This window comes from Furipterus horrens, unplaced genomic scaffold (assembly GCF_987537825.1).
Source record: "Furipterus horrens unplaced genomic scaffold, mFurHor1.1.pri manual_scaffold_2, whole genome shotgun sequence".
NCBI classification, from domain to species: domain Eukaryota; kingdom Metazoa; phylum Chordata; class Mammalia; order Chiroptera; family Furipteridae; genus Furipterus; species Furipterus horrens.
The window spans coordinates 104,101,465-104,322,539 of record NW_028327172.1 but is presented as its reverse complement, the minus strand read 5'-3'; the positions used below and the strand labels follow the sequence as shown (position 1 = coordinate 104,322,539).

At 39.7% G+C, this 221,075-nt stretch overlaps 2 protein-coding genes and 2 pseudogenes across 3 annotated transcripts; 2 read left to right on the top strand and 2 right to left on the bottom strand.

The window, feature by feature from the left end:
• Nucleotides 1-10,827: 10,827 nt before the first annotated feature.
• LOC150019219 (HIG1 domain family member 2A) lies at nucleotides 10,828-11,456 on the bottom strand. The gene has a single exon (XM_090267919.1). The coding sequence runs from the start codon at nucleotides 11,399-11,401 to the stop codon at nucleotides 11,081-11,083; it is 321 nt and encodes a 106-aa protein (XP_090124045.1). The 5' UTR covers nucleotides 11,402-11,456; the 3' UTR covers nucleotides 10,828-11,080.
• A 7,442-nt stretch (nucleotides 11,457-18,898) lies between these two features.
• On the bottom strand, nucleotides 18,899-146,721 carry AFF1 (ALF transcription elongation factor 1). Of its 2 annotated transcripts, XM_090266266.1 has the most exons (20): nucleotides 146,267-146,720; nucleotides 109,569-109,689; nucleotides 107,943-108,866; nucleotides 72,139-72,183; nucleotides 66,623-66,709; nucleotides 65,379-65,415; nucleotides 61,863-61,914; nucleotides 48,594-48,648; nucleotides 48,431-48,468; nucleotides 46,252-46,408; nucleotides 39,200-40,138; nucleotides 30,078-30,181; nucleotides 29,035-29,284; nucleotides 27,928-28,016; nucleotides 27,654-27,711; nucleotides 23,952-24,088; nucleotides 23,322-23,393; nucleotides 22,773-22,910; nucleotides 20,662-20,867; nucleotides 18,899-19,671 (listed from the first exon to the last, which is right to left on the bottom strand). In XM_090266266.1, the coding sequence occupies exons 1-20, from the start codon at nucleotides 146,281-146,283 to the stop codon at nucleotides 19,550-19,552; spliced, it is 3,648 nt and encodes a 1,215-aa protein (XP_090122392.1). In that variant the 5' UTR covers nucleotides 146,284-146,720; the 3' UTR covers nucleotides 18,899-19,549. The 2 variants fall into 2 exon arrangements, with proteins under 2 accessions (XP_090122392.1, XP_090122393.1); XM_090266267.1 differs by lacking the exons at nucleotides 27,654-27,711; nucleotides 27,928-28,016 and having other exon boundaries at nucleotides 146,267-146,721.
• On the top strand, nucleotides 43,956-44,692 carry LOC150019218 (ubiquitin-ribosomal protein eS31 fusion protein pseudogene; annotated as a pseudogene).
• A 35,020-nt stretch (nucleotides 146,722-181,741) lies between the features above and the next one.
• LOC150019216 (polyadenylate-binding protein-interacting protein 2 pseudogene) lies at nucleotides 181,742-182,840 on the top strand (annotated as a pseudogene).
• Nucleotides 182,841-221,075: the final 38,235 nt, after the last annotated feature.

Below are 221,075 nucleotides of genomic sequence, written 5' to 3'. Positions count from 1 at the left end.
GTCATTGATCTGTTGCAATATCACAAGCACAATTGCATCATCTGTGTTGACCTTAAAATGGTCTGCTTTCTTGGTCAGCAATGCAGATAAACCAAGTATCCCTGTTCTCTGTGTATGTGGGACAGCAGAGCTCGTGAGAAGCACTGGGTAGAGTCGAATTGGCCTCCAAGATCTAACCTCAAACCTGGTGATCCAAACATTTTATGTGAGCTACTTGTTGACAGAAAAAACATTATATTCTCACCTCTGCACATAAAACTGGATCTCATGAAGCAATTTGTTAAAGCTTTGCCAGCTGAAGGAGACTGTTTCAAGTATCTCATTTTGGCATTTCCTAGCCTGTCTTCTGAAAAGATAAAATACCTTAATATCTATGTTTGGTAGCAGAACTTTACTACTTGTACACAATTTGACTTACAATAACAATATATGGCCTTTATATGAATAAAATAACTCCTAAATAAACAGTATATTCAGGTAATTTTTTATTTTCCTTTGTATGTACATTTTGTATGACTTTTGGGACAAAGGAAGGGTATCCTGTACCGTAAAAAGTTGATGTGATAAGAGAAAAACTGGGGTCAGTTTTGGATTCAGGTGCCAAAAGTTAGTGAAAAATAACTGTCAGATCTAACTCAACGAAAATTGTGTTCTCCAGGGTTATATTTTACTGTGGCTTTAGTTTTTTCCTTATTGATTGAGTATAGTTCTGTGATTACTAGTCATTCCCATTTCTTCTGTGAAATACTTGATGTCTTTTGTCCATTTTTCTATTTTTTTTAATTTTTTCTATTTTTGCATTTACTTAAGAGTTCTTCATAATAGTATACTAATATTTTCATTTATTTTTATTGCACATATCTGTCCAATTTGTGGCTAGTGGCTTATCATTTTGTTTTCTTTGGTAAGAAAAGTTAATTTTAACATACTCAAATGTAGTTCTTTCTATGCCTTAAGAAATTTCTTAACATCTCTTCTAAAAGTCAGAAAGTCATAAATTGAACCTGTGATCTAGCAATTCTTAGCTCAGTATATACTCAATGGAAATGCATACACATGTACACCAATCATAATACTAACTCAATCTTCCTCCAATATTAAAAAAAAATGGTTAAATACATCATGGTATGGTCATACCATGGAATACTGTGCAATCAGGAACATAAAATATTGCTACAGAAAATACAGAGAAAGCTCACACATGTAATAGTAAGCAAAACAACCCAGAAACAAAATAGTGCTTTATGACCGAATTTATACAAAGTTTATAAAAGAGGCAAAACTGATCCATCATGTTAGAACAGTTGGGAGAGTGGTTAACTTTGGAGAGCAGATAAAAGTGGTTAGGAATCAGTAAGAAGACTTCTACAGAAACAAATTTTTTTGTTGTTGTTTCAATGGGTGGTGGTTACACAGGTGTGTTCATTTTGTGATAGCTCGTTGAGCTATATAAGAAATCTGTCTAGAAAAATTCCAGCTATTGTTAGAACAAGAATGGTTTGCATGACATCGATGTAATCTAGCAGCCAAGAAGAGTGGACTGGAATGTGCATGCCTGAACAATGATGACTTCACTGTACTAATCAGTGGGGATGGTAGTGAGCATTGAGTGAGCATGTGTAATGTGTGGCCATTGCATTCAAAATGACTTGAGTGAATAGAGCAACAAATATGCATCAAATTTTGTGTTAAGCTTGAACATTCCTCTGCAGAAACTATTTGGATGATTCAGGTTTCAAGAATGAGGCAATGAGTGTAACAAAAATAAAAGTGTGACACACACCCTTCAAAGATGGTTGAGAATCTGTTAAAAGTGATCCACATTCTGGAAGGCCTGTAATAAGCAGAACACCTGAGAATGTTGAACGTGTATGGGCTGCAATCAACAAAGATCAGTGACTGACAGTGTGAGAACTAGATGCTGATCTGGGAATTCAAAAAACTGTATGCAAGATTTTGTCGCAGGATCTTGGCATGAAACATGTCATGGCAGAATTCTTTTCACAGCTTCTGCTACCAGAGCAGAAGGAACATCGTGCTGCTACTAGTGAACCAGATTCCTTTAAGAAGGTCAAAACCATAGATGAATCATGGGTCTGTGGCTATGATCCATAAACTATGGCCCAGTCCCAATGGAGGTCACTTGGTTCTCCACACCTGAAGAAGGCATGGCAAAGTCATAGCAAGATCAAGACCGTGTTAGCTGTGTGGTTTGATTGGGAAGGTGTTCATCATGAGTTCACCCCTCCAAGCCAAACAATTAATAAGGAGGACTACCTCAATGTTCTTCGTCAGTTGAGAGATGCAATACGACAAAAATGGCAGCAGTAATGGGCAAGGCAGCTTTATCACGACAATGCGCCCACTCATGCATCACATCTTGTGCAGAGTTTTTTTTTGGCGAAACATCAAATCACCCAGATGACTCAGCTCTGCTAGATTTGGCACCCTGTGACTTCTGGCTTTTCCCAAAACTAAAATCATCTTTGAAAAGGAAGAGATTTCAGACCATCGATGAGATTCAGAAAAGTATGTTGGGGCAGCTGATGGCGATGCCGACTAAGGATTTTGCGGAGTGTTTTGGACAGTGGAAGGGATGCTTGGAAAACTGTAATGTCCAAGGTGCCTACTTTGAAGAGGACTGAGGCACCATTGTCTTATTATGTGACTTGATCCTTTCTGGACAGACCTCGTTCTTCAATAAAACATGTGGAGAACAACAACAACAAAAAGTCAGAAAGTCCTATGTCTTTAGCCCACCTGGAATTGATTTGTGTAAGTGTGAGATAGGAAAAATTTAATGATATAGATAACCAGTTTTATTCTTACTGTTTACTAATTCATCCTTTCCTCAGGGACTTTATCTAAACAGCCAATTTCCACATAAGTAAACATCTATTTTGGAGTTATTGTTCTATTCCATTGGTCAATTTGTCTAACAAAAGGTTAAGTGACATTATTTTAATTGTTGTAACTTGATTAAAGGTCTTACATGGAAGAGCAAGTCTTCCCTCCTTGTTTTTCTTAAGGAGTGGTCTTGGTCTTTTGCTCCTTCATTAAGTATTAGAATTAGTTTGTCAAGTTTTTGGGGAAAAAAGAACTTAAGGAGATTAAAACAAATTAGAGTCACATTTAACATGTAGATTAATTAGGGAATATTGGCAGCTCTACAATATTGTTTTGCTAGGTTTTACTATTCTTAATCAGGACAAAGAAATTTCAAATAGGGGTTGAATTTTATAAATTGCTTTTTTCATCAAAGTTAACATTGTTTTTCTAATTAGGTGAATTACATTTACATCTGAAAATGTTTCTATTTTACCCTCATATAAATATTTCAGCTTTATTAAAGTATAATTGACAAAATTGTATATATTTAAAGTATACAATATGATGATTTGACATATGAATACTTTGTGAAATCATTGCTACTAACAGGTTAGTGAACTCATCTATCACCTCATAGTTATCTTTGTGTGTGTGTGGTAAGAATGCTTAAAGTTTACTCAGCAAATTTCAAGACCACAGCATTTACTGTATTCTTGATAGTCTTAAGTAGATACAGTTCTAGTTAGTTTTCTCAATATTTTGAAGATATTTTTCCACTCTCATGGTTTCCTTTGTATTTCAAGTCAGCTGCTATCTTTGGGATTTCCTTTTTCTCTCTGCTGCTTTTAGGATCTCTACATTTGTTCTGGTCTAGTCTCACTATGAGCCACCTAGATGTGTCTGTCCTGCTAGTATACATTGTAATTCTTTTTTCTGGTACTTTGTTTACTGAAGTTCATTTCTTTGTAATCTGTTCTTAACTTATTGAACTTTTCAAGTATTATGTTTTCATTTCCAGAAGTTCTATCTCATTTTCTTTTAGATAAGCTTGGTCATTTGATGGACTCTTATTCTTAATTCTTTTTTTTTTATTTTTTTTTTATTTATCATTTTCATCCTCTGGGCATTTTTATAGTACTTTATATCCTGTGGCTGATAAATCCAGTATCTTGTCTTTGGGAGTCTAAATTTACTTACTGTCTCTGAATTTTTCTTTATAGTGCCACTCTTTCCTGAGTTTGGTGACTTTATTTTGTAAGCTCAACTACTTAAGTTGAAACTGTAGAAATCAGAGGTTCTAAACTGGGCATGTTCTCTGTGATAGGCTTTGCATTTGCTTCTCCAGGCCAGGAACTGTCCCTGGAACACAGTAGCTCTCCTCTGGCCTAATTCGTGGGGCTCAGGCTTGACTCTTCCCCTTTTCTGTGGCTTCAATGCTTCGTCTCCCAATCTCAGTGTTGACAGTGGCACTTGTCCTCAGAGTAACCATGGCTCTTCTGTCTACTTACCACTCCTGCTCAGGTTCCAGCTTATATATAATTGGCCTTGGAGATTTCCTTGTTTTTTAGAAGTCAGTAAAGCATTTAAAAAGTATGTTGTTTATAATTGATCTGCGAATAGTAATTGGACAGCCCTTTATATTACCTAGACATTCATAACCCCCGGAGCAGAATGTTGCCACTACCATTCTGGAGCCCACAAAAGGCAGTTTTTTCTTAATATTCACCTACCTTTCTCTTAGGTACTAAAAGACTCCTCTGTAAATGTTATTTGTTGAGTATCTTAGTAGACCTTAATGGAATGGTCCCATATATTTCTCATAGCAGAAGCCTTGAATAAATTTAAAGTAGGAGTTTATGAAAGGATAATTCATCAAATGTGAGATTACTTGGCATAGAGGTGTCAGTCATTTTGTAGCTCTGCCCAGAATATCTCAAGTATCAGTTATTTTATATACACCAGTCCCTTAGCACATTGATGTGTTATAAATCCCTTCATAAGTGTGACTCCTATGTACTGATGTAGATTCAGAAAATAATTGTTTGCCTGAAACTTTGCAACATTTTATTTTAATATGTTCCTGTTTGGGCCCGTTGGCCAAAAGTAGTAACAGTTTTACCTGACCATAAATTCCTTGACTTCTCCCTATTCGTCTGCAAACAATTATCTTTTTTCCTGCTGGAAACCAGAGCTCAGGACTGAATGGCACAGTGGCTATTTGTATCACATTCTAACACAGTGCTGTAGTTTTCCTTCTATTTGTTTCACTTCATTTCTCAATACTTCTTCTAATGCAGTACTAACTTGATGTGCTTTTTTTGGAAGTCATCTTTTTGTTGAGGTATAATTTATATAAAATTTACCCACTGTGTTTACAGTTTACGATAGTAAACTTATAGTGCCAACATCATGATAATCCAGATTTAAGACAGTTTCATCATCCCCTCAAAATTCTGTCCTACTTCTCCTTTGCTGGGCATTTCCTTAATTCAAATAATACTTTGTAGTCTTGCATCTGGCTGCTTTCACTTAGCATGTTTTAAGGTTCTTTTCACCCATATTGTAACATTTTTATTTTTACTTTTTATTTTTTAATGTTTTCTTGATTATGCTGTTACAGTTGTCCCAATTTCTTTTCCCTTTGTTCCCATCAACCCAGTGACCCCCTCCCTCTAGTTGTCCCCCTTAGTCCATGACCATTGGTTGTGCATATAGTTCTTTTCAACATCTTCCTGTCTGCTCCACTCCCTCCTACTATGCTCCTTAATTGCTGCATCATCTCCCCCCCTTCCCCCCCTTCCCCCTCCCTGCTGACCTCCCCTCCTATATGTTCCCCATACCTATAATTCTTTTCCCACTCTCATTGCCTACTTAGTTTGCCTTTGTTTCGGTTCCCTAGCTTCTGTTCTTGGTTGTTGTGATACAGTTTTCATTTTAATGTTCATAGTTTGGATCCTACTTCTTCTAAACAAGTCCCTTTAACATATAACAGAGGTTTGGATCTAATGAACTCCTTCAGTTTTACTTTGTCCTGGAAGCACTTTCTCTGCCCTTCTATTCCAAATGACAGCTTCGCTGGATAGAGTAATCGTGGCTGTAGGTTTTTGCTTTTCACGACTTTGAATATTTCTTGCCAGTCCCTTCTTGCCTGTAGAGTCTCCTTTGAGAAATCCGCTGATAGTCTAATTGGGACCCCTTTGTACGTAATTCTCTTCTTCCCTCTTGCTGCTTTTAAGATTCTTTGTCTTCAATTTTTGACTTTTTGATTATAATGTGTCTTGGTGTGGTTGTCCCTGGGTCCAGTTTATTTGGAATTCTCTGTGCTTCTTGGACCCATAAGTCTATTTCCTTCCCCAAGTTAGGGAAGTCCTGCTTCATTATTTTTTCACATAATTTTTCAATTTCTAGTTCTTCTTCTTCACCTTCTGGCAACCCTATAATTCGGATATTTGCTCTCTTATAGTTGTAGCAGAGGTTTCTGAGCTTCTCATTTTCCTCACTTTTTGTTTCCTCTTTCTGCACTGGTTGACTGTTTGTTCCTTCCCTATGTTCCGATTTGTTGATTTGATCCCTGGTTTTCCTTCCCTCACCACTTGTTTCGTATGTGTTTTTGTTCATTTCAGCAGGACTAACCTTCATTCCTTCCCCATCTTGATTAAGTCCCACCATTATTTCTGTAAGCTGTCTTATAACTATAGCTCTGAACTGAGCCTCAGAAAGATTATCTCTGTCCATTAATTCATGTATTTGCTTTCTGGTCAGCTGCGTGATTGGTATATCTATCATTATCCCTGCCCTCCTGACAGGTCTGTTTTACCTTTGCTTCCTGGGCAGGGCTGTCACACCTCCTATGCTATATGGGGTGGAGCCCCGTGCACTTGTAATTACCGGGCGACCCTTCTCACCACATTGTGGCAGTTTGTGTGGGGACGGGGGTCCAAGATGGATTCCTGCTGTTCACTCTCCACTGAGAGACTGGGAGCCTCCTCCTCCATCCCCACACCCTCTACCCTCTGGGCCTCACAGTCCGAGGCAATGGTGGTCTGCCTTCCCCGGTGTTGGAATCGCGAGCTGACGGGTCTGGGCTGGGGTGTCTGTGCTCACCGCTGTCCCGCCACCGTCGCCGCAGCTGCTGCCACGAGCACAGCTTGATCTCTCCACCCTGGCTTCGCCCCTCCTACCCGTCCAGACGAACTCCACTTGTTTATAACTTCATATGTTGGACTTCCATGTAGCTTTATTTTCTGGAACTTCTGGTTATTTCTGGTTTTGCGGTAGTTATAGTCCTTCTTAGTTGTGGAAGGAGACGAAGCATTTAGGCCTCCATCTTGGCCAGCCATACTGTAACATTTTTATTGCTGAACAGTATTCCATTCTATGCGTAACCACATTTGTTTATTCATTCACTAGTTGGTCATTGTGACTCAATTTTTGTCTGTTATGCCGTGAATGTTCATGAATGTGTCTTCGTGTGTACGTGTTTTCATTTATCTTGGGCAGGTTCATACAAGTGGAATTGCTGGTTTGTAATAGACTTTTAAAGAAAATGCCAAACTTATCCACAGTAGCTATGTAACTGAACCAGGTTGCCTACTGCTACGAAAGCCAATACTTAGAGGCAGGTGCTGATGTAAAGGAAAGTGTCTTATTTTCAGGTACCAGCCACCTGGAAGATGGGGAGACTCTTGTCTCAAAGCCCATCTCTACCTCTCAGAGGTTTTTATAAGGAGGGAGGAGGGAACAGAACAAAAAGATCAAGGAAGGGGATTGCAAAATTCTCTATGTGCTGACGAGCACAGTCCATTCTGATAATGCAAGTGACAGTCTGGTGTGCATCATCCAGGTTTAGTCATCCTGGCTCCACAGTTGACAGGAAATCTGGAACCGGGATTCCTGAAGGTCAGGGGTCTGTATCTTTTGCAGTTAGTTCCTAGGATTCTTATACAAACATGCTGTCTATGCACAAGCTACATATTAGTCAGAGTCAGCATTTACAGAAACAATGTCAAAAGAATGGTGAGTTGCCTTGACTGGTGTGGCTCAGTGAGTTGGGCATCACCCCAAAATGCAGAAGTTCTCTGGTTTCATTGCTGGTCAGGGTACACGCCTTCTCTCCCTCTCTTTTTTCCTCCCTTTCCCTCTCTCTAAAAATAATATCTAAAAAAAAAAATAGTGGGGAGGGTTACAATTTCCCACCGTTACAATTATCCACTATTTACAGCAATGCTATACTGTATTCCTATCAGTACAATGAGGTTTCTGGTTTCCATTTTCTCTGATACTTGTTATTATTTGACTATAGCCTCTCTCCTCAGTGCGAAGTGGTATCTTGTGGTTAAATCAATGTGTTTCCACCAGTTTGTTTTCCCTAAAGGAATGGTTGCTCTCTGGTGGTGCATTCTGCATTTTCCACTTGGAATAAGGGCACTAATGAGAAGCCTAAAGCTAACACTTGTTAAAATTTACATTCGTTTCATGTTGTGACTGCATTGTTTAGCCCACAGAGTGCAATTTGAGGCCCAGTAATAATTTCCTTATTACCTCTGTTGTTAATCTTCAGGAGCTGGCTTGTTCATGGTGGCTTTTAATTCCTGGAGGTGCATTGTAGGAAAAACCAAGTCTTTGTGTTTCAGACCCATCCACTTTTTGCACTCAGACTATTTGTTATAAGGAATTTGTTTATACCTGTGGAGTGGCTAATGCCTATGGTGGGGAGGAAAAAGCCAGAGACAGTTTTGTTGACTCAAACCTACCACATCCTTTCAAACCAGAACCAGAGGATTAATTAATTCTTAGTGGAATGAATGTAAATTTTTTTTTAGTGAGTTGCACACAAATGGTGTGTCTGGTGGCTCTTTGGTATTCTTAGCTAACACTTGGTAAATATGCCTGTAGAAAGTTGTAAAAAATTTAGGAGAATGGGTCTCAGGTGCCCCCAGACCCCCACGGTTCTGCTGAAAGCAGAGCACTATGCACATTAAAAATAGTGAATTGAAGAAAGTGAGCGAAGGAAGGAATCTGGCCAGGGATTTACTTAAGGAGTGCAAAAGAGGTAAGTAAAAGAGATGTGGCTTCAGGAAATTAGGTAGTAGAATCAAATATTTAACGGTTTAAAGGACTTACAAGTTTTGCTTTAAAACAGGATCTCACTCATTTTTTAGAAAGTAGAGAAAATGTACCTATGTGAAGTTTTCCTAAGTTGATATGCCTTAGCACAATGCAGCTACCCAACAATGAATCTGACTGTCCTGACATGTGTCTATGAAATGCTCATGTATATATGTATATACACCCATACGCACACACAAATGTTTGAACACAGAATAGTAAAGAGAGCATGTAGGGTGGGCCTGACTGTGGTTGATTTACTGCTCCCATCACATGGCAGCAAGAGGAAGAAGACCGAACCATCCATCGCTGTATGACATTTTGGTACCCAGTAACTCTACCCCATTGTAAATATGGTTCAATCCACTTGTTATCAGTCCAGGTGGATACAGAGGTATAAGGTTTGGAGAGGGGAAAGTTGATTTAACATCAGGATAAGCGTTGAATATGAGGGAAAATTGAATTAAAGATTAATTTTTAACAGATTGCTACGATATACACATTACTTTTTAAAGAATATGTGGCGATTTGGATTAATCCATTAATTCCACCATTGTTGCCAAAACAATTTAGGAAGACCTTGGAATTATTTAATAGTGACAGATTTTTATCCTATTTTGGAGCCAAATCTGGTTATTTATATGGAGAGTATTGTTTAACTCTCCTCATAAAAAAACTACCATAAAGTAGGGAGCGCGTATGCTTGCCCATCTAGTTCTGCAAACAGATTTGAAGGCAGTGTTATAAATTGTTTTTGGAAAATGGCAACAAATGATTAGACCATGCCTCAAATGATAATTTTGAAAGACTGGTCTTTTTATTAAGTTCTGTGTGTTTTTGACACATCATTGCTAATATCTTTACTACACAGACTTCAGGATACCATATATTCCAGCTCCTTCCCTTTTTGTTGCAGGTGAAGAAATACAGCACCAGACATGCAGGTAACTTGCACAAGGTAGATGGTGTTGTTTTGCCTTCTGGTTGGCTCTATTGCCTAGACACTGCATGGCGAAAGTGACAAGGATCCAGCTGGGACCAAGGCCTTCAACCTTCCAAGTCACCAGTTTCCAAGCTCGTCTTGTTCCAACCCTCTACTTTCCAACTTGGAGAAGGACCCTGAGGGGATTCATTCTGTTGCCTATTTTAATAATTTTGTATATGTTGAGAATTTAAACTTCAAGGTTTAAGGTTCATGACTTTAACATTTTTATTTTATCCCATTTTCTTTAAAAGTTTATCACACTAAATTTTAATTGCTCCCTTGAGATGCTTGTAATGTCCTCCATTGCAATCCTGGGTACCAGGTTCTACTGGGAGGAGGAGCTTCTCTGAAGCCTCCAATATAAAGTTGGATAAAGACATTTTTCTACAGCCCATACAATGCTTTCCATGCCCAGTAATACCCACAGATGTAGAAACATGTGCATGCACCTCTTTGTGTATTGCTATTGTTGCTTAGACGATAATTTACGGAAATATTTAGCAGTGGAGATACAAACCCATAACTCTTTCTGCTCCCCACACAAGAAATAAAGTAAATGACACGTTAACACGTTGTGTTCGGATGGCGAGAATTCTCGTCATTTGATCGCGTAATTTTAAACAACTGAATATGGTTATTTAGACATTCAGTAGTAATTTTTCATTTGCTTTTTTCATTTAAGGATAGTAGTAGCTTAATTGTTAATTTCGTGAAGTCATTTCATTAATATCAGCCATATAACCATATTTAAATCTTAAAAACCTGCCGGAACAGAGGATTAAAAGGCATTTAAATACCCCGGTATGCAACGTGTTAAGACTGGGCCCCAATTGTAGAGAAGGGTGATTTGAAGCACTTATCCAGGGCAGGAAGACAATCTTTTATTTTTTTATTTTTTATTTTTTTTACAAGTGGATCAGAGTTTATTAAGTAGGGAATGGAAAAGTTGCAGCAGACATAGCAGTATGCAACATCCAAATGCAACTGAACCTAAGATTCCTGGGGGAAAAAAAATCAGGAACTCAATTGGCCACTTCGTCCACCATTGACACAGGGGCTTGTCAGGGGAGAAGAGGGAATAAATCCGGTGGTAGGACTGCTGCTTGCTCCTGGGCCTGGGAAAGAACCCTGCGGAGCTTCCAAGGCCAGGCAGCGGACTCAGGGTCGAGACTTAAGAGCGGATGCAGCCAAACCCAGCAAGATAGCTGCGACCGTGAAGCCCTGGGCGGCGATCCGGGTGCGCATCATGAGCTGGGAGCGCTGGCTCTGACCTCGGTGGAAGCAGTAGAGGCCGTAGGTGAGGGCGGCCACCGTGCCCAAGCAGCCTATGGGTACCATTGGATTCTCGCGAGTCTTGCGAAGGAACTTTTCTTTGAAGCTTTCCTGATTGCTGTAGACACTGGGGCTAAAGCCCTCAATGACTGGGGGCTGCGATGGTTCGAAGGGTGCCTTAGGAGTCGCAGGGCCAGGAGACGCCATATCTTAGTCAACAAGCAGCCGGAGAAAATGGGTATTGTAAACTCCACCTCCTGTGAAGTCATGAAAGGGAAAGGAAGACAATCTTTTAAATCTAAAACGGAATCATCTGTTTAGGAAGTACTTCAAGGCCACCCTTCAGTCTATTAGGAGGGGACAGGTCTTTATTATCAGAGCCGTGGTGTCTCACTGCAGTCTTACTTTCAGCCAAATGTAAACAGGGAAACCACCAACACTGAAATGGTCCCATTCTAAGACAAAACAGATGAGTATAGTTATTTACCACAACCAAAGTAACAGCTACTAAACTGCTAAGACCCATTGGGCTTCCAAGTTGTTTGGTCTGGACTGGAGGGTTCTAAATGCCACGTGGCTGTCCTGATTAAAAGGAACCTGGATTGTGAAAATTTATGTTCCCAGCTACCCTGGCAAATAGTGCACAAGTATCTATTTAAGAAATTCAGGCTCCAAAGTGCCTAAATACTTTCTTATAAAAAGACCAAGAAGGACACAATAGGGAAATCACTACTTACTTGAGAGTTGTTGCTGTTTACTCAGTGGTAGGACTCTTGACTCTCAGTATCTGGGAAACGGCCCTTATCTACCTGAGACACCAAAACAGAAACTGCAAAATTATTCGTAGAAGTCAACCTACTTAAAAAACTGTCAAAAAATGCCATAATAAAAAGCAAAAGATAATTTGGAAAGAAACATTTACAACATAGTAAGAGATTCCCCTCGTCTCGTCGGCACCCGTCCATCTCGAGATTAGAGACGATGGTGTAGCTTCTTAAGAGTCTATCTGCACCGCCGAGAATGGCTGTTCAGTCCGACTCGGGAGTGACACGGTATCTGTCTCCTCCCGTGTTGAATCGACATCTTGCGATGACGCTGGAGTGTCCTCTCCAGTGAAGCTGAAGCTACAGAGCCTGGGCAGGGTGATATGGAGGGTCTGCTGTTGCCCATGCAGCAGACCCCCCCTCTCTTCGCAGCTGAGGGATCCAAGGGAAAGACGGAGTCAATACAGCTTGGCTTCAGGTGCGCCGCAGGAGTTGCCGGTGTTGACTACAACGTCAAACCGCCTTAGGGACTCCGGCTCCGGATTTTCTGTCGGGGTTTACTCCCTTAGCCTTTCCCCTGAAGAGGTATGCCGCAAGGCAGCGGAGGTTTTTTGGAATCAGAGTTTTCCTTCTCTGTAGTAAGAGATTAATATCTTGAATATATAAATCAAAAGGAAAAAGATGAATAGCCTGGATTGTTATTTTTCTACTGCTCAGCATCCCTTTCCTTCATTAATAGTATCCTTTTATAATTGAGGTGAAAACCTTCCCCACAACTACCAAGTTAGGCGCTCGAAGTGGGTCTACCTTATTCGTCACATTACCCACATACTGCATATGGCAGCTTAATGTGTGACTATACATACACACTAACAGGAAAAAAAAGTAAATGAAAACATCAGAAGACACTGCTTCTCACCTATCAGATTGGGTGATTCTGCCCTTTGCATTTTCAGAAAAATGCCGAGGATTGGCAAAGGAATGGATTAGTGCATGCTAAAATCACTAAGTGAAAGGTGGTCGAAACAAAGAAAAGCCTGTGTTTACCAGAATTCTGGTGATCATATCTCAACCAAAGACTCAGAGTTAGCATCACTAACAGTGATTTTAGGTGCCCCTGATATGATACAACATGAAATTCACAGACCCTATGAAGTATTCTTGCCAAATATAATCAAGCCTCCAGACCTAACCCAGTTTGCAGGAAATACAGGAGATAGAGAACTGAATTAAAAAAAAAAAAAAAAAAAAAAAAACTTAGGGGAACACACAAATCCAATATAGAGAATATTACAATAAAAAATTTTTTTGTTGTTCTGGACCAAGACTAATGAGATGTAACAGCCGAAATGACTGAAATCTGGTTCAAAAATAAGCTGTAAGACTTGTGGGGACTACAGAAATTTAAATATGGACTAAATATTAGATGTCGAGAAATTTTCTTATGAGATATAAAGATACTGTGGTTGTGTTGGAAACTGTCCTAGGAAATGCATGCTGAAATTGTTGGGAGTGAAATACAACTCAGCATAAACACACACATGCACACATTTACATAAATTAGGTAAAATATTGTTGCATCTACTCAAGTAGTTTGCTTCAGGGATGGTTGTGGAAACATTTTTTATAACATCCCCAAATTAGAAATAATCTCAGTGTCTAACAAAGGGGTTGGTTAAAACTGGTACCACCACACAATGGACAACTACGCCTGAAAATTTGCAATAAACATGACACAGATTTTGTGAAAAAGATGAAAGCCTATCTTTCAAATGAGATCTCTTCCCTGTAGCTTCATCAGGAATAAAACCCTCCCTTTTCCCAACTTGCCCATGCATGCTCCTGTTATTGCGACTTATTGCATGCTTGTCTAGGCTGGGTCTCTGTTCATTAGGACAAATATAAGTAGAAGTCACCGTAATGAAGGAAAAACAAAACTAAAGAGGAAGAGGTGGGTTGTGAAGTCTTCATTAGTGTTGAGTCAGAGGCTGGAGGGTTAGGTGCTCGGATATTGTGGCGCAGCAAGGGGAGGGAATAAAAGAGCCAGGAGTTTCTGAGTGTTTATTCCAGGCACTATGCTAAGCGTTCTTCATACATCACCTAATGTGAGCCTCGCTTTTACTTGGTAGACACTAAATTAACAAAGTTTATAAACGAGGAAAGAAACCCAAGTAGGTCACATAGCAAACTGAATATCCAGGATTCAAATTCAGGAAGTCGGGTCCTTTCCGATTTCATAAAACCATTGAAGTAGAGCATTTCTTTCAGAGTGGCAAAGGGAGATGATGCCAGACAGTCTTTAGATTCCTTTCAATACCAGCATTCTACATCTGTCCACCCAGCAAAGAAATAGAAAATAGGTAAACTCGGCCACCTTTGCACCTGGCACGTGTTAGAAGGATAAAAAGCCATATTTGTGATATCAGGCTGATGAGTGATTAAGATCTTGAATATAAACTGTACAGAAAGATGAGCTAGCCTCTGTCCGCACTTTTCCCATTTTAACTAAGTACATATTGTTAATGTGGGTACATTATCCCATGTGAGACTCTCCTTGGCTATAAATGGAAATTAAATATAACAATTTTAGGAATTTTTCTATTCAGGCAAAATGCAAGCATGATTCAACCCAATGATTTCTCTAAATATTTATTAATTTTTATTTTTTTACAGTTTGATCCTCTTGTGAAAAGAATTTGAAGGTGAACAAATCAATTACACTTTTTTTTTAAAGCAGAAATTAATCTTCATTACAGAGAACAACAAACAAAAGATCTGTGGCACATTCTCTTTGGAAAGATCTTTTGCAAATATTTCTCCTAAAAAAAAGAAAAACTGTAATCCTCACAGATCACATGTCTCTTTCAAAGGTCTATACAAGGCAGCTAAATTTTATCCACAAAAGCCCCAAGATGCAGCTCCACTGCTGAAGTAGATAAAATACATGGAGTCCCCTTTATCTGTGTTGCACGGCTTCCCACTGAGAGCATCACTGCTCCTCTACCCTACGTACAGAATCGCCGCGTGGACTACAGAGCTGGCACATTATTCCACAAAAAGTAAAGAAAAGTCATATTATTTTAGAGATAGACCAGTGATCCTCATATCAACTGGACAACTTATTCCTTTTTAAAACAATTTTAATAATACCAAGATTTGACTTTACTCTAAAGTTATAAGAAAGCAAACAATATAATATAATATAATATATATGGTAATAAATTAAAAAAAAAAAAAAAGGCAACCCTGCTCAGGTATCATCCAAACATAGTCACATTCAGGAAAAAAAAACTAAAACAAGATTTGGGACACGCATATAAACGCGCAAGCACACGCGCACACACCAACATGAACAGTGTATACTTGTTATCTGAGGGGGATGTGCAGTAATTTTAACAATACATGTTGATGGCCTGAACAAAAGGCGAAGTTAATACTGCCTGTGTTAAGCATCACTTAAAACATCTACTTTTAAGCAAAGCAAGTTATCTTCTTAGGTCAGCCACTGCCTGGTCTGACCAGAACAGCCTGGTCAGCCTCTCTGTCAGTGGTCTTACTCCTAGTCCTTCCAGGCCAATATAGTAACATCTAGGCTCACAGAGAGCTGTATGCATCCTTTCTGCCCTCTTGGGTACAGAAATATAGGCACTTTCTCTACCCATGACAGTACCTGCTGACATCTGGCACACAGTGAAACTCAATATAGTGTGGTTTTTCTCCAGGACAATAAGAAATTTACAGCAATCTTACAAAAGGTGGGAGATGGTACTTATCAACTCACTGTAAATAAAAACTAAAGAACATGGCCAGTGGTCAGAATCCATTCTCAGTCGCTGAGAAGCCAACATCAGCAGACTGCATGTTTGACACTCACATGGTAGAAATACCACTCACAATGTTTGGAGGAAAATCCCCAACACCATGCTATCTTGCCACTCCACCTCCTGCAAGCAAAAATGATAAAAGGTTTAAAAAGGCACAGGAAAAACCTCACATCAATTAATCTTAAGTAGGACCAAAAACAAAAGAGGCAACCAACTTCATGAAGAAAAGGGAAAAAGGAGCAAGTACCGCCGTAATCCTGACACCCCTCCATGGCAACAACGCGTAACTTACTTTCAGTGAACAAATCTTGATGCCTGTACCTCTAAAAGCAGCCCAAATATTCTTGCAAGATAAATACTGCTAATCCGTGGTATAGAGTGTAACAGATAAAGTGGCAAAGATTTTCCAAAGATTTTGTGTAGTGTTTGGAAAAGAAACCCTTTAAGAAAAGCAGAATCTGTGGTGGGAGGTGGGAATCAAGCCTTATTTGATTGCTGTATGCTAAGATGCACAAATACACCTCAAACATCATGAAGCGGGACAGCAAAAGGTACAGGTCCCACACAACATCTTGTAAAGCCGTGGCAAAACAAATAGCATTATTTCAAAATTAGGTTTGGTCTACAAAAGGCACGATAAATATATCCAATTCACCCAGCCTCTTATTCTGTGGGCGTGCTTATGTACCCATAATCACATCTCCTTTCATATACTATCAGGGCTGAGTTTTTCTACAGCTAAAAATTATTGAACAAGAATCATAATAAAATAGTAAATAAGCTCCTGATCTTATTAACATTAATATTTAAGGTACCAATTAAGGCAAGTTTTTAGTCAGAAGGGGGTATTTTTTTATCTTTTAAATATCCTGAGATCTGGAATTAAAGGACATAGAACAAGGGAGGTAAGTGTGAATCCAATTTGTCCAAGGGGAATAGCTAAACATTTTGGTCAAAACAGATCTATAAAATAAAGGTTCTTTTGTTCAAAGAAATCAGATGCTTATCATATTATCAGGTAAATCATTCTGCTACTGTGGTTTCTAATCCTGATAATATGCCTGCTGGCTCCTCCAACTCTTCACCACATCTGGCACGTGGGAATTTGGTAAATCTCAGTGAAGTGTTTTTCACTGTTAGGAGGGCCTTTAGTCTGGCTAAAGCCTCAAGTTCAGCTCTCATGTCTAGAAAGGACAGAAATATTCAACATTTTTAGAAATAAAACAGTGTTCTTCCATTTCCTAATAAAGACACATGAAACTGTAGTGGCAAAGCAAGATTTTACACTCAATTTTCACTCAGGATGTTTTGCAGTTGCCTCACAGCGAAGTGGTTACTGTTGCTGCTGTAAGAACGTCACATGTCCAACGAGTCCTTTCAATTATCTACCTCAGTACGAATTCTGCCTTTTGGAATTTAAGTATGTAGGGAAGAAAGTACCAATGATTTACAAAGCCTTTTGATTTCTATATACAACTGTAACAGCCAAAAAAATCTGATGAACATGAAGGATTCATCAAGCCACTACCTGTACATACTTATTTAAAAAGTAGGCACTAGGAGTTCTCTTTTAGGAAGAATGCATGTTGCAGTCCATGATCAAAATAGTACAAACTGATCTCTGAAAAATCATTAGTTTTTCAAGGGACAAATAAAATTTTAATGTAAAGGTCAAGGAAAAATACCACAAAGATTAAGGCCACTGCAAAAGCAATCACTTCTTTTAGTGTTCGCTGAGAAATCAAGGTGGCAATGTCCTCAGTCAAGGGAGCACTGTGGCTTGCTGACAGGACATATTCACTCTGGCACAATCTGCACAGATCAGTACCTGTCCCAGAGAACACATCCTTCCAAACTGACAGGTGACATATATTGGGAAGTGGGGGGCGGGGGTGTAGGGGGCAGGACCAGCCAAAGGAAGAAAAAAAAAGATGTTAAATAATTACAAACACCTGGTTCTGGTATCTTGTGTCCTTCATATAAGAGAAGGATACACAATGTCACAAGCATACAACCTACCTACCAGGCAATTATTGTTCATTTAATCACACACTGCCTTTTAAATGATTAATTTTAAAAAGACCATGGCTTTGCTTTAGAACGTCAAGACGACACATGAAGTGAAAAACAAGCATCACTCCCATCTTCTACACACCCCTTTATATACTTGCCAAATTACCAAGGAAGTTCTTACATTCATTTTATGGACCTTAGACTTCATTATAAATGAGGATGGCACTCACTCCCTTCTTCATTAATAAATAAATAGGAAAATGTCAAGCATGCTTGGTAGAAAACATGAAGAGGGGCAGAATGGGGTAAAGGGATAAAAATAAACCAACTGTAGAGATAATACTCCTCAATTTTAATGTGTGCAAATTCTACTTCTAAAAGGGATAAAAAGAATTGGCACTCAAAAAATAACGCTCCCAATAATAACCTTCAAAGTGTCAATGAAAAAGAAAATCTGCGCTTATGCATATGTGGGAATTCAGATCTGTTCTTTCATCTTCGGTCATTCAAAATGAACTTGGCTTAATGCATAGAGAATGGAAATAACAGCTTATGGGAAGGCCACAGTTCCTCTTCAATCTATTAAATCTAGTTGACTGAGAACACTCTGGAGGGAAGGCATGAGGTGATGTTTTTTTAAGTCTAATTTAACCACCCCAAACCTCCACATCCTTTCAGGGTGTTAATTACCCCTAGACAATTAAGGGCTCTGAAAGTTTTGCTATAAATATAAAATAATGCGTAGCAGAAAAATATAGCCTCTCTAAGTAGATTTCATTAGTCTTTGTTCACTGACAAAACTCTGAGTTGGTTAGACAATGTGAGTTACCACATAACTGTAGACCACAGATCAGCACCTCAAATTCTAGCTCTCCTTAAACAAAAATTAAAAAGCCCTTTAGCCAACTGGTCATGTATAATGTTGGTTCCCTTCTTCCCCAAGTAGAAAATTCAGAACACAGTCCCTGGAGACTGCCTTTTGCTGAAGCCGGGGTGGGGAAGACAGGATCACACCCCGCGATGGCTTCATGTGTGCTGTCGCTCCTCCCGCTGCTCCGACTCAGGCCGCCTCTCAGCGCAGTAATGAAGAAATCGGGGCGGGGTGAACATGCAGTACTCCAGGCAATGGAGGGTTGCCTTTAATTCTCTAAGTTATGACAATACTTGGTATTATCAAAGCAACTGTTCACTGGCAGAAAATCGGGTACAGTGGAGTCCTTCACAATTTTCGTTTTATAGATGACTGTTAGAATTTACTAAACAAATATTCCCCCCCAAAAAAAACTTAAAAGAAAAAAATATATCCACAGAACCCTACACCACCAAAATTCATCATTAAAAATATTTCCTTCTGGGAATGATCTAGTGTGGCTACTGAGATGACACGAATTTGCTTTCCGGGTTGAAACCACTTCTCCTCATTTCATTTGCAATTTGCATCCTGCTGGTTAAAAAAAAATACAGAAATGTTTCTAGACCATTCATATACCCCTCTTAGGCTAAATTGCACTTTTGTCCTTTTTTCGAAAGGCAAAGATCATCTCTGAAGCCAGCCTCCTCATTTCTGCTTCTGCATAACCACCGTGCCCAACCAACGACCACATAACTCTTGAGAGTTTAAGTGGACAGATGTCCTGGCCACCTCATGGTGCTTCTCAGGTTTTGGTGTCCTGATGAGACAAATGTCTGGACTGTTTTTGAAGCTTCCAATGTGCAAAATAGTTCCCAAGGCATCCAATCAACGTGGGCCTCCATTAAGGTGTTTTGGTTCCTTGTTTGAGCCACTGAAAGCCCTGCCTTGTGTAGTGCACCAGATCCGGCAAGCTGCTGTTGAGGGCCAAGGTGCACACACTTGTGCTGAGCTGAGCGAAAAACTCTGCAAACAAAGCAAAATCAAAACCAGGTAAACACACTCACACACATGGAAATAAAAACGGCAACAAAGCATTTTTTTCTTTTCTTTTTTTGTTGGTTCCAGAAACAATCCCCAAAGTAGTCTGTACTTCATCTAACACAGCAAAAACTCAATCTACCATAATTGGCCTGTTGATTCCCCATAACCTTCCACTAGCCTAGCAGGGCAGGAACTGGATTTTATTTTAGAGTTGAATCCCTAATGCCCAGCACAGTGGCTGGCCCTGGAGAATACCCAATTTATACTTCTGGTTCAATGGATGCAAGTAAGAAAAAAAAATGTTTAGAAATCATCACTAATTTGCTAAGAAATTAAGTTCTAAGAGGCTGTGAGGAAATTAAGTGGCCACAGGCAGGAAACACTGCGTACTGGCATGAATGCAGCGTTTACATATAAGCACGTGCTTGCTGGTCACTGGCACCGACACCTGGCAGCTCCTCTAACAGCAGCTCCACCATCCCTGAAACTTTGGATTTCCCCCAGGGCCTTCGTCTCACACGGGTTTCCAGAATGCTTACTCAGGCCACATTGCTTGTACCGTCAGTAACCATCTTCCTTAACACATACTGAAAACAAACATTAAACTCAGTATTTAGGTTACGCTACTTCCTATCTCAACCTTGCTGTGCCTATGGACTGGCAGCGGCCTGCCTTCTGCATCTGCTACCGTTTCAGTTCAGACGGAAGTGATAATGCCAGAACTCCTGCAGGGCCGAAGTGCTGAAGCCCCGTCTAATTCCATCTTGCTAAGATCTAGCTATAGAAATTCAGCTCCATGCCACAGAGCTCAAGAAAGAATCGCAACTAGGTTATGAGGTAGAATGAAGAAAATGTGAGAAGAATAAATAGATACACATTTCTTGGTCTTCAAAAAACTGAACACAAAATGCAAATAACACTATTCCCTCCCAGTCCCCATGTCCCAGTAATTACCGCCATAGATCCATTTACCTTTATTCTTTCGTGTAAGGACCTCAGCCTGCTCCCAAAGATCAAAGGCGGTAAGGATGTGGGAAGTGATGGTGATGTAGGAAGATGTCATGTTTTGGATGGTGGCAGGCAACCCACTGCTCCCCACACTGCCAGCACTCGACTGGGACCCCACATAGGTGGCAGAGGAAGGCACTGGAGAGAGAGGGGATGGTGTGCCTGTGCTTCTGGAAGGAGGAAGATCAGAGAGAACCAGTCAATCACCTAAGGAACTGTAGGCTAAGTCACCAAGTTTCAGTGTGTGTCAGCCAAAATGACAATAACTCTTGGACCTTCTTCAAGTCAAAGAGACACCCTTCACCTTCAGTATTCTGGGCATTTATTTCATCAAACACAGTGAGACAGGACCCACCAAATGGATGGAGCCCAGGGGTCCTTCACTAGAGGCAGAATGCGGCGGGAAGGTCTGTATTCCAAACCTGTTTTCCCACGCTGTTCACAGTGTCTATGAGCCCCTTCCCTCCCAAACCCCATTCCAGCTTCTCCTAGTAAGACAACACGCCCTGTGAACTCAGTCACTATCTCTTACATATTCTTTCTTTTCTCCACTCAGTAAACATAGACTGAGTTCCTACTCTGCACCTGGCACTCTTCTAGACACTGGGGATCCATCAGGGCTTCCTGTCTGCCACTGAGCTGGTTTCTTTGCATTTATTTATTAACTCATCTGTTGCATTTCTCACATTCCACACTTTTCTGTTTATTCCTCTTCCTGGGTAAAGCATCTTTAAGTTATTAACTTTTGCATTTCTAGCACTTAGGCAGAAGAGGTGCTAAGAGCAGGCCCTTGATAAATACCTGCTGACTCAAAGACTGAATGATGGTAGCACAGCCAATGAGGAGACCAGGCAAGGGAGTATCAGGGATACGTAATCTTCCCTTTACTCTCCCCTCTTGACTATACACCTGCTCATGCAAGTTAACAAGTGCCCTGATGTGGGTCAAATAAGAAACACAAGTGAAACCGCTTACACCTAATAGATATAAAATGGACAGGCGTGGCTACACCTGCCCTTTGTTTGGTAGAGTTATCTAAAATAATGTGGTGGGCAATGTATTAGCTTAGAATTGTATCTCAGAGGTGGGAGTCATGAAAATTTTCAGAGGTAGGAAGTTACTTCTCATTCAGGATTTTTTTTAGAAACCACATGGGAACCTCTTCTTTTGAATGTACTGGAAATAGGGCAATCTTCTAGGTGATATTCTTAAAATAGCAAAACCTATCAGAACTAGGAACTTCCAAGGGGTATAACTAATTTAAAAAAATACTAGGCAAGTACAACAGGGAAGAAAATCCTATCTTCACTTGCACAAGGATTGTTTTCAACATCTTATGGCATAGATGAGCAATTTTAGTTCAAGAAGGTAGGGGAAAATTTAATTAGAGGTGATCATTTCTGTTCTTAATATCACTATTACAGATCCTAGAGAAGACTGAAGACATGTGTTTCTGGAAAGTCCTTGTTTACTGAAACTCTAAGATGATATGGGTAGAGGGAGAAAGGAATTTGATTCTGATTCTCTCAGCGTTGCCTCTATATGGTTTGTGGTGTTAGGCATACCTAAAGATCCTCAAAGTTCTAACATTTTGACCATATAGTTTTTTGATTTTTTAAGATTTTACTGTATTTTTTTACTTTTAGAGAGAGGGGAAGGGAGGGAGAAAGAGAAGGAGAGAAACAACTATGTGCAAGAAAAACACTGATCGGTTTCCACTCATGCCCCCAACCAGGGACCTGGCCCACAACCCAGGCATGTGCCCTGACTGGGAATCAAACCAGCAACCTTTTGGTTTGCAGGATGATGCCCAACCCACCAAGCCACACCAGTCAGGGCTTGACCACATGATTTTTGCAATTATCTTTTTATGTTACCCAGTCAGCAAGTGCCTTGATTTAATTATTCCTCAAAAAGTAGAAACATGCAAATAATTTAGTTAAAAAGCAAACCAGCACATGGATATAAACAATTTTTTGAGAAGCCAAAATCACATGGATATACAGATAGTTGCAAAAGCAAGAGGCAAATAATGACCATTTTTTTAAAATTATTTAAATTAGACTTATCATTACCTTGCAATGCATGGAGAAGGTGCCTGCGTAACTTTGGAAGAACTCTGGAAGTGTTCGTTAAGAGTACGAGAATACTTTATTGCTCTATCTTTTTTACAACGAAACATCGCCATGTTCAAAATGGACTGGCAACGCATGCTATGGACATAAACAGAAGCTCAGTGTCACTGTTACAGAAAGACAGCCATCTAACCTTCTACGACCTAACGAACACACTGGGTTTCTTCATCAACATGCGGAAGAATATCTTAAGAATCTTACTGCACAGTTCACTGTCATCAGAACTAAATATTAGCAGAGAAACACAATTATACAAAGAAATAGTTCAAGTCACTAGACCAAAGCATTTATTGGGTCATTAGTAAAATGGCAGTAGGTGCCATTTCATAATAATTAACTATCGGTGGGATTAATCATGACTCCGATCTTTTATTGATCACCCTTCACTGTAATTTTCATGCTAAGCATATAAATTTCAAAATCTTCTTGTAACATCAGAAGATACAAAAGCAAATGTGATATCATTTAGACAAAGAAAAAAGTACTCACCATAAAATAGCAAATATTTTCTCTTGTGTCGATGCTGTGGAGTCTGTGAAGGATTTCAATGACATTATGAATCTATAGGAAAACATTAAAATAGATCAGGTCAAACAAAAGCAGCTGGAAAATCCCCGACAAAAAGACATCTTATTATGCTTGTCTCGGTTTTATACTGATGTTTTCCTGAGGATGTGAAGACCAGAGTAATGCAGAGGCTTTAGAGCAACAATGCAGGCCATTCAGCAAACTGGGTGCGGACACGTCTCCTCTCTGGCCTGTCCACCTGCTTGAACCCAAGCAGACTTGTGTCCTGACTGAGTCCCTTGTTGAAATGCAGATAACAAAGATGGGGACTTAAACTGAGATGAAAGGGCATCTGATAAGAAAGTCAAACTGGAAAATCCAACCTCTCCCTGAAAGGTTTGGCATTTCACAGTGCACTTGGCAAATGATGTAGTTGGATCCAGCTTTTCTGTTCTAGCATTCATCTAAAATATAATTTTAGTTCAGGACAAAAAAAGTTCCTGGATCAGTAACTCTTTTAAGGTTTGCCTTTATTAAGCTTAGATGACTTGCGACAATCAAGGTGAGGAAAGAGAAGTACTTAAGAGGCTGGCAAAATGACTTGGCACTTACTTAATGAGGTCTTCAGTTTCAGAGAACACCGAGTAAGCCGACTTGGACGCCTGGCTTTCAGATTCTATGGCGATCCCATACTCAATGAGGGACAAGGCGGCTTCCAAGTACTTAAAAGCCTTCCCAGCCTTGTCCGTCTGTGGAGGAACATGGTCATTGTTAGACCTAAGACAGACTTTTATTTAGGTTCTCACCCACATTCTTCACTGTAACTTCCCTCCACTGCCATGGTTTAATTACGGCTACAGAGAAGTGTGAGAGCAAAACAACTCAAAATGATTAACAAAGCTCACTGGCTCTGACCTACTGAAAATGTTCTTTTAACACAAATTCAGTAGAAAAAACAAAACCAATTTTGTAATAGGATGACACTCTCAAAACCTTAAAGTACGTATTCAAACTAAGGCAATGAGTACAGTCCCCTTGTTATTAGTGTTACTAATTACTCATTGTGTAATTTTCCTGAGAAATGAATTATTTTGTCCATCTAAAATAATGCAGACACAAATTTTTGTATGTGTTGAAATTTATACTTGTTTTATTAATGTTTATATTTTCTTAAGCAGAAAACATTATGGTTTATGAGAATCTTAGACATTATGTTAAATAATAATTGTTTTGTGTACCTTAGAGCCCAGCAGATTGTCTAAACTCCTTTGGAAGTCAGGACTAAGTGTATAAAGTTATCCCCTGGGCCAACAGGGATAAAACCCTGGTCTCTTTCTCTCTTTTTTAAAGATTTTATTTATTTATTTTTAGAGAGAGGGGAAGGGAGGGAGAAAGAAAGAGAGGGAAACACTGATGTGAGAGAGAAACATCAACTGGTTGCCTTTCATGAATGCCCAGATCTGAACCCACAACCCAGGCATGTGCCCTGACCGGGAATCGAACCGATAACCTTTCGCTTTGTGGGATGATGCCCAACCCACTGCATCATACGGGTCAGGACACTCCCAGAGTCTCTTAAAGGGAATATAGAAATATAAATGAAATCGATATTGGTGAATACACATTTTATCACCTAACACTCTTCTCAGTGGAATACAACCAACCCAACCGAGATCGTGATGGGCACCTATATTTTTATTTAACACATGGCATAGTACCACACATAAGAGAACTGATTAACACATTTGCAAGTTTGTAGTTTTTGCTAATGCTTTCAATTTGATAATGTTAAAAATGAAAGAATGAAAACAGTAAAGAAGAAAGTGGAGTATAAAAAGGTAGTGAATATCAGCAAAGAAAGATGGTTTAGGGCTGATTTCAGTTTTAAAAGTAATGACTTAAAAATTTTTTTTCTAGAGAACCTAAGTGCAGAAAGATAGTGACAGGAAGAAAAATCAGGCTAGGATGGCCCAATTAATCAGCAGTACAAGGTCTTATTGGTTTACTTCACTTTTGGGAATTTAACTCTTCAAATTTATTTTTTTAATACAATATCTTTCATGGAAATTCCAAAATTTATATTGACCTTAGATGTAAATAAAAGAAACTACAATAAAGCAATTTGTCACTATCCACCTTCTTAATTAAGTATTTTGTAAGGCCAATAATGCACATATACCTCAAAAAATTAAAAACGGGTCTGCCTTTCAACCCAGCTGTCCTACTTCTGGGAACATATCTGAAGGAATCCAAAAAACTAATTCGAAAGAACATGAGCAGCCCTATGTTCATTGCAGTGTTATTTACAATCACCAAGATATGGAAGCAGCCCAAGTATCCATCATTAGATGAGTGGATAAAACAACTATGGGACATTTACACAAAGGAATACTACTCAACCATAAAAAAGAAAAATTTATCTTTTACGACAGTATGGATGGACCTGGAGTACATTATGCTAAGTGAAATAAGCTAGTCAGAGAAAGACAAATACCATATGATCTCAGTCAAATGCGGAATCTAATGAACAAACTGAACTAACAATGAAAATGGGGACAGACTCATAGACGGAGAGCAGGATGACAGCTAGCATGGAGGGGATATTGGGGGGTGGAGGGACTGAGCAAAAAGGAAAAAGGACTCATGGACAAGAGTGTGGTGACTGCTGAGGGAAGGGATGTATAAGGGGACTAAATGGTAATGGAAAAAAATACAATAAAAGGAAGAAAATAATAATGCACATATACCCGTGATAAACTACATGTGATATAGTGTTAAGGCAGTAAAGTTCTAATTTCTCTTCTTGACAATGAGTATAATGTAGAAATGATATACACCCCTCTATATGCAGGTGTGCACTCAACTATTTGGAATGCAAAATGGGCCTCTTTGAGACACTAAAATGTGCAATTAAAGAACATTACAAAGAGGCTGACCACTCAGGTTTCTGTCCAAACGGGCCTATTTTGAGACTAAAATGAGACATTATAATGGGATGCAACAGGCAGAGATTCAGACTGTCCTGCGCACACTGGGACGCATAGTCCACTTAGGCAGGGAGGAGATGTACATATGTACAGATTAAAAGCAAAACAAAAACAAAGTTCCCTGAAGAATACTTCCTTGTTTGAATAACAAAGGAACCTAGTGCTTGAAGTGTCCAATGTCAAGATAAGTTTTAGATAACTGGCTGACAAAGTACCAACTATTTACTGTACTCTTTTTCAAAGATTTATACAGTGCTAGCAACAACCCTGAATGTTGGAAGGAAGAAGGTTGAAAAATGCCACTGCTTGGCACAGTCTTGGTCCTCTTCATCTGACTCGAGAGCCACTTTAGACTTGCAGGGGCTTGTTTTTGACCCCCTTCTAGCATCACAAATGTGGACCTGATCAAAGGGTCTCTCTGTCCAGCCTGCACTAGCCTGTCTGAGAGCGGACGCCAGTATACAGATCGGGGTTGTGAGCAGCAGGCCACAGTCCTGGCAGCCACCACAGATGGATCTAACTCGGTTCCCCGTGGGCCTCTACAGTATGTGGTTAGATTGGCATGTGAGAGAATAATAGCAGCCCATGCTCTTCTCCTGTGGCATAAAGTTCAACATGTTATTTTTTGGGGTTTGGGTTTGGGGAATACATTAAGTTTAAATGTTTAAATATGACAAAGGGCAAACACTGCTAATTATAGTGTAGCAGAGATATAAAAGCATATTTAATTATGTATGCAATTAGGAACAAAACCACCATCTTCCATGAAGTCCAACAGCTAGCAGGTAGCCAAGTTCACTTTTTTAAAGCATGTTTATCAACAGTGCAATAATTGCCTTAACCTTAAAATGTCCTCATGGCATTGGTCTACTGTTGCCTCAGGTTAACCTCTCAAGGGCTTTAAGATAATTTTGGAATGCAGATAGGCTACCTCACCTTTCAAAATATTTTGGGGTGAATACAAATAGATTGACTTCCAATAGTAGGACTCATCTTTCATATCCAAAGAATTGATTTGGTGGCACAAAGAACCACTCATGTATTAATTAAAACATTACCAGGTGCATTAACTTCCATTCATTTAGACATAAAACTTGTGACTAGGTACCCTGTGTATTTACCCATGACCAATTAATGAAGTCAAAGAAAAAAAATTCACGAAGAATCCCTTATCCCTCACCCATTAAGAGCCTGCCGATCCTGCTCCTACTGTGACCGCTGTCAGCAGCCCCTCCCACTGTATTTAGTGATATGGATTCAGCAGAACGAGACTACAAATACTGTATCGGAAAACATTTTACCAAAGGAATAAAGAACCAAGACTGACCATTAACTCTGCTTTTTGCTTCAACTTTTTTGCCTCCTTCATGTGAAGATCTGCTTGTCTGAAAAAGAAGAAAAGATCAGGGCCAGGCCATAGGAAGGTAAAATTACAAGACTGGAGCAAGATGACTGAAGATGACCCAGAGGGTGAAAAAGAATGGGAGGAGATGGGGACAAAGAAGAGGGAGGAAGCAAAGAGGAGGAAAGGAAATGGAAGAGGAGGGGAAGGAGGTAGAAGAAATGGGCAAATAAAGGATAAGAAGCATCTAGAATCTTACTTGTGAAACTTCACTGGAGGCTTCCCTGGTTTAGAGTTACCATTCGGCAAAGGCACTGGAAAAGGATCTGCAGTATCTCCAGAGGATCCCTTTAAAAAAATCATTATAAAGATCACACGCTAACATTTTAGACCACTGACCTACATATACCATCCCTTTAAATGAGCCTAAAATGGTAAAAAGAAAAGAAAAGAAAAGAAAAGAAAAGAAAAGAAAAGAAAAGAAAAGAAAAGGAAGGAAGGAAGGAAGGAAGGAAAGAAGGAAGGAAGGAAGGAAGGAAGGAAGGAAGGAAGGAAAGAAAGAAAGAAAATCAAGCACTACACAATTTAGTTCGGTCAAGCACTTTCCCAGCTAGCTTTAACTGAAACTATGGGTTCTGATTGTATTGGGGACTCAAAAAGATATAAGACAAAACTGTCTCCGAGAACAGATAATGAACAAAACCAAATGTTTTAGTCAATACACATACATACCAAACACACATACACCCTGGTTAATAGGAAGAGGAACTTGTATTTGAGAGAAGTGGATAACTTTTTCCCATTATCATCAATAACAGAAGTATCTGAGATCCAATATTCAAACCAGGAACTAGCCAGGGTAACCATTTCTTACTACAAAACACTAGATAGAAAATTAACACAAAACATCTATTCTATTAATTTCGCTTCTTTAAAAAAAAAAAAAACTTTTAAAAGTTGATTTGAGAGAGAAGGAGGAAGGGGGTTGGAGAGAGAGAAAAAGACTGATTTGTTGTTACGCTCATTTATGCATTAACTGGTTGTTTCTTGTATGTGTGCTGCTAGAGATCAAACCCGCAAGCTTGGTGTATCGAGACGATGCTCTAAGCAAGTGAACTACCCAGCCAGGGCTGATATTTTACTTCTGAATCACTTGAAGAATAAACTGACACCTACATGTTCATATACTATTAACTATCTTTTACTCTCCCTTTAAAGAGTAAAACTTTAAACAGAAACCACTCACTATTGCCTTAAAAAGTGATGAATACTTCTGAAGTAACATCATTAGAAACTTACCCAATTTGGGAATTTAAAGATATATCAATATATCCCATTTTATGCAATTGCGGCTTCCCCTACTTACTTTGTGTTCTGTAGAGCTTCCAGAGCCCTTCCCCTCTGCTTTTCTGCGCCTGGGGACAGGAGAGTCCTTGTGGCTACCCTTGGTACTACTGGCACTTTTGAGAGGGTCCTGGCCACAGGCGTGTGCTTCCCGCCTTGGCCTCTTTTGTGCAGGCTTAGCTGGCTTCTGGGAGGAGGAGGAGGAGGAGGAAGACACGAGTGTGGGGGGAAGCATTTCCTTCTTTGAAGGCTCAGAGGAGGGCCTGGGTGTTCTGGAATGACACATCACACAAAGCTCAGTTAAAGCAGAACATGAACCTTGTAATTTAGTTGTTTAGTTAAAAGGACACATGGCTGCTGAGAAAGACTAAAATATCAGAAAGCGTGAAATCCATTTCTGTAGAAAGGCCAAATTCCAGAGACTTTCTGATGCCTTTTGAAAAATCTAGCCCAATGAATAAGTAACAGGTGAAGTTCTGTGACTTGCCTCTAAGCTTGCCAAGTCTGCCAGTGGGCCTAACTTTTCCTAACCCAGTCATTCTACATAGTCACTCCCTAACCTGTCCCTTCTCTGACAAGCAGGCACCTTTACATCTGACTCCTCTCTCTCAGGCTGCTCCTACATGGTGACACTATGTATTTGTTTTTGCCATGTCATTTTATGAAGCAATTTCTTGAACAAATGAGAGAATAGTTAACTTTTTGTGACTTTGGACAAGTCTTTTCCTCTCTTTGTGCCTTGGTTTCCAATTCTGCAAAGCAAGGATAATAATGGCACCTTTCTTATTTTTATGAAAAAATTCCTTTAGAAAGAAATTAATTCCAGGATTTTAGGAAACTTTCCACTGTTAAAACTTTTGATAAACCCACGTTTGCTGCCAAATGACCTGTTAATTCTCTAACATCCTCAGGGATGAAAGCAAAATGAAAAAATTAACCCATCATCAAAATGGGCCAGATAAGAGTTTATTAATCCACTCATTCTACTGCAGAAAACATTTTGCCACATCAAGACCCAAGACGGCTCGATCACCTTTCTAAGCTGTTACCAATTTCTATACTCACTTTGTTTTAGAAGATTCTTTGAGGGAGGATGAAGATGATGACTGTGACTTAATCTCTTTCTCCAGTCTGACTTTCTTGCTTTCATGGTCTCTTTCTGCTTCACCCTATAATTGTAGTATAACAAAGTATAATTGTTACGAAGGTAATTGTATATAAAATAGAAAAAAATACACAGCAAATGCAATGAGAATTAGACTTTTGGAGACATCTATCAATACACACACAGCAACCTTCTAAGTCCCCACACCATGTAAGCGTGTCTGGGGTGAGGGAGGCAGGCAATTTAGGTTTGCTGTGACCTGTGTGGAGACTAAGTTTTGCATGAGGAAGAACTGACTATTCTGTATACCCAGGAAGGGGAGGATGTCTAAATAACAGCTGAAACAAATAGTAGTAGACTCCAATACACCATGTGTTTTTCTAAGTATAAAAGAATCTATTAAACATACATATTCATATCAAGTAACAACAGATAATTTTTATGATTAAGGTTTCCCCTTCTTTCAAAAGAACCATCCACTTGTACCCACTAATTTATTGGTCATATACAGTTAGGAGTAAAGTACTTAACTGCCTCCCTCCCTTCTTTCCTTCTTAAGATTTTATTTATTTATTTTCACCAAGAGGGGTAAGGGAGAGATAAAAAGAGGGAGAGAAACATTGACATGAAAGAGAAACATTGATCGGCTGCCTCTTGCACGCCCCCAGCTGGGGACCTGGCCCGCAACCCAAGAATGTGCCCTGACCAGGAATTGAACAGGTGACACTTTGGACTGCAGGATGACACCCAACCCACTGAGGTACACCAATCAAGGCGCTCAGCTTTTCTTCCAATGAAAAAGCAAGTATACTGTTAAAAATGAAACAGGCTACAAAATCATCTGTCTAGATATTTTATAGATAGGTCCAGAAAGACACAACAAAATAAGAATAGTTGCACTGGGATTCAAGCAAACTTTCTTTTCCAATGATACCATTTAAAAAACTTATTGTCTTTATATTTTTCTCTACATATATAGACTCATGTTTTTATTTTTCAAGACATTTTATAGAAAATGAAGAACTATAAATATGATTTTGGTGAGATGGGATATTTAACTCTATTGGAGTTAAGTGCCTCAACATATTCCTTTATATCAACTAAAGTGTGAGATGAATACACAAAATCATTAAAAGAACATATAATTCTTCATGGTAAAAACCCTCCGTGTACTTGTGCTCACCTGTCAACATGCACACCAGGTTTCCAAAAAGCTTCCCATGTTGACCCAACGACTGCACAGTGCTCTGGGCTCAGGCAATACCCCATGGAAGGGGCGATCACTGCGCTAACAAGTAACAATAGATTTGGTGGGGGTTCTTCAATTAATTCTGATGCACATTTAGAATGAAACACCTCCAACTGTCAGTTCACCAAGACAGAAATCTGGGACACCGTTAGTCAACCTAGGATAATCCCTTAAAATCTGAAGTCCTCCCTTAAAGCCTTAAAGGAAAAAACATGCTTCAAATTAACTGCTTGTAGGAGCCCCCAGTTTTCACCACTGTCTCTCCTTTGTTCCCCGGGTGGCTCCAAGAAAAATGACTAAATTAAGATGTGTAGGCCTAAGCTCTGCCCACACTAACAGCCGCCAGCCCTGCTCAGAAGAAAGGGAAGCGGAAAACATGCCCTCCGCCCGGCGCTCTGCGCTCCAGAAGCACCAGAGTGCGCACTTCCGTGCAGCCCCGTCATCGGCTGCTTGGGAAAAACATTTTATTTCTTGTCTCAAGTGTATCATTTCAGGTGGCTTATGAAGATAACTGTTTTTATTCTTTTGGTGTATGCACAGTAAGAACATTAAGAAGAAGGGAAGGCTGTGCCTCTTGAGGCCACCAGCTCCACACACTTCATGCAGAGGCCGTGCACAGGGAGGGCTCAGACCTGGCCACTCCCAAGTGACAAGTGACTTGAAAGACTTGGCGCAAAAAAAGGGAAATGCAATAATTTTTATTTTGATTAAAAGCTAAAGTGATAGTATTTTAGATATACTAGTTAAAATAAATTATTAATATTATTTAACTGGTTTTTAAATATTTTTTATATTTTTTAACGGGGTTGCTAGAAAATTTTAAGTCACATATGTGGCCCACATTTTGTCTCTAGTGGATAGTGCTGCTCCCCATGCTCTTCTAGAGATAAACTGCACACTGGGCTCTGGGCTTCCGACCAGAAGAAAGAATTATAAAATGTACAGGTGAGGTAAGATAAAAACGAGGCAGTCCCTCAAAAAATATAACCATTCATTACAGAAGACTGGAGAAAAAGTATCTTAAAGGACCTTATAAAGAGGTAAGATGTGACATAAATGAGCGCAACCTAAAGGCCCAGCTGACACCCAACAGGAACTGTCACCAGCTGTTCTCTGGTGGCTTTCAGCCGGGGCCAGGAGCAGAGTCCTGAAGCTCCGTTCAGAAACAAAAGTCCGCTGGGGCTCTGCACAGGACACAGGCCTCCACTCAGCAATTCGTAACGGTGGCACCTGGGAGTCAGTCCGTGTTGGCAGAGAAAAGAGAGGACCCTACTACCGGGAGCACCTTCTTCGTCACTTAACTTCTGTGTCCCAATGGGCCTAGTGAATTCTCGAGTTTCAGATTCAAGGCCACAAAACTGGCCCATCAAGCAGTGCAGAAAGATGGAAAACTTATCTTTGGGAAAAGGTCCAGAATCTGCTAAAATACCCAGACAGATATTGTATGCGAGGCAGTTAATAATACATAATCTTTGCAGCGGAAGGTATCTCTAGGCAGTTAATGACACATAAGTTCCCAAGGCAAAACTAAGCATAAACTGCCCACAAGGTTCCTTTCTTAAGAAAACACCCAACCCCAGAGGTGGAATGAGCATTAACTTGTTTGTGTATTTTCAGGCTACTCAAGACTCGCTAATTATGACTATAAATCAAAGTGGCAGACCTTCTAAACCACATATGAAAATAAGGTTCATAGTGAGTCATTTGTCACAAACTGGTTGTTATAACCCTGGCTTGTGCCAATCAGTGACTCAAAAGAACAGCCAAAAAAACAAAAAAATCAGCAAAAATACTGATTTCAAGGCTAGCATTAATAACTGTTGGCACTTACTGGAATAATGTGCTGTATATTGACATGTAGCAACTTAGAAGCTGATAATATTCAGTAAGCTGGTAAAAGTAAGCCATTAAACCAAATAAAGCAAAAATCCCCGTCTGTTCACTTTGCTCTCTTGTTCAAGCCTACGGGTTTGAGATTAGTATTTCTGTACACTGTGCACTTGGAACCCTGTCTTCTTCTGTCTGGAACTGTGGCAGCAGCTTCCTCAGAGTAGGCACTCAGTTAAGTATTTGTTAACTGGCACGGAAATGAGGTTCAGCAGCTGAGGTCCCAGGACAGAGTTAGGAAGAGGCAGCCTTGCAATACTGGGTGGCAGGAAATCAGACTTGAATTTAAAGACTGGAAAACAGGAGGCAAGGAGTCTGAGATTTTTCTAGATCAGGGAGCCATTTGCAAATGATATGAGAGTAATGTACTCTTTTCTTAAAGAGGAAAAAGAAGTCTCCTCTGCCCTGTGGCTGAGCCCAGATCAACCTCCACTTCAGGGAACCCTGTCTGAGGTCTGGGAGTCGGAAGGGCCCTTTTCCCAGAAGGGTAAGTGTCTCAGTGGTGCTGTACCTACAACAAAAGGAGGCCGCTGGCTGACAAGCTGGTCCTGACTTGTTTGCTTTCTTAACCTGTTAGGTCAGGCAGCCATGGATTATCTGCCAAATGTGCTCCACCCATGGTGTAGAGCAAAGGGCACGAATAAAGCCCATAAAAGGAAGAGCTGGACGTGTGCTAGGACAAATTGGTTTCTGGGAGAGAACGCTGCAGGGCAGCCTGCGGCCTGCCTAGCGCCTGGCTCATCATCTAGGTACTCCCTGTATGTCCCAGGGAAATAAAGGTGGCTTTTTTAGAACTGACATTCATTTGGGGTCATAGGGTTTCCAATAGGTGTTTAAGATCATGTACTAGGAACTTGGCTGTGATGGGGAGAGATGAGGGGCATCTGAAAAAGAAAGTGAAGCAGAGAAGGAGTGTGGGAGTGGGCTGGGGTGGGGGTGGGGCATGCTAGGGTGGCAGGAGTGTGGGCAATAGAGGCACTGACCCAGGGATGATGTAACTGCCAGAATCAGTGCAATGATCTTGAACTAGGACCTTGTGACTCTCCCCAAGGGCCCCCCAACCCTAACACCCCCCCCCCGCCCCCACCTCTAGATTCTTGTGAAAGAAAAGAACTGGGAGGAGTCAGCAAACCTGAGCTTCAAATCTAAGTATACTAAGCAGCCAAGTGACGTTTGAGCCTCTCTAGATCTCATCCATATAAGGTGGCAGCTGAACAAGCAAGTGACCTATAAGGTCTCAGCACTTAAGTTCTGAGACTGTCATTTTTCTCCCACAGGGAAGCAATCAAGCTTGTTAGCGTGAAAGCAAAGGAAGTTAAGAAGCATCTTGTGGGGACATTCAGGTACTTCTCTGGGATGTGCCTCTGCAGGAGATTCAGTAAGAAGATGACACAGCAGATGCCAAGTCCAAGTCAGCACCAAGAAACAGGGCAGGACCCACTAAGAAGACAGGATATAGCCACTGGGATTAAGTGCTACAGACAAGGAAAATAAATCCCCTTTTCTTCTTTTAGGTAAGGGAATACACTGGCATTAGAATCACTTAAAAAGAGTCTTAGCATGCATACATATGGTTACAATGTTCTCAGAGTCACCAACAAACAAGAAGAAATTAAATTGAAGTAGCTTCAGGAAATTAAAAGAACTGATTTTTTCAAACCCTTGATTTTGAAAGATAATAACTGAGAATGTTATCTGAGAGACAACCCAAGAAAAGACAGATCTTGGATAGAAGGGAAGGAATAAACCAACAACCATCCTCAAGTAATAAAAATACACATTTTGCCACCACATCCATGCCTTCCCCTCCCATGCCTCAAAACACACGTAAATGATGGCAGGGAGATTTGTTCCCAATAATGTCAAAACTTCTTGGTCAGCAAAGCAATTATTTAGAAAAAGGAAAACACTTGAATGAATGTACCTCCCATCCTATTATTTACTGACATGACTATTAAGACAGTGTAGCATTTTTTGGAAAGGCAAGTTATAAAATAATTAAATTAAGTGAGATATTAGTTATAAAAGTGTCCAGAACAATCTCTAGCTCACATGTGGAGCTCTATGCATACTGCAGCATTTAAAAAATACTCTCAACTGCCCTGGTCTGACTGCACATTATATTATGCTTCTCAACTTCAATTTTTCTTCCAAATCTGGAAAACATAACCTTGGTATAAAAATTATTTAAAAGGAAAAAAAATAAGTTGTATTTTAAATTTTAAACTATAATCAGGATGATGAACTTATGTCATTTATATAAAGAGCACTATGTGTGTTCATGCCTATTAACCCTCACTATTTTCTCCATTTTTCCTCATGGATTGTTCCCTATCCATTCCTTTAAAGTAGTAAAATTATATATATATATATATATATATACACACACACACACACACACACATGTGTATGTGTGTGTGTGTGTGTGTGTGTGTATACATATTTCTTTAAAAACATTTATTTATTCATTGGTTTTAGAGAGAGAGGAGGGGAAGGAAAGAAGGAGGAAAGAGACAGACAGATATCATTTTTTGTTCCACTTATTTATTCATTCATTGGTTGACACTTATATGTGCCCTGACTGGGGATTGAACCCACAGCCCTAGCATAGTGGGACAATGCTCTAACCAACTGAACTACCTGGCCAGGGCTATGTGTGTGTATATATATATTTTTCTATAGGTGCCACATCCAGTGGCTTCATCACAGTTCTTAACCACCTTTAACTCTTTATGATCATCTTCTCACACTTTTAAATCTAAAATGGCTTCAAAGACCTGTTTACCCTCTGAAAATGTTTGCCAAATTTTGTGCCAGGAAAGGAACAGACCCTAAAGGGCCTTGAAATAAAAACACTAAATTCCACTAATGGGAAGGATCAGGTACATTCTTCAACTACTCTCACTACAGCCTCAGAGGGCTTTTCCTAGTGATCACACTTAAAATAAAGAACCTAGACAAGACTCTGTTACCCAATTTGGGGAAAGGCACCCAAACTTAAAAAGAGGACAGCCCTGCCTCTGCCGCGGCGCCCAGGCCTGAGAGCTGCACTGCCCATGGGAGCAGTCGAGGCCCCGGCCAGAGGACGCACAGCCCTGGAAGGAAGGGGGAGCCCGCCCCACACACAGAAGGATCTGAGGTTAATAACGTTCAATACTAATCATACCTGGAACCCAGTAGGAAATAAAACCAAATGACACATGATTCTCTGGTCATAAAATAAGTATACAGTGAGCTGATTTTATATTTATCTGAAAGCTTAAGTAAGGTTTTTAACTAGTGACATGTTGGATTAGCCAAAAATCCACATAATTTTTTCCCTGTAAAATAAGACACATTTTTCATTTTCACCAATACCTTTATTGATTTGGATACTTCAAATATGCCAGCTGTCTCCTGTGTGGTATAAACTGCTCTCAATTAGTGTCTCAATTTGATCACTATCAACTTCAACTGGTCTAGCAGACCATGGAGCATCATCCATTGAGAAATCTACAGCATGAAACTTTGCAAACCACTTTTGACACTTTTGATCCATCACAACACCTCCTCCATAGACTGTACAAATCATTTTTTGCATTTCAATTGTGTTTTTACCTTTCTTGAAACAATAAAGCATAATATGCCAAAAATGTCACTTATTTTTTCCATCTTCAGTATTAAAATGGCTACAAAGAAATTCACTAATTTTGATAATTTTTTTTAATGCACCCTGATACGACAGCTGTCACAATACAATCTAACAAAATTGTTTCGAATGAAGTTAAAGACAGCTAAGTGCTACCAGAGCCATTTTATGGGGAAAAAAACAAATGAACAAACTTTTTGGCCAACCCAATACTTAGAGCGAGGAACTCCTGGTTGCAAAGATGATGACTTCTAAACACAGCACTGAAGGAATTTCTCTACCCAAAGAAGTAGCTTTGTACGATGCTGCAACATAGTAAGGCTCTGCTGCAGGGGTTCCTGGACCCCTACCTGTCAGGATGCACTGAGAACTTAAAAATACCGATGGGGGCGAGGGGTCTGACGGTGCATACCCTCCCCTCGGCACTGCAGCCTCCCCAGGTGACTGCATGAGCAGCCAGGCCCTGGAACCTCTTGTTCTTACCCTGACCCCATTGATGCCACAGCAGAGAGGCAGACTATTCCCAGGGCCCAAGTTCTCAGCTGCCTGCCAAGGCTTTAAAGAAAGCACACACCGGACTGAGATGAGGGGCTCATTATTTCTCCATCCTCCGAACAGGAAGATAAATGAGCTGCCCCAGCGGAGCTTAGTCAAGGGCTGGGAATGGCTTTTAGAGGGCACAGTTCATATATTCAACAGGGAGAGCTGACTTTCCCTTTCTGGAGCTGCAAGCAATGCTTCTAGACTTGCAAAGAGTGTGGGCGAGGCTGAGAACTGTCTGGGGAAGCCTCCAATTTCTAACATTTTCACCTGTTTAGGAAGCACTTTAGAACCTAATACTTCTCCAGCTAATGCAGCAGTTTAGTGTTGGAAACTAGACAAGACCATGGTAGCTGGAGGGATAGGTGATAAAAAGATTTCCTAGGAGGAGGAAGTAAATAAGTGTATTTTTGAAGTCTTTTCGGGTACATTAAATGCAGGTACCTTTTCCTAGCCACGTCCACCATAATCTTCTCCATTAAATTCTAGACCTTTAACACACAAACACCGTTTTAATAGTGTCTGGCATGAAGAGGAGTATGCCCTCTTCTAGCTTACACAGCTCTGCCAGAGCGCTCTAGCCCCTCTGCCCCCCTCGGCTTGCTGCTGCAGCCATGGGGGCGGCACCCTCGGGTCTGCTGTGACAAGGCTCTGGAGAAGAGCAGTCGCCCTTACTGTTTGTTAAAGTCATGTTATATTTTTAACCTAGTGGAGTAATCAGCTGCATCACAGACAGGACAGCAGGCTTCCTGATCTTTTTGTCCTCTGTTATTCTTAGCTCAACTTCCACAACTGAGCACAAAGTTTCTTCTGCAGTTACAAGTATTACAATTTTTACTCCTTCTCATCAGGAAACAGTTGGCTCTTCTAGTGCCTTTCACTCTGAATCTTGGGCAGGCTGGCTTGGGAATTGCCACTGGGGGAAAAACTCACTAATCTTTCATCATCAAGAAGCAGCAAAAAAATCTATCAGGCGCTCAATGATTAAGATAAAGGAAGAAAGGAGACTGTCCAAAAGAGTGACATGTCCATGTAACTGAGGGCCTTCAGTAATGCGGATTTTTTTTCTTTTTTACTGTGTCCCTTTTTTAAGTTAAACTTCCAAAAACTGGAATAAATAAAATGACAGATTTTTAATACTTTATGATGTACCATTCCAGCCTATGTTAGTCAACAAGATGTCCTAACCGTAAGTTTAATAGCTCTAAAACCTTTTAAAATAATGCTCTGCTTATTAATAGAAGTCAATAATGGAGGTCACAGATTCTAAACCTGGTGTGTTCAAATTAATGAGTAGTATATGGCCATGATGCAGTATTAGTATCAAAAAGATCATACTACAGGAGTAAAATTTAGTGCATAGCAGTGCTTTCAGGAATTCAGAACATTGATTAACATTTCAATTCCTGCAAGGTTTATAATTTCTAGAACAAAATCAAACGAGCCAGGTGGTAAATATCAATGTTATCAGAATAAATTAAAATGTGCCCTGCAAATGCTGCATTATCCTAAAATAAGATCTCCTTTTCAATGACTGCCTGGTGTTTTCTCTAACCAGCAAGACTTCTAAAGGGACCTGGTACATAGTGAGGCCTGGCTGCAGAGTGGGAAGCATCCCAGTCTGTAACAAAGGAGAATGGTTTAGGAGCAAAGTTTGGCTGGAATCCAAACAAACACTTCAAGCTTCAGGGCTATGATCAGGGGCCAAGCAAAGGCAGTGCTAAGCCAACAGCAGGCCTAGGCTACACCGTACGGAAAGGCCAGTCCCCCCTACTCACCTTTCTCTTTTTGGCCAACTTGCTTGAGTTCTCTGAGCTTCTCTTCTCGGAATCCAGCTTTTTCCCTGCCGATGGCTGTTTGTCCTCTGGTTTCTTCTGGCGGCTCCCCTTCCCAGGTGGCTGGGGTACCCAAGAGAGGAGGTCGAGGGTTATCTTCACCATCAAGCTTTGTGGGGGAGGAGTGTCCCTGAGTGGGGAGAGCAGCTTGGTGTCTCTCAAAGGCACCGGGAGCTTGTCCTTGCGGCGGTCCTCCTGCAACACCACGGCCCGGCGACAGCCATTAGTCCTGCCACCAGTGCTGCCGCCGTGTGGGAGACCCTGACTCTGAGTCAGGGGAGCAAGGGCCAAGTGCTCAGGGTTCCTGTCCTCCACATTGTCATTCGTGGGCTCAGGTCCCAAGAGCACCTTTGAGGGGGCCGAGGGCCCACCCCTGTGCTGCTTCTTTTCGCTGGGGGCTGGCACAGCTGGTTTCGGCTCTCTGCTGTCCCCAGCACGGGGCCTCCCTTTCGTCTTCACCTTGGGCTTTTCTTTGGAAGGCTGGTCCTTGGAGCCGTGGGGAAGTCTTGGTTCACTCTCCACCTGCAAGCTGGCCCGAGAGTCTGCTGGAGCGGAGGCCTTGATGGGGTTTTTGGGTTGTTTGGTTCCAACGGTTTGCCTCTGTGGCAGCTCCTGCTGGGCAGGGGACTTCTGACAGCTCCTCTTACCAGTGTGGGGGCCTTCAGGAGGGGCCCGGGGGGCTCTGCCGGAGCTTTTGGGGAGAGGCTCTTTGGATTCCGAACGCTCGTGACTGGTGGTGCCGCTGTCACCACCCTTGCCCTTCTCGTCTGGATGCCGAGGTGGGGCTTCTGCACTCCCCAGGGCCTCGGGCGGTGCTGCCGGCTGGCTGACCTTGGTCAGCCAGTTGTCTAGCTGCCATTTGTTTGTTGTAGGAGGCTCAGGCTAGAAACAAGAAAAAGCAGAAAAGGGTTAACTGACCAGAAGTGATCAATCCTTCCCTTGGTTCCGCACCCAATCCTACAGTACTGTCCCGGGAAGCACAATCATTCCAAACCTGAGATCAGGCCCTTTTTAGCCTCCTCAAATTACAGGTCAAATTCTCTAAGAATTGATTCTTAAACCAGTCTTTCAATTTGTTGTGCTATAGGAATTTTGCTTTAATAAATATTGACTAATAATAGATCATTAAGTATTGACCAATGCAGACCATTGCAGATTGCTGAGAAATCTTTGCAACATATTTTGTTCTAATGGTAATTACAAGTTATAACAGAACTGACACACTTTGGCTTATAAACTATTCTATCAGAAAACAGTAGGGAATAAAAAGAATTCATTTACCAAGGATTTTCAGAAGCAAGCTAATGCATAAACTAAGTCTTGGTAGTTATCTATAGGTTTCATGTTTTACCTTTTCTTTTACATACTTTTCAACTAAAAATTATTTTCTTCAGACTAGTTATTGTTTCTCTTATTTAGTTAAAAACATTATAAACATTTATCTGTAAGAAGGTTTTCAGTATATGAAGGTATATACTAATTTTCAAATTTAACACCTTGATAAAAAGAGTCAAGTGAGGTCCCATTGGATGAGCATCAGTCCCATTTGAATTCTTTAAAAATCAAGCATTAAGTCTCTCGTCACAGGCAATGTGAGCTGACGTAACCCTATTTTTCTAAAACACACAGGCAGGCTTCAAATACACAATTCAGAGCAATGAGATTATACCGATTATCTATGAAACTGATTTGGCAAATAAACAGAAGTCCCTGACATCTCCTATTACCTCAACTGTTGTTTAAATCTTTGTTGTTGATTGATGGTTGATGCATTCTACCATCTCTCCATACACCATATTAGTGACAAATAGGGCAAGCAATGATTATACTTTTTTAAAGGGTAGCACATCATTCATGCTGCATGTTTTCTTTAAGACCCATCTGACAGGTGGTTTGTACAAAGGACTAAATCACACACATAATGCATCAGAAAGTTAACTGAAAGATATTCGGCACAGGATTTAACTGATTCAGTTATGGATGAGGATGGTCACTCGAGTACGTGGACAATATTTTACAGGGAAGATTGCTAACAATTTTCCCAAGTGAAATATCCCCGATAATTCAACTCTATAAAAACATGCAAACTTAATACATACAAGATATATGAACAGAATGTAAAAGCTTTCAGGCCAGAAAAACACGTAGTAAATGTGACTGAAACAGAATAGAAAGAATGGGAACTTCAAGGAATGAGACAGGACCATGCTTCAGCAGAAAGCATGACTGCTTTCTTCTGCTTACCCCATGTTGCTGCTTAGAATAACATACCTCCTTTACAGATCCCTTTACCTACATCAGCTCTACACCCAGGCTTACATTTGATTTTTCAGAGCAGGAAGGGAGGGAAGAAAGAAACTGCTCTTACGTGTTAGGAATTTGGTCAGGTATAATCTAACTGTATTCAAAATTCTAACAGAACAGGGCAACTGCTAAGGAAGAGTGAAGAAAAGATTAGCACACAATCCGTCGTTGTCGGCAGCCGTCCGTCTCGAGAGACGATGGTGTAGCTTCTTAAGAGTCTATCTGCACTGCCGAGAATGGCTGTGCAGTCCGACTCGGGAGTGACACGGTATCTGTCTCCTCCCGTGTTGAATCGACATCTTGCGATGACGCTGGAGTGTCCTCTCCAGTGAAGCTGAAGCTACAGAGCCTGGGCAGGGTGATATGGAGGGTCTGCTGTTGCCCATGCAGCAGACCCCCCCTCTCTTCGCAGCTGAAGGGTCCAAGGGAAAGACGGAGTCAATACAGCTTGGCTTCAGGTGCGCCGCAGGAGTTGCCGGTGTTGACTACAACGTCAAACCGCCTTAGGGACTCCGGCTCCGGATTTTCTGTCGGGGTTTACTCCCTTAGCCTTTCCCCTGAAGAGGTATGCCGCAAGGCAGCGGAGGTTTTTTGGAGTCAGAGTTAGCACACAATACCTACTTGTCAAACATTGTTTCCTGCAAAAATGTGAGGGTGTGGTAACACTAGTGATTAACTGAGGACAGACATTGGGAGATACCACTTGGCAATCACATCAGGAACCAAACCCTTCTTGGGAAAGGTATGGATATATCTTCTCAGGACTGTGTATACAACTGTACTCCAGTCACTGATGGGACATATAGAAAAGTAACTGATGCGTGAACCAAAGAGAAAAGTCAATTCTGGTATAGATAGCATCTGCTTTTCTCTCCCAAAACAGGACAGTATAAGATACATTAAGTAGTCCCTAAAGGAATGTCCTGGTTTCAGAAATAAAATACATTTCCTTCCACTGCAGTCCTAAAAATGTCCAGAAGGGAGGCATGTGGCCCAATTGCAGAGTAAAATGGAGCTGGTGTGCCCAGATGGAGGGGAAGGGGTAGTGGCATTCCTTTCTGTATACTTACTATAAAGATGTAAAATGGAGAGAATTCCTTCAAGGTCAGATATTATTTGGCTGTTGGAATGGGGGAAACTTTTACATAAGAGACTGATTAAAAATAGATTTTAAAATGAATTTTAAGAGTGTAAGTGCTGGATTGCTTTCATTTCTTCCTCTGCCTTCCTCACGCCCTGCCCCGAGTGTGCCAGGGCTGCCGTAACCCAAACAGTACACATCGGAAGTGAAAAAATACAATGAATTTTCAGTAAGCATTTTAACAAATGTTTCACCATACACCCCTTTACCTCTCCTAACTTTTCAAATTGGCAAAAGCTCATATATTTAAGAATGAATTATAATTTTGTATAAAAAGCTTTGAGCTACGAACAATACAGTATATGCATACTTTTCAGTAAAACACGATAGTCATGGGGGAGTACGCATCCAAAAATTTTTTAAAAAGGAAAGGAAAGAAAAAAGCAAAGCAAAGAATAAAAAAAAAAAAAAAAGGAGGGAGAGAAGCAGCATGTGTAGTAGGAAATACAAAGGCCTCAGAATTAAGGGTTATGGGTTTGAATCTTCAGTGCTGCTACCTTCTTGTCAGGTGAAAAGAAAACTGCCTGCCTTTGTAGAGGGGTTAAGAGCCTCATAGGCAATCAACCAAGGTAGTTAACTACCAAAAAAAAAAAAAAAAAAAAAAAAAAGGACAATGAATAGATTAGAAAACTAAGCATATCTTTGAATAAATGAGAACAGAATCATTTTTTCCCTTGAATTTTACTTAATCAGTAAAAAGGTGAGGTGTCCCATATACTTTGAAAAGCTGAGGTTTATATTTTGATCCTTTCTATAAAGCAGACATTGAAGTCTGCTTTTTCCCAAGTTCACCACCAGCTCATTTGGGAGGCATATAACTTTTCAGATTCTCATAAGATTACTAAACTACTTCATCAAATGAATTTAAAATCAAGTCATTAAAAGGAAATTTCTCAACATTAAAAATAGATTTTAAAAAGGGTGAGAAAGTAATAACTAGTAACTATGGCCTATTATGTATAGAATTCATGTTACCTCAATTAATACAGGAGATTTACAATAAAGCAAGTATTTATTTTAAAAGAGAAGGAAAGTAGCTAAATATTTCCAGGAAATTAAACATTTAAAGTATAGGCAAAGACAAAATATTTCTGGACAAGTAGAACTTCAGAATAAAACATAAAAACTATACCAACTCTAGATCTGCACAGCAATGCAAAAGTACAAATATGAACCTATTTAAGTACGGAGATTTTTAAAAAATAGGCCTTTCCCCCACCCCAACCCGCCATCTGTGGTGGAGTTGCCACCAAGATGCAGATTTTTGTGAAAACCCTTACAGGGAAGATCACTCCTGAGGTTGAACCCTCTGATACAAGAGAAAATGTAAAGGCCAAGATCCTGGATAAAGAAGAAATTTAAACAAATTAAACAAAGACTGATCTTTGCTGGAAGATGGACATTCTTTGTCTGACTACAACATTCAAAAGGAGTCCACTCTTCACCTTGTGTTGAGACTTCATGGTAGTGCTAAGATAATGAAGAAGCCCTGACTGGTATGGCTCAATGAATTGAGCGCCAGCAGCAAACCAAAGGATCACGAGTTCAATTCCCAGTCACGGCACATGCCTGGGTTGCAGGCAAAGTCCCAAATTGGGGGCGTGCAAGAGGCAACCACACCTTGATGTTTCTCTTCCTCTCTCTCTCCCTCTCTCTCCCTCTCTCTCTCTCTCTCTCTCTCTCTCTCTCTCTCTCTTTCTCTCTCTCTCTCTCTCTCTCTCTTTCCCTTCTCCTCTAAAAACAAATAAATCTTTAAAAAGAAAGAAAATGAAGTTTTAAACCACTCCCAAGAACAATAAGCACAAGAGAAAGAAGGTTAAGCTGGCTGTCCTGAAACACTATGTGGTGGATAAGGACAGCAGAATCAGTCGCCTTCATAGTGAGTGCCCTTCAGGTGAAGGTGGTGCTGGAGGATGACAGCCAGCTGCTCTGACAGACGTTACGGCGGCGGTACCTGTTGTCTGACCTACTACTTCAGACAAACTGGATGACAAGTAATTGCATACAGGTTAATAAAAGACATGAACTTATATTTTAAATAAATAATAATAATACAAAATAAAGTAAAATGGAAACTTTTTTTTTAATCTATGAGTCTCTAACTCTAGTTCAGTAACCTCGTGAGCAACAACACATAACTGTTTCATTGAATCAAATATCAGGTTAATCTTTCTTTAAAATTTCAACTATTCAGTCAAATCTGTCCCATTTCCACTTTATTTGAATTTAATTATATTATGTAGTTGAATTCTGTTCTTTCTAACTATAACGTAATGAGCACACAGATTTTTCTTATTGAACAAGGCAAGACACAAAGATCTCATAAACATTAACAGTGAATAATCACATAATTTGTCTGCAGAGCATATTCAATATCTTCCTCCCTGGAGCACAGAAAAATTACTAACATACAAGAAAAACAAAGAGTCCCCAGAAGCACAGAAAGTAGTTCCTAAAATCTGAAAGGCACTTCAAGTGCAGTTAATCCTGATCTACCTTCATGCACTCCAAAAACGTAATTACTGAACGTTTACTCTGGACTGACATAAACTCATATTTAACAAAAAAATGACATTCAGTTATATTCTCAAGTCTCCTTTGCCCTCAGACATGGCTCTTAAGAATCACTACGTGATCTCCAGATGGATTTGGTTAATGCTCTAGTGGAACTAACTGCCTTGCTTTCTAGACAGCAGAGACAAATACTGAGAACTTTAACACTTTCTTAAATCAGAAAGTTTCATTTTCCAGAATTCCCATCTTAAATATGTGGAATAATTTTCTCTATACAAACTGGTGGAGTTCACCAAAAACACCTTCCCTTTTCACCAAGTAGCATTCTCCGGCATAATTTGTACACTGCTACTCTTAAGTTTTGAGGGCTTTTGGCAACCTTATTAGCTGTTACTAAATTTTTGTGCATCAACAATCCAGTAAGTAGCATAAATCCTCGAGATAAATGTAGTACTTGAGATTTTCAGTCTCATCTGTTTATCTTTACATTTCCCAAGGGCAGTGACAGGCCAACACAATTACCCCTGTTTTACATGCACTTCACTATCAATTTAATGCATGGCCTTTGGTGATTCAAAAATAGAAGCTCTGAAAACCTATTTGTAGTTCATGTTCCTGCCCTTTGCTAAATCTGGCTGCCTCCTTTTGATATTCCTTAATTCATGCATTCCTGAAATTTCAAAAAGAATCCTCATTAATATTAAAACAGCAGTCTACTAAAAATGAGGTTTCTTTTCAAAAGCAAGGAAAAGAAAATGGTATGCAAACATTCTTAATGAGTTGCCCTTCAAAATGCACTAGCAACAACAGAGAAGAACCCATCATTTTCAACAGGAGAGAGGAGACCTCTCCCCCAAACCTCCATAGCCCAATGTTTGGTGAGAAATAAGTAAATAGAAATAGCTGGCCCACACAAAGTAGGAGCAGAGAAGCACTGCCCAGGAAACGCAATTCCTCAGTCCCACGGCCTGGCCCACAGTAGACGCTAGCCCCAGAGTGCTGCCCTCCTAGATGGTTCCTGGAGGGGACACAGTACCTCAGGAGCTGGAGGGTCACGGGGCTCATTCTCCTCGCTGTCACTTGAGCTGCTCTCACTCTCCGAGTCCGAAGAGCTGTCTGAGTCACTGGTGCTCTCTGACTCCGCACCACTGGAATGTGCTGAGGCCGCTGCTTCTGGAAGCGACTGTGGAGCGCTGCAAAGCAACCAAAAGAGATCATCTGAAAACACCATGCAAAGTGGATTTTCCCCCTCTTTATTCATTTGCTGCTTTGCTCATTTTTCTGCTACTCAAAAGAGTGAGCCTCAGTATTGTCAAACATTACTAAATTACCACATCATCCAGTTGACAGCAAGGTCTCCAATGGCTCAAAAATCAGCAAAACACCCTTAAAAAAAGCTTACTTGATAACTCCATAAAAGAGAAGCCTGTGGAATTTTGCTCCTGAAAACATTCCAAGTTATACTAATTTCACTTAGACGTTGGGTGCTTTATATCAAGGCTTGGTAAACCATGGCCTGGGCTGGCTGGCCTTTTTGCAAAATGAAGTTTAATTGGAACACATCCACACCTATTATTTCATGTATTATCTATGTCTGCTTTTATACTGCCAAATCAAAGTTGACTACCTTCAACACATACTGTATGAACCACAAAGCCCAAAATATCCACTTTCTGACCCATTAAGTTTGCTGTCTCCTGCTCTATATAACCCAAATAAGTTAATTTATGAAAGAATAGCAAATACATTAAAATCTCCCTCTATATGAGAGTATATATGAGAACTGTATTGGTAGCTGAAGACTACTGAATATAAATGGGTGTTCCTTTGGAAAGTGACTTCAAAGGCAAGTCAGTCACACTCTTGGGCAGAATTATAAAACAGGCCATTCATTATGAGTGGCTTAGGATGATATACAAGTACCAGCTGAAGTAGGGATGAACCACTCCAAGTTTTCAGAATTAGGACAATAACTCCAGGTCAGTGAGAAAGCACTACTGGGCATATACAGAATTTCAAAACATGTCTGAAAATCTTACCTTTGATGGAGTTAGCTAAAGCAGTAAATCAACACCTATACTCTTGAAAGCCCCCAAATCTACCTAAATTATTAAATTTATTAAATAAAATCTAGTAGGATAAGTAGAATTAAAAAATTATAACAAAACCACCAGTTGAGGTCATTTTTAAAACAAACACACTACTTATGACCTAATTTCCTTATATAAATGCTGCATCAAGTTTGTGATCATTTGCACACTGGTAGCTAAAGAGCTTAATCCAGTGATGACCTGAATGAGATCCACGTTGTTACTCCTGCCTCTGATTTATTCCCACTTTGTTTTTTCTATTTTCTTTTCCTCCACTTTTAAGTTAGGACATTTTGTCATATTTAATGAGTTACCATAAGCCACTAGAAATTACTGAACAAAATGGAATATAAATAAATGAGGAGAGCTTATGAATCCCTAAGACCCTGCACAATTAGGTGAGCTTCCTCCATATTAACTATAACATCATATGTTGGCCAGGAAGGTTCTTATTGCTGAGCTTGTCTTGGAATGGATGACCACATCTCAAGGGAGAAAAACATCTACAGTGTAATTTAACTCTTCTTTGTCTGTGAGGTCAGGTATATTAAATCATTAAATTTAGTACCAGAGGTAGTTTAGATAGTTCCCATTTCTAAAACTAAAAGCACAATGTTTTATAAAACACGGCTAAGCTGTTTACAAAATGAAAACAGTGTCATTTTCCATCACACTAAAATGTACTGCAGGTCATTACAAAGCAACCGAAACAATGATAAAACTCGTATGACTGAAAAAACAGGCGCTATGGAAAATTCAGCTTTATAATTTTTGAAAAGACAGCAAATCTGTCACTTTCATAGCAACACTGGACTCTTCAGCATAACTTTTCAAATACTAGTTACATAAAACTGATGAAAGTGCTTTAGGCTTATTTTAAACTCAAAAATTTTAATCACCCAAACTGATGACTGAGGTGTGTACAGGGGCTCTTTTATAGTTAACAGCCTCTCTAAGTCTGATTGAAGCTTCCAAAATATTAAACAGGTACTTCCTTTTAACTGTGATCCTCCATCTCCTTCCCCATGAAGAAGTTACCTAAGTACTAAATAAGGCTGTATCTTTCCCATTTTAGAGAACAATGCAAACATTTTGTACAAATGGGGAGAAACCCGCACATGGTACCTTGGGGGTGCAGATGTGGAAGGAGGCTTCTCTGGAGTCTAGGCATTCACAGTAAAGGGAAAAAGAATCAAGAAAAGAACAAAAAACAGGTTAGAATAAGCAGTTCAGAAATGTTAGACGAATTTAAAAGGATTCCCGGTGTTAAGGGATGCACAAAACTTACATGTTCGCTCTCACTGTCCTCACTGTCACTGAGCTGAAGGTCATCTTCAAGCATGCTGAAATGGGCAGGGACACAGACACTGTAGAACTTACAACAATTTCTAATAACTTCTTTTTAACATATCAATAGAAGATATGCTTAATGATTTTTTAAAAAGGATGCGAGCGATGGGGACTTCCAGTGAAGATGGTGGCACAGGTAAACACAGATCACTTCCTCACACCGTCAACATCAAAATTACAACTAAATTATAGAACAACCATCCCTCAGAACCGTCAAATAGAACTGAATGGAAGTCTGACAACTATGGTATTAAAAGAAAAAAAATTCATCCAGACTGAGCCACAGAGCCAGCAGGTGGGCGCCAAATCTGAGACTTCACCAACCCAGCTAACACTGTTTGCCCCACCCTGGAGATCCCCTGACACTCCATCCCACTCAACTTCCGGCCACCCAAGATGTTCACAGACACTTTTCCATATGAATGGCTGCTCTTGGCTTATGCTATACAACTTCCTAAATCCTATCAGACAAGCAACAGCCAGCCTCAGTGAGCCCCCAGGCCCCATACCCCTTGCTAAGTGGCCCCAGACCCAACACTAGCAGCAGTCAGCCTAGATTCACAGCTTGGGTTCACCTCGGAACCGCCAAGCCCAGCACAAGTAGCAGCCATCTCAGATTGCTTTACTGCTCAGGCAGAGTGCGCCAGGCAAAACATAGGGAGCTGACCTTGCCCTGCACCACCCAGGAAACCCCAGAGCCTGCACACCCAGTGGACAGCTACAGACCATGTCAGAGCACCACCAACCTGCCCTTGCACAGCTGATCCCCCCCCAGAGGTACAGGTTGGTAGGCCTTGCAGCTAACTGGCCTGGATAAATACCCCCCCATTGATCTGCCAACAGTAACCAAGGCTTAACTATAAGAGGAGGCTATACTCAGCCCACACAAAGGGCATACCTCAAGTACCCAGCTTGGGTGACAGAGGAGACTGTGCCACTGAACCCTATAGGACACCTACTACATTAGGTCACACTACCAATACAGAGTCAAAGCAGCTCTACCTAATACATAGAGACAAACACAAGGAGGTTGCCAAAATAAGGAGACAAAGAAATATGGCCCAAATAAAAGAACAGATCATAACTCCAGAAAAGAACTAAACAAAATGGTGATAAGCAATCTATCAGATGGAGAATTCAACACACTGGTTATAAGGATGCTCAAGGAACTTAGTGAGGACCTCAAAAGCATAAAAAAGATCCAGTCAGAAATGAAGGATTCGCTAATTGAAATAAAGAACAATTTACAGGGAAACAACAGTAGAGTGCATGAAACCAAGAATCAGATCAATGATTTGTAACAGAAGCAAAAAAAACAAAAAACAAAAAAAACCCTGCCAAACAGAACAAGAAAAAGAAAAAAGAATCCAAAAGAACAAGGACAGTGTAAGCAGACTCTGGCACTTTAAACAGTCCAACGTTTACATCATAGGGGTGTCAGAAGGATAAAGAGAAAGAGCGAGAAATTGGAAATGTATTTAAAAAAATAATGAAAGAAAACTTCCCTAATTTGGTGAAGGAAATAGGCATACAAGTCCAGGAAGCATAGTCCCAAACAAGATGGATGTAAAGAGGACCACACCAAGAAACATCATAATTAAAAGCCAAAGTTTAAAGATAAAGAGAGAATCTTAAAAGCAGCAAGAGAAAAGCAGTTAGTTCCCTACAGGGGAATTTCCATAAGACTGTCAGCTAATTTTTCAAGAGAATTGCAGGCTAGAAGGGACTGGCAAGAAATATTCAAAGTCATGAAAAGCAGGGACCTACAGCCAAGATTGCTTTAACCAGGAAAGCTATCATTTAAATCAAAGGGTGGATAAAGAGCTTCCCAGACCAGAAAAAACTACAGGAATTCATCATCACCAAAGCATTATTATGTGAAATGTTAAAGAACTTACTTAAGAAAAAGAAGATCAAAACTATGAACAATAAAACAGCAATACATACCTCTCAACAACTGAATCTAAAAACAAACTAAGCCAACAAGAACAGAGACAGAATCATGGATATGGAGAGCATTTTGATGGCTGCCAGATGGGAGGGGTGTGTGGGGGAATGGGTGAAGAGGTGAGGGGTTTAAAAAATACAAATAGGTAGTTACAGAATAGACATGGGGATGAAAATTACAGTATAGGAAATGGGGTACCCAAAGTACTTATATGCATGACCCATGGACAATGAACGATGGTGTGGGGATTGCCTGAGGGACTCAGGGGAGATTGGTGGAGGGGGGCAAAGAGGGAAAAGTTGAGACAACTGTAATAGCATAATCAATAAAATGTAATTTTTAAAAATACAGACGCTACGGAACTCCGCCCCCCAAAAGGACTGGGATAGGTATAGGTTTTATTTAGTCATCCAAAGTTTTACAATTATAACACAGAAACTAGTTCATTCCAAAGCTCATTACTATCTCAAAACTGAATCTTTCACACACCTGAGCATTAAAGGTAGAACTACCACAAGACCGGGATTTGTTGCCAGCCCCAAGACTAAAGTTCCCAGGTCCTCATGGTAGGAAGGTAGGTAAGCAGGTAGGTAAGTAGAAAGGAAGGGAGGGAGGGAAAAGAAAGACAACACAGTCAAATTACTTCCTTCTATATTCTCTAACAACTAGAATAAATGATGAACCACTGAAAGAGTTAGCAGCAGATGAACGAATATTTGTACAATGCTTAGAATAGTGCCAGACACTTAAAAAATGCTACATATGAATTAACTAAATACATAGTATCAAGGCAGCAGTCACCAAACAGTGCACATATCCTACATTTCTGCCCAAAGGATATTAATATTGAACTTTATTTTGCATACACACAAACACAGTCTCTTGTGTCTGCTTGAATACTGATCAGTGGAAAGAGTAGTAATACAAATAATATCATTGTCTAGAAAATGTTTAACCTTACAGTTATCATTGTGGTAAAAACAAAATCTCAGTTCACTTCCTCAGTTACATTAATACTTATCCTTAGGCAGTGTAGTTTATGATGAACCTAAATACTAAAATTGAACATTTTCCAATCTGTACATGAACTCAAATCTTAGCCCTTTTATTATCTCCTCTTTTACCTTCTTCAACGGAAATACCTAAATATCAAAGAAATAAATCAGTAAATGTTCCTTCCACTTCCTGCAAAATTCATGAGCATGACTCTTTGAAGAAACGTTATAAGTGAACGTGAAAAAATACAAGTCTGCTTGAGTATTACTGATGTTCCAAAAAGCAAATTATATTAGAGGTTACAATCGTTCAGTATTTCTAAAAATACCTCTTTAATACTCTCACCAACAATCTTTACTGCAAACCCACTACCTGCCACTGAAATAAGCAGGTATCATTATTTTGGGAATCTTTGGCAAAAATCACTGTATTTTCTAATGAAAACAAACGATAAAACTGGACTCTTTCATAATGACTGCCTACATGAAACACTGTAATTCTGCCAAGGAAATATTTTCACCAACAAATGTACTAAAGATATCCTGTGATAAGTTTCTCAAAAACATGAAAACTGTTAGCTTGTAAATATACATCTCACTTAATATTTATCTAAAGAAAGCAAAGTTTCTATTTTAGCAAGGCTAGAAAACAGCCTTCGGATGCAGAACTTGGCATAAAAATCACAATGGTATACAGGGAAAAGAGACTCAACAAGTTTATTGCTGAATAGTGGCTTGGCTGGGATACACACAGCAAAGATAAAAGATATATCTTTGGAATAAATGTAAGGAAAAATATCTGACCAAGTGTATTCAATATTAACCAACAGCAACAAAACCACAGTAAATGAACCTCTTTGTTTCTTTAGTCATTGGGATTGTATTGTATAAAACTGATTTGCCTTAATTTCCTGAAACATCAATGGCCATGCAATTCAACCATGCTTCCTGTTGTAAGCAGAAGACTAAATACTCTGTAAGTTGTTTGCCTAGCTATTGAATGCCTAGCTTCCATGAATATATTCCCCTAAAGTCAATCAGAAAGTATGTTAACATACGCTGAGTAAATCAGAAAGTGTATGTTCTGAATTTTAGCTCTACTTGCTGTTAAGGAATAAAAGGGACCGTAAAAAAATGCTGTTACATATTCTGAAAATTTCCTCTTCAGAGCATTAGGTAGAAAATGACAGAACAGGCCTGCAGGTACAAAACTTATTCCAGAGGACAGCGACCACTGAAGAAAGATTGCTAAAGGCATCTCCAAAGAAACACTCATTCAAAAAGCAATGATAAACCAATAAGGTAAAACAAAAAAAAACATATTCATTAAATGGGATGTACTAGGCATTTCATTTAATCAAAATTCATGGGTATAATTTATCTGACATGAGAATGAGACACGTAGCGTCCTGTCAGCATCAGCCAACTCAGCCAACAGGAACCACGGAATCTTCCAGAAATCAGTTTATATCACCAGAGATGGATAGCTTAACATAAACCAGCATGTCTGTAGTGGGAAGAAGAAAGATATTTTCTAAAGTTTTTGATAACAAACATGTATTGCATCTCTAGTAAGAAAAAAGGTAACTTAAAAACTTTAACTAAAAATTAATCACAAATGCCACTGTGGTTTAAAAATCAAAAAGAATCTATGTAGTTGGGGAAAATGTAACCTGGTGACAGATAAAAGATTTCATTTTTAGAGGTAAGAAAAACATTTTAAAAGAATCAGCTGCTAAAGCCCCTACCTGTCCCACAAACAATTATATCTGATGCTGAGAACATTGGCATATCATATCATACTATACTTCACATATTATATGTGAAAGAACTGGTCATTGAATGGGAAGTGTAACAAAATTAACTACAGCACATCGGGGTGAGCACCTTTATACCCACTAAAAAAGAATCAAGTGTTTCAGATCCAATCCCATTCATACCAAGAAAATCTGAATCAAAGAGATCCTAAGGCCCAAGGGACATACCCAACTGTAATGTCTTCTGAGGCAGGATCAAGTCATTTGTACCTTCTTAATTTCTATACTTAGAACTTGGCAGGTAAATGAATAGCACCCCTTTGCTGAATAAGGGACTGTACCACACAGCCATACCCACTCTTTGGTGAGAAATTCACAGGCACTCCCTTTACTCACAACCCTGTGGGCGGGCTGATCATCTCCTCGCCTTACAAGGATGAGGCAACGGCACAGAACAGCCACCTAACTTGCCTCAGCTCATGAAGCTGGCGCATGCTGGAGCCAGAACGAAAAGCCACTCCACCTGATCCAATCCCCTTGCTCTGGCCCACACAGGACCCGACAGCTAGAAAGCCTAACTGATGCAATGAAATCTACAGTTCTGGTACCCCAGGCAGAAGACTTTAATTTTAAAGAAAATAACTATCAAGAAAAAGAGAAAGGGCACATAAATAAAATACTACCTTGAAATAAAGTAAATTTAAAATCCTTTACAAAAAGCAATGAGCTTTAAACCTTATATACTTTTTAAATTGGTCAAATAACTAATTTCACTTTCAAATGCTACGACAAGCAGTTATTTCAAAGCATACAGCACCATATGGCCTAGCCTGGCACTGTTCGAGAGGCCAAGGGCTCAGGTAAAGCAACTCTTTCAACTACCATGTAGGTCTGACCACATTTTACACTACTGGTTTGGTAAACTTTTGACTGAGAGGTTACAAACAATCCTCAAACCCCTTTGTACAAATGCATTCTTCTGGCAGCTGTTCTGTAAAGCTCAGAGCCAAGTACAGGTTCCGGCAGGCGCGCTTCAGTGACTCAGAGGCCAATTGTTACTGTGTGAAGACACACAAGACAAGAAGCCTTTATTGCCTTTCCATTGCTCAGTACTGGCCTTGCCAAAGATTTCACTGTCAATGTTTTGTAACATCTCAATTTCGAACCCAAAACTATTTAAATACAATGACTTTTTGGCTTCACGTTTCCTATCGTCAGGCCATACGTTTTATTTGGGAAAGAACAAGGGAAAGCAAGCTCACGGTAATTAATAAGCCACAATCCTGGTACTAGGTGTGCTTGAATGGTAAGCAGAGTAATGCTTTCTAGAAAGCAGTAAAGACTGTATAAGAGTGTATACAATCTCACAAACTTAAAATTGATTTGGGGACAGAACAGGCAATGGATTGCAGGGAAAGAGAGTCTGGGTGCCAAAGTAGACACAAAATTCCCAAAATTTTAAATTCAATCAGGCTTTGACTCCTTTCTTGATAAAGAACAGAAACAAGGACTACAAGTGCTCTGTACAAGATGATGGAAAGCTACAAATTTGGACGAGGACTCTACATACAATAAATGAAAAAATAAAAAAGCAGATCTTAAGCACTTGTGACATAACCTATAAGGGGACATCTCCAAATGGTGAGAATAGTTGGCAGGCAGCATTCAAACTCATGGAGAGACTGTTACGGGAGATTATGGACTGACAAAATAGAGGGGAAAATGTCTCAGTACATGATTTAATATAGTAATTAGGCTTATGGTTGATAAAGTAAAAACTACTGTCAGAGGTTTAAAAAATTATTTGAACTCCATGGATGAAGTGAAGATTATCTGAGATCAAATAAGGATGCGAAAAATCACAAGAGTATAAGTTAGGAAAAATCTGAAGTTAATAAATAAGATTAAATCAGTAACTATGACAAATAATACACTAGTGCAAGGGAAACACCCTGAACAACTAGAAACAAAATCTAGAAAAATTACTGCTGAAAATAATGCTTATTAAATATTGCTTATTGGTGGTTAATCCAGTTTATGTGTAATATTTTTCCTTCCACATCTATTCCAGGTGCTTACTATTTTATTATATGCCAGGGCCTACTCTAGACTCTATGAATACAACTCTAAGCAGACAAAAATCCCTGCTCTTGAGGCACTGTCTAGATCAGTGATTTTCAGCTGGTGTGCCACCAGAATTTTTAAAACATGCAATACCTGACTATGTAGTCAGGGGTACTGACCTCTTTTCCCTTAGGCTGTTAAAAAGAAAAAAAAGACAACAGCCAACACAACAATAACCATCTGGTGTGATTGAATCAAAATTATACCTTTTTTATTGTCAGATCGGCAAAAAATATGTATTTTTTGGTGTGCAGCAGAATTTTAGTAATTAGTTTATGTCTGATGTAAGATGAAAGCTTGAAAATCGCTAGTCTAGAGAAGGGAGATAACCGATTAAAAGATATCCTTTCTAAATGGGTAAGAAGTTCATGGAGGGGAACAAGAGTATGAAAGAAAAAGGGTGGGTGTGAGTTGCTCTTCTCCATGGGGCAGTTAGGGAAGACATCCAAAGGAGAAACCCTAGAGGAGGAGGAATTAGAGGGAGAGTAATCAAGACACAGAAAACAGCAAGGAGGCCAATGTGGCCTGAATGGAGAGTGAACTTGTGTATGGGGGGAGGAACAGTAGTAGGGAAGGAGGCAGAGGGGTACGCTATGGATGGCCTTGGAGGCCTTTGCAAAGAAAGGAAGGGGGTGGGAGTTGGGGAGGGAAGCAGAGAGAGGGTAAGAGGGAAAGAAAGGGAGAGGGAGAAAGAGGAAGAGAAGGAGAGAAGATGGAGAGAGAGGGAAAGAGAGAGAAAATATAAACTCATGGAAGTAAACAACACCTTGTTGATTTAACAGCCTAATCCCAGAGTGGGTGAGATGCACAAATTAGTTTAGGCCCAACAAGAGTCTTAGAAATTTAAAACACATTTTATTCAATCTTTCAGTCCATGTTTAAATTAGTCTAGGATCACTTATTGTAGTAAATTAGCAGTTATGATTAAAAGTGAGACTTATGTGGACCCTTAGGGGCTCCTTTAAAACCACGTTTTACATATGCAAATGAACTACTTCAAAGTAGTCACTTCCAGTAAGGATTATTTCCTGGTGTCTTCAAATGCCTAGGAGCCTGCCACATAAATTATCGAGCCCATTTAAAGGTAGCAAGTATTCTTTGCCTCCCTCTCACCATTCAGGCTACAGATCATATGTCACCTCCTCTGAGAGACCTCTCCTAACCTCCCACCCAGCAATATCACCACCACCCAAGGATCTCCTCCCCAAAGCCGGTTACAATCATATCACCTGGTCTGTATTACATGCCACCTTCATTTAGTTACAAGTCAAGGAAGACAAGAATTTTGTCTCATTGGCCACTGTTTTCCCAAGTACCTAAAGCAGCACTAGGTACACAGCCCGTACTCAATACTTAGGCACTGAATGAATAATGGCAATTCTTGAAAATATCTCCAAGTCACCTGGAACCATGCAAGCCCAGAGAATAATTTATATAACTGGAGTCAAAGGCATGTTTAAAAATGATGAGAACGACCTTTCTTTTGTAGAACACAAACAGGCTCATTTACTTAACACTTGCCTATTATACAACAAAATTAACTCTTCTTTTTTATCTTATTTGACCTTTGGTCTAAGGCCGAGTATGGGAGTAAAGGGGTGCTCCCAGAGTAGTATAACCATAGCTGAATCATTTGAGGAATTATCCAAGGTGAACACTCTGAAGAGAATGTTCGATTCAGCAGCTTAACAGTATTTTTTAAATTATTTAAAGTATGCTTCATTACATAGCTTCATCAGAATATCCCTTCATTATTCAAGTTCCAAGCATGAACACATATACAATGTTAAGTCAAACATTGTCTTGCAAGAGATCCTAGAATATTTTCTAGTAAAACTGAAAATCCAAGAGTTAAACTATTCCAAGAGACTATATTTCCACCATAAGCTAGTCACAGCACAATGCAGATGGGGCAGAGGTGATTCCACATTTGGTAGTTGCAATATTTTCTAAATATTGGTTTAATGTGCCCTAGTGACTATAATTCTGAAATAAGCAGATTTAAAAATAAAACACCACACATAATGACTTATTGTTTGCTTTCATTCAAGAACAGAAATTCTTCAATAGTCAATCTTACAAATTCTCATTTTTGCAATAGCATGACTAGCATTAGCTCGCTTTAAAAAAAAAAAAAAAGCTAAATGCCTTATTCTTTTATTTTACACCTCCGCCTTTTCTCCGGAAAACAAACAAAACACTTCCTAATATATTTAGGTTACTAACATGTTATAAACATCAATAATCCTGGATCCCCAGTCATGTGATCAGATAAGTTGAAAGTGAAAACAGTGCATCCTTTCCCAGCAATGCCTGGGAGTGAGTATGGAGAATTTGCAAGAACAGGATCTCCACTTAAATTCTGTGAGACCTACCAATGTGTACAGAGAAGGAAAACTCTGACTCCAGAAAACCTCCGCTGCCTTGCGGCATACCTCTTCAGGGGAAAGGCTAAGGGAGTAAACCCCGACAGAAAATCCGGAGCCGGAGTCCCTAAGGCGGTTTGACGTTGTAGTCAACACCGGCAACTCCTGCGGCGCACCTGAAGCCAAGCTGTATTGACTCCGTCTTTCCCTTGGACCCTTCAGCTGCGAAGAGAGGGGGGTCTGCTGCATGGGCAACAGCAGACCCTCCATATTACCCTGCCCAGGCTCTGTAGCTTCAGCGTCATCGCAAGATGTCGATTCAACACGGGAGGAGACAGATGCCGTGTCACTCCCGAGTCGGACTGCACAGCCATTCTCGGCGGTGCAGATAGACTCTTAAGAAGCTACACCATCGTCTCTCGAGACAGACGGCTGCCGACGACGACGATGACGACCAATGTGTAACTAACTGATCAGCACAAATGTTCCTTCCTTGTTCACAGGAGGTGGGGGTATAATCTCAGTGACAATTTATAAGCTTGCACATCAGGGTGATTTCTACCACTTCTTCCATAATATTTGTCAGCAAACAGCACTCAAAGTTAGAGGTACCATTAAAATAAAGGATCCAGGCAAAACACTCTCACATAATACAGGCTAACATTTAGAGATAAGACGAAAAGAAGTACCTTGAAAAGGAGAATTATAAATAATTTCCTTAGGGTAAGTATGATTTAAATGAACTGGTCCAAGTAAGCCACTTCTTCAGACTTAATTCTAGGACATTTCAGCTGACACGTGTCCTGATGTGATGACTTTGTATTACAATAAACTGAAAGAACGGGGCATCCTTTGCCAAGATATTCAAAACTCAATAAAGTTTTGAGCAAAAGTTGAAAACTCAGACTCATTTAAAAGGTATCAGCCTCTTCCCAGCCTTTATTAACTTTGTGCCATTTCTTTTCATCAAACTTCTGGGATGAGCTCAATCCCAGCCTCACGTCCAAATATTTCCTTCATTTCAAAAGAAACTTTCTACATAAGTAAATAAAAACTGCAAATTGCTATAATGGCTAATTTCTGTCTCTTAGTCTAAATAAGTACAGACAATTTCTGAGACACAAGAAAAATAAAGGCACGTAAGGGCTTGGCAAATTTCAGGGTAAGGGTTGGGAAAGAAAAAGAAAGTTGGCAACTGTAATACCTGTGACTGCTTTATAGCTTCCTAAACATTAACAGATTATCCCTTTTGAGAGAATGACAAAAGAATTGATACTTATAAATTGTATCTGCATAGGAAGGGAACCGTCCACAATTATATGAAGGACATAATAACTGTATATATTTTTTAATTTTTTTTAAAAAAGGAAATACCCCAAGAACTCAACAGATCTAAGCCTTGGAAAGAAGAGGATTCCAAAGCCAGGACCCTTTAAAGCAACATTGCCTCCTCTAAACTTAGGGTAAATAGCACTGACGTCCCAGCCAATCCCTTGATCCCTTGGGTCCCTGCAGAGCTTGGCAGAAGGAATTCATCATTTGAGAACTAACTAGAGCTTCAACTACAGAAAATAAAAGCAATGGACTCTGTACATATTTCTTTCACACCTGCATCCTCCTACCACCTGGTTAACCACCCCCCAACCCCAAAGTCTGGACAGATATAAGTTAATACAGATTCTCCACAACTTATTTTCTAGTGCTAGGCCCTTCTGTTTTCCTTCACACATACTATTCCACTTTTCTAAGGATTCCCAAGTACCGGTAACTCTGAAAGAAGAGTGTTATGACCAAGACTGATTTTTAAAACCAAAGTACAAACGACCCTGCAAGTAACATTTTTTCCCTCACATTCAAAGTGCATTAGACTATCTCCCTGGCTTTCTATGAGCCATTCTAACAGTTTAAGTGCATGTCCCAGAACCCTAACGCTGGCACTAGATCAAATTAACCTGCTAGCACTGAGAGATCTACTGCACTAAATCCTGAACAATGACTGCATGTTACCAATTAACTGCAACACTGCTTTCATCCAGTCTCCACATATGTGATTCCTCAATCCTGGAAGTACATTTCACTTGGGCATGTACCAGTATCAGCAACCCCAGGCCCACACAACCACAGCCAGGCAGCCCCAGTACCCACCTGGGTTCAGTATCACTCTCCTGGACCACCCTCTTTCCTCTTTGCCTCCACTAGGTCCTACTTACATCCCTTCCCTAAATCAATTAGGAACATAACAAAATAGTTTTCTAGTTAATTCTATATAGAGAGCAAATTAATAGTTTTTGTAAAGAAAACACTGAAAATATCACAAGATGTAAGTATACCTGTTAGACAGAAATCCAGGCACCTCTGATTTCATTGATTTAACTTATTTATCAGAACTTACCCATTTCTCTGAGTAGCAAAATTGTCACAGAAAATGGTCTAAGTCCTGAACAACTATGTAAGCCTGAGGTGTGATGGAAAGCATTATGGAAAAGTACAGCTATGACCTGCCTGATCTGAAGTTACTTCTTAGGCCCAGATCAGACCTCACTGCCTATCTTCCTCCACTCCCAAGCCCCGGACACAGCTGCTTCCTCCTCCTGGGGCTGCTGCCTCCACCCACTCTCCTGCTTGGAGAGCTCCTCCTTCTATTCCCACTGCCAAGTGGGAGGCAAGCCCTTAAGTACCCCTTCCTCACTGCCCCCAAGGACACTGGCCATGGATGGCCTTTTACCATCTAAAGGGCTCTACTACCAACCATTTAAAGACCACAAGGTGTAAAACCTTGGGAGAAGTTACAGAGCTTTTACAGCATTATTACAATTGTGGTCCTTGGCGATGTGGTTCTATTCTCTCCCAGCTATCAACTAGCTTAACAAACCTCCTCCTTCCTTAGATGTAATTAATCTAAGCAGATGATTCTAGACTGTCAAAATTTTGGAGCCAGTACAATTATTTTTTAAGAAAAGGGAAAAAAGAAAAAGGGAAAAAATAACTGACATATGGTTAAATACTTTTTCTAGTAAAGGACAATAAAAACAAGCAAAAACCATCTGCCATGCCAGTACCACAAAAAGGTTTTTATTATACACGCACAAAAAAAATCCATCACTTAAACTATAATGAATTTACCTTTAAAAAAATCTCATTATATTGTTCTTTTTTTCTTATTTTGCTATGGAGAAATGAAAACACATCACATCAAGGGAACAGTGGTACTTGGGAATGGTGATTTTAGTTGGTCCACATTCAGTCAAGGTGAGAAGACAAAATTAGCTCTTTACCTCAACTATACAGTTTTCAAAATAGTCAATCCACAGCAATCCCTCCTTCCATAATACATGGAGTAAACATTATGCCCAGAAAAGAAGAAAGCTGGAGCTTGAAGCTGAGATCCTCTCTGGCTACAGCTCCATGTTAGTGATGGCTTAGACACTGAAGGCAAGAAAGGCCCTCTTTCTTATTCCCTCAGCATCCCTTCTGGATGTGTGAAAAGAAGAACTATTAGTTCAATACCACCAAGAAATGACGAATTGGGTCAAAATGCTGATTTAAAAATCTTTATTATGTAGTTTAAACTGTTCCAAAAACCCAAACTATATCTGGACTTACTTGGCCTTAATAAAGAACAGCTGGGCAATAGGCGTCATTCTTTAAAACTAGGCCAAAAAGGTGACAGAAAGCCTTAAATTGTGCACATCCACCAAAATTTGTTTCTAAAAGCTAAAGCTACTTAAGACTAAAATTTATAAAGCTAAAACCTTCTATTTTCCACAGTAAATAGGTAAACAGCAGCTCAAACGCCTTTCTTTTGAGAAAACCCCTTAGCAAACTCTTCCATGGTGCCTAAACCTTTAACAGAACTTAATCCAAATATAAATGTGGGTCATTTCTTCCCTCTGCAATGCAGCAGGATATTATGAAAGTCATTACTTGAAAGCAGGGGGGAAAATCCAAGCAATAGATTTACATGGGAAATTACAATGTTGTATTATAAACTTTTAACAAACAAAACCATGTACTTACGATGTTCCCTGCTGAGAATTAGGGTGGGTTTTTGAAGCTGTGTCATATTGTTCTGTGGGGGGAGGGCAAAATGGTTAGAGCAACACAATGACTTATATTCATGAGATTTTTAGTTACAAATCCCCCTTTTTGCTGTTTTCCCCCACCTTTTCATGTGGACACTTAGTATATTTACATTGTGTTAGCCAGAGTGCTAAACACTGCACTTGGTATAATCTCACCATTCTTTATGTTATTTCTAGAGAGAAGACTTGCTAAGAATTCAAAACCCTTAACAGAGCAAAAACACCCTGAAAAGCACGGCTTGCAGCAGGCCCCACCAATGATTTGCAAGCACTCCTTTCACAGCCTCTATCCTTGGCCACTCATGCTCTCCCTCCCACCTGTCCCTCCATTATTCAACTACCCCCACAATTTATATATTCAACAGCTATTTATAGTCTGCCTAGTAGACAGGATGTTCAAGGCATTGGACCTTGTCCTCAATGAGCTTACAGTTGACTGTGGGACATCAAACAGGGACACAACTACCCAAAACCCAAGGCGATGTGAGATTCAGTACACAAATCAATCATAAATTAACAGTCCCCGGTATCTAGAGAATGGTCCCTTTGTTGGTAATGATTAAAGAAGGCAAATTAAAAAGGGAACAAAATGAACTGTGTCACAAAAAATGAGTGAAATTTCGACAGAATGACTTCTGGCAGGAGGGTAAGGAAGATCTTCAGGCAGATGAGACAATGTGAACAAGGTACTGAATGAGAGGAGTTCAAGTGGCCCAGATGTGGAGAGGGTAAAGCTGGGGTGCAGAATCTATGGTGAACGGCATGGAAACACAGGTGGAAGTCAGATTTTGGAGGGCTCTCAATGCTGGAATGGGAAGTCATGACTTTATTTGTTGGACAATGAGACACCACCAAAGGTCTGCACAGGGGCTCGATACAGCAATTTCTCAGGAAGATTATCCTGGAGGTGTAGCCTGGTATAAATTAGAAGGGAGCAGGAAACGCTAAGTGTGGGGACAACAACCAGTTAAGAGGCTACTGATTTTGCCTAAGCATGAGCTAACGGGGACCTGAAACAGAACTCGGAGTGGAATGGAAATATGGATGCCTTTTAGGCAAGGGTGAGTGATATCTTTCATAAATGTCATGTGGAGACCCCTGAATATCTGTAATTAATCACTTTATCCTCATGGTGGCAGCAGCTCTTACATGATAGCATAAAATTGCTTCCCCTTCTGGCTAGAAAGCTAGGGCCAGGGCGACAAATTAGGGGGTTAAAATCACCCCTCTGACCATGTACAGGGACCCCTACACAGTCCTCTTGTCTGAGCTCTGAGCACTACGTTGCCCAGGACTCTGGTCATCCTCAGGCAGCCAGCTTTTGTACATGTAGATATCATTCTCTAACTCCACAGGACTCCAAAGTATGATCACTCTTCAAGATGTTTAAATTCTCTTGTTGGGCATACTTTGAGAAATATGTGTCAAGCTCTACCTTTCTGAAAACTATATTCACATAAATTCCACTCTTCATGCAACATACAACTAGACCCCTTTCAGGTCCAATCAGGGCCCAGAAGGGCCACATTCTCACAAAGGTAAACAGGGTTCCACAGAACACCAACAGACTAAGCGGCAGCAGCATGTAAGACCCCAGGGTAAGCATCTGGCGAGCCAAGGTCTACAGGAGACCTGCCAGTGTCTGAAAATTTCTCGTCAGAGCAACAAGGAACCAACCCACACTACTCCACAGGCTGACAGGACCACCCACCCATACCTGAACAAGAAAATACTTACCAGTCCATTTTCAACTATATTTGCTAAAAGAGGAAATCAGTTTAAAGGATGGAAAGGTCTTTCTAAACCAGGAGTTAGCTGTGAAGCTGTGAGTAACCCAGTGGAAGGGACAGAAGCTGCGTGCTGGCACCCTTGCAGGTGGAGGGAAAGGAGCACAGAGCAGTCCTGTGCCCACCCAGCTGGTGGCCCGCTCCTCCCTGGGCCACTCCACCCATTATCCATTTTTGGACAGAGATTTCCCAATCTTCCTAGCAGCCACCAATTTCTGTTCAGTTTACCTTGCTACTACTTGTACAACACTGTGGCAAGACGGTCAGGCTTATTTCTCCACCTTTGGGGAAAATTTAGTTAAGAGTTCTTTGTAAGATCTTATTTAGTATCTCCAGGGCAGGGGGCAGCAAACTTTTTCTGTAATAATTAGACATATATATGTACTTTTCCCAATTATAATACATATGTAAAGTGCTGTGATATTGTGATTTATAAGAAATATCTATTTGGTCATTCAGATAAATATATTTCTCATATTTATTTTTAGTCCTCATCCACAGTTCCTGTCTCACAGCTCCAGAAATCCTCCAGATAAGTATTTTAGACTTTGCATACTATACCCTGTAGCTTAAGAATAAATAAATGGGTATGGCTGTGTCCCAATAAAACCTTCTTTACAAAAACTAGCTGCAAAAAAGTTGGGCTCTCGGGTTGTAGTTTGCCCACCCCTGCTCTAGAGGAAGGATGCTCTGTCCCTGTTTTTCATTGTGTTACTCTCCTCACATCCAACTTACATGATATAATAATGAAGGGGGAAATGTTAAGTGAGGGAAAGAATGAGGTAGGGAGATATGAAGGAAGAGTCACCTCCCTGGAATATATCTCTGAGCTCCCTCTCCCAACATGCACACAACACACAATTTACTTTGGTCTCCCCATCATTTGAAGACTAAAACTACATAACTTGGGAACTTACCACATAGTATTAATGAACTAAATGATTACAGACACCCTAACCAATTTTGTAAGGCATGAAATACCTTACATGTAGTTGGGATACAAAGAGTTTACCAGGGTTACTGATAAAGAGAAAAGCTGGATTCGGTTACCTTTCTTCTGTTTCCCTCTGGATTTTCAAGTATTTACAATCCAGAAAGGGGTTAAAAAATGAATTATATGGTGGATACATATAGAGTGACTAAAGAAGCAATGTGCTGTATCCTTTATAAAAATTTATCACTTTTTATTAAAAAAAAATATAAGAATCAGACAAAATACTGCACCTATTCTTATACAGGGGTTGGCAAAAGTAGGTTTACAGTTGTTTGTATGTAAAACTACATGCAGGTTATGATTATTACAATAGCTTTATTAACTCAGAATAGTATCACTTCCCAACTTTAAACCTACTTTTGCTCACCCTTGTATACAATTCCTAGATTGTAATGCTCTGAGAGTCTCATTCAAGATACTGATCATGTTTCAGGTAATACCAAATTATATTTGTTAAGGATTTTACTAAGACAGCTTCATGAAGTATTTGTAACAAATTAAAATTCCACTTACGGAACAGCTTTATGTTTGCCATCCCTTCCTAGTCTTTCCACACAGGAAGCCCTTATCTGTGCTGAGGCATTTTTCATTAATTATTTTCTTAATATTAAAAGAGTCAAAATCATGCTTTGTTCTTCAGTACAATAATCAGTTACATACATTTACTTACTTTGGTTTTGGGTTGCAGAACTGATGTGCTGAGATTCCTAGAAAGGACAATAAAAATCTCCAGTTATTAAGGCTTATAAATCAAATGTTGTATCATAACTAAATCCATTAAACACTGATAAATATAATTTTTACATAAAGTAGATTTTATTGCTTTCCTTTTTTCTTAAAGTCTATTTTTCCTTTGGTGTTGAGCAAAGATTTTTTTAAACAAAGCATATATAATGTTTTACCTTAAAACCAGTAATATAATAAATCATCTTTAAAAAAACTATCATTAGAAAATATGTAAACTAATGTGGCAAATACTGGTTTGGGTAGACATAGCCTTTTTTTTTAATATATTTTTTAACAAGGTTACTTTAATTTCTTTTATTTTTATTTTATTTTATTTATCTGTTTTTAGAGAGAGGGGAAAGGATAAAGAGAGAGAGAGAAACATCAATGTGCAGTTGCCTCTCACGTGCCCCCAACTGGGGACCTGGCGTGCAGCCTAGTCATGTGCCCTGACTGGGAGTCGAACCAGCGACACCTGGTTTGCAAGCCGACACTCAATCCACTGAGCCACAACATAACCTTTGGAACAACAATTATCATGGAAAGGAATAGCTGTAAGATATTAACAATGGGCATGCATACCAAGGCAGACAGAATACAGACCTAAAGATGATACTACTATATTCTGAAAGCTATTTAAAGTATGACCCCTTCCCCTCAAAAGAAAAATGGTAATGTTTTCGTTTTTAATACACCGCTCACAAATACTGCAACAGAAACATATAAGTTAGCTACTGATTTGCTTGTTATTAAAGCCAGCATAAGTGTAGCTGATTATGTTAGACTTTAAGAAAAGAGGTGTGAGTAGTGTAAGATGTATGTATGCACGTATGTATACATGCATGTCTAAATTCTAACCTAGGAATCAGACAGCCTGTCTCACTTAATTTTCCTGTACCTCTGTTTCCCCATTTCTCGGTAATGACCCTCAACTGAAAAAGTTTATTAGAAAATCCTGAATGCTTTCATAAGCTAGGAAACCCTACACAAATATAAGATATTCTTACTGACATAACTTGGAGAATCAAGTGTCTGAAAGCATTATGAAGCACTTCAGAAACCAAATTAATTGTGATTTTAACCCAATCGCGAAAGATTTCAACAAGTAATAAATGACTAATCTGGCTCATAGCAATCCGCAGACTTTTCACTGTGGGTGCAGTGCCTGTTGCAGTTGTAACAAATTACCTTTGTGGGAAAAGGGAATTTGGAGGGCTCAGCGGTACTAGGGGTATGTATTGCTGTCAAAGGAGGAGGCCATGAATGGGTCATTTCCTGAAAAGAGATTTGGAAAGGGAAGAAAAAGTCAGTTATAAAAAGAACATTTATTTCTATTTAACTTTTTAAACAATGTAGAATGCACTGATAGTAAATGAAAAGTGAAACCTTTAAAGTTATTTCATTTACTTTTTTAAAAACTCCTATTTAAAAGGCCATGTTCAAAAGCTGAAGATCTCCAAAATCTGTTTGAAAAAGAAAAACATGAGTACAGAACAGGAATGGCTTTAAACACTCTGAATATTATAAAGCGTAAAAACGTGATAGGTATTACCAGAGCTTATATAACTGTGAAAACTGAGTCTCTGCTCAATGCTTTCTTTCTCGCTCAGCTTCTTTATTGCATTTCCTGGAATTATTTAAGTTCAAAGGAAGAAGAACTTTCCTGTTTGACTTAAGCAAACAAGTAATACAGGTCACTTGTTCCTCTTGGAAGAGATTTAATGAATTTGACCCTTCCTTGATACACACTATTAGTACATAAGACCTGTTTGGAGGAGAGAGCCTTAAAAAATTACCTTCCCTTTCCATTAACAGAAGTTTAATTTCTATTCACTCTTCAGAGGCAAGGTTTCTAAATCTTACAAATTAATACATTTATCTTGACATAAATTCTTTTTTTCTAACCACATTCATGAATTGTATTTTACTTTGGTTAAAAGAAAACTATTGGAAAACACATGCGCTTTGTAAAGAGCTGAACAGTGTTGGAGATCATTAACTCCAACCCTTCTGTTCTACAGGTGAGAAAATAGAAAGGAAATGACTGGACTGCGTACCTCAGGAAGCCAGTGGCTAAGAGCACAGAGTATAGGTCTGTTGCCTTCCCAGTCGAAGAGAAAAAAAAATACATTCCCACATGCATAGAGCAAGAGCAGAGCGGACTTTTTTTAAACACAATCCAATATGGAGTCACTGTCAACCATGACAGTTATGCCAAGAGCTATGTCAAGACTGAGGTAATGAGGTGTACGAGGAGGCCCAAAACCACAAGTCTGGACACAGATAAGGGCTCCATCTGGACACTGAGGTGAGCGGGACCTCCACCTGTTGTGGGCTATAAGAACTCAGAGCTTCGAACACCTGATGCTCAAGCTTAGCTGTACCACAGGTCACCATCAGAGCCCTGCCGGACTTCCACTCCATCGATGTGTGCTGCCACTGCAGCTGCCTGGCTAGAGGCAGACGATCGCCTCTCCACCTGCAGACACCACCAATGACTGGGACTTTGCTCTGGACACTTGTTCTGCTCACTTCTACCTGCGTGTGACTCTATTGGCTAATTGGGGAAATCTCCCCTAATAAACTTGGCATTGTGGAAAGACACAAACAGGTGTGACTCCTTTTGGATATGCTCCCTTGCTCGTGACACTACATGTGTCAGATCTGCCTGGCAAACTGGCTTAAAGACCAACAGGCAACTCTCTACCAGCCATCTGATGACCCTAGTTCAGGCTGCATTACTTCCTTTGTATAACACATCGTGTATTTTAACACTTCATTTTCTTCAAAATGGGGACCAACCTTTCTATGACGAAAATGCCACTGATCCTTGCAGCAACTGGACACGGAGCTCTTCTAGCAGGTTATTTCCAATCCCAATCTCAGTCGCATCTTCCCTGGCCTGTCCCCACAGCCACTCTCTAGGTTGCTACAGCCCCACGACTGACGTAAACGGCCTGGCACAGTAACAAGCAAATTGATGCTGGGCTTTTTTGAGTAATTTGTATTAATGGCAAAGTGTCCCTTTAATGGTGAAAGTGTCCCTTTGTCCAGCCATTGGTTTCGTTCAGTAAAAAGGAGAAGTTCTGTACTAAAATGTAAGCATCCTGAGCCAAAGACCCGGACTGGAATCCTAAGTCTGACCCTCACCAGACACGTTAGCCTGAGTTGTCCCAGGTCTCTGCACCTCAGTTCGCAATAACAGGTAGACTAAGACCACTTATTTTTTCAAGTGTTAAGGGTAATTCCCATAAAATGCTTGGATACATGGTGCATATAAAGCACTGAAAAAATTAAAAGCATTACAATTTTTAATTAAAAGTCTAATTTTAAAGAACTTCAATACCACACCAAAAAGAGCTCCTTACTATTTTCTTTCTCACTATACTTTAAGCTATTGGACCATGATAATGTTACAATGTAAAAACATAGTAATTAACTGAGAAGCTGTTTGAAAGGACCACCCTTAAGTTTTCCAAGAATTTCCTTAGAATTTAAAATTCCAATTTCTTTAGAACTCCAATCTATGACTTTTGGTCACCAATTATTACCAGAAAACATCCATTGCACTCTCAATGCCTAAGGGCAGCCAGCCCTGCCTATTGAATCAGGCAGTTGGAATGTGCATCAGCTCTTTCAGGTCCTGAGCGGTTTGCTGGTAGTATGAAAGAACGGACGTGCTTCCCTAAATGCCTAGCTTAGGAGGGGGAGTTAGGCCTTAAGAGAACTGGGACCATAAGGAGAGGAAGCTGCCCAGAATCGCAAGGCCATGAATTTGCTCCCAACCTTAACAATGACTTACCACATCAGTGGTGGTAAAATACTTGGCACTGCCTCAGTCCTGGCCTGGGTGACATAGCTGCTATCTCCATTCCACATACCACCTTGCTCATTTTGCTCTAAACACAATCTAGTTCTCGCTGTTCTATAACACACCAACCTGTTCCCATCTCAAGATTTCTGTGCTCTTTCCTCTGCTTAGTCATCTGTTCATTTGCTTGCTATATGACTCATACCACTTATCAATATCTGGCATTTTATTATATATTCATCTTCCCCACTATGACCTCCACGAGAGCAAGGGCTCTCATATGGCTTCCCCAGTGCCTAGGAAAGTATTCGAAGCTTAATGGGTATTTGTGGAGGAAATGAATGAATGAACAAACACACACTAGCCTTACTGCTCATTGTACCAATGTCACTGGAATGTTGCACTAAGGTAACATCTACAAGTTCTGCATTATTCCTCCAAGAGGCTATACCACCATAAGGAAAAACCTGAGCTATTTTCATTCACCCATTCAGAGCACACTGCCCTGTCTGAACTCTTGTGCATGAACAATTCCTGGTTTCTAGCCATGTCTGTCTGCTATCTTCTTAGTCCATCAGCCTGTAGAAGTTATAGACTACCATTTCCCCTTCATTAAAACACTTCCATCCTTAATATTTCCCCTAGAGAACCAAACAATATCTTCCATGATTGATTTTTCTCTTTTAGAACTCTGTTTACTGCCTCTACTGCCATCAGAAAGGTTTGTGTTAGGATTCCTGGCAATCTTCATAAATTACTGGTACACGGTAAGAACAGGAACCATGAGGAAGAGGAAAGTATCTGGATCAACATCAGAGAGTGAGAGCTGGAATAGACCCTGGAGGTCATCTACTAGCCCAGGGCCTTCATTTCAGTGATGAGGAAACTGAGGCCCAGGAAGAACACATAACTTGAGGCCACAAAAAGAGGAGAAGAGAAGGAAACAGAGTCTAAGTGGACAGCACATGCTTCTACTTGGTCTCTCTATTTGTAATATAGTTGCTTATATTAACGATTTAGTTTCAAGCATTTCCAGGTAAGTAAGAATTTATTAATATGATGTTGGGTAAGAGGAGAGAGAGAAGGGATGAGTTTATTAAATTAAAAATGCTTGTCTAAGCTCTAATACCATCATCCTAGATAAAGGATTTGATAGTCATATATTAACATACATCAAAACCTAAGAGAAGCGTTTGACATATGCAGAGACAAGTAATATATACTGTTGCATTTATTTTGGAAATAATTATAAAACAAATCACACACAACTCCAGAAAAAAATGCTATGGCCATATTTTATAACTAAGTCATTTGTTGTTTTGATGACTCACCATACCAAAGAATTTCAGAAATACCAGAGGGAGACAGCATCAACCAAACTCAATCAAGATAACTTGTTTATTATTAATCATACTTGCTGGTTGACAAAAATTTCTCAATTTTTAGCAGGACAAAGTATGCTCCCTTAGAGGTATTTCTTTCTCAGAAAATCTTAATTACAAAAGTATGGTACAAAAGTTTGTAAAACAAAAATATTTTCCAAATATCTGGTTAGACACTAACTACTTTTATAAAAATCTAAGTGACAAGATAATCAATACACTTAATTACTAGTTTTGGCTCCATCTCACTTCATACTTTACAATTAAAAATTAAAGAAAAAACTGGGTAAGCATGTATTTTGAGGAAAGAGTGAGCAGTAGAGATACAAATTAATAGGTACACGTGTCAGATATATTTCTCTCCTACTTACAAGAAAATGAGAAAACTTATAGTAAAAGACAAAGCAAGAGCATCATTAAAACTGAATGGAAGGAAATTAAAAGCTATAACTGAGCATTAATTTTATCTCTAGCTTTCCTAGAAATTAAAGCCGAAATGGGAAACATAACAGTTTATACAATCCTTTTCTGATAAAAAGAAAGCATACTGGTTCATGAGGGGAATTTTCCCCTCTTGGAACTAAATTCTAAAAGGAAGTTGTCATCCTTGTGAAAGAAAACATGAACAAATGGATAATGGATTCAATGATGTATTTCTAAAAGCAACACAAATGTTCATGGCACAACCAATAAACAAGAGCAAAAACAATAAGCCTTCCTTATACGTCTAAAGATGTCCAGTTACTTTCTGTTTTTCTTTTTACCACTTTAAGAACTCAGTCTTGGCCCTGGCCGGATAGCTCTGCTGGTTAGAGCATCGTCCCGATACATCAAGGTTGTGGCTTTGATTCCCCGGTCAGGGCACATGAGAATCAACCAATGAATGCATAAGTAAGTGAAACAATCAATCAATCAATCAATCAATCAGTCACTCAATATCTCTCTCTCTCATATGAGAATCAACCAATGAAGGCATAAGTGGAACAATCAATCAATCTCTCTCTCTCTCTCTCACACACACACATTAATAAATAAAAAGTAAAAAACAAAAGTTTTAAATAATAAACTTATGGTATCACTGAAGATATGGCTGTACATGTGAGATGCAATATACAAACCACCATGAGGTGTATGTAAATCAAGCACTCTAGCAGCCGGTGCTTCCCTTACTGTATCACTGCAGGCAGCTTCCCCTCTAGGAAGTGGGCAACTCCCCCACGTGTTTACGGACAACCAACAAAACTTGAGAGACAGGTCTTAAAACTCTGGTCCAAATGTCTTGCAGTTTGAAGACTTCATTTTTATTAATAAAATCTGTCCGAGAGTTCCATAACGTTTTTAGACTCCTTTTGTTACTGCTCTGGTTAATTTTCCATTTGAAGGTGTTTGGGGTGGGGTGGGGGCTATATAAAAGTTTGGAATCGCAACTTTTCACTAAAGTCAAAGTACATAGATATACTCCTGCCTACTTAAATATTTCTTCAAGTGAGAAACAGTAACAATAAACTCACCTTCAGAATCTCTTCAACACAATGGACTTCATTGGAATAGGTCTGCTGAAAGTGAAAAGAAAAAAAAATTAGCACACAAACAAAAAAAAATCACAGTATTATTAGATGCTGGTATTAATACAGCAATCCTCCCGTAAGTAGAATCACCTTGGGACCCACCTGTACTTGCTAAATATTAGGAACGTTACATCCTGGGTGAAATAAGACAGAAGAGATTAACCTGACTTAATTATGGGGGAACGGGTTTTGCTAGATAAAATGACAGACAAATTATGACCCGCAGGTCAAAATTTTCCAATGGAAAATGCGTACAATAAGAATATTATTCCCCTGAAATCTAGGGGAATAACAAAGAAAGCAAAAGTGGAGGCAGGAAGAGATAAAACAGAACCAGTGCCACAGTTCACTACTTCACAGCAACATCTGTCCAGTGAGCCAAGTTCTATGAACACAAAGATGGTGATGATCTGAATGCCTTAGTATAAGCCCACAGTAAGGAGGCCAATGTCCAATTAAGGATAAACTTTTTGGTAATATTTTAACCTGCCAAAAATTCACTTTAAAGCTAAATGTCTCTAGCTGCACTTCAGGTCAGCGTTTGGATATTTTATATGCATATTATATACACATATACATACAAATATGTACACACACACACATACAGACACACGTAGTATTTCCCCAGAAAAGATCCTAAGGAAAGAGATTACCTAGTGTTTTGGAGAAAGGATCCAATATTTATAGCTCTTCCTTATCCCCAGCTAAACACACAATGGTTGCTACTGCTAATACCACCCCAGAGACAGTGTCTAGGAAATGTCATTTTACAGTCTTTATATTTTTAATAAAGTGCAAAGAAAAGTTAAATCTTAAAAAAAAAAAAATAACCAAAACTTTTCCTTAACTAGAGACATGAAACAAAACCCATGACTTCATGGTTTTCAAAGGAACAATAACTTCTGATGTGTGTCAATTCATGAGCCAAGCGCCCTGGGCAAGTTCTATACAACACTCACCCTCCTGTTGCTGCGACTACTCTGCAGAAGTGCTGGTCTTCCCAGTAAGTTTGGTGCAATATCTGACTCACAGCTAGAGCAGATGGAAAAGGGTTCTTTTTCCTGGCTCTTGTTTCTAATTTGAGTGTAATTTAATATAGCATTGACTGTTAATGCCTGAATTAGTTTATTAATCTGTTTCTCTCCTTTTAGTTTATTCTTATAGAAAGAAAGAAAAAGAAAATATACAACATGCACACTGTCCTGGAAGTGACTTTAATGGACATGTCAAAATTCAAATGCGATTTGATCTGCCCGAGTCCATTTTTAAAGCACATAAATTTCATGGAACAAGTTTTATTGAAATGTTTACAGTTGGTTATTTCTGAGGTAGGACCTGGAAGTTAGGAGGTATAATCCAAGAATCATGGATATCTTTGTTTACCTGCTGGTGCCACCTGACCTGCATTCTGGCATCATGCATGTCAACTGGATGTGCTTACCCACTTTTTGTTTTCAAAACCATTAACAGAGGCCTAAAAACTGAACCAAACATTAGTATGCAAACATTTTAGCAGGAATGTCATGCTGTTTTGTCATTTCTGCTAAAAACGACATTAGCAGAAATGAATGTTGTTTGACCTGAGGATAAAATATAATTATATTCTATGGTCTCAATTTCTCATATGCGTCTTCGGGAAAAATAATTAAGTTGAGGGTAAATCAATAGAACAGAGCATATGGCTGTATTGACTCTGGTCAAACAGTCCCCTCATCCTATCTGTTGCTGGAGTGAGAAGTGAAATCCAATTAAGCTACCTGGCAATCAATGAAAACGTGAAGCATGTTGGAATGAGGGCAAAAGAGATTTGCCCACTGCTTCCAACAGAGTGAGATCAAAGGCTACAATTTCAGGACACTAAGAGACTTTCTAATCTTCATAATTATTCAAGCAGTCAACACTTAGCCAAGATGTTTCATGTCACTAAAAGATTCGTTTTTTTTTCTAAATTTTTATTACATGAGGCTGGCAGCTTTTGGGGGGATGGGTAGAGGGATCAAGCAGAAAAGAAAAAGAGCTCATGCACACAGACAACAGTGTAGTGATTGCGGGGGAGGGGGTAGGCGCAGGTGGAAGAAGGCATAAGGGGGATAAATGGTCATGACAAAAAGTATAATACAAAATAAACTATTAACAAAATAATAAATTTTTATTACATAAGACAAACCAGAACTGAAGACATTTTTCTATAGCTTATTGTTTATTAGTGAGTAAGCTTACTGTTTATCAGGGTAAGATACATGTTGCTAAACAGTCACCATATGATCTATTAAAAATTCTAAATAAGTTCTTAGATTCAAGCAATAATTGGTTAATTTACTGTGAACTTCCCTTTGAGGTCCTTTATATAAGTGGGAATATTTCAAAGGAGTATAGGGATGCAATTCCAAATACCTGAGAATATATCATATTTAAAGATCTCTAAGCAGCACTGTTTATAATGGCAAATAACTGGAAATGATCAATGACCTTTAATAGCAGTCCAGCTAAAAAACAAAGTACACCCAGCAGCATGGTATGCAGACTTAATAATATAAATATATGTTCTTGCATGGAGAAATACTAAGATATGTACGTATTTAAGTTTTTCTTCAGAAATTTCACACAGATAAATTTCAAAAATAGTAAAAGGAATTCCCACAAACCCTTCAAATTGCCCAAACGATGGCGTTCTGCAACATTTTAGTATTCCCCCACCCACACGTCTACACCAACTGTTTGAAAGTTAGAGGAGTTAAGAGTTAATGCCCCTTTACATCTGAAGACTTCTGCGTGCACCAAGATACATTTAAAACTGCACCTAAAAGAGGGAAGGTAAGGACATAGTCTGTATAGTAGCGCCCACTTTGCATCCCATCTACCCGAGACTCATAGCTCCACTTTTCCCTCAAATCAGAGACTGAAACTAGAGTATAGCTATTTCAGATGTGTCTGCAGAGAAAGATCTGGAAGAAGAGGCTGCCTTGTTTAATAAAGTGCAACTTGGCTCCTCCAAGTCTGCCACTGTAAGGAGATTTTCCAAAAAGGGAGGGGCAGTTCAACAAACCATAGTGGCCTTATCCCTTGCCTAAAATCCACTGTCCCACTGGTTCTCCAGCAGAGCACTGCCACTCCTGCTCAGGCACTCCCTTTCACTCTGAGGCCAAACAGGAAGTAACCAGCCTCCCTAAGTACAGCTGAGTTAAGGCTGAAGATCTTCAGTAAGACATTGTCAAAGAATCGTCGTCGGCAGCCGTCCGTCTCGAGAGACGATGGTGTAGCTTCTTAAGAGTCTATCTGCACCGCCGAGAATGGCTGTGCAGTCCGACTCGGGAGTGACACGGCATCTGTCTCCTCCCGTGTTGAATCGACATCTTGCGATGACGCTGAAGCTACAGAGCCTGGGCAGGGTAATATGGAGGGTCTGCTGTTGCCCATGCAGCAGACCCCCCTCTCTTCGCAGCTGAAGGGTCCAAGGGAAAGACGGAGTCGATACAGCTTGGGTTCAGGTGCGCCGCAGGAGTTGCCGTTGTTGACTACAACGTCAAACCGCCTTAGGGACTCCGGCTCCGGATTTTCTGTCGGGGTTTACTCCCTTAGCCTTTCCCCTGAAGAGGTATGCCGCAAGGCAGCGGAGGTTTTTTGGAATCAGAGTTTTCCTTCTCTGATGTACCCTGACTGGAAGATCGAACCAGCGACACTTAGCTCGCAGGCCGACGCTCAATCCACTGAGCTAAACCAGCCAGGGCAGAGTCAAAGAATAAGAGAGGATAAAAAGCAACAACAAAATACTAGTTCCCTGTTCCACTGGGTAAAGTACCACAGTTATGCAGCAGCAGAAAAAAAAAAAGGACTCCTACCATTTGCGACAACATGGATGGAACTAGGGAGAATTATGCTTAGTGAAACAAGCCAGGTAACAAAAGAAAAATGCCACATGATATCACCTAACACAGGAAGCTAATGAACAACACAAACAAACGAGCAAAACGGAACCAGAGGCATGTAAACAAGTAACAGACTAAAAGTTACCAGGGGGGAGGGGAGAAAGTAGAGAAGTAGGGGAAGGGTTTAGTAAAGGAACTAGTATAAATATCCCATGGACACGGAGAACAGGGTGGAGATTGACTGTGGGAGAAGGGTGGGCTGGGTGGGTAGGCAGCAATGGGGGAAAAGGTGGGACAACAGTAATAGAAAAATAATAAATAAATCAAAAATTAAAACAAACAAACAAACAAAAACTAGTTGCCTGAATCAAGAAGCTCTAGTTCACAGGGCACTTACAACTACAAATCTCAATGTTGTCTGCCCCCTTCAATATCGAGGTGCCTAGAGGACACAGTACTCCCCTCCTGGTGTCCTGTATGTAGACAGGCCACATATCAAAGACCCCACTTCCTCAATGGGGTATGGCCTTAAACGAAAACCATAATTCTATTTTTTTTTAATGACAGCAGATATTGGGTTGGCAAAAAAATTCATTTAGGTTTTTTTTTCCATACAATGGCTCTAGTAGTGCTTAGTTGTCTTTAACTTCATTCCAAACAATTTTCTTAGATTGTATTGTGGCAGCTGTCACATCAATGTGCATTTTAAAAAAGCTTATCAAAATTGGTAAATTTTTGTGCACCTATTTTAATATTAAAGATGGAAGAAGATCAACAATATTTTCAGTGTGTTACACTTTCTTATTCCAAGAAAGGTAAAAACACAACTGAAACACACACAAAAAAAGATTTGTGCAGTATATGGAGAAGGTGCTGTGACGATCAAACATGTCAAAAGTGGTTTGTGAAGTTTCCTGACACTATTGACATTTTAACCAAATAATTCTTTGCTGTGGGGCTGTGTCCTATGCATTGGAAGATATTTAGCAGCAACCCCGGCCTCTACCCCATTAGAACCCAATAGTGGGAGATAGCCGACGTACTCAATATATCCAAATCAATACAGTTACTGGTGAAAATGAAAAATGTGTTTTTTTATTTTACAGAAAAAATCATACGGACTTTTTTGCCAACCCAATACTTACTGAATACATATTATACTTGATAGTGCATTAAACTCTTTACTTACTATTATTTCCTCCATTTGATATCATCCATTGTAAGATTCACTATCATTAGCTTGGCAGGGGGAGAAAGGTACTGAGATATATCCCTTAGTATAGAAACTTCAGAACAGAAAAGGCAGCAATGCTGGCCTTGGTCTGATTTCTCACTCTTCTTGGAATGACATTGTGTAATCTTAAGGAAATGCACTGATACCAAAATAAAATTTGTTAGTATATGTCTTCTAAGCATGACACAGTTTGTTTTAATAAGCTAAAAAGAGTTGGAGAAATGAAATATACCTTCCCATTGAGACCGGGAGGCTCTTGCAAGACTGTGTTTTAAGTCTCTCAAGTTTCAACAGAGCAGCACTTTTATAACAATGCAATTCTCAAAAAGGCTTAGTTATCACCAAACAGGAACTGCAGGGAGCACAAAGGCAGCATGCCGAGGAAGGAAGCCAAAGATCTTGGATTCTAGTTCTGGCTGCAATCCTGGATAAAATTCAAATTATTTGGGACTAATCCTCATGGTGATGAAGGCACAGCATTTCCAATCTGAATCACTTCAGAGGGTTGGCATGAAGGTCAAAAGTAAAACCTGAATATTCCCTCATTCCCTCCCTCCTGCATGTGCTCCTACAGCTGTATGTACTTTCCTGTCAAAACACTGCATGTTTTATTTCTGTTGCTTCCAGATCACAAGTTTTGTAATAGCAGGGAACGGTGCTGCCTTGTTGAATCACCTATCACATGCTGCTTGATGGTATGTGTTCAGTCTCAGAACTCAGGATACCGCATTAAGTTTCCAATTCCAATATTTATTTTTTTCAAAGATTTTATTTTTATATTTTTGGAGAGAGGGGAAGGGAGGGAGAAAGAGAGGGAGAGAAACATGAATGTGTGGTTGCCTGTCATGTGTCCCCAACTCGGGGCCTGGCCCACAACCCAGGCATGTGCCCTGACTGGGAACCGAACCGGCAACCCTTTGGTTCACAGGCCAGTGCTCAATCCACTGAGCCACACCAGCCAGGGCTCCAATTCCAATTTTTAGAGGTTTGAAGACTTACTAAACACTGTTGCTTGCTTGAATTATAAGTCAACATCTTAATTAACAAACTACATGGAAATAAGCATACTAAGGACAAAAAGAAAATTTCTTTTGCATTGTTTTCTCCTTGAAAATATTAAAATACTCTTAGAAACTATTTTTGCATATCAGATTGGCAAAACAAAAAACAAAGGACTGACAATACTGTATCTAGGAGGAAGATGTAGGGAAAGCAGGCTGTGGTAGGTGGGAGGGTCGAGCGGCCCAACCTCTGCAAAGAGCAATTTGGCAAAAGGTAGATTCTAGTTTCTCATACTCTGACCCAGAAATATGACTTCTAACACTAACTCCTACATGTACAAAAAGACATACGTACAAGTTACTCACTGCAGTCTAGTTTGAAAATAGAAAATTCTGGAAACAATCTAACCGGCTGAGAGAACTGTGGCACATGCAGCTTACACAGACGTTAACTACACAGCTGTGACAAAGAGGGGGCTCTTCGCACAGTGATTTGCGTTATCTCTAAGACAGTAAGCAGGAGGGGGAGAAAACAAAATGCAGTATGTGCCCGTACTTCTGTGCATGAAAAGGTAACAGCGAGAAAAGAACATGTCTGTAGGATTACTTACTATGCATAAAATACCACTGGGAATAATACTAGAAACCATTTCTAAAAGGTTGAACTAGGTGGCTGGGGGATAGCGTAGGAGGAAGATCTTCACTGTATATCTTTTTACCTTTTAAATTCTGAATTATAAAATATATTATCTATTCATAAACAAAAATTAGGTTGAGATTTAAAAATAGGGATAAAAATGTTCTCAAAATACACTTAAATGTCTTCTGCCACATCTGCTTTATTTTCTATGGCAATTTTCTTCTCCCCAAGACACACGGATTTGAGTATGTCCCCAGCTTCCTCCTCAGTGCTCTGGGCTTGCCCCAACTCACACTTAGCATGCTTTGTTCACAGATTTACAGTCGACCACCCCTAATGGATGGTGAGGTGCTCTTGGGGGAAACCAATGCTATCAATACATGGTCCAGTATTTGCTGGCTAATTCACTCTTGTTTCCCAAACTAGACTATATAGTCCTTGAAAGAGTGGGTGATTTTCTTTTTTTTGGCGGGCGGGAGTTCTCTTTTGATCAGTAATACAAGTACTGAGCAGACACATTTGAAACACACAAAGCCTCACAGAGTTGTTCTGAGGAAATAGGACAATACACGGTAAAGCTAATGCCATACAAATAAATTCAAGCATTTATCATTAAGATGCCATAATCAGTATTGCTAAAAAACAGACTAGAGGAGGAAACCAGAAGGCCTGCCTCAACATGTTTTGACATAAAATTAACTTTATTCTGTGAACACACTGTAAATTACCTAAATAGCTAGGCCTATTCCAAGGACACAGTCATACTGCCTGGGGGTGCCTGCTTTAACTGCAAAAAGTATTATAAAGGTGCCAGCAGTATTTCTTCAGAACTATCATGCCCTTTGGGCAACTCTACAAAGTATCCACAACCAGAATTTTAGGATAAGAAGTTTTAAAATCCCTGGACAGATTTACAGGTATACTCATAGTACATATTTCTCTTTTTAAGATTTTTTAGCCTTATTTATTTTAATCACCCAAGGACATTTTTTCTTGATTTTAGAAAGAGGGGGAAGGGAGGGAGAGAGAGAGAGAGAGAGAGAGAGAGAGAGAGAGAGAGAGAGAGAGACACACACACACACACACACACACACACACACACACACACACACACAATCGACTGCCTCTCATAGGCTCCCCAGCCAAAGACTGAACCTGCAACCTAGGTGTTTGCCTTGACCAGGAATTGAACCCGTGACCTTTCTGTGTATGGGATGATGCTCCAACTGAGCCTCACCAGCCAATGTAAGTACACATTTTTTTTTTTAAAGAAAGCTATAGGTTGTTAATATGGAAGGAGGAATAATGAGTTAGAAAACAGAAAATTAGATACTCTTAACAGTTTTCTTAAAGAATAATAAACAATATTATTATATAAATTGCAAACCATCTTTGTTAAATTATCCCTTTAAAAAAATAAACACCCTCCATCTCTTCCCAAATATTTTCAAATTATGGAAAGGTTTGGTATCGTTTTTTAAAAGGTGGTAAAACTCCTAATATGCAGCAAAGAATTAGTCACATGGACCCTGGAAGCCTCTTTTAAACATCAAACTGTCTGTGAGATGTGAAGGCTAACACAATTAGTGTTATGCTAATTGCAGAAATCTCTATAGTTCTCCAAATAAATTTTTCAAGAAGAGGAGAAAAGGAATTGGTAAAGGATAAGATGATTTAAAAAATGATAAGCAATCTATAGGTCACTTACAGTTATCATTCAACAAAAATGTATTGTGAAAAGACCAAGCAATTCTACTCATAGAGAAGCATCTAGAAAAAAGCAGTGTGGAAGCAGGCATGTCACAAACACAGGCTGCCCTTTTCTGGAAGTCTTCCTTCATCTGACTGTCCAGTCACCTTCAAATCTGAATGGCAGGCCATGGTGTTCTAGCCTGTCTTCTCCACACTGGCCTCCTGCGGGTGAGGGCTGGAGCTGATTCATCTGTTATTTCCCAGGGCCTTAGCATAATTCTGGATTAATACAGAAATGCAAGTAATATTTGTGAAATAAATCAACCTGATATTGTCATCTTGTGGCACCTCCAAAAAAATTCAGAAACATAAGCTTGCCATAAAGTATAGAGTAAGTGAATTCTGAACATTTTTCTGTATTTTGGAAGCAATGTGTTCGCTCATGATTTTCAAAACGTGTGCCACAAGAATTTTTGAAACATGCAATACCTGACCTCTTTTCCTTTAGATTGTCAAATTAAAAAAATGACAACAGCCAATACAATAGCCGTCCAGTATGACTGAATCAAAATTAAACCTTTTTGGGGGTCAGACTGGCAAAAAAACTTAATATTTTGGTGTGCTGCAGAATTTTAGTAATTACTTTATGTCTGCCATGAGATGAGAAAGGTTGAAAATCACTGATCTAAGCTGTATAAGACATCGTAGCTTTGATAAAAGATCAAAGGAGACCCCACGTAGCCCACTGTGGGCAGAGCAACCATGAATAATTTAGTAAGACTTGCTAAAAAGCACTGCTTTAAAAAAAGGGGGGGCGGGGGCACCACAAAAAACAAATCTAGACACTGGTCCCTTTCCAGTGATGATAAACTGACACGTTCTTTCAAATGGCCCAACTATATGATTTATCTCCCCTTCTACAACCAATTCTTATTAAAACAACCTCCTTTTGGGGGGCGGGGGGTTAAATTTTATTTCTGAGTGGGTGCATTAATTTCAAAAGCATGCGTGTCCTTTCAATTAAAATAGTTCGCCACAAAGAAGGTATTAAACTGTAGTTTGACAGTTTTTGTCACCGTGCTCACTTCATCCCTGTCTAGTTTCTTTCCCTCCCTCCCTCCTTCTCTCTCTCTTTCTCCTTCTTTCCCCTCTCATACAGACTCACCCCAACACACAAATGTTCTCTCAAAAATCATATTAACTGATGGTTCTTAGTCTAAAATAACACTATTAAATTATTGTGTCAACCATGACCAGATTTATAGATACATAAACCTGTATTACTGCTCCTTCTTTGAGCACATGAGTCTATTAAGTTCAAGGGCAAACAATGTTCAGGAACCATGTATAATCTGATATTCCATAGGGTGCCTGGCCACTTTTTTTCAGAGCTGGCCAAAGGTAAGACTACAGAGTCACAAGGAAAAAATAACTTTCCATCAGTTTCTGGATGAGGTTGAAAGAAACCTAAGTCATATGAATAAGATAAGCCATTTCATCCATGTTTGTCTGAAAAAAAAAACGAAGATTTTTATCCTTGGTTTATTTCAGCAGTAATCCCAACAGTCTCCTCTGGGCGAGGTGTTGGTTATCTGTCTCCTGACTTCAGTGATTTTCAAAAACAAAAAACGGAACCCAGGGGGAAAAAAGAAGAAAAGAAAATTACTGAAGCAGTAGGCTAGAGGGATCTATACTCTGAGGAAACAATCTAAGCTTGAGACTATGCTGGGGATTACTGATACTATAATAAACACAGAGGAGAGAAAACAAATAGAGATGGTCTTGCCCTTACGTCTTAATTCTCAATGAGTAAATTTCTTTTCTTTTTGGCCTTAATGTTGGATAACAAGCAACCAGGTTACTTGCCAGGGTCCATAAAAGGGCAGAGGAGGACCCTGTGAAAAGTACAACTCAATTTAATATTATAATGTTACGAATGGTTATAAATATTTTATTTAATACTATCATCAAAGAGAACCTAATTTAAAAGACTAGTTTGCTTTTCTATAATCTATTGAAAACCAGATTCAGTCATTCTTTTTAGGAAAAAATAAAATAAAAAAGTTTACTGATCCCACTGAATCTCTGGTAGACTTAATAATCTTGTCTTTGTCCTGCATTATCTTTGTATGTAAGTTTGATCTGAAAGTATAGACCAATTACATCAGGCTTTCAGGAAAACTCATCTGATAAATCGATTGACTGAACTGAAGAAAAGTGAAAATATATTTAATAACAAAGTTTTGAACAAATACTTAGTCTCTTAATAAGCACCAGTATTTTTTATAAATATAAGGGGTGGGGTAAACATATATTAAAAATTATTCTTGAATTTTTTAAAGTAGGTATTAAAACGTATCAAGGAAATATTTTTCTTTGCTGGTAAAATAAATGCTATCTAATATCTGCTGAATTTAAAGCTTATGTGAGCATTCATAGCATTTAGGACCAAACTTCAAAAAGTTACAGTATAGGCTAGCAGGTTAATATCCATTTTGAAGACATGAAGCAGTCAGTAGCTCTCCATGCTTTCTCCCTCTCAATATACTTCTCTCACTTCTGGCCCTTCCAGTCCCCTCACACTGACATACACGTGTAATGAAGAATATTTAAAAGTACCCTTCTGACTATTCCAGCGCCCTGGCCCGGGCCCCCAGCTTTCTGAGAGCTTTAAGGCATACCGTAACTCAATCACATTTGTCATAACTCCCAAATGTTCTTGCATCGACTGTAGCTCCTGCTTTCTGCCTTTCCTTCTAAACTCTTCTAGAATATAGAATCTAGGTGCCAAAGGAAAGATAATATGAAAAAGTGGGGGTCATTGTAATAGTATTGAAAGCAACTCCCCTTGAAAAGTGCCTTTAAAAGATGGGAGGGTCAAACTAGCAGCCATAAATTATATCTCAGTTGTACATTAATCCAACTGTGGCTCTCCCGACTATTCCATACACCTGGCACACGGCCCACTGGGATAATGCTCCTGGAGCCTACTTCACTTTCTGACACCACCATCATCACATTGCCAGTTTGGGGGATGGGAAGACTGAGGGGGAGGGGCATGTGCCATTTTTAAAAAAAGATCTTTCTTTCAACTTGAAGTTCTCTAATTGACTGACAGCCAAATCCTCTGTAAAAATAAGCAGTATTACGTATATCACCACAATAATGCTGTCTACCTGAAAAGTTTTAGATTGGCTCCTGAGTAGGTAAGTCTTATCTGTTTTGGTCTGTTTTCACTTAAAACTTTTAAAGAGGAATCTCAATGTCAAAAAGTTGTTTCTTTAATAAAATTCCATCAAAAGATTTTTGAAGGACAAAAAATCAGTTTCTTCTGGACTTAACTGGAACACTGGCTTAAAAAATATATTACTTGTGAGGGACTTAAGTCACTAGAAAACTCTACTGCTTCCTAAATCTGGAGATAAGAGGTTCTCCAAGGCATTTTATGACATACTTCCTATTAAAAAAGAAGCCAAAAGGTATAACCTGAATTCAACTCAATCAGGAAGAGTTTGCAATATAATAACTTGAGGGTTTCCTTTTTCTCTCATTATCTCTGCCCATATTCTCAGCTTTCTTATGGCTGACAGAAGATTCACTACTGCTTAACCTTAAAGTAAGCATATTTTATCTCCTGAGGCAAAAATGGAAACACTGTCATCTTCTCCAACTAGACTTTCATTACATAAATTTACAGCCCACACAGATACAGACTATGTGACCACAAACTATGCTGAATAAATGAATGAGACCCATAAAGCTACAAGAACATTAAAAGTTATCCGCTACACCTGCTTGTACTAAGGTATGATTATGTTGAAATATTCCCAGACCAGTAGAAATCAATACTACCATATTTGGGTAAAAGTTGCACAATCTTTTAAATTTGACTTAAATTCCATTTTTCTGCTGATAAAAAAACAAAGCAATAACAGCTGAGGGGAGGAAGAGAAGGGAAGGGTGAAGGAGGATGCTGGGGCAGAGAGGGGTGGAGGGGTGCACATGTGTATACACACACAAATTTAAGCTTTTAAACTGCTGCTATCTTCACTTTATACCTTTACTTTAGGAAGACAACAGAAACCATCAACATATATATGCCAGGTTATCCAGAAGCTCAAGACCAGAGCTTGAAAGATGCACCAAAAAATTTGAGTGGTAAGGAACTGCTTATTTTAAAATGTTCTTAATCTCCTTATAACACATTTTCCATTTACTCTTACTCCATTGTTTCATTAAAAAGAGAGAGAGGAACAGGGAGGTGAGAAAGGAAAATCCAGAATCCAAACCAAGAACCATGCAAATCTCAAGAGGTATTTCAAGTCTCTAGTGGCAGCTGAAAGGGGAAAGAAAACCACCCTACACCACCTGTCTGCTACCTATCAAGTGTATACCAAGGGAGGGGACATGGGAGGGGCTGAATACCTGTGGCTGGAAAGCTTATTTACCTTGTTTATAAGGTCAGGCATACAGCAGCACTGAACTACACAGGTTATTTTGATCCTTCTTTGATGTTAGCCCCTAACAGGAGGCAAAAGAGAGAAAAAAGGAGGGGAGAGAGAGAAAGGAAAAGAAGGGGAAAAGGGGGGGGGGGGTCTTCGGATGCTTTTCTCCTGCCTCCTCTTCCCCACCTGAGCTTCAGGCTTGCACTTCCTCGTACTCACTGTGGGGCAGCTGTGCACTGCGGGGCACTTACCTTTGTGAACATGTCTTACTGCCTTCCTACATGGCAAACAAGCTTTCCTGTCCTCAGACATCCCTCTGGCAGTCCTAATCGTGCCACTAGGTCACTGTCTTTCGTGCTGCCAGCTGCAATGGCGGCCCGGACAGGAAAGAACTTTTAATCTCTTCCCTAGTACCGAGCCATTAGAAGCTACAAGTGCTCCCAGGCACAACTCCCCTGGCTCTGCTCCTAAAAATGCTCTCACAAGTACACCGTTGCTTAGCAATACTTGCCTTCCCCCTGTATATTTGAAATTGGCAACATCTGTCCCTTTGGCAGTTTTGACTTGTGCAAAGCACCATGCTCACAGTTTAAAAGTATACAGCTTTATGAGATGGGTAATCCTCCACTCTTTCCATTTCCCTGAAAAACCCCTAAATGGTTTAATCTTTGCTTACACAGGTCGATATAAAAATCTACAGGATTTAAAGCAGCTGATAGTACATAAGCAAACTATGTCAGCCACCAGTGGGAATCCTATTAAACCCCACCTAGTAAGTAGTGTCTGCACAATTACACCTGAAAATGTGTCTGAACTAAAAATCCCATTTAGTTTATAATTTTCTATATAACTAATTCCATCACCAGGTATTATGTGTATATACATATTAGTAGGACAAGATATAAAGGCAATTTATTCATGAAGTAGATAAGAGAATTTTCATGCTTTCATTATCCCAACCTCATAAATACACGCACGCATGTATAGATCAATGACAAAGAAACCTAAAAAAAGTTCATTTAAAGTAACTGCAACATTATGAATTTTAAAACAAATGGCCTTAAGTTTTTCTAAGTTTTTTTCAAATTTATCCCTCAACAGTATTTTACCGAGGTTACTCACTAGCACTAAAGTAGTTTATAATACTGTAATTTTATGCATAAGAAAAAACCTAATATAAAAAAATAAAACTTTTTATGGATAATATATATGTTCTCCATATAATTACTTTTTATCTAGCACATCAATGGGAAATAAAAATCAGAGTGATAAAAAGTGTTAATAGTCAACTATTGAACAACACTTGGTGCATTCAAACCTTACTATGTAGATATTTTAGTTCTTTTTAGCCAAACCAATTTTGGCATATTAGAAACACATGTTTTCAAAGACATTCTACGGGAACTGAGTTCCAGCTAAAAAGGAAAGGTTGACCTGTTGCTTTCATTTAGTCTCTACCTAGGGCTTACAGAAGCAGGAAAGACTGGGCAATACTTACGGCCACTAAAAATACACTCAAAAGGTCCTTGACTCTGGATTTCACAACAGCCCTGAAAGTCTATGACTTGCATGGATTTGGAATCCTGCTTAGCCACAGGTGTGAATTAAATAACCTAGAACCTACTTCTCACTGTACCTCATCATTCGCCAGTTGCCCAGATGCACACAGTACTTCTTGTGAAGCCTGAACTGAATTTCAGTGCAGTTTATGGAAGCAACTTGAGCAGATTTTGCAAACTGGGTGAATTCTCAAAAATCTCAAGTGTTTCTCCAAGTCATCCCCAGTGACTCTGGCCTTACAGGATAGTGCTTATGAGCTAGCTAGGCTTCCAGAGATGGCTCTGCCAGGGTCCGACTACTGAGCTCACTACATGGAAAGGGCTTCAGCACAGCGCATGGTACATAGTACATTCTCAATAAAATATACACATCACTTCTATTATTATACTACCCTACCATGACACAGAAGTCTCAGTCTTTTTTTTTCCTTTCTCCCATTCTAAGCTTTCCCACTTCTCCACACCATGACCCAAAAACAACTTTCACTTAATGAATAACTACAAAAACCTCCTCTGGAATGGGGAAGGGAATGCCAAAGGAATGAATGACAACAACTTTTATATCTTGTAATAACTGTATACAATCCTTGCTTGAAACAGCCAAAGTCTCTCCAGCTCCGAAGAAGCCAACACCTACTGAACACTGGTAGCTGCAATGTTTCTAGTGGCTTCTGAATTAATTAATGTAGGGGAAACACGGTAATGTGTAGAGGCTGGAATCCTGGGTCCTGGGGACTAGGAGGATGGAGGGAGCCAGGACAGGGGCTGTGGTGCTGTCCAGCGGGCCAGTGCTGATAAGCCTGGAGGGTTCTGTCCTGCAGGATACCCACCCATGTCAAGCTACATACTGGACATACAGGAAGAGCATAAAAGCTTCCCTCCGAGAAGAGCTGCGCGATTAGGTGGGGAAAGCAAAGACTGGTCATATCAACACTGCCTTTCTCCATAATTGTTCCTGTATAGCCTATAGCAGCAATTTTCAACTGGCATGCTGCACAAGGAATACTGGTGCGGTGCAGGAATGTTTCAGATATGCAATACCTGGCTATTTAGTTAGGGGCACTGACCTGTTTTCCCTTAGGTTGTCAATTTCTTTTAAAAATGACAACAGCCAACACAACAGTAGTCATCCAGTGTGAATGAATCAAAATTTCTGTCAATTAACTTATGTGTGCCATGAGATGAAAAAGGTTGAAAATCACAATGATGGGCCACTGGAAAGCCAAATCCAGGGTGGGGGTGGGGGGGAACGCGGGTTACTAAACCAAATCAGTTATTACCATATAATAATACTCTACCATATTCTGATATCCCCTGTACTATTTTCACCTCTGAAAATGTTCAAATAGAGTCCAGCCCAAGTTTCCTTCAAATCCTGTGTACCATGTAATAACTCGCTGGATAACCTGCTGGCAAAGTCAGAAATACATTTCAAAAAGTGTTATTATAAAAGCCTTCTAAAAGACATTCCTCACTCCAGAAAACTTTCCACAGTATGGCATTAGCAGCAGTAGTAGCAGTAACAGCTATCAGTAGTAGAAACTTATATTAAGAACCAGTTGGATGGAGGGGGCAGAGGACGGGGGAGAGAAAATAATAGAGAAATTTAGTTCTGAACTGAGGAAAGTTCTTCAGACATGAAGAGATCCTTCACTCACGAAAACAAGAAAAAGTTTCAAGTCACCTCTGTACCTCAACCTTATCTAGAAATGACACTCCTCCATCTCCAACTGAACTTCAAATGTTTTTCCTCCATGACTCAAAATATAATATAGAACAGTTTTACCCAACTTCAGTCATTTTCACAATACCTTGACAACGATACTCTCATATATTGTACTACTACCTGCACTACTTTATTTAAATCATCTTATGTTCAACTCACTTCTTTACCTGGTCTCATCCTAAGTAACAAAGTGTATGACATCCCGGGTTTCACGTGCTAATATATATATATATATATATATATATATATTTTTTTTTTTTTTCCCTAACTCACATTAAGTTACACAAAATAAAGATTGATGCCTCTGTTCTCTTGGAAACTCACATATTAATCAATACCCTGAACCAAAAGCTGAATGGATGTCTTGGAACATTTTGACCCCCCTACCTTGTAAAATCATCCTGCTTTTATTCATTTATACAAGTGTTATCATCCTCTATATCAGATGCAGGAAGCCTTCACTAGTTACATGAAAATGTGCCCGCTCATGTCTATCTTTCCTGGATTTGTGGCCCAGACCACAGAGTAATGCTGTATGATCCGTGGTTCAGAACTATCTTTTTTTTTTCTATTTGGTGTCATGATGCCCAAATACAACTGAAACCTGGAACTAGTCCCATGTATTTCTCACTTCAACTAATATAATTCTAGAATCCTGAAAATACAGCAAGTATGCAATACTTTATTAGTGGTACAAAATATTTACTCAGATCTCTCATTTTAAAAAGCATTGTTTTAAAACCTAAGGAAAATTAAACCCATGACACAGAAATTTGTGATTTCACCAAACAACTGAGAAACACCCTCAAACCAACTCAGAACATTAGGACATGTCTTAGTATCCTGGTGACTGCAAAACACAGTTATAAAGACAAACTAAAGATAGGTAATATACAATTTTCCTACACTGTGCATTTGCTTTTACCGCCATGCATATCAAGGGAAAGTGGGGCATCCCACAATCTACTATGTGCTAGGCAACTAGATTCCATTTCATTTTCACAACAGCCCTGAAAGGTAGGACTGCCCCATTTAAATGTGGAGGAAAATGAACCCAGGTATTCTGACCCCACAGCATTATCCTTATCCCCCTTACATTTTTTTTAAAGCCTTAACATTCAAATTATTAAAACTATCTACAGTTCAGATTCTAAGCCAAGGCATACTCATACATTTAGACAGTGTTAAAATAACTATGATGATGATGATGTAACTACAGCAGCTATTTATTAAATACAGTGTTTACTATACGCCAGTCACTGATCTAAGGTATTATGTATATTTTCTTAAATATGACAACTACCTTGAGGAAGATTCTATTAGTACTTATAATTTGCAAATAAGAAATTGAGGCTAATCTGAGGTAAAGACAAGATTCAAACCAAAGTCTTCCTTATGCCAAAATCCATGTTCTTCACCATTACCTATAATGCATATAAGTCCCATATAATTAGGGAAAAAAACAACGAAGTATATCTTCCTTCCCTCCAACAACATCCAAAGAGTTTGTACTGGCCTATGGATTACATGTTCTATTATGTAATTATTACTTATCCCTAGTTGTAAATAAGTATTAACACATGAAAGTTCCCAGCAATGATAACGCTAGAGGAAAAAAATGACAACCAACAAGAAAAATAGTTTGGAAATCCTCTAAAACAGTCACGCTCATACCCTACTAGTAAGTATACTTGTATAGAAACCTGTGCCTATACACACAAACATGAGTTGTCTATATAACTGTAGGATCAATATAGCTAAAATCAGTTTTGGGGGGAGTAGGGGTGGAGTTTCTAGAGACCCCAGGAGCCGGAGTTGTCATATCTACCCCACACCTGTTCTCTTCCACTTCTAGTTTCAACCAGTAAAGGATGTTCATACAGTAAAAAACAAAAATATATGTACAGTAAGTCCTCACTTAATGTCATAGCTTCTTGGAAAACATGACTTTAAGTGAAATGACATGTAACAAAACCAGTTTTATCAGAGAGTGGCATATTTCTTGTCATAAATGCATCACCAGACTTCTAAATAAAGACCCAGAACACTTCTAATATTAAAATAAATCTGAACTATACATACATTTAATAAAAGTTAATAAAACAAACAAGATTCTTCTTCAACCACTTATTTCAGTTCAGGATCAAGGGTGACAGGAACCTCTCATGGCAGCTCAGGGCACAAGGTGGCAGCCCATCCTGGACAGGACGCCCTTCTATCACAGGACCACCCACACCCATTCATCCTGGGACAACAGAGACATGCCAGCTCGCCTCGCGAGCACATCCTTGGATGTGGGGGGAAACCGGAGTCCTGACAGAAAACCCACACAGACATGGGGAATACAAGCAAACCCCACAGAGTTGGGGACTGGGCCTGGGCCTGGGACAGATAGTTTTAATCAATGTTATGGCAAAATGACATTGAATGAAATGACATTATTTGAGGACCTGTTGTATTTGAGGACCTGTATGTTGCTAAGATCAAAGGAAGGAAAGAACCTCTTGTTTGCTGAATGGGCGCTAAAAACCAACTTCCTATTACTGCTACAAAACAAGAAAAGTAATTTAGAACAAAAAGTATTAAAAGATATGCTACTGGACTTGGTATAGGAAACAACATCAGAGTCCAACTGCTATAATTTAAATTCCTTTTTAAAAAAGAACCATAATATTTTAGAGCAGAAAAGAGCATGAATAGCTATCCATCTCCTCGTTACACTACAGAAAAACTAAGCAAGCACTTTTCTACTTGGTGACAAGGAGGTAAAAACCCAAGTTCCATGGGTTTTGGTGGCAAAACCTGAAAGCACAAAGTTTAACAACAGTTGGTTAAAATTGTGGACTTTTTCATTAAATAAAATACAAACATGTACCTGAATCACAAACATTTATAGGCATATAGGAAAACCTTTCCATATTTGGAAATAACGACAAAAGATAAAGAAACAAAGTAGGACATATTTTACATAATTTCTTTAAAATTTTTGAAAATCAATTACTTTTTACTCTAACTAGATACCATTAAACACACTTCATTATAAACTCTTCTGAAAAGAAACGTCTTTGGCGTGTTTGGGTTCTCATCCCTTGGATGTGCCCAAAGGAAGGAATGATCACAAGGACACAGAAGCTCACACGGATATCTCACAGGGCGAGAAGGCCAGCACCTGCCTGCGGAACTTGTCGGGCACCGACTGTGAGAGGCCCAGCAAGGTCAGGGGCAAGCCACAGCGCGTACCCTCAGACGGCAGCCGGCTGCTGCTCTACAGAAATGCGGGTGCTATGTTGCCGGTGCTTCCAGTTTTTTAAGGAAAAAAAAAGTCATAATTCAGATTTCAATGTGAAATCTGTACTTTTAGATGCTGGCACCTAAATCAACACATCGTACAGGACACTGCGCCCTCTATGGGTGAGCCCTCTCCAATGCTGGCTTTAGTGCTTTCTTCTCTCCCGAATGGGGAAATGAGAGACTGGGAAATAGGCTCCTTTTGAAGAAAAGAGTTGCTTTTTATGGTAAACACAGCTGCATGTATATATGGACATCTTTAGTTCCCTCAAAGAGATTCTAAAAAGGCCTTCAGCAGAGAGGGTGGCAAGAAGCCTGAGACAGACTCACTGCTGCCCTGGGATGGTCTCCTCTTTGCTGCACCAGCTCCCGCCAAAGCCTGCTTTCGCATTTGGCAAATGCAGCCTGACAGATCAATAAAAACATGAACCAAGTTAGCAAAACAAACCACAGTTTAGTTATTTTACATGACTTGCATGGAATAAATCTGTGAACAATAGGTGAGTCATAACGTAACAAAGGACTCAATTAGGTTCAGAACCACACACCAGTGTTTCCCTCATCTTAGCAACTAGGTCACTGGAATCTTGAGATAATATAAGGGATATAAAGGAATCTATGTCTGTTTTACCTTTTCCTGAAAAATAATTAAGTTTACTAGAAAACTAAACCCAGGCTGCCAGACAAGCATTTTGAGGATCCATAATTCTTAAGTTACTAAGATGCCAATTAATGATACCCAAGTGGTCGAGAAGAGTTAATGCCCCTGACAAAAATGGTTGGCTCAGTCGCGAGAAAAGATTCATTAATTGGAACATGTTTAAAATTGAGAACCCTTTGGACTTCCGGTCAAGATGGCAGCATAGGGAAACATGACTGTCTCCTCAAACAGCCACATCAAAATTACAACTAAAATATAGAACCACCATCACTCAGAACCATCAGAAATCGAGCTGAAGGAAGTTTGCAACTACGGGATTTTAAGAAACCACATCCATCCAGACTGGTAGGAGGGGCGGAGACGCAAAATAGGCTGGTTCTATAGCCACATGTGGTGGGATAAAAATTCACGAGGGATACCTTAGGAACAAGGAGTCCCAGCCCCAGACAAGTTCCCCCACTACGGGATTCCAGTGCCAGAAAGATAAGTCCTCATAACTTCTGGTTACAAAACCAGTGGGGACTGAGTTTAGTGGAAGAAACTTCTGGAGTCCCAAGCAGTTCCTCTTAAAGACATACACACAGACTTACTCAGATGGATCCCTCCCTCTGAGCTCCTGCACAGGGGTAGCAGTTTAAAAGGCACCAGTGGCATACAGGGAGAAACTGAAGTGTCTGTCATCAAGGTGAGAGCTAGGGGAAGAGCTAGGGGACAGCTTTCTTCCAGAAAGAAAGGTAGACAGAGGTCACTGGCCCTTTTCTGAACCCTACCACCACAGAGCCACAGAATCGGCAGGATAGTGCCATAACCGAGACTCCATCAACATGAGTAACACTGTTTGCCCCACTCTGGAGATCCCCTCAAACTCCAGTTTATAAGCTGCTTTTCCATATGAATGGCTGGTCTTGGTTCATGCTTCACAACTTCCTAAATCCTCTCATATAAGCAACAGTCACCTTCAGGGAGCCCCCAATCCCCATATCTCTTTTTAAGTGGCCCCAGGCATGGCACTAACAGCAACAGCCTATACTCACAACTTGTCTTTGCCTGGGAATCTCTAAGCCCAACACAAGCAGCAGCCATCTCAGATTATTTTATAACTAAGCAGGGTGGCCCGGGGCAAAACATACGGGGGGCTGACCCTGGCTGGCCGCACCACCCAGGAAACCCAAGAGCCTGCACACCCAGTGGACAGCTACAGACCATGTCAGAGCACCACCCCCCGGCCCCTGCACAACTGATCCTCCACAGAGAGCAGAGGATGGTAGTTAGTGGTCACAGCCAGTCCTTGCAGCTGAAGGGCCTGGATAAATCTCTCCCATTGTCCTGTCAACAGCAATCTAGGCTCAAGTACAAAAGGAGGGTGTACTAACCCCACATGAAGGGCACATCTCGAGTACCCAGCTTGGGTGATAGGGGAGGCTTTGCCACTGGACCCTACAGAGCACCTACTACATTAAGCCATGCTACTAAGGCAGGGAATCATAGCAGCAGTACCTAATAAATAAAAGCAAACACAGGGTGGCTGCCAAAATGAGGAGACAAAGAAACATGGCCCAAATGAAGAACAGACCAAAACTCCAGAAAAAAGAACTGAACAAAAGGGAGTTAAGCAATCTATCAGATACAGAATACAAAATACTGGTTATAAGGATGCTCAAGGAACTTAGTGAGGACCTCAACAGCATAAAAAAGATCCAGTCAGAAACAAAGGATACACTAATTAAAGAATAATTTACAGAGAAACAACAGTAGAATGGATGAATCCAATAATCAAACCAATGATTTGTAACAGAAGTAAGCAAAAAACAACCAATCAAAACAAGAAGAGGAAAAAAGAATCTAAAAAAAACTAGGATAATGTAAGTGGCCTCTGGGACAACTTCAAGTGTTCCAATATTCACATCTTAGGGGTACCAGAAGGAGAAGAGAAAGAACATGAACTTGGAAATCTACTTGAAAAAAATAGTGAAAGAAAACCTCCCTCTTTTGGTGAAGAAAACAGACATGCCAAGTCCAGAAAGTATAGAGAGTCCCAAACAAGCTAGACCCAAAGAGGACCAAGCTAAGACACATCATAATTAAAATGTCAAAGGTTAAAGATAAAGAGAATCTTAAAAGCAGCAAGAGAAAAGAAGTTAGTTACCTACCGGGAGTTTCTATAAGTCTGTCAGCTGATTTCTCAAAAGAAACTGTGGACAAAAAGGGACTGGCAAGAAGTATTCGTTGTGATGAAAAGCAAGGACCTACAACCGAGATTACTCTATCCAGCAAAGCTATCATTTAGAATGGAAGGGCAGAGGAAGTGCTTCCCAGAAAAGGTAAAGCTAAAAGAATTCATCATCCCCAAGCCATTGTAACATCAAATGTTAAAAGGACTTAAGTAAAAGAAGACCAAAACTATGAACATTAAAATGACAATAAACTCAAAACCACCACCAACTGAATCTAAAAAAAACAAAACAAAAACAAACTAAGCAAACAACCAGAACAGGAACAGAATCAGAGGTATGGAGGATCATCAGCTGAGAGAGGAAGGTGGAGAATGGGGAAATGATGCAGGGATTAAGAAGCATAACTTGTAGGAACAAAATAGACAGGGGGATGGTAAGAATAGTATAGGAAAGGGAGAAGCTAAAGAACTTACTCGCAGGACCCATGTGCATGAACTAAGGTGGGGGAGGGGGTTTGCAGGTGGAAGGGCAAAAGGAAGAGCACCACTTTTTGAGATCAAAGGGAAGAGGTAAATGCTAGGTGTAGACAAGAATTTTTTTCGAGTTACCATAGGTGGAGAGAATTGGAAACTTACATACCTGGTGGCCTCATTCTGTGAAGGATAAAAGCAAAGTTAAAGGCAACACAGTAGGCATATGACCACCACGACCAAAACTTAGTTGTAAGGATCTATATACCTAACATCCGCATGATTTATCAGGTGACAACACGAAGGCAAGGCCATGTAGAAAAATAGTCCTTGACACTTTAAATAAAAGTGCTACACAGGTGGTGAACACAATACAATACACAGATGATATATCATGGAATTGTACACCTGAAACCTATATAATTTTATTAACCAATGTCACCCCAATAAATTCAATAAATAAAGTGTTACACAAATGACCATTACTCCACAGAAACCTTTTTTTGTTTGTTTGTTTTGTGGTAGAAAGAGTACAAGAACTAGTAGCCAACGGTCCTGGCTTTGTGCCCCCATCTCTGCCACTAACAAGCTTAAATCATTTAACTTCTTAAGAGACTCAGTACCACGGCATATAAAATGGTGACCCATGCCAACTGCCCTGACTAATGCACAAGGTTGCTGTGACAATCAAGAAACAAATAAGCAAGTGCTTTGGAAATTAAAAGGGGGTGGGGGCGGCAGTAAAATATTTCCCACTGTGTTTGTCTTTATAAAGGGACACACTCTCCCCAGAGGTTGCCCAGAACACTGCTCTTCAGGAGGGAGCTCGAGGTCCCTGTGCCAGAGGCAGGGGTGGGAAGCTGCTGAAGGGTGGTGCACTCATCTTGATAAACCAGTTTTCAAAAAGCCTGATAACCTCAAGTGAATGTTTTCTTTCACTAGGCTTTTCATTTGCTTATTTTTATCACTTAAAAATCAAAATTTTAGGGCTTTATTCACCTAGTACATCTTAACTGGCAAAACCTGGTCAAGTTATTATATTCTGTCTCCCTACTTCCTCGACAACACTAACACCTCATTTTGATAACCCTCTGTCTAAATCCTACCCCTTTCCTTAAAGCCCAGTTCAGATTTTAACTCTAATCACCGCTACCACCACCTACTGAGCTTTTATTACACACCAGGCACTGTTCTAGTACATCATAGAGAATACCTCAGTCTGGTAGCCTCACTGTACGTATGGATAAACCAACAGCACAACAAGGTTAAGTTCCTTGCCCAAGAGCTCAAAGTTCTAACACCATGATGTGCTGTCTCCCATGAAGTCAAAGTAATTTCTCGTTTTCATTAATGACTCTGGTTCCTGGGTAAGTTACCCAATAAGCAATTAAAAAACTTCAAAACCTGGCTGCATTCTCTCCATGCAGGCTCATGTCCCTATTGCTCTGCTCTGCCTCTACCCACTCTCCTTGAACCACAGGCCCAGCTGCTCCTACCAGACTTCCCACCATGTCTTGCTTCCATGTCTCTTCTTTCCCTAATCCTCTCACCAATATCCAAGTACTTACAAAAAACAATTCTAAAAAATGCACAGCATTCTCTTTTGAAAAGCAACATAATGCAGGTGTCAGAGTTAAGGGTGCACACTAGAGCCAGGATACTTGGATCTGGATTTAGCCTGAACTTAAGGCCTCGGTAAGCTCAGACAAATGAATCTCTTGGTACCTCTGTAAGACTCTCAGTGAAACAGCGATAATAATAGTGCCTATCACATGGGAGCATTGTGAGGATTAATGAGTTAATACACAGAAAGCATGTGGAACAGCTGCCACCATAAAGTGAACAAGAGAACAGTGAGTTTTCTATAATTAATAGATCCATACTGATGATACTTTATTTTTTATACTACGTAATAAATTTACTGTGCAAGAGTCTTTCCCATTACCTCCCTCTATAACTAGTGGATATTCAAGTACTTGAGGACCGTAAAGACATAAGCCTGTAATTATAAAAAAGTGTGAATTTTTCTACGACCAAATTGTTCCTGACGGGAGAGAGTGTTGTAACATTTTGTAAAGAATTTCCAGATTTTAATAGGCAAAAATTTCTTTTTCACCAGTTAACATGTTTTCAAGCATGGAAAACATTGGAAGAAACTAATTACAGCATAACATTTTGTAAAAAAAAATTTATTTTTCTAAAATGCAATAAGCAAATATTTGCTTTAGGGTGGAGTATTTTTAAAATTGAGCTGTAAGGGAAAGGAGACTCTGTAAAGCTTGAGTTTCTAAGAATGGCAGTAAAAAAACTGAATAACCTAAGAATGCTTTCCTTCCAATTCAGGCAGTTCAATTCAAAGCTTCAAATTATTGCCAATATGAACTTTCAGAGTTCTATTTATTGGTATATCGAAACAAAACAAAAAAACCCCAAGGCGATTTACCTAAGGGATACAGCTAGAAATAGAACCTCTAATTACTTAAATACTGAGGCCATAGATTAAAACATTAAAACTCAAAACCCTTCAGCCAAAGGGATTAAGGAGATTAAAATGGGCTTGACAAATCACTACCCGGTGAGGGGGGAAATGTGGAGAGAAAGTAGGCCACGCTTAAATAGGGAATTAAATAAAGTTCAAGAGAAAACTAACGGTGTGTGTGGACCCTGAATCTCTGTAGGGAAAAAAAAATTGCCAACCTAGTAATTTCAACAATTAAAGAAAGGAACAACATCAATATAAAAATAGCTGCATACACAGTTCTTGGAAAATGTGAACATACAGCAAAGTTAACCTTGGAAAATAACGATTTTCAAATAGACCTTGGCAACTCAAGAGGAGACATACAAGGTCAAAAATAAACTTGTTGTGATAACATGAACTAGGATCTTCTCTTAAAAGGAATTCTGCTTAAATACCTTATGAGTACTGTCACCCCACCCCCTACCAAAACGGGCAAAATCAAAACCACTAACTCTAGTCATCAACAGGAGTCCCACTGGAATATCTGGTTTTCTGTCTCTGAAGATAATCAGCTGACTCGAAATAAAAAACAGTTAATGCAGAGAAGTGCTGAAGTGACTCGGGTGGCTACGTGAGAGCCTGGGAGAGCGCAGAGCCTGGAAAGATTCTGAAGAGTTGAATGTCTACATCTTGGCAAAGGCACACATGAGAGACCCAGGGGAGATCCAATAACCTTCCACAAACATCTCAAGTGTGAAAACAACAAGGAGGAACAGAAATTTCTTATCCTGGTACCAAATGTACTTCTGGCATTTTGAGAAGGAACAGAGAGTAAAACATACAATTCTAATTACTATCACCCAAAAAGATTTTGAAAGTTCAACTGTAGGCTTTCTTCTTGGGCTACTATAAGCAATTCTGTTCTTCATACTCATTTCTAGCAGTTTTAGAGCTTTAAAAAAATATTTTGCCTATGTTATTTTAAATGTTTCCTTCAGAGTTGAACGTATTTCTTCAAACTCAAAAAACTGCCAGGAACAGAAAATTAAAGGTGAGAGTTTCTACTCAGCTCTAGCTGGTGAAACTGAAACTTTGCATTTTCACCATAATTCTCCAGTTTGTAAATGTTGGCTCAAGGGGGGGTGGGGGGTGGGGGGAATACCACACTGCGAAGCAAAACAAGAATCTACAGGCCCAGTCTAGCCCTCAGGCTGTTTGCAGCTTCTGTGATACACTTGTCTGTAGCTTGCTACCACTTTTTAACCTCTATATTGTATATTTGGGGGGTCTAAAATTTAGCCAGCCTCTAAGCAGATACAGGTTACTTACTACTCATTAGTTCTCATAGATCTGAAGTATTCTGCTGTAGATACCCAACATCATCAGGTACCTGTGTACACAAATAACCTTTTTGCTTTGCTATCATTTTCCTAACATAAAACATGTAAGTCATGTAGCTATGCCAAATTAACTAAGAGCTAGCTCATGGAGTCTAATTTAAATTTGATATAAAAGTTACTATAATAAAAACATTTTTAGGAAACTGATGAAAGCTAGATAAGGTTGTACCAGAATCTCACTTTCCCCACAAGCGTGAAAATGTTGGGGGCACAAGAAAGGAAAAAATGAACTGTGGAGAAAGAGAAAAGTAAGTCTTGGGGTTCCACTCCCTTGTTTCTTCCCTAAAGCTACTGCCATGTCCTACTTAGGACAACAACCCCATCAATTCAATGTAATCCTTTTGCCTGAGGCCCACATGGAAAACTGGAATCACTGGGAAGGGGCTTCCCTCACTCCTTATTGCCTGTTATCAGCTCTTCTGGAACAGTTTTCATTTTCAGACTCTACAACAAACTTCATGAGACTCACAGATACAAATTCTTGAGGCTACCTGTATACCTGCCAAATCAATCTCCTAGGGAATTTCTATTTGTTAGCAATTTGTATTTTTAACAGGCTTCCCAGTTGATTATGATGTGCTGCCAACTTCCAGAATGAATGCAAAATTTCCCTTTGATCTACAGTACTGAGCTTATAACCTAAGAGGACTTGTAATGGTCTCTGTGCATCATGTGACATAAACCCCTGGCACATACTATTCCCTCAGTAACATTGATGCTGCTTAACCCCTAACACACCTGCTACGCTAAGGTAGGAATGTTTATGTGCTCCTGAAATCCATGTGAAATCCTAAACTGCAGAAGTAGTAATACTAATAGTAAAAGTAACAATACTAGGAGGTAAGGGGCTTTGGGGAAATGCTTAAGTCATGAGGGTAGAATCCTCCCGAAAGGGATTAGTGCCATATAAACGAAGTTCCAGAGAGATCTCTATCCCTTCTACCATGTAAAGACACAATGAGAAGGCGCTGGCTGAAAACCAGAAAGAGGGTTCCTCCAGAGAACACGACCATTCTGGCCTTGATCTTGAACTTCCAGCCTCCAGAACTGTGAGAAGTAAATTTCCGTTGTTTATAAACCATCTAGTTTGTTATAGCAGCCTTGGCAGACTAAGTCAACCCCTTACTTTCATCACTTCTACTCAACCTTCACATCTCACTTAAATAGTCCTTCCTGAGAGCCTTCATTCTATGTCACAGTCCCCCTTTACCAATCTTATAATAGTGTGTAAACGCCTTTACAGCACTTGTCAAGTCTCACACACTGATCTGAGTGATTATTTGAATAATGGACTGGAACCCCTGGCTTCACTCCCCACTGTAACCCATACCCAGCACTAGGCCTGGCAAACAGGAGGTACTCAAGATATTTTAGTTAAAAGTTGCTAAACTGACAATGTATATTATATGGAAGATAGTGGGCTTAATTTTATTTTGAGTGGTGCACCAGCAGGATACACACCATTAATGCACTGAAAGTTAGCTGCCTGTAGGTTTAGATCATTTCATAAAAGGAAGTTCCTCTTTCGAGGTTTAAGATAATAAGAGAGGTAACTATGGAAATAGAAAAGGTTATTTGCACTTACGAGTACACAGTGAATCACGATCACAGTTTTCCACTGTGGATTAGTTCATACAGTTAGGCTAACAGTTTACTGAGAACAGAAGGATCAATTTAAGAGCTGCCATGAGTCAAAGTGGTCCAACAATGAATTCACAACTGCAGGTGACATTTCAGTCTTGGAAATCAGGTAAAAGCATTTGGTAACAGTAAAAGTTTCTAAATGATGTCCTGAAAGGCCACAAGGAGAAGAGCAATGCTTTGTGGAAATAAGACACCATCAGGGCTCAAAGCCTGATTTATCTGGAGCTGAATGGAGTAGGACCATATAAGGAGCTAGAAGTAATGACAAATTGATAGTAAATGCTGCTAGGTTCCAGTGACTTATTTGGGATGTAAATTAAGATAATTGTAGCATTTCCATGTATACCTCAATCCCTAAGTTAAAAAAAAAAAAAAACAACTATAATTACTCCTGATACATAGATTCTCAAGTTTCCCTGATGGTCTCCAGTTTTTGCTTCTGAAGGCCTAACAAGTCATTTCTTTCCACCCAAAGTCTTAAATACCTACCACATGCAAACACATCCCAAATTTACTATTTCCAGTCTTAACATTTTCTCTAAGCTGGTCTACTATTTATGACTGCCAACTGTCAAGTCTTCCCTTGCTGTAGAACAGCACCTCAAACTTAATAATACATGATCTATTCAGAGCTGTTGGTTTTCCCTCCAAACCTGTTCCAACCAAGTCAAATCCATTTCAAGTACTAGAATCATCCTACCATCCCTACCTTTCAAACAAAAAAATCCCCTAATGCCTCACTATCACTCACCTCAGGCCCACTCCCTTCTTTAATCAATCACAAAGCCCTATCAGTTCCCTGCCAAATATGTCTAAAATTTGTCCACTTCTCACTATGTCCACTGTTACGATCCTAACTCCAAGCCATCACCATCACAGCTCACCCCTTTTCTGCCCACCCTTGCCCTTCCAAGTCACTCTCCACCAATGAGCCAGAATGATCTTTTTCAAAAGAGAGATCACTCTCCTGCTAAAAATCCTCCAATGGTCTCCAGTCATAGTTAACAAACAAAAGCACAAAGTTCACAGAACTGAGAGTTGTAACTCTGGCTCCGCTACCAACTATAAATTTTAGCAAAATGAAGTGACTTCACCCTTCTAGGCATCATTAGTAAAATAAAAGGGCTTTACATTTAGGGTTAAAATTCAAATTTCTAAGTCCAGCATATAATATGATATACCTGTCTTGCTTTTTCCATTTCCCCTTTTCAATAAAATGAGGATCTCATAAATCCTGTATCAAAGCACTCCTGCCCTTCCAGGGTCTATGCTCATGAACACACACACACGGGTGCCATGATCTTTGCCTCACTTTCCTTTGTTACTTTTGGACAAAAAAGACAAATATGAGGGGATCTCAACCTTTCGCTTGGGCAAGTGCATCTCTGATGTGCATCTCTACAGCTGGATGTTACTCACAAGAGGTCAGTGAGCGCTAGCTGTGTGCTCAGACAGGCTGTTCTGAGCTGCTATACACCTTCCAGTTCACACAAAACTAAAACTGACACACAGAGAAAACTGAGTGCAGACTCTTGCAGTCCAGACCTCTGTTTAGTCAGAATATCCACCTTGTGGTATTTTTTTCCTCTAGGACTTTAGGAAAGAGTAAGTTTTAAATGTAAGAATGACTTTTCTCAGAAAAGAACATCAGTTTTTAAAAAGACTTCATTTATTTTTAGAGAGAAGGGAAGGGAGAGAGAAAGAGGAGAGAAACATCAATGCATGAGATTTGAAACATCGATTGGGGTTGCCTCTTGTATAAGCCCCAACCCCGGCACCTGGCCTGCAAACGCAGGAATGTGCCCTGACCAGGATTCAAACCAGTGACCTCTTAGTTTGTGGAATGACACCCAACCCACTGAGCCACATCAGTCAGGGGCAGAATATCATCTTTTAGGAGAACTAACTAAAATATACAAACCAAGTATTTCCCATGAAGTAAAAGAACAGATTCCCCACTTGTGGGCTTGAGTATGAAGATACACCAAACAGACGAGATGACATTCCCACTTTGGTTCACTTTGTAAAACAGTTTCATGGAAGCAGTGGGGAAGTGAGAGCAGTGAAACACACCACAAAACTTTCACATTCAGAAAACTGGGAAAGAAAACCTCCTCTGATTCGCGTTAGGACAAATTAACCAAATAAAGAAATACCACTTAGCTCCCCCAGCCCCCACTTCACAGCCCTGCCAAGAGCCGAATTCCTCTCCTGCCTCTCATTCTCTGTCCTTTGGCCGAGTGCCACAAATAGCCCAAAATATTGCAAATATTCTGGTTCTATATTCAAAATTGACCTGCTTAGTGTTTAACGCCTTGCTTTTTGTCCTCCATCTCTATGCTTTCTTTGGAGTCATCAGAATATTACATATGAGATTTTAAATTCAAGCTACATTTTCTTAGAAATATAAAAATATACCCATTTAACTGAGTGTATGAACAGAAAATCAGTGCTAAGTATGCAAAATGTGAGATCTTAGTCAACAATAGCTAAATCAAATTAAAAACCTAGCTAGCAGTACCAATATCTGTGCAACACAGATTTAGTTTCCTTTCACTCCAAGCTCTTGGCTCCTAATTCACCTCACAAAAGACATCCAGAGATCTGGTCAAGATGGTGGTGTAGGTAGACATGGTTCACCTCTTCGCACAACCACATCAAAATTAAAACTAAAATATAGAACCATAAGCCAGAACCATCAAGAATCGAGTTGAATGGAAGTCAGACAACTACGGAATGAAAGAAAACACATATTTCAATATGGGCAGGAGGGGTGCAGACAAAGAATGGGCTGGTCTCTCACTGTGTGGTGGATAAAAATTCGGGAGGAATATCTCAGGAGCAAAGGGTCCAAGCCCTGTACCAGGCCCCCCAGCCCGCCAGGAACAAATCCCCACAACTTCTTGCTCCAAAAGCAGCAGGGATTGAGTTGGTGGAAGAAACTGCTGGAGTCCCAAGCAGTTCCTCTTAAAGAGCCCACACATGGACTCACCTACTCAGACTCACTCCCTCTGAGCCCCAGCACCCGAGTAGCAGCTTGAAAGGCAACAGTGGTACAGGGAGGAACTGAAAAGTCTGGCATTAAGGCAAGCAGAGGCCATTGTCCCTTTTCTAAACCGTCCCCCACAGAGCCGGCAAGCTGCTGCCATATCTGAGACTCCATCAACCCGGCTAACACTATTTGACCCACCTTGGATATCCCCAGAGACTCCTCCTCACTCAACTTCTGAGCCCACCAAAGCTTCTTTTCCATATGAACGGCTGGTCTTGGCTCCTGCTTCGCAACTTCCTAAATCCTATCAAACAAGCAACAGCTGGCCTCAGTGAGCTCTAAACCCAGCCAGCAGTCAGCTTAGATTCACAGCTTGGCTTGAGAATGTCAAGCGCAGCACAGGTAGCATTCTCTCAGATTGCTTTATAGCTCAGGCAGGGTGGCCCCAGGCAAAACACAGATAGGGGCTGACCCTAGGCCGCACCACCAGGGAAACTGCAGGGCTAGCACACCTAGTGGACAGCTACAGACCACATCAGAACACCATCACCCTGCCCCTGCACAGCTGATACTCCACAAAGGGCAAAGGTTGGTGGTGAGTGGTCACAGGCAGTCCATACAGCTGACTGGCCTGGGTAAATCCCTCCCATTGCCCTGCCAATAGCAACCGAGGCTCAACTTCAAAAGGAGGGTGTACTCAGACCACATAAAGGATGCATCTTGAGTACCCAGCTTGGGTGATAGGGAAGGCTGTGCCACTGGACCTTACAGGACACCTATTGCATTAGGTCACACTACCAAGACACGGAGTCAAAGCAACTCTACCCAACACACAGAAACAAACACAGGGAGGCTGCCAAATTGAGGAGACAAAGAAATATGGCCACACAACAAAACCCCAGAAAAAGAATTAAACAAAATGGAGATCACCAACCTATCAGATGCAGAGTTCAAAACACTGGTGATCAGTACACTCAAGAGAAATGATGAATGTGGACACAAAATAAAGGAAAAAGTGAAGGTTATACAAAGTGAAATAAAGAAAAATATACAGGAACCAACAGTAATGGGAAGAAAGCCAGGATTCAAATCAACAACTCAAGGAAGAAATAAACATTCACCCGGAACAGAAACAAGAATTTTAAAAAATGAGGAAAGGATCGGGAACCTCTGAGACCACTTTAAACATACCAACATCTAAATAACAGGGGTGCCAGAAGGAGAAGAGGAAGAGCAAGAAATTGAAAATTTATGTGAAAAAAGAATGAAAGAAAATTTCCCTAATTTGGCGAAGGAAATAGACATACAAGTCCAGGAAGCACAGAATCCCAAACAAGCTAGACCCAAGGAGGACCACACCAAGACATATCATAATTAAAATGCTAAAAGTTAAAGAATCTTAAAAGCAGCAAGAGAAAAGCAGAGAGTTACCTACAAAGGGTTGCCTGTAAGACTATGAGCTGATTTCTCAAAAGAAACTTTGCAGGCAAGAAGGGACTGGCAAGAAGTATTAATGTGATGAAAAGCAAGGACCTATAGTCAAGATTACACTAGCCAGCAAAGCTATCATTTAGAATGGAAGGGCAGATGAAGTGCTTCCCAGACAAGGTGAAGCTAAAGGAGTTCATCATCACCAAGCCCTTATTATATGAAATGTTAAAGGGACTTAAAAAAAGAAAATCAAAACTAAGAACATTAAAATGACAACAAACTCACAACTATGAACAACTGAACTTAAAAGTAAAAACAAAAACAAAGCAAACAACCAGGAACAGAATCATAGGTATGGAAATCATTTGGAGAGTTATCAGCAGGGAGGGGGAAGGGGGAGAAAGGGGGAAAAGGTGCAGGGATTAAGAAGCATAATTGGTAGGAATAAAATAGACAGGGGGATGTTAAGATTAAAAAAGGAAAGGGAGAAGCCGAAGAACTTACATGCATAACCCATGGACATGAACTAAGGGGGCTGGGGAGGGGGTTGCTGAAGGGAAGGGGGTACCAGCAGAGAAGGGCAAAGTGAAAAAAATTGAGACAACTGTAACAGTATAATTAATAAAATATACTTTTAAAAAAGACACCCAGAGCCTTCCATCTGCCTGAGCCCTCAGTTTCACCCCTTCCCCCCAAACCAGCACTGCCCAGGGGCTCCAAGGGAGTGGGCACTGTAGCTGCCACTGACATGAGAACCCTGGGCAGAAACCAGAGAGCCACAGAATTTAAATGAATGCTGAGTGCAAACACAGGCCAAAAATGCAAAGTTTATATCTGCTAAATGGTTGAGAGCAGGTGCATTTGTGCCAAGAAAACCCCATTCTCTGATCACCAGACTTATGGAAGATTTTGTTCATTTCAAATGTTCACTCAGAAAATACGGAAGAGCCTTCTAACATAGGCCTATATTTGAAATTATATATTAAGTAAGACCTTGGAGAAATATATATCAACCCTTTTTATTTTTATTTTTCCACCACGAAAGCAAAAAGTACACTAGGATCCTCTTTCCTGAGAGGCTGCTGGGAAGTCTACCGGCTAAATTTACATGGGTTCACTGTATTAAGGCTAACACCTGAAATTTGCTCAAGCACCTAGGAGCAGATAGTTTGTATTTAATTGTCCACCAATAGGTCCACTCAACCATATTTCTTTGGCATGCTACCCTGCTTTGGTGTATGGTTGGGCATTTGGTGGACAATACAAATGTTTACTATTTTGTCTTAAAATTGTTTTTTTTTTTTAATGTTTTTTATTGATTATATTGTTACAACAGTTCCAATTTTCTCCCCCTTGTTCCCCTCCACCCAGCACCCCCCTCCCCCAGCAATCCCCCCCAAGTCCATACCCCTGGTTCATAAAAATTAACTATCCCCCCCCTCTCAAATATTAGGACCCTTTGTAATCTTGTAAAGGACAATGGGCGAAGGTCTCTTAAAATTGTTTTAATGCAATTTTTAGTTGCTTAAGTTTTTGTTTTTATTTTATTTTTTAAGAATGTTAAAGTTTTCCCCTTATTTGCTTTTTCCTCAAATTAGGAAAACAGAACAGATCCTATTTGACAAATAAAGCAAATCCCATTAAGTTCTTCACTGTCTTGATCATAAAGCAGGCTGCCTGGCCCTCCTTTGGAGGAGGGAGGATCTCATTTTGTTTCTTCCCTGCTTCATTCTGCTCCCTCCCCCTATAGCCCATCACAGCACAACACGCTCAATAAGATTCTGGTGAATCTTTATAAGTTGGAGTTGAAGGCACAGTTCTGGCAATGTGGTCACTTCTACCAATTGCTTTATTTGCCCCTTTCTTGTTTATCCTCAGCCACCGAACAAGACACATTCTGAAGACATTTGGAAACACTCCAGCTCAAGAGTACACTGTAGACAGAACCCTAACCACTTCTAGAACAAAAACTGACACCCCCCAAGAACAGATTTTTCTGCTTAAAGGTAAGGGTTATCTTTCTAGCTAAGAATCCTGGGATCTGCTTTTTTTTTTTTTTTAAACTTCGAGCATGTTACCTTCCAGCACAAGTCTTTGAGCAATGGATATGCACATTAAAATGTTTATACAATAGATGTAACAAAACCACAGGCTTTAACCTAACAGATAAGCTTTAAAAATTCACTTCAAATATTTAAGTTTACACTACTAATCTGAATTTTGGAGTCAGTGGCAATAATTTAGAATTTCAGTGATAGAACGTGTACTGTGATTCACTTCATTCAAACACAATGCTGCCATTTATCAAAGGGGCAAAAAAGGATTTTTTTTCTTTGTTTAAAAAAATACAGCATTTTGGTTACTTTAAAAAGCCATAGTAGAAAAACAGTCTCTATTACATTTGTAACTGACTCTCATATATCATCACACACAACTCCTCTTTCTTAAGTGGGTAATAAAATATATTAAAATAGAACTTTAGTTTCAAAGTTTCTTATAATTTACAAGGAACAAATCTTTTAAAATTAGTAGTTTGCCTTCAACATTTTGACCTTGTTTTTACTTTTTTTAAGTTTGTATCTCAAGAAAAAGTAACTGGGGCTGAGGAACCAAAAAAAGTATTTTCTTTACAATGTTAAAGAAGCCAGTGTTCCAACCAAAAAAATAAACAACAACAACAACAACAAAAGAAACAGACAAAACCAACAAAGTAAGACAGCTCAAAACATTCTTTGAAAGTTTCCCACAATAGAAATGTCCTCTGCCTTACTAGGTTGTGGGTTTTACAGGTGTACATACTTTTCAAAACACAGCAAATCACAGTCTTACAATCTGTATTTTACTGTATATAAATTATGGCGCAATAAATAATTTCCAAAAAATTTGTGCAAATCACATTTCAATATTGCCATCAGTACTCCATCTCAGACCTCAATTTTTTGTAGGCCAAAAAGAAATTTTCTTACCCAAAAGCTATTAGTACCCTTGCCCCCAACTCTCCAGAACTTCCATCTAAAATCTTTCTTCACACTAGAATTGCCCCAGATATGAAATTCCACTCACCTCAACTGACTGAGAAGGCATTTTCAGCTTGGTGAGCTTTGATTTGGCAGGCACTTTTAAGTCAGTTTTTTCAAAAGTCTGTTGCCGGTAATCCTCTGGTGGTGGTTTCAGTTCAGGAGACTCACTAGGAGCCTGATCTTGACCATCCATAGGCCGGACATAAGCCGTGGGCTTCTGCTGCATTGCAACACTTTTTGAGGGGAGGGAGGGTGGGGGGAAAGACTGAGAAGGTGGCTGGGGAGGGACTACTCCAAGGCTGGAGACCGCCACTGAACTGTCCTGAGGGGTCTCTTTATCTCGGACCTTCACTGCTAGGTCCTTGGGAGATTTGGCAGGGCAATAGCCTTTGTTGTTATTGTTACTGCTGTGAACCTTGTTGCTTCCTTGTGTCCTGGGAAGAGTTTGCTGGTTGGAATGTACAGGTGACAAAGGGGGTACTGGGGAAGGTAAAGAGGAGAGTAAGGGAGAAAGCTCCCTCTCTGGAGCTGAGTCTGTCATGGAACTACAGTGGTCTCCATCAGCTCTGCGGTCACCACTTTTGTGAGGACCAGAGCTGTAGCCCTCCTGACCAAGGCGATCTTGGGTTAGGTGCTGGCTGTCCAGGGGCGCATAGCTTTTGACATGGAGACTTGGCATTGATTCCATTCTTGGCTGTGCCATCTTTGGATTGTGGCTAATGTTACCTACAGGAAGTGGTCCAGAGGCAGGAGTGCTAACAGGCTGGTGACGGACACTGGTGTTGACGGAGTGGGATGGAATTTTGCTCCCTTTCTCAGGAAATAAAGGATACCTTGGCTTTCCCAACCTATTTTCAGAAGTATCCAAGCGAAGAGTGTGGGACTTGGTACTAAGTAACTCCTTTACTTCTTCATAGTTTCCCAGCATGTTCTGTATTCGACTGGATAGCTCATCACCTTTTTCTGTCTGAAAAAAAAAAAGGAAAAGAAAAAGAAGACAGCAAAATTAGATATTAAAAGGGAAAGAAAGAAAACCAACATTTAATAAGCCATGTTACATAACACCACTGAAAAAGAAACACTTCACCCTGGCTGGTGTGGCTCAGTGGATTGAGCGCTGGCCTGTGAACCAAAAGGTCCCGGTTTGATTCTCAGCTGGGGCACAGGCCTGGGTTGTGGGCCAGGTCCTGGTTGGGGGCTTGCGAGAGGCCACCTATTATCAGAAGTATCCAAGTGAGGAGTATGGGACTTGATGCTAAGTAACTCCTTTACTTCTTCATAGTCTCCTAGCATGTTCTGATGTTTCTCTCTCACATCAATGTTTCTCTCCCTCTCTTTCTCCCTCTCTTCTCCTCTCTCTGAAAATAAAATCTTAAAAAAAGAAAAAAAGAAAAACCTCGATTTACTGTGTAACACAGAATTTAACGTGCAATTTAAACTAAGCCCCCCCTGTTGAAAAGTCTGTCATGGACAAATATTACTACACACCAAGGACTAACATTACCACAAACTAGTAATTTTTACTAACAAGGTTCAGAGAATTGTCATATTTTGTTTTCAGAAACAACCTCTAGAATAAATTGTCTTATTTTCACAATTGTGTCCCTTGCTCACTCTTATCACAGTTAAATATTATGATAAATCAGACTTTCCAATATACAATAAATACCTTGTAGGGCTCTCCAAAAAGGGGAGTCTTTTCAGGAAATGCCTCTTTCTCTTGGTGAGCTTCCTGGTTGCGTCTTTCCTTCTCTCTAATTCGAAGCAGGTTTCTGTCTTCATTGTACAAACTATTGCAGATGCCACAGAATAACAAAGACAATAAAATTTGTCAGTATCCAAGTTTTGCTGTGCATACGTACATGATTGAGGAAGGCAAGGATAAGTCAAGAAGAAGCGATGACAGGGAAGATGATTTAAAGAAAGCATAAGTCTCTCTACTCACTCCTAGATTAAGGCTCAGTCAATGGGCTGTGACCCTCCAGTCTCAGTTCTGGCTCTAGAAACCTAAGCTTCCACTTTGTGTGACTGCCTTCATGGCTCAAGACTGACTCCAAACCAAACATTTTTTTTTTATAGGCAGTGGTGGGACTGAGACAAGATTAACGATATTTTTACTTTCAGCTCGCAAAGTATGAAGTAGAGGTGGAAGCTTTTCATCTGTAAGAGTCAGCAGGAAGTGAACTTTTAAAAAGCTATTTTCCTGGATCAGTACTGTACTTTTTGGAAGATTAAAATCAAAAGACTTATTTCATAATTAAAAGATTACCAGGCACCCAAAACAGCATTTACTTTATTCTCAGCCTACTCTACTGGGAGTGTCCTGGCATGTAAACTCAAGATCATTTTTACTTCTCATTTCAAATGCCAAGATGGGAAAATCCAATTTTAGATGTAATCTGATTATCCTAGTTAAACCAAATAAAAATGTACCCTACATCATAAGCCCTGGCATCAAAAAGGTTAGAATGTATTCACTGACAAACAGAACACAGAGATGGAAAACAAAGAGCATGCAGCTTTAGTTAGCATCCACACCAAAAGTGGGCCTGGCCCATGTCAGCAACACAAGCTACTACCTGCCAACTGCACGTGTGAGATATAATAATGAAAATAAGAACTTTTTAAAAGACTTTATCTTCATAGACTTGCTTCTAGGTATCTACTGAATTTTTACCCCAACAGTACTTGAATAAATAAGTAGGAAAATATTCAGTTGTCTTACCCAGACTGTATGTACCCTTAAAAATTCGCACCCTGATGCCACACACCCTGCCTGACCCCACACCCTGGCCACTGCTCTCTTATGAATTCTCTTATTTTCTCTGACAAGAGACTACTTACTGGTCTCCCTGTCTTCCCCACATCTTGTCCCTCTATTTTAGCCTTCTCGTGGAAAGAAATCTGATCTATGACCCTGGTTCTCATGTCACTATCTATATTTTAAAATAATAAGCTGATGGCTATTTACGGCTACAGAATACCCCCCCCTTTTATTTTTTTACCATTTTTATTGATTGATTTATTTTAGAGGAAGAGAGGAGAGCGAAAGACAGAGAGACATCGATTTGTCGTTCCATCTATTTATACATTCATTGGTTGCTTCTTGTATGTGTCCTGACTGGGGATATAACCTGCCACCTTGGCTTATGAGGACAATGCTCTAACCAACTGAGCTACCCATCCAGGGCAGAATGAACTCTTAAGCCCTTGCTTTAGCATTAAAATTTCTCTACAATCTAGTACAGATCTATTCTAGAAATTAGCCCAGTCTCCTTGCTGGCCTGCCACATGCATTCCACTCGATGGGATTCCCCAAACATACCCTGTAAGGGCCAGCCTAAACTCTAACCTCTACCCCTGAATCTCCTTTTACTGAAAGATGACCAGTTCTTCCAGGACCAGCTTACAAAGGAAATAGGATTCTCTTGCAAACCACCTGTACATTGTAGTCACACCAGCCTATACCCTGACCCCAGTGATATCCTGAACTTTGATGCTTTCCTTCTAATCACACAAATTCCCTCTGCCTCTCCTCAACTACACACCCACATTCCCAATATTCAGCCACCAAGCAAATCTCTGGAGTGACTCCAATGTCACCCACTCTAAAGGTTCCCTAAAGTCCACTGAGTGTGTGCTGACTTAACGTCTTGAGTGGTTCTTTCTCTCTCCCCTTTCCTCTAGAATATGAACTCCATTTATAGCAGAATTGTATTTCTCTCTCTTCTGGTGCTAAAGTACCGTACTTGACATAAACACTAATCATTAAATATTTTAAAATTAAAAACAGCCACTATGTTTACAGTATTTTTATTAACTTACTTGCAATTTTCTTTTAAAAAATTAACTCTGGAAGACATATAAAAATAATTTTTAAAAAGTGTAACCATCTAAAAAGTGATCTATTTCCATAGCTCTTTTTTTAAATGTATTTATTTAAAGATTTTATTTATTTTTTATTTTTAGAAAGAGGAGAAAGAAGGGAGAGAGATAGGGAGAGAAACATCACTATGTGGTTGCCTCTTGCACGCTCCCAACTGGAGACCTGGCCCACAACCCAGGCATGTGCCCTGATTGGAAATTGAACTGGTGACCCTCTGGCTTGCAGGCCAGCCGCTCAAACCACTGAGCCACACCAGCCAGGGCTTACATTTATTTTTTATTGTATTTTTTCTGTTACCATTTGTCCCTCTTATACACCGCTCCTCCAAAATCACCACAATTTTATCCATGACCTAAAGGTGGGGAGAGGCTAAGCTATCTGGTTGAATTCACTAGGGAGTGGTAAAGAATTATCTGCTTAGATAATCTTATAAAATTTTGGCATAGATGATGCATATCTCGATATCAGATTTAAAAAAAAAAAAAACTCTTAAAACTACAAAGTGAACAATTTATGTTAGTCAACATACTGAAAAAGTTTGAGGAAAAACTAAACCAGAGACAGGCTACAGAGAGTAGTCTTTAATAGTCTGAAATCTCACATGTTTCAGACAGGCCTACGTCTGGTTGATAATAGCACAAGACTTGATCACCATTCAAGACTTCCCTACAATTGTTTTAGGAGTCTGGTTATTATTCTTGTTGCTCAAAAAGAATGTATGTAATATTAACATATAACCATGGGAGCCATGTAAGAGGGCTGATCAGGAAAAAACTTTTTTTTTCCTTCAAAATCTTGCTTTTCAGCCACCTTGTTTGCAATGAGGGGCATGCAACTAACTTTGAGCGACCTGAACTCGCCAGCTCCCATTTCCCGAGGCTACCTGGTACATGGACCACGGAAGGCATCTGCTTTGCTCTGCTTTCCTGACTCTGCTGGCTACAACAGTGGTGAGTCCCTCTAGCTTTATTCACTTGTGAGTGTTCACAGCTTTTGGTTCTGCTTTGAAAAGTAAGAGCTTTGCCCACTTCTATGTAATTGCTACCTTTGTCTCAGAAAAGGGAACCCCAAATAGCAAAATTGTCAGTACCAGATTGAAAAGTGAGGGTGTGAACAGTAGCACCTCAACTATCAGGCTGCTTGGGGTCCTCACTTAATTTTCTTGTCAACTCCACACATATCTTTAAGAAAAGCTATGCTAATTTAAAATTACTGAAGTATTTCTAAATCAGGCAGCTCACCACTGGTTATGTTTTACCACACCTGTAGATTTTCACTCTAAAATAATAAAAACTGCTAAAGAAATAATGAGAAAAACCCAACTTTACATATTCCGAGCACTGGCTTGCTTGCTATGTGATTCAAAAATCATGTCTCCCATAGGGAGGAAATCATGTTAAACTAAGGATTCTAGTTAATTAAGGTTTCACTTCATTAGTTAAAAAAATTTTAACCCACACCAAGATTTTATTGGCAGACATGTAATAATACTATACCAGTTTTGAGACAAACATTGAACGTACTTTTTTCTTTACTCACTGTCCCCCTTCAGCTGAAAAGTAGTGAGGTGAGGAAACACGGCCTGAGTGTCACTGGTAAGATGAGTTTTATGAGGTCTAGACTTTGAGAGAAACTCACTCTCACCCACACTGTCTGATGAGCAACTAACTCCCTGTCCGGTCTCACTCACCAAGGCTCCTGGGCAGGGCAGAGGAAGGCAGAACAGGAAATACCCAGTCCACAGTTCCCAGGAATATATAAGGTAGGCTGTGAACACTCATTCTTCTGGGTTCCCTAACTTCTCCTTGTAACTAACAGGAATTTGCCAGTTGTACTGGGTAGTTTTCTGATTTATTTGGCTTTTATTTATTCCAAGTTTGCAATGGCTTAAGAAAAGTTTATTAAAAATGACTAGGCAAATATGTTCATGAATATTTTCCTTTCCTTGGTTCCATTATGAAAACAGGGGAAACATAAATTTTAAAAACATGAACCCAATTCATAGCATGAGTAAACCATTGTTCAACCTCTACACATCATTATTTTTAAAACAAGGTGCAAACAAGGAGGGGGTGGATGGAAATATTTTAAATGGGGGATTTTAGGAAACAGTAAATGTCCTAGATGATTCGCAGACTCTGTAATTACCTTTGAATAATTACAAGTTGACTATCACTTCATTTAATTAAAGGCATTTTTTTTCCCCGATGTGGAGGAAAAAACGCCTTCTTGCTCTCACAGGATAACCTCACCCCAACATCAGCCCTGTTAGACTTTTCCACAAAAAATAGAGTTGCAAGTTCTCTCTCGCTGATTTCTACACAGCACTTTGCATTAGATAAGAGATGACCAGCCTTTGGCATCAGAACCAGTGAAGGGGCTCCTTAAAATGCAGACTGCACAGACCCACCCCCAAATCTGATTCAGTAGGTCTGCTGTGCGGCCCGCGATCTGCATGTTTAACAAGTTCCTAGGAGATTCTGAGGAGGGTAAGAGGGCCAAGTCTCTCTGAGCTTACCAAAACCAACAGTAATGATGACAGCAGTGCGGCCCAGTACTGCCACCACTCAGCATCTGCTCCTCGGTTGGCTCTGGTTTAGGCACATCCAATGTGTCCTATTTAATTTTCATGACTCTGTGAAAGGAGGATTATTAACTCCATAAATGGTACATCCACAATTTCACAGGCAGGTTTGCCTGGCACCTCAGCTTGTGTTCTCAACCACGGCCTGCACACACAGCTTTCCGGCTGTGTTAAACAGGGCAACGACAAAGGTGTGCCGGAGTGCATCAGCTTTCCATCACTCACAATTCTTTAAGATTCCTTAGTCTCATCAACAACTCAGGTAGTATCCTTGACAGCAGAGCAATCTCTCACAACATAAAACATGTTCGGTTAAATGTACCCACACAGGTCTGTCCTTGCCTAAGGACCTAACAACAGAGGGCCCTTTGAGAGAGGGATGGCCGACAGCATGAAGCTGCTCTACAACTCATAAAAACTGTGCTGCAATGCTTATTTTAGAGTCTTTTCTAAAATTTACAGATTTGAGGTCACGGACCCCATAATAACCTCTGAATCCACAAGTCATTTCTAATGTGCAAAGGGGCTCTTCACATTAATTTCTTTGAAGGACAGGCTGTAAATAAACTTGCACCAAAGTAGCCATTACATGCCTGATATTGGGTTCTGCTCCCATTAATGTGTGGCTAGCTGACAAAGGCCTTGTTGCTAAGGCCTCAATGCCAGCTTTCTGGTCAGCCCAGGAGTGCCCACCTGGGGAGCAAAAACATCAAGTCACATGGTCATTTGAAGCAGCTGACTGCATACAAAACAAGTCCACGTGTTGATGTGCCATGGGGGAGGGCGCAAAGTCTGACCACCCAGTAGATACCCATGAGCTCCCCTGAAGTTTGCAAAAATATTTTTAGAGCATTATCTTTCAGTAGCCAAGCCCCTGCTTTTGGATCATATACTGCTGTCCACCATCTGCAAAGTTCAGCACTAATGCATCCAAAAGATCTCTGCAAAATGCATCGAACCACGTCCTCTACCACATTTTTTTTTAAATTAAGTGAACTAGAAAGACTGATGGGGGACACCACAGACTTGTTTCCAGTGCCTGGTGAGAACAGTTCTGTGTGAGACTCACCCTGCAGAACACAAATGCACAAGCCATTACTAAGGCAGACTGCATGCACCCCAGATATTGTTGCAGACAGTTCCACCGCTCTGTAAATCAGCACAGGAGCCCGAATGAAGCCTGAAGTCTAACACATGCCAGGATGCTCTCACTTTCAGAGAGGTGGTGAAACTCCTGTGGAATTCAGAGCTGCCCATTCAGTCCCTGAATGCAGTCATTTAGTCAGCCCCATGCTGGGACCTGTCAGGGCACATTTACTTGGGCTTTTCAAATGCTTCTGGGAGGATGTGTGAAAACACTATGGTAAAATGAAGAAATTAGAGCTCTAAGTATTAGTGAGAGCGAGCCTCCCTTTTCTCTGTCCCTTGCACAAGAACGGAAAGGACTCATGTAGAAGGAGGAAAAGACAGTAACAGGAAGGCCTGCCTGCACTGGGCTTGAGATGTGGGGCAGACTGCTGGCTCTGCTACTGACAGGCTGTAAGCACCTTCTTCCAGGCATGAGCCCACGGGCCCTGCTGCTAATCTAGGTTAGTCATGCAGGATCGCTGAATGCCACTGGATGCTTCCATGGCAACTCTCGGCCCACAGGGCAGGCTGTGCACAGCTGACTGCCCATTTATCACCCTTGACTGGTCACTTCACACAGACCTTCCTCTGAGAGATGTGACCAACTCTCTCTAGAACTCACATTTGAGTCTAATTCTCTATTTAAGGATAGAGTGTAATTTCTCCTGTGTATCTGCAGAGGCACGGAAGAGACACTGGCAGGAAGGAAAGGGAAAATCTTAAAATCTTAACAGTGCACACTAATTGTGGAAAAGAATGAGTCTTTTTACTATTTTAAAGGCACTATGCCATTCTGGTGTGAAGTACAAAAGAGGGTGCAAAACTTAAAATTCACACATCTGTTCACAAAAGTTGGGCAACCCTGGCTTAGAGAGTGATGATAGAAGTGTCACAAGGTAATGGAGGCAAAAGGACAGCAGGTTTGGGTTCTTACTTGTTGTGTAAGTGATTATTTTTGAAGCCACCCCTGTTGACTATTGTTTTTAAAGATTTATTTATTTTTAGAGAGAGGGAGAGAAACATCAACCGACTGCCTCTCCCATGTGCCCCAATGGGGGACCAGGTCCCACCACCCAGGCATGTGCCCTGACTGGGAATCGAGCCAGCAACCTTCCACTTCGCAGAATGACGCCTAACCGAGCCACACTGGTCAGGGCTCCCTTGTTGACTTTTTAAGTCCATCTTCTGGCCCTTTGTTTCCATGTTTTTCTATTCCCACAATCTAACATCCAGAGAACACTTTTCACACGCTGACTTTACGAAAAAAATGTCAATGTACTTCAAAGCACAAAATTAGTTTTGTCATTAAACTGTATGACTCATAAGTACAATTTGGACATAAGAAATCAAAGTGGCTCCATGTTTGAAAGCAGAGAAATACTGCTTCAAACAAATGAAGAATTCCCCCCTCTTGCTTTGTGTGTATGAATGAATTTGCAACAGGCTTTCTCATAATAAAAATCACTCAGCTAAATCTTCCAATGATTTCACCTTCACTACCTTCCCCATCGCCTAACACACACAATAAATACAGGGTGGGGCAAAAGTAGGCCTGCAGTTATTCATATGGGAGATAATACAATAATTAATAAATAATAACACAAGCATAAACTTTCACATACTAACAACCATAAACCTACTTTTGCCCCGCTCTGTATAAAGGGAAAAAAAATCAGAGACATAATCCTAATACAATATCTGATTTTATATAGAAAACAAATATCAGCCAAGTCAAATGACAAAACAGCATTATGTCACAGCTGTTTTTCTGGAGGAGCTCCCAAGGGATCATCTCAAAAGTAACAGCTCTCTCTGGTACTCACTTCTGCTTGCAACAGAATGCTCAGCCTCATTACTGAAATCATTGTATGTGACTCCATTTTGCAAAATTAAATCAATCTTTAAGATATTATACATAGCTGAAAGGCATACTATGAGTTTTAAATGGAGACTGCCTCCACTTGGGCAAACTTGAATAAAAAGTCACTTCAATTCTTACAAGAGGTGTTAATTTACCTTTCAAAAGGAATCTGCCAGGTACTAATGAGTCCATGTTACTATGGACCAAGGATCTGAAAGGATACACTTTGACAAAAATCTAACAACGAGTACCAAATTAGGGTTAGAAGAGGTCAGTGACAGTATGGTGATTTAGGGCAGGGGTCCCCCACCCCTGGGCTGTGGATCAGTACCAGTCTGTAGCCTGTTAGGAATCGGGCCGCGCAGCGGGAGGTGAGCGTGAGCGAAGCTTAGCTGGCGTCACCGCCAGCACTCCACCTCCTGTCCCCCACCACCGGGGTGTCTGGAAAAACTGTTTTCCACGAAACCAATCCCTGGCGCCAAAAAGGTTGGGGATCACTGAGTCAGACAATACTTAAACATCTGTTTTAACATTCTTTTCACAAAAGTATTCATTTATTACCTATGCAGTTAAAAGTTCTGATTAAGAACAAAACAAAAAAATAGCCTCACACACATATAACAACATCAAAATCAGGGGTAAAGAAATACTGCGATACTGGTCATTTGGCAATAACTCTCGCTGAAGCCTCTAAAAACTGATTTTGAACCCTGAATTCAGTATTAGATTGTCACTAAATAATAACTATAGACCCACCTGCTTAAAGCAGTACATTAGGGACTATGCCCCAAACTTCAAACACCAGCCACTGCTATTTTTTAATTGGAGTAGTTTCACTATTGCCCATTTTGTCTCTCTTTATTAGATAACAGAAATGTATGTTGAGAGGCTGCACTTTTACCATCTAGATGGAAAAGTACAAGAACTTATTTTCCTCATTCATTGGTCTAAAAGGGGGCTGGGGAAAACTGTGGGCAGGGATACACAGCTCCAACAGGAGGGTGAGGGGAAAGGAGTCCGATGAGCTTAATGCATTCCAGGTGCAGTACACCAAGTCCCTTACCATCCAAACACATTTTGAGAATGAAAACCTAGTATTGACTGAGGAGGGCCAACATGCAAATGACACAATTATACAAAGCACACCAGTGGGGGGTGGGGGGGAGGGATCATTCTCCACCTCAAGGATTTGACGATCTGTAGCTAGGAGTTAATAAAATACTTGTTTAATGTAACTTGAAATGAGAACGTAATGTTACTGACAAATTCCAGAAAATCCAGTCTCTGAGAAGTGTTCCCTAAAATGCTGACAGTACTGACTGGTAGTTAATTGAAAGAACATACAGAAATTACCCCCTATAGTGGCAACAGACTTGCTAGAGATAAACCTGCCACCTGACCAGTTATTTATGTCTCCCCATGTGGTTATAAAGGTCCCTGGTGATCAGAGTCACCTCTGACCGCCTGCTCTGTTGGCACCGTTCATTTGGCACCAACCAGAAACACGGCAGAAGCTGCAGGCTCTTCCCCGGCAATTCTGGTCTGCAGTGGGATCAGCCAGAGTACTGCACTCATTATCCTAACTGCGATTCAACCCACCAGGAAGGACCACACCACGTTCCTATAAAATAATGAGGCTGGAGAAAGTCTGTATCATCACAGAAAGCTGTGGTCACAAACTAAGAAAGAATGTAGACAAGCAAGCTTAGCGTTTTGTTTTTTTTAAGGTTTGCCTTAATTCGTACTCAACTTTTTAAAAATGTTTGGACATTAAATCTACTACATATCCAAAATTCAAACAGGGTTGTGAGGACACTTCTCACTTGGAGCACAGCCCCAGCAGGCTCCTCATCCTGGCTTATCTAGCTCCATACCGATGCCTCATTGATCTTTCTAAAAATCATGAATCTCATCTTGTTATTCACCTACTTAACAACCTTTCTCAGGTCCCTGCTGCCTATAGGATCAAAGTCAATGGGTGAGTATACCAAACAACGCCTTTCACGACCTGGCTTCCGCTCACAGAGTAGCCACTCATTGCTTCACCTCTCAGTCCTTTGAGTACAAGGATCTGGGAGGCTGGTGAAAACACACACCTTCTCTGCCAGCTCCCTAATGAATTCCAAACTTGACTTTCAAAACTTTCCAAAGTATCACTGCCTTTAGCTTCAACCTCCCCTCCCTTTCACCTTCCATCCTCTGCTGTGAATTTCCTTCTTTCTCTGGGATACATCGGTTCTTATTAATCTGTCCATGTTTACATTTATGAAAATGAGAGTGACTGTACAAGTGCCTACAGATCTTCCTATTGGGCTATGTGCTTGGTAAAGGCAAGGACTATTCCTGAGAGCACAGCGCTTAACAAAAACTGGTGCTTAATATACCTCTTTGACTGAAATTGTTGACCCTTCAACAACATGAGCTGGAGCTGTGTGGGTCCACTTATTTGCATATTTTTTCAATTAATACCTGTCCTAATTTTGATTCGCAGTTGGGAGGCCACAGATGCAGAAAGTTCACAGCATGCACTGAGCGACCCCTTTTTATAGGGGTATTTCAGAATCATAGATTCTGGTATCCATGGGGGTTCCTGGAACCAATCAACTACTACATTTTGGGGAAAGTCAAATGTTATATGTGACTTTCGACAGCTCTGGAGGTCAGTGACTCTAATCCCCATACTGTTCAAGGGCCAACTGTATTTTCAAGTATTACTCAATTTCAAACAATCCAGAATTCTCCTGAACCCTGCAGGTCTTATTATTTGATGGCAAAATATGATTCACTGTCTGATACCTAAAGCCAATTTTACTAGACTGTTGTACCCATCAAATGACTCAAACCCAGAAGAAGCTGACATCATTCTTCCTAGATCAGCCGTGAAAGCTGCCTCAGCTAATAACAACATACATATGTTTATCATTGCTACAGGTTTTACTCTTCAGTTTGCCATACTTATTAGTCATAAAAGTGCAAGTATACTACACTAAAAATAAAAGAATATTTAAGCAACATTTATAGCAAATACACATTTATTTTCAAATCAATAAGATTCCAGATGATATTAATAAACTGTCTCCAGGATTAAAACGTCAACAAAAATCCCCCAATGAAAAACCTCTTCATGCTGCTATAATGCATCTTGGGAAAAAACAAAGAAAATACAATATCTTAGAGAGATAATTTTTTTTGTTATTTTTTGCTTTTTAATTTAATTGTTGTTCTCTTATAGTTGTCCCAATTTTCCCCCTATTGCTCTTCACTGCCCAGCGCACCCCCTGACCCACAGTCAGTCCCCATCCTGTTGTCTAAAGAGATAATTTAAAAATGCACACCAGGCCCTGGCTGGTTGGCTCGGTGGATTGAGCGCTGGCCTGCAAACCAAAAGGTCGTCGGTTCAATTCCCAGTCAGGGCACATGCCTGAGTTGCGGCCCAGTTTCCCCAGTAGAGGGTGTGCAAGAGGCAACCAATCAATGTATCTCTCCCTCTCTTCCCCTCTCTCTAAAAGGTAAATAAATAAAATATTTAAGTAAAATGCACATTAGATTATATGGCTCCTTCCACTGCTGAAAGACTTCACAGGCTTCCCTTAGCACTCAGAAGCCTGGCCTATAAGACTCCATCCTCAGCACACTTCCTCTTAAATGCTACCTCCCAAATACGTTCTCCTCCCTCTTCCCTTCCTCAAATACCAGCCACAGTGGCCTTTTCACGCCTGGAACAAGTTGAGCTGTGCAAGCTGTATGCTGCTGATCCTAGCTAAACATGCTGTCACTAATATCTCAGATTTAAAAATCAACTTTTCGGGGAGGTCCCAGATCTAAATGACCACTTAGCTCCAACCAACAGTTCTCCAACACTTTACCCTGCTTTATCTCTTTTTTATCACTATTTAAAATTATGTTGTCTATTCAGTTATCTGTTTAATCATGACTGGTTCCCCCACACTCACCTCTAAGAATAATTTACATTCTGCAGATCAATCACCTTTTTTTTCTTGCTCCTCACTATTTGAGAAACACTAACCCATTGGGCTAAAAAAAGGATTATTGGTTAAATGGAAGAAATTCTGCACACACAAGCAGCCTCAACTAGTGGTTTCTTTCCTTTTTTTTTAATCATACAATTTGAAGTCAACAGAAGCATTTTCAAAAGACAGTATTTTTTTTTAATTCAAGCAGTTATGAACAGCATCCTGCAAATAATTAATATATCAAATTTTCAATTGCCATACAGAAAGCAAGAGAAAAACAAATCATTTCCAAATTAATCTTGTATCTCATGAAACTGCTGTAATGTCCCTAAAGGGATTAAAAAAAAGGGGGGGGCAACTCTTCTTTGAAGAAATTATTTAGGAGCAAGTTGGGTTTTGCTTTTTTGGGGGGGGGTGTTTCTGTTTTGTAAGATTTTATTTATTTTTAGAGAGAGAGGAAGAGAAGGAGAAAGAGAGGGACAGAAACATCAATGTACGGTTGTCTCTTGCGCACCCCTAACTGGGGACCTGGCCTGCAACTCAGGCATGTGCCTTGACTGGGAAACAAACCCACGACCCCTTGGTTTGCAGGTTGGCGCTCAATCCAATGGGCCCCACCAGCCAGGGCTGTTTGTGTTTTAAAGAGACTAATTCTACAGTCATAAGAAATCAAACATACTAAGTGGATCTTGTGACTTAGCTTAAGCACCAGATAATGCCCAGCATACACCACACTGAATGAATTAGTCTACAGAACAGCTTGGAAACCTGCATAGGATTTACCATACCAAAAGGAAGGGTCTCTCCCAATGACTGAACTCCTAACACATATATTCCAGAGAACCAATTGCATCACATACAATAAGAAGAACTGTTTGAAACTGTGCCAATGTACCAAGTACAGCTTCAGGCAGAACAAATGCTCAGCATTTAAACTTGCTAACCAACAGGAAAAGGCTTACACCTGGAAAATGAAAGGAAAGGTAATGTCTATATATTGATAAGAACAGTGGGGAACAACAGAATAACAAGGAAACTGTCAAGATGCGATTTATTTCTCTAAAGAAGAAAACATTAAGATAGAAAGAAAAAGGAGAAGAAAACATTTTAAAACATCTTTTCTTTTTCTTGAATGAGTACATAGACCCACCAACACATTTTTCAGTTAGTGAAAAAAACAAAAAAGAAAAAAGAGACATTGCAGAGCTCCTCCTCTATCCATTTAAAGAAGCTCATTCCATTATAAAAGCACACATCTAAAATCAAATTCAAGGATCCTCCATTCCCCAATCAACACACAACCTCTAGTAGTAAAAACCACTGCCCGTTACATTTTAGCCTTTTGAGTGCCATGCGTCATTGCTAAAATTCGTGTGAGAAATGCCAGGCTATTTTGCTGAGAAATGCAGAGTTTATGAAAAATGTCTATGAAAATATTATTATTCATAATAATTTACTGAAAATTTCACGACATGTAGTAAATACACTCTTCTTTTGTAAGAAGTGTTTGTTCTTTGATGCAATTTAGCAAAAAATTTATTACATTAACATTATTTTATTATAACAATTATTTTAGAAAAAAATAAATGCTTTCCTTCAATATGGCTTTTGAAGTATAATATATGGCAGAATATAAAACCTATGATTATAATTTGAAAGAACACAAAGCAACATGGATAACAAGAAGTATGCCAAATGTCGCATAAATTTTTGAAAAAAACCTTCATAGCATACAAAAAAAATGAACACAAACGGCATTCACACTAGAGACATATATCAATAGATATCAACAGTGAAAAGGTGTATAAACAAATGCTAACGCTATACCGTGAAGCAATGAAAATGTCCATTAGCAAAAGCTTCCTTATATGCACACTGCATAATTTTGACTATTATTGCAAAGATAAATGAAATTAAAAGGACTGTTTAAAATGTAAGTAAAAATTACAACAGAATTAATATGTCAGTATTTGAACAAGTGTAAAAATTCAAAATTTGGATCAACATGAGAAAAAGTTTTATCAATATATAATCTGAGGTACAAAAAAAGAGAAAACATAAAATACAAATTATTCCATTGTTATTTACATTTATAACCATCAAAAAAAGTTGCTGGGAGCGACGCTGGCACTTTTGGGAAAATTAGCGTCACTCACAGCGACATTGGCACTCAAAGGGTTAAACATGGTGAAACAGCCTGCTGTGAACACACACATATGAAGGGATAAACTTTATACGACTGAAAGTTTTTTTCAGTCTCTAACAAACACATGGAGATAAAAGCACAGATATCTAATCTTAGCATTTTACACAAAATAGACAAAATGTTGAGAACTATTCATATACTGTTTTTACAGAATCATGAATATTTTTTCTTTACATCTTGACTTACAGTCATCTCTCCTCAACTGCACGTCACACTTGTTTCCACAGAAAGAAGCCTAATGTCATAAAAAGTAGAGGCGATCTCATTACTCTATTCCACAGACATTTCAAGTAGGAAGAACAAGGAGATTATTATAGGACAGGAAAGCTGGAAACATGTATTGGTATTTTATATGGCAACAAGCAACAATTACATGTTTCTAAATATTCTCATTTTCATCATAACCCCAGCTCACCTCCTACCACTCACTATAACTGGCATCTCCTGAAAGCGAAACAGTAAGTCATTGTTTTTCTGGAGAAGTCTTCTTTCATTTTGACCTCTGCTAAGCAGTGTTATGAGCCTTACAAAGCTTGTCAGGATTCTTTGGGCTGGATTTTGGCCCATCCATGAATATTTATATGTAAAATATATTCTCTTTTCCCCATCACTGCCAACAGGCAGTTCACGTGCATAAAACAAAGGATATTTATCAAACTTAATAAAGTATTCTTCTACCTTTTTCAACACTAAATAACTAGAATCTGAGAGTTAATTTTAAAAGATAAGAAATAAACTTTGGGACTTTTAGAGATTGCTTTAAAATGCTTTCAAATTCTCCTTTTTTACTCTCTTTGAAAAGCAGAGGCTAATATATCTATTGTAAGAAAACAATAAACATTCAAAATTAGCAAATCCACCAATAATTTATATTAAACAAGGCCTCTATGAAATATCTTCTTCAAACACTAAAATTGCATTTTAAGTATTACTTATGCCACTTCAAGTTATTTAAGAGCATGAATACCCCTATCTATACTATAGTTTTCTGTAGTCCAATTCAAGATTTTAAACCTCACAGAATGAAAGCAGAAAATCTATTTGTTTTGAGGAAACACTGATGCCTCCCCACCCCTTGTATGTGCCAGACCTAAGGAGATTCCACAATCTAGTGGGAGAAATAAACAAAGGGGAGGGACCTCTGAGAGTGATTGAAGAGGTTGGTTACAAGTGCTAAAGAATCAATAGAGAAAAACACTAAGTCTAAATGGAGGAGCCCGGGATGATTTAATTGGGAGTAGTGACATCTGAGCTTGAAGGATGAGCAGAAGTTTGGAAGGGAGGAAGGGGCCCCATGCCCCTGCTGAAAAGCTTTTAACTCACAGGAGAGATCATTCACCACCGGGTGTTTACACCCATTTTACCTCATCCCCCAACTCCAACTCCAAAGTTCTCCAAAGAACCCTTGATAATTTGTGGGGATGACCGTTTTTCACAGCCATTAGCTCCACTGCGCTGGCCTAGATCTTTAATGTTCTTTTAGGGCAGCAGCTGCCTGGATACTTGTCTGTGGACTTTCCTCAGCCTGAATCATCATCTCAAATTACTTTGCATGTGGAAAACTGTCAATTTTAGAAAATGAACACAGTGGGCATGTCAAATGGACTTAACTGTGGCCTCTGATAATCACAAAAGCAACAGTGATCACTCCGCTCAAGCCTTCCTCCCTCCTCACTGCCCACACAGCACTAGCCCAGTCCTGATGGATCCTTGCTGTGCAATGTCCCGCCTGAGTTTTCAGTTCAAATGATTTTACACTATTTCGAGACCTCCATATATCATTTCATTTGCTGAAGCAACACTGAAAATTCCATGATTTAAAAAAGTTCGATAGTAAATTTTAAAGGAACATTTAGCTGAACATTCCCACTCCAAACTGTTTCTTAATTTTCTGACACACTTAGTCCAGAAATTTCAGACTTGTAAGTAAAATTAGTTAAAGGAGAATAAGGCTACCAGTGGCAAAGGGGGTGGGGAGGATTTATACATTTCTGTTTGACTTATATTTATCAATACTTAAATTTCAACCTAAAAAAAGTACATTAAAGAAAAGCAGGATGATGGACTAGACCAAGGGGCAGAAAACTATGGCCTATGGGGCAAATCTGACCCAACCTCTGTGTTTCTAAATAAAATTTATCGGAACACAACCCTGCCCATTAGTTTACATACTGTCTGTGGCTGCTTTGGTCCTAGAACAACAGAGTTGAATAGCAGAAAGTGGAATAATTGCAACAAAGGCCCATGGGTGGTGAAGCCTAAAATATTTACCATCTGACCCTGTACAAAAAATGGTTGTCAACCCCCGGACTCAGCCTTAAATTACTAAGAAAGAAAAATAAAGGGTAAATTTTAAAGTTTTACTTTAAAGGAGTGGAGTGCAGACTGCTTCTGAAATAATTTCTGCTAAAATATATCACTCTTTCAGCAACACCAAATTTCTAACTTTCCTGACATAAGGAGAGATGAAAAATCTCCATTCTTAACTCTAATGATATAATTGTAATGCCTTCCTGTTTCATTCCAAAAAACTGGTCTAACGTAGTGTGTGGTGATAGGTGTGCCAAGCTGGCAGCCACTCTGTATGGTTATCTAACAACTCCAGGACTCAGTCTCCCCACCTCCAATACCTTGTCTGGCCTGTGGTCAACAGCCTCAAAAGGGTTGCAAAGTGTGTGTTAGTGGAAGTTCGGGAGATGCGGTATGAGGCATAGAAACCATTCCAGTCACAGACTCCAGCTGCATCTTCAATGAAATAATGAAATTCACACTACAAATCTTTATAATTTCAGAATGAAATAAGTGGAAAAGAACAGGATATGAGGGAGATGGCAGAGAAGAGGAAAACATTAGGAGAAACTCTGGGATTAAAAACTCCCAAGGCACAGTCCATCCATCCAACTGCCCTGAGCTATCTACTACAGCAGGCGGGTGTGGTTTTCGGAAAATATGAATAATTAAGCCTGTGGCTGCTATTAAAGGTCAGAACTTACTGTTCCTCAAATGTCCTGGTTCTTTAGAAATCTGCTGGGACACTCCACCACTATATTTGAATACCTTTATTGAAAAAAAAGGACATCTGTCAGGTTGACAGTGTAAGGAAACAGGTTGACAGTGCTGATAAAATTAAGCTGAGATGTTCAAATAAGAGGCAGAAGGCACCTCTCACACATATTTATGTCTTATTTCTTAGAATGTAAAACCTCCTAGAGGATCTCTCATTAATTCTGCTCTCAGGGGGATGCTGATTCCTTCTGACTGTGGTCTAGTCACAGACTCAACTATTCTTAAAATAAAAGAGCTGAGAAAGGGGTGGAACATTTAATTTTACCAAAAGCTGCAGGCTCACAAAATAGAAATAAACAGGTAACATGCAACCAGGTAATTTGAATGACAAATTATAATTTTCCCTCTTTCTGCTCAGGGCCCCTGGTTACCTACAGATCCATTCACTACACGGTTACTTGGGAAGACAGTCCACCAGCCCCAGACTTCTTTCATCCTGGCTGGAGAAAAGCTCTGAGAGCCCTGGGACCACCCATGCAGGATGAACGACAGCATCTAAGTCTCCCTCGTTAAGGGGAGACCCTGACTCTCTACTCATGACATCGCAGCATAACCATGGAAAAACACAACCCAATTCTCTGAGCACCCCTCTAATCCATGCACTCTCAAAGCAGAGGGGGGTGGTTTAGTTATAGTCTGTCACATGCATTTTTCTATTACCCAAAAAAGGGGAGGTCTCAGAGAATAGACAGGGGTCTCTACTTCCCACAAAATGTCTTCACTGGAGGAAGGGTTAGTTCCAAAGACAAAATAATCATTAATGATTTTGGAGTCAGACCCAAGTGTTCAAAGCACTCTGTAAAGAAGGCTTTGCTTCAGTTACCATATCCCTGGTCACAGACAGAAGAAATTTTAGTTTGTAATAGTAGTGAGGGATTTCATTTTTAAAAACAATATTCAATATACCTTAGGAGGGTCTTAAATCCCGGAAACTCAATAAAGCAACCAAAGATAATTCTTACCAAGAGACAACCCTGGGTAAAGAAAAATGTACCTTAATTTAAAGATTTTGGTCTGAGACCTCAAGATACTACTTAAATAATCTCTACGATAACCCTGGTTGGTTTGGCTCAGTGGATTGAGCGTCGGCCTGCGAGCTAAGTGTCGCTGGTTCGATCTTCCAGTCAGGGCACATCAGAGAAGGAAAACTCTGACTCCAAAAAACCTCCGCTGCCTTGCGGCATACCTCTTCAGGGGAAAGGCTAAGGGAGTAAACCCCGACAGAAAATCCGGAGCCGGAGTCCCTAAGGCGGTTTGACGTTGTAGTCTACACCGGCAACTCCTGCGGCGCACCTGAAGCCAAGCTGTATTGACTCCGTCTTTCCCTTGGACCCTTCAGCTGCAAAGAGAGGGGGGGTCTGCTGCATGGGCAACAGCAGACCCTCCATATCACCCTGCCCAGGCTCTGTAGCTTCAGCTTCACTGGAGAGGACACTCCAGCGTCATCGCAAGATGTCGATTCAACACGGGAGGAGACAGATACCGTGTCACTCCCGAGTCGGACTGCACAGCCATTCTCGGCGGTGCAGATAGACTCTTAAGAAGCTACACCATCGTCTCTCGAGACGGACGGCTGCCAACGACAACGAATCTCTACGAAATGAGATATTACCAAACATATACAACTCATCTTATAATTTTTTAAAAAGATTTTACTTATTGTTTAGAGAAAGGGGAAGGGAGGGAGAAAGAGAGGGAGAGAAACATCAATGTGTGAGAGAAACACTGACCACCCCCAACTGAAGACCAGACCCATGACCCAGGCATGTGCCTTGACCAGGAATCGAACCAATGGCCTTTTCAGTTCTCAGGCTGGCACTCAGCCCACTAAGCCACACCAGCCAGGGCACTATTTTTAAAAAACAGAAATGACCCCTTAAATGGAGAAAAACTGGAATGTGTATATTTACTTATCTTTTAATAATCTTCCCACATACACACCAAAGAATAACATTGATTAGTTCTGTATCCTAACCGGGGTTTAGGTTACAAAGATGTATACATACACTGTTAAAAGGGTTACCAGGACACCTAAGGTTTGTGCATTTCATGGCACATAAATTTTATGGCACACAAATTTTATGGCAACAGAAGAAAAAACCACCCTGTAAATAAATACTTAACTTTAATGACATACAAGGTGAAGTAGGGAAAGTACACCGATATCTGCAACTTACATAAGAAGCACAGAAGAGAGGTTAATGGATGAATACAGCAGTGAAAAGATGAACATATATATGGTAATACAAGTATAATAAAGCATTAATAATATAATCTGGGAATAAAGATTTTTGCCGTGAAATTCTTCTTTTAAACTTTTCTGAATGTTTGAAAATTTTCATAACACAATGTTAGGAAACATAACAAGAATAAACTAGTAAATACAGCAGGATCTGAGAGGGTACCACACACTGGGAGCTTGCCCATCTTTCCATTAAGACACATCTAGAGACTTCTGATTAAATCTTAAATTTTACCAGAAAGGATTTACCTGCAAGCACAAATTCATCTACCAAACAGCACAGTGGACCTTGGGAAGGAAGGGAGCTACAGAGGGGGTCCTGAACTCGTGAACCACGCAAATACATTTGTTATTGGCAGAATGAAAACATCCTGAGTATATGTGTTCCTGCCACAGGAGTGATAGCCATGCGTGCACACTGGGCAAAACCTTACTTCACCCCTTTCAACACTTGCTCTGGCTTCTGCTTTTTGCTCTGCTGAGAAACTACAATTGATCCAGTGGTTACACACACTTGCAAGAGGAAGTTTCAGGCTCCCATCTGGACAGCTTTCAGGGCAATCTGTTTAGCAGCCACCATGAAGACTTAGTTCACCTTTCCCTCCTCCAACCTTCATCTTTTAAAAGAAATAGTTGCTTTTTCCTATTTGAGAACTAGGTTGTCTGTGAGGTTTTGGAAAATAATCTCTGATTCTTGTCCTACGTCTTCATGTACTGATTTAGTACACCACCAGAATCACATTTCCTTCTTCATATTTCAAAGTGTTTTCCTCCAAGTCCTTTCCTACAAAATTACCGAGCCAGAAAGCTTTGGGCTTTAAAGGAGGGCCTTGCTCTATCGTTCTAGTTTGAGCTGCATCTGATATACAAAAGGCCCAGATTTCAGAAATGCATTTACACAAGTGAATCTGTAATACAATAGGTGGTTGGTTACCTTATACCTACCAATCTCCCTTTCTGCAGGTTTTCTCCCTTGAGCTAGTTCAAAATGCAGCAGCAATCAACCTCTTCCCTGCCAGATATGTTAAGGCCCCTGTCATGCAGAATTCCTTCCTTGCTCCTTTAGAAGGCTCTCTGCTAATGGGTCCTCCTCAACTTTGACCCCTCTGTCACCCTCTGCTACAGAACAACTCTAGGTCGCCAAACGGAGCTGCTGTTTGTTAGTCTCCTACCATCGTTCTATTGAATTAGGGGAAGGCAGAGAGGACGCTGAGCAATACATATGATGGAACACTCTGGCTACTGGCACAGTTAGCTTGTTAAAGAGGATGGTCTCTAGAGTTAGTGAAGGGTTCAAACCTGGGTTCTGCAACTTCCTATCTGCGATCCTTTTGGCGAGTCATTTAAACTACCTGAGTCTCAATTACACCAGCCATTAAAGGGGGGTGGTGATAAATAATGGTACAAATTCCCTAAGATTAAGTTGAGGATTAAGAGCGCTAATGACTGTTAAAGTGCATAGTATATACACTTTAGCATATATAGTATATAAAGTGTATAGTATAAAGTGTATAGCACTCAAGTAGGTAAGAAAAGAGAAGTCTGAAAACGTCCCCCAGATGTACCTCCAGCCCTGAAAAGGATACTGAGTTCTTTATCTACCTCACTCAGGTTTTATACTTTTCAAATTCGCAGCCTGCAGCCATCCAAGGCTTTGCCAACCACAGATTCCCCCTATTTCAACAAACCCTTTTCTCTTCACCACACTCAGAAGTGCTTCTTCCATTTTCTTAACCACTAAGAAAAGTTTTACCACTTCTTCTTCTAGAGGGCTGTGTAATTCACGCAGGTATCCAGCACTGTTTTGCACATGCTGTGTCCAAACAAATAGAGTAAATAACTAACATCTGGGGCCAGGACTGATTGAGTGGCAGCCTGATTACAATGTACAGATGTCCTCTGAAACACATATTCACAACTATGAACTAGGGGAACCAGTAGAGCAGGGGTTCTCAACCATGGCACTATGATAGTGACCGGGAGCTGATCATTCTTTGGGGTGGGAGCTGTCCTGTGCATTGTAGGGTAGTTAGCGGGATCCTTGGCCTCTATCTTAGATGATGGTAGCATGCCCTCTCCCCCAAGTGTGACAATCAAATATGTCTTTGGATATTGCTAAATATCCCCATGGGTGGGGTGCGTTGATAGTAAAATTCCGCTGGCCCCCATGTTGACAACCATTGCTGTACAGAATGAGAATATTCCTCAAGTCATTGTGTTACTTTTCTATTCGGACAGCAGCCATCACAATGCAGCAGGTTGAAAACAGACATGGGAAATCATTCCTAATAGCTACATTTGTGACAGGCACTTTCAAGACTGTCACTACTAGCTATTGCCAACAGGGTAAGTCACAAACTCTCTAAGCTCTAGTTTCCTCCTAACTGGAGATAACTGTACCAAAGGTTTAGGACTGTGGTAAGAATTAAATTAACTAATGTATACACAGTGCTTGCCCAGTGCCTCGCACATATTATGTATTCAATAACCGCGAGTTATTAATACAGTATTCCCTCGCTTATCGCGGGTATTACGTTCTAGACCCCCCCACAAAGTAGGAACCTTACACTTATTCTACACTCTTAAACCTATGTAACTTTAACAACATACGTATACAGTACCGCAAAATCCCGCAATATAGCAAAAAACCCGCGATAAATAACTAAATATAATATTTTTTTAAATCCCACGATACAGTGAGGCCGCGATAAGTGAACCGTGATACGGAGAGGGACTACTGTAAATGTATACAGCTGCAGTCCAAGTGCTGGGCAGAGCAAGACAGGCGTTGGTTCCCACCTGCCTCCCCATTCCTTCTATGCTCCTCCCACCCAATGTACTTACTCCCCAAGGAGAAAGAAAGATAATTCAATATTAAACACAGTACGATGGTTCCTAGAGCTAACAGCATACGGAACAGGGTAAGAGACCAGCAGAAGAAAGGAGAATCCAAGGATGGTATGAAAAGTAGGGTGTCCTGCAGCTGAGGCAAAGGGACGTTTGCATTTCATACAAAAAGGAAGAGGCAAAAGGATGTCTGTTTCATTCCAAAATGAGTTTCTCATAAAGAAGTGGCATCCTGAAGGTTTATCCAGGAAGGTTCCACCCATGTATATCTTCCTTTCTGAGTATTACAGGAGCTCCCTGAGCTACAAATTCTCCACAACCTGAAACAGTTGCATCACCTCTCCATAATCCCCCATGCGGTAACGATGTTGTGGGGATAAGGCACTGGGCACTAGGAAACAGTGACTTCCCATTTTTCTGCACATTTCTTCCCCCTGAGAGGAATTTTACACATACCATGTTTCTCTACTCTCATTCCCTTTTCTTGTCTCACAGTCACAGTTCATTTCAAAGACAGGCATACACACACAACCATGTTCCATTTTCTCCATCTGTCCTTGTCTCCTTTATGAACCAAGGAGCACTGGCCCCATAAATAAGTACACGGAGAACAAAGAAGACATTTACATGAAAGTCTGGAGTAGATTAGTAGAGGCTGTGATGTCAGCTGTCACTTGCTGGTGGTATAACCTTGTTCAACTAATCTCCACAAGCCTCATATTCTTCATCTGTATGATGGGAGTGACAATTCCTAATTATAAATTCAATGATATCTAATACATAAAGTTCCTGGCTCACGGCTCAGAACAGAATGCTTAATAAATGATAATTATATCATATGTCAAAATTATACATGAAGTCTCTGTCCTTCAACATGCCTGAGTTTACCAATAGAAATGCTCCCAAAAGAATTCATTTTTTCCTACATTCTCCTCCTGTTAAAATCTAAAGGTCCCACATACAACTCTTACCTTCAAAACAAACAAACAAAAACCAACTTAAGTGTAGGATAAACTGTCTTAGTCAAGCATGGTTTGTATGTTTCATCAATTGCACAATTTTATTCATTATTGTTCCAAAGGTTTGACATTTTGGCATTGAGTGAAGAAACATTCTGGGTTCAGCCTAAGGCCTAAACTCTACATGATTTTCACTGCTTCTCCTGTAAAATATTATCTGTGCTCCAAACCCATTTTTTTTTTTTTTTTGAAAAGCAGTTAGTAAATAGGAGACAACCTATGCTTTTTTTCTTTTTTTAAATTTCCAACACCTACGGAAATAACCACTCACTCTTACCAGCTCAACAATGAAAATATAGTAAAAATATAATTTCTGAATTAAATCAGATCTCTTTCCCTCAAATAAATGAATAATGTCAGTGACTCTTGTTGCCCTACAGTTTGAGCAGAATTTTTAAAGGAATTCTATAAAAATATAAGTGTCTCGCCCTGGCTGGCATGGCTCAGTGGACTGAGTGTTGGCCTGAGAACCAAAGGGACGCCAGTTTAATTCACAGTCAGGGTGCATGCCTGGGTCCCAGGCCAGGTCCTTGGCTGGGGGTGCATGAGAGGCAACCACACATTGATATTTCTCTCCCGCTCTTTCTCTCTCCCTTCCCTGCTCCTAGAAATAAATAAATAAATATTTTTAAGAGTGTCTGAATTGTCTATTACTGATTATTTAAACAAACATAATTAGCTTAAAATTTACAAAGTCAAAGAGAATTGCCAACAATTCGTTCTTTCCTTGTCATTTTTAAAACAAGACTGATAGCAAGAACAACCACCAAAAAAAAAGGATGTAGTTTTTCACCAGCTAATTTTAAATTAATATTTAAAGGCACAGTTGAAATATGATTTCAGTCTACATGCATGATTCCAACTTGTCTGAGGCAATGTTTGGGTTCTGTGTGAGCATGAATGTACATATACCTGCATGTGTGAACAGAAAAGATAAAAATCCTAAGGGTCTTCAATTATTAGGAGTTTGCGGGCTATACTAGTCCTTCAACTACAACAGTTTTATAAGTAAACATGAGTGAGTGAAACTAATAATAGGGTGTTCAGTGTGGTTTCCATAACCAGTACCACAAATGGACCATACACACCATGAGTCCTAGCATAATGTATAAAAAAACACCTTGATTAGTCAATATGATCTATTTTTCACTTTTAAAAATGTATTCTTGGCATGACATTTTTAAGCATAAAAGGTCTGAAAGTGTTTTCTATTTCACTCCAAATTTAAAACAGAATGGCAATCTCATGGATCACAACAGCCTAAAGTAACCTGACCTTATCTTTTCCCCTATACATTGACTCAATCACTTATCAAACATATACAAAAATAATTTAATTATATAAAAATATTTAATGTGTAAAGAAAAAGCTAAACGGGAACAAAAAGAAATTTTGGTCAAGTTGTTGAGATTAATGAAGACAGTTCTCTTTCATTTAAATTACAATTAACTTTAATATATTATTGCTTTTGTTCTACTGAACTATAAAAAGTTTTTAAAAACACAATTATATCCATTATGGTAAAAAAAAGTGAATGAAGAAAAAGTCTCCTAGAAAATGAAATATACTATCCACAGCAATACAAACACTACATAATGCTCCTTCTGCCTAAAGCCAGATGTAAATCACCTATAGAAATATGATTCCACTCTTAAGAGTTATATTAATACATTAATTTATGACAAGAGAAAATGTACATTGTCACTTCATTATGGAGAAACCAAGGCAAACAGGATTTCTCAAATGTCTCCAAGGTAAACGAGTGGTGTCTGGCTAGTCCCTGGTACTCTAACTTACTGTTTTCCATTCCATGAAAATCTACAAAGAACACAGCAATCCTGTTTAAAACTTTAACACTTCTGAAAAACAGGATGAGGTTTATAAGTTTGTTAGTAAGTCATCCTTTTAAAACTCCACTAGCTTTCTTAAACAAAATACTCAAGTTGATCTTGAAAAATATACCTGAGAAAATATCCATTAATCTAAAATTACAAAGAGTAAAGAAGGAAGACTAGCTGTCATTTATTAAAACACATTTTAAAAGTATAGTGATTGAGTTTGATGATGGCTCCTGAATACAGACAACAGAAACTGCTCATTTTGTGGGACAGAGGGCGAATTTGGGAACCCTTTCCTCACTCTTAAACCAAAAAAGAAAAAAATCCACACAGATAAATACTCAAAGAAACCTTCTGGAACAATCCATAATAAAGTAATTACTTCAGGAGAAGGCAATTTTTAAATGAAGACATGACAATTATAAATATTTATGCATAAACACAATGCATCAACATTCATAAAGCAAAAAGTTCAGAAGATACTAGAAGAAACAGAAACTTAATTTTTGAGGCACTTATTCACCACTCAGTACATGACAGTTTAAACAAATATAGAAATGATGTAAGACAGGTCTAACATAAAAATACACATTTAACTCTGTACCCTGAAAATAAAGAATATGCTTTCTTTTATATGTTCACAAAGCAGTCATAATTATTATTATATATTATGTCACAAAAGGTCTATAATGAATATATTTACTTGAAAATAACTGTAAGACAGAGGAACAAGAGATGAGGTGATAATGAATGCAGTTCCCTGAAGCAACTTCAGATAATCCAACACCCTGTGATGCATGCAGAAAACAAGAACTTTCAGTTCCTGAAGTTCTAGGTTGTTGTGATCCCATCTTTTTCAAGAAGCCACATAATCCCTTGAGAAAAAGGTACTTAAACCATATGTTACTTCCTGAAATATCCAAGGTAGAAGATTATCTATTTTCTATTTCTAAAACTACTGAAAAGAACACCACCACCTTCTACTTTGTTTTCCTGTTTAATTATCCTCAAGGGTAAATTCATTCCTGGGCTTTGTTTAAACTTAACATACATAAATTACCTCTTCATGATCTGTTTTTGGCAGAAGAGGGAATCTTTCACCCAACTTCCCCCAAACAGCCTTTCACATGTAGAAAAGGGTGCTTTGTAAATTAACCTTTGTGTTTAATATCCAGGCTAAATAACCTTACTGCCTAAGCCGTCATTCACTTCCTTGTGTCTGTACCCACAGAGCTGGAATATCTAATTCTATCACTTCCCTTACTTGATGGCTTCCAAACTAAGAAAAATGTCCTCTCAATCTCTTTTCCATACACTTGTTTAGTTTTACACCAATTAAGACTAACTTCTAGAAAATACAGTCTCATGATTGCCTAACTACTATGCTGTACACTTGAAACTAATACAAAATAATATTGAATGTAATCTGTAAGAGAAAAAAAGGAAATACAGTCTCTATTTTGAAAGTGCAAGTTAGACTGTTGTAGAATTCATTTTGCCCTCATTGAAATAAAAACAAAATAACATAGCTGAACTTTGGTAGAATTAATCCATAAAACCAATTAAATTTTCATTTTGAATAACTGCCACACGACGGTTATTTCTTAAACCTATTTGCGCTGCTTAAAAATGCCATCCTTCCCACCATCATCACTTATTTCCATGTACGTCCTGAAAGGACAATTAACTCCCTCTAACATATCATGACTTGCTTTTTCTCCACCCCTGGTAGCCTTTCCTCAGAGGTCCTCATGGCCCGCATGGCCCTCATGGCTGTGTGAGACCAAGCTCCTCGCACGTCATTATTCTCTTTCACAACTCCCAGTGTTTTAGTTCAAGCAGTTAACACAAGTTTCAGTTGTTTACCTGACCAGTTTGTTTGCTATTTTCTGTCTCTCTCCCCTCATCAAACTAAGAGCTCATCTCCAGGTGGGGAGGAAGACGCTCTCCCTTAACTAACTTAGAAACCTGCACGCACTGTGGCTGGCTAGCTCTTCGAGAGCAACAGGCATTCTTCAATGCATGAGGTGGATAACTAATATTAAAAGCACTGTTCATGCCCATGAATTTGCCATAGTGATAAAGCTATGAATACAGATATTGTCTTTAAGTAAATTAAAACCCCGAATCAGTGAATTCCAACAACACGCCATAATGCAGCAGAATGCTAACAACGTAATTCCCTTTCACTACCATGACACGTGCACCTACAGACAATTTCAAAGCATTTCATAAGAGTTTTGTTCATAAAACAGATCTGTCATTTCCTGAAGTTTGGAGTGCACCACCAAGTGAGAACACACGGGCACCACCTTCCCTTGGCAGGACCCATGTTTGAATGATTATTTCCAGAAGCTTCACTTAGATAACCTATCTCTGCATGTGAGGCTGTAGAGAATGAGAACAGCTAATTTTGGCTTAAATGTTTTTACTTAAAAGCACATTGAATTAACAATTTCTAGGGCCGTTAAACAGTTATGAAATAAAGGATTTATGTTTAATAATATGTTTTTGCTATTTGAGGGGTTTCTGTGTTGTGGGCTGGGAGTTTTGTTTGCTATTTTGACAACAGCATGCATTGTATTTTAAATTTTATTTTAGTTTTCTTTAAACATTCCTTGACATGTTTCTTCAGGAAAAAGCCCAATCAATTTAAGAAATACCAAAAGGATATTTTATGAGAAAAAAGAATTGTGTTTTTAAGTCATAGAGAAATTTAAAACATTAAAATAATAACTTTTTTAAAAATAATCAAATGCAAAATTGATCAGCTCTCAGAACCACAACTTTCACAACCCAGGTGAGTATGAAGACAGTAAATAACTTAAACAAAATTGACTGAATTAGATCGATTTATACATGGGCTACAGGGGCAAATAGTTTGGAAAACAATTTGGTGGTTTCTGAAAAGTTAAGCATAAAACTATCATAGGGCCCAGCATTTTCACTCCTAGGTTATCTAACCAAGAAAAAGAAATACATGTCTCTATACAAAGTCTAACATGTTCATATCAGAATTTTTCATTTAAAAAACAAAACAAAACCTGGAAAGAACCAGTCTATCATAGCTAAACAATGAAATACTATACAGCAATTAAAAGGGCAGAGCCACTGACACATGCTATGCCATAGATGAACCTCAAATATACTGTGCAAAAAACCACAAGATTCCATGTATATGAAGTGCCCACAAAAGGCAAATCTAGACAGAGACAGAAAGTAGATTAGTGGTTGCATGGGGCTGGGAACAGGGATTCCCTATAAATGGGCACAGGGAATTGTACTAGAGGGACAAAACGTTCTAAGACTGGTTTTTGGTGATGGTTGCATCACTTTCGTAAAGTAACTAAAAATCAGTGAAATGTACACTTGAAATGGGCAACTTTTATGATAGTAAAATATATACCTCAAAGTTGTCCAAAAAATTGGGCCAGGAAAAAACATTCAGAAATTAAGGAATAACACAGGAGACAGAAGATCTGGGTGATAGTAAAATTAATTACTCCCCTCCCCCCACCAAAAAAAAGGAGGTTATTTACCAAGTTACCAAAAAGACCACGTAGAAGAGCAGCTTCTACTTGGCTCTTTTAAAATAATGGGTAAGACAAATATTTTCAGGGTGTCACCACAGAAAATGGGTGAACTCAGGAAGAAACCAAGTTTTATTCTAGGCTTACCATGAGAACTGTCATGACTTTTTAGAAACCTACAAAATAAACTCCACAGTAAGTAAACATAATGATTTTCACTTTATCCTTAGAAAAACATGACTGCTAAAGTAAGAAAAAATGAAGATGTTTATTAAGAATGGGCCCTGTGTGAGGGTTAAAACAAAAGCTTCACACTATCAACACCTGTCAAAATGACAGGATTATCAAACTTAATCTTTGAAAACTTTCAATTTAGGGTTTTTGGGGTTTTTTGTTTGTTTCTCTGTTTTGTTCTTCTGGACATAAAGCCCATTTAAAAACAAAAACTAAGTTTTAATTGGTTTAGTATGAATTTCACTAAAACCAAGTGACATGACAAGGAGATAACACTAATTTCATTATTCTTTCCAACATTTTCAGGTAGCAGAACTTCCTTGTGAAGTAAGTGTAACACACTGGGTTTCATTTAGTTTTTTCACTACGCTAATGTTAGGAAATGTTGCTGCCTAATTTCTTCCATGTGGTACGAATTTATATTTACACAGCATGGTTTAACTCTAAAAGGGAACTGAGGGAGAAAACGATAAACAGGCTATAAAAGAATAACGGAAAAACAATTCCTAAAAGTGTAATTGCTAGGTCAAAGATACTAGAAAAATAAATAAACAGAACAACAGCTTTAGCTTTGTGTTACTGGCCAGAACTTTGTATCACCAAATATCACTTTTTAATGAATTTTAAAAACTGTTCAAAATGTAGCATATTAACTAAATGAGAGGTTCTGTTTCCCTTTAAATCAGTGATTTTCAACCTTTTTCATCTCATGGCAGACATAAACTGATCACTGAAATTGTGCAGCACACAAAAAACATGTATTTTTTCTGATCTGACTTTTTTTTTTTTTTTAAGTAGAATTTTGATTCAGTCACACCGGACAGCTATTATCATCATATTGGATATTGTCATTTTTTTAATTGACAGTCTAAGGGAAAAGAGGTTAGTGCCTCCGACTAAATAGTCAGGTATTGAATGTTTTTTAAATCCTTGAGACACACCAGTTAAAAATTGCTACTCAATAATTTTTTAGAAATCATAACAATGCAGACTCAAATTTTTATTAGCATTTTGGCAAGAGAGCAACAGCACACTAGATAAGGGTATCTTACAAATGTCTGAAGTAAAATATTAATTTATCAGTTGTGAGACAAAAATAAGTAATTTCTGCAAAGCTGGATAGGAAATGTTTCATACTTTGTACAAAATAATGGGAACTCATTAATTTTACACCACTTTCCACAAATGCACATCCAGAGTAAATCAGATTCACCTGTATTTTTAAAGTAGAGAATGAGGGAAAGGGAGAGAAGCAACTTAACAAGTTATCCAGATGTACGTTTCCAGGATAAAAGTCACGTGATAGTCTCAGCTCTATCACAACCACAAAACCATATGCACCAAATCAAAATTTAATTACACTGCATAACATAGTTTGTGAATTGTACTTCATATTTTTTTTCGACTGCTCTGCTTTTGACACGACAGTTTCCTGAAGGAAAGTTCCAAGAACTGAAGTTACAACACCCACATACCAGCAAGTGTTTCCTGAATTTTGTTACAGGAACCACATCTGCTATAATTTTAACATTTACTTCCCAGTAGGAGTCCTATTTAAAATGTTTTGTTGAATATTATTTGTTCAACAACAGTACACAGAGACAGTGCGTTAAAAAAACACACACAAAAAAACAACTTTCATTTCAAATTCATAAAGTTTTGATATAATTGACCAATTTGCACTTATAACTTTTCCCTGGGAACCAAACCAAATGCCACCTGATAAACAGGGGGAGGAGATGGGGGTAGAGTGAGTACTTTTGGAAGGGAGCCCAGAGTGGATAGGAAAGGGTAAATTAAATATCCATGTCCTTGAAACAGTTCATGGGAAAGTGCTGAATAATTAAACAATGGACATTACTTCTTGGAACCTTCTTTTTTCTTTTATTCTTTTCTTTTAAGATTTTATTTATTTATTTATTTTGAGAGAGGGGAAGGGAGAGTGAGAGAGGGAGAGAAACATCAATGTGTGGGTGCCTCTCACACGCCCCAACTGGGGACCTGGACCGCAACCCAGGCTTATGCCCTGACTGGGAATTGAACCAGTGACCCTTTGGTTCACAGGCCAGCGCTAAGTCCACTGAGCCACACCAGCGAAGGATCCTTTTATTCTTTAAATATAGATGCATTTGGTCATTTCAACTAATACAGTTTATAACAGGTACATAAATTTACAGAAGTAGATATCTACCTTCTCCACCAAACTCGTATCTATTTCCACAGAGGGGAAAACACATTGTACATATATATTAAATCAAATGTAATTGCACTGGACAACATATATTGTAGTTTATATATCTCACACACACCTCATGTCACACTGTGGTAGGTAGGCCCCTGGCCTCAGAGCCAGCAGGGCTCCACCCAAGCTCCACCCTGCATGATGATTCGTAATTCTAATCAACTTTGAAACCTTGAATTTAGTATAACCACAATGCTCCTAAAATATTATTTTACTTTTGTTTAATTGCCCACCCAACAGTAAGCAATACTGAAAAGAAAGGTGATATATCCTTTTGAACAAACTAAAGGTAAGCTAGTGACTCCGGAGTTACACCTTTAGCTCTCCCCAGCCCACCCAAAGAATCTTATGGCGTACAGATCTCCAAGTCATCATCATGAGTCACTATGGAGGAAGAACAATTGATGATATTTTTAGAATGTGGCCAAACTGTGGGTGCCCTTTGGAATTATAATGCCTAATACCAAAATAAAGACAATTTAGGTGTCAATAGAAATACAATACATTAAATCTGACATCAAATTACTGTGTTGAGTAACAGCCTTAAGAATCTGATAGGATCAAAGAACAACAACAACAAAAAGAATCTGATAGGCGTTCAATCTGGTTAAGTTAAAAACAAAGCCAGTAAACTAACACAAGACAACAGCAGACTTCCCAAGAGAAAAAGATTTTCAGGATATTCTGTTCGCTGTGTGGCCATTGGGTTAAGCTTTAATTCACGGTGGGTGGATGAGAAAAGGGAAAAGTTTGCACACAGGAAGGATTTTCAACACACAATCACTGACAAGACACAAAAAGTCAGCACTTGGATGGTATTAAAGTTAATTTTTACTTTTGGGTGTCCAGGGCATTTACACCAAAAGCTATAAATCTCATTTTTCCCACTGAGGTCTAAAGCTACATTTCACCTGATGCATTTATATTGAGCAAGACATTATTGTGCATTCTACTTGTATTATTTTCAGCAAATGAATAATGTTATATTCATAATAAAATGAACTGAGAACACTCTGAAGCAGAGGTAAAATACTACGAGATTAGCTCCCCCCTCAAGATTTTTTCACATAAGTAAAAAAGCTAGGTAATCATTTAAACTGCAAAAGTCATGCACCCACCCTCTACCAATAAAATGTAACTGAACCACAACAAAGAGATTATGACACCCAAGCTTGCTATGTTTATAATTCTGAGCCAAGAAATTCTTTCGTAAAGGTGCAGACCATATTCCCAAGTAGTACAAAGGGAAAATCAGAATACACTGTTGCTTGTAGCCCTTTCTCACAAATAGGACTTTCTTTTTTTTAGAAAACAGGAGATTTGGGTATTAAGTTTATTTGCGAATCCTGGAAAATAAACAAAACTAAGAAATTTGCTAATAGAAGCCTAAGTTTATATATTTAGAAGCAATCAATTTGTAAGTTGTATCTCAAAGCAGTAATGAAACTAATCAGCTTTCTAAGTCTTCCATTTGATAGTTATTAGGTAATAACATAGATTTGGATGCTCAAAACAAGTAAGTGATAGTACCAAGAGTAAATAGATTTATCCATGATTAAAATATATTTTTATACTGAGTATGTTTGATACTCAAAAATTTTAAATATAGCATTCGCTGAATTCCATTTTCAAAAGATATAGAACCAGCTGTTGAATACCTTGTCATGGTCTAGTACAGAATCCCCTAAATTTCTCAAGCGATCACTTTGTTAATTTTGCCAAAGAACATCCGCATAAACTAGCTGACTAAAAAAATGACTCTATCCTCCTTCCCATCTTTATCACGGAAGGAGCTCTAGTCTGTGAGTCAGGAAGCTCAGCTGTGCTCTCAGGGTGAACTAGAAGGAAATCATTTAAGAGACCTGTCTGTGTTTCTCTTTCGTCAAGGACACTGCTTACAATGGCATCATAAGGAGGAAAAAATAAATAAAGACATTCACTGCATCAAATGCTGCATAAATTATTTCCTTCTTAAAATCACTTCCTTGAACTGCACTTTCCAAAATACCATAGCAATCATCTTCGATATTTACTTATATTTACTGGGAGCTTCTTTGCTTTCAGGAATTTTCTTCCAAGGTATCAGTTCATAAATCAGGGCTTGGGGCAGAGGGTGGAGCAAACTGGTTCTACACCAGTTTAACAGAGCAGCATTTTTTTGGGAATGGAAAAATTTCCCTCACAAAAAGTCAGAGAGCCACCAAAAATCAGCTCCATAATAATCTTGCAAACAATCTGATTTTACTTTATTTCTTCTTCCTGAAACCTTAACATTAACAAGTCAAATTCGGATAAACAAACAAACAAACAAAACTGTGGGATAGTTGATAAACCTAATTTCCTTTTGCTGTTTGTGTGAAAGTGCTTTCTTTTGAGATGTTCTCAGTCACCAAATGCTATCCTCCTGAAGAAGCTAGTTCAACTGCTCGAAGCCCACCCCTTACATCCCTTATCCTCAGGTAGGGGTGGGCCAGGGCTTCTCAGGTAACACAAGGCGCATTTTAAAAGAAGTTGATTTCTCATGATAGTTGGAGGTATTTATATATTCCTTCCTAGAATTCAGGGATTGCTTCAATAAGGGGGTGAGCAGGAATCAGGAACCACACAAAGCCCACCTTTCTATTTTATCCATCGACATACTACTCAATATAAAGCAAGCTAATCCTCATAGAAAAAGACATACATGCAAACTGTTGGGATTCCATACCCACCTCTGCTGGTTCTCCAAAGAGGGCATGTCAAGTAGAATACTTCTATAAAAATATAGTTACCATGTGCTTTAGATCAGAATTTGGAAACAAAAGCCAGAATCTGTAACTATTTCACACTGGAGAAAGCAAGTTTGTTACATTCCCACAAGGAAGTATAGGCAATGTATCTGCTGTGCTTATAAATTCCAGAGAAAGCACACACAAATCTGAGAGCTGAGGTATATAGCACACTTCTGCTATAACTAATGTTGTATTTGTAAGTAATTGCCTTTCTCCACAATTCTGATAACCCAAATATTCAATGTTTTCAAAATAGTGATCCAAATTCTAATTCTTAAAACTTAGGGAATTAACCTTTTTTAATAAATGTCTTTCGTTTCTAGAGAAGAAATCAACCACAAAGCAAAACAAAATAATTAATTTCCTACTCCTAGGTTTTAAAATGAGGAAAAAGAATATACAACCTCAATTTATAAAATTTCACAAGCCAAGAAATACTTAGGTAGGTCCCTCCCTTATGTAAAGTACTTCAAGCTTATTCAGGGGATACTTTTTAAAAATGTGAGGTAATATCTTGCCTTAAGAAGCTATCAAGAAGGAATATACTGCCTAACCTATGTACATGAAAAATTAGTAATACACCACCCATTAGTAACAAATCAAGAATATCACCTTATAATAATGCAAATAGTAAAAGAAAAGTGCCATGGTCAGCTCATGTATTCACTATCAATGCTACAAAATTCAGTTCATTTAAGTTCCCACCTACCTCTTCCACTGAAAGAAAAAACAAAAAACAATTTAAACTTGCACAATGAAACTACTGTGGTTAGAACAAACTGAGCTATGAATCGTTAGGTCCAATGAGTCCAGCTATCTAAACTACTTGTTTCAAGAGCAAACAGATACTGTGTGTGACACATGGGCAAGATTTTACCACCCCAGATTATATATATCATAGAGGATGGTTCAGTTTCACTTAGGACTACTCAGGGCAACTTGGTCCAGCTTTGAGGTTTCCCTGAAATCCACAAATATCTGCAACCTTCTCCACACAGCCTCTCTTTGGATCACAAAGGTTACCACTCTCCCACAAAGCACGGTGCCTAAATGAGCTTGGACCACGTTCCAGATGTAACTGAAGAAAATGGACATGTGGAATTTGTGAGGTATACTCCCATTATGCAGGCTAAGAAAACAACACACATCGTGGACCTTGTGGCTTTGTTCCTAGTTCAAGGGCATATATGAAGGCCAGGTAGCAGAATGAAATATGTTGAGTCCTATTTCAATTGCTGTTAAACTGCTCAGACTGTTCTATCTTGGAACAAAGCACTCTTAGCAGAAATAGCTTTTTGTTCCCTTATACTGAGGCTTTGCAGCTCCCTTTTAATGTCTCACCTCAGCATTAAAGAGACAGCCTGGAAGTGAGAAAGTGCTCAGCATGTGTGACCTCAGGCAAGAACAAACAGGCTGGCTGGGCCTCAGTTTCCTTAACGAACTCAATGTGAAAATAAAAGCACTTGCCTACTTAAGTGACTGACCAGAGTCAGAGGTAATCCAATTAAAGTCACTGTGCCTGGCCTACAGCCGTGTCCACTGTAGCTATTAAATCCGTTTATTCTTAATTAGTGTAAGGACTCAGGCATTGAAATCACCTACACCAGAGTTCAAATCCCAGCTCTAGACAGTAGCTAGTATTTACTGAATTTCTTAGATAAAGCTATCTTAATCTGTTTCATGCCATGGACTTCTCTGGCAGTTAAATTGCAGTAGAGGTTAGCAAAAATAAACAGACAGCTTTTTTTTTTCTCATCCAAGTTTTTCTATTACTTGGCCCCAAGTTAAGAACCTCTTTCCTAGAACAATCAATAAAATGGGGGTGAGGATTAAACCACTGTGTTGAGAGGATTAAATATACAAAGCAGGTAGCACATAGGAGGTGCTCTAAATAGAGACCTTCTTCTTCCTAGAAAGTTCTATTAGTTTGGGAAATTTTTCAAAGTCTCACCTAGCCCAAACTTCAACATCAAAAACCTCTATTTCTCTCAGTGACTTCTCTGCGTCTTCAGAAATGTGGTTAGCCTTCTGAGATATCCCCAAATCACTTTACCACAAATTTCAACCTGAAGAGCCCTCCTAATACTTTAATTCTGTGACATCAAACTGCTTTCTAGTAAAACGGTTGTAAAAGTTAAAAAACGGAATGTATACATAACTCTGAAGTTTCCCTTAGCACCAACTGCTGTCACAACTAAAATGAAATCACACAACAGTCTGAATCATATAATAAACACAAATGCCTTGTCATCAGTCTTTAACGCTCATGTTACAAAATAAGGAAAAAAACACAGAAAGTCGGAGCTTGAGGTTCTTAAAACAGCGTTCCTCTGACACCAACTGCTGTTCATTATCCTCTCCCCTTCACCGACCCCGACACATTCCCGGTCTCTGCCTACTCAGCAGATTCAAGCTGTGCCGTTTTATGTGGAATCGTACGTTTAGCAGTAAAATTTCCAATCACTCACCAGGCAAATTCTCAAACCCTCTCTCCAAGGTGAACTGTTTTACATTAATTGGTTTATAAAACTCTGCTCATGACACTAAAGGGAAAAACATCAAGAGAACCAAAGGAAGGTGCACAAAGAAACGAAATGAAAATTTGGGCACAGACAAGTTCAACCAACTTAATTTCTCTGAAATTAACGACTGTTTTTCCAAGAGGAAAGGAATTTAACTTTAATCCTAACTTCAACTCAGTCGCTCTGCTCTACTCTACAGGAACTGTCTAGTATGTTCTCTAAACCGTTTTTAATCTGACATTAAAATAACAACCGCCAGCACCAGGGATGATGAGAAAGCGATGACAAAGCTGCTTCCTGTTCGTCTTCCCCGCAGCAACCCAACCTCCCCCACGCCCCCCACGCCCCCCACCCCGCAACCTGCAATTCCCCCGGCTGCTAACAGATTTTTAAAGTTTCTCTCCGTGCCTGGCTTACCTTGACTGGGCTGCCATAATTCAGTGGATAGAGCTCAGGGTCTTCTGTCCATGAGAGCTTTCCACCCGCAGCCCCTGTGCCAGCGCCACGCTCACCATTTGCCGGAACCAGGCGGGGACGGTTCCCGGCGCGACTCCCCGAGGCTGCGGGACTACCTGCTCCCCAGCCTGGGCGTCCTCAACGCAGCCTCAGGCTGCGCCCGTATTGGCTCGCACTGATCCTGATGGACATCCGGGCACTGGGGCCTCCGCAGGCCAACTACACTCTGGACGGGCCGGGGGAACACCGCGTCCGCTTCCAGAGCGAGAGCCCCGGGCTCCTTCGGAGAAAGGCAACTGAAGGGGCCCACGCCCGAAACCCACTAGCTCACGGCCCCCACCGAACAGCATTAGAACTCTCGCAAGCACTGGAAGGGGAAGGAAGCCGTCTTCTCGTTCACTTAAAGTTGTCCGAGTTCGCCGGAATACGCCCCCCAACCCCCGTCAGGAAAGTTCTGATGGTACAGTCCTCCTCCTTAAATGGGCACAGAGCTCGCCGGTCCAGGCCGGAGGCTGCGCTGCGCGGGCGGGGCGCCAAGCCCGGTGCAGACGAAACGCAGCTCGGACTTTCGCGGCTGAGCCCCGCCTGCAGGCTCCGCGGCTGGTTCTCTGCCAGACTCTTAACAATGTGCAAACACACCACCGGAACACACGGTACCCGCCGCTCGGAACTCCAGCTCCAGTTTGAGTATTTGACAGAGACTGGGCCCCGAAAGCCTGCAGTGGGCACGAAATAAAACCGAAGCAGTGAACCACGTTCGCTACTTTTGATCTTTGCAATGCTTGCAATCAGGAAATGTTCAACTAATGCACACTTGTTTTACTTTGCTCGCTTTCAGTTTTCATTTCGTTTTACATTGAGACAAATATCTACAAAACACCCTTCCCTTTTGCTTCTTAAGGGATTGCCTAAATTTTCAAAAATTACTGAGGATGTAGAAGAGCAATATAGTAAACAGTATAAGAATTACAAAAGAAATCGCGTACTACTAAGAGGGCCGGGGAAGGCATTTAAATTTAAGCTGTGTGTAAAGCTAAGCAGGGGGAAATTTCCATGGGTAGAGATGAAGGGAGATTGTATATTTCAGCTCTCATGGGGACCGCAGCACACTGTAAGAGCTGGAAATTCTTAAGTGAATGCCTGTCCTGTGGACTCCTCACTCCAGCTAGGGTCGTGAAAGTATTGCCCATCTCGAAGAGATACTCCACACTGTATTACTAAGAAGCCATGGAATATAGACATGTTGACGCCTGACACACACACACACACACACACACACACACACACACGCACCCCAAAGCTGGGAGGCTGGGGGTGGGAGGAAGGCCCAATGCATGTCTATTCCTGGTTCTCGAAGTGTGATTAGTGGACTCCTGAGAGTCCCAAGACCTTCTGAGAGGTCAAAACTATTTTTAGAAAAACACAAAGACATTATTTGTCTTTTCACTGTGCTGACATTTGCACTCACAGTGCAAAAGCAATTGTGGGGAAACTGCTGGCGCCTTAGCACTAATCAAGGCAGTGTCAGCCAGTGGAACTAGTAGTCACTGCATTCTTCACTGCACATTAGCAACTAAAAAAAAAAAAGTTTCCTTTACGAAAGCTCTAAGGAAACAAGCAGTAGGAATTACTACCTTATTAAATCTTGACCCTTGAGTACAGGTCATTTTGATGTTCTCTGTGACAAGATGGGAAGTACACATGAGGCACACTCTGCTGCTGCAGAGTGAAGTACAATGCGTGCCCAGAAAAAAGGCACTGGGTGATTGAGCTGCAAACCGCACAAGCTGTTGTTTCATGAACTACCATTTTTACTTGAACGAACAATTGACAAAGTGTGGGTGCTCTAACTTGGGTATTGAGTAGGCCTTTACTCAAAAATGAACAAAGTGAGTCTGTTTCTTCAAGGAAAACAACTGACAGCATTTACTGTCAACAATAAATTTTTGAGCTTTCAAGCATTTTGGATAACTTCATATCTGCCTCTGTGAGCCTGACAGCTTCCCAATACTTAGAGACTTTTCCAATGAGATAAGGACAGCAATGAATGCAATCTTAGAAGATCTGAATAATAAGTGATCAATATTATCTGAATGGTACAAAATCACACACAGTTGTAAAAGATCCACTGAAAGTGCAAGACAGACCAATGCATTTTAATAGATCAAAGTAAAAAAGAAGGCCCTGACCAGGTAGTTCAGTTGGTTAAAGCATCATCCCAGTTCGATCCAGAGTTAGGGCACACAATGTAAAAATCAACCAATGAATACATAAATAAGTGCAACAACAAATCAATGTGGTTTTCTCTCTCTCTCTCTCTCTCTCTCTCTCTTCTTCCTCTCTAAAGAAATCAATATACTTGAAAAAAAAAAAAAGAAGAAGCTCAATGATATGATTTCAGATTCCACATTGCAACTAACCTTTAAGAAACTATGATTTGTGGTGTTTGGGCATAGTATCAAAAAAGGTATTAAAATACTTCCTTTTCTATGTAAGACTGAATCTTCTTTATACACTTCAACAAAAACACAGTAACAGATTGAATACAGAAACAGATATGAGATTCCAGCTGTCTTCTATTAATCTAGACAGTAAAGAGATTTGCATAAAGGTAAAATAATTCCATCCCTTTTACTAATTTTTTCAATTTGGGGGAAAATTTCAATGAATTCTGGAGTGCAAAGTTATTCCATATCATTTGCTACTACTTCCATGTCTCCCTCACCTCCCCACACTCATCATGGCTACTCTTATATTAAAGGTAATATTGTTCTATTATACTTATTCCCATGCAACCTCTTAGCACCTAGATCAGCCTTGATAAAATGTGATCAAATCACCTGGAACAGGTATAAAAACATAGATTCCAGAACTACTTAGTCAAAATTCTTATGGAGTGAGGTCCCAGGCATGTACATTTCATCCAATTCTCCAGTTAATACTTGTCTGCTTATATGTGAACCATTACTTAGATCATGTATATTCAGAAAATAATGTTAAGAACTTTTTGATTCAGTGTTGGTTTATAAGCCCTCGACCATTTTAAGGATCCTGGTTAGATGGCATTTATTTTCATTCCTAAGAGATCTCTACTGAACAATAAACTACTGTTGGATATATATATTCTTTTGCAAGAGTGACAAACCTTCAAGAAAACTAAGTATAAATTCAGGCAAAACTCTCCTCTCAGGAATTTTTTTACTTGCCATTTCCTCCCATTTTCCCCTTGCTGTTCTAAATACCCAATATCATTTATGCTTTAAACAAATTGATATCAGATATATAAGTAAGCTGAAACAATATTTCATAATAGCATTTCCTCATAAATTTTCCATTTACCATTAGCTGGAAATGTAACAACTCTAATATTAAATTTTTCCTCTGTGAACTGTGTCGATTGTCTTGGCATTATTTAAATATTATGAAGAAATGAAAAAAAAAAGAAAAGAAAAGAAAGAAAGAAACCAGCAAATATTTGCCCAAAAGGAAATATGTAATCAACAGCAGATCAGGATTACAACTGAGATTCCCTAGGCTCTCAAGATCATTTGTAACATACATTACTGTGGTTAATATGAAACAGAAGTGGGATTACACTTGATTTGTAATAAATCTAAAAATACTAGAAGAAAGTGCAGGAGAAATTCTCCAACTGTATGCTATATGTGGCTAAAGAAGTACTGCAATACAAACATGGACGTTATTATTTTCTAGTGATTTGGAAACACCATTGTATCCTTGTTCAGAAGTGAAACTGAGTAAAAAGACATTCTTAACCTTTTGGTGGCACAGAATTCTTTGGCTTTCTGAGGAAATTTGAGGATACAGGACCACACATACAACATCTGTTATACTTCGATATGGTTCATGATGCCCCGCAACTCACTTAGCAGAAACCTGAAGCTCTGTAGACTTAAAGTGAAGAATTCTTGGACCCTAGAGTATGCTCAAACAGGACCAACTAATATATCCAACTTAATTAACAAATAAGTGGTAAGATCACCTGTCAATCTTCACTGCCCCTTTAAAAACTTAGGACTGTATTAGTTATTGCCCAATATGGTGAATAATTTTTTTTTATCCTCACCCGAGGATATACTGATTTTTTTAAGAGAAAGAAAGTAAGGAAGGGGGTAGGGGGGGAGAGAGAGAAACACTGATGGGGTGCCGCCTGTACACACCCCAATCAAGGATCGAACACGCAACTTTGGTATGTGCCCTGACCGGGGATCAAACCCACAACCTTTTGCAGTACTGGATAATGCTCCAACCAACTGAGCCACCCAGCCAGAGCACAGTGAATAATTTCTAATGAAAACAGTGGAAAGATGTTACATAATAGAAAAAAAAATCATCTAATAAAATAATTTTTTCTGTACAGTGAGAATGTGCTAATCACTTCTACATTTCCTGAATTCATTAATCCTATAGTGACCAGGTATGCTAAAACCAAAAAAAGTAAGCTACTTAATAAATAGGACAGAATTTAGATAGACTATTCTACTATCTGAAATGGGTTCTTCAATCACATGAGTACCTTTTTATTAGCTCTTTAAATCAATGAGAGTTAATTACTTGCACATATGTAGTGGCAACAATATATATGGCATATGTATTAAATAACACATCTTAAGTTCAATCATACATGTGCACTAGATATTGTAATCTAGAATGAAAATAGAATACTGTATTTTTCACTCCATAAGACGCACCTGACCATAAGACCCAGCTAGGTTTAGAGGAGGAAAACAAGAAAAAAAATATTCTGAAACAATTGGTGTACTAAAATATTTAATAAAATGTAACAGAATAATATTTCAACCATCTAAAGTGAACAGAGTCAACAACGGTATTAAGAACCATCATTACTGTCAGTTTTCTGGGAACCCCAAGAAGTCATCATCGCTAGTGTTAGAATTTATGAAGCTCAGTTGCTTACAATCACTGATATCACTTTCTTCGCTATCTTCATACTGACCAGACGCCCTGAGATTCAGCAGTAAAGTGGGACATTTAAGCGGCCCCAGGGGTTTCACGTGGGCCCACCGCTTCCTCTTCTAACAGCAGTCACCACCACTGACAGGTCAAGTAATACACATCACGGTTTGTGACACAATATTTGCTCCATCAGATGCATAGACATTTTCCCCCCACTTTTGGGGATAAAAAAAGTGTGTCTTATGGAGCAAAAAATACCGTAATCTTTTAAGGGCTCCATCATTTATTTGGCAAAACATGGATAGACATAGGTTTAAATATATAAACATGTATTTTTTAATTGAAGAGATAGAAAACAAAATCTTTCTAGCATACCTTAAATATTTTTTAATGTAAACAGGCTGCCTTAATTGGAACAATAAAATACCTCATTAAATGTATACATTTGTACCATAATGGTCATTCAATGATTCTACTCTTTAGTAGCATTTTTGGTCTAAAAGATACATAGGTCAAATCTCCTAAGACTTCCTACTTCATTTCAATGAAGTGTTGTTTAATGAGGACACTACAAAAATCACTTCACCAAAAGAAGGGTGCTCAAAGTTGCCAATGGGAGATCCCAAATAAATCAGGCACAGGAAAAGGGAGGAGAAACAAAGGAGGAGAAAAGGATAAGCAGTCCTGGATGGGGAGAGACAGTGGGGAAAAGAGTGCAGTAAGCATCACTGAAAATTAACTGGCTTCCTCCCCCTTCAGCTGTGAACTCAACACAAAGGGATCCTGAGAAAATCTTCTTCCCTCGGCAATATTCTGAACTTTACTCCATACCTCTCACAACCTCTACCACAGTATTCGAAATGGGGGGACATGGAAATTCTCAACAAGTATGAGGGCAAAGGTGTTCAGTGTCGTGTCATGGTGACCATAGCCAGGATCCCCACCTCCACGTGCATGTATTTTCACAGGTGACCCTTATCTAAGACAGTGCCTTAGATAGCAAAGTGTTACACTGTCTCACAGTTCTGGGCCCCGTGCCACTTTTGCTTGATTTCCTATATATATAAGCACCTGTCATTCAGGCAGCACAGATTATTTTGCTCCCGAAACATCTATCACCAGGAGTATAAAGGCGAATAATCCTGTGTTCCTGTCTTGCCTGCCGCCGCGAGAATAAACTTAGCATGAATTCCCTCTCCAACTCGGTCCTCTGTCGTTCTTCCATCTGGCTGAATCCCAAGTAAACCTGCCTGGAGCTGAGCTCCTGCAGTATAGTTTTAAGTAAATCTATTACGAGGTCCTTAATTTGCACATCCCTCTCTCTTAAAACCAGGGTTCAGGCTTTCTTTCCACTTACCACTTGCCTTTCCCTTAATGAACAAGAAAGAAAGCAGGCTTCTCCCTCATCCCAAATCAATCTTAAAAAGCTACACTACTCCAGGGTGTAAATAGTTTGGAGGACCCAAAGGGACAGTTCTATGTATTATAAAAGGAGAGTCCCTGAACTCAGATTAGGACATATGAATGGTGGCTTCCCATTATAGACATTCAGGTAACTCCATGCCTATCTAGCTATACTTGTCTATCAGAATTATGAATTGAGATTAAAAAGACCATCAGAAGTCAGTTTTCCTCTGATAACTCTCAGATGATGGGTCTGAGAATGAAGACTTGGAGTTTTTGAACGTTCTGTTGGGGTTACACAAAGATGTTTAAAGACTACTGCCCAATTTTACCTCTTTCTTTAACTTCCTTTTTCTCTGCTTCTGGTCTGTACTTTTCCATCTCTCTTTCTACAGTGCATTGAAAAAACATCCCTCCTTCCCTTCCCCAATACCCCTGCCTATTTCTACCAATAATTTACTCTCAGCCTACAAATGAGCTCAAGTTCGCTCAACCACTCATCCCAATACACACACACACACGCACATACACACTTTTTTTAGACTTTATTTTGGAGTAATTTAAATTTACAGATAAGTTGCAAAGAATTCCCATATATTTCTCTATCCAGTTCCCCCATTTTCACATGTTATTGTATAACACTATTTGATATTCGTCAAACGAAGAAATCAGCATCGTATATTACTACGAACTAAACTACAAGACTTTATTTTGCTTTCATCAGTTTTTTATCAAGGTCCTCTCTCTGTTCCAAAATCCAATCCAAGGCACCACCCACTGCCCTGTGTCTGTGACAGTTTTCTCTGCCTTTCCTTCTTTTCAGGGCCTTGACAGTGTTGCATCTCCCTGTCTGGGCTTGTCTGATGTTTTCCCTTCAGGAGGGGTAAGGGGATTATATCCTACCTCCTGTTGGGTGGTAGTATCTACACATATTACTTGGAACTCTTCTGTAAGAAAGATTTCCTTCTCCAGTTATTACTTTAATCAATCATTTACCCAATATTTGTATCAGGATGGGCTTGTGGATATTTTATTCTTTGAGTTATAATCCAATACTACATGGTTTATTTTGTTGCTGAAGTTGTTCTGGCCTTGGCCACTGGGAGCTCTTTCAGGTGAGCTCCTTGTTCCTTTGTCTTGCTCCTATTTTGTCTTAGACTTGTCCTCCAAGCATTTCTTTCCTTTCTGTACTACAAGATGCTCCAGGCTCATCTTCTATTTCTTCTACCTCAGTTCTACAATCAGCCATTTCTCCCACTCGTCACTCTCCTCTCCTTACAAGCTACTTCCCAATCTCTTTCTGCCATCACAGCTGAACTTTCTGAACAGATCATCTGCTTCCCTTGTAATGTCAGTGACCACCTTCACTGAGGCTATCCTTTGTGAACTTTTAGGATAACATTCTATTTAGGGAGTACCTCTCATCTTATTTTAAACTTCTTTCTGCTCACACATCCAGGGTACAATATAAATACCAGAAAATTTCACTTATCTCTCAGCATAAATGTTGTCTTGGACAATACCATCAGTGAGGCTCCCCAAGTGTCACTCCAACCCAACTCCAAGTCTGTTCTTTTCAACTGCCCCAAAACACTTTCCTGAATGTTAAAAGGCACTTGGGAGATTGTCTAAAATAAATCATTAGTGAAAAGTGTATCACATTAGTGATGCCAAGAAAAACCTAACACTCAGCCTGCATACTGCTCAGGTCCACAGGGATGGTTTCTCCATAGAGGAAGGAGAGCCAATCACCACCAAAGACAGAATGGGAATGGACAGGTGCGACACGGAGACACGAGGGCATGTAGGTGAAAACCTTAAAAATTCCATAGCTCTATAATGTTTTTAACTGCAATGATTAGCAATAACCCCCTTGAACTTGGATCTGCCTCCTTAAGTTTTAGGTGAGCAAAACCCAGTGAATATGCACAGTAACAAGTATGCAGGGAGTGAGCAGTCCTGATGCATTTTAAAAGGAAAGGCAGGTGGCTGAGGGAAAGAGACACCAGCAGCCTGAGAAATGTCCCCGGGCCAGGGGGTAACCCCCAGCAACTCCAACTCAACAGGGCCAGAATTAGCCTGATTGGCCCCAAATTCAACCTACACCTCTTCCCTTGGTCCCTAGGCTATCCATCAGTGACCACTCACCCAAACTAAAGAACAGGCACTCACTGCTTTTCCTGGCTCTTTCTCCACGTGTAAATCACCACAAAAATCCCAGAGTGCTCTTGAGATAGTAAAAGTGCAAGGATACAAAGAGCATCACTTTAAAATAAATTTTTGAATTTATAAAACTAGCCTCTAATTTTTTTCCCCCTGGGTTGACTATGCTTTTACCCTCCTGTTTTACAAAGATATGTAATAGCATGGAAATATATGACATAGTATAAGGTTTTTTTAAAAAAAGTAGCAATATACTACACTTGATATTATTCCACTTCATCAAAATTGATTAAATATGCATAATTAATCAACATGCTAGCCATAGATATTCCTGGAGGGAAGGATTAGATGACATATTATTCTGGGCATTTAAGTTTTTTCTAAATATTATAAAATAAACACATACCTGCTTTTTGTAGTGCCACACAAGAAAGAAAATCACAATTATAAAAATGAACTAGAGTCATGCACTGCTTAACAATGGGGATATATTCTGAGAAACGTGTCCTTAAGTGATTTCATCATTGCTCAAACATCACACAGTATATGTATACAGACCTAGATGGTAAACCTACGACACCCTTAGGCTATAGAGCACAGCCTATTGCTCCTAGGCTATTGGCCTGAATGTACAGCATGTGACTGTATAAAACATGAGACTGAATCAAGCATGAGAGAAAATGATGCAATCAAGAGATTCACTAAACAAGAGATGTATGAGGCTGCTGCTGGGGTAACATGGCAATACTGTTTTACAGCAAACTTTTTTAATAAGTAGAAAGAATATACTTTAAAATAACAATAAATATATAATACAGTAATATATAAACTAGTAACATAGTCATTACCATTAAATGTTATGCACTGTACATAACTGTATGTGCTGTCCTTTATATGTGCAGTAGGTTTGTTTACACCAGCATAACCAAAAACACATGACTAATGTGTTGCACTATGACATTTCCATGGCTATGACATAACTAGGTGACAGGAATTTTTCAGCTCTATAATTATCTCTGGGACCACCATGGCCTGTCGTTACGCAGGAAGCCAATGACTGTATAATAAAATCCTAGCTCCAGAAAATAACAGAGGTCATCTACTCCATTTCTCCACGCAAGAATGCTCTTTCTCCACCTAGTCTGGCCTGTTTGCCTATCTCCAGAGACATCTGCTGTTAATTACAAGGTATCCCCTTCCAACTGCTGGCAAGTAATGAGCACTGGAAAGTTCTGTGCTCCATAAAGCTAAAATGGGCTTCCCTGCAGTTCTCACCCATTGATCCTCCTTCTTCCCTCTTGAACCTAATAATAACCATCTAGATTTCTTTCTTTTCTTTCCTTCCTTCCTTTATTTTTTAAAGGGATTATGTCAATGTTTATTTTCCCCTTTCATGAGTCTGCAGGGGAACTGGGTGCAGCTGGTCGGGGTGGGCTCACCTGGACTTGGCTGACTGGGGCTGGACACCAGGCTTCAGGCTGAGATCAGGTCAGCTACACAGGTCTCTTCATTCTGGGCACCATTTGCTTTCTTCTGCTTACTGTTTGACAGTGTGTCTTGTTCTGTCCTTTTCCCTTATATTGTACTTATGCATAGTTTTATACTTAAAATGCATTTATTGTAAGTAGATTATTACGTTGGGTAAGACCCAGTCTGCAGGATCTCTGCCTTATAATTGAAATATTTAGTCATGTACCTTAATTATTGATATGGTTGGGTTTAAGTTCTACCAACTCGGTGTTTGTACTCCATTTATCTCTTTGATTTTTTTTTTTTTTTCTGTGTTGCTTCTTTCCTGCATTCTTTTGCAAATTTTCAGGCCTCACCCAAACCTACACCATTTGAAACTCTATGGGTGGGGTTCAGCAATTAGTTTCAATGAGCCCTGCAGGTGATTCTGTTGTACACTATTATTTAGAAACCACTACTCTAGGACTAACACCCTTACTTTACCAAATTTTATTTAGAGTCAATACTCAATCAATTCACAGCTGACTTCCATCGTCTAATTCCTTTTTGAAATAAAAATTAATCTCAAAATCTTCCATTTGTTCTGGAACTCCTACCACTCTTATTTCAGGTTCTTCATATACCATCATGCTTCTTCAATGGCTTTATAAGAACTACTTCTTTTGCCAACTCTCTCTCCCCACTCAGATCTTCAACACTACTGCCAGAATATAGAATATATCATTTTTAAAATACACACCAGATGTTACTCACTTACAAACAGAAAAAAAGAAAAAGAAAATGTGCATCCCCTGCTGCCTCCAGGAGGAAGAACAAACTTCTTCCAGGGGCATCCAATACCATTCCCAATTTGGTTCAACTTCAGTAGCCTTGTCCTCTACCATCTTCCCTTCACCCTCTCCCCACCCCATCACCATAAATGCCCTCCAGCATGACATTTTCCTCATGCCACCCATCTCTGCACAGAGTATTTCCTCTTTGTTGGAATGTCTTTTTCCTCTTTTCCAGCAGGAGATCCACTGCTATTATTCAAACCCCTACCAATTGTAGCTCTTCCCAGAAGCCTTTTCTGATACCTTAACTTTTACTCCTTACCTACAAGGAGCTCCTAGATCTCAGGTAAATCAAGTCATGAGGATAGATGGGATTAAGGAGATGTTTGCATGTTTGGACAGAAAGGCAAGCAAAAGATAATTACAGAAACAGAGAACCATGAAGAACTCTGCCGGAGCTGCAGCTGGCAAGACTTCCTCCTACACAAAATTAAGGGGAGAACTCGGTCCCCAAACCAGGCCTGTCTGAGGAGTTCGCTCATTGTGTAATCAATGAACTCTGACCTGGGTCCACAAATGAATTAAGGAAAGCTCTGTCAGGAAACTGTTTTCAACATTTCAAAAAGTCTAAAGAAATCACATGTTTGTCCATGGAAAGTGTGTGAAGGACTCTGCTTTGGGCCTTTCTGGAGCCTATGCCAACTCAGTGTGGTAATACCAGTTGGCTCATGCTGATCAGGAAGTCTAACTGAAAACTGCTTATGGTTTGATTTAAAAATAAGAAAACAACCAAAGTTGTTTAAACATAGTTTGTTTAGTAGAGGGCCTCTTTTAAAACATCGGGTCTAAAGAAGAAGAAAATATAATAAAAAATAATGATAATTTAAAACACACGCACAGAGGACATCACTTTGAAAGCAGGTACTTCCCTGCAATGTGAACTAATGAAAAGAATTCAGATTCTTCAGACCCAGCACCCACAACGTTGTTTCCACAGGAAAATCACCTGGGGATATTTACAAATTCCTGACACTCGGGTCACACCCCAGGCCAATTAATTCCTGGGGATGGGTCCCTTGCATCAACGTTTTAAAATGTCCTCCGGGGATTTAATGTGCAGCCGGGTTGGGAAACTCTGCTTCTGAGGCATCCTAACAAAGAGGAGATACTTAAGGTGAGAGCGAAGAGTAGTGGATGGCAGCAGCAGCCATTCTCTGTGGAAAGTTTGTTAGAATGCGGAAGCTCAGGTTCCATTCCAGAGCTACCAATCGGAATCCGCATTTTAACAAAATTCCTAGGTCAGCCCTGGCTGTATAGTGGACTGAGCAACAAACTACAAATCAAAAGGCCACCAGTTTGATTCCCAGTCAGGGCACATTCCTGGTTTGCAGGCCAGGTTCCCACCCGGGGAACTGTGAGAGGCAACCAATTGATGTTTCTCTCCCTCTCTTTTTCTCTCCCTTCCTCTCTCTCTAAAAATAAATAAAATATTTTTTTAAAAAAGAAAATTCTGCTTCCGGCCAAGAGGGAGGCGTAAGTAGACATGCTGCATATCCCTCCATGACTAAGAAGGAATACAGCTACCTCAAAACTACAGACAACCTGAAGTTCCAGGAAATTGATCTGCATTCAAGTCCAACAAACAAAGATATAAAGAAGAAACACTCATCTAGACAGGTAGGAGGGGCAGAGCCAGAGCAGAGAGGACACGGTGTGGTAGTGGCAGCAGCCGTGGGCCAACAGCAGAAAGTGCAGTCACACATTTAAAAAGGTAGGGAGGAACACTGGGAAGCACTCACAGCACCAGACCAGACCACACAGCTCACGGTTCCAGCACCAGGGAAAATAAAGCCTCATTGCTTCTGACTGTGAAAACCAGTGGGAGTTAGGGTGGAGGAGGAAACTGCCAGTTGAGACCATTTATTTAGAGGCACCCACAGTCCCAGAACATCCGCAGATCCACCCACTCAGGGAACCACAACCAGGACAATAGCTAGAGAGGCACCAGTTCCATATGGGAAGCAGGTGAAGTGCCTGGAAAAGGGGCAAGTGCTGAGCAAGTGGCATTGTTCCCTCTCAGACCCCTCCCACACATACAGCACCACAAAGTGGTGAAACGGGTCGTCCTGTACTGATGCATACCTAAGGCTCCGCCCCTTAAAATGTAACAGGAGTGACAGCTCTACCTAAATTGCAGAGGCAGATAAACAAGGAGCCTGTCAAGATGGGGCGACAAAGAAGTATAGCCCAAAAGAGGGAATGGGTCAAGGTTCCAGTGGGAGAACTAAGTGACAAGGAGATAACCAACCTAACAAATGAAGAGATAGCCAACCTAACTGATGCAGAGTTCAAAAGACTGGTGATAAAGATGGTCACAGGCTTGACAGATATGCTTAAGTGTGGCACCCACATAAGGGAAGAAGTGAAGGCTATGCTAACTGAAATGAAGGAAAATCCACACGAAACCAATGGTGAAGGGAAGGAAACCAGGATTCAAATTAATTATTTGGAAAATAAGGAAGAAATAAACATTTAACCAGTACAGAATAAAGAAACAAGAATTGAAAAAACTGAGGAGAGGCTTAGGAACCTCTATGACAACTTTAAACATTCCAACATCCAAATCATAGGGCGCCACAAGGAGAAGAGGAAGAGCAAGACATTGAAAACTTATGTGAAAAAATGAAGGAAAATTTCCCAAATTTGGCAAAGGAAACAGACATACAAGTCCAGGAAGCTCAGAGAGTCCCAAACAAGCTAGACCCATAGAGGACCACACCAAGACATACCATAATTAAAATATCAAAGGTTCAAGATAAAGAGAGAATCTTAAAAGCAGCAAGAGAAAAGCAGAGAATTACCTACAAAGGGGTTCCTATAAGACTATCAGCTCACTTCTCAAAAGAAACTTTGCAGGCAAGAAGAGACTGGCAAGGGACTTCCAGCCAAGATGGAGGCATAGACTGACACGCTCTGTCTCCCTCCACAACTAAGAAGGACTATAACTACTGCAAAACTAAAAATAATAAGTTCCTGAAAATAAAGCTACATGGAAGTCCAACGTATAAAGTCATAAACAAGTGGTGCTCATCCGGACGGGTAGGAAGTGCGAACCCGCAGCTGAGAAAGACCGAACTGTGCTGGAGGTGGCAGCCGCAGCAGCGAACAGCGGGACCCCGTAAGAAGACACCTGTATTTGGGGGGAGGAGAGAAGGGCCTAGGAGCTGGCCCTGGCTGCAGACCAGACCCGTCGGCTCGCGATTCCAGCGCCCGGGAAGGCAGACCCCACTGGGAGGCGGCCCTGTTCCTCAGTGGAGAGTAACAGCAAGAATCCATCTTGGACCCCCGACCCCACGCAAAGCGCCACAGGGTGGTGAGAAAAGTCGCCAGGTTGTGACGAGTACACGGGGCTCCGCCCAATATAGGGTAGGAGGTGTGACAGCGCCCCACCCAAGAAGAAAAGATAAACAAAATGGTCAGAATGGCAGAATTAATCACTGAAATACCAATCACACAGCTAACAAAAAAACAAATAAAAGCCTCGACCGATGAACAAATAGCTAATCTTTCTGAGGCTCAGTTCAGAGCAGCTTACAGACCTAACAGCGAGGCTGAATCAAGACGGGGAAGGAATGAAGGCTAGCCCTGCTGAAATGAACAAAAATACATACAAGACAAGTGGTGAGGAAGGGAAAGCCAGGGATCAAATCAACAAATTGGAACACAGGGAAGGAACAAACAGTCAACCAGTGCAGAAAGAGGAAACAAAAAGTGAGGAAAATGAGGAGAAGCTCAGAAACCTCTGGGACAGCTATAAGCGATCGAACATTCAAATTATCGGACTGCCAGATGGCGAAGAAGAGGAACTAGAAATTGAAAAATTATGTGAAAAATAATGAAGCAGAACTTCCCTAACTTGGGGAAGGAAATGAACTTATAGGTCCAGGAAGCACAGAGAGTTGAGGATAGGCTGGACCCAGGGAGGACCACACCAAGACACATTATCATCAAAATGTCAAAAATTAAAGATAAAGAGGGAATCTTAAAAGCAGCAACAGAGAAGAATTATGTGCAAATGGGTCCCAATTAGACTATCAGCAGATTTCTCAAAGGAGACTCTATAGGCAAGAAGGGACTGGCAAGAAATATTCAAATTAATGAAAAGCAAGAACCTACAACCATGATTACTCTATCCAGCGAAGCTGTCATTCATAATAGAAGGGCAGAGAAAGTGTTTCCAGGACAAAGTAAAATTGAAGAAGTTTGTTAGATCCAAACCACTGTATACGAGATGTTAAAGGGACTGGTTTAGAAGAAGGAGAATCAAAACTATGAACATTAAAACGAAAACTGTATCACAACAAACAACAGCAGAAGCTAGGGAATTGAAACAAGGCAAAATAAGTAGGCAACGAGAGGGGAAAAAGAATTATAGGTATGGGGAACATATTGGGGGGAGGTCAGCAGGGAGAGGGAAGGGGGAAAGGGAGGGAGATGATGCAGGAATTAAGAAGCATAGTAGGAGGGAGTGGAGTAGTCAGGAAGATGTTGAGAAGAACTACATGCACAACCAATGGGCATGGACTAAGGAGGGGACAACTTGAGGGAGGGGGGAGCAGGGGGGAAATAAATTGGGACAACTGTAACAGCATAATCAATAATAAAAAAATTTAAAAAAAGAAGGGACTGGCAAGAACTATTCAAAGTGATGAAAAGCAAGGACCTACAACCTATATTACTCTAGCCAGCAAAGCTATCATTTAGAATGAAAGGGCAGATAAAGTGCTTTCCAGACAAGGTAAAGCTAAGGAGTTCATCATCACCAAGCCATTATTATATGAAATGTTAAAGGGACTTATTTAAGAAAAAGAATATCAAAAACATGAACATTAATATGACAACAAACTCACAATAATCAACAACTGAATCTAAAAAATAAAAACAAACTAAGCAAACAACCAGAAAAGAAACAGAATCATAGGCATGGAAATAATTTGGAGGTTTATCAGCTGAGATGAGGAAGAGGGAGAAATGGGGAAACAGTACTGGGAATAAGAAGCATAATTGATAGGTACAAAATAGACAGAGGAAGTTAAGAATAATATAGGAAAGGGTGAATCCAAAGAACTTATATGCACGACCCATAGACATGAACTAAGGGGGTGGGACTGCTGGTAGGAAGGGGAGTACTGGGCAGAGGGGAGGAAAAGGAAAATAAATTGGGACAACTGTAACAGCATAATCAATAAAATATATTTTAAAAATATCCTAGATCATTCACATGCCCATTAAAGTCTGAGAAACAGTGCATTATAAAATACAGAACACTTAAGAATTCCTTAAACTCTCAAAGAGAAGTGAGCAATATTCAGTCTAAAACATTAACCTCTAAACAATGTTTTGGTGCAGTCCTCTACCTGCTGTGGGCTTTTCCATTCCTTCAAGCTATCCCCAAATTTTGCTGAATACACATAAGAAGAGAGGAGGGATTTAAGAATTGGAAGAAAGGAGATATTTCCCAGCCGTTGCAGGGATTTTTTTTTTCCTTTGTGGGAAATTTTTTTTACGTATACAGACAAGTTACAATGATCAGTAAATCACAGCATATATACTATACTCAGATATTGCCTCCCCACACATAAAAGAAATTACATCAACTTTTAATAATTTCTGTGATGCCCAGGCCTGTCCTAAATGGGCTGTTTTATTCCCAGCAAATGATTGAGCACAAACAATTCAAAACCTAATTTAGGGTACAAATTTTATATTCTGCTGGAAGACTGAAGCACTCCTCCAAAAAAAGTCAGTAGAGTTTTATTTAAGGTTTATCTGTCAGGAGCTCTGCTTCCTATCAAAGTCACAATGCAAAAAGAGAAGATTAAAATGAAATCAGTCAACATTTATTAAGCACCTATTATGTTCAAAGTCCCATTGTTGTGAGCTTCCCTGAAAGGAGTCATTTACACATGTCTGTGTCTTTCTACAATGCCAGCTTTATTAGGGGAGACCTCCCCAATAAGCCAACAGTCTCACACAGGTTACACAGAGAGAAGGGGAGATAGAGCCAGCAGAACAAGCATCAGGTGCAAAGCATCGGGTGCTAACTCCTGACCACTGGAGAATCCATAGATGAAGAGGCAAGCATAGGTCTCAAGATAGGCAGCTACAGTGGCAGCACATGTACAGTGGAGCAGAAGTCCCACTGGACTTGAAGCATGACCCACGGTACAGCCAAGCCCAAGCGTCAAATGGTTGAAGCCCTAAGTTCTTATAGTCCACAACGGGTAGAGGTCCCTTTCATATCAGTGTCCAGATGGAGTCCTTATCTGAGTGCTCAGACTTATGGTTTTGGGTGTTCTGGGCTCCTCCCGGGGTGCGCCCATTACACCTCATTACCTCAGTCTTGGGCATATTGCTACCTGACATAACTGTCACAGCTGACAATGGTCATATTGGATTACAAAAAGGTGTCTAAAAAGTCCTCTCTGCTTTTGTTATACACCTATACAGCCTTGTCTTCTAAGCTCTTACTAAACTAACTCAGAGAAAGGTTTACCCCACTTTCTAAATCCTAAATATCTTGAAAACATAGCAAATCTACATAACAAAACACTGGTTAATAACCAATTAAATCTTTTTAGGATCCAGGATCTATAAATTATTGAGCTAATAAATAATTAGTTTTAAGCATTATGTTTAAGGATTCTTTTAAGAGAATTACAACCATTTCAGTTCACAGAATGTACCATCTCAGAAATGAGGGGACTTCCTCAGCTACTCCAATTAGAATTCATACAATTCAAATTCTGCCAAGGTACGAAATCTAGGCTGGGAACTCTGCTCCCAGCTGACACACTTGTTAGTGCCCTTAACACCTCAGAGCCAGTCTAGCACCTTAAAATGCTTGACAACCGAATGGGCCCCTACATTTCCATTTGGAAATTCACAGAAAGATTACTTTCTCCCAAATGTGAAGTAAATGTGGAACTCCTATCTAGTTTTTTATCTGACGTTTCAGGTGCCAGATGCCCTCTCCCATCCTTCAGAAGAGATGTAATAGAAAGTCAACAGAGCTATCAGTTCATGTTCTTGAGTCTGAGGGATAACAGTAACAACATTATTCATGGCGGTGTCATGGAGGACAATCATTTTATGAATAGAAAGTGGTTTTAGAATAAGAACTAACTTGGCTGAAACAATTTCAACTAACAGAATTTCTCTCCTTTAAAAAGTGTAGTTTCTGGGGGGCCAAATATGTAGGTTACATGTTTCCAACAACCTCAACTAAGTGGTTCACGACTAAGAGACCAAGACAAAATAATAGCCCTGGCCGGCGTGGCTCAGTGGATTGAATACTGGCCTGTGAACCAAAAAGTCATCAGTTCAATTCCCAGTCAGGGCACATGCCTGGGTTGTAGGCCAGGTCCCCAGTTGGAGGTGTGTGAAAGGCAACCACATTGATGTCTCTTTCTCCTTCTCTTCCCCTCTCTCAGAAAATAAATAAATAAAATCTTTTGTAAATAAAAAGAATAAAATAATAAAGGAACAAAAATGTATTTTCTGCCCAAACAATTTTCCTAATGCTCATACAATTATCCTCAGAGTTGAAGCAAGTTGCTGGGACTGTTTAAGTAGCCTCATACTGCCTACATGCAATACCTGAAGCCCTAGCTTTTCCATAAACTTCAATAACACCTATAGCATGTTACCCAAGAAACCTTTGGCAAATGTCTCCCTGAGTCCTCCATTGGTGGCTAGCACTGCTGTTTGTGAATGGCATCCACTCTGTGGACAGCCTGAAACTGCTTCTGGGGGACTGGGGTTTCAAGAAGCTTTGCTGTAGACAAGCTTTCCTGTATATCATGCTGGAGACGATGCCATGGTCTTGTATTTTCTTCATACCTCTTTGATGTCATCAGCTATTGATATTACCAAAGCAGGGGTGCCTGTGGCTCCCTTGAATGGGTCCTGCTGTCTTCCATAATTATGGAGCCTTAAAGAAGTGCTAACTCATTTACTATACAATGGTTACTACATGTGTGGCTATTAGTTATCACCTCTTGAAGATGAAGGACTTCCACAGAGGGTACTGACAGCGATCAGTTGTAAGCCCCTGGCAAACCCCTAACTTGAGGTTCAGAACTATTGTGTTCAGATCCTGTTCTGGAGGGGCCAAACAGCCAGGAAAAGAGTGCTGGGCAGCCTCCTGTGGTCAATCAGGCCTTTCAGCCTGAGCCCTGGAGTTTCTGCCCTCAGAGGTGCACTGATTAAAGAAAACCTTATCCACAAGCAACACCACTGCTTGCACATAATAGCGCATATAAAATTCTGAGAAGGAAAGTAAAAGGGCGTGGCTATTACATAAGGAGCAGAAAGAAAGAGGACATCTAATAGATAAGAAATTCAAGTACCAAGGTTTCCAGGTTTAAATACTTTAAAATGAAGATTTTTTTGAAAAAACATAACCTAAATATTATCCCATCTAAAATTTTCCTTTAGTGTTAATATATTACTTATTATTTAATATTAACAAAATTTTTCTTTAATCAGTATGCTCAGATCCAAAGAGGATCCTTTTCATTACAGGGTTAATATGTCTCTTCGTTTGTTATTTTTTTAATATTCTATACTTTTTTTTTTCCTTAACATCTTTTGGGGATGAGTTATTTTCTGTAGAATTCTCACATTATGGATTTTGCTCATAGCACACAGGAAGTGTCCTTAACATGTTTCTTAATCCAGTATACTTTCTGCAAACTGGCTTGATCACATTTCTGTCCAAACTTTTGGAAAGACTGTTTCATAGGTGGTTTCTCTACATTCTATTAAATCGCATCAGGATGCAAAATAGTTACTTTAAAAAAAAAAAATTAACATTAAGCAATTAATCAGGTGTTGTTAGCCACCCTAAACTTTCCCATCAAAAAGTTTCTCACCAACTTTTAACCTAATGATTATTTATTATCAGCTACTGGTAATCACTGCCTATCCAGTTTGAGAATGCAAATATTAGAATGATAATATTCCAATGCTATCGTTCTTTATTTGCTAATTTTTTCCTGTAAATAATTTTTCCTCTCTATTAATTCTGTTCGTTCAGGAAACCAGGATAAATGCTTAATTCTTTTATTTTCACTTTTTAAAATTATGAGTCAGTTCCCTACCATTTTCCAAAGGTGACTAAGAGATTTTGTTGTTTTAGTATCACTTCAAATCCATGGGATAAAACATATTTAAAGTGTTTTAATCCACTACCATTTTTATTCTTTTATGCTTCTCCCACTGATTGACTTTTGGCTGCTGGGAAACACTTCAAGTTGTTTCTGGGGTCTGTTTGCTATTACCACAATAGTATTTGATAGTGCTTTGCTTTCTGATAATAAGAAATTCTAGGCTCGTCTTGTGCATTCCCGGACCCAGACCTAGAATCAGTCTTTACTCCAAGACCCTGCTTCCTTTTAGTGGGAAATGGTATGTACTGTCCACACTCTGGGGAGCCTGGGAGCTGCCCTGTTGTTGAGTTGGCCATTATTATTCTTTCCTTTTTAATAAAAGGGACAGAAGAGTAAATGCAATTTTTAAAAAGATATTATACAGCATTAGTTCCCATTAATATTTTCAATTAAATTTAGGGTGACAATGTTTTTTACTTAACTCTTTGTTTTTGTTTGTTTCTTTTTTCTCTTACACTGAAAACTTTGTTTCTTTCCAAATACAATAATACCTATGTCATTCCTAAACATGTTTGCTAAGGACAGTTTAAGGTTTCTTTGACATTTAAGTCACTTGAAATACAGATAATCCTCACTTTGAAGAGTAGTGCAGGACTATAAAAAGTACAAAGCAGGATAAAACTTTGTAAAATAATTTTAATAATAAATAGGAAAAATTATAATTGTTCCATGTCCTTAACAAATGTTTGTCAAAACACTAAAAACTTTTAAGTTATAAATCTATAGGTTTACAGGGAAATAACATGCTATATAAAAGTTATATGTAAGTAACAAATTATATATAACATACAACATATAAATAACATAATTATCAGTTTAAAGGGAAATGGACAAAAATAGTAAAACTAATATTTATTTAATATGCTATAATTTAAAACACTGGACACATTAAGAAATAATTTCTGTGTTAATAAAATCTTTCTAAGAGTTCTCTGAACAGGGCTTTCCTCCTCACATAACATGATAAAAAAATAAACGTCTTTTCTATGCCTTTGCAAACTGTTATGCTCTTTTCTAAGTATAGACCAACTTCCAACATTTTATCCTTTGCTCTTTCAATGTGTCAGAATATCTCCGTGAGTTCTTTAATGTGAGTTTTTCGAGGCTCCACGTCCTCTGGGGACACCTTCAACCTTTTCATCACAACCACTCTATTTATGTCAAGTTCACCTTCACTGCATTCTTCTGGCTGCACATTCCCAGTCAGCTATTTTGTCTATAACTTCACTTATGCTCTATTAGAATTTCACTTTCCAGCGTTGTCACTTTTTGTTTCTTTCCTGCACTTTCATCATTGTGGGCCAATCCTCTCTTTTGATGAACCATGCACGTGAAATGTCTCATGGCTTTTTTGCTGGGAAGAAAGGAGACAACACAACTACATGCTTTGCTGTCTTTGCATGAACTAAATCACTGTGACCAGTCACCAATAGGCTTTAAAAGAAGGGACATGATTGCTTACTGATCATGATGCCATCTGTTATTCATATATTGATTTGTGGAATAATGAGCTAGCCATAAAGTTTGTACTTTATGAAATTGCTGTGCTGACTGAAATTTGAACCATTGTGTTGGGAACTAGTGTTATTTAAACCATGATAATAACTTGAATTTGTGGGTATCAGAATTGTGCAAAGAAAGGACTTTTAATTCCTCTCAGTAAATATAAACCACCAACTTGAGAACCTATTAAATTCATTTGTTCATTGTATTTTTTTTTAAGTTTTTATTTATTTTTAAAGAAAGGGGAAGGGAGGGAGAGAAAGAGGGAGAGAAACACTGGCATGAGAGAGAAACATAGATTGGTTGCCTCTCCCATGCCCCCAAATGGAGACCTGGACCACAACGTAGGCATGTGCCTGACCAGCAACCTTTCAGTTTGCAGAACAATGCCCAACCCACTGAGTCATACCACTCAGGATGTAGCTTTCAATTTTTAGGTGCCCCCCCATTTTGATTTCATTGTTTTATAACTATTTATAATATTTAGTGGTTCCAAAGTGAGCCACAAAACAAGGTAGATTCAGGAAGGTCTAGTTTCTCTTTTTGTCCCCCTATCAGTTTTTGGTTTATTCTTCTGTTATTTATTCTTTTAATATTACCAAATACATATACATTGTTATATTCTTCTTTCCTTACTAAATAAAAGATAGAGTACTTACACACTATTCTGCATCTTTTTTTTTATATCTAAAGATCACACAATGGTAGAAGAGTCTTTATTTCCCTTTATAGCTGTTCAATGCTCCATTGTGCTGAAGTACTAGATCTTTTAAAAACCAGCTCCCTGCCCTGTCTGGTGTGATTCAGTGGACTGAGTGCCGGCCTGTTAACCAAAGGGTCGCTGGTTTGATTCCCAGTCAGGACACATGCCTGGGTTGCAGGCCAGGCCCCCAGTTGGAGATGCACGAGAGGCAACCACACACTGGTGTTTCTCTCCCACTCTTTCACCCTCCTTTCTCCTCTCTCTAAAAATAAATACAATCTTTAAAAAAGAAAACAGCTCCCTGTTGATATTTGGATACTTTCCAGTCTTTTGCTATTCCATATAGTCTATAATGAATAAACTGGCAGGGGCCCTTTTCTTATTTTTGCCAGTGTGTCTTGGGGATAAATTCCTAGAAGTAAGCTTGTAAGAGAGTAGACAGAACCTCTGAATTTTGGAGATGGGACTCAGTGGAGCATAGCCATTTTCCTGAGAGATGCCTAGTTTCTTAATTATGCAAATAACTATGGCCACTCCGTGGCACCAAGGAGATGGGAGGGGGTTTGACCATAAAATGGTGGCACGAGATTCTGCAAGTAGCCAGGACCGTTCATCACACTGACTGCGTCACAGGCCGCGGTCACGGTTTAAAAACAAGATGGCAGCCATTTTGGGCAGAGAGCCATGAAGTTTTGAAAAGGAGATAGAGCAGTGGTTCTCAACCTTCCTAATGCTGTGACCCTTTAATACAGTTCCTCATATTGTGGTGACCCCCAATCATAACTAAAGCATAGTGATTAATCACAAAAACAATATGTAATTATATATGTGTTTTCCAATGGTCTTAGGAAACCCCTGTGAAAGGGTCGTTCAACCTCCAAAGGGTTTGCGAACCACAGGTTGAGAACCACTGATATAGAGGGACCCCCACCAGTCCACCATGAGAAGCACAATGGAAGAAGCATGTTAGAGCAGCATGATGGAGCAGCTAGGCAGCTCTGTAGGAGAGCTGGTCCGCTATGGGAGAGGCCCGTGCGGCCTGGGCTAGTAAAGAAGCAGGCCTGCTGCAGCTCTGACTGTGCCTGCTCCAGCTGATTCTAAAGCTGCCAAGGACTCCACCTTGCAGACCTGGACTCTATCTGGACTCTTGGAACTCAGGACATGCAGAGAGGACACTCTCAGGACTTGCGCCTTTCCTAGACTTCACCATGATGTAGTGTAACACAGTACGTGCTTTCCTGGACTATTATACAGAACCTGATGACACCCTGGACTATTATAGGGAGGCTGATGACATCGTACCCCAGATCCTGAAGGAGAGAGGTGACCGATAAGGAATGGGGAACTATAGGGTTTGGTTTTGGTTTATAATCTTTTGGGGAGCAAGGGAAGTGCTGGGTCCCATGGGAGAACAGGGCTCTGAGCAGGAGTGCTCATAGCCCCACCCCCCAGTTGGAATATTGTAATAAAGACCTCTTTTTTTCAACACTAATCGTTGGGTCTTACACCAAGGTGCCACATGAATGAGCCCCTCTTTGCTCACTAAGAAGCTGGCTGGGTCAAAGGGTAAATACAAAGATAATTTAGCTACCTACTACTGTTAAATTCCCGTTAGAGGGATACACCACGTTGCATTTCCACCAGCTATATATGAGTACAGCACTTTTCCCCTTACAGTCTCATCAAGAGAACATGTTGGCAAACTTTTACCACCCTGATAGGCAAGATATGACAGTTTAGTGTACTAGTTTTCATTTGTATCTCTTATTACATGTAATTGAGCATCTTTTCATATTAGAGGGATACATTTTAAATGTAACTGCTAGACAGGCTTAATATTTTAGAATAATATAGTTATCAACTTAAAGTTTTCACTAAGAAAAAGACCTGTTAAACACACTCCTTAAAAAAAATCTGAGTCATTTAAATATTCTCTCAACCACACATAGGCTTTTTCCATACAGTTCATCTAATAGAGGCCTAGTTGAGGGCTCTGGTGAACCAGGATCTGCCTGTTGTGTGCTGACAGGGGCAGAACAAAGGGCTGTGGGAATGCTAAGTGTTCAGCAGGGGCCCCAGTAGTTTCAAGATCACTGGAGTTGAGAGTATCTGAGTCAAACTTTCAATAAGGATCAATTCATTGCATTAAAAGAGAAAGGGTTTCCTAAGCTTTAAAGATAGTCTAAGCAAAGAGTTGGTGTAAGCAAAGATTTGGAAATAGTCACAACAGAAAGCTGCCTTTTTTATTTTAAAAGAAGGAAAGGAAAGGAAGGAAGGAAGGAAGGAAGGAATAAGAAAAGAAAGAAAGAAGGAAGGAAGGAAGAAAGAAAAAAGGAAAGAAAGAAAGAAAGAAAAAGAAAGGAAGAAAGAAAGAAAGGAAGGAAGGAAGGAAGGAAGGAAGGAAGGAAGGAAGGAAGGAAAAGATGGCATAGGCTACAGGTGCCAGAGAAGTATGGTAAGGAAAGTAGAGACAGATAAAAGCAAAAGCTTAAAACTATAGCTGTAATAAAAACCTAGGTACCTCTAATCAAACCTAACACTACACACTGATTATAAAGTATGTCCAAGACAAAAGCCCAGAAAGGTATTTTGTTCAAGGACAAGGAGATATCCCCTCTCCTACAAGAGCAGAATCATTTCTACTCAGGATTAAAATCTGAGAAATGAGCAGGTTTATAATAAAATGTTACACCATGTACTTTAAACAGACTCTGTCATGATATAAAAATGAAATGTAACAATGAGAAATAAGCTACCATGCACGAAACATCATTAAAAAAATAATCCTGAGATTCTATGATCGAAGTAAGAAGTAATTACACATATAAATAAAAACCCCAATACAACTAAGCCACGTCACAGCTTAGGACTCATTAAACTCATCAGCAGCCATTTACCTTTTCCCTCACACCCACAATTAAGACTGTGAGAGTCCACACAACGAAGGGCAGAGTCCACAGCTGATTCATCCTGGTATCCCTTGTGGCACTGTGTGCAGTAGGCACTCAATAAACATTTGCTGTGTGAAAGAATGAAAACACCCTCCCATAGCAACATGCCCAGACTTTTCCATGGGAGGACCTTTCTCCTGAATCATAACATAAGTTAGGGCAACTCCCTAGCTAACCTTTCAAATGAATCCAATAAACACTTGTCGCACCCAATGTGTGCCAGAGTTAGGCACTATTGTTGGCACTGGCATGTAAAGATGAGTAGCACATAGGCCCTCACTGCCTATAAAATACTATAAACTATAAAATACAATGAAAAAATACCACCGTGTAAATAAAATGATGTGGAAACACAGGTGAAGGCATAGGAATTGTGCAGGGAATGAGGGCAAAAGGTGAGGTGAGAGAACCCACAAAAATAAAATCCCAGCCCCCTCCTCCCCAACACACATGCTCACACTCCCTCTAAGATGATATCTGAAAATCAGAAGCATGAGCAAGTCCTTCCACTGCCAATCACCCTTCATGGGGCCGCAAAGGTCAGAGTTTGTTTCCACACCATATGACATCCACCAGCCGCATTTAGTAGCACCTGCTATGGGCTAGCCACTACTCCAAACACTTTGTAAGTATTAATTTATGTTATTTATTTATTTATGCCAAGTTCACCTTCACTGAGTCCCTCTGGCTGCACATTCCCACAGCTGGCTATTTCATCTGTAACTTCAGGCACCTGATGGGGGTGGAGCCATCATCATGTTTTATAGACGAGAAAACGGAGGCACAGGAAAGTTTTGTTTTTGCTGTTGTTGTTGTTATTTTGATTTTTTTTTTAAAGAAAACTTTGTACTAGATATTGGGTATGAGAATTCCAGAGGCTGAGACATGAGCCCAGTTCTGGCCCCAGAGACCCCATTTGACCACCTACTGCTCAGCCTCATTTCCTACTTCTGGGCTCCTTGCACTATAAAACTTGAGTAATACCAAACTACTTTAAATTCTGTGAACACAACTCAAATTGTTTTAAACATCTGTGTTTCTGCATGGGAAGTCCTTCACCCACCCCTTACCGAACCCTTACACTACATGGCAACCAAAACTGTGCACCCCTCTTACTATCAAAGTTTCCTGTTACATCCTTGTATTACTAAATTTATCACATGGTATCGTAACTACTCATTTGCATTTACATTTCTACACATAGTTCTCCTATGATCACCCTATCGTCGTCGGCAGCCGTCCGTCTCGAGAGACGATGGTGTAGCTTCTTAAGAGTCTATCTGCACCGCCGAGAATGGCTGTGCAGTCCGACTCGGGAGTGACACGGTATCTGTCTACTCCCGTGTTGAATCGACATCTTGTGATGACGCTGGAGTGTCCTCTGATAATTACTTTAATAATGCTTTACTATTATATAATTATTTATTTAAATGTTTTTTTTAAATTGTTGATTCCTCAGAGAAGCCCCCCTTTTTTAAATCTAAAATTGATTTTCCTCCCCTCCCAAGTCACTTGCTTTCTCAGATCAAAGAATTTTGTTTTTCCCCCTCACAGTACTTCTCCCAGATCAATTTTTAAATTTTTATATCTGTTCTCTCCCACAAGAATATATCCTTCATGGGGACAAGAGTATACCTGTCTGTTTTGCCATCGTATTCTCAACACCTAAACCTAGTATATGTATAGGAATATTAATAAATATTTGTGTACCTGCCTCCTTGTACTACTAGCTCCATAAAAAGACTGTTTTTTGGTGTTTTTTTTTTTTTTTTTAAGTTTGAGAGAGACTGATAAATCATTTTGTTGTTCCACTTATTTATGCATTCATGGTTAAGTCCTGTATGTGCCCTGACCTGGGATCAAACCAGCAACCTTGGCGTATCAGGACGACACTCTAACCAACTGAGCTACCCAGCCAGGGGAAAAAAAGACTGTTTTAATGTGTTTTATATCCTTAACACACAGTGCATGGGAAGACCTCAATAAATGTTTGTTGAACTGAAACCAAATAAAGGGTAAGGTGGGATAAATAGGATTTCCCCAGGAAAACAAAGTAGTGTTGGAAGGCCATTCCAGGCCTGAGGCCAATACAGTCAGAAACGCAGAGGCATGGAAAGACACGGCTTTGAGGGGAAAACAGTGAAAACTCATGTCACACTACAGGGCACCCAAGAGAGAAGTCAGCAACATCTAAGGAAGTGAGTGCACACCAGGCTGCAAAGACACTTGCAATAATTTTCTTTAGGCAGCAATGATCTAGCAAAGTTTCGTAAGCAGTTAATGGTTTTAGAAAGATCATTCCGAAAAACAGAGGAGGATGGAGGAGGCAGCAGTTAGCTTGAGGTAGAGGGAACTGGAACCTGTTGTAAAAACGCAGGCAGTATGTCAACAGCATCCAGAAGACGAAAGCAAAAGAAAGAATGCCTGGAATCTGAGACCAGGAAGAATGGCAGAACAGCCACACCACAGCCTGACAGCTTGTTCTCTGTAGCATGAACCCCAAGCAAACTAGTCACCAAAGTTCTTTTTGAATTTAACTCATGTGACCAAAACATTTTGTCTAATTTTTAAGTGAATATTAAATGCTTTCCTGTGTTTTCACATACTTAGCCTTTAAGATATTTTTATGAAAAAACTGTTAATTAGAAGAAATATCATCCTTTCAGGAAATCACAAGTTAGTAATTCTTGATGGCATTTCCTGTCTTAATATCTTCATCTGCAGTTAAAATCTTAGAAGAAAAGCAACTTCATAGTAACCAAAATGATAACGGTGGAATAGCCACAAGGAGACTACCGGTATATTTAATATAAATCACTGCATTCACAGAAACTCAAAAGTTTAAGTAGGACAAAATCTAAACAGACAAATTGAATTCTGCCATGGCACTGGTTCAAGCAAAATGGTGGACCCAAAAACTCTAAAAGAAAGTGAAAAGGAAAAAGAACCAATCAACACAGTCCTCACAAGAAAGATCTTATTCAGGACATATCACTGCCTTCTACTATCCTGTAACACTTTCTCAACATGTCCATTAGAGCATTTAGTGCACAGTTTCATAATTTAATTTATCTGTGTCTATCTCCCTAATTAAATACAGGCATCCTTGAGTGTAATGTACCACTAGCCTTAATAAATGTTCAGTAAGTACTTGCTGAATGAATGAATAAAAACAGCTCAAAATGAGGGCTTTCAAAACAAATTTTTTAGTCATAATTCTGATTCTAGAAAATAAGGCTCAGCAAATCTGTCATCTGGATTCTTCCTTTCTCTTTACCAAATAAATCTGCTACCAGAAATAATAGGTTAAAAGATAGTTTTCTATACTAGTCTAAAATATTTGCATTAAAAGGTTTTGGCCACACCATAACTTGTATATTATTTCCCTTTCTCCTTTCTATAAAAGTGTGGTAATTTAAGAAAGAAAGAAAAAAATCAGGAATCTTTTGAGGCAGAATTGGGAAGCTCAATGTAAAATTCAGCATAAACTATCAAGCAATTCTGCAGATTCTTTCTATAGTACAATATATCACACCCTCACCCTGCCCCCTTCAAGAGTCTGTAGCAACCAGGTGTGATAGGCCTGGGACTCAACCTAACTGGTCTCCCCACTTCCAGCCTCTGCCAGCTCCACATTTTGCTGCCAAGTTAATCTTCCTAGAGTACAGCCTGTGATCCACAGGCCCCAAATGAAATCATCATTGTCCTCCGCCCTCTACCACCTGCCTGCATTCAGCAGCACATTCCTTCAAGGCGCTTTCGACACCACGACCAGAAGCCTCAGGGGTGTCTTTGACACCTCTCCCACCCCAACTGTGTCTGTGCTAGAGACTTGCTGTTTCCAGTTTACATCTGTTTTTTTCCAGCTTTCCATGCACCCTGCTTCCACTCCCTTTTCTAGGGCTACTGGCCATACCCTAGATCAGCTATAACCAATAGAAATAGAATGGGGGCTACATATGTATTTTATAATTTGCTAGTAGACACATTAAAAAGAAACCAGTGCAAGCCCTGGCTAGGTCGCTCAGTTGATTAGTGTGTCGTCCTGATACACCAAGGCTGTGGGTTCCTCGGTCAGGGCAGATACAAGAATCAACCAAAGAACGCACAAATAAGTGGAACAACAAATCCCTCCCTCCCTCCCTCCCTCTTTCTTCCTCCCTAGCCCCCTCTTTAAAATAAGTAAAAAATTTTTAAAGCTTTAAAAAAACAAAGAAACCAGTGCAATACATTCTAATAACCTTTTATTTAAAACCAATATATCCAAAAAGTATCTTCACTGTTTAACTTGTAATCAATATAAAGTTACTGATGAGATATTTTACACTTTTCTCCAGACAAAGTCTTGGAAATCTGTGTGCAATGCACCTTTACAGCACATCTCAATTCAGACCAGCCCCATTTCAGGCGCTCAACGGCCACACGTGGCCAATGGCTGGTGCACTGATCTGTAACAGCAGTTCAGGCCTGAGTGGGGTGGCCCCACTCAACTCATTGTCGCTCTCCTTCTCTCCCCTTGAAAATGCTTTAAACCAGCCGAAACAGAACATCCACTACAGACATTTCCTTCCATGTCACCCCTCTGCCTGTTCCTTAAGCATGAAATGACTTTTCTGCTCCTTTCCAAACTTCAATATTCATTCATGAAGCCTTTCCCATCCCCCCACTCATAATTCATCTCTACTTCCTTTGTACTTCCATCTCATCTTGCAACTCTATAATAATATTAATGCTTCTGAGTGTTGTGCCCAATAGACTGTAAACTCCTTAAAGTCATAGTATGTTATGTATTATAACTCTCGAAGAGCATCAAAGCCTAGTGCTTTGCACACAGCCAACACTTGATAAGCTTCTGATGAAGTGAACTCTTAAATTTACCAGCCTTATGACAGACAACTGTACCCTTTAAAAAATTTTTTTTTAATTTATTTTTAGAGAGGGGGAAGTGAGGGAGAAAGAAAGGGAGAGAAACACCGATGTGAGAGAATAACATTGATAGGTTGCCTCCCATACAGGCCCCAACCGGGAACTGAACCCACAACCCAGGTATGTGCCCCAACTGGAAATCAAACCTGCAACCTCTCGCCCTGTGGGACAACGCCCAACCAACTGATCCACATCAGCCAGGGCAACAAGCATACCCTTAACATCAATGCACACCCAAGGTACAGGTTGTTCCAAGGTAAACGCAATACTGTTTAATACCCGCAGGCAACACAAGAACTGAATGTGTGAGTGCATCCTAACCCTGTCATGGAAAAAGTGACACTTACATGCTGACCCAGGATTTTAGAAAATGTCACAGATCAGAAGTATCATCTGCTTCTAAGAGGAGAACTGAGCCCAGACCCCCTGGACATTCTATACATATCATGGGCCACGTTCATAATGATTCATCAGAGATCTAGCTATTAAAAGTAACATGCTATAATAACACACTAAAAAATGGAACTTTCCAGATTAGACACCCTTATCTGTACAACAGAGCAAGCATTGAAGTGACAACCAGGAAATTCAATTCAGCATGGCTTGTACTATAATGCCTCATGCTCCTGTACCAAACCTTTGACTTCTGTTTGTGAAATAAGAGGGAAGAATAATCCTCTGCAGGGACAGCTTCCCATAAACTGCTTCTGCTCCTGTCCACCACAGTGTAAACTCTACCAAACGTCCCAGGTGACCCTGTTAAGACATTCAGATAGTGCCACTCCTCTGGTCAAAACCCTCTAATGGCTTTCTACCTCACTCCAGCAACTTTCTAACAGCCTACAAGGCACCCCAGAATCTAGCCTCCTGTTAGCTCTCTCAGACCTCATCCCAATTATTCTGCCCCTTAATCACTGCTCCAGCCTCACTGGCCGCCTAGCTGTTTCTCTAAAGCACAAAGCACACACTGCCTCAGGGCCTTTGCACTCCCCAACCCCTCTGCACCCCCACCTCCGTAATGCCTCTGGCTTATACTTGCTTCAGGTCTCTCTTCAAAGAAACCCTTATGAGACAGGCCTTTCCTGATGACTAAATATAAAATAGCATACCTTTCCCTCTTATATCTGACACTGTTTAACCCTACCAATGCTGCTTTGTAACCCTGGCATGTTATATGTTTCATGTGTACTCCTACACTGGACAGAAGCTCCAGGAAAGGAGGGTCTTATTGTGTTTTTTTTTTCCTGCTATATCCTCACTGCACAGAACAATGCCTGAAATGCAACAGGCACACAAATGTTTACTGACTGAATAAGTGAATGCTCAATGTTTTAATTTTCTAAAGTAGCAGAATAAAGAATCATTTCTTCATTTTTTTCAAATATTCTAAGACTTGTTTTTACTTTAATATTTTAAACCTAACTATGAAATCAATGCTTGCACATCATGAGAAATATTACCCTTCAGTGTATACATTTTAAAAATAAAATCCTAGTAAGGATCCCAAATAATTCTATTTCCAAGCAAATTAGTTTTGCAATGGTTGATAAGTAAATGTCTCTCAGAGCCATTTTATGTTTGTTTAGACAGATATAACTCCATATTCCTACCCATAAAAACAGGATATACCTTTGATTCTATTCTGTGATCTGTACACAATATCATCTCGTGTAGATACATACAGAATTATCTTATGCTTTTCAATAGCTATTTAATTCTCTATTTTGTAGGTATATCCTAATGTAGAATCTAATCCCCTACCTATGTGTTGATTCAAATGTCTTTCATTTGAAAAGACCAAAAACAAAAACAAACAAACAAAATAACATCTCAGGCCCAATAATTCACCCTCTGGCCAAGATATCAGGATCTCCCCTACCATAAGCTGGAGTAGAAATCAATGAGGATTCATGAAGGTACCATGTAAGACCCGAGACCAACGAACACAGTCATCTGCCCCCCACCAAATGTCCCCTTCACTCTCTTTATTTTCTTCACAATTCAACAAGCATTTACAAAACTATAGATGATTCTGGGGCCCACTGTGCCATTCTCTGCTTCTCTTGCTCTTTTTCCCCTTTGGAAACATGGATTACCACACCACAGTACTAGTCCCCACACAGACTTAGGAAGAGTATCACCTATCTATTTTTCTTTACCCATGATATCCTCAAAAGGTACCCTGGAGACCCTCCTATGGCAGGCTTTATTTCCTGAGCTGCTCTCATGATTTATATAGCAGTTTCTCCCCCTCTTCTGTCCCCAGCAGTGATCCCAGAACAGGATGTTGCTCATAAATCTTTTCCCTCAGCTTACTACCACCCACGGACCAGCTTATTTTTACAAGAGTTGCCATTTCCCATACACCCCTAGTGTAAGCCCCCTTTGTTAAGATCACAAAAGTGTTGTGCCTGAGGTCTTAGCCTCTGACAGAATAAGACACAGTCAAAATGTCATACTTCTGCCATTGTGAGTGAAGAAATGTTGACATATTTAAAAAAAAAAAATCCTAAATCCAGAGAGATAAAAATCCAGCAAATCACTAAGAGGACATAACTATTTCTTTCTTTTCCTTTCCCCTTTCCCCTTTCCTTTCCTCCCTCCCTCCCTCCCTCCCTCCCTCCCTTCTTTCCTTCCTTCCTTCCTTCCTTCCTTCCTTCCTTCCTTCCTTCCTTCCTTCCCTTCTGATTTTATTTATCCCTTTCAGAGAGAGGGGAAGACAGGGAGAAAGAGAGAGAGAGGATCAGATGTTTCTCACACATGCCCCTACAGGGACCCAGGCCTGCAGCCCAGGCATGTGCCCTGACAGGGAATCGAACTGGCGACCTTTTGGTTCACAGGCCAGCACTCAATTCACTGAGCCACACCAGCCAGGGTGCAAATATTTTTTTAAGTTATTTAATTGATTTATTAATCCACTGAGTATCTGAATATCTGAAGTCCAAGTACAGTAGCAGCCTTTGGAGACACAAAGGTGGCAGCACTTAATCAGCTGTCTAATGACAGATTCTTGTAAGGAAAATAAACATAAAAGCAACTTAAGAAAATAAGTGTCATTATAAAAGATGGCATTTTGAGGCAGAAGAGGGGAAGTGCCACAGAAGAGGCAACTAAGTCAGTACTGAACAGCATCTGAAGCTCTGAACCACTCCGTCCATCCTCTCTTCTCTCGGCCCCCAAGATAGCGCTCTCCTGGTTTTCCTCTCACTTCTCTGGCAGCTCTTCCTCAATGTCCTTGAGCCTTCTTCCTACTTAAGTTTCCTCTTCCTAGCATTCTCATCTTCTCGCTCTCCTAGGGAAATGCTATGTACAACTGTGATTTAATTTCTACTGAATAAATGTGTATCTTAAGCCCAGACCTTCTCCACTAATCTCTATTGTTAGGTAACCAACTGCCCACTTGACACCTCCACTTGCAAGGATTTTAAAGAGGTATCACAAACCGAAACTCTCCCCAAAAGTACCTGTACCACCTTTAGACTTCCCCATCTTGGCAACAGCATCTCTTAGTCACAAAGCCAAATGATAAAGAATTGTCTGTAATCCTTCTCTTTTATACATTCCTTATAACCAGCCTACCTACAAATTTTCACTATTTCTCAAAAATTATCCAGAAGCCATTCAGTTCTTTCCAGCTCTCCCATGGACTACTTAATAGTCCCCCAACTGCTTTCTCTGCTACCATTCCTGCCCTCTGTACTCCATTCTCTATTTGACATGACCTTTTAAATTCATGTCAACCATTAACCTACTTAAAATTTTTTCATGGCTTCTCATTCCCTTAAATATAAATTTCTTAGTATGGCCCATCAGATCACTTCATGGCCTTGTGCTCTATGCTCCAGAGCTATGCAAAAGTTCATTGAGTTCCTCAAAAGGGCCTTATGGTTGCTTTTTAACCCAAATCTTCACAAGTCTGTTTGCTTTTACCTGAAATACATTTTTTCTTCTCCCCATCCCACCACCCAACTTTTTCAATTGATTAACTCTTAAACATACATCTTCTGCCTAGCCACCTCTCCCTCTAAGAAGTCCTCCGTGATTATTCTCCAAATCTGCATTTCGGTGCTATTCTTATATTCTTCTGTAAAGCTCTGCTCTACTCTGACAGGTGAAGGAATGAGTGAATGAAGCAGAGATGGGAGGAAGGCCTAGTACATGCCGAGGCATGACACTTTAAAGACAAAAGCCTGAATATGGAATTGTGAAACTTCTGTACAGCTAGGTATGAGGAGGGTTAGTGGAAGGGCAAGAGTTGGGAGATGAGACTTGAAAAGGCTGAGGCCCAGGGGAGGAAGGGTTTGAATGCCACATTAAGTGAATCCAACTCTAAATTGTAGACTATGGGGAACCCTGTAAGTTTTTAAGGTAGAGAAGCAAAATGAGCATAGAGAAACCTCCTAGCCTAATGACAGAAATTGTTCCCTCAGGGAGGTGTGGCAGATATAGCACACCCCATTATGGGCTATATCCTATCCTTTATGCCTCCTCTTTTGCTCATGGGTTGGTGAGAGAAAAGGCTTAGCAAGCATGCATGTAGAACCTGAACATTAACCCAAACCTAAGATTCTGGCTAAAACAGACCAAAAATGCCACTGGGAAAAGACATTGACAAATTAGCCTAAAAACTGAACTACAGGTGATTTTTAAGCACCACTGGCTATAAGGCTTGCTATACTTAAAAGCAACTTGTTTTTAAAAGGTCAATGAAGACAAATAGGTAGCAGTAAATCACTGTTGACACAATTCTGAAGACTTTATATACAGGCCCTAAAGTGTAGTTTTTAACAGTTGAGTCAACAGTAGTTGCTTCAACAGTTACAGGCTTTCACAGAAATGCTAAGGTAACCCATGAATAATAGAACAAAAACTCTGAGTTGTTTTTCCAAGAAAGGGAAAATAAATACCCAATAGAACCATCAACCATCCTCATCTCTCTATGACAGTAACAACTACAGCAGCAGCAAGCTCCATCACTCATTAATTGCTGGTTATTAGCAAAGCACAGAGATGATGCTGAAGGATTAAACAGGCCTCTGGTGCAAAAAAAGTTTAAACTTAAACATATGTGAAAATTAAACAACAATATTGGGAAATTAGCACTAGAGGTTGTATTAATCTAGGTCTAATCGGGAGAAAGAAACCACACAATAATGTGAACAGATATTTAACATAAAAAGTACTAAATTATGATAGAGGAATAACAATAAAGACATAATAAAAAAGCTAAAGGGTACCCTAAGCTGAGAGAAGGTACCCAAGAAAGGACAAATTTTGAAGAGGGTGCCTACCCCAAAAGAAAGTTGAAATGTCGTGGGCAAGGATATGGTTGCAGCTCACTGGATGGTGAAGAAGTTCACTGGGATTGGTCCATGCTAGCTGGTCGGCAGGAAACAATCCTCTTAGGCACAAGCAAGGTGAGCCTGATGCAGGTGCACAGAGGGAACTGGGCCACCTGTATTGGCATGAGGCCTGTGCCAGTGTTTGCACTGAAATAACCAAGGCAAGGGCTGCAAAATGCCAAGTGACTTCATGCTCTGGGGCACCTGGCTGGGGCAGAGCACATCTGGATGGATGGATGGACACGGACACACGGATAGACACACACCACACACACACACACACACACACACACACACAATGCATGCTCGCAGTTTACAGCAGAAATAAGAAAAAGCAGCAACCATAACAAGAAACAGAATTTCCCTGACTCAAGCAATGTCCCTCCAGCACAGTCTACTGACCGACATTAACACTGCATCCACTACAAAGGAGAAATGCTTTGAGTCCATTATAGCAGAGCAGGTGCTGAAGGGTAAATTTAGAAAAGAAAGGTATTAGTTGAAATTTGGCAGAGGCAAAGGCAAACACAGGAGTACAAAAAATAACAAATGAATTTTTTAGGTGATTAGAGTTTTAAAAGAAGTGTTATTTCAGGACTGGAGAAGGGGGACCATAGGCAAAACGTGTGTCCAGCATCCAGCGGGGTAGCAGCACTGCCTGTGGCAATCCAGAGGCCTACTAGACTCACTGGCTGCCATCCCTGCTTCCATGCACTGGGTTAAATACAACAAACGCCAACCATGAATGATCCAAGTGCAGCAGTACTCGCCCCAAAATCATCAATGCAGATGTGATTATTAATGGTCATTCTCACGAAGGTGACAATCCATTTGCAGAGTACATGTGGACAGAAGATGCAGTACATGTGGACAGAAGATGAAGAGGAATTCAGCAGAGAAAGAGGAGTTTTGGGAAGAAGTTTATTGAATGCTGTTTCTAAGAAATGCTGGAAGCAGAAGAAAAACATGAGTGGTTCATTCCAGCTCAAGATCTCCCACAAGCTGTGGACCAAATCCAAGACCATTTAATGACCCTGTTATAAGTGATGGCTCTTTTCTAGAAAATCTTGTGGTCAAGAGCAATCTGAATCCAAATGCAAAGGAGTTTGTTCCTGAGGTGAAGTACTAAAATATTTGAGTAGATGGGACCCTCTTTTGCTGGATATAGCGCAATTTCCACACTCTGAAGGCAGTATTAGAAGACTTAATTGTAAAAGCTCTCTCTTGTCACTGTGTTCCACTTATGCATTGTCTAAGTTTTGATAGTCTTGTATACTTAATACAAGGGCTGAGACAGTTATTTTGGTAGAACCTTGAAGATGAGTAAGATTTTGATAGACTGGGGAAGGAAGAGGGGCTGGGAAAGTGAGAGAAAACTCATTCCAGGTTGAGATGATAGTTTTATTATTAATTCTTGGATCTTGGGTGAACCATTTAACCTCATATAGCCTACATACCTTATAAGACCCCTGTGAGGTTAAAATTCAATAGTAGATGGTAGATAATGCTTTGAAACAAAGTTGAAAGCATTAGATGAAAGAAACATGATGGTGATACCTTCACATAGTACAGATGCAATACCCATGAGCTGAAATCAGCACTTCAAGTCTGTCAGCTAGAATGCAGCTCTAGTATGAGCTCCTGAGACTCATCTATAGCCCCTTCTCCCCCTATCCTCTCCCTCACATCCTAATAGTCACCTGAGACATCAAGGCTCTCTACAAGTCTTTGCTGAATGAATGAGTAAATCTTGGATTATCACAAAAAAGAGAAGACTCTCCATTTAAAATGAAATGAACCTGAAGGAAATTCATGAGTTCTTATTAACTTAAATGGGTAAAAAGTATTAATTAAATATATACTTTCTCTACACATAATTAGGCACACTTATCTTGATGCACACCCTAAACTTAATGTAATAGGAAAAAAAATTAATAAGTATTTTATTGAGAAATGAATGCATAACGTCTCTCACCCAAACTCTTAGTGATATAAATTCCATAACAGTGAACAAAAATCAGCAGTCACCCAAGCCCACAATCAGAAGGAACATTTGATTAAACAGCTTGCACACTGCCAGACCCCATCACAGAGCAGGTCCCAGGACACAGGAAGGCTACTGCCCAACTTTTAAACCTCCTAGAGGCGTTAGGAACACCACCCCGTTCAAATTCTCCAGGTCCTGAACACTAAAATTGTCAAAGGCACGTCAACAGAAAGGGAAGAAAATACAGGGTGGAGCAAAACTAGGTTTACAGTTGTTTGTATGGAAAATAATACAATAATTAATAAATAACAACACAAGAGTAAACTGTTTTATGTACTCACAACTGTAAACCTACTTTTGCTCCGCCCTGTATTTATTAAATTTCAACCCAGTGGGGGCACTTGCTGGGTTTTTAAAAATTCATTATCTCATGTAATTCTTATTCTTATTTTCAGACAAAGGAAGTAGAGTTTCGAGAGGTTAAGTAAATTGCCAGCATTACACAATCTGGTGAGGCTAGAATTCAAGCCCAGGTCTAACTGATTTCATAGCCAACTCTCTCTCTGAACGGAGCTGCCTCTCCAGGCAAAAAGTTAACGGCAGAGTCTCAGTGAGCCTGTAAGGAGTGTTCTGCTCACCTGAGTCACTACTGTAGGTTGAGAATAGGAGGACAGAATGGAAAAGTAACAATGATATTAAGAGCTGACCCAAATATCCTCACATCCATTCACTGTCTTTACTCTCAACTCTTTGGTCCTTTACAAGCTGAAGAACATATATTTTTAAATGGGCGTTTCAGACAAGATATGTTCTCTACTCTCTGTCCTATCTGAAAATCAGCACCTCCATTCTTAAATTAAGGACGATTTCATATCTTGGTCATCAGGCGCTCACTGGAGGAAAGTAAGTCTCTGCCGGATGCTGAAAGATAATCTAAAATGAGAACTGCTACAACCTCTAACCGTTGAGAACTTGATTTTTTAACAGGGCCACCACCTGACATCTGCGCAATGCTCTTCAGACTGCAAAGTGCTCTCCAAGAGCACACATCACCTCACCACAAGGATAAAAACAGCTCTGAAAGGGGCATGCCAGGGAGATTCTAACTTATCTCAGGGTGGGTGCCACTTCCATCCCTCAATTTTTAAACTAAATTCATCTTTTCCTTCCATCAGCTCTTAGTCACCCCATCCCCTCCCATCCTTTCTTGTCCACACCCCAGTGTAAAGATATCAGCTTTGTTCCTTCACTAGAAAACATGCATGTTTCTCCAACTTCTGCAGCCATGCTGAAGCGATCTCCCAGGAACAAGCTTTTATCGAATACCCCTTTATGATATCAGAAAAGAACAGTCAGCTCAGAGGATCTCTGACCTAAGCCTCAGAGTTTCAAACCAGAGCTCAGAAAGTACTTCCCTGTCCCCAGCTTCTGCTAAGAGGATGTGGGACAGGCGTTAAGGACTTGGCTTTGGTGACCGAAGGAAGGTGGTTTGAATATCTGCCACCAATGAGTCACTTAACCTTTTCTTTTTTCATCTGTAAAATACAGCCTCATAGGAAGCTGTGAGGTGGAAATGAAATCGTGCCTATCAAATACTTACTAGCACAAAATCTGATCACTATACTCTTTAAATATTAGCTGCTGTTGGCGTCTGAACTCACAAAAGCAGTGCCAGCCAGCAGTTCTCCCACATTCTCACCATCCTCATCAAGGGAGTGATGGGCCTTAAATACTCTTTTATCTGTATCTGAAAACACCTCAGCTGAAGAACAGCGTCTCTCTATCCACTTTGCAGGAACAGGCTCCCCTCCAGCTGTGACCTCTGCTCCTTTCTCAAGTCTACACCTTGTTTGGAAGATACACCCAGAAGGTGATTACCGAACATTTGGAAAGTCAGTAAACACATTAGAATTCTTCAATACCCAGCGCCTTACTAGTTCCACTTTGCCCTGGCTGGTTTGGCTCAGTGGATTGAGCGTCGGCCTGCGAGCTAAGTGTCGCTGGTTCGATCTTCCAGTCAGGGCACATCAGAGAAGGAAAACTCTGACTCCAAAAAACCTCCGCTGCCTTGCGGCATACCTCTTCAGGGGAAAGGCTAAGGGAGTAAACCCCGACAGAAAATCCGGAGCCGGAGTCCCTAAGGCGGTTTGACGTAGTCAACACCGGCAACTCCTGCGGCGCACCTGAAGCCAAGCTGTATTGACTCCATCTTTCCCTTGGACCCTTCAGCTGCGAAGAGAGGGGGGGTCTGCTGCATGAGCAACAGCAGACCCTCCGTATCACCCTGCTCAGGCTCTGTAGCTTCAGCTTCACTGGAGAGGACACTCCAGCGTCATCGCAAGATGTCGATTCAGCACGGGAGGAGACAGATACCGTGTCACTCCCGAGTCGGACTGCACAACCATTCTCGGCGGTGCAGATAGACTCTTAAGAAGCTACACCATCGTCTCTCGAGACGGACGGCTGCCGACGACGACTAGTTCCACTCAGGTTACAAAGGGCAGTTTCTGACCTCCAGTTGTTTAAAATCTCGTTAGGACTTGGACTGACAGCAACAAAGAAGCCACGTGAAAAAACAGCGAGATAAGCTTGATGGTGAGCTAGGTCCACAAGGAAGGGAGCTGACCGAAGGTGGACCTTCAGTTGCAGGGTTGAATTTGGAGAGCAGTTCCTAAGTCTTGGTTCCATAAAATGCTAGATTATTAGTGTTAATAACAGTGTATTAACAGTATTGCTTTCAATGTAAACATGAATGTTAAATACCGTGAACAGTGTTGCTTTCAACATAAACATTGAACATAAAGTGTTCAAATATTGTAACTTTTTTTGTTGTTGTTGTTAAAGGTTTTGAGGATATGCAAAGTTCTGTACTACACACACACAAAAAAAGGAATATTAACTTTAAACTTCAAATGTAAACTTACAAATAGCCTTCGCACTTCTTTACAAAGTTCCAAGAATTTACTTAAAAACTGACCTCTTTCTGCACTGCACACTAAGGGAGTTTTCCTCTTAACCATGGGTGAGAAAGTAGCAGGAAGGTCTAAGCCCTCAGTCTTTCCAGAGGAATGGGGCTCAAAATCTTAGCTGTACCCCGCACACTTCACTTCTCACCCCTTAAGGATACCTGTGGGGCACCCCGGTCTGAGTGCATTTATCCTGAGTTTGAGTCCGGACAAACCCCGGGTTAACAGTGGCCGCCTCCTGATAAGCATAACAAAGATCTCCTCCACTGTAAGCAGTCAAAATTCAAACAAAGAGCAGCCCCACGCTCTCTACTAGCAAACCCTGTTTTCTTTTAATTAAAAAAAATTTAGAGGTCATCCCTCAGCTTTGTTTATAAGTAATGAGTCCAACAGCCCCCATTTATCACCCCTGGAGATTCTTTTACACTTTGATGTGAAAAGAGTCAGGGCTCATTGTAAACTCAACGACTCCAACAGCAGTCCTTTCTTTTGCAAAGGAAAGCCCTGGTCCCCAGTAAGACCAAACTGTCAGAAAAAAATTCATTGCCTTTCCTTCCAATGATTTATCAGAGATGGGGGAGAGAAGCTGGCTTTAGACAACTTTCCAGCAAGGGTTCCCAGCACACCCCTAATGTATTCCCCACCTTTGCTGGCTCTTCTTGCCCAAAATGTCCCTTTCCCAAATCCCACTGCTCATGAAAGAGGGCCTTCTCACTTTAAGCCATCCCATTGGAAAGGACTTTCCCTCTCTCCCCCCACTCCCTCCTTTCCTCCCTCCATCTCTCTCCTTTAAGCTTTCACAGAAAGTGCAAGTGGCCAAACATTAGGTATTGTTTAGGTTCTGTCCCTTAGGGCAACTCTCCAGGGAAAGGAATATACCAACCTTCCAACTTGGTCACAACAGACAACCATCCCAATAATTAGGTCATGAGACAGTCATATTCCCCATCCTTATCAGTCTCTCACATTAAAAGGAATTGAATATTAAAAAAACTTACAAGGAAAAACTATTGAAAGATTTTTTTATACATATATATACCTAAAAATCGTGGTGGTAGTCATAAAGTGGAAGGTGCATGGCAGGAGTAGAAAAATTTTTTAAGTAAATGTAGGAAATCAGAATATTAAAGACTTTAAATAGTACACAGCTCACACATGCATTTTCACTAAGTGGCATACAGTTGTAACCAGCACCAGATCAAAATGCGGAACACTGCTGGACTATTCAACTATTTTTAGCAAAAAGACTTATCTTGAATCCAGCTGAGCTTTAGAGTTAACTTCTATTCTACAGGAAATACCCGGGACAGAACCACAGGGATTCTCAACCTCAGCACTACTACTACTGCCATTTGGAGCCAGAAAATTCTTTGTGGTGGGCCATCCTGTGTGTTGTATAATGTTTAGCAGCATCACTGAACCCCAGCCACTGAATTATAACAACTATAAATCTCTCTAGATATTCTCAAAAGTTGGCCCCCATGCTCCACTCCACAGGATCAAATTATTCCTGGTTGAATGCACCAATCAACTAACCCCCATCCTAGCTCTAATCAATCAGTAGAGACCACGACCCTGACCACAACCTTGACCAGAACCTTACCTCCCTTAGTCACCGTGATTAATGATTTTCTCTATATAACCCATCCCCAAGAAGCCATCAGGGAGCCAGGTCCTTGAGTATTAGCTCACCTGTCTCAACATGGGCTACTTCCTAAAAATAACCTCTTACTTTCTTTGCTGCCTTATATATATATATATATTTGTTTATTTGTTTGGTTTACTTCCTGGTTGAGAACCACTGGATTATAAGAACAAGTTACACATCCTTAAGACGAAGCAAACAGGCAAATCCACAAAGTGAGATATACATTCAAATCAGCTTTTTCAACCAGTCACCAAACCCCCTTCGAAAAACAAACAAACAAACAAGGTAAATGCTCTAGATTAAGACTGTTAGAAACAAGGTCATAGTGACTCCCAAACCAGTAGCAAAGTCATTGGTAACAAAAGGCAAATGTAATTGAAGGGTCTTAAGGGCAAATGTAATTAAAGGATCTCTGAGAAGGGAGTGGATAACATTAGCATATTCACAAATCACAATAGGGGCATTTAGATGAACGGGTTAGATTGTACCTCCTGAGTATCCAGTCATGGAGAAACGGGGAAGGAGGAGAGGGGAGGGGAAACTAGTTGCGTTAGGGTGGGGAAGCTAAGACTATAAAACCAGGTTCCTTTGTCTACTTGGGGCGCACGTTCTCCTGGCTATGAGGGTGCGCCCGGCTCTGCAGACTCGTGAATAAAGGCCTCGCTTTACTGCTCAAGTCCTGTGTCCCGGTTTTTATTGTGAGCGTTTCTCACAAGACTCAAGAGACAAACATTAATGGAATGTATGTACTTTGGTTTGCTTGAACCAGGATTAAATAATTTTAATAGACATTTCAAAGCAATCTGGGCAGTTTAGATACAGGCTAGTTATTAGATGAATTCAAAATGTTAATTTTATTAGGTATGAAGACTGATGTATAGTTATGTAGGAAAATAACCATTTTTTTAGAGATGTACATAAAGTATGCAGAAGTGAAAAACAGATGTCTGGATTTGCTTTAAACTATTTCAAAAAGGAAAAAAATAAGAAAAACAATCAATTTTTATTTTTAGATTTTACTTATTTATTTTTAGAGAGACGGGAAGGGAGGGAGAAAGAGAGAGAGAGAAACATTGATGTGTGGTTGCCTCTCACACACCCCTAACTGGGGGCCCTGGCCAGACATGTGCCCTGACTGGGAATCGAACCGGGAACGCTTTGATTCTCTGGCCAGTGCTCAATCTACTGAGCCACACCAGCCAGGGACAGAACAGATTTTTAAAAGTGTGGCAAAATACTGAGAACTGTTAAGTCTGGGGAAAGGATATTTCAAGGTTAATGAAGTAGTCTCTCTATTTCTACTAATGTCTTTTTCTACAATAAAAAAAGAAAATTTCTTTTAAAGTAAAGGAGATGGAGAGTAGGCAAGAACTGTGATTAAGTCGATACTAAATTAGGTTATCATGGCCAATCGGGGCCAATATTAATCAATTCTACATTGTTGCTATAACGCCCAAGATTTCTCTTTCTCTCTCCCCTTCAGACTCTGTCTTCTCTTTGAGTGCTTTCAATAGCTTTAATACGATCTGTTCACTATATCTATTAACATCTTACCAATGTAAACATACTGTTTTAAAATCAATTTAAAGCAACAAAAATGGTGGCAACTCTGCATTGCAGGTTATGAAGAAGGCATCATAACCTGTTGGCCAAAAGCAGAAATGAAAGTGCGCAATGCCTCACATGTGAAATGTTATTTAGTGTAGCAATAAAAAATTTTCCCAACCAAAGCAAACCAGTTGCCCAGGATTCCCTATAATCTGCTTGACAAGTCAGCTATTAACTTCTCGAAGCTTTTGCTTCCTCCAGTACAGTTAGGCCTCCTACCATCTAACCTGACCACTTTACAGCTTTAGCATACAGAACAGAAACAAAATTCAGATTCTGGAATACTATCCTCCATGCTTCTGAAAAACAGGGAAACCAGAACTGAAATTCTCTTTTTCCTAGAACTCTTCCACAAACTCGTAACAAGGCTGACTACTACAGCTTCAGAAGAAAACAATTTACTCTATAAACTGAAGCCCTCCAAAAAGAAGAAAAGTTCTTTCCCAAATCAGAATAGTATAAAATTAGTACCCCTACAGAGATAGTGTAATTTTAAACAATTCAGCTCACTGTTTTTCTAATCCACTACCATGGGCCAAGATGTCACCTAAAATGACAGAACGCCAAGTGCCTGGACTAGTGTCAATTTTATTAAAGTCGCAATATATATATTAATTCATTCTAACTCTCAGCATTAGTAGAGTGTTCTGGGCTGAGAGCAAAGAGAAAGCCATGTGAAAATAAATTTGAAACCAACTCATGGGCACACTGACTTGTAAACTTTGAATAATCTAAATATGACTCTAAACATAAATCTATCTTATAAGAAAACAATTCCACTCCTAGATATTTACCCCAAAGAATGAAAACATATTTGAATGAATGAAAACACATCATCCATAACAGCCAACAAGCGAACACACCCAACTGTCCCTCAACTAGTGAATTGTAAACAAAACACTGAATTATTAAAAATGGAATATTTGGCAATAAAAAGAAATAAAATATTGACACATGCTACAACATAGACAAATCTTGAAAATCTTATGCTAAGTGAAAGAAGCCAGTCACAAACAACTGCATATTATATGACTGCCTTAATATGAAATGTCCAGAATAGGCAAAAGTAGTAAGTAGATTAACATTGCCTATAGTTGAAGGTAGGACATAGGCAGCTGCATCTATTTGGGGTGCAATTCTGAAGTTGGATTGTAGAGATGGTTGCACAACTCAGCAAATTTACTAACAATCATTAAAATGTGTACTTAAAATGGCACAAAAATATATCCAATAGTGTTTTGTTTTGTTTTTAAATAAAAAAACTATGTTGCTTGTAGAAAAGACAATACTATCAAGCAGTGTTTTCTTATACTTCATGATTTAGGTCAACCCCACAGCCAATAATAAATGTAAAACAGACCACGGTGAAACTTGTAAGTGCATCCACATGTCCTGCAAATGAACACACTCTGTGTTTTGTTTTTAAAGGTCTGTTTCCTCTAATGGTCTGCTTCCTCTGAATGCTACTCCTGGAGTAGCTCACTAAGGAATCCCTTCAGTCCAGAGTCTCCTTTAAACAAAGCCTTTCCCTTCCAAGTAGAATTAAGGAAGCTACTGACTGCCCTGAAACCCACTGTTCTGCTACCATCACCAGAGTAGTGCATTTCAATAATTTATTGAGGATTTATGGTATACCAGGCCTGGGATAAGCACTTTACATGCATTATTCTCTTTAGCCCCATTAAAAATGTTTACTTATTTATTTATTCTTGGGGGAAGAGGGGAAAGGAGGGAGGAAGAGAGGGAGAGAAACACTGATGGGTTGCTTCTCACACTCCCCCAACTGGTGACCTGGCCCACAACCCAGGCAGGTATATGCCCTAACTTGGAATCAAACCAGCGACCTTTCAGTGTGCAGGACAACACCCAACCCACTGAGCCACACCAGTCAAGGCTACCCCCATTTTAAAGAGGTTTTAAAAGTTGAGCAATTTGCCCAAGTAACCAATGTGTCAGAGATTGAAACACAAGCTTTCCTACTCCAGCCCCACATTCAAACTTTCTCTATCACAGATGTAATAACAAATCAGGTGGATTTTACTGGTGAAGTTACTCAACATTTCTACAGTTTAATTTAAATTTTCCAAAATTTAAGTGTTTTTTTGAGAAGTAACTATTTCTGAAATATATTTTCTCATGTCTGGGATAAGAAGTCTAAAGTCAAACCCTTCTAAACTCATCAAACTGAGGAGCTTATACTACATACAATGATGACATACTTAATAGTTAGGAACCATTTTCTAAAATAAAAGGAAATAATGAGTTCTGTATACAAAATGTTATTACACTTGTAAATCTGGCCTAAAATGACTTTCTTGGGAAATACAGGAAACCTCTCTAGTTCCCACGCACAACTGCAGGTGTGGATTATTTACAATGCCCAGGCCAATCTCAGTTTCGGGAAAACATGGCCTCCAGCCATTAATCTCTCCAGTAAGCATCTGGATGTTAGGCCTTGATTTACTCACACACAGAAGAATCTGTCTATATAATAGGTGTTAATCAGCTTAACACCTTGTAGCTTCCTCACTAATTGAGGACTCCTCTCAATTAGAGTTTCACATTATTTCAGACTCTCCTGGGAAGGAGAACTACCAGGACTACCTATAGTAATATGATTCAAGCTTCTCAAAATTTAATTCTTCAAATCTCTCCAAATACTAAGAAAGTGTATCAGCAGACCTCTGAAAACATTTACAAAAGTGCCTACCCTTAATGGTAGAAAAAAATAAAAAATTATGTCCCAAAAATTTGGCGACATTGCCTGAAATAAAACTTCTTTCATTCTTATGTTTTATCTTAACATGTTTTCCTCCAATCATCCAGTAAAATTTTCCCAGAATGTATCCAGCTTTATTCTTTGGCTTTACTTACCTGGTCTCCATTTCAGAAAAATGTAATTTAGCTCACACTTTGTAAAAATAAATTCTTTTAAAAATTGAATATAAACTGTAATTGAAAAAAATTTTAATTTAAGCTTAACTTCAGAATTCTAAGAAGAAAGTGAGAGATATCAAGCAATAGGTACAGAAGGGTAAGAAAGAGAATGAGTTAGTTGCAAAAAGGCAGGTTCTGTCTTTCAATAAAGAAAAAGAAAAGTAATTAAAAACTACAGGAACTCTTTTGGCCCTTGGCATAGAAAAGGCCTAGGTGCAACTTGCTTCAGCTGTCCTGAGTCTGGGTTCATCCAACACCAGCCACCTCCACCATGCCACCCAACCTGGTCATTCAGAACAGACAAGCCCAGACCGAGGTGGTGCCTTGTGCCTTGTGTCTCTGCCCCGATCATCAAAGTCCCTCAAACCACCACCAAAAGACAGAAAGAAGCCACCCTCCAGACACCCTATGTGACAGCCTGTGGTGAGTGGGATGCTTGGCTAATTAAGAACTGCAAAGGAAAATATTTCAATTACAGATCATTTGACAAAAACAACACAAAACCCAGGGAAAACCAAAAGCAATAAAAAGAAATGAAATATTGACACATGCTACAACACAGACAAATCTTAAAAATCTTATGCTAAACGAAAGAAGCCAGTCACAAAGCAAGATGAAGCAATATAAATTCAAAGATGAAGCAATTTAAAATGTGACATGAATTTGAACAATTTACTCAGCAAAAGATAAGAGTTCACTTATCCTAATCAATATGAACCTTCTCTTTCAAGTGGTACCAGGGTTGACTGTGAACTCACAGAAAAGAATTGAAGCCCTAAATATTAGTTTGCTTCCCGTTCAAAATAATGTAAATGATGCTGATTGGTTTCTCAACTTTTATTGTCAATTTAAAGACAAAGCTTGCAAGGGCACAGATAATTATAAAATGTGCTATCAACCTGGACAATTTAAAACTAAAAGCATTTTAACAAACAGTTGAAGGGTAGAAGAGAGAGGAGTGAAGGAGTGAGAATAATTACATTATCATATTATGCTATGGGAAGTTGCTGGAAAAATAAAATTTTAAAAATTTAGCCCCGGCCAGGTTGCTCGGTTGGATGGAATGCCGTCCTATACACCAAAGGGTTGTGGATTCAAACCCCAGTCAGGGCACATACCTAAGTTGTGGGTTCAATCTCAGTTGGGGCATGTATGGGAGGCAACCGATCAATGTTTCTCTCTCACACTTACGTCTGTCTGTCTGTCTCTCTCCTCCTCTCCCTCTCTTCCTCTCTTTCTCAAATCAATAAATATATCCTCAGGTGAGGATTTTTAGAAGTATAATAAAATTAATAACAAAAATTTAATATTGATTATATAACATAACTAATATAGTATGTTAACATGGAATACGTTATTATTATAAAGATTTTTAAATGTTAAAGACATTTAAATTTATGAAATATAAAAGTAAAAACAGCCCTGGCTGGGTGTGGCTCAGTGGATTGAGTGCCAGCCTGAGAACCAAAGGATCGCCAGTTCAATTCTCAGTCAGGGCACATGCTTGGGTTGCAGGCCAGGTCCCCAGTTGGGGGTACATGAGAGGTAACCACACATTGATGTCTCCCTCCCTCTTTCTCCCTCTTTTCCCCCTCTCTCTAAAAATAAATAAAATCTTTAAAATTAAAAAAATAAAAACAACACAAAACTGAAAACCTGAAAGAGAATATGAGTACATTTAAATAGAATTCAAAAACAAGCAAAACAAATTCATGGTTTTACAAGTCAGCATAGTGCCAGCCTTTGAGGACAGTACTAGCTGAAAGGGGAAAGGCAGGGCTCTGGAGAGATGGTGTTGTCACTTGATCAATTACACAAGTGTGTTCCCTTTGTGAAAATGCATTGAAGTGAACTAATAATGTCTGCCCTTTTCAGTTTGTTATATTCCCCAAAACAATTTTTAGAAAGAGCAAAAATAAATGGGAAGGGAAGGAAGGTGGGGGAAATACAAGCGAGTTCAGATTCAACAGTGTGTAATGCTGATAAATCTGGAAATCACAGAATAAGTCTACTATTTATAAGAACTAAAACAAATATTGTCTTTACACATTACATTCATACTCTGCCCATGCTTATGACTTCTGATAACCCTGAGCAAAGTTAGGCTTCACACTCAGACTTCTATTTAGTTTGAGTGATTAAAGCTGCACAGTCAATACACATCTGTTTCCTTTAAAATATGTGCTAGTCCTGGACCAGTGCCACATAAATTTGATGTTTTCTTCTGGACTACTAAAAGATTAAAGCCCATCATGATTAAGCATTCAAACAAGTGAGCTCTTGGTATATATTAAAAACAGAGCTCCATTTAGGATTCCCCCTAGCTTATCACTTGCTGACATTAAAATTAAAAGCAGCACATCAGGGAGAGGAGGAACCAGAAAGATAAATGTAACAAGTTATAAAACCAGTTCTGTAACTGCTAGAATGTTACTACAAAGGGCAGTCATCCACTTAATTAGCAACAATAGAAAACATGTAAAAAATAGAATACAAAATACCTTTTTAATCTTACCACTGATAATACTGTTTTTTCCCCTGTTTTTCTGGGGGTTTTTTTGTTTGTTTTTATTTTTTTATAGCACTGATTTAATTGATTCTTCTACAAGAAATTATACTAGATACAATGTCAGCTACTAGAAATTTCTGAAAAATCAGATCTCCACAAAAATCTTACAATTGAAATTTAAAATTTCTTCATTCCTTTTAATTATCACCAATTTGAAATTTAGATTCTTTTGTAGGGAAATCCAGTTTTAATATTCTATAGAATTCAACACTCCCTCATTGATGAATTCAAAGGGACCCTAATCAAAATGCCAACAATAATTTTTCTAGAGACTTCAGAGAACACATGAAAATGTAATCAGATGTAGATAGCTATGAAAATTCTAAAAATGAAAAGTAATGTCAAGAAAAAAAAGAAAAAGAAAGTAATGTCAAAGAATCTGCCTGACTATTTGGATCTATAAAAATATAATAAAAGAGTATGGCACCATTGCCAGAAGAAACAATCCAATGATAGATTCAAGAATGTAATGGAATTTAGACATGGCACTCAAATCAGTGAAGAAAAGATAGATGATTGAATAAATTATGTTTAAAACAATGAGCTAGCCATTTTCTTTTTTTCTTTTTTCTTTTTTTTAATGCCTTCCTAATATCCCCTGGGCTTTTTCATTTTCTTATTAATATGGAAATTTACAACACATACTTTACACTAAAATTAATTACAGATGGATCAAAATACTACACGGTCACAGACCACTTAAGAGGGCTAAGCAGCTAACTAAATGTGTGACTCCAGCTGCATGGATTAGAGCTGGAAATTGTAGTGAACTAGAAAACACTCATGCTTTCCAAACTTTTTTTTTTTTTTAAATATATACAAAATATCTCTTGGGCAAGCTGACACGACAGATGTCTGCAGGAGGAAATCAGGTGGGCGTTCTGACTGACCTGTAGGCTGAGCACACCTACATCTTAGCACACCTGAAAAGTATTGATGACATACCACTTGGGAAGTCCTGAATTAGAAAGATCATGCCTTGTCTAAAAGAGCAATAGCTCTTCAATTTAGAGTTTTTCTATATGGCAATGCACAATCCATGTTGTTAAACCTTAAACTTTTCAAGAGAAGGTAGAATCTAGATGGTTTTATAAACAACATGGGCAGATATACCTCTTTAGAGCACTGAGGGGTGTAACAAAAGCCCATCTGTTGACCAGATTTATCCCATAGGTCACCAGTTCACAAATTCTGATTTAAATACAAAAAGAAAGAAAGGAAGGAAGGAAGGAAGGAAGGAAGGAAGGAAGGAAGGAAGGAAGGAAGGAAGGAAGGAAGGAAGAAACCATTCAAGTACCGCAGAGAACACATGACGATATTTTAAGTCTTGTAGCAGGAAAGACCTAAGCACAATCAAAACGAGAATGCATAAAGGACAAAACATTTAACTACATAAAAATTTAACTTATGTCTAATCTAGCATTATGAACAAGCCTAAAGACAGATGACAACAGTCCTCCCCACCCCACCACTGCCCCCAGGCTCTAGTAGAATGTGGATTATTGCAGCCTGGGTCACGTGCCTTCTGGGGGAGGAGAATGTACCACACTTAACAACAGTACCAGAACGACCTGGAATAAAGTTTCTTAAATGAACAGAGAGAGGGAGGAAGCAGGAAAACATCCAGTATGGACAGGCACCATCATCTATTATTACTCAATAAATATTAATTTTGAGTCTACATGTCTCGTGCTTAATATGTTTTTGGGTATCTAATAGTATTAAAAAGAAAAAAAACCTGATCAGTGATAGTAAGAATTCTTCCTGGCTATAAAGTGAATTATTCTTACTAACTGCTTCAAAAAGTCAATATGCACCTCTCAATCAACACTGGTCATGCAGTATATGCAAGCAGGCAGTTAACTGTATGTGCAGAGGTAGACAGAAAAATGTGAAAGTCAGAAAATGCAATGATGACAAAATGTCCTCCTTCAAGGCTTTCATAAGATGGATTTCATCACAGTATTTGTCTCAGAACATGCTAAATATGTACACATTTTCCCCAATCAGTACTATACAGACCAGTATCTTGAACACTGAATTAGGATGCTGCAGATCTAATGTAATATCCATATGTTAAAGAAATGAGTTGTACTAGATTTAAAGCACTAGATTTTTAAAAGTGTGTAGCAAGTCTAACAGGTTTGACTTCATGTAGAGAAAACTAAAATTTTCACACATTTTCATACACCAGAGAGTTTATAAATTGCAAAAATTAAACGCAAATTTATTTTCAAAAATAATTATAAATTTAAATATCACCTTATCTTAGAATCATAGATTTTACAGTTACCTGTTGCTGCTGCTGTTGGCTCTTTCAGTAAGCGCCATTGCTGCCAGTCAATGGAAAGTGACAATTCTATTCATCTGAAAGAGAAAGACCTTGTGAACATCAGTCCAAAAGTAAACTCATAGGCATATCTGACCTGTAAGAAATCTTACTGGAGACAAAACTCAAAGTTCTCATTTAAATTAGAGAATGAGCCCTGGCTGGGGTGACTCAGTGGATTTCAGCTCTGGCCTGCGAACCAAAGGGTCACCAGTTCGATTCCCAGTCAGGGCACATGCCTGGGTTGCAGGCCAGTCACCCAGTTGGGGGCACAAGAGAGGGGCAACCACACATTGATGTTTCTTTCCCTCTCTTTCTCCCTCCCTTCCCCTCTTTCTAAAAATAAATAAATAAAATCTTTAAATAAACAAATAAATAAATTAGAGAATGGTTCTTTACCAACTCCCAAGTTGCATGAATAAATCAGCTAGCATATATCAAAGGTAAAATGCACCTTTAATTTTGAGGCTTCTACTACTCAAAGCCATTTCCACAAGAAAAAATGTGCACAAGCTTATCATGAGAAGGAGTAAAGAAAATAACATTTCCCTAGTGTCTACTATATGCCAAGCATAGTGTTAATTAAACCCTTTTAAAAATGACATTTCATTTACGCAATACAATAAACTTGCGAGGTAGATGCTATTGCCCCATTTTACAGATAAGAGACCTAAAACTCAGTTTTAAGTAATTTTCCTGAGATAAAAGGTTGTGTTGGCATCCTCACCAGAATCAGGAGGAAGAAAGGTAAAGTAGTCAAGAAAAAGGCAATCAACGTTGATCTTTACATAAGAGTTCAACACTTAATAAAATAACAAAGCGGTCCCAGTAAAACCCAATCTTCAGATGTTACTTCCACTCATAAAAGGTACTTAATTAATCCCCAAGGCAATTCTTGGGCATTCTCCCTTAACAGTACTGGGTTTATTTATTTATTTATAAATCCAACCTGGGCAGATGGCCTTCCTACCATCTTGTGTATCTCTAGAAAAAACCTCTCTTGTCTATGGTTAACACTATCAACAGCCGTTTCCTTTTCCCTTTCTTGTATGTGTTTGTAAATTTACTGCACTTAACCTAACTTGCTTTAAATAGTTTCTATTATTTCAAACATCCTTAAGGGCAAAGGGTATGTGACTAAATTATCTTAGCACAGAGTTAACTAACTATTTGATACAAATGGAAACTCCACATTAAACCTGTAACAATTTTAGCTGCCTGCTATGTTTAAAAGGGTGTTATACTTTTGGCTGAGGTTGAAACACTGAACATAGTCCTTCAGCTCCACTCTGTCTCCTGATAAGGTCTTTTATCTCACCCTCCATGAAATGAAAATTGCTGACTTGATGGCTTATAATGTTTCCATATGAGTAGATATCATGTGTCACTCCTCTCCCCTCCCCCAAAAGAAGGAAAGATGGATGCTGCAAATGTTCTAATTAAACTCACACTGGTAGATCCCTAAATTTTTCAGGGTCAAACTTGCTTTGAAGTTGGTCACTCCTCCAACCTGCTATAGTGGTCCTAGGCTAGTTGCCTAGATTCTCTGACTCAATTCCGCACCTCCCCCCAATCTTATTCCCTCTCACTTTCCCTCCCTCAAACACATTCTGACTTCTCTTTCTCCTTCTCTCTTTTTCTATCTTCCCTTTCCTCCGCCTCCCCACCACCACCATTTTCTCTGTTTTCCCTCTACCCTTTCTTCCCCTCCCCCTCCTTTTGCTGCCCTCTTACTTTCTCCTGGCATGCAGGGTTGGCACACAGCACGTGATCAATAAAATAGGTATTCATTTCGACATTAACCTTAGTCATGCTGTAAGGGCTTTTGAAGAGTCTGGGATGGCACACAACCCTCCCTTTGAAGATGCCCCGCTTGCTGGCAGCCCAACAACGTTCACCCCGAGGGCCTGTTGATGGATGCCAGCTTGAAAGAGTGGTCCTGAATGTCCTGTTTATTCATTTACTCACTGAGCCAACAAATATTTCTTGGGCATCTACTCTAAGCCGGGTACTGGGAATAACAGTGAAGGAAACAGACTTGCCATCATCTGAGTTTACAAACTACAGTAGGTAAAAAATAAAACACAGTATATAGATGTTAAATATTAAAAGGTGCTATAAAGAAAAACAAGTATAGAGTGCCAGAGAGGAAATGAGGTAAGGTGTTGCAATTTTATATAGAGTGGTCAGAAAATTTAACAATTGAGCAAAGACTTAGAAGTGAAGAGCAAGCCATAATCTATAGGGGAAAATGGCCCTGGAACTCTGGTGATAATGATGTAGCAATATAGGCTCATCAATTGTAGTAATAATACACCACTCTGGTGGGAGATGTTGATTACTGGAGAAGCTGTGCATGCGTCGGGGCAGGGAGATCTATGGGAAATCTCTGTACCTTTGGCTCAAATTTGCTGTGAACCTAAACATGCTCCCGAAGTCTTTTTTTTTAATGGTCCTAGAGACTGACAAATCTAAGACAGACTGAAGGACTCAGCCGAACTGCTGGTGCCATCACTGGCTTGTGGGTTGGGTGGATGGAGTACAAAGTTAAAGAGACATTTTCTAAGGAATCTGGCTCCTGGCCACAGCTAGGGACTTGTCTGGGCAACTCAAATTCACAGCTTTGCTGGGAGGCGCACAGGGCAAGGAGGCTGAATCACCGGATTACTGACTCTCTCAGGATTGCCTCACAGAAAGACCCAATTCAGCCTATGAAAGGCTGTCTGGGTGCCTATGTATGACTTGCACAGCTGCATGGAGTAGCCGTGCAACTCAGACATAAGGTCAGGTTGGAATGGAGGCCTGCTGTGGTCGGGAAAGTATTATTCAACCACCGCTAAGAATGAAATTCATATATACCTCAGTTCAGCAATTTTCCTTCAAAGAATCTTCCTTAAAAATATAGTCACATATCTACAAGGAGGCCTGAACAATAAAATATTGTTTAAATAAGAAGAAAACTGGTAACAACCTAATACATACCAACACAGAAATAGCTAAATCCATTAGGATACATCACAACATGCAATGTAAGATCAAAAGAACAGGTTTATCCAAACAAGATGCTGAACAAAATGCACAATGTGGAAAACAAAAAAAGCACAAGTGAGACACTTTGTTTAAAAAGAAAATGCTTCATGTTTATGTTTATGCATATCACTCACACACACACAAGCATGCATTCACATATACCAAACTGCTAGTAGAAGCTTTTCTGAAAAAGGTCACCTTTTATTCTTTATGCAATGAAGCTTTTATTACCTGTGTAAACCTTTTTTCTCTATGGGGGTTGGGGGAAAATATACTGGTCTATAAATACTGAAATCAGATCTTCCTGAAATGTTCATACATTTTTATATTATTTTCACTAAATTATAAAGAAAAATGGAATAATAAATGGTAGGAGTTAAAAATCCTCCCATTAAAAATAGCAGGGAAGACACCAACATGGCTCTATTTAAAGACAGAATAGTGCTGGATAGCAGAAAGAGACTAAGCTCTAGCGAGACTGGTGATCACTTTGGGCAAATTAAGTCCTACCAGCCTAAGTGCTTACCTCTCTATAAAATAGAAAATAGCCTATTTTACAGAGTTACTAAGAAAAGAGAATTATACAATCTAGCTAAAGTGTCCAATGTACTGACACACAGGCATTCAATACATAGCAGCTCTTATTATTTAAGTTAGCAATGTCTACATTAAATTTTATGTAAGTGAAACAGACTATGTTTCACTTAGAAATATACCTCACCAGGTCTATTCAATAGTCCTTCCAGTCTCTTGCAATGCAAATTTATTCAGAAATAAAAATATTATGTATATCAAACTTCTTTTCTCCCTCAAATAGCAGGTAAAACAGTTCAAGTAAAAAAAAATTTTTTTTTGATAGGACTGCTATACCAGAGACTCCCAAATAATGTTTGTAGTCTACTGGCTCCAGCTCTCCATAACAATGGAGTTCTGTGCGCACATGAGCTTGGGGAACTATTTCCATGTTGAAGAAGCACTGGCACATTAACGAACATGCACACACAAACACACACACACAAATTGAGTGTTACAGATATACCATACACACATAATTACAAGGAAAGAAAAATGGTAAGAAGATATACAAAATACGACTCAGGATGTTTTCAAATATTCTGTTCTAGGTCATTAAGTGTTTCCAAAAGCTAGCACATTCCAGGGAACCTCCTCTCAGGAGTCTTTTTTTATGACATGTTAGTTAAAAGGCCTGCTTTGCAACCTACTAGCTATATGACCTCAAGAAAATACTGTTCTTCTCTAAGGCTTCAGCTTTTTCATCAGTAATACAGGAATTCATGGGGTTGCTGTAGGGTTAAGTAAAACATTTGTAATATTTTTAGCATAATGCCCAGTTCATAGTCAGCACTGAATAAGTGGTAGTACTTGTTTTGGTTATTTTTCTGCCAACCAAAGCACATGCTCTGGAGAATTCATACATTAGAGAGGATTTTCAACTGGACAAACAGCTAGGCAGGTCTCAAGGCCCCAAGACCATGACCTAGTTTCCAAAGGAAAATATGAGGACAATAACTGTCTGGTGGCAAGAGGATGCCTGGACTTGTCAGTAAGTCCCTGGTCAGATTTACTTCCCTTCCCCTTCCCCACACATACCCTCCAGGAATAACAGTCTCTTGGTAACAGGCAATGTGTCAGAGGTGAGTCATGGGTCATACACTGTTTTCATCTGAATTCTCCCAGGGACTCCAAACTGACCAGACAACCTACAATTCCTTTAGCTCTCCAATGCCACACGGAGCTCACAAGTTTAGAAAGCCATAATGGAACACAATTTTCCCAACTATCTCTTGTCCACTTCAAATATTTGTTCAAGGGGGCTCTGGCACTACCCCAAGCCCAAATACACACCCCACATCTGTTTGCTCCCTCTCACCATTCGGGTCTCAGCTCAATGATATAACTGCTAACATAGCATAGTTGTGCCCTGAACCACACCCTCCAACCAATCCCCTCTCTATTCCATTTACTCTATGTGGGTTATGAATGTATCTCACTGCAAGTAACAATTAATTAACAGAGGTTTATATTTCTCCTATAGCAAATCTAGAAGACGGTAGCTGTTGGTATAGTTTTAGCTTTTCAGTAAGGCCATCAGGAACTCTGTCTCCATCTGCTCTGCCATATTCAGCATGTTGTCTCCATGTTTGTCACCTCATGGTACAAAAAGGTTGCTTCCCTAACCTGACATCTGATCTACATTCCGGACAGAAAGAAAACGAGAGTATGTTGTGGCCTTGAGCTGCAGGGGAGGCAGATAAATCAGGATACAAAAGGTCATCACTGGCTGAGAACAAACATGATCTGTCACCTGGGCTGGGTACAATGTAGTCACAAACACAATTAAGGTTCTCTTAGCAACAACAACAACAAAATGGGAATGGGCATTTTTCTAAACAGCAGTGTTGACCACATATCTTTCCATAGTACTGAACACTCTCTGAAATTAACTTATGCTAAAAAGATAGATGTTAATTGCTTATATTCCTTCAATGGAATGCAAGCTCCATGTCTAGCTTTACATATATATGCCCAGAGTCTATATTTTAAAATAATTGGCTGTGAACTTTCTTACAATAGGCAGTTATTATAGGAACTAGAATACAGTGAGTATCATCTAGATTATTCTTTAGTAGCAAAGTAACACCAAATCACAGTGGCTTGACAGAACAAAGAATTATTTCATGCTCATTCATTTTTTTAATGTTTTTTAAAGATTTCACTTATCTATTTTTAGAGAGAGGGGAAGGGAGGGAGAGAAACATCAATGTGTGATCTGTTGCCTCTCGCGTGTCCCCAGCTGGGTCTCTGGCCCACAACCCAAGCATGCGCCCTGACCAGGAATCAAACTGGCAACCTTTTGCTTTGTTGGACAATACCCAACCCACTGAGCCACATGGGCCAGGGCTCATGCTCATTCTTTAAATTGCATATTGCATATTGGTGTGTTGGGGTAGAGAAGAGGGTAAGGAGTTTTTCTCCGCTATCTCGAAATGTGGCTTCAGGGTTTACTGTAACAAGAGACAGTTGAGGGGTCTCATAAGAGCCACTTAAAAGCTTCATCCCAGAAATATACAATACTCCCACAGACAGCTTAATGGACAGAATTAGTCACATAATTCTGTGTAACCAAAAGGAGGTAGAGAAACGTGGGAGAGCACATGAATATTAGTATTTGAATGTTGCTGCCTCATACTTCATGAGCTGATAAATGTCATGTGATACATTAGCCCCATTTTAGAATTTAGGCCCCTTAAAGAAGTTTCTTGGAACAAACTCAAAGTTAGAAATACTTGGTAAATCAATTATTTCACCTTATAAGACAACAGTTAACATTTAAAGACACATCTTTTTTTCTTTCAGGAGTAATAACAGGAAACATTTATGTAGCACTTACGCTCTGCTCCAAGTACTTGCCAAATCTTAGTACCTCTAATCTACCCAACAACCCAATAAGGGAGATAACTAGTGCACTGTTAACCCACTGTATAATGAGAGCCAGTCCTCCATGGGTCTGTGGCATTACTATACATTGTACAAGCAGAGACACCAAATGCCATTGTTCCAGCCATTCTTTAAAGATGCTTGTACAGAGAACAGCCTTGGAAAATAGACAGTGGCTCCTTCTAGAGCAAAGGGCAGCATGCTTACTGTCCAGTATCATCAAGATAACAATACTTAAAAAAGATAACATGTCCCTCTGGAGCAAAGGGCAGGTATGCTTGCTGCCCATTATAAAAGATTAGGATTACCTAAACTCAGGATTCCTCTCCTATAACGCAACCCACTGTGTTTGCAGGTGCCACCTGGCTCTATCCACATCTCCATTTGGAAACTGGGGCTAGGGAACCAATGTAAGAAAATGTCCATATTCTGGTTACAGCTATTATGAATAAGTAATAAAGTCATTTCCAGAAATCCACAAAACTATGGCAGGTTAACTTTGTTACCCTGAAAGCAGGGTAAAATCTCAGAGCTTTCTCAGTCCTTAACAAGAAGTCAAGTAATTTGCCTAAGGTCTGACAGCTAGTAGACGGCATATCCAAGATTCAAGCCCAAGCTGTCTGGCTCAGAAAACATACTTCTAAACTCTCTGCCATAGTGCAGTAGTTCTTAAAGTGTAGTCCCAGAAATAACAGCATTAACATTACCTGTGAACATGTTACAAATACAAATTCTTGGGCATTATCCCAGACCTACTGAATCAGGTACCTGGGGGAGAGGAGTAGAGACAAATCCATGTTTCAGCAAGCATTCCAGAAGATTCTGGTGCTTGATATAAGTTTAAGAACCACTACTACACTGTATATAGTCACTGAGTCTACAAGATTAAAGGAAATGGTATGGGTATATCCTGATTTATCCTTGCATTTAAGTTTTAGGAAGGTAAGGATCTTTGTCTGGTGCAAATAAACACCATGTTTATTTAACAGGTCTGCATACCATTTTTCTTTGAAGTCACAAATATATGTCCAGAATGCTAAATGAAAATACCTGCTTTTTCATTCCCATAATGATCAGAAAGAATTAGTTAGCCAAGGGGAAACACTATTTTTATTTTAGAGTCAAGCTGTAATTCTTGAAAAACAGGAAACCACAGATCAACAGAGCCAATACAGTGCACCATAGTAGAAAGGGCACCAGGCTTTGAGTCACAGAGTCAAGTCACTTCTTCAACTCAATTTCTTGATTTTCAAATGGAAAATGAACTCCGACTTCAGAGTTGCACTTAGGCTTAAATGATATGTCATGTGAAAGCTGTTGGTAAACAGCTTTTGTGCTACAGAATATATACTCCACCTACAAGGGTGCCTTCTCTTTCTTGATCATGGGGTTATCACAGTTTTTCCTATGCTTAGAGTACTGTTTGGCACATAGAAGATGCTCAATACTTATGAAGTATTAGGAATGGATATAAAGTATTATATTAATGATGTAATTGATTCCTCTGGGCTCTACTTTTCACAGTACTCTCAGTTTTTGGGTTTTTTTTTAGTACTCTCAGTCTTTTAATAGGAGAAAGATGCGCTAACAAGAAATTCTTAGTCATGTTTAAAATGGGCCAGATAATTTAAGAAAATCAGCTGATCTTCTTCCCCTGGAGAACACTAGTGAAGGAGTTGTGTCCTAAGGATAAGACAGAAACTGCTGTTAGCAACTCTGATGGCCTTAGGGCCTGACGGTTCCAAGTCTATACAAACTGTTGTGTGCATATCAATGGTCAGAAATAAAGGATGTGTACCTACAAAGAACTACATATTTTCCACTTATTTCTGCACAGTGGTTGAATTTTAATAAATGGACTACAAGAGTTATATAATCTATTTTAAGAAAATCTGAGATTCAATTCAGCAAGTATTAAATAAGCAACAAATGTGCGTAAAAAAGATTAGAGACTGCTAAAAAAACACTGCCAATTAAATATCATTAGGGAAGAGACACCATTGTTGAATTTATAATTTAATGAGAGAAATATAATTTACTTATAAAGCTTTGTATATTTATGGTAAATGGAGTTTCTTAATTTGTACTGTCTCCAACATACTTTCTCAATCTCCTGAAAGATTAGTTAACGGTCTAGAGTCTTGAAATAGGGGAACTTTGGGCTTTTAGCTTCAACAGACATATCTAAGGTGAGATAGCAAATGAATTCAGGCTGAAGGACAGTTTTCAGTGCCGGGCTCTCACAGCAAGGTGAATACCCCTGTCCTGTGGCCATTCCTAAGAGACATCTACAGTATACTTTTCCCTGTGTACAATCCAAATACTTATCTGTAAATTAGCTCTACCTTTTAAAAAGTGAAAGTATAAGTCCATCTCAAGATTTGGAACAGTCAACTAACTTAAGAATTACGCATTTTTAAAAAAAATGATATAGCACAAGTTACGGAGTTGAGCATGAAACTTCTTTCGCTTACTTCTTAAAACATATTAAAAACAAGTTTTTACCCATCTTTTCAACTCCCAAGGCAATGCACAGTGCTTTGTAGAGGTCGATAAAAAAGTAACTTTTAGTTCAACCGACTCATTACAAAATTCAGTTAAACCAGATAGGAAACTGGGGAGACAGCCAGTTTGATGTAGTCTACTTACTGTCTTATACCCCCAGTGAAACAGTGACTTCTGGTGGCAAAAAAATAAATGCATATTCTGCATCTAGTAGGAGAAAGCAACGCTTAAAATCGCATGTGCTTTATTCTTGCCATAAATTTTCTGTCTCTGGATGATTTTTGAATCCTAACTTAACATGATTCTTTGAAATTGCATTTGTACAAAGTTGAAGAGTTAAACAAAGGACAAATGCCAAAGACATTAAAGAAATCCAATTGCTACAGTAAGTAAGACATTAACTAATATATAAGTTTATTTTCTTCCTGCAAGTGGAAAGCAAGGAGTTCACAGTAATATACCTACAAGTCTGACATCCCCAACCTCATCATCCCTGTAAGTTATGTTTAGAAAAAGAAAAGAAGAGGGGAAAGTCCCCAATATCTAAACATATTTTTTTAAAGTCTTGTGTCCCCCTCTTCAATATCTCTTTTTCTTAAAGTGACCAAATCTGTCTCAAATCCTTTTCTTGATTTCCCCTTTCCTAAAATTAGTTGAATTCAAATTGGTTTTCCTAGTTGTAAGTACTAGTTTTCTATTCTCTTGCTTTCTCTCCTAGTCTCCCTTCATTCTCTTGGGACATTTATCCATTAGGTCTCTCCATTCCTTTTCTGCAAATACAATACTCTCCAACACTGGCAAGAGACACCTTGAAATTAAAGAAGGTAAACCACCGGAATTTTAAAATCTCCTGTGAATCTATTTCCAGAATATCTACTCAAGGAACCCTTTCCACTAAAGATGAAAGGCAAGCTAAGGAAATGCATTAGACAGAGGAAGTAAACATTGAAACAGGGCCATGCCTAGGTATTCTTAAGCCTCTTAGCAGAATTAGACTCCGGGGTCCAAAGGTCTTTTTCTTTTTTGTGCCTTCTACCCCCAGAGTCTGACACGACATGGGTCTGGGACATCCACTGCCCCTTACCTTCTACAGGCTCTGCAGGGCCTTGCTCTTAAATAACCTTCAGAAGCAAAATCCTCACACCTCTCAGCTCCCACCCCTGATGTTTCTGTGCCTCGATTATTGAGCTCTTGTCACTATGCAACCGTTCCAGGCAACACTGACTAGGTCTTAGCCTTAATTTACAGTTTTGCCTTGAAGGTTTAAAATCCATCTGGTTCCTCGATGGTATATCATGTCCCCCCGCCCGCAACATGCACCAATGGGTGCATGCACCAATGCGGTTAAAATTACCCCATCCCACATTTAAAAAAACAAAACTTTGTCTGCAAGGCTCTTCCTCTCCCTCCCCTCCTCTCCGAACCCCACCCCGCCTCCGCCTCCGGGCACACCTCCACCTCCAAAGCCAAGGATCATCTGGGACTATTTGCATAATAATGTGGGGTGTGGAAACTCCTAGAAGACAAACCAAGTACGAAATTATCAAGATCTTCGAAGGTCTCTCCCAACTTCTTTACCGTTACATTAAGGGAAAGTACGATTCTTAGCACCCTCCAATTTCTCACCCTTTTAATTCGCCCACCCCAGCGCTCACAGTCGGAGGTCTCGCACGCTGCAGTCGCAGAGGATCAGACTTTCAGGGAGAAAATTACCGGGAGAAATTAACCAGTTCCAAGCTCTGCAGACGCCGCCTCCCTCTGCCCCAGGAGCAACTCTCAGAGGTGCCCCTTCAAGTTTTCCCCTCCTTCTCTGAAGGAAGCGGACCACTGACAAGCGCCTCCCTCTTAATCACCATCAGCTGGGGCTGGAACGACTAATACGTACTAGGCGCAAGGGGTAGAGGTGACAGTGTCAGAACAGGGGGTGCGGGATGGAGGAGAGTAAAGCCCAGCTTTTACCCGCCCCCGAGAAACTTCAGGGGCTCTTTATTATGAAACCCTGGGACCAGTTTCAAACAACCGAACATCTTTCCGCTAGACGTGGGGCGCTCCGGCAGACGTCCGATTTGGGGAGGTGGGAGTGGAGCAGAAGATTGGGTTTTTCCCTGTGGTCCCCTCCCTGGATTTTCTAGACACTACCTGCAGTTCATTTGGAAGTAAGGGCAGTGCGAGCCCCACGTCTCCGGAGGTTCCCATCGGAAAAGTGGAAAGGCCGGCGACTTGAGTCAGCGTGCTGGGAAGCTGGCAGTCAGGCGGGGGAGAGCCTGGGCTTCCCAGAAGTCGGCGGCGGCGGTGCTGGGCCAGGCTGACCCCTAGCCGGGGACAGGGGTGGGGACGCAGCGCTCTCCTTACCTTCCAGGCACTTTGTCCTTCAGTCTCGGGGTCGTGCGCCCTCCCTTGACCTGTTGCGGTGGGGAAGGGGCCCGGGCGTGAGGAGCGCAGGGCAGCGCGAGCTCCCGAGGCTCAGAGGCGGCTGGCACCGCAGCGGCTCCGGAGGCGCAGGGGCGAGAATGCAGATGTGCTGGCGACGCCCGCAGGCGGCGGACGGACGAGTGCGCAAGGGTCGCGCTCATCCGCTCTAAAGCTCTCAGCTCCAGTCGCCAAAGAACGCTCGGGATGCGAAGCCACGGCCTCCTCGCGAGGCCACCCCCCCTCCCCTCCCCTCCCCTCCCCTCCCCACCCTTCCCTGCCTGGAGCCGTGCTGCCCTGCTCCGCCCGGCCCACGCCCTCTAGCTGGCGCCACCCAAATGGCTAGGAACACTGCCGCCCTCCGCGGGAGACCCGTGGGAAGATGGAGGGGGAACCGCGGCTCAGGATGGAATACTGCAGTGACGGCACCGGCAGCGTGGGTGACCCTGCCCCGAGCTGGTGTGGGGCACCAAAACCCCTTCGCTTTACAGCGAGATGAAGCTCAGGGTCAAGTTCTGACTAAAAGTGTCAAGGAGCCCTTTTGCTGTCTCCTATTCAATTGAAACAGAGTCTGTGCCTTTGAAGGAGATAATAACTAACACCTGGGGAGGGTTTTACAGTTTCTAAAGGGCTTTTTACACACAGGCATGTCTTCACAAAATCGTATGACATATAAATTATTGTTGCCATTACCCAAATAATAAAAAAAGAGCTGAAAATAGGTATTATGCCCAATGTCAGAAGCTACAAAGTGACGTGGGAATCCAGCCTCCAGGTTCTTGCTCTTCACCAGCCCAATCCCAGAATATTCTAATTGATATAGGAACTTTGGCAGACAGATGCAAAGGAAGAACGAAGAGCTAACGTCTGATTAACCATCCTTTCTGTGAACATACCAAGAAACCTATCACCTTCCTCCCTGAGATGCAGAAGTATTATATCAAATGGCCCAGATGATATTTTTCAAAGCTTAGTACAGCGATTCTCAACCTTCTTCATCTTGTGGCAAACATACACTACTTTCTAAAATTTTGCAGCACACCAAGAAATGTATCTTTTGCCGATCTGACAAAAAAAAAGGTATAATTCTGATTCATTCACATCAGAAGGCTATTGTTGTATTAGCTGTTGTCATTTTTAAATTTGACAGTCTAAAGGAAAAGAGGTCAGTGCCCCTGACTAGATAGTCAGCTATTGCATGTTTTAAAAATTCTTATGGCCCTGACTGGTACAGCTCAGTGGGTTGGACGTCATCTGGCAAACTGAAAGGTCACCTGCTCAATTCCTGGTTAGGGCAAGCATCAATGTTTCCCTCCCTCTCTTTTTCCCTCCCTTCCCTTCTCTCTAAAAATGAATAAATAAAATCTTTATAAAAATTATTGTGGCACACCAGTTGAAAATTGCTGGCTTAATGGCCTAAAATGGATGAAACTATTTGAGTGAAGAAAGTTACCTTACTCAAATGTAATATAATGTAAATGTAAATGTAAATCAATATTAAAATACCCTCCTGCCTTCTGTGTTTGTTTGTTTGTTTGTTTTTGTCACTGTTTCATTACCCCTCGGAGCTCCTTCATTGTTCATATGAACAGTATTTTACTGAAAACCTAAGCAATACATATTTGCATTTCCAAATTAAACGCTTGGATACTTGACTTAATTTCCCATGAATTGTTTTCCAAAATACAATTCTTCTCCCTACTCCTGATGCTCCCATGATGACATTGATTTGATTTACCCGAACAGCTAAAATAATTAAGGTGTCCCTGATGAAATCTGTTGTCACTCTAGATGAAAGCTTTGGTGGTCACCCCTGAACAGATGAGTGTTTGTGCAACTTCTTAAACCTTTCTAACAGAGATTGAGATCTATTCTAATCATAATGAATATTTTAGCATTTTGTTATATAACTAATATATTTCATTGTTTAATATATATAAGTATAGTAATATTATATATTCTGTAGGTTTTTATCTCTCCTATTTAATGTTTTCTTCTATTGTATTCCTTTTTATCATCCCATAGTATCTCCTAATACCTTCAAACTGTAGCCAATTTAGTAAATCATATTGACAGTGGAGGTTTAATCATTTTATTTTTCTGCTTTTGAAGCTGAATGATGTAATTTTTCAAAAAAAATTTTGTTGAAGATGATGTAGCTTTGGTTCAGAGAATAGTTCTTTCCCTTTACATGAATATTCCTAAGGCAACATGCTAGGTGAGGGGCTATATCAATGACAAAGACAGAGCTGTTTTCATGAGATCCCAGAGCCAAGCAGAAACGAGCCAACAATTCCAATGTACACTTCTACTGATTAATTTTCAGAAAAGTGGTAGGTTATTTAAAAACCAAAATCAAGATTAATTTTTTCATAATAAATAAGGAAAAAGCATGATAGTCATTTCAATGAGTTTTTAAGTTAGCTTTCTGCCTTTTGTCCAGATCACAGTCTATTTTAAGTAGTGATTATACTGTTTTAATTTTTTTTAAATTATGACAAACAAAAGTAATTAGGCAATAGAGATGCAGATATTTCACTTTTTGGCTATACTTTCCTCTATTTTCTTCATATAGGAATCCTTAAGTTATATTTTTAGCTCACTACATGCAATTCTATGCTCTGGTTTCTTTTCAAAACGAATAAATCTTTCGCCTTCTACTCAATGCAATTCTAGCACTTTCTTAATCTTGACGACCTAGTCACATATATTTCTGATTATGTTTCTGCTAAAGTGAAGCAGATCTCTGACATCAGTGATCTTTTTTTAAACAAAACTAAAAAAGAAAATTCTCTTTTTAATATAATAATGGTACTTTTATAGCTGACTCTTCATGTGAGGACTCCTGGGATGTTACCTGACAACTTTCAGCTATTATTTTACTTAAAATGTTTGACTTATGGTGGTAAACACACAATGCAATATACAAGTGATGTATTATAGAATTGTATACTTGAAACCTATATAATTTTATTAACCAATGTCACCCCAATAAGTTTAATTTAAAAAAATTTAAAGACAAACAAGTGAACCCCACGAGACTCACAGAAGCTAATGGACTGTATTCTCAGAGCACCTGTACAAGGGGGAGGGCACACACAATTAAGATCAAGACTGATGGTGAATGTGCCGGCATCACAATATGAACAGCTACTTGCTTAGCCATCCTAAAGTACTAAACTCTGCAGTCAGCAATACCTGAGCATTTTAAACCAGGAGTTTAAATTATGCTACTCCAGAAAGACTACATGTATATTTTAATGGGGCATCAATTTCTTCGGAGTATAGATAAACCTTAACTAAATTGAGCACTGAGCATACTCTTGTGACATAAAACAACTAACCAAGAGTTGGGGAAAGGTGGTGTAGATGAGGAGAGGTTGACAGTGAGGATGGAGGAGGAAGGATTACCCTAAACTAGGTACAGGGTACAGGGAAGCGGAGGAAGAGCCAGTTCAGGGGAGTAGGACCTCAGGGCAAAGATTATATATAAACTGCAGTCATAAGAAATAAAACCGGAAAGGTCAACCGGAAACTGATAGTGCAGGGCCGTGCATGCCAACCTAGGGAGTTTTCCTTTCATGCTAAGTGCAGTAGGTGGGAGATTGATTTGCTCAGGTTGCATTTTAGAAAGATTACTGTGTCTGCCGTAGAAAATGAACAGGAGACAGTCAGGCTGCAATGCTAATCCCTGAGGCCATGGCAGAAAGTGTGCTGAGAGCTGGCAGAGATATAGGCAGATACAGAAATTCCTAGGTTTCCTTTTCTACCTGGGAGGCAGACATCCAAAATAAACCTGCTCTCTTTTGCTGTTAGAAGAACTAGGTGCACACAGATTATAATTAAAATAATTGTCATTATTTTATCACGAACACTTTGCAGGAAACAACCTGACATAACTTTTCTAAGCTCAATATGAGTTTCATAGTGTGAGTTTTTACTCATTGCTACTACACAGTACTTCTCAATCCCAATGGGGATTATAAATGTTTCTTAGTCATGTTTTAGTACTGTTAAATTGATTTCATATTTAAAGTAGTAACTTGGAAAATCCCAGTGAATCTGGGGGAGGAGGTGGAACACAAGCACAACATCCACATTTTTCTCTAAAAAAAAATGTATTTAAATGAATTTCTACAATTTACCAGACATTTCACACACTTGACTTTATTTAATCACCGTAAACATGTGATATCTATAGTTCATGTATAAAGAAGAAATAAACTCAGAGAGATCGTTCATCTGGATCATGATTATACAGCAAGTAAATAGCAGAGGCAGGATTTGAACTCAGCTCTTCCATGGAGGCCATGATCTTACCACTATGCACAGTAGGTTAGTATAAATATCCCAACTAATGTCTATTACAGTTAAACCCACATCAGCAGGCCCAAGGGAGCTGCCAATGGGTTTTTATTCTGACAGTTATATCTAAAGGATTAAATAGGAAGAGGATAAGGAAAGCCAAGTGATGGAAAACCAAATAGGTGGGAAGTGGAAAAGGGAAAGAAATAACAGGCAGAGCCAGAATACAAGAGTCAAGTTATGGTGCCCAGCTGGGAACAGGATTGGGGTAAGAGTACCTGAAAGATGAAGGTACACTTCAAGTACTCAACATGATGATTCTCCTCAACCCATATCTCTCTTCTAAGTTTCAAATTACCACCCTGATTTGTTTGCAGGGAATTTCCACATGGTTCTCCCATAAACAAAACAGACTCAGCATATCCAGTATAAAACTTAGTTTTTCACTCTGTCTACCCGTTCTTCCACAATCTACCCAACCCATTTCCTCCTATTTGGTTTCCAACTTTTTAGCGGTCTCATTATACACACAGGATTTATGTTCAAATATCCATTACCTACCAAGTCATATTTAACTTTTCTTTTAAAAATCTCCCTCCCCTACAAGTTCCCTTCCTCTTTTTGTTTTATTTCTTTATTCTTTCATTAAATAGCTACCATGTGTCTGGTACTAATTCTGCTCCATTCTTAGGACATAAAGACAAATCAGAGACTGGCCTTGTCCTTGGATAGTTTGCATCTTGAAGGCCCCCAAGATTCTAATTCCTAGTGTGTATTCTCTATTTAATAACCTCTCCTTGAGTGTGGGTGAGCCTGGACTAATCAGGTGAATATTTTTTTAAAAAGGGATCTAGGGGCTGAAGAAGGAGAAAGTCAGAGAGATTTGAAGCTACAGCTGATGCTCTTACTGGCCTTGAAGGAGCAAATTATCACACTGTGGAAAGGGCCCTATAACAAGGACCTGGGGGTGATTGCTAGGAACTGAGAATAGTCTTTGGCCACTAGGTGTTAAAAAAAAAAAGAAAAGAAAAGAAATCTCAGTCATATAACTGCAAGGAAATAAATTCTGCCAAGGGAACTTGGAAATGGATCTTTCCCTAGCCAAGCCTCGAGATGAGGATACAGCTAGCTGGTCAACACCTTGATTTCAGCCCAGTGAATTGCTGAGTGGAGGACCCAGATAAAGTGCACTAGTCCTCTGACTTACAAAAACTGTGAGGTAATAAATGGGTGTTGTTCTAGACTGCTGGGTTTGTGGAAATTCATTATGGGTTTGTGGATATTCATTATGCAGCAATGGAAAACTAATACGAAGAGAAAAGAATAAATAGATCATTGTCATACGGTCTTCTTAGTGCAATGATAGAAGCATGCACAGGATGCAATCAGAACATACTTAGAGGCATCTAACAAACATTGATGGACTCAAGAAAGGCATCCTGCTAAAAGCAGAATCTAAAATGAATCATGAAGGAAAAGAGAGACATTGGCGAAGGTGTGTGATTGGGGAGGAGGCAATGCTGTGTGGGCAGAAGTAGCTAATTCCACACAAGTCCTAAAATAATAGAGCTCATAGTGAATTTTACAAACTAGAAATGCTTTAATATGTCTGAAATTATGGGAAGAATGGTAAAAGATAGAGATGTAAGAAAAGGTAAAAAAATAATAATAATAAAAAAATAACACGATTTCCTGACTGTATACTATGTAGGAGCCCAGTGTGGAATATCAGCTAAGGTGTTCACAGTAACCCAAGCGTAGATCCATGTGTGCTGGTTCTTGCTTGCCTCAAATTCAGTCTCTGCTCTTCCTCTGCTCTACTGTGAATCACAAGGGATTAATTCTTGCCAAGTACCTTTCCCAGGCTTCTTTGCTGGGAAACTGGCTTCTGGCTAGGTTTGGGCAATGGATGGCACTGGGAGGAGATTAGGCAGCAGGAAGAGAAGAAACACAAGAGTGTTTCTCTTCTCTCTCTGCTCTGGGCAATGGCTCTGACCTGGTGACTGTACCTCCTCCCCAGCCCTCGATCCCACAGGTCCCAACCAGAGACTGCCTCCTGGGCTCTGGTAACACTCTCTCCTCAGTCCCAGCTTTGGGGGTGGCTGTTGCTTAATCTCTTGGCAGCCTACTTTCCCATATTTAGTCTTTCAGCTCTTCATTCTGAACCTTTTAACTAGTTTCTTTATTAAATTCTCTCCTATTGAATTACCTGGTATGAGTATTATTTTTCTAATTAAATTATCATTGAATCACCATGTTTTACAGATGAAGAAAATAAAAATCAGGAAGACTGAACAACTTGCCTGATATTACACTGTTAGAATATTGTGGATCTGAAGAAATACAGAAAAGAGAAGAAAAAGAAAAAAAATCCAGATGTGCTTTAAGAGATAAGAAATAAAGGTATCATATATTTAAGTAAAGTTTGTTTTAGCCTTTAAAAGAAAAAGCAACTACAACCAAAGTGAAAATATATCCATTAAAATACAGAACTAAAATCCTAGGATAATAATATGAATGTGACAAGATTAAGAAATGCATAAGGAGAAAATCAAGTTGTGGTTGTATCAATCAGGTCCCAGAAACAACAGCAATATTTTATCAGGGAAAATCTAATGTAAGAGTTATGAACCAATAAAAGGTGATTAACTATTAAAAGAGGTAAAAGATATTTCTACAGAATAGCAAATATAAGAAGCACTATTACTACTGTCTCAAAAGTTGAGGGATACTACCCATAGGACACACCCCAACCCCAGGCTGAGAGTCAGATTTCCTTTGAGAAGGTACAGCCCACTGGATGACAGAAAGGTTCACTGAAGTGCTACAAGCCAGAGCTGTAGTGCAACCTGCAGGCTGTGTTGGTCAGCAGGAAGCCATCCAGTAGCGTGGTGGTGAAATTGGCTGGACAGTGAGTGCCACTGGTTCTCCATAGATGTTATTACAGCAATAGGAGGATCTAGGAAGGGATGCTACCTCCTCTGCTATGCCTTGGAGTATCCCTCCAACAACCTCTGCTGATAAGGCCTCATGAAGGAGCTGGTAAATAAGAATTGTTTGCAGGGTCTAGCTCCAGTGGCTTTGGAACTGACAAGCAATAAATCAATAATTGTCATAGTCGTCCCTGATTTTTTTCCCACTCGGTACAATATTGTCAATATTCAGCCATGTTCTATGTACATAGTTATCAGATATTCTGCCTGGAGCATAATTCCTGGTTATCTTTTCCTTTCATTTTTTTTTGTGGGCTATTTTACAGCTCTGTAAGTTGTAGAAAATTAATAATGTAATAATTTAAGTACATAGAAATGGAAATGAATTGTATCCAGGAGAATACAACTGATTATTTTCCTGCAGTTAGACCATTTTGTATCTTCTTGTAAATTCATTCTAGTATTTCTTGTTGCCTATATATGTGTGGTTGTTTGAATTCTCCTTTGGTCTAATTATAACATCTTACTAGTTTTCTTATTAATTAATGAGGTAAATAAAACCCCTGAAACATATTCATTTTATATTTATATGAGAATTATGACCTTAACCTTCAAAAAAATAGTATCTTAACTAAGTCAATCCTAGAGTAGTCAAACTCATAAAGGCAAAAATCAGAAGGGTAGTTGCCAGGGCCTGGGGAGAGGAAGACATGAGGAGTTATTATTTAATGGGTTTGGAGTATCGGCTTGAGAAGATGAAAAAAGTTCTGGGGAAAAAAATTATTTCTGGAGATGGACGGTGGTGATGGTTGCAAAACAATGTTAATGTTCTTAATGTCAGTGAACTGTACACTTAAAAATGGTTAAAATGGCAAATGCATATTTTACCACAATTTAAAAAATTAAAATTAACCCTGGCTGAGTAGCTCAGTTGGGCATAGTATAGTCCTGATACACCAAGGTTGTGGGTTTGATCTCTGGTCAGGCACATACATACAAGAATCAAGCAATGAATGCATAAGTAAGTGCAACAACAAATATCTATCTCCCCCACAACTCTCTCTCTGTCTAACAAATCAATCAATAAAAAAAATGTTAAGGACTCATTTAAAAATAAATATATAAATATAAATAAAAATAGTACATCATATAGCCAGTTGTAAACTGGCTATATTAATTGCTTCTCAAATTCAGCCACTATTCTACTAAATATTCTATTACCTAAAGACTAAGGACTAAATTGTAAAGTTAACTTCCACCCCCTGGAATATGAAATAATAATGGAAAAAGGAAGATGAGGGTTAATGTTTAAAAATAAACACAAACACCCTGGCTGGTGTGGCTCAGTAGATTGAGTACAGCCTGTGGACTGAAAATTTGCTGGTTCAACTCTCGGTCAGGGCACATGCCTGGATTGCGGGACAGGTCCCCGGTTGGGGGTGAGCGAGGAGCAACTGATCTGTTTCTCTCCCTCTCTTTCTCCTTCCATTCCCCTCGCTCTAAAATAAATAAATAAATAAAATCTTAAATAAAATAAACTAAACACAAACCTATAACAAGCAAAGAGAAAACATGCAAAGCTACAATAGTTTTTGTCTTTATAACTGGTCATGTATGAAGCCACAGTTGACATTTACAACTCCCTTCTGTCCACTATCTGTTTCCTATTTCCTTTGCTCTCAACTAGAAATCCAGCTGGTCAGTTTCCTACTGGAGTGATCTCAACTTTCATTTTTAAAGCATCTGAATCTTTCATATTCCTACCTCTCTTTGGTAAGTTTTCTATTAGTACTTACTATTAGGCATGGAAGTACTAAGAGATGCCCCAGGAAATGCCCTGGACTCCAGACATAGTGCTATTTATACTCATGTGTTAGCAGCAGCCTAAGTTCCCCCTTAGTAGTTGAGATTGAGCTCCCTGGCAGTAGAGAAACCCCTGTTGCTGCCTGTTGGTTAGTGACAGGGGAAGCCCAAATGGCCAGGTAGCAGCCTCACTTTCCAATTTAGTGCATATGTTGCTGTGTCCCATAGTGGCAGCATTCCTCCCTTGGGAACAAAGACCTTTAAAACAGCAAATCTCAGAGTTGCCAGGGTGGGAGGCAAAAAATTTATGAGTAGGTTACTTGATATAATAGTGAGAGGAGTCACGCCCACTTACATCCCTTGATTCCTGAATTCCCTGTGTTCTGCCTATGGAGGAGATAGCACTATATAGAGATCTCGGTTCAAAGCATATACGGCACCTTGCAAAACAGAACCCTGTCTTTAAAGGTGTTGTCTCATTTCTAGCACTATAACTGAGTTTTCAGCAAGCAGTTCCACCTTTAAGTTAGAACAGCCACTTCTAGATGATGGAGTATGTGGTTAGACCTGTTAATTCTTTTTTTATGAGAATAAATCTTATTTTTAACTTTCAAAAGTAAAAAAGAGCCATAACACTTTTAATAAATTGTTTACAAAACTTAGTTGATATCCTGCTAACCTCATATGGTATTAATTTTTTTTTCCTTGAAAATACTCAGATACACTTGCATTGCATCCTTTAGAAATAAACTGAAGGATATTTACACACAAGTTCTAGGAAGAACAACATTCTACTACATCCATAATATTCATGATCCTTGAAATACTGAGTTACAATAGATGTCATTTAACCTAGCTCAGAAAAAGAAGGAAAAAACACAATAGAAAAAATTGGTTCTCTAATCTTTAGTAGATCTGTGAATTCTATAGGCATAAGTTCACTGCTGCATTTCTGTTGCTATGAAATTAGTTTCTTGATCAGAAACAGTGCTGTGTGGAATACCACGATGGCGGAAAAGGCATTCTGTGAGTCTATTGATGGAGATCCTGGCAGAATTATTGTGGGTAGAGAAGGCATCTATATCCAGAATATGTATCTATTCTAATGAAGATTTTCTGCCCTCTCAATGATGGAAGAGTTCCAATGTAATCAATGTGCTACCAAGTGGCTGTTCATCACCAGGGACAATGATGTCTTATCAGGGGGCCAGTGCTGGTCTCTGCTGTTGGCAGATAGGGCACTCAGCAATGGCATTAGCCAATTGGGCCTTGGTAAGAAGTGCACGTTGTGGAGTCTATGGCTACCGTGACCATTTTGTTCACGGGCCTACTCAGTTTGCATACAAAATCCTTAGGGTCAGGGACAAGAGGGCACTTGCCATCCACTCGATTACTGTACTTAGAGCCTCCCCTGCAATTCATCTCCTTTGGTGAGCATTCACATAGACACAAATACCTTTGCTGTCTCTGCCCTTTCAAAAAAGACCATTAACAATTCTCTTTCTCCATACTTCTTTGTCACCAATCATTCAATCTGCTTTCTTCCCTAATCATCCAGCCAAATTGTTAGCAATCACACATGAATTACTGCAGGTGTATATATACCGGTCTTCTCACATCAGACAAAGCAGATATGTTAGTTTCCTAAGGCTACCATAAAAAATTACCACAAATCAAGTGGCTTAAAACAATAAATGGTTATTGGCTCATAGTTCTGGTGGCTAGAGGACCAAAATCAGAGTGTCAGCATGGCCATGCTCTCTCTGAAAGCTCTAGGGAGAATTATTACTCATATCTTCCAAGCTTCTGGTGCTTGCTGGAAATCCTTAGCATTCCTTGACTTGTAGGTATATCATTCCAGTTTCTGCCTCTGCCATCACATGGCATTTCTCCTGTGTATACATGTCCAAATTCCTCTCTTCTAGTAAGGCCACCAGTCACTGGGTTAGGGCTCACGTAATCTACTATGACCTCATCTTAACTTGATTATATCTGCAAAGATGCTCTTTCTAAATAAGGTCACATTCACAGGCTCTGGGTGAGCATGCATTTTAGAGGCGAATACTATTTAACCCAGTATAATTGACAATTCTACTGGGAAGATTTTTCTTCACCACTGTCCATTAGGTTCATTTCTGGGTGGAACTTTGCTAGCATATTGCAATGAAGTTAAAATTTAATTACGAAAGGGTAGATACAACTTCACATATTTAAAAATTAAGTTATACTTTACTAAATAGCCTTTATGGTAAAAAGGAAAGTGCAAAGTAAATTAATACTTAGAAATAAATGATAATAGAAATATTGTATGTAAAAACTTGTTGGTCACAGCTAAACCAGTTCTTAGAGAAGAAATATAATTACATAAATATTTATTAAGAAACAAGATAGTTTGAAGTATGGTACTATCACAAAAACAAACACGTAAATCAATTAAACAGAATAGAGAACCAAAAATAATCCCACACTTACATGGTCAACTAATCTATGACAAAGGAGGTAAAAATATATGCTGGAGTAATGACAGTCTCTTCAACAAGTGTTATTAAGACAACTGAACAGATACATACAAATAAATGAAACTGGATTGCTCTCTGATACCATAAACAAAAATAAAATCAAAATAGGTTAAAGACTTAAATGTAGGGTCTGAAACCATAAAACTCCTGGAAGAAAACATAGGAAGTAAACTATCTGACATCAGCCTGAGTAATAACTTTTTGGACATTCCCTTGAGCAAGGGAAACAAGAGAAAAATAAACAAGTGGAACTACATAAACTAAAAAGTTTCTCAGATAAGGAAACCATCACAAAACAAAAAGGGAACCTACTGACTGGGAGAATATATTTGCAAATGATAAATTCAATAAAGTGTT

Bases quoted from the DNA above. Each gene is read 5' to 3' on its own strand.
- LOC150019219 (XM_090267919.1), bottom strand. From the start codon at position 11,401: ATGGCGTCTCCTGGCCCTGCGACTCCTAAGGCACCCTTCGAACCATCG.
- AFF1 (XM_090266266.1), bottom strand. The intron at 65,416-66,622 runs GTAATTTGTTAC...TGTCCTTTCTAG, and splicing joins AATTCCCTTTTCCCACAAAG to GAATCTCAGCACATCAGTTC. The intron at 29,285-30,077 runs GTGAGTATAGAA...GTGTCATTCCAG, and splicing joins AAAGAATCTTCTAAAACAAA to AACACCCAGGCCCTCCTCTG.